This window comes from Aricia agestis, chromosome Z, assembly GCF_905147365.1.
Source record: "Aricia agestis chromosome Z, ilAriAges1.1, whole genome shotgun sequence".
Taxonomy (NCBI): Eukaryota; Metazoa; Arthropoda; class Insecta; order Lepidoptera; family Lycaenidae; genus Aricia; species Aricia agestis.
The window spans coordinates 21,106,803-21,395,160 of NC_056428.1; the positions used below are offsets into that span (position 1 = coordinate 21,106,803).

At 36.0% G+C, this 288,358-nt stretch overlaps 5 protein-coding genes and 1 long non-coding RNA gene across 11 annotated transcripts; 3 read left to right on the forward strand and 3 right to left on the reverse strand.

Moving 5' to 3' along the window:
• The first annotated feature begins 22,764 nt into the window (after positions 1-22,764).
• Positions 22,765-180,846, forward strand: LOC121738491 (aryl hydrocarbon receptor nuclear translocator-like protein 1). Of its 2 annotated transcripts, XM_042130571.1 has the most exons (11): positions 22,766-23,031; positions 113,138-113,310; positions 130,631-130,785; positions 131,655-131,842; positions 136,382-136,553; positions 143,597-143,828; positions 165,584-165,831; positions 171,689-172,001; positions 175,962-176,393; positions 176,468-176,520; positions 180,595-180,846. In XM_042130571.1, the coding sequence occupies exons 1-11, from the start codon at positions 22,859-22,861 to the stop codon at positions 180,679-180,681; spliced, it is 2,226 nt and encodes a 741-aa protein (XP_041986505.1). In that variant the 5' UTR covers positions 22,766-22,858; the 3' UTR covers positions 180,682-180,846. The 2 variants fall into 2 exon arrangements, with proteins under 2 accessions (XP_041986506.1, XP_041986505.1); XM_042130572.1 differs by lacking the exon at positions 176,468-176,520 and having other exon boundaries at positions 22,765-23,031; positions 175,962-176,287.
• A 12,907-nt stretch (positions 180,847-193,753) lies between these two features.
• LOC121738725 (BTB/POZ domain-containing protein kctd15) lies at positions 193,754-211,908 on the reverse strand. The gene is made up of 6 exons (XM_042130950.1): positions 211,602-211,908; positions 198,981-199,086; positions 198,636-198,797; positions 196,271-196,476; positions 194,817-194,923; positions 193,754-193,938 (listed from the first exon to the last, which is right to left on the reverse strand). Exons 2-5 carry the CDS (start codon positions 198,989-198,991, stop codon positions 194,817-194,819), a joined length of 486 nt encoding a protein of 161 aa, XP_041986884.1. The 5' UTR covers positions 198,992-199,086; positions 211,602-211,908; the 3' UTR covers positions 193,754-193,938.
• A 262-nt stretch (positions 211,909-212,170) lies between these two features.
• On the reverse strand, positions 212,171-218,153 carry LOC121738726. The gene is made up of 3 exons (XM_042130952.1): positions 218,009-218,153; positions 212,802-212,942; positions 212,171-212,269 (listed from the first exon to the last, which is right to left on the reverse strand). Exons 1-3 carry the CDS (start codon positions 218,100-218,102, stop codon positions 212,259-212,261), a joined length of 246 nt encoding a protein of 81 aa, XP_041986886.1. The 5' UTR covers positions 218,103-218,153; the 3' UTR covers positions 212,171-212,258.
• An 11,889-nt stretch (positions 218,154-230,042) lies between these two features.
• Positions 230,043-252,883, forward strand: LOC121738789. Its single transcript, XR_006037334.1, has 3 exons — positions 230,043-230,090; positions 239,535-239,541; positions 252,873-252,883. It is a non-coding gene; the product is annotated as an uncharacterized LOC121738789 (long non-coding RNA).
• LOC121738787 (serine/threonine-protein kinase OSR1-like) lies at positions 234,052-263,733 on the reverse strand. Of its 5 annotated transcripts, XM_042131031.1 has the most exons (15): positions 263,720-263,733; positions 256,228-256,272; positions 256,158-256,185; positions 246,637-246,688; positions 244,029-244,212; positions 242,937-243,061; positions 242,605-242,698; positions 242,292-242,436; positions 240,538-240,703; positions 239,687-239,834; positions 238,918-239,120; positions 238,242-238,415; positions 237,946-238,019; positions 237,009-237,189; positions 234,052-234,940 (listed from the first exon to the last, which is right to left on the reverse strand). In XM_042131031.1, exons 2-15 carry the CDS (start codon positions 256,247-256,249, stop codon positions 234,863-234,865), a joined length of 1,674 nt encoding a protein of 557 aa, XP_041986965.1. In that variant the 5' UTR covers positions 256,250-256,272; positions 263,720-263,733; the 3' UTR covers positions 234,052-234,862. The 5 variants fall into 5 exon arrangements, with proteins under 5 accessions (XP_041986965.1, XP_041986962.1, XP_041986960.1 ...); XM_042131028.1 differs by having other exon boundaries at positions 256,158-256,272; XM_042131026.1 differs by lacking the exon at positions 263,720-263,733 and adding an exon at positions 263,521-263,588 and having other exon boundaries at positions 256,158-256,272.
• On the forward strand, positions 259,403-287,859 carry LOC121738788. The gene is made up of 6 exons (XM_042131032.1): positions 259,403-259,422; positions 273,694-273,891; positions 274,389-274,457; positions 282,158-282,292; positions 285,891-285,964; positions 287,716-287,859. Exons 2-6 carry the CDS (start codon positions 273,703-273,705, stop codon positions 287,807-287,809), a joined length of 561 nt encoding a protein of 186 aa, XP_041986966.1. The 5' UTR covers positions 259,403-259,422; positions 273,694-273,702; the 3' UTR covers positions 287,810-287,859.
• Positions 287,860-288,358: the final 499 nt, after the last annotated feature.

Genomic DNA, 288,358 nt, shown 5'->3' on the forward strand with positions numbered 1-288,358 from the left:
AACACCGTTATCCTTGAAACCATCATATTAGCCCGTCAAAATGAACAACTTTTTCCATGAGAACAATGCTGGGAACTCAAAAAAATCCGTCTTCATACAAATTGCCGATCCGGGCATGCGTGTGGGTATGAAAACGGCTTTTTTTTTTGAGTTCCCAGCATTGTTCTCATAGAAAAAGTTGTTCATTTTGACGGGCTCATTTGATGGTTTCAAGGATAACGGTGTTTACACAAACACACTGTATATTCTGTGCTCAGTAATTTCATAATTTTTATAGTTACATATAACTACACGATGCAACAAAACGAAGTGATAGTACTTTGTGTATGTGTTCCTTATAAATAGTTCACTGTGAAAGTAGCAGCGCTGAAAGAGCAGATTTTATTGTGATTTGTATAGGCAAACGCCCCAGCGTCATGAACTTTCCCATAAAATGATTTAAAGTTACTTTTTAGCGCTGCCACTTTCACTCCGAGCTCTATACAGGGAACCCATTCACACCCTAAAAGTATTATATTTATCACTTAGTTTTGTTACACCCTGTATAAAACAGAGGTCGTGGGTTCGATCCTCGCATTGTAAACATATTATTTCCAAGTTTGATAAGGACAATGCAGGCTGATCACCTGATTGTCTGACAAGAAAGATGATCCATGCGTCGGATGGGCATGTAAAAAAGTCGGTCCTGCGCCTGATCTCTCGCCAGTCGTGTCGGTATTCCGTCCCACTGGGTTATGAGAGTGAAAGGAATAGATAGTGCTCTTGGTACTGCACAGTGCGCACACACTTGGGCAATATAAAATTACTCCTGCTGGTTTCAATTAAACCGGCCACCGTCACCGAAACCGGCGTGGGAGCTATTATTATTCTGTGAAAGTAGCAGCGCTGAAACAGTTACTTTTTTAATATTGTAAGAGCAAATTCAGGTCCTTGTGGCGTTTCTCATAGAAACATAGAAGTCAAAAGTACCTTTTAAGCGCTGCTACTTTCACAGATAACTCTATACAGATAACTCTATACAAGGGACCTATCCTTAAGTTTTAAGTTAGTAATAAAAAACAGAAAAACAGACAGATACCTTTTCGCAATTTGTAATATTACTATAACTAGCTATTTGACCGATGTTTGCTCGGTATTTGATATAAAACACGAATAAAATGACATTTTCTAAAAATTCTTAGCTAGATCGATTTATTGCCCCCGAAACGTCCCCTTAAATAGTAAATTTCATGAAAATCGTTGGAGCCGATTGCGAGATTCCAATTACATATTATATATACAAGAATTGCTCGTTTAAAGATATAAGATATTATAACAACAGGTAAACTAAATAGGCTTACTTAAGGTCAAATGTAACAAGTTTATTTCTAAGTTTTACAAAGTCATTGTGTTTAAAGGTGATTTTTTTAATTTGGTACGTGACCAAAAGCACGATTTCAGATGGTTTTGGCTCAAATGAAGGTTGGAAACTACGAATAATAAAAACTAAGGAAACTCCCATACTTCAACCATTTTGAATTTGGTTCCTTTTCGCACATCACACTAAAATATTATATGGCAATAGCAAAGAAACACTCTCAAATCTATACTAATATTATAATTCTGCAGAGTTTGTTAGTTAGTTTGTTTGTTTGTTTGTTTGAACGCGCTAATCTCAGGAACTACTGGTCCGATTTGAAAAATTCTTTCAGTGTTAGATAGCGCATTTATCGAGGAAGGCTATAGGCTATATTTTATCACGCTAAGACTAATAGAAACGAAGAAATAGAGGAAAATGCGAAAAAAACGGGGGGAAATTATTTGAAAGGGCTTATTTGAACGCGCCAATCTCAGGAACTACTGGTCCGATTTGAAAAATTCTTTCAGTGTTAGATAGCCTATTTATCGAGGAAGGTTATAGGCTATATAATTTTATTCTACAACTTATAGGAGCGAAGAAATAGAGGAAAATGTGGAAAAAACGGGGGAAATTATATGAAATAGCTTATTGTCTTAAGATTCTTAAGAACTACTGGAGCAATTTTTATGTTATTTGGCAAACATGAAGAATAGACCACGTTAAGGGACATAGGCTATTTTTTGCGGAAAAATGTACGGTCGCGTGAAATTCCTAAATTACGGAAGCGAAACCGCGCGGAACATCTATATATAATAAAATCGTAGGAAAGTCAATACTGTACATTGAATATTTTTGTACAATAAATAATACTTGGGACGTGATCTACTATACTAACGCGGACGAAGTCGCGGGCAACAGCTAGTTTACGAAATAAAGCCGTTGATGTCAACGGCTTACTTTCGTAAATTTCGTAAATTAATTAATGTTAATTGTCAATTTCTATATTTACACAAAATTGTTTACCGAATATACCCGAATACATGCATACTTTATGGATGTATTCGGGTCACATATTATAATTGTAGACTCGTGAACTTTGACACAGTTACTCTTCTTCATTTTTAACCCCCGACAAAAAAAAGGGGTGTTATAAGTTTGACGTGTCTGTCTGTTTGTCTGTGTGTGTATCTGTCCGTGGCATCGTAGCATCCAAACGGGTGGACCGATTTTGATCTAGTTTTTTTTGTTTGAAAGCTGACATGATCGAGAGTGTTCTTAGCTATAATTCATCATCATCAGCCTGCTCAGTGCTGGACAATCAGGGTTTATCTGGTTCATGAAAGGCCGTTAGCAACTTGTAGTCGTTTGATGGGTTTTATATTTCATTCTAGTTCGTGACATTTGTTACTATATACGTATACACATAAAAATGCAAAGTTGACCTGGTGCTGCAGCATCACCTGGTAATCAATAGGATATCCAATTCCTCGCCAACTTAGAGCAGAGGTTTCGTGTTTGGGCTCATTTTAATTGCGACAACCAGTAAGAAGTAGATAAAGTATAAACAGTAAGTAAATATTTACATGCTGCTGCTGCAGCATCACCTGGATTCTATAGGAACCGAGCTTCTTATGAACCCAAACTGGAGGTTTCATGTTTGAGCTCATATTAACGGCCTCATCGAAAAGGACATTGATAGATGGTAATCATGAGAATATGATTCTGTTGATAGGAATTATTCTGCACTATAACCAACACAAGTTTAAAAAGTATGAAATAAAATAAAATTAAGAAATTTAAAAAACCCCCGCCAAAACAACTTTAAAAAGTAATGAAATAATATTATTTACTATCTTTAAGTTCAAATAATTCCTAACTTGTGTAAAGTAATATTTTAGTCCATAATTGTTGTCAAGGTGTGTCAGGGGACCGCTAATGTAGATGTTTGATTTCGCATAACAAGTTTAAGGATCAATTCACAGCGATCTGAATCGAGATAGGTAATCAGCGACTTGGCGGTTGTAGGTTGTAGTTTACTTGGCGGTCCCCCGACACACCGTGACAACAATAATATGGACTAAAATATTACTTTACACAAGTTAGGAATTATTTGAACTTGAAGATAGTAAATAATATTATTTCATTACTGTTTAAAGTTGTTTTGGCGGGTTTTTTTTAAATTTCTTAATTAATTTATTATTTGTAGGTCGGAAATAACAAGTCTTCATTATAATCCGTCAAATTGACAAAATAATAAAGATCAGACTACACCGAAACGCATATTGTAGACTCGTGAACTTTTTTGACACAGTTTACTCTTCCTGTTTTTATTATTCGTAGGTCGGAAATAACAAGTCTTCATTGTAATCCGTCAAATTGACAAAATAATAAAGATCAGGCTACACCACAGGCTACACCGAAACGAAAAACTCATCTTGGCGGTGGCGATGCATCAATGTCAATAAACTAGGCCTTTGCGTCCGTTGTGGATGATTTTTTCAGAGCGAAGTAACCACTCCTCAAATACTGTAGTGCCTGGGACAAGATTTTTAAATTACCGAATGGTTGCCCAAGCACATACGGCATTCTCGCAACATAGTCGGCCTAGTCCAGACTCCAGAGGAAAGAACGGGTCAATTATTACGTCTGGGACTAACAGTGTGCGGGTTTCCTTACGATGTTTTCGTGTACCAATGACAAAATGTCTCATTGGTACACGCCTCCACCCGGTATCTGCGAGTGCGAATCAAAGGTCTACCCAATAGGCCACGGACGATCTTACTGTCAATACGTACCTAGATAATAATTATTAATATTGTTATTAAATTATGATTTATGACATCCATACCATGCCACCATCCACCGTCCATCCATACCAATATTATAATTAATGTGAAAGTGTGTCTGTCAGTCTGTGTGTCTCTTTAAGCCCAAACTGCTAAACCGGGTATCGGGAAAGGATATTTTTTTGTCCCGAAAAAATGTACCATCGAGGAAGTTGATTCCTATGCAATTGACAGACCAACGTTATTTGGTCGAATATGTCAATTCAATGTTAATTGTGATCTGTCAGCTGGGTTTGACGTAACGCAACCAAACTACTTAGATCCCCGATTTGCATAGGAATCAACTTCTCTGATAGTACTAACATGGAATGTAATGTCATATTATAGTATTCGAATAATATCTAATCATGCTTAAAAATATTATGTTTGTTTGTGTTGACACTATGCTCAGAAACTAGTGGACCGAATTTGACGAAATTTAGTAGGTACGATGGTCGATGTCCTTCCTAAAGGAGTAAATTAAGAGGAACGACATAGGACACCTTTTTATCGCGGGAAAGTGTATACTCATACTGTATAGGAGTTATAATTAATTATTATACTTAATTTATAATACCTATATAAATGCGTCTTAAGAATGTCTATTATCAACTTCTAATGATATTCTCAGTTACAAAAAGCGCTTAATAAAACCATTTGTAAGCAGGCCATGATAGTAGTTTAATAGAACTAAAAGTAGTTTACAGATTTAAGCATTATAATTAATCAACAAATTATTACTTTAAGTATATCTATTAAGTATTATGTATTGGTTCTTACCAACTTTAATACCCTGTTATATCTAATAGTTTTTTTAAAAGTATATTTTGTTTGCATCCATCGAATTATTGCAATGTTATAGCTGGACCGATTTTGATGATATTTATCATAATTTATTATTTATCACAAAATATATTTTACTATCTGGATGAAACTAATTTATTTTATTAGATTAGTAATTTGGCGCGCCAAAAAACTGTTACTTTACGCCAAAATAAAACTTCAGAAAGACAAAAAAAAATACGACTTTTTTGCACCAATATGAGTTTATTAATACATTTTTAAGATATATCTAGTTAACTTCATAACTACCTACATTTAATATTATTGTGTTTGTTTACATATGAATGCATAAAAAACAGAAGTTGTCCTTTATAAATAAGTTTATAGACATAATATCACTGGACGGTCTGATCTGCATAAATTCCCAGATGTTTGTAGGTTTTAACGTCACCATTATTAGAATATTATGAGTAGAAAAAATCCATTTAAAATTGAGTTGTACTGTGTTAACAACGGCTTTTTACGGAGGAATCAGATATAATTTGATTAATTAGCACACCCAAACTGAAACACTTTAAAACTTTTAAAACTCTGTTCAATAATTCAAGTTAAGTTATATTTACATGTCACTGAATACTTAATGCAGCTGCACTCAGAGACTTTACCCCCCCCCCCCCTCGTCTCGACTCTGTCGTTAGAATAGAAATTGTGAAATAGGGAGTGTTAGTTTTTTCAGTGTTCACTGTTCGACTTCCAAAAAACGAGGAGGTTATACTTACTTATATTATGTTCGGCTGTGGATATTTTTGATGAAATAAGTAATGTTTAAATATGGGGACAAAATAGCATCCCTATAGTACTAGTAGTAGTAGTAATTGAAATAAATTCCATACAAATTGTTGTTGGCGTCCTCGCTCTATAAACTAACAGCTATGAAGAGAAAAATATCCACAGCCGAACATATAACCTCCTCCTTTTTGGAAGTCGGTTAAAAAGAACTCACTCTTGTCGCACTCAGAGACAATATTATGATAACTTTAATTTTATGTATAAGATTTGGGCAGAAATTGTATCGGGGGACTCCGCAGAATATACAATTTCAAGGTGGCCGACTATCGTACATCTAAATTGCGTATTGTCACAACTCACAATTAATTTGGACTTTTTTTAATTTGCAGGTAATCGGAAAGGAATCGCGGTTATTATACGATTGGTGTCCAACTATTTAGTTGGATCATGGATGTAATGTGCGAGCTCTCATACGTCGCTATAATATAGCGACGTATGAGAGCTCGCACGACGTATGGCCGTACCGACGTATATTATAGCTATTGGTATGCGATTTAGTTGGCCAACTTGAAATTGTATGTCTGCGGTCGCTCTAAATCCGTGGTCCCCAACCTTTTTTTCATACGGCAAATATGTATTGGTCTTGGTGTCACGGACCGCAACAAAAATTTTTTAGGGTTAAAAAATAACGTTCTTCAAAATTAACGGTTTAAAACCTAAAAGTGGAAAAATTTCACGTCTTTCACGAATTTCTAACTGTATTTCATCATCACGCGGGCTACAGGTGAAGTCCCGGCGGGCCGCACGCGGCGCGCGGGCCGCGGGTTGGGGATAGCTGCTTCAAATACTTAAAAAATTAAGAGAAGTTGACAGAAAATGAGTGGCACTTTTTGTTTCTAATTTTCGTCATAAAGTTAACTTATCATTCAATGTGTCAGAATGGTTGTTATAAGAAACAGTAGCTCTTCTAGTTAGTTGGATAATATTATTAGATTTTATAACGGAAACATTAAATCCGACCTCAAAATCTGATCCATATGAAGTGAAAATTAAGGCTGTGTTAATCCTAGCGTTACTTAAAACTAACAATTAATTTGCACATCATTAAAACGATACCTGAGTTATTTCATTTGGAGTCCGTTTGTCTTATATTAGAGCCATTTTTAACCCCAAGAAAGGGGTTTTGAGGGGGTTAAGAGTTTGTGTGTGTATGTGTGATCGAGAGTGTTCTTAGCAATGGTTCATCATCATTAGCCCTCTAAGTGCTATAAAATGGATTGGATTTATCTATTTCATGAAACAATGTAAACAACTTCCAGTAACTGACAGTAATTCCGGAACTACAATTCCGATTGTATTGTTCAACTTAGGGCACACACAAACACTGCAAGCTTCATCAAAATAAGCGATTTTAAGATATGGACTTTTTAAATAGTTTTTTTTTTCTGTCATACGGAACCAAATATTCTGGGCGTCTCACGCTTGGCATGTTTTAACTGAATAATAATTATTTGCACTAAGCGAGGTAATAATTCCGTTTTAGTACATTTTAATCAACAAATCAAACAACATTATCTCTACGTGTTTAATCTTTTTGGATTTAGTTTTACTAGAGATCGCCCAATGGTCGAAATTCGACCTCATATAAAAAAAAGTAAATTAGGTACATTACTCAAATATTTTTTAGACATACCTAATTCCTGCGACAGTCTCAGATTAATAAAGTAAAATGATGACAGACTGTCCGTGTTATAGTCATAAAGTTAATATTCCTAGCTTAATAGAGCAACAAAGGCCTGAAACACAGAAGTAGCGCAGGAATGTTCTATAGAATATTAGCTATTTAGACAAAAATTAAAAAAATAAATAGGAGGAGGTTAGGTTTTAGGAGGTTTTATTAATATTGTGTTCGGCTATCAATTTTTTCTGTATGTTCAAGGGGGCTCCATGGGGGCTCCCATACAAAAAACCTGATTTTTTGGCAGTTTTTGCTCGATATCGATAATGGCAACAGGTAGACACTTGAAATTATAAAAAATCCTAAAAAATGATGTGTACTTTATTAATTAATAATAAAATTAAATTTTTGGCCTATTTCTGTACTTTAACGGTACGGAAAACTTCGTGCGAGTCCGACTCACACTTGGCCGATTTGCACACAGGCGCCAGGTAGCCCTTACGGGGGCCCTGTGTAAAATGTTGCCGAGACGACCACGTCATAAGGTTTACCCTGTGAAAAAGATATAAGATCTCATGTAGAGCCTCTGAATCTACTCGGCCTACTGACCCCAACTTAAACAAATTCTACATACTTACCAGTAAATATATTATGTATGGCCTCGCCGTTTCCCTACCATCGCGGAGGTGATGCGAATATTTAGTTTTTGATCTGGAAGCTAGTAACGAAACAGCTGCCGAGGCATACATAATACTTACTATTAGGTAGAATTTATTAGGGTCAGTAGATTAAGGCGCTTCCCATACGGAGAAGCCGTAATCATATCTATCTTTTTCACATGGTAAACCTTATGTGGTCGTCTCGGTAACATTTTACAATAAATTTTTTTGGTGGGATTTTTCATTATGCAGGTAGGCAACTTTTTCAATGGTTCCAACTTTCTTAGCTAAAAAAAATCTGCTGTTACGTGTTTCAGATTACAACAGCGGGGCTAAAATGGTCGCTTTGAAGAATCATATTATGAATCATGTTATGATTAATTCTTTTAAAATCGCAAAATGCAAGTCTGCTTGCAATTCATATTTAGTAATTCGTACTAATTTGACATTTGTCAGTTTGACAGTTTTGGCAATTTATTTGCTGAATTGATTGAGAGGAATTGCTAAATGTGACCATTTTAGTTTAGCCCCGCAGTGCTTTGCGTGTGTTATGTGTGCGTTAAGACCACGTTAAGACGCTTTGCGAGATGTTTAGTGCAATTTAAATATTATTTGAAACACAATTATCGATTAATTATTTACAAAATTGTTGAAAATTATGACAATTATTATTAATTTATTAAATTCATAAAAAGTTGAAGAATGTAACACAAATTTAGCGACATCTATCTTATAGTTGAAGTATTGAAATAAAGCTTAAGAGTTGCAACAGTTACAAAAATCGCCACTAGATGACACTATGACATAAAAAAAAAATCTGATAAATTGATCATTTAGAAGTTATTTGATAAAGCAAACATAAATATAAATTTTATCAGAGGTGTACTTGAATTATTTAAATGGAATATTGTCATTTAATAAAATTGAATTTTAGTTGAAAGTGTACACTGTACAACAAAGAAGCGGCATCTATAGGATAGAGTGAGAACTGGCTCGTTATAGTTCCTCATTACAAAATATAGATGGCATATCAATTCACTTCTCTAAGTAATAAAATTTAAGTTATACAGTGTGTACCAAAAATAAGTGATAATATTTTAGGGTGTGTACGTGTTCCTTGTAGAGAGTTTACTGTGAAAGTAGCAGCTCTGAAAGACGAAAAAATTTTTTCACTTTTGTATGGGCAAGGGCCCGAGCGTCACGAATTTCCCCATACAAAAGTGAAAAAGAATTTTGGTCCTTCAGCGCTGCTACTTTCACAGTGAACTCTCTACAAGGAACACGTACACACCCTAAAGTATTATCACTTGTTTTTGTTACATCCTGTATAAATTATAATATTATTATTATTATGAGGATCTCATTTTCAACCGAATGGATACAATTTGGGACACAAGTTGAAAATAAGCTCACCAACGAACACTAATACTTAATAGTTATTAGCTTTCTACTGAAACAATAGATCCCACCAAAAACATTAAAAAAATTAAAAGGGGCCAAGCAAAATATTGCGTAGCTTTAATACTTCTGTCGCTACGAATAATAAATTCTGTCGTAAAAAGTTTTCAGATCACATTCAAGCCAAGCCTTCAACTTATTTTGTAATTCAGTAAGTAAATGTATCAATAGATTTCTTTATTTTATAATTATTATAGTGGCTTGGCAATGGGCACTAGAGACATAATCAGCGGCTAATTATTGGATTTATTGGGTACCATCGGCCACATGCGTCGTTACTCGTTACATACTAAAACACTTTACGCTTGCCGTCTGTGTATACTTACACGACTTCATACTTGAATTCCTCCAAATAGAACAGCTGCATGTTTATGAATAAGTTGCTCATTGCCAAGCCATTAAAATAATTATAAAATAAAGAAATCTATTGATACATTTACTGAATGTTGACTTAAATTACAAAATAAGTTGAAGACTTGGCTTGAGTGTGATCTGAAAACTTTTTACGACAAAAGTGCAATATTTTGCTTGGCTCCTTTTACTTTTTTAAATGTTTTTGGTGGGATTTCATTTCTTTTTTGAAGGTTTTTTTCTTTTCTTTTCTTTTCTTTTCAGGTCACGTTATAACTTTTCTGTACTTAGCTTAGCACTCATTTTCTATCTCCTTTATATTTTTTCTTTGACGCTTCGTTTATTCTGTAGATGGACAACGTAACGTAAATACTTCTGAGTTCTGAGTCAATTATTATATTCATACATAAGTGACTCTTTGAGCTTTTATACTTGAAGGTGCTCATTTTTAACCGACTTCCAAAAAGGAGGAGGTTATATGTATAAGTTCGGCTGTGGTTTTTTTTATTTCTATTTAGCATTACCGTTGAATACATAGCAGCATTAGCAGCATTGATGTAAGCGTCTGAGCGACGTTCCTCGCAGGAAAGGAGCACACCTTATTTCATGTGATAACTTAAAACTCCCATATATCGAGCGAGTATGGAGTGTAATATTTTATTGCAGTACTAATTACATTTATATTTTAATCGAATTTAATTATTGTTTCATTGCTAACGTTGTTAATACTATTATTATTCAATTGATTTTTTCATTATGTACATAACTAACTCAAAGCCTTTTGTATGTAAAACAAATATGCAGTCGAAACTCATACTGTTCTTGCAAAGTTACAAACATAAAAATCTTTTCTGTTATTTAATAAAGCATTATTATATTATTATTAATTATTTTTCAGTTTATAGGTTCCCTGTCCAAAAGATGAAAACGAGACCCTATTATTAAGAAGTCTTCCCTGTCTATGCGTCGTCCATCCATATGTCACCAGGCTGGCTCTCGAGAACCGCAATAGCTAGATAGTTGCAATTTTCACAAAATATGTAAGTATTTCTGGTGTCGTTATAAAAGTTAATAAGTAGTCCAATTAAAATAAAATAAACTATTAGTACAAAAAACCTCATACAACAAAGATTTTTTCCCTTTTTTGCTCTACTTATATCCATAATGGTAACAGTAAGGTTTTTGAAAATTTCATATTTGAAAATTTCATACTCAACTCTATTTAAACTTTAATAATTAATAATAAAAATTAAATAAAATTATTATTTTCGGGGGGCTCCCATACAAATTAACGGTACGGAACCCTATGTACGCCAGTTCGACTAGCACTTGGTCGGTTTCATAATTTTCCCTTTCATTGTGAATAAAGATCTATCCGGGTACCAAATTTCAAGGTTCTAAGTCTGCTAGAAGTACCTTAGAATTTTGATGATCTGTCAGTCAGTGAGTGACAATATGTAGTAACTTTGACCATTAGTAACTATTAAACTATTTATCGAAATTTCCTGCAATTTGGAGGTCCTAGTGACCGAAATTCTAAATCCCTAGCTTTGTTAACATCGAAGATAAAGGGGGTGTGAAATAGCCGCGAACCGCTTCGAGAAAAGTATGGTACGGCCGTGCCTTTGCTAAAAAGCTTGGCTGGGGCACTGCCGTGCCCCCAGAACGGCTGTGCCTTTGCTAAAAAGCTTGGCTGGCAATGCCGTGCCCCCAGATACGGTAGGTAATCTCTATGGTTCAATAAATTTAAAAATTATTGGGTTATGCTCACAGGTTTATGCAGCTTATGCTATTACATCATATTATATTTTAAGAATGTATCCAGCCAGTAATTATCTAGGTATATTTTTTGGCATAAAACCAAGTTAGTAACATAGAATATCATTGCGTAAAACTTTTAACGAAAAGAGCTAGTTCAAAGGATTTTGATGGTTTTCCATATTATCACGAATCATTATTATCTAAGTTGCAAATTCAATTATGTAGGGTAGGTAAGTACTTAATTGTTTTGTAAATATTATAATTTACTAGACATCGCCTAATGGTCGAAATTCGACCTTAATATCTTCTTCTTTTGGCTTCCCGTTTAAAGTATTGACTATAATTACAGATTTACCTATCTACTTAATAAAAAAACAACAATCCATTTTTTATTTGACAACAGGCTTCAACCTTACACAAAAGAGTATTCGTATGTAGGTAAGTATAGGCTTGTCATTCAAAAAGATGGTAGTGTGCACATTGTAGGGTCTGTAATGTTTTATTTGTAAAAAAGATATGATAAAAGCATAATTTGAAAATAATATTAGCTCTATACACTCCTTCGCCATATAAACTAGTTATAACTGCAAAATTTCATTCATACTACGTTTCCGCATTTTTCGTCAAAAGGATCCAAAGTCGTAGATCGGATTTTTATTTTTTCGTATTTTTATTTTATAAGTGTCTACCTGTTATCAATATCGAGGAAAAAAGAGAACAAAAATGCGTTTTTTTTTATGGGAGCCCCTACAAATTAATATGTACTATATAATATTATATATTTATTAGTAGTTAGCGGCAACTGAAATACATATAAGTTTTATTAAAATAATTAGGGAAAAATGAGTTATTGTCCGTATGTTACGAAATGTTACTTGTTCGATTCTTCCACTCACGTCTTCAATTACGTTGAGTTTTGTACTACCTACTAATATAATATATTCTGTGGTTCAGTATCTAGACTCTAGTGTCTACCCTTACTTGACAGACTGTAGATACTTACCTACTATACTTACTTAATGTAATAAATATAAAAGCTGATGTTCGTGTGATAAGAAACAAAATACTTAATAGATACTAACATTGTAGACAGGTCACAGTTATTTACAGTTCTAAAATAAACTATTTTATCGACTAACATCTTGTCATCAAAACGATTAATCATGTTGACTAGACAACTAGACTCAACTTATCGACTAACTTAATAACAAGTTGTATTTAAAAAAAAACTACTTCAAAATTGACCTTAAAATTATTCCTATTAGCTACGAATAATAAAAACTACCTATTAGTCGGTATTCCCTAAGTTGAACAATACCTAGTGCAACAAAAAATAATGACTTAAATCGTACTTATAGTTCCAGATAATATAATATTATGTGAACTCAAACATAAAACCGTACATACAATATACATACATACAAACAATAGACAAGAACTGGTTAGTTCTGAAAGTATTAATTACGTGACCCCTGTCATAATATTATATACGGGTCGAATTGATTATCTCATTTATTTGAATGGGTTTAAAGCATAGAGTAAACATTATAGCAAGCTATGTATACTCTAAGGTTTAAAGTATCTAAATACCGTGTATACAGACGTCAAACTTCATTTAGGTAGAGTGCAGTCTACAGTCTACTGTAGACTATCAAAATCGGATACCTCCTAAACTTTAGGAGGTATCCGGTTTAGGAGCTAAAGTAACCGCGTCCGAAACTTCATAGTTGCTGGTCGTTCTTACCTCTGACTTACCTTGTTATACTTACCTGAAAACTTTCAGCTCTTATAAGATACGAAATTCTGGCTGTCATAAGTCTTACTTGTTTGATTTATTAGAAAAGCTTTGACGTCTGACAAGCTACATAGTAAACAATGAGGAATTTTAAGGAAGACAGGAATTTAATAAATACCTAAATTCATTATTTTATTGTAAATTGAAATCATAACAACATTTCTTTGATGTAACAAGTGACTAGCTAAGAATTTACAAATTATGAATAAGGCTTACAAAATAACGATAAATATCAGAAAATTAGAACACTCATTATTCATCATCATAGTAATATCAGCTATCAAACAAATAAATACTAATAGTTAAAAATACTAAAAAACATGCTATTTTCAATTATTACCGCTTTGTCATTGGTTACGTTATACGTAGGTATGCCAAGTTTCGAATTAATTAGACTAGGTACTGGAGATAATATTATGTTAAAATCGTGCTCAAAGATTCCGTTACATACATACAGCCGAAGCTTATAAAAGTGTGTTAAAAAAGCAGGTCAAAATCAATCCACCCGCTTGAATGTTACGATGCTACTAAGGTTTTTTGTAAATAAAGTACATTGGCTACTTTAGGTGAGAAAAAAACAGTACACAGTAAGTATAAAAATAAAGTACAATTTATAAAATTATCTGTTTAAATAAAAATGAATTCTGTACTTTGTTAGTTACTTTAAAACTCGAGAGATAGGTGATACGAGGTTCACCGGGTCATCTAGTTTGAAATAAAGTATTTTTGCGTACTTTATTATTTTCGTGAAGTACAAAGTACAATATCCTGAAATAACGTACAATACTTTATAATAAAGTACGGGTGGCAAGTGGCAACCCTAGGTGCCACGGACACACACACATGCACAGACAGACAGACACGTCAAACTTAACACCTCTCTTTTCGTCGGAGGTTAAAAAAAGTGCCGATTAACGTACGGGGAGGTCGAATGTCCAATCAATCGGAATCCCCGAATATGAGTAGGTACCAATAACACCTCCATCGTGGCTATAGTAACAATTCTCACTCAAATTATTATGAGCCGGCTGCCTAATAACAATTTTCAATAATAATAATTATTGTTATGAGGCTGCCGGCTGCCGCTGGGATTGATGGTCAGGACATATAATATTTCGATATAACCTTTTGCTCACCTTCGTTGTTTGTTTGTACTCAAGTAACCCAAGTAATGAGTAAACATCGGAAAAGGTGTGTTGCCCTACAAAAGAATCATATTACTATAGTTTATCGTCACCAGCCCAGTCATTTAAAAAGAAAATTTGGGTTTATCTGTTACATTAAATCATTTATTATATGAATAAGAATCATTTATTCAATTTTACGTAACAAAAACACCACCATTATAAAATGCAATGTTCTTCACATAATAACAAACCACCAAAAAGGCGCTCAAATCACTGAAAGCTTTTGATCGCTTCATTATTTTGCATTCTGAACAGAATAATTCAGAATGCAAAATAATGAAGCGATCATTATCGTCATTCACTTACGGCCGTTCCTAATATTGAATCTATCTCTGATTTGACATACAACCGATCGCCGCTAACACTGAATTGACATAAAATATATTATGTCTTTAATGTCTAATGTGAGCTATTCCTATCTCTAGTCAGAGTAGACAGAATGATATGTCTATTGTGATCTAGTAGGGCAAAACCAGAGATAGATCAAATATTGGGAACGGTCGTAAGGGTCTATACAGACGGACCGCATTTCAACTGCAATCCAATCGCAAATTGCAGTTCAAGTACAGTTTGAATGCAGTTGACACAACTGCAATAGAACTGCAAACCAAACGCGTACTGACATACCTACTGCATCCAAACTGCACCATCCCGTGCGCTCACTCTAACCTTGTTTTTGCTACTGATTCCATGCGCGGGAGAGCGGAGCGTGCGGGCGGGTGGGATGGTGCAGTTTGGATGCAGTCGGTATGCAGTTCACACGACTGCACGCCAACTGCAACTGAACTGCAATCCGACTGCGCGTTTGGTTTTTTTAACGAAAGAAGAAACGGGTCACCTGATGGAAAGCAACTTCCGTCGCCCATGGACACTCGCAGAATCAGAAGAGCTGCAGGTGCGTTGCCGGCCTTTTAAGAGGGAATAGGGTAATAGGAGAGGGTAGGGATGGGAAGGGAAGGGAATAGGCGAGGATAGGGAAGGGAATTGGGCCTCCGGTAAACTCACTCACTCGGCGAAACACAGCGCAAGCGCTGTTTCACGCCGGTTTTCTGTAAGAACGTGGTATTTCTCCCGTCTAGCCGGCCCATTCGTGCCGAAGCATGGCTCTCCCACGTTTGCAGTTCTATTGCAGTCGTGTCAACTGCATTCAAACTGCACTTGAACTGCAATTTGCGGTTGGATTGCAGATGAAATGCGGTCCGTCTGTATAGACCCTTATTAAAGTATTGTATCGGGGTTTCTAATTTAATATACCCATAACCTAAATAAGTGTGATTGGGCCATAAAGCCTCTTTGAAACGCTTTCTTTAACAGTTAGAGGTGACTATAGACTATAGTTTCTTAATAAATAATATGAAGTAAAACAAAGTTTTATTTCCGAATAGGTAACAAAGTATAACTCTTTCTGGAAAGTCTGCGATTCCTGCTACAAATGGTCTATCTACCTGATTTCAAAGTCTATATTGTATACCTACGTATAACCTTATCTGTTATTTTCTAGTAACTTTCCGCTGCAGATGTGACTTTATCTGATACGATGCCACAACAAAACTAAAGATCAAACCTTTAGGTTAAATAACTAATATAATAAATTAAATACTTAAGAGGATACTCCCAATGTATGAATGTGTCAAAATAATAAGAAACTAGATGACGCCCGTAACTCCGTTGCGCAAAAATACGTTTATTGCGATTCGCGAGGGTGCCGCACATTTTCTGGTTTAAGGTTACGCCGCGTTAAGGCTAGGATATTCCAAATTCACGTTTCTAGAATGAGTAATTTTTAAAGAAAGCGTCATTAAAAAAAACTGAAAAATATATACATGTATAGATACATCTTTTAACTAGTGACTTTTACGGTTAGAAACACAATACAGATAATTTTACTCGATAAAAAAAAATTCCGAAACAACCTCGATTTTAAAAACATTTTCAGTTTTATAGGACTTACAGGGACTCAATCAAAAAATAATTTGGATAGTTCGATTACTATTAAAATTTTACAGGGAAATGTACGGATACATGTTTAGTTACACTATTTTTTATCTAAGTAAAAAGGTTTTTTCTCCTATTTCGCCCTATCATGGACGCGGCGATCGTCGTAACCGCCACTGTACAAGGCGCGCTGATATGAATGTTATTTTAATGTCTTTTACGTCGATATTCGCACTGACAGACATCGGCCTGCTAATTTAGGAATAACCTCCCCTTAAAATAAAAAATCGTTTTGGATAATATGTTTTAGATCGCTTGTTTGCTTCGCTTGTCGCCGGCCTCTCATAGAAAACAAGAAATGGAAAGGCCGTAAGCGATTTTTGTCGTGTAATTCAAAAACCATAAATATATTTCATACTAGCTGTCCCGGTGAACTTCGTGTCACTTTAAAACCTTTCCTGGATGTCTACGAATATTTTAAGACTAAAATTAGCCCAATCTGTTGAGCCGTTTTCGAGTTTTAGCGTTACTAACACAATTGAAAATCCATAAGCTATGGGAAAATTATAGTGTATGATTGAAATAATCTACAAAATTTGGAAGCTTAAATCACTCTCCTCTGTTGGCAAAATTAGAATCCCTGTTTTTATAGAGGTCTTTTTGATTAATTATTCTGTGTTATAAATGTTGACCAATCGTGGTATGCTATGGGTAATTCAAAGGTAAAGGATATTATGATGAATACTAACAATGAACTTCAATTTCTTAGCTTTAGTCATTGTTGAGAAAAATCGATATCGCTGCAGCCAAATTATCAAGACGTCACCTTAAAAGTACCCTAACTATGTATTTTCCAGGGACTCAAAGTATGTATCTTACCAGATTTCAGCTAAATCAGATCAGCGGATTGAAGAGGTAACACTTGACAGATACACAGACACACTTTCGCATTTACAATAATATTAGTTTTTTTTTTTTATTTATTGTTTTAAGCAGGGGTTTTTTCCCAACGGAAAATATCACCCCCATGATACATAAATTATTACAGTTCAAACAATACAAAATCAACACAAAGAGAAAAGAAAAAAGAAAAAAATAAAGATACAAAAACAAGACATATCAGTATGAATAACCAAGAACGTGTGAGGAGGCTTACAGGAGGGTTTTTATAAATATTTTAACCTTTTGATAAATAAAATGCATTTTGAAATTCGCTCCGTGTTTCAGACTGAAAATTGAACAAAAGCATAGTAAAAGGAGGGGAAGTAAGTTACCTTCATACAAAGGCACCGCGCGGCTTGTATGTGTGCGCCATAGTATCAATGCGTCGCCACGTACGGCACACAACAAAATCTCGGCCAGTTTTACCAGGCTGGTACCGCCGACCCAACCCAACACCCATCAAAGAGTCGATGTCTCAAAGCGAAAGCTCTCTAGGGCTTTATTTAAAGTAAAAAGATAAATTGAATCACCTTCTTAAAATCGTCGTAAAGTTTCCTATAAAAATGGAAGTAGCTTTTTATTATTTATATAATACATTGAACCTCCTGAAAGTCGGTTTAAAAATATTGGACCTAGTGCAAAATTTGAATAAAGTCACGGTAAAGCTTTTTACGGAATACCATACTGATTCGTCAAATTCTGTCAACTCTGATGGACGAAACAATATTGATGAAGCTTTTAACTATACATATGCGACAGGTAAATTGAGATGTACTATCTAAACCACACAATTGGAAAAGGCTAGTCACAAAATGTATTTACTTTAAGTCTTAAACATATTTTATGTTTAATATGTGTTTTTTTTATATGAAATTGCTTATAATAATAAGTAATAATTGCTATAAATAATGCTAAAATATAAAACAATTTAAGTCTTATTCGGGCCTAACGAAAAAAACAGTTTTGCATGGCTTAAGTAGATGTTCTTAGGTCAATTAGGATATCTGTGTATATAAAATAAATTATGAATTGGTGAAACTGAAAATAATTATGTTTTTACGGGTGGGAAATTATTTCCCTTTGCCTGTTCATGATCAACCAAAGTGGGAAATTATTTACCTTTGCCCGATTATGTCTATAAAATTAAAATAAATAGAATACCCAATTTTTTAAAGTTATTTATTAAAAAAAACATTAATCAGACATTTACATAGTTTACACCATTTTACACAGACACATTTTTACCGACTTCCAAAAAGGAGGAGGTTATACGTTCGGTTGTATGTATCTTTTTTTTTTTGTATGTTCAACGATAACTCAGCCGTTTGTAATCCAATTTTCAAAATTCTTTTTGTATTGTATAGGATTCGGATTTGGTACCATGTTCACAAAAGTGGTGATCTGATGATGATATCCTGGAGGAATCGAGGGGACTCCTTGAAATTTGTATGGAAACATATAGTGATTTCAATTTTTTCTGAAGCATTCGAGGTAAATGCTACCAAAAAGTAAGACTTCGCACCAGGTTATACCCTAGATCCGAAGGTACTCAACAGAACTTTTGAATCCTTATAGATAAAGATTCGGGGATTTCGGCGTTATGTTTAAACAACTGAATCATCATCATCACAATCATAATTATGCCATGGGTCATCACATTATGACCCAATTATTGATGCTTTTCGTGATATTTTGCATGGAAGCGATAATTTTGATGATTATTTCGCTGTAGGCTATAATCTTGATTTTGTATAATAATTACGAAAGTGGTGAGCTGATGATGGGATCTATGAGCAATCGAGGGAAATCCTTTTTATCAAAAGACTCATAGTGGTTAAAATGTTGTTTCTAGTAACTTAAACATATGTTACGAATAAGAGAAATTTCATACGAAGGTGTCTCTTGGTCCAAAGGCACTGAACAAAACTCCTAAACCTTTGTAGATAAATGTGCTTAAATTGCAGCATCGCTTAGATAACTGCAAGCATTTACCACAATTTCGCTTACAGTAACATAATGTGAATAGTTAACATTCGTAGTGGTTATTTACGCATAAAGCCTTATCTTGTAGATAACTAAAAAGAGTGAAATTATTATTTTTAACAAAAAATTAAAACCGACTTCCAAGGTAAAAACAATAATAATATGAACTAAAAAGTATTAAATAACTCTTACTCTATAATAGTGCCTTTTTCAGAATTCGTCTAAATCTCAACTATTTCTGTACATACAACAGTCTTCATTACTTTGAAGTCGGTACCAGTCCCAAAAGCTTCAGATATTCTGACATTGACTGAACTCACGATAAAATTAGCCGGTACCGACTTCAAAGTAATGAAGACTGTTGTATGTACAGAAATAGTTGAGATTTAGTTTTAGTTTTTTAGTTATTTAATGAAATAAGGGGGCAAACGAGCAAACGGTCACCTGATGGACAGCAACTTCCGTCGCCCATGGACACTCGCAGCATCAGAAGAGCTGCAGGTGCGTTGCTGGCCTTTTAAGAGGGAATAGGGGAGGGTAGGGATAGGAAGGGAATAGGGGACGGTAGGGAAGGGAATAGGGTAGGGGATTGGGCCTCCGGTAAACTCACTCACTCGGCGAAACACAGCGCAAGCGCTGTTTCACGCCAGTTTTCTGTGAGAACGTGGTATTTCTCCGGTCGAGTCGGCCCATTCGTGCCGAAGCATGGCTCTCCCACGTATATGAAACTAGGCCAGTTACACAGGGGTAATTTTATAGTGCCCAAGTGTGTGCGCAATACACAAGAGCACGTTACGCAGAAGTAGTTTTACAGTGCCCAAGTGTGTGCGCATACACAAGAGCACTCTGGTTTCAATGAAACTAGGCCAGTTACGCAGGAGTAATTTTATAGTGCCCAAGTGTGTGCGCAATACACAAGAGCACTCTGGTTTTAATGAAACCAGGCCAGTTAAGCAGGAGTAATTTTATAGTGCCCAAGTGTGTGCGCAATACACAAGAGCACTATTCCTTACTCTCATAACCAATGGAGCGCTGGCGAGGGTGCAGGACCGACTCGACCGCTCGACCGAAAACAGGACCGCGTAAAGAAAAACCGAGCGTTTTCGGTCTTTGAGCGTAACATATTACATATACAATAATTAAGTATGGTAGCAAGATCAACATTATAAAGACAAAATGTTTGCAAAAGATATTGTAACAAAAACAATTAATTAGATATAATATGCAGAAAGTAAAGTGGCACCTACCTACATCCAAAGTTTTCCTTCAAACGACATGCCCAGCTTAAACTTCTTCGTGTTACATTTCTACCATGTCGATGGAAACTTGTTTATTAATTATATTAAAGTAGACTAGCTTTTGCCCGCGACTTCTACCGCGTCATAATAACAAAGTGATTTTTTTTCCGTTTTGTCCACATTTTCCTCTGCTTCCTTACTCGTACAGTGGTCAGTGCAACATGATGTTATATAGCTTAAGGTGGCGACTAACTTATTTCTTTTTATACTTGACCATAAGCCTCGAATTGTTTCATTTTCTAAATATACAGGTTGTAACAAAAATAAGTGATAATACTTTAGGGTGTGTACGTGTTCCTTGTAGAGAGTTCACTGTGAAAGTAGCAGCGCTGAAAGACCATTTTTTTTCACTTTTGTATGGAGAAACTCGTGACGCTCGGGCCTTTGCCCATACAAAAGTGAAAAAAAATTTTCGTCTTTCAGCGCTGTTACTTTCACAGTGAACTCTCTACAAGGAACACGTACACACCCTAAAGTATTATCACTTATTTTTGTTACACACTGTAGATATTACATTACATTTCCAAAAATTCGATCTGAGCAAAATCACGATATCTTAAAATTTTTAATTTTCACGAATTCTTCGTTTATTGCTATAATAACCGTGCATTGAAATAAGATAATATTTTAACACATTGTATAATATTCTATCATTGAGAAACCGACCTAGCGGATGTATAAAATGTTGTACCGGTGGTAGGCATCATGTAGGACTTTCTGAAAACATTTATTTTAAATTTATTCAGAAATAAAACAATTTTGATTTGATTGATTTGATTTGATTTGTATATTTATATCGAGTTATTGAGAAAAAACTAATTTGGCGATGAATCCGCGTCGCCCTTTTTCAACTGGCACATAAAAGACGGGCTTGAATGTGAAGAGAGAACTACGATATTAGATTTTTTGGGCTAGTCGCCCTCTTAAGAGCGTTTACGCTTAATGTCAAGTTTCCATACAAACGAAATTTAAGAAAACCTCTGTTAGGTATCGAGATTTTATGTACAAATACTCTATAAATCGTATTTTTTTCTCTACTATAACTATAACATAGACAGTGAAATTTCCTATAAAAATAAGTAATCAACATTTTTATAAAGATAAGACGTGGTTGATGATTTTTTCAAGTTTCAAAAGTACAGTTTGAGCGTGAACGGCATAAAATATGCTCTTAAGGCCCAGTAGTCACTAAAATAAGCATGTCGATGTCTGTCAGTACGAATATCGACGTTAAGGACATTAAAATAACATTCATATCAGCGCGCCTTGTACAGTGGCTGTTACGCGCTCGCCGCGTGCCTTGATAATAGAAAATAGGAGTAAAAACCTTTTGTTTTTAGTATTACACAAATCAAATATATCAAATCGTTTACGTTAGGTTACGACACATGTACTACATTTCTTGTTTTTTCTAAGAAAGTGTGTAATTTAGCCATAAAATGATTTAATTATGAAAAACAGCGTTATAAGAGTCATCTTTGAGATTTTTTTCTAACGAGCAGAATTTTTTAAATTGTGTACTGATATACCTTTGCGTATAGGAAATTTTCTCAATTTTAAAACGGTACTTATTTGATACTTAAATAATGACATTTCTTTACTAAAAACGTGTTTTAAAAAACCCATTTTACGTAGTTGCAATAACCACAGCGCCTTAAAGCCTTCCCCTATAAATTGACTATCCGACACAAAAATAACTTTTTAATTCGAACCATTACTTCCTTCGAGTAACGCATTCAAACAACTTTTTAGCTTCTAATAAGAATAGACGTTCAGCGCGGTTTCGGATTCACGTAATTGTACATTTTACCGCAAAAAGTAGCCTATATCCCTCCCCGTAAGTCTACTATATCTGTGCCAAATTACATTTAAATCGGTCCAGTAGTTCGTGAGGGGAGCACAAACAAACTCCTTAGCTTCATAAGGTGTTTCGTTGCAATCTCAATTTGCATTATGTGGGCGTTTGCACGAGTCGTTACAATGTACGAATCGATTCTATAGTCTAGTCGATGCAGCGTGCATCACTAGTTTAGTGTTAGTGCGCGCACGAGTCCGCACGCGCGCTATGAACAGTCATGGACGACTGGTGGTTACTAGAACGCGAATACAACGCGTACGACTACCCTTATCCTTGCTACCCGGATAAGGAAGTCCAACCTGTGCCTGCGCAGTTCGATCCGCAGTTCAATCCGGCGCCGGCGCTGACTCTCCTCCTCTCGCCCAACCAACCAGAGAACGCACCGAAATGGTACGTATTACGATTGTGTAATTTAAAATGCACCGTCTATGTTTATATGTCCGTGACATTGTTTATGCCGAGCGCTGCGCTACAAATTATTATAATTATATTTTGTTGCACAATTAGATATACCGTACTGACGATATGTTTATCTGCGACATATTATATTGCTGTTTGCATGTACGCAACAACGTGTTTTATATGACACAGCAAAATGTATTAGCGACTTGGTACTTAGGAAGTTTATATATTCTTATATATTTATATATTTTAAGGTTATAAATTCGAGTCTTTGAATCTCGAAGAAGGATAAGATAGTATTTATTTCGAAAAAATGTAACTCCTACATTCTAGTTAGTTCCTAGTTCCTATACTTACGCGATAATGCCTAATAATTGATAGAATTGCTGTGCGAACCGTTGTATTATCTATTAACTTTTCAGAACTCGTCTGAAAATATAGACAAGTTAAAAATTATTAAATGAATAAACTAAAATATTGAAATTTCTTATTTATTTTAGCGATATGTAGAGTAAATTGCGCTGCAAAAAATTGCTTATTAGTAGATAAGTATAATGTTTCCACTTATTTTTCCTCTAGTTGGTGTATAATCAATAGTTTTATGTATGTTTTATGCATATACCTTGTAGGTACAAAGCGTCATGAACTAGATACACTTCTATAAGCTGTAGGTCTCTAGTCTCTATGCTTGCTATAATGTACATGGGTACTGGAATGCACGAGAGTGCTATTTAGTGCAATCCAGTGCATTCCAGTCAACGTTGCCAGATTTTTTTGTGTCAAGTCGGGAATTTGGACCTTTTTGAGTGAAAATAGCGGGATTCTTCCGTCTAAAGCGGGACATAGTAAAATAATGTACTTACTCGTATAAAATCAAAAGTTTTCGATTTTTTATATTTTTATTTAACTTAAATTTACGTTTAAAGGTACAATATATAGCAAAAGTAGCCTTAGAAAATCCACCCCTCTATCCTCCACAGTCCACACTCTTATCGTCCGGTCCCCGAGTTATCCCCGAAAAGCGGGACTGAGTCTGTCCAGCGCGGTACATTTAATTATCGGGACGTCCGCGTCCCCCCAAAATAGGGACGTCTGGCAACGCTGATTCCAGTATACCCGTTTATATTATACGGCGCTGGATTGGATTAATGTATTATGTAAACCCGTTATTAAGATGATCATCGAATGATCTTAAAATGCATTTTTATATTGACGACATAAGATTTAAAATATTTATAAATTATATTATAAGATACGAATTGTTTAATTTTGTGGAAATAAAAAAAATCCACTTTAAATTTTATAGGTATCACTGTCGAGAGTTGACAATAATTCTTTTTAACCCCCGACGAAAAATAATCTCCACAGTTTGCTGGCACACACACAATTGGCTTGTGTCAATAATTCAATGTACCTAAGCTGTGATCGGTCTGATGGGTTTGACTTAACGTGACCAAATCACTTAGGTCCGCCATCTGCCTAGGAATTAACTTCTCTGATAGTACATAAATTGTTTCTAATGTCACCTAATGTCATCAGGCCAGCGTGGAGACAATTCATTTATTTTTTGGGGGTCCGTCCAAAAGTCACTTCCTAAAAGGGTTCCGTCCTCTTCTTCTTTTAAATATCAATTATTTTCAACGCACAGCCCACAGGCCACAGTCACAATAAGAGTTTCCGGGATTCGGGAATTCAATTTTCCTGCCTTTGAGCGGCCTCATCCTAAAGGGACGTTTTTTTAAAATAAGTGATATTTCATCGTAGTCAAAGGCTGCTGTTTAATTTGACAGTTAAAGTAAGGGTCAATTCAGACCGCAACGCGACGCGTAAATGTATTTCTTAATTTGTACTGAATTGATAGATTTCAGTTGCGACGTCTTTTAGGGTTCATTCAGACCGCAACGTCGCGACGCGTAGATGCATTTCTAAATGATAATGGGCAAAAATGTATGGGCTCTGGTATAGGGCTCAACAAGAATTGATTGTATATTTTTTAGATATACCCATGTACCATCGATGAAGTTGATTCCTATGCAATTGACAGACCAACGTTATTTGGTCGAATATGTCAATTCAATGTTAATTGCGATCTGTCAGCTGGGTTTGACGAAACGCAACCAAACTACTTAGGTACCCGATTTGCATATGAATCAACTTCTCTGATAGTACATTAATGACCAAAAGGGCGCTGGTCAAGATTCGTTGTACTTTTTCAGTAAAGCCACGTTAAAAGTGACATCAGCGATTGTATAATTTCATGCGATAACATCACGTTATAATATAGTCTATAACATGATCATTTTTAGGGTTCCGTTATAGTCAAAAACATATTTATTATAGTTTCGGTCTGTCCGTCCGTCTGTTCATCTGTCTGTCTGTCTGTCTGTCCATCTGCCTGTCCTTCTGTCTGTCCGTATGTCTGTCCACGGTTTTGCTCAGAGACTATAGGACCTACAAAGATGTCATTCGGCATGAATGCACATAATATGAATGCCGACAAATATGTTTTATAAAACCTTAAAAATATATAATATATTTTATAGTACCTCCCGTACACATCAAGCGGGACCTCCGTGTGGGATGTCGTTGGATAGTTTTTTTTAAATAACTAATAGGAGTATTCATAGATCATTTTCCGATTTGTGAAATATTAAGTTTTAAAGTGGAAAAAATCGTTAGAGTCCAGTGTTCCCTACGTCTACCAGTTAAACTGTTGTTTCTGGAAATGTGAAAAAATTCAAGGGAGTAGGAAATATGCTGAATTTAAATGGAAAACTCTCACGGCTAGGAAGACTTCATAAGTTTTTGAGTACAGTATGTAATAGTCGATCAACTACATAAATGTATACGGCGAAGTAAAAAGGAACTTTTCGTTCAAATTCCGTTGAACGTAACTGAGATGATGTTGTTATTAGTGTAAAACATCAAAAACTAGCGGTACTACGGAACCCTATATTGAGCGTGGCCCGATACCCACTTGGCCGGTTTTAAACTAGTGGTTAAGCTATGTTGTGAATTGACATACACAGACAATGTAATCGAACGACTGACCGATTGAAAGAGAGAGCGAAAATCGCCCGCGCATCGTTACCTGATCCGCCGTCCAAGGGTGAGCGGTATGAGGGAGGGGTTAACTACTGTGAGCGTAAATCTAGGGTGTACAGTCTAAGACAAGACATTCGTTACCTTTCTAAACGTAAAAAAATCTTACCACATAGACGATAAAAACAACTTCATTGTTGCCGGCCTTGTACATTGACTGTACATTATTTCGTAATGCACAAATGTTAGGGGCTGGGCGCCATATAACTTTTTTACCTACTCACTAAGAGCTATCTAATGGCGGCTCTCGACATAGGCGAACGCGTTGGCCAACGCGTCTGCAGACGCGTTGGTCCAATGTGTAGAACGGGCGTTCGCGCGTTGGCCGTAGGTATTTAGACGTTGGCCAACGCGCGAACGCCCGTTCTACACATTGGGCCAACGCGTCTGCAGACGCGTTGGCCAACGCGTTCGCCTATGTCGAGAGCCGCCATTATGGTGTATAGTTTATCTTGGTTGAGACTATATACCAAAATGTCCATCATACGTCATATGGATTTGACAGATTCGCAAGACTTCTCACGCAATTGAAATCTGTCAAATTCATACAAATTTATGCCGCACCGCGCCTCGCCTCGTCGCGTTACGGTCCGAATTGACCCTAAATCTGTCTACACACCTCATCCCGACGGCCCGATGCGACGAACGACGAAGTCGGTGGGTTAGTGCCGGCGGTAAGCCCTGCGGCTTCCGAATGTAGCGATTCGGATAACTTGGCCGGCGGCATGACAGTCGCGCTGTTTTGGGTCCGTTATTGTTTTGAACGAAAGAGTTCTTTTAGTTTTGTCACTTTTTCGTCAAGTCCCATTCTATATTGTTTATAATAAAACACTATCACGCGTTCTCTCCCTGGCACACTCAAGGCTAAATGAGCCGGCAACGCACCTGCATTCTAATGTTGCGAGTGTCCATGGGCGACGACGGTAGTCACTTTCCATTAGGTGACCCGTTTGCTCGTTTGCCCCCTTATTTTATAAAAAAAATAGCATATAATAATATTATAGCTGTCTACACACCAAACTCCACAGCCACTGGCCTGGCGGCACGAATCCGGCGAAAGTCGAAACTAATAGGGCCGCGGCGCTTTTTCCGGCGGGTTAGTGCCGCGGTGTGTAGACAGCTTAAAACACCCAATAGCTATGTCCACACTATGCAATTTTATCTTCAATTTTCGTCATCATTTTTTTATTCAACTTTCGTTTGGCATATTCAATAATTGAATGCGTCAAAATCCACCCGCGTTGGAAAGAAAAGCGTCATAGCGTCGCGGGCATACCTCACGTGCGATGTTGACTGCGCTATAACGCATGCCCTTGATGAACAAAAAAAGGCACAGTGTGGACAAAGCAAATTAATATTACTTATTTATTTATTGGTGGTTTAAAAGTTAATGCTACCGAAAAGCATATTATTAGCATTCCTAGTATTTTCAAACAAAAATCTAGGTTGCCAATAATAAGATGACTGATAAGTGATAACAATAGGTTTGTTTGCCCTTAACAACTCATTCTGAAAAATAATCACTTTAACTTATAAACCTTAAGTTGTACCTATAATATATTTACTATCGGTCTAGTCCTTTCATGTTTACCTTAATAATTTAATGAACTGCCAAAGCATCTTGTTAGCTGGCTAATACTTAATCTGAATGGCTAAACGACTAATTAGGAATATTATATGACATCGGATTATATAGAAGCAGCTTTACGTGGTCAAAGCAAATATTTGTGAACCGGATTAAGTCATGCGGATTAGAAGTATTATATTTCAGGTAAGCTCAAATGCCACTCTGCCTTTTCTCCTGGGTGAGAGAGTTTCACTCTTACGGTTGAAAGACTGGGTGACTACTGACTAATATTCACAAAATTCTCAGTGTGATTTAAGGACACTATCACATTTTTTTCACAAATATCAGCGATTTTCAAGTACCAATTTAAAGAATTAGGAGTCACACTGCGAGGATATATTGGCTTCAAAGATAATATATTCATCTCCACGTCTACACCATACAAATTTTATAGATGCATACAAAATTTTCACATAAATACGTTTTAACCATCACAATAATCGCAAAAGATAAAAAATGGAGTTTGATTAGGTACAATTATAGCTAAATACACTGAACTAAGGAAAATAAATATACAAAAAAATGTTTGCTTAATTAGTCCCTTAAACGAATAGCTAAATATTTTATATAAATAACTAATATTTTTAAAATCCGCTAGAACAGTCCCTCGGTAATTATAATTTTATATTATTTACTAGCTAAAAGCCGAGCTTTGTGTGGGCTCGCGTCATCACACCTTGACTGACTGGTGATAACACATCTACATATTTAAAACAAAAATTACTAGGTATGTTAAAGTACAAATCAATAGGAGTGATAGCTTTTCCGTAAAGTGTTCCACAAAATGTTTAGGTTGTGGGATATCTAATCGCCGCGCCCCCTCAAAAGCCTGGCAACGCACCTGCGGCTATTATGATGTTGTGACTTGGGAGGTCCATTGGCGACGGTTATTGTTTTCCTTGATATGACCCGTTCGCTCGTTTACCCCCGTTTTGATATAAAAAATGCCTAGTAAATGTTGATGATATGCGTTTGTAAAAACAGTATACAAAATTTTGTGATGCGTGTTTATGTGAGAGAGCTATTGACGAATTCCGAATTCTACATCTTTCCACACAATTCACGCCCACCATCAGCTCTTTGACGAATTCCGAATTCTACATCTTTCCACACAATTCACGCTCACCATCAGCTCTTTGCAGAATTCTACATCTTTCCACACAATTCACGCCTACCATATTCTTGACGAATTTAAGAGGAGTCCACACCGCCCTTTTTCCCAAACAAACGTTGTCCCCTGTTTCCTCCCTGGATAATGCTAGTATAGTTATAATTTTTTTCCTGAATATCTACGGCCACTAATACAATGTCCCTATGTTTTCTTTTTTTTATAATTTAATTATTAAATAAGATATAAACGTTCAAAAACCCAAAAAAAATGGCCAGATTTTCCGCTGTGTTCAAACATCCAGAAAATAGATTTTACGAAAAAAAGTAAAACATAGGAACACTGCTCAAGCCTTTCTTTAATCTTTAATGAAAAAAGTACTTAAATCGTTTAAGTTTTGGAGAAGGAATCAGGGGACAACGAATCGTTGATTTTCTGCAGTTGTCTCTATCACGTTCTGCGGTATAGGCTTGAGGTAAGGGAGACAGCTATAGATATTACACGTACTTTTTTTTCATTTCTCTAGCCTCTGGTGTATCCTCTTAACAACTCTTTACACAAATTACGCCCACCCTACGAATAATAAAAACTAAGGAAGAGTTTAACTGTGTCAAAAAATTTGCCCACGAGTCTACTGAGGGTGGGTTGCACCAGAGGCGTGGTTAAAGTTAAAGTTATGGTCAAAGTAATGGCATAGTTATAGTTAAGGCTAACTTTAACTTTAACCTTAACTTTGACCACAGAATTTGACAGATGATAGCTGGTCCGACAAGGCTTGAAATGAACGTGGGCGGGGGCGCTGCTGGTAGAGGAGAACTGTCAATAATCGGCCAAGTGCAAGTCGGACTCGCGCATGAAGGGTTCCGCACCGTTATAGAGCGAAAGTAGACAAAAAATTGTGTTTTTTGTATGGGAGCCCACCTTAAATGTTTACTTTATTTTAATTTTATTATTAATTATTAAAGTACAAATATAATTAAGGATTTTGTGAAAATGTCAAGTGCCAAGCTGTTACCATTATTGATTACGAGCTAAAATGTCCAAATCACGTTTCTTGTATGGGAGCCCCCCTTAAATATTAACTTTATTTTATTTTTAGTATTTGTTGTTATAGCCGCAATAGATATGCATAATCTGTGAAAATTTAAGAAGTCTAGCTATAGCCGTTCTTGAGTTACAGCCCGGAGACAGACAGACAGACAGACAGACAGACAGACAGACAGACAGACGGACAGACGGACCGACAACGAAGTCTTAGTAAAAGGGTCCCGTTTTTACCCTTTGGGTACGGTACCCTAAAAATGGCGTTTTTATATGATGACAGCGTTAGTTCCTTTTTTCGCCACGTTCATTCAAAGCCTTGTCGAGCTCAAGGTTAAGGTTAAATATGGCGTCCATTTTTGACTTTAACCAAAGATTTGATATTTTGCATTGTAGTTATGCAAGGACGACCTCTGTGGCTCAGTGGTGAGCGCGTTGGTAGCTCAAGCCGGGGGTCGCGGGTTCGAATCCCGCCGACGGAACAAAAAGTTTTCAATGTTCCCGGGTCTGGATGTGTATTAAATATGTGTATGATATAATAAAATCTTAAATATATGCATAGTATAAAAGTATTAAATATATTTCCGTAGTCTGGTACCTGTAACACAAGTCCTTTATGTACTTAGCACGGGACCAGACTGACGTGGTGTGAAGCGTCCACAGTTATTATTATTATAGTTAAAGTTATAGTTCAAGTAAGTTAGTGCAACCAAATGTGACCCGAACACATGCATTATGCATACTTTATGCATGTATTCGGTACACAATTTTGTGTGAATAAAGAAATGACAATTAATGTCAACGGCTTAATTTCCTTTTGAGTGGTGTTTCGTTGCTATTGCCATGTTTTAGTGTGCGAAAAGTAGCCAAATTCAAAACGGGTAAGTATGGGAGGCAGTTTTCTTAGTTTTTATTTTTCGTAGCGCCCACCATACTTTTAGATATCTTTGTAGAATTCTACAACTTTTCACACGATTCTCGTAAATATTATTTTTTTTTTTTCAATTTTTGCTTAACGTTTTATCTCTCTAATCATATTATTATATTAATTAAAAATAACCACGCATCACAAAATTTTGTATTTTGTTTCCACAAACACAAAGAAAAGAAATGCGAAAACTTAAAAAAAATAATATTAATTAATTAAAAAAGTTTGATGCGCTGCTGCGCACACTACCTTGAGTTTTATGATTTTGTTATCTCTGTCATAGGTTAACAACTCATTAGAGATAACACTAGATATAACATAAAATTAAATTGACAATATAATAATATAAATTTAGAACATTTTATCTTTACATAACACCAATACACAAAAAGTTTTAAAACAAAAATAAAATGACGACATTATTAATTATTATATGTAGCGGCAGTTAGCATATTTTTGTATATTCATAGTGGAACTGATAAAAAGTTCAGTTTTCGCTCTACAGATAACAACATCTCTTGACTTCACTAATAGAAGACGTATCACGACTTAATTTTTTAGAGCCATGAAGCTTCTTATTATTATAATTGTGGTACTCAAAGTAGTCGATGGTGTTATCCAAATTGATGTAAATCTTGATGAAAATCGAAGAATTAATATAAATTACCTAGGCTACGATAAACAAATAATAACTCAAAAATATATAGACGTTTTCGGGCTCAGCGAAGAAACAGTGAAAAGTGCTGTGGAGGAACTATATGGTGAATATCCGAAAGAAGTGTATTTAAAAAATCCGACATCACGGCTCGGTGAGAATGAAAAGCAAAATTTCGATGAAGTTTCAACAATAGTTAGAGTAAAATCCACGAAAATAAAAAGCGATCAACAAAAAACTATTCATCTCCTAGCAAAAAACTTCAAAAATTCGTCAACACAAAAAATTAAGGTGAACGCAGCTATGACTCAGACCGTAGAGAACAGCGTCTCAATTTCGTGGGTGAATACGACAGTGTCGGAGACGACGAGCCAAGATGGCGGATTCAGTGTAGAGTTTAGCGTCCTAGGAATACCGCTCGGCATATCTTTTGGGGAAAAAAAGGAGACACATAACACTAGTACTTCGGTGCTTGCCCGGGAGATTTCTGAAAAGACAACTTTGGGATCATCGACCGGAGTGGAAATCGAGTTGGAACCGGGAAGAGCGGTGACGGCGGTGCTGTCGGCGAGCAAACGAGCCTTCGAAGTGGAGATTGAGTACGAAAGGACATTGACTGGTACGCTGTTTGCCGACTTCGGCTGGTCGACGAGTTCCGCCCTACCAGTTGACCACGTCCAGGAATTCGTGGGGTTGATAAAAAGTGTAACACACCGCCAAACATTGACGGGTGGCGTGTACTACGACGAGTCCATGAAGGTCTACGACAGAAAAACTGGTTTACTCGTACTACATTAAATAAATAAATACTTAAATGTTCATTTCAGATTACTCAGATCTACTTATATCATTATTAGTAAAAACGTATTCTATTATGAAAAGAGATTTAGTCCTATTTGGGCATACACACACATAGAGGGCTTTACTAATAAACGTTGTATAAGCTTTGAATAGTTATACAGTGTTTTGTTCCTGTCACACGAGTGCCATTTTTGATTTGATTGAAGAAGACAAAACACTGTATAACTATTTAAAGCTTATACAGCGTTTATTAGTAAGGGGGAGAGCCTGCGATTTCGCATCGCATCGCAAGTATCTGCGACATAATAAAAACTATTCATAATAAAAATGACATTACGATGCGATGCGAATTCGCAGTTTTGTGTGGGAATCCTAAATCAGAGTCGATCAGAGGACAATCCCCGCTGTCGTACCGAAAATGGTGAAAAAATTGGGAAAATTATTCGTGTTTGTTAAATTGTGTTGACGCAGACGATGTCGCGAGCAACATGGGTCCTTCCCGATTCATACCACTTATTTTTCATACCGCGGTATGAAACAGCGAAGTACTGTTTTTGAATTGCCTGTTTCATACCGGCGTCCGAAACAGCGAAGACCTTTTTTGAATTAGTCGATTCGTACCGCAGCGTAAATTTTAGTATAGTCAAGCTCAAAATATCTATAAATAAATAACTAAGCGTTTGTTCTGCCACAATTAAATGTTACACATAATATGACTTAATATACAGAACTGATATCAACAAGAATAAAATTAAAAGTTAACCTATTTTACCTATTCTACAGCTAATTCATACATAAAAACTATCAAAGGAAAACAAAAAAGAAAAAAAAAAACAATGTATTAAGCACAATTAGAGCACGGCAGTGTAACACCCAAGTGTGCAGAAACGGAGACCACTCAGGTTAAGACGACCCAACAGTCGTCCCTGATCTTCCGTGGACCCCTAATTTTCAGGCAGAGGACAAACATACGGAAGCTGTATTATAACATATTAGAAGTTGTATTATATTTCGTAAGTCGTGACGTAAGTCTTACGACCAAACTAAACTAGCACTGTTTTTAATTTTGGCTCCTTAAAATCAATAGGGGTGTATTTAGGAATTATATTTATTTTACAGATGTATATTTGTTACACCTAAAAATATATAAAAAACTCTCTTATTTAAATAAAAAAAAAAACACTTATTTAATTTCGTTTTCAAATTTCCCGCTAAACGCTAAAGTTCATGATAGACTATAGAGTCGCTATGAAAAACAACAAAAATCTTTGTATGGGTTTGACATCGAAATGTCACTGTCACACACAATGTTTTGGAGATCGTGACGTTACACTCTGTGATGACTGTTTGCGATCACGTGATATTACGGATTAAATATATTTTACTTTTTTAAAATATAATAAAAAATATTATAAAATTATTGAGTAAAAATATGCCATTTTCGGTAATTCTATAATATAAACTCTCAAAAAACAATAATTTGTATTATATTTCGTTTACTGTCTTCACCCCTATTTTTATAAAATATACAAGTAAGGTGAATAGTACACAAAAATATTTTTTTATTTCTTCTTGTAACCACTTTTCTATACGCCAGTATAAATAAGTGATAAGACTAAAAATATTTAATAAAATTCGTGGTACGAATCCACCCATACCAAAAAAGAATTAGCCGTTTCATACCATTCCAAGCACCGCGGTATGAAACAGGCAATTCAAAAACAGTACTTCGCTGTTTCATACCGCGGTATAAAAAAATAAGTGGTATGAAACGGGAACGACCCGCAACATTTAGTATTAATTATTATCATAGTACTTATATCTCACAACCTTTACATTTTGTGGTACACTTTACGGAAAAACTATTGTTAGTCTATTGATTTGTGCTTTAACATAGTAATTCTTATTTATATTAATATGTAGATTGTTATCATCAGTCAGCCAAGGTGTGACGACGCGAGCCCTCACAAAGCTCGGCTTTTAGGCTTTAGCTAGTAATATATACCTTCATATTGAAACCTGGTATTTTCGTGGCTATCTCAAAAGCGTATCGATTTAAATTTTCCGCTAGAACTACTGACGATATGCGCGATGGAAGCGAAAAATCCAATAAACTCAACCGGATAGCGTCCATAAGAGGTTTTTGTTGTTTACGCTTTGTTCCTGGGCGTAGGATATTGTGTAGGATGGACTATTATGGTATCACCATTATTTTGTTATTTATTCAACACTACAATAATTTACAATATTTTTTACAATACTTTACTTTTCAATACTTTTATTTACTTTAAAAAATATATCCAAATCCAAGTGGTGAATCGAAGCACAAGACTTCATATAAAATTGTGTGTCTCACCATCCGTATTCGGTACCCGGACGGTATCTTGTGTGTAGATTTAACATTCCACCAGAAAACCAAGCTGCGCTATGTTTTTGATAACTAACAAAAAAAATCCACAGCCGAACATATAACCTCCTCGTTTTTTGGAAGTCAGTTAAAAATCGCTCCATTTCTCGCCTGACCTCTCAACGCAGCGATTCTATTGGATCATAAAAAAATCGGCCAAATGCGAGTTAGACTCGCGCACGAAGGGTTCCGTACCGCAATAAAGCAAAAAATAGGCTAAAAATTGTGTTTTTGTATGAGAACCCCCATTAAGAGGATACACCAGGGGCGAGAGAAATTGAAAATAGGTATTTGAAAATGTATTGCTGTCTCACCAATCTCAAGTCTCCCACCGCAGAGCGCGATAGAGACAACACGACAAAAGTTCTAATAAAAGAACAGAAAATCTTCGATTCGTTGTCCGCTGATTCCTTCTACAAAACTTAACCGATTTAAGTACTTTTTTCATTAAGAAATAAAGCAAGGCTTGAGCTGTGTTCCTATGTTTTATTTTTTTTGTACATTTTAGCCAGTTTTGTTTTCTGGGTGTTTGAACACAGAGGAAAATCTGGCCATTTTTTTGGGTTTTTGGACGTTCTTATCTTTTGTAATAATAAAATTATGAAAAAAAAGAAAACATAGGGACATGCTAATAGTGGCCATAGATATTCAGGAAAAAAATCATAACTCTACCGGCATTATCCAGGGAGGAAACAGGGGACAGCGTTTGTATGGAAAAACGGCGGTGTGGACTCATCTTATTTGTTTAAATTTTATTATTATTTATTAAAGTAAAAATACATCTGAGTATTTCGTGAATATTTCAAGTGCCTATGAGTTGCCGTTATTGATAACGAGCAAAAAATACTAAAAAAATCACGTTTGTTGTATGGGAGCCCCCTTAAATATTTAATTTATTTTGTTTTTAGTACTTTTTGTTATAGCGGCCACAGATATACACAATCTGTGAAAATTTCAGAAGTCTAGCGGTTCTTGAGCTATAGCCTGGAGACACACAGACAGACAGACGGACAGACATCAGACTCTATTACTAAAAATAGGGTCCCGTTTTTACCCTTTGGGTACGGAACCCTGAAAACACACAAAATTGTGTCACAGACATTTTTTTTGTTTTTATCCTGTCATACAATTTTGTAACAGAGTCCATGGTGTGAATTTCTGATTATAGATGGTAAAACAATAGGTAATTTAGCAATTACTATCATATTCTATACGTGTAAAAAATATAAACAAAAAGCAGAAGCAAAGAAATTAAGAAAAATTAACACGAAACAAAGTTTTCTCGCAGTCGACAACCATGACTCACTGCAATCCATAGACTTAATATGTATATGCTGCAATCCATACTTCCATTCTGCCGCGCAATTTGTAAACGCTGTAAAGAACATGTCAAAGGTTTCGAGAAAAACGCGGTCAAAGTTGAAATTTTATTTTTGGTTGCCTGCACTTTGTTACTCAACCATTAGTAAAAATATATATATGGGTTCAAAGAGCGAATTTAGAAGATGAATTGGATATTAGTTTTCTGCTTTTTGGTTAATTTTTGTGTGTAAAATATCAAAAAAACCGTTTCAGTTATGGCTTCGCTTAGTTTTCACTCGGTACTCAACTACTCATAAATGCAGTAAAAGTGTTTCTTACTGCATTTATGTGTAGTTTCCTGTACTTACGGCATTTAAATGAGATGATTCAATGTAATAAAAATCCTACACCATAATATATACGCCGTATTTTAACAGGTTACTGCATTTATGAGTAGGAACATGAACTGAAATAAATCTTCAATACTATTTACTGCACAGTAATATTACAATTATACTGCGTTTATCTTATGTCGATGCCGCTTTCACGTTGAACTTTACCAAATGAGTAATGAGTACAAATAATTTAAAGGACATAAGGAAAATAAATAATTACTTACTGGAATTTCTTAATTTAAGAAATCACAGACTCAATCAAATACGTAAAAACAAAACAAAACAATCTCTCTTCTCGAGATGTTAGGTATATATTATTGTACTTTGATCATCTTAATTTCCTAACAGTTTTTCTGAAATAGTCACAGCTTTAGCTACTACTACTATTTAAAAAAATAACGGACTTACTATTTTAAATCTAATCTATTTAAGTCTTACTATTTTTAACACATGTCTTTGCACTCTAGTGGCTGTAAAAATATAATAAAAAGCATTTATAGGTCTACCAGGATCTGATGTCAAAAAGTGAGAAAAGAAATTGTCTGTAGCAATACCGGGGTATGTATGGGAGCGCCCCTTAAATTTTTATTTTATTTTAATATTATTATTAAATGTTAAAGTACACATATAGCAAAAGAATGTATAAAAAACTCAAGTCCCTACCTTTTGCCACTTTTGATATAGAGCGATTAATATCTAAGGGATATAAATAAAATTAATATCCCTTAGATATTAATTTTATTTTGATTTCGGTATATTTTGTTGTTATAGTGGCAACAGAATATATATATATATATACAATCTGTAAAAATTTCAGAAGTCTAGCTATAGCGATTCTTGAGACAGACAGACGGCTACGTTGGGTCGGAACCCTTAAAATTTATCCAATGATCAAGAATATTTTTTAAATTCTGCTATCAAAATTTGCCACCAGATTCTGGATAGGCCTACTATACAAAAGTAAGTTATCAATATACCTAGATACATATATCAGTTAAAAATTAAAATTTCAAAAATGCTTACAACAATTTTTTTAAATAAATATAGTCTGTAAATATTAATTTTTGAGATGTAAAGCCCTGGCACACATTCATGTCTGCTGATAGTTTCCACCACCAAGTGGAATTGTCATTGCAACGCATGAAGAAAGTCTACGATTTTAATTCAGTTTAATCAACAACATGTACTTAGATTTTTTGAAGGTTAAAAATATATCTGAATGGTATATTTCAGAGCCCACTCCAAAATTACAAATGAAAGGAATACCAGAAGTCACTAAGAATGCAATTACTTATCCAAAAGTAACTTCCTCTAATGCCCGAAATTAGAAGACGGTTTTGGTATAATTTGCCGGTAATACTAAAAGTACTAAAACTAATTCATTTACATTTTAAATAAATATTTACAGACTATAAGAAGTAAGTATTTATTTTCAATGTTTAAGAAATTGTTGTAAGCACTTTTTGAAATTATTTTTTTTAACTACATAATATTTAGGTATAAGTAATGGTTGATAACTTACTTTTGTAAATGATTTTTATTATATTTTTACAGCCACTAGAGTGTAAAGACCTGTGTTCAAAATAGTAAGGCTTAAATAGATTAGATTTAAGATAGACTTAAGTCCGTTATTTTTGAGTTCACGTCATTAAAATAATAAATGTATTTAAGGTAAACCAATGCGCACACATACAATTTTAATTTAGTGCGTTTGTAACATGTTGCAGTTAAAACAACATATCGGTGAACCTTAATATGTATGCAGTATAATTGTAAAGTACTGCATTAATGTACTAGTCATCTGTTTTGACCATGGAAACAATTTTTTTAGTGCTTAGTGACCTTACTGCATGTATACTATGTGCAAGACTAAATTAATAATTTTAAAAACATAACAAGAATGACGTAATTGGCACATACTGCATATTTGTTATGTTGCTTATTCAGTAAGAATGGGTTTTCACGTAAAATTACGTTTTTGAGTACTCTTACTGCGGTTATACTAAGTACATAAATCTTAAATCTGCTCTTTACTGCATTTATGTTAATATGGTTTGGCTTTTGTAATAACGATAGGAAAAAATGGGTTTTTGATTTATAGAGCTTAACGTCAGCATCTCGAATATCTAAAACAACCATAAAAGCAGTAAGTGGTACTTACTGCGTTTATGAATTGTGCGGCAGCATTGTACTTCCATACTTACTAATATTATAAATGCGAAAGTGTGTCTGTCCGTCTGTCTGTCTGTTACCTCTTCACGCCCAAACCGCTGAACCGATTTTGCTGAAATTTGGCATGGAGATACTTTGAGTCCCGGGAAAGGACATAGGATACTTTTTATCCCAGAAAAATGCACGGTTCCTACGCGATAAACGAATTTTGGCGCAACGGAGTTGCGGGCGTCATCTGGTTGGTTTTATTTTTATTTCACCATCACTCTTTTAGGCAAACAGTCCTGTTACAATTTATAATATTATGTAAAATGTAAATCTTCTACTTTTATTACTTCTAGGTATTTAGGTTCTAGATTAGGACAAACGCAATTTTTAACCCAATAAAGTTGTCTTCCTATGATTACTTCAAAATCAAAATATTTTTATTCAGAGTACTTAATTTTTTTACAAAAACTTTTCCGAACGTCGATACTAAGGTGCCTACCACCGGTTCGGGAACTAACCCGGCGAGAGAAGTAAGAAACTCGCACGGGGCCATCTTTTACTAAAAAGATGGAAAATTACAATTTGAAACATATTATATAGTGCACCAAGGCTTTAAATTGGAGAACTGTCAAAATGACGTTTTTGTATGAAAACAGCGTTATTTCTTTTCTCGCGACGTTCATTTAAAGCCTTGTCGAACTGTAACAATATTATGGCTTAGAGCTATTTACAAGAGGAATTATAAAAAAAAATATTCTAGTAGCCTGTAAGAACTACCCTATGCCCAAGGTGTGTTGTCGTCGATGAAATCATTAATTTTATAATAAGCTTTAGTACACAAACGTTCTTTTACTACTTTTTTAAATTTATTGATAGAGAGATTTTTTCTGGGATTCTATTGTACAGGCGTATACACTGGCCTTTAAAAGATACTGACTTTGCTAAGTCTGATCACTGGTATTTCTAATTTGTTCTTATTCCTAGTGTTAAAACAATGATTGTCGCTATTCTTTTTTAAATTATTTAAGTTCTTTCTTACATATAGTATATTATCCAAGACGTATTGAGATGCGACGGTCAGAATATTTATTTCCTTAAACTTTTCTCTTAAGGATTCATACGATGACATCTTATAAATAGAACGTATCGCTCGCTTCCGCAGCACGAATATTGCATTAATGTCCGCTGCATTTCCCCATAGAAGGATTCCATAGGACATAATGCTGTGGAAGTAACTAAAGTAAACAAGTCGCGCTGTTTCTACATCAGTTATTTCTCTGATTTTTTTAACAGCATATGCTGCAGAACTGAGCCTATCCGCCAGATTTGCAATATGCGGACTCCACTGTAATTTACTGTCTAAAGTTATACCTAGGAAAACTGTGGTGTCCACTAATTTCATTTTCTCATCATTTAATAGTACATTGGTTTGTACTTGCCTAGCATTTGGCAAACTGAATTTTAAACATTTCGTTTTGTTAGAATTTAATAGTAAATTATTAGCATTAAACCATTGCTATTTTTGAGAGAGCACTATTTACCTCGTCGTAATTGTATTGTTGTCGCTTCACATTAAAAATTAGTGAAGTGTCATCAGCAAAAAGTACTATCTCATGCTTATCTTTAACTAGATAAGGTAGGTCATTTATGTAAATGAGAAAAAGAAAGGGACCTAATATAGATCCTTGTGGAACACCTAGCTTTATTTTACTACCATTAGACCTTTTAGAATTAACTTCTACTCTTTGCGTTCTATTTGCAAAGTAAGAACTTAACAGTTTTAGGGCCGTGTCCCTTATACCATAATGATACAATTTTCTGATTAATGTAGCATGTTCGACACAATCAAATGCTTTGGATAGGTCGCAGAAGATACCAAGTGCATCCTGCGACCCCTCCCAAGCTTCAAATATACTACATAGAAGACTGATGCCTGCATCTGTAGTGGACCTACCTTTAGTAAAGCCAAACTGATTGTTATGTTACAAATTATTACAGTTAAAGTGAACTAGTAATTGACTTAGAATTATTTTTTCAAATATTTTACTAAAAGTTGGCAAAATAGATATTGGCTGGGTCAGACTTAGTCCCAGCTTTGAAGAGAGGCATCACCTTGCTATGCTTCATTAGGTCAGGGAACACACCATTTTAATACAATTATTAAAGACTAGAGCTAAGTGCGGGGCAATGATGTCAATTATTGATTTAATAACTCTTGTGGATATTAAATCAATAATTGACCCCAGAGATCAGTTGTACTTTTAACATTCAGCGATTTAAAAGTCTTAATAATATCCCTGGAGTCGATTTCTTTAAAAATAAAATTGACATCACATTCCTTGACATTTTCTTTAAGCAACCTTTCCGCAACTGCAGGTGAGGAATTTAAGTCTTTTGTAGTTGAGATCGAAATGTCAGCAAAAAACTTCTCAAAGACTGTCGCAACCTCAAGGTCAGAGTTGACCTTTTTATCATCAATATAAAGTTCAAGTTTCGAGTTACGACAGTTGACTCTTCCAGTCTCATCTGCAATAACTTTCCAGGTGGTTTTCACTTTATTTTTAGAGTTCTTTATTTTTTCTTTTATGTGGAGGGCAGCTTGACAGACTTTTCTAAAATTTTTTGAATATTTCTTCACGTATATTTTAAAGGATTCACTAGTATTAATTGTTTTTTCATCATATAACTCATACAGTCTTTGCCTACTTACAATGATACCTGCAGTTGCCCAATTTCTGAAATTATTTTTTTTATTATTTAAACTGACCGTTTTAGTAGTAAATACAGACTTGAATTGATTTCTTACTACTTTAAACAATGTATTAAAAGCTTCATCTGGTTTATTTGCCATATCTAAGCGCTGAAGACTTTTCTAAATTTCTCAATACGTTTTGTATTTACAGGAATAAACTCAATCTTTTCTTCAGTATTACTATCACATTTAATGTTAAAAGAAGCTAACTGTCCACGATGATCAGAACTCAGAGCATTAATTATTTCTTTTTTACAGGGAGTAACATTTGTGAAAATATTATCAATGCAAGTGGCAGTTGTTTCGCAAACTCTAGTTGGTTCATTAAATAAATTAATTAGGTTATACGATTTTAATAACGATGTGAATCTAATAGTGGTGGAGTTTAAGTGTAACAAATTAATATTGAAATCACCACATACATTAACCTTTTTTTTAGATGCACATACTTACTTTATTTAAAACTTGTTCCATTATTTTTTCAAAAGAGTCGTATAGACCTGATGGAGGCCTGTATACGCCCACAATAATAAGGTGGCTCAACTCAATACAGGCCACTTCAATTATTCGTTCAGAAGAGAATTTCACAATATCTTTTCGTTCCTTAAACTTTAGCTTTTTATGAATTAATATTAGAGAGCCACCTCTAATGGCATTTTCTCTGCTGAACGAACTTGCTAACTGGTGATTACAAAAGTTAAATATTAATTCACAATTTCTAAGCCAGTGCTCTGTAATGCACATAATATCTATGTTATATTCATTTAAAAACAGTTCGATTTCTAATTCTTTTCCCATCATCCCTTGTAAGTTCCGGTGTACAAGGTTAAAATTAAAATTACAGTTACTGTTTTTATTTTTGGTAGTTTCCCGGTGGTGGGCATGTATATTATTTATATTTCTTAATACATTGCTAGAGTGAACCTCTGTTGTCTTAGTAACTAATTTAAATTATTTGGAACATATTCCAAACTGTTATCTGTACAGTTGTTTAAAAAAGTTGAATGCTCAATAGAAGCATTGGATGGTTTAGCCAATTTGTTGGCTTGTCTTAAAACTAAAAAATGAAATAGCCATCTGGCTACATGTCTGGTATAAGAATATGATAAACCTAAAATTTAAAATATTATTAATATCAACCACATCTATTTGTAGGATATTGTTACTTACCCCGCGTTCCAGATGACGTTAGTAACGCTCACGCTCAAGACCGTAGTTTTTCCCGTTCCACTAGCATGTGAGCGTCGGTGATACAAATCCAAGTGGAACGGATTATGGATCGTTTTGAGCGTTTTGAGAAAAGTTTAAAAAAAGAACTATTTTTTTTTATACATAGGTACATTGAACCGAACTTGGATATTACGATCCTTTTCTTCAAGTCGTAAATAACATTAATTTTATTGTTTATAGTTTTTATTTATTTTATAAATAAAATACATAATATTATAAGTATTTGTTTCGTTTTTAGTATTACATTTTTTTTACTTAAGTAATCATATTTTAATATACTTAGTTAAACTTTTATTATATTTGAGTTTTTACATTGAATCATATTTTAATAACGTAACCACATGTACTTTGAATATTGACTATTGTCACAATATACATATAAACGTTAGGTAACAGTACCGCTTAATGCTTAGTCAAGTACGAGTAAGTCAACAGGTATAGGAGAGATGAAAATTAATATTAATTATTATATTTTATAAGAAATAATTTGACCTTTCATTTAAAACAATTTATTTGCCAATCAAAATATTTCATTAAGTGTTATTTAATTTATTTAATTAAAATAAATATTTGTTATCAAATAATATTATAAAGTTTTTTTGTCTCTACTCTCTCCTGAAAACTTTCCGAACATGGCTTTCGCGATATAGTTACGTTAAAATTTAAAAAAAAACTAGAACGCCCACTTTGACCCATCTTCGTCAAGGGTCGTTTTGAGCGAAAATGATGACGTCATGAGTGACGTCATAGCCGCGATCAAAACGACCCCGGTCGCCAAAGGGAACGGCAGAAGGGGACGTTTTGAGCGTTTTGGTCAAAATTAACGTCATCTGGAACGCAGCCTTTAAAGTATACTTACCTACAATTTTGGTTGGTGGCACTACAAAGTAGGCTGTTCAGCTTATATCTTATATGATTTTCTTTAATCTCGTGTGGCAGTTTTTTACTTGTCTGTTTAACTGTTACTTACTTAAAGTTTCTATATAATCCAGCATTTGTTTTTTGTTTAACTTTCCTCTTCTCCCGATTAATATAATTAAAATTGAGTTGGGGCAAAAAGTAGAATTAATTGCCCGGCTAATTATTTGTTCATACTCGTATGATGCTCCGGGCAAACAAGTACAAGTTATTTTTTGTCCCAAACACAATTTATTCAGGTGTACACCAACTCCATGGCCTATTTCATCACAATAAATGCTGATGGAACCGGCCTCAGGAGCATATGCCAGAGTTTTATAATAATATTTTGAGGAGTCAGTAGAAGCCTTCACCGCTGAACCGATAACTGAACTATTACTATAATTCTGTGAATGACCTAATTTTGTCTGGCAATTACAATTGTTATACAAGGAGTTAACACGTTCCTCATTGTATCTTCCTATTTCTATGAGGTCATCCATAGCTGATATATATGCAGAAATTTCTTTTTGTGCTATTTCATATTTATTTTGGATATGTGTTAAGGTAGAGTGCAAATCTGAAATTTCTGATTGAAGGCTACTTACATCCGCCTCATAACTAAGGCTGGTCTGTTCTAAATCTTTACAGCAGCTTAACAATTGACTTTTAATAGTTTTTTTATTCTTTGATAAGTTGTTAAGATGCTTTACAATTTTTTTATTTTTTTGCATTAATTGCTCTGTTTTCCTAATACATTTTTTAACTTTGATATATTTTTTAAGTTTCTTTTTACTATACATAAAATGTTGATTATTTATTGTGTCATCCCCAGTGAGATCTATAGTAGTAATGTTATTTTTTGACAATACCATTCCATTAGGTACCTAAAAGTTCACTATACAAACTTTGCGTTTCTTCAGATTTTTTGGAGTTTAATTGATTCTCAAGGGACTTTATATAATCCTGTGCATCCTGCAGCTTCTTTTTAATATTATGTGTATCCTCTAAACACTGTTCATACTCTAATCTGCAATTATCAAAACTGTCCACGACACTTTGTAGTTCTGAGTTACGGTCACAGATAAGTTCATATTGTTGATTCAATTTACTAAGCTCCACTTTTAAAAAATTATAAGCATTTCTCACTCTCATCACGTTCAAATAGTAGCTGTTGACATTGGTCCTTAGAGTCCTTTAGCTCCTGAAGGGCAACTCGGAGCTGTTCTTCTGTCCGACGGGCTACATTCGAACTTGTCATCATTTTGCAGATTAATTTATTCCTGATATCTGAAACTGAATACAGATATTATTTTATGGGGTGAAGTTGTAAAGCAAATGCTCACCTGCTGCTCAAGTATTACTTGTCAGCCCCAGACTTTGTTTCAGTTGCGCAGTAGGTAGTATGTACACAGGATAAGGATGAAATTAATAAAGCAAAATGAAGAGATGAAAATAAAGTTAAGAAATAAGTAAATGAAAGAAAAGGAACAAGACAGATAGTATAGACAGATTAAAGCAGTGACTGTAATCTGTGTATACCTACTGTACTTTAATATAGGTTAATGTCAAATAATATTTGTATTATGAAAATTTGAGAGTGACAAGTTATGTTAGTCTGAATAATTTAGTAGACTAGAATATTATTAAGTAGGTATAATATAAGTAATATATTGTTTTATTGTGATAATGTTATAGAGTTATAGTATAATGTATGTTTTTTATCATCTACTTTGCTTTAACAACAGTTAAACCAAGAGATTTATCCCTATAAGAATGTTAATTTGTATTTTATATAGGTTATTGAATATTGAATACAAGTAGGTACAAACTACTCAATATTTTACATAAAATTTATACATACTTAGAGACAGTTAAGTAATGATAAAAACTACTACTTATATTTTTGAGTTTCTCAGTCGGCTAGTGTATGTTCATCATCTTTTAAGCTTCCACAAGTGTTAAGCTAAGAGAGAACTAACAAAGCCAAAGTGTTATTCCTTGTAAGTAGGTAATTCAGGGTAAGTTTTGTATAGTGTAAGGCAATTAATAAGTACTATATTATATTGAGCAGTAGGTGAAGTGGTATGTATATGAAGCACTATACTCCCCGGGTTATTCGCAAAATATCAGGAACAAATTTCATCCACTTTGATTTCGCAAAGTTCGTTAGGTCATAGGTGCCGACAGCTGTCACTTTACAACTTGCTGGAAGTCCACAATAAAGTTCACTAGCCAATGAATTATTTATTTTTCTTGAAGATTACACACATAGGATTAGTTTTACAAACATTGTTAACTTAAAATACTAGTTATAATAATAAAATACTTACAATTTTCTAATCGGGAGATAAAAACTAACGTATTGTCACAAATGTTGCCACACGGAAAAACTATTTACTTACTATCCTGGGTTTAAAAGGATATTATTGAGCTATTGCATAGTTTTTATCGCGGGCTTTGGTGCAGCGACCGGATCAAGAAATTCCGTTACGAAAAAAAAAACCTAACACCCCCACTCCGACCGGTGCAGCGGTGCGGCAACGTTCTTTGCGCCGTTGCCACCCATCTGCATGGTGTTTGTGGGCGTGCGACTAAACATAATATTATGCGAATTATAATTGCATAAATTGATAGTAGTCCCCGTGTGCCACACGTATTTTTTGTAAATCAGAACCAGACCGCTCATCCGTTGATTCTGGGTACACTCTTGGGCACTAGAAAATCTCTGCGTAGCCGACGTCAGATAAAAATAGCTTATTTTCGTAGCTCTCTCCAATATGCCCGATCAGAATGTCACACGTGTGACTTTATGGGAGGGGGTCATTGTTTATCTCCAAACCAACTAGCAACAGACTAGTTATAGCCACGATGGTCTCAACCATACCAGTAGCTTAGACCCCTTCGAAAAAAAATCTGCGTAGTTTTATTAAAACTGGTGTGAGAGGCATTAATTAGGTTTGTGTACCTACACGTTGTAAAAGCTACAACGAACGTAGAAGTTATTGCAAACTCAAACCTAGAATTGCCTGAGGCAGTTATTATTTAAACGATATTGCTACGAAAATAAACTGTGTGGGTAGTTTTATTTACAGGTACCTATAACGTAATCAGTGTTTTCATTGCGTTTGGAGTCAATAGAAAGTTTTATTTATGTAAACGATACAACTCATCCTAGACAGAACTATCTGCGATTTAATGAAAACCTAAGGCCAGACCGAGCATAGCAATTTCCACCAGAGTTAGTAGTTTGATAATATTATAATACTAGCTGTTGCCCGCGACTTCGTCCGCGTCAACATAATAATAACAAAGATGTTTTTCCCTTTTTTTAGGGTTCCGACCCAAAGGGTAAAAACGGGACCAACGTTGACTACGCTGTTTGTCTGTTTCCAGGCTGTATCTCAAGAACCGCGCTACCTAAACAGTTTCACAAATAATGTATTTCTGTTGACGCTATAACAACAAAAGAATTTTGAAAATTAGTTGACAAACGGCACAGTAGTATTTTTTTTCCCTGAAGGCAGGTCATTATATAATAGCCCTAATGTCCCAGGATCTATTGTGACTCCTTCGCGTTAGAGTACCATCCCCAACCCAATGCTGCTCGTACTCAACGATGTGGTAGAGGTTGGTGCCACGAATTTCCTCTGTGGATGAATATTCGTAGCGACCAAGGTTTCTGCTAGCTGCAGTAGTAATATCAATAATCAAAGGCACTTGTTTTATTGTAAAGGATCATGAGAAATATAATTTTAATGAGGTCTACATAATGTGATGATGCATGGCGTAATAATTATAAAAATGATGATGATTAGAACATCGACTTGATGATATGCTTTTTGTGCTTTTACCGAACATATTTTATCTACAGGATGTTTGTGGTGTGTGGTGTGAAAAAAAATTTTGCTTTTCCCATAGTGACAGTCACGTGATCAACAAAGTTTAACTATGGATAATCAATATTTTTTTTCGCGAAAAAAAAATTGTTCTAGGGCTCCCGTGCTATTATTGTTAAATACTAGACAACACCCGCATTTCTGTTGCGTAGACATTCGTTTATAGTACGGGAAACATACATTTTCCGGCAAAAATATCCTATGTCCTTTCGGGAAAGTCCCGGGGGACTCAGAGGGTCTTACTACAAAAGATTTAAGCACCTGTTGAACAGTTGATTAGAAAAAAAATCAGTACATAATGGTCTCAAAACAACTGTTCAATAGATGTTTATATCTTTTGTGGTAAGACGGTATAATATTATCTCCATGCCAAAATTTATTATAATCGGTTCAGCGGTTCAAGCGTAAAAAGTAACAGACACACGGACAGATAGACAGATATATTTTCGTATTTATAATATTATAGTTATAGATTTATACAGCGTAAGTACCAAAAATCAAAATAATACTAAGTTACTGTAGACTGTAGAGTGCCGTAGAGAACGCCATATTTTTCAATGTAAGATGCTTAACCCTCGGTTGGTCGCGCTTTCATTCTTTTAATAGTATTTGAATACCTACCAAAATACATCCATATCGTCGTAACAATAATTAATCGACACCGTAGATAGACCGGACATCACTAGACCGTGTACCGTTGACACTATGCTGACAATATAGTGTCATTAAAGTCGGCGACATAGGTTTCCACATAAACTTATAATAATATTTATGGGTTTCCAACTTTCCATATAAACGGCGCTACATAACACTTCTCCTTTCCTGTTCTGAGGTTGGAGTAGACTCTGCTTTAGAAGATGGTGTAATGAACAAACAAGGGTACGGTGATCTACAAGCCACTGAGTGTTTCAAATTATTGATTCGTTTTGTACATCTTACAAAACGAATCAATAATTTGAAACACGGTTGATCATTTTTGACAGCTTTCTCTGCTTAAGTGTCAAAAAGGTAGGACCTTTACCCTAATTTTTGGAAGTGGATCTAGAGAATAATGCCGATTTTCACCAACCACCTCCTAATTCTTTCAATTCACTTTTCAGTAAATTTCCTTCCAGATTTCACACATTTTTGTGTGTCGCCCACGGTGTCACTTATGTCCTTAGGGCGAAAGGACTTTCGTGAATCATAAGTTCCTTCAAAAACGTGTTTGTTTATTGCTTAGCTCAGCATATTTGGAGGCCTTTATTGAAAACAGGCATATGGCTCCCTGCAGTAGCGGCATTAGACGATGGACGACCGCCTAGGGCGCCGGATCAAAATGGGCGTCACAGGCGCCTTAAAGACTACCAGCACCCTGGGCGCCGAAGAAATCTCGCCCAGGACTCTGATTGTACCTACTAAAACCGGCATTATTTTGCAATCCACGCTTTCCCTAACTATCGGGCCCAGAAAAAATATGGTATCGGTTCTACTGAAGAGGATTTTTTTAAAAACGTTGAGTGATTCACTAAAGATGGCCATTTTAGACTTGTTCTAATGTAGTATAATTTATGATTATGTACAATGTATGGTGGTATGTGTCTGTCGATGTAAACAACTGATACGTCATCGCTCGTGAGTCGTGACTATTTTAATTAAATATAGGGTTGGTACTTCGCATTTTCGCTGGGATGGCGTTTAGTACTTTTTGCCTTGAATGCGAAACCTGAAACATACTTAAATGATAAGACCCTGGGTCAATTCAGACCGCAACGCGACGCGTGGATGTATTTTAAATTGACTAGAGATCGCCCAATAGTCGAAATTCGACCTTTTTAATTATCTTCTTATTTTTGCATCTCCTTTTATATTATTTTTATTATATTATTATTTTTAAAGTATTGACTATTTCAGATTTAATGAAAAAACCAGCCAAGTGCGTGGCGGGCCACGCGCAATATAGGGTTCCGTAATACCGCTAGATTTTGAATTTTTTTTTCTTTTGAATTTTTTTTTCTGATTTTGAAAAAACTACGCGGGCGAAGCCACGCGGAACATCTAGTTATAGTATAAAATTCTAGCTGGTGCTTCATTTTTAATATAAGTGTCAATTATTATTGCATAAATTGTAGAGCGATGAATGGCGCATAGTCTTGTTTCGTTGGTAACGCTAAACAATAAATGGGCTTGGGCTAAAGAGTCTTCTACTTGACATGCTAATCTAGGGTTTCATAGAGAAATATGATACACGGGCATAGGGTTGGTATTTATACTGCTCTTACATTACCTTTAGTATCTACTAATTCATGAAGCCTCAAGCGGCCACATCCGGCCGCGATAACAATAGATAAGCTATTGTGTCTCGTCTTTCCACGATCGATGGGTTTACAACAGAGAAGGCGAAAATGGCGCTTACCAATATAAGTTAATTTAATTTTGATTCAAGCTTTAATCATTCATCATCATAATGGTTGCAATCTTAAGTTTGGTTTTATTTTTTATGAAAAAAATATTAAAATAATTATTAGAAGCACCCTTTTCCGTGAAATCTTTGTTACAACTTACAAGACTTCTATTGTTCAGTTTATGCAAGGAAAATATTTCCAAAGCTCTCTTACATTACCGAGAACGTCGAAGGCTTAAAGTCCTAGGAGTTACTTTTTGTTACGTTTACCGAGAGTCTTGTAAAAACAAGCATAATGCTGTTAAAGAACATTGCATTCAATATAAGAGAGAAATACGAATTGAAGCGCCCTCGTTATTTGTAAATCGGTGAAGTGCGAGTAATTTGCACAGCTACTTCCGTACAAAAAGATAGATCAATAGTCAACAGGACAGACAGACAGATAGACAGACGCATTTATAATATTAGTATGAATTACTGATTACTGACAAATATACATAGGAAGATGGTAGAAAAGGATGGTAAAAGGCTAGGAATTGGACTATTTACTAGCGACCTGCCTCGGCTTCACACTCGTATAAAATATATAGCCACTGAAAAAAATATTAAAATCGATTCAGCAGTTTTGATTTACTTATATTCATTATTATTACTACCCGTGGCCCGCATTGGTCGGTACCGCCGTCAAAGCTTATCTCGCTTTTTAGGGTTCCGTAGCCAAATGGCAAAAAACGGAACCCTTATAGATTCGTCATATTGTCTGTCTGTCTGTCTGTCCGTCCGTATGTCACAGCCACTTTTCTCCGAAACTATAAGAGCTATACTATTGAAACTTGGTAAGTAGATGTAGTCTGTGAACCGCATTAAGATTTTAATTTACAAATGGAAAAATTATTAAAAATTTTAGGGGTCCCCATAGGTACAACCGTAACAAAAAAAAAAATTTCATCTAAGTTATGCGTGTGGGATATCTATGGATAGGTCTTAAAAAATCATATTGAGGTTTGTAACATAATTTTTTTCTAACCTGAATAGTTTGCGAGAGAGACTCTTCCAAAGTGGTAAAATGTGTCCCCCCCCCCCCCCCCCCCTCTAACTTCTAAAGTAGAGGCATAATAAGTCTAAAAAAATTAATGATGTACATTACTATAAAAACGGATATAATAAAATTAAATTAAGAAATTTAAAAAAACCCCCGCCAAACAACTTCAAAAAGAAATGAAATAATATTTACTGCCTTTAAGTTCAAATAATTTCTAACTTGTCTAAAGTAATATTTTAGTCCATAATTGTTGTCAAGGTGTGTGGGGGAACCGCTAATGTAGATGTTTGATTTCACATAACATTATAGTTTAAGGATCAGTTCACAGCGAACCGAATCGAGATAATCAGCGTCTTGGCGGTTGTAGTTTGTAGTTTACTTGGCGGTCCCCTGACAAACCCCCGCCAAACAACTTTAAAAAGAAATGAAATATAAAACCCATCAAACGACTACAAGTTGCTAAAGGCCTTTCATGAACCAGATAAATAAAAAAATAATAAAAAAAAATATTTAAAAAAATATTATAAGTAATATTATATTATTGTCTGTCCGAGTTGCAGACCGTGGGAAAATTTGTCATCCTTATCAGTCCATTGTGTTTGTATTTGTATGTGTGTGTTTAATGTTTAATGTTATAGAAAATATTTGTAAAAGAGTGCTGTTTGTGGGATCACAGACTGACCAGGGGGGGCCACGGAAGATCAAGCGCCACAGCTTGCCGCGGTCGATGCCTGAGTGGCTTTCCCATTAAACATGCGGTGTGTGCATTACGCAGCTATAACTGGCTACATATTGTTTAGTTTAATTTTAAGTGGTTAAAGTGTTATACGTTTGTTGTGTGCGTCATGTCAATTTACTTGTAATATTCTATCTAACTCTGGCTGTGTTTTGTCCCTTGTGTGTTTAATAAAGATGTTTTTATTTATTTATTTTATTTATTATAAACCCTGATTGTCCAGGACTGAGCAGGCTGATGATGATGAATTATAGCTAAGAACACTCTCGATCATGTCAGCTTTCAAACAAAAAAAACTAGATCAAAATCGGTCCACCCGTTTGGATGCTACGATGCCACGGACAGATACACACACAGACAAACAGACAGACAGACAGACAGACAGACAGACAGACAGACAGACAGACAGACACGTCAAACTTATAACACCCCTCTTTTTTGTCGGGGGTTAATAAATGGTAAACCTTAAATCAACAAAAAAATATATTTTTTATCTAACCTATGCGTGTGGGGTATCTATGGATAGGTCTTCAAAAATCATATTGAAGTTTCTAATATAATTTTTTTCTAACCTGAATAGTTTGGGAGAGAGACTGTTCCAAAGTGGTAAAATGCGTGTCCCCCACCCCCCTCTAATTTCTAAAGTAGGGGCATAATAAGTCTAAAAAAATTTACACATGGGAGAGCCATGCTTCGGCACGAATGGGCCGGCTCGACCGGAGAAATACCACGTTCTCACAGAAAACCGGCGTGAAACAGCGCTTGCGCTGTTTTCGCCGAGTGAGTGAATTTACCGGAGGCCCAATCCCCTACCCTATTCCCTTCCCTACCCTCCCCTATTCCCTTCCCTACCCTCCCCTATTATCCTATTCCCTCTTAAAAGGCCGGCAACGCACCTGCAGCTCTTCTGATGCTGCGAGTGTCCATGGACGACGGCAATTGCTTTCCATCAGGTGACCCGTTTGCTCGTTTGCCCCCTTATTTCATAAAATATATATATATATATATATATATATATATATATATACATACAAACAAATGTTTGAAACAAGGTATCACAAAAGGCAAGTCTTGGATTAGCAGTCTGAAGGATGAAGACGGTAAAAAATATAATAACAGATTTACAAATCCCTTTACAACGATAACACCTTACCAGAAAATAAAAATCTAACATATGTCTGTGCAGAATCAATTCCAAAGATCACAGAACAAGAAGTCAGTAAAGCATTGCGTGATATGCCATACAATCGAAGCCCTGGAGAAGATGGCATAACCACGGAAACACTTAAAATCGGTTCACCAGTTTTATTACCATTTATAACAAATTTTTTCAACACGATTCTCATGTCCGGTAAGGTTCCAAACAAAATGTGCCATTCTAATATAGTATTATTACACAAAAAAGGAGACAAAAGTAACATTAGCAATTATCGGCCAGTCAGCCTAATCTCCTATTTATACAAAGTATTCATCAAAATCATATTAAACCGCATAGACCACAAATTTGATAGACATCAGCCAGCAGAGCAAGCCGGATTCCGACATAACTTTTCTACAACTGACCACCTACATACTCTTAACCAACTACTAGAAAAATATACATAATTTAATAAACCCCTTTATTTAGCTTTCGTAGATTTTACTAAAGCTTTCGATAGTATAAAGCATTCGGCCATATTTAAATCTTTACATAACCACGAAATAAATCCTACATACATCGAACTTCTTCAAGTAATTTATATCAATAGTACAGCTGATATTAAACTCAACACCACCGGCCCTAAGTTCCAAATTTTGAAAGGAGTTAAACAAGGCGACCCAATTTCCCCAAAATTATTTTGCTGTGTCCTTGAGGAAGTTTTCCGAAAGCTAGACGACCAATGGAAAGAGAGGGGCATTGAGGTCAATAACAAAAAGCTAACCAATCTTCGCTTTGCCGATGACATTGTCCTTTTTGCTTCTACAGCTACAGACCTTCAAACCATGCTACAAGATCTAAGCACGGCAAGCCTCGAGGTGGGACTCACAATGAACAGGTCCAAAACTCAAATAATGACCAACAGCACGAGACGTAGGGTCGAGGTAGACGAGCACGAAATACACTATGTCGACGAGTACATCTACTTGGGCCAGTTAGTTTCTTTTCATAACAGACAAGGGAAGGAAGTCGATCGACGAATCGAAAACGCCTGGAAGAGCTACTGGTCCATGAAGACGCTGATGAAGGGAGATTTACCAATCTCCCTAAAACGTAGACTCGTCGACATGTGTATTTTGCCCGTCCTAACCTACGGTGCGCAAACTTGGTCATTGACCGATTCGCAAAAGTCCCAACTCGGGGTATGCCAAAGGGCGATGGAGCGTAGTATGTTGGGAGTAAAACTAGTCGACAAAATAAGAAACACCACGCTGCGCTCCCAAACAGGTATCAAGGATGTAGGAGCCAAGACGGCAAAACTAAAATGGGATTGGGCTGGCCACGTTAGCCGCATGCATTCCGACCGCTGGGCAAAGCTAACAACTGAATGGATACCCGAAGACGGACGACGCAACCGCGGCCGACCAAGAAAGAGATGGCGCGATGAGCTGGAGGCATACCAGCCAGGCTGGCCAACGGTGGCGCAGGAGCGAGAAAAATCGAAGACCCTGGGGGAGGCCTTTGCCCAGCAGTGGGACAGCATAGGCTAATTAAAAGAAAAAAAAATATATATATATATATTTTATATATATCGCCGCCCCCACCGAATAAAATCGTAATCAAAAAATCTAAATTTTACAGGAAGAAATAAAAACGGTTTTTGGCTCATAACTTTTTAACAGGTTCACACAGGAAAATTATTTTATACCAAAAGAAAGCTAATTTTTTTTGCGATATCTTAATGTTTTTAAAAAATATAATGATGTTTCTTACTGATATTATAAGTCAAAAAGTATAATACCGAAATTTAAATAAAATTTTTGTCCGTAACACATCAATACGATATTATTCGGGTAAGTTGTCGACAACGAACTACACAGTAATAGTTGGATGCGATCCTATTGGCTGTCTTACAGATATGTTTACTGGCTCTGTAATCGACTGTTACCATTATATTCGACGCTAAGAGTAAGTCACATGTTAATCGTAAAAAATATTAACTTTATTATTCCATGGCAAGCGAAACATACTTTATATATGTAAAAATATAATACAGAATTTAAAGAACATAAAATATATTGTAATAATTAACTGGATTCTTAAATAAAACCATTTTTTATTTTTATTTTAAAGGTATTTTAATAATATTATAACAAAAGGTAAGTATATAAAATTTTACAGTAAAATAACAATCAGTTATACTTTTTTTACACCTCCGAAGCCTCATATAGGTCTAATTCATTGAGATCGTTTAACTGTGTCTGTTCCGAATTTCCACAACAGACAAGTGAGTTGTAAAAAGCGTGATAATGTTTAGGAATGTGTTGATTAGCACATAGACCAAGTAAATCATCATACAGAGGCTTAGGCAGGGGCAAAGGCGATAAAGATGTGTCAAGTCTGTATCTAAGTTTGTAGGTGCCAAATTTTTTGGGCGCCGCCCACGTTTTGATTTGTTGCCGTCAGAATCAGTATCTAAGTCAATGTATTCCTCATTAAAATTATATTTCAATTGCAACACATGAGGTCTTTCTTGAGACACCTTTATTTCCTTTACTTTCGACGATGAAATCTTTTTACCCTGTGTATCTTTAAGCCAGTTTTTATTGACAATGAGGCGTTTTAAATCAAAAAAGTTATTTTGCTTCATTTCTTTTACAATATATTTCTCGCCTTTACCTTTGCATTTTGTATTATGCTGTAGACTTGGTCTGGGGTGTACAAAACTTTATTTTTCATTGCACGTTCAACACACGAGTGCATACTGTCACCCTCACTCTGACTATGGCTGGTCTCAAAAAAACGATGGGTTATACATTCCAGTCCGTAAGTTTTTAAAGCATAAAGATACATCGCATAAATAAATCAATTTTTATTCTGCCACTGCACAGCCGTCAAAATAGAAAGATATATTTTTTATGCCTTTTTGTGATTCCTCTTGTATGAATTGTAGTAAACAGCTACCGATTTCATTTGATCCTCTTTTGGCAACAGAAAGATGCCAGACATAGCAATAGCCTGACTTATTAAGTGAGTTAAAAATGGCGCAAAGTTATAAATGGGGTACTTTCGCTTATGATGAAAAATACCCACCTCAGATTGAGGAACGCTGAGTTCTTTTTCCAAATCGAAAACGGCAACGGTGGTTCTAGTGGGATCAACCGAAGCTTTTTCCTCCCTTTTAATTTCGCGAACTTTGTCCTTACGTTCCCGATGTTTCCTATAACTGTCTTCTAAAGATACCTTTTCTGTATCTGTAGCTTGATCGTACTGGGAGCAAATTGAACACAAATCCTTTTTTGGTTTAAAAAAGGAATAATTGTATTCCGTATTAAAAATAGACTCATGCTGCCGCTTAGAAGCAAAATGCTCCTGTGCATAATTTTGATTTGAGAACCAAGATTCATATAACCTATACATTTTTGAAATATTAAGGTTCTCTGATAAATACAGACGTGATGACTCCTTCCTAACATAGTGTGATTCTACTACAGGAAATAGATTAATATGTTTCATAATAATTTCCTTTGTAGTGCTATCAATTTAATGGGGCCTATTCAAATGTTTTCCTCTATTATATATCATGCTTTCATCCTTTTTATTTTTTAGACAGTATTTTTTTATTCATTTTTTAGACAGTATTCTATATAATCATTAAGTATTACTTTTAGAACATAAAATCACAATATATAATTACTAAAAATATGAAATGTACTTTTTACCCGAATAATATGGTAATGTCCTGACTGACGTCTGTTTTTAGCCGCCTTTTGTTTTTTGGTACCGGAATAAGATCGCGATATCAGTTTGCCATATTAGTTTGGTCATTCAGAAATTAGTAATATGTTATTGTTATAGTGTTCGTCGTACAGTTTGTTGCTTATGCGTAGGCGAATAATACTTGTATGTTTATTACAAAATATCTATCTCAAAAACTATCAGTCCGACCGCTATGAAAAAAATTCACGAGGTGGAATTGGCCTTCAAAAGCAATAATCCGTTATAAAAGCACTTCTATAGTAATAGTCGATTACGATACTATTCGGTGGGGGCGGCGATATATATATATATATATATATATATATATATATATATATATATATATATATATATATATATATATATATATATATATATATATATATATATATATATATATATATATATATATATATATATATAAAATATATATATATATATATATTTTTTTCTTTTAATTAGCCTATGTATACAGTGTGTAACAAAAATAAGTGATAATACTTTAGGGGGTGTACGTGTTCCTTGTAGAGACTTCACTGTGAAAGTAGCAGCGCTGAAAGACGAAAATTTTTTTTCACTTTTGTATGGGCAAGCGCTTGAGCGTCACGATTTTCCCCATACAAAAGTGAAAAAAAAAGTTGGTCGTTCAGGGCTGCTACTTTCACAGTGAACTCTCTACAAGGAACACGTACACATCCTAAAGTATTATCACTTATTTTTGTTACACCCTGTATATATATATATTTCATAAAAAATAAACCTTATTGTTGCTGCGGAACCATTCAGTCCAACTCGCACTTGGCCGGTTTTAAACATAATCTTCGAAAATTAAGGTTGGGTTGCACCAGAGGCGTGGTTAAAGTTAAGGTTAAAGTAGTGAGGCTAAATTTAACTTTAACCTTAACTTTGGCCGGAGAAATTGACAGATGACAGCTGGTCCAACAAGGTTATAAATGAACGTGGGCGTGGGCGCTGCTGGTAAAGGAGAACTGTCAAAAATGGCGTTGTTGTATGATGACAGCGTTAGTTCCATTTTTCGCTACGTGCATTGTAGTATCCCTAAGTAGTGCTTGCATTTAAAACCTTGTCGAACTCTATGGTTATGGTTAAATATGGCGTCTTGATGGCGTCCATTTTTAACTTTAACCAAAGATTTGACATTTTGCATTGTAGTTAAAGTTAAGTATAGTTAAAGTTAGTTGGTGCAACCCAACCTAATTTAAATGAAAAAAACTGTTATATCCCACAATTACATATGTATATGTAATTGTGGGATATCCATAAGAGATAGTCATATTCATATACCATCGCGGAGTTTTCGTAGACCTTTTCATTGTGTACAATACTTAGTACGTAATTTTAATAAATCTCGTAGGGTTCAGCCTGCGTTTGCAATGTAAGCGGAAAAAAATGAAATTATTTACGACATCACAATAGAAACCCCAACAACAATTGTATTTATCCACTATTTAATAAATGTTTTTATACTTATAAACCTTCCTCTTGAATTACTCTATTTATTAAATAAAACCGCATCAAAATCCGTTGCGTAGTTTTAAAGATTGAAGGGAACAAAGGGACATGAGGGAAAAAAAAGCGACTTTGTTTTATAATATTATGTATAGATTATTATCGATACCCGGTCTCAGTCTACAGAACTCTGCGAGGTACTACGATTTTCTGCTATTTGACTGTAAATATTTTCCTAACGGCGCAGACTGGCGACTGAGATAGGTATTAGGTTATAATATAAGTGAAAATAGGGAAGCTGTGAAATTCTTAAATGTACTTTTTAGTAATTTTGTTTTGATAAACAACTTATATTAATATATAAATTATAAGCTGACCCACGTGGCGACCAACGCGTGACTCGAAAATTTCCCAACTCCTATTTAAGAAACAAACTTTGCAAAGTTACAACAAATAAAAATTTTACCTTTAAGTACACGTGTTGTTTTGGTAACGCATAAAGTCCAAAATTAGTATCCCCAAAATAAATATTTAAAAAAATTAACCTTTAAGTACCTACACGTCGTGTTGTTGCCACGCGTTAGGTCCATATTATGTACTTATCCCCAAAATTTTTTTTTAATGAAATAAGGGGACAAACGAGCAAACGGGTCACCTGATGGAAAGCAACTTCCGTCGCCCATGGACACTTGCAGCATCAGAAGAGCTGCAGGTGCGTTGCCGCCTGCCGGCCTTTTAAGAGGGACGCGGACGTAATCACGCGGAATTTACGCCGCGTAACTTCGGCCTAGTGTGTTTAAGACACTAGAGTTGTTCGGAATGGACGACTCTTAAAGCGAAGGAGGTATGCCTCCTGCAACATTTAGCCACGCCAAAAATATGCCATCCTCATCACCTTCATGAGTGTCAGTCTTCCACCATGCGTTTCTGCCACGCACTGTAAAACTCTTTGACGAACTGCAGCTCTTCTAATGTTGCGACTTGCGAGTGTCCAAGGGCGACGGTAATTGTTTTCCATCAGGTGACTGTTTGCTCATTTGTCCCCTTATTTTATACAATAAAAAGCCACCAAAATTGTATATAATTTGTGCAATATTATTTTCGGTTTTTTGGTGACTCATTTTTCTATTAAACAACGCCAATTCTGAATAATCGGCCAAGTGGGAGTCGGACTCGCGCACGAAGGGTTCCGTACCGTAGAGAAAAAATAGGGAAAAAAAATGTGGTTTTTGTATGGGAGCCCTTTAATTTTTTATTTTATTTTGATATTATTATTATTAATCATTAAAGTACTCATATAATAATTATAAGGCCTATGGTTTCCTGTCCTGTCACAATTTCAAGTGCGTACCAGTTGTTATTATTGCTTACGAGCAAAAAAGGCCAAAAAATCAGGTTTGTTGTATGGGAGCCCTCCTTCAATATTAATTTAATTTTGTTTTTAGTATTTGTTGTTATAGCGGCAACAGAAATACACAATCTGTGATATTTTCAGAAGGCTAGCTATAGCCGTTCTTGAGAAACAGCCTGGAGACAGTCAGACAGACGGATAGACATCAAAGTCTCAGTAATAGGGTCCCGTTTTTACCTTTGGGTACGGAACCCTAAAAACAAACCAGCAACAAACAATAAAACAAGCAAAATGAGAAGAGTAAGTGCCTTGTGAGTAGTTAGCCAAAAAAACGAATTGTCACTTACTTACCTTAGAAAATTACCGTCAAAAAACAGCACGTCGGGTTTCTATCTTTAAAATGATAATACTTTCAATAAAAATCCCCCCCTTCTCCTTCAACCCCTTTTAAGTTTGAAAGCAACTAAAGTACAGTGAAGTATAGGTACTGTCCGATACTAGTTACTTACTACTGAAGGTAGAAACATAACGATGTTCCTACCTTCAGTAGTATCGGACAGTATACTTCACTATACTGTATTCAGTATTCCCCATTATACCCAAAATAGTGCTCCGTCGATATACGTGTTACGGCCCTAAAATATAATTATTATTTCATATGAAACAATATCACAACAATTTTGCCAATATATTTAATTATTCAATGAATGCAGCTCTGGGCGACTTTAACAATTTTAAAGCTGTTAACTTTACGAAGTTAAACGCAGGAAGTTAGTTAACTCGACTAAGTTCAGACTTCCTGTTCACATACAGGTTTGAAAAGACCAAAGACCCTTCATATTTAATATCTTGAAAGCACAGGTAATGTCATTGATACTTCTGAGACACGTTCATTAATAAATTGATAAAGTACTTGATTTATTAGTTTCACTGGTAGAGATATCTTCAAAAGAAATAAAATGCCAATTGCCACCGTCTTATATAAATTAAGTTAATGAATAAAACATACGTTGTAGCCATATTATAATGATTTGTGTGAAGAATAAAATTTAGTTAAAAAATAAATTGAACTTATTACTTATATATAATATACATATAATAATAATTATAATAACACACACCTCGCTCAAAACACTCAACATGCATCCACTCACATATAAAAAGCTGTCATCTTCAACACATGCCGCATCGTCCCCAAGTTTTTAGCCATTAACAATTAATCATCAATTCATCACATTACCTGAAGTTGTTTGGCCACAAGCCCGCAACTTTAGTAGAACCCTGCAAAGGAGAATAAAAACCAAAAAAAACATCATAATAATAATATCGCCGTCCCCAACACCAACAATCTAAAACAAAAACACAACGAAAAAATACAAAAATATATTCCACTCGCAAATGAAGTAAACTAATGTGGCATCACGAGGCTGTCAAAATTATCCCCATCATCATTTCTTCTACTGGAGTAATACCGAAGACCCTCGCCGCATCTCTGAAAACTCTGGACCTTCATAAAAACACCTATATCCAAATGCAAAAATCTATCATCATCGATACATGCTCATTAGTTCGCCGTTTTCTAAACCCATCCTCATCTTTCCCTACATTCCAATCGTAATACACTTTTAACATGAACCAGGTTACTTGGCTTATGCCCGTGCCTGAGTCATCTCCCCGGCAAGAAGCCGAGACTACTCCTCTTTAACATAATAATAATAATAAGCCCGCAGGGCAGCTTGTGACGAGCTGTTGGGGAGTAGCGACCCCACGAACCCGAGTGCTCCCAGGGAAGCCCCTGTTCTCCATCTCCGGCTTGCCTTCACCGGCCGGCCCGAGTGAACACTGACGGAGAATCAGGCCCTACCTCTGCCTTGTCTTAACCGGCCGGTCAGGTCAGAGGATGTGAAGCGTAAGTGGCGAGTGGGCGACGTGATGGGACCCTCCGAGGGTGCAAATGATCGGCGTTTAAAGTCCAGCGACACCTCTCCTGCCTCAAGCCGCTCTGTCAATGTTGCCGCCTCGGTGCACCGTGCGTGCGACCATTTTGAGGGGCCCATTCAAAGAGTTGGCGAGTCACCGCCTGCCAATTTTATGATACATGTTTCCACGTTGTATCGGCAGACGCCATAGTCCTTCCATAGACATAGTTACCCAGTCCACTAGCACCTCACCCCCATAGCCCGGTATCATTTCTAATATCCATTCCCTGTAATAGTCCTACAACGGCCGCTGGATCTCCTTGGTCGTACTCCCATAGTGCGGACAGGGAGAGTCGCCGGCCAGTGTCACATAACATTTAGATTAAACTGTGTAACGGGCCTCTACGTGTTGGCTTCAGCCCCACGCATGCCTTCCAAAGGTCCGGGATTTGATTGCCCGTGAGCAAGAAATATCTTACACAAACATAATAATAATAGGTACTTAATAACACACCAACAACCTGCAACAGAAACACAATGCTGCAAAAAAATCCAAAAATACATACCGCTTGCCTATGAAATCAAACAAATGTGGCATCAAAACACAGTAAAAATAGTCCCTATAGTCATCTTCTCAACTGGAGTTATTCCAAAAACACTCACCGTAGCACTTAAATCTCTTGACCTACACAAAAACACATAATATAATATACCTACAGTAACAAAAATCAATTGTTATAGATACCTGCTCTATAGTTCACCGCTTTCTTCGCAAAAACGGTTCTTTCAATATTACAAACAGACACACCAATTTTATTTATATTATGTATAGACTGTCTGTCTGTCTGTTTGTCACAGACAGACAGTCTATACATATAAATAAAATTTGAGTGTCTGTTTGTAATATTGAAAGAACCGTTTTTTACTATATGCATATGAATCTATATTATACGATACATACACCAAAACAACTTTTTTTTCTGTATGTCTGTCTGTCTGTCTGTTTGTTCCGGCTAATCTCTAAAACGGCTGGAGCTATTTTGCCGCGACTTTTTTTGGTAGATAGCTGATGTAGTAAGGTGTAACTTAGGCTACTTTTTAACCGACTTCCAAAAAGGTGGAGGTTAAGTATATTTTACTTTTTTCATTTTTGTTAGCGGACCCATCTTTGTTATTATACTATGTTGACGCGGACGAAGTCGCGGGCAACAGCTAGTCATATATGTATAATATAATCATACCACTGCACACATTAATTTTATATCCAATTCAAGTTTTGTGGCTACCGAAGAAATCTGTCACTGACACTAATATATTATTATTATGTATTAGTGTCAGTGACAGATTCGTGCAGACGAGCGTTCAATTATATGTAATTGAACGTTCGTCTGCACGAATCTCGATCCAAAGTTAATCAGATACAATTTACAAATTCCAAACGAGATTTTCATGATGAAATGAGTTGTGTAAAACCAAGCAAAATTATATTTCCACGGAATAAAATATTACACGAGGCATTGGCTTGAAGCTTTGTTAATTGGCTCGCTAATCGAAATATCATTAAACATATTTCTGATTTTCCATTAACTGGTTGTAATTGAAATTTAATTAGAAGGATATTAAAAATATTCTACTTTGAAATGTAAATATTTTTTTAATCTATCCGATTCTTTTAAAGCAGGATTTATATGCGTCCGCCTGAACGCGCGGTTTAGCTACACCGGGAGATCACAAGTTTATTATTTTGTATGTAAATGACAGCGCGACCGCGCTGTTTAAAATATAAATGGTTACATAAAATTGCTTGCCTAGCGACTCAAACGCTGCCATACCAAAATAAATAATGAAGACTACAGTAAAAATATTGTATTGTTATAGTCTGTAACGACTCTTTTGTGATTTCCGATGGAATGGACTTTAAAATTCTGCGAATTTTGTAAACAATACTCCATTTATATTTCACATGAATCCAGCTTTATTCTCCCTTCAATGCAGCACGCATGCAATTATAAAATACTATTGTAAACGTGGGAGAGCCATGCTTCGGTACGAATGGGCCGGCTCGACCGGAGAAATACCACGTTCTCACAGAAAACCGGCGTGAAACAGCGCTTGCGCTGTGTTTCGCCGAGTGAGTGAGTTTACCGGAGGCCCAATCCCCTACCCTATTCCCTTCCCTGTCCTCCCCTATTCCCTTCCCTTCCCTCTCCTATTACCCTATTCCCTCTTAAAAGGCCGGCAACGCACTTGCAGCTCTTCTGATGCTGCGAGTGTCCATGGGCGACGGATGTTGCTTTCCATCAGGTGACCCGTTTGCTCGTTTGCCCCCTTATTTCATAAAAAAAAAAAAGCTGTTGCCCGCGACTTCGTCCGCGTGGATTTCAGTTTATAGCACGCGATGTCAACAAAATTGGTGTCAAAAGCTTTAATAAAAAAAACCCTGGTAAGTACCCCTTAAATCAAAACAGCTGTGCAGTGTGCACATAATATTTCATTTTTTTAATTAAACTTTATATTTTATGTTAAATTTGAAAGCTTATTTAGCCCCCCAAAACTATTTATCATTGATAGGTTTAAGGTTACGTCAATGCATAGATTAAAATATAATTCAGTACTTTAGTACTGAGCGTCAGCGCGATGTAGGAGAGGCACGGCGCCATCTATTATCAATTTTTGGAACTAACTTAATTTTAACAAAGGGCGTTGAGTAACTTTGTATGGACCTTTGGCTCATTTTTTTTCTAGCGGCCAGGGATTAAACCAATCCTATTTTATAGCACTACATTAGATAAACATATATTAGTAATAAAAGTTGTTCTAAGTAATATCGGAGATGAGCTACGATTATTTTAGTATATTTATTTTTTCGCCTTATGTTCACAAAATCAACAGTTATTTTATGGAGCTATCCTTAACAAACAGGTATACAAAGGGTATATTAATCTGTTAGAACTTAGATATTCTTAGAAATTAGTATATTTCTCACTAACTATTGCCCACGACTTCGTCCGCGTCAAATATAAGTATGAATAATTTTTCATACATATTTTCACACTGGGTTTAACTCTAGACTTGAGACTATAATTCACTAGACAGTGGTTTTCAAAGGTCCGGATGCAATATTAGGTAATTATAATTACTAGAGATCGCCCAAAAGTTGAAATTCGACCTTAGTTTCAACGACATTAAGACTACTACCTATATTTTGTAAAAAAATATTGACTTTATCATATTTTATTTCAACTCTTATCTCTGGACTCAGCTGATCTCAGACTGGCCGTGTAAGCATTGTCTAATAGTATCTAAGATTCAATTAAAAAAACTATAATAGAATGTCAAAAGACTTCAACCATAAATAAAAGAGTATAATTCGTATGTATAGACTTGTCACTCAAAAATCTGTCATTTTTCCTAGTGTGTGTGTTGTGGTGTGTGTAATGTTTTATTTATTAAAAAAATGTATGATAAAAGCATAATTTCAAAATAATATTAGCTCGATGCACTCCTTCACCATATAAACTATAACTGTGCAAAATTTCATTCACGTAGGTGATTCACGTTCATTCACGTGGTAGGTTCCCCATTTTTCGTTAAAAGGGATACAAAGTTTTTGGCTCACGTATTAATATATAGATTGTTCTTGTGTATTATTGTATTGTAGGTAAAATTACTCTAGGGTATTGTTCCCATAATTTAATGTCAATTATTTCCACTATTTAGCGAATTTTGGCCATAGTTCAGTATGAGTTATGACGCCGGACGCCACCTTTCGGCAGAATTTTTAGTCTAGCTTTTAATCTACTTCCCGGCTTTTTTTTATTTTGCTTACACAAAAAATAAATAAAAAAATCTTTGAGAAATTCGAGAAAAAATTGATTTGCATTTATTTGCAAAAGAAAAATATTTAAAAAACTCATTAAATGACGGCGCGTAGTTATTACATGTTGGTTAAGTCATTCTTCTAAAATGTACGAATAACTTAAAAATAAAAATAAATGATGAAATTAATTGTACTTGTATCTATATTGTTTATATTATATTATAGTGCCTGTGATTGCGTTGACCATGATATACTTTTAGCTAGACTTAAGGCTCTTCATTTTTCGCCTACAGTACTCGGTTGGTTCCGAAGCTACCTTGGGGGACGTCGACAGCGAGTTCGAGTAAATGACAAATTCTCTTGTTGGTCAACTAGCTTTGCTAGTGTTCCTCAAGGTGGCGTACTATCCCCTGCTCTTTTCGCTTTGTTTATTAACACAATAACAGCTATGCTTAAGTTTTCTCTCTTTCACTTGTATGCAGATGATCTCCAAATCTACCCTCAGTCTTCCTTAGAGAATCTTCCAAATAAAGTTATTGACTTTAATAGTGACCTGAATACAATCTCTGACTGGAGTAAGCGTAACGGCCTCACTATCAATCCCAATAAGTCTCAGGTCATAATCATTGGCAGCCAGGGATTAGTCTCAAGGATTGACTGGGTGAACCTCCCTCCGGTGCTCGTGTGTGGTACTCCAGTTCCTTTTAGTAAAAAGGTAAGGAACCTGGGTGTTCTCATGGACGAACATCTTTCATGATCAGATCATATCTCAATGATCAGCTGCAGCAAGGTGTACGCGGTGTGGCACTCGCTGAGAAGGCTTAAGAACGTATTACCGATTAAAACTAAAATTTTGTTAGCTGAATCCTTATTTTTATCCATATTAGATTACGCGGATACATGCTATGTAGACCTCACTGAAGAAAAATTAAATAAGCTTGAGCGTCTCCAAAATATTGCTATTCGCTTTGTCTTTGGTCTGCGTAAATTCGACCACATATTAGAGTACCGTTCTGGGCTTTCTTGGTTGCCCATACGTCTTCGTCGTAATACGCGTGTTCTATCTTCCTTGTACACCTTGCTGCATGATCCAAGGGCACCGTCTTACCTTAAGGATAAATTCAACTTCCGAACATCGAATTCCAAACAATTGCGCTCTTCGGCTAATCTTCTTCTCCAAATCCCTAACCACAAAACAATTTTTTATGGACAGTCCTTTACAGTCAGATCGATACTTTTATGGAACTCTTTACCATGTAATATAAGGCAAGCTAAAAGCATTTCTAGTTTTAAATCGTTAGTTAAAAAATATTACTTAGATTCACTTTCTAACAATAATTAGTAATATTCAAAGAGTATATAATCACTACGTAATATTTATATTGTTATGACAATTATTCAGCATTCACAAATTACTTTATTTATCCTTCTCCTTCTTTTTATCTCCATTTTACTCACATGTATGTTCAGTGGATTATACACAGACTTATTCCTTTTAGTATTATGAATATAGAGTATTTATTAGTTTATATTATTATAGTAATTATTTGTGTATTAGAATGTAAATGGTTGTGTAATTATTAGGTATATATTAGAATATAATAATTAAGTTGTTTCATTAATTTTAGATTTTAGTGCACATTATACCCTAAGTTAATTGTTAATTGTACTCCTATACCAAAGGTTGCTTGGCAGAAATTGCTCAATAGCAATAAAGCCGCCTTTGTATTCATGTGTCCCTGTTTAATGTATCTTTATGTTTGTACAACTTTTTGAATCCAATAAAGTATATTCTATCTATCTATCTATATTAATTATAGCTGCAGGTTGTAACAAAACTAAGTAATAATACTTTAGTTAGAGTTTATAATATTATGTGTCCCTTGTATAGAGTTCCCTGTGAAAGAAGCAGCTCTAGAAGGCATTTTTTTTGTGATTTGCATGTGCAAGCGCCCTGGCGTAAAGAGTTTCCCCATACAAAAGTGAAAAAAAAATGTTCTCTTTCAGCGCTACTACTTTTACACTAAACTCTGTACACGAGACTCATACACAGTACACACCCTAAAGTATTATCACCTAGTTTTGTTATACCCTGTATACTAATATTATGGAGCTGAATTGTTTGTGTGTTTGAAAGTGCTAATCTCAGGAACTGCTTGTTCGATTTGAAAAATTATTTTTGTGTTGGATAGCCCATATATCGAGGAAGGCTTTAAGCTACTAAATAATGCCGTTTTTTTTTTATTTTCCTGAGTATTCATGTTATGATTGAATTTACTTTTAGTTGAAAATACGAACTTAAAATGCCTAATATCTCGGCTCCGATATAGTTTTGCTATATGTCCCCCATAATAAAGTTTACTCCCCTTGATATGTTCTTTCATAATATGCTGGTTTGGTGAGTGGCCGCGAAATTTGAAAATGACGCCAATATTACCCAAACCCCTTTCCCCCTTACAACCGTTTTTTCCAGTAAAAAAGTAACCTATGTCCTTTCTCAGACTTTAGACTATCTGTAAGTATACAAAATTTCATTACAATCGGTTCGGTAGTTTTGGCGTGAAAGCGAGACAGACAGACAGGGATACTTTCGCATTTATAATATTAGTATATACTATAAAACGTCAAAGAAACGTTAAAGGTATGATATTTCTAGAGAATACAATTTTGTTGTGTCATGAGATCGAAAAGGGAAGGGCGCAGACCATGATTAATGTTGCAAAATCTTCTCTATGAAAGTAGTTATCAATTCACAAGCCTCGTTCATGTCTTTATTACAAGTCGGATTAGGACTTAATCCATCGTAATAAATGTATATAATTATAGATCCGTCTAGAAAGCCTAGGCAGAAATGCTAAGCCTTTTAGCCACAATATTTTCGAAACCATAATAGATTCGAGTAGTACAATATTCAAGTTATTTAAAATATTTTGTAGTTTGAAAAGTGCTTTTGGGCAGTATTCAACAAAGTATTTGTGTTTAAGGCTCATCTAGGAAAATGAAAATTGGAGGTGCACCACAAATTAGTCAGCGTATAACAATTATCAAGGCTGCTCTGAGTTCCCAACCCTTCGTCATTATACAATGTGTCCCGACACATTGTGTCCGAACCTTTTATAATATGTTTAGCATATTTTATCGACAAATTGGCTGTAATTTTTTTCTCTAACGTAGTAATTTTTTTTTTTGGGCTCTCATACTAATCTGACCAATGCATCTTCATAACCAAATCGTTCTAATTTCTAGTAAGCTATCGTGTAGGTATGTTCATTTCTAGTTTGTTTTTATAATGTCAATAATTATTTTGAAAGTTAGCTTTGGAAGAACTTGAAAATATATTTTTTTATAATGAATACATATTTCTAAAAGGACAAGGGGCATTTATATATGTAGCCTGTACCCAAGCTGTAGCACTGGATGTGCTTTGGATGTTTATTTGTTTTTTTTTTAACTTCTACTCTCGTTAACTTTTTTATTCCATGGTTTATGTAGAGATTTTACGTCATACAATAAAATGTTTAGCTTTTCAAGTCCTTTCATTTGATATAATATGTGATGTGCGGATTGGACAGCTTGGTTACGGGCGCCATACAAAAACGCCCCAATTACTTTTAGAAATATTCATCTATCTATATATATTAATACGTGAGCGAAAAACTTTGTATCCCTTTTGACGAAAAATGGGGAAACGCAGGAGAATGAAATTTTGCACAGTTATCTATACTAATATTATAAAGCGGAAGAGTTTGTTAGTTTGTTTGTTTGTTTGTTTGAACGCGCTAATCTCAGGAACTACCGGTCCAATTTGAAAAATTCTTTCAGTGGTAGATAGCCCATTTATCGAGGAAAGCTATAGGCTATATTTTATCACGCTAAGACTAATAGGAGCGAAGAAATAGAGGAAAATGTGGAAAAAAACGGGGGAAATTATTTGCAAGGGCCTATCTCACGAACTACTGGAGCAATTTTTCTGTTATTTAGCACAGATAAGACGTAGACCACGTGAAGGATCATAGGCTATTTTTTGTGGACTAATTTGTCTGTGAAATATCTAATTTAGGTACGCGGGCGAAGCTGCGCGGGACCTTACCTTCGCGTGGTCACGACATCACGCGTAAACGGCTGGACCCATTTTGCTGAAATTTGGAATAAAGATACTTTGAGTCCCGAAAAAGAACATAGGATACATTTTATCCTGGAAAAATGTACGGTTACTGCACAATATACTTTTAAGATTTGCGCGTAAACTATTCAATCTATTTTGATGGAATTTGGTATGGAGATACTTTGAGTCTCGGGAAAGGACAAGGAATACTAATTTTGTCCCGTAAAATGTACGGTTCTCGCACAATAAACTTTTATGATTCTCGCCTAAACTATTTAATCTATTTTGATGAAATTTGGCATAGAGATTGGAGATACTAATTTGAATCTGGGACAAGGATTTTTTTTGTCCCGAAAAAATGTGCGGTTCCCACAAAATATACTTTTCTGATTTGCGCGTAAGCGACTCAATCGATGTACAGGAACAACTACAAACTAAATTCCACGCGGACGAAGTCGCGGGCAACAGCTAGTAGTTTATATGGTGAAGGAGTGCATCGAGCTGATATTATGTTGAAATTATGCTTCTATCACACATTTTTTTAACAAATAAAACATTACACACACTACAACACGCACACTACGAAAAATGACAGATTTTTGAGTGACAAGCCTATACATACGAATTATACGCTTTTATTTATGGTTGAAGTATGTTGACAACAAGGTGACAAATTGAAAATGGATTATAGTTTTTTTTATTGAATCCTACATACTTTTAGACAATGCTTACACGGCCAGTCTGAGATCAGCTGAGTCTCAGAGACAAGAGTTAAAAAATATAATATGATAAAGTCAATATTTTTAGGGTTCCGTAGCCAAATGGCAAAAAACGGAACCCTTATAGATTCGTCATGTCTGTCTGTCTCTCCGTCCGTATGTCACAGCCACTTTTCTCCGAAACTGTAAGAGCTATACTATTGAAACTTGGTAAGTAGATGTAGTCTGTGAACCGCTTCCGATTTAATACAAAAACGGAAAAGTTATTAAAAATTTTAGTGGTCCCCATAGATACAACTGAAACAAAAAAAAAATCATTTAACCTATGCGTGTGGGGTATCTATGGATAGGTCTTCAAAAATCATATTGAGGTTTTTAATATCATTTTTTTCTAACCTGAATAGTTTGCGAGAGAGAATCTTCTAAAGTGGTAAAATGTGTGTCCCCCCTCTCTAACTTCTAAAGTATGTAATAAGGGCATGATAAGTCTAAAAAAAATATGATGTACATTACTACAAAAACTACCAACGAAAATTGGTTCGAACGAGATCTAGCCAGTAGTTTTTTTTTATACGTAAACCTTAATTTAACTTTCATTAAATCAATTGAAATATGAAAATAAATCAAAAATCTCTTATTTTCATAAAAATACTGCTGCTGCGGAACTCTTCATGGGCGAGTCCAACTCGCACTTGGCTGGTTTTTTTACAAAATATAGGTAGTAGTCCTAATGTCGTTGAAACTGCGGTCGAATTTCGACCATATTGGGCGATCTCTAGTCATTATAATTTTCCCTTTTAGGAATAGTTGTTATTGTAATAAAAAATATTTTTAACTTTTTCCAAAGATAAAAAAAAAATCACAAAAATATAAAATATAAAAATTTACAACAGAAAAACAAAAGCCTGACAAAGATTTCCAAATGCATATTTATTTAAAGCAAAAGATTTAAAAATATTTTCTAAGATTTAACTTTCATTATAATAAAATATTCCCTTCCTAGTTTACCAAACGTTGTGTGCACCATTAGTGAAGTGATGTTCATTTTCAGGGTTCCGTATCCAAAGTGTAAAATCGTGTGCGAGTTGGACTCACCCATGAAGGGTTTCGCAGCAGCAATAAAGCTTATTTTTATTAAATTATTAGGTTTTTTTATTTATTTTCATATTTCAGTTTATTTAATGAAAGTTAAATTAAGGTTTACCATTTATGACGTATAAAAAACTACTTGCTAGATCTTGTTCAAACCAATTCTCGTTGGTAGTTTTTATACGTAGTAATGTACATCATACATTTTTAGACTTATTATGTACTTTAGAAGTTAGGGGGGCGGGGGGACACATATTTTTAGGTTAGAAAAAAATTATATTAGAAACCTTAATATGATTTTTGAAGACAGACAGACATGACGAATCTATAAGGGTTCCGCTTTTTGCCATTTGACTACGGAACCTTAATGAAAACGGGAACCAATTATTTCGTTGTCTGTCCGTCTCTCTGTCTGTCTCCAGGCTGTATCTCAAGAACCACTACAGCTAGACTTCTGAATTTTTCACAGATTGTGTATTTCTGTTGCTGCTATAACAACAAATACTTACTAAAAACTAAACAAAATAAACATTTAAGGGGGACTCCTATACAACAAACGTGATTTTTTGGCCTTTTAACTCGATATCAATATGTATTTGCAACCGGTAGAAAAATTAAAATTTTCATAAAATCCCTAATTTTATGTGTACTTCAACAATTTATAATTGAATAAACATTTAAGGTGGGCATCCCATACAAAAAAAAAATGGTCTATTTTTGCTCTATAACGGTACGGAACTCTTCGTGTGTGAGTCCGACTCGCACTTAGCCATTTTTTTCATCCCCGCTTCATAATATTTATAATTTAATATTAAATTTCTCGAGTGCGCCATAGGTTCGGTAGCCCTGATATGCCATGTTATTAAATTAATCCACATTTGGTGGATACGGAAAAGGATTTTGCTGGAAAATGGATGCGGTTTTCCGGGAAACGTATATCTTATTATGACATAACTAGCTGTTGCCCGCGACTTCGTCCGCGTTAGTATAGTAGATCACGTCCCAAGCATTATTTATTGTACAAAAATATTCAATGTACAGAATTGACTTTCCTACGATTTTATTATACTTATATAGATGTTCCCCGCGGCTTCGCTTGCGTAATTCAGGAATTTCACGCAACCGTACATTTTTCCTCAAAAAAATAGCCTATGTCCCTTAACGTGGTCTATTCTTCATGTTTGCCAAATAATATAAAAATTATCTTAAGATAATAAGCAATTTCATATAATTTCCCCCGTTTTTTTTCCACATTTTCCTCTATTTCTTCGCTCCTATTAGTCTTAGAATAATAAAATATAGCCTATAACCTTCCTTCCTAACAAACGGGCTATCTAACACTGAAAGATTTTTTAAATCGGACCAGTAGTTCCTGAGATTAGCGCGTTCAAATAAGCCCTTTCATATAATTTCCCCTGTTTTTCCACGTTTTCCTCTAAATTCTTCACTCCTATTAGTCTTAACGTGATAAAATATAGCCTATAGCCTTTCTCGATCAATGGGCTATCTAACACTGAAAGAATTTTTCAAATCGGACTAGTAGTTCCTGAGATTAGCGCGTTCAAATACGCCCTTTCAAATAATTTCCCCCCGTTTTTTCCACATTTTCCTCTATTTCTTCGCTCCTATTAATCTTAGCATGATAAAATATAGCCTATAGCCTTCCTCGATAAATGGGTTATCTAACACTGAAAGAATTTTTCAAATCGGACCAGTAGTTCCTGAGATTAGCGCGTTCAAACAAACAAACAAACAAACTCTGCAGAATTATAATATTAGTATAGATATCTATATCTATATATATAAAACTCAACCGCTTCCCTCCGCGAACTCGGTACGGTTAACATCTTCTGACGTGCGCTCTGGGAATTAAAATCGTTTTCGGTGGTTAAAATCGTTAATTGCGTGCTGAGTGTGTGTAAAAAGCTAGGTAACGGTGTAATCTACGTTTACTGTAAGTTTTTGAACACATTTGCCCGTATTTTATTGGATTTAACTCGGTAAGTAATTCCCTTTGTTCATTTTTAACAGTAAGGAATTGTAGGTACCTAGGTAAAAATATTGTATCGTCGGTACCGCGCGCGCTGCGCCGGGCGCCCGGCCTTGCGATCAGCTGGTCATAAATAGTGTTATTGTTGTTGTTAACTTTGAAAACAAGACATAATGTCTAGTCATAATAACATGCCGCCAGATAAAAATACCAACCCATTTGAAAGAAGGGACGGCATACCTCGTTCCCCGCCAACTTCAACCGGCAAACGTTTGCTGTCCCAACTATCGCCTTCATCCGTGTCACCAGTCGAAAAACGTCACCAACCCATAAGGGACGAACCGCAGTCCCCGGTAATTTCATTATTAGACACAAGCAGCGCAGTCGATGATTCGTTTAATTACTGCGAGTTAGTCCGCGAAGCGTCCTCCTACTTGGGAAAAATTAACGAATTCGCTAACGACACTGTCTCGAGACGCAATAACTTTGCCAATAAATCCGATATAATGAACTTAACACAAAAACTGACAACCATAGTTTCTCTTCTTGCCATTAAAAACTCGTCACTTGAAACCAAAGTCGCGAATTTGGAGCGAGATTTACTATCCGTAAAACTTAATCAGGTCGTGAAACCGGCCCCCGCGGCGCCTCCGGTCTCTTATTCAGAGGCCCTCAAACTGAAACTCGCGAAATCGGTTCCCCCTGTCGAGACACGTAAACCACTCCCATGTGTTATAGCCTACCCCACGCAAGAAAAATCGGCGGAATTAAAATCGGCAACTGAGACCAAGCAGGCTTTGATGAAGGTCATAAACCCGGCCGACGGTTTTCAATTTCACGGCGTTAAGAAAACAGCTAATTCGGGCGTGCTTCTGCGCCTCACGAGCGAGTCGCAAGTTAAAAAATTAAAGTCAGTCGAAGCGCTAAAATCTGCCGGCCTCCGTCTCGAGACACCCAAGGGGCGTAGCCCGCGCATTTTCATCAAAGATGTTCCACAACACATTACAGACGATAATTTTCTATTATCCCTGTACAACCAAAACGTAAACGGCGAAATTAATGTGACACAAGATCAATTCATGAGTTCGACAAAAATAGTAAGACGTCGTATTTTAAACAAAGAATATAATAACCGTAAATGGATAGGTATCGAACTAGACCCTAAAGTGCGTAAACACCTCATCGAAACAAAAGAAAAACTTTTTATCGACTGGGCGATGTGTCGCTTTGTAGATGACGTCGAACTCGTGCGCTGCGCTAACTGTCAACAGTATGGGCACACCGCTAAATTCTGTCGTGACATAAAAAACCGACCGACCACCCCACAGGCTCCCCAGATTGTCCTACGTATAAGTCTAAAATGGAGCAACTTATTTTAACGACTCGGTATGGATAGTTTAAATATAGGACAGTTAAACCTCCACAATAATAAGCACGCAACGATAGAATTAGAAAAGTTGGTTTCCGATTACAATTTAGACTTGGTGCTCGTACAGGAGCAATATCAACTCGCGTCGCTACGGTCGAAGATAGTACAAATTAATAACCTAGCTCGCGCGGGTATTTACACACCTCAGTCTAGATTTTCAGTCACGGCCTTAACTAACCTTTCGACGTCGCACTGTGCGGTAGCCGAAATTTCGTGTCCTCAGTTTAGGCTTTACGTTGTAAGCTGCTATTTTCAGTACTCGGATTCCGTAGGTCCACATTTACATCAACTTCGGCGCGTATTACAATCTCTCGCGGGTACTAAAATTATTATTGGCGCCGACGTCAATGCATCCTCGCCCTTATGGCACGGCCAGCTTAGGTACACTGACCGCGACCGACGTACCGCTGTCGAAGACTTTATTGCGGAGTTTAACCTCCATATTCACAACACCCCCGATGCACCACCTACCTATAGTAGCCCAACGGGCGAATCGTCGATAGACGTCACGCTATCTAGCGCGTACGTCCAGATTAGGAATTGGCGTGTCCTTCCCGATGCGTCATGTAGTGATCACCGCTTACTGGTGTACGAGTTTTCTCGTGCGGTCCCGAGTGATACCGTAGTCAATTCTAATGACTATAAATACAATGTTAAGAACGGCGATTGGAAATTATTTCGCTCCCTCATTACCGCTCATGCCGGAGACTTCACTCGGCCGGATTTAAACGTCAATGAGTGCGCGGAAATTATGTCAAACACATTTGTTTACTGTGCCGATGTAGCCTTGGGTCGTAGACCTCTTAAAAAAGATCACAACTGTAAATGGTGGAACAGTAAACTTCCTAATCTTCGTCGGGAATTTAGAAGGGCCAGGCGCAAAATTAATAATCTTCGTAAATCTGGCCACGACCGTTCGGATGATAATTACATAATTAGTTTAAATAACCTACGCATTTCAAGGTCACGTTATCGCGCTGCCGTTACATTAGCGAAAAATAATATGCTGAAGAATGCCGCGAATAGACTGGATAAAGAAGGTCCCTGGTCCTCTTTATATCACGAGCTTAAACCCAGTAGTAGTAATGAGCCAAACTTTTTCTCAAATATTAAAATTAACAACTCTTACACTTGTAGTTTAGAGGAAACGGCGAAGGCATATCTAAACGTTCTCATCCCAGACGACGAGCCCTCCTTGGATGATGAACACCATCGCGACATTAGGAGTAGAATGTTAGACCCCATTCATACACCGGTCTCAGATTTACCAACCCCGGAGGAGTTTATTAAAATAGTAAACCTTTTGCCTATAAAAAAATCTGCGGGCGAGGATAAAATATCGAATATTATGATAAAGCAAGCGTGTTTAGCAGCCAATTCATCGATTCTATATGTTTACAACAGATGTATCGCAGAAGGTATATTTCCAAAAATTTGGCGTTCCGGTTGCATAAAATTAATACCTAAAGCGGGAAACAAACCTCCTGACGACCCAAAATCTTACCGTCCGATAACGTTACTTCCTTGCTTAGGTAAATTACTAGAACGCCTCATCGTACCTCGCCTGCTACCCGGTGGCCACCAGTTCGGTTTCACCGCCGGGAAATCGACTGTGGACGCGGCGTTAGAAGTAAGAAAAATAGTTAATTTGTCGGAAATTAAATACGTGGTCGCTATTTCATTAGATATTTCCGGGGCCTTCGACCATGCCTGGTGGCCGATGGTGCTATTAAAACTAAAAAATCGAGGGTGTTACTGCAATATTTATTCTATAATACATTCTTACTTTTCTAACGGTCAAACTAAGCTTCGTCTAGGACATTGTACACATGTCAAAGATTTAACGTGCGGCTGCCCTCAAGGATCGGTAATTTCGCCTAAATTATGGAACATCGGATTTGACGATTTGTTAAGTCTTCCACTTTCACCGCTTTATATACTAGTTGGTTATGCCGATGACGGGTTTCTTATCGTTCAAGCAAACTCGCGTTCCGAAATTGAGTCTAAAGCCAACAGTAGTCTTAATTTAATATCTGACTGGGGTAAGCGTAATCGTCTGAAATTCGCCGCGCAAAAAACTTACCAAATTCTTTTAAAAGGTTCCCTTATATCTTCCCCTAGCATTAAACTTGACAATATTAACGTTAAACGCAAACAGTCGCTCTGTTATCTTGGTTTTTACTTAGAAAATAAATTTACATTTTTAGAACATATAAGGTGCATTGGGGCAATCTCGTAAAGTTTTTGGAAGAGTGAGTATATTGTGTCATTGTTTCAAGTTTAGAAGACGAATTTGTATATATTGTTACCTATAACTGTAACATTTTAGTTATAATAAACATATTTCCATGTGAATTGTATATTTTTTAGTTCAAAAGTATTTACGGATTCTGATATAACTACCCCTTTAAAATATAACCCTATTTCTACTTTTCATGGGTAATTTCGAATACTTAAGGGGTAATTTCGAATAACAGCCGAAACACGACCTAATGTAATAATACATTTAAGGCACATATTTATTTTTATTCTATTTTACCCCATACAAAAACATTGTGCATACAAGCCATAGAAGACACCAAACTAAGTTTTGTACCGAAAAATTTTCGAAATTACCCCATCGGGGATGCAGATGTCCTCAACATTTGGAGCAAAGAAATAAATAGAATAAGAACAATAAAAAAGCCAACGAAAGTGGTAGCTAACAGAGATAGAACTATTAACCTATCAATATACAGAAAATCAGCTGGTTAGGGGTGCGTTTTAGGGTTCCGTAGTCAACTAAGTTTTGTTGATTAGTGAACTAAAACGACTAAAATGGTACCCTAATAAGCTGTTTTTTTGTATAATGATAGGTTATTATAGTTATATAATTCAAGAGTAACCTTGTCCTACAAATAGAACAATCCATATTTTAGGACCATCAAATCGGAATATTATATTATGTTGCGCACCCCTGCAAAAGACTATGAAAAAATTTTTGGGGAAATTTCGTTAGCAAATTTACCCCACTGGGGTTATTTCGAATGTTTATTAAAAATCATAGCTAGAGCAACGTAACATATTCTTAGGAAAGCAAAAAACGTCAAAGCTTCTTTAAAGCAAACAAAATATTACGTAACTTACCTAATTTCTGTGTAAAACAATACGGGGTAATTTCGATAATCCCAAAAAAATCATAAAATTGCACTTGGCGCGAAAAAATGAACTTAGCGCACATACACTGCCGGCTGACGGCTCGAGGGAAAGGAAGTGGGGGAGGTGATTAAATTGGCGTCTCGGTTAATGTAGCCAGAGCTCAAAATTACTTTCTGTTTGGTAATTATTTGCCATTTTCGGAATATCCCCATTTTTTTTTTCTTCCGAAGTTACCCCAATGCACCTTAATTCAAACCGGTGAGAAAGCGAAACGCAACTTTTACTCCTTTACCAAAATATCTACGTCGACATGGGGCCTTTCATTCAAAACCCTAAAATTAATTTACACTGCTACTTACCTTGGTAGCATTTGCTACGGGGCTCCCGTGTGGGCCGACAGAGCAACTATCGGCGCGGCTCGTCGCAAGTTGCTACAAAGCCAACGTCTTGCTCTTATATTCTTGTGCAAAGCTTACAGAACCACAAGCACCGAAGCCTTGCCCGTGTTAGCCGGAGTTTTACCCGTTGACCTTGAGATTCAGCGTCGTGCGACAATGTACTATCATAACAAAAACATTGACAACCCGTTCTTTTTAAGCGCTCGCGATTGAAATAAAATAGCAAGATTGTTTGAACCTTTAGAAAACTCTTTGCAAAGCCTAATCTCCGAATGGCAGACGCGTTGGGACTGTTCCACAAAAGGGCGACATCTTTATAATTTTTTCCCTAATATTCGTGAACGACTATCCAAACATTGGATGGATATTGATCACTGCGTTTCTCAATTCCTGACCGGTCATGGAAATTTTAAGGCCAAACTCTACGGATTTAATCTGGTAGCATCACCCATGTGCGAGTGCTCGACCGAAGGCAACATGTTTGAACAAACAGCTCATCATGTTCTCTGGGAGTGCAGTCTCTGGCAGGACGAAAGAACTACAATGCTAAACAACCTACTCTGCACATCTGGTGTCGCATACTACGGTGATCTCGTGGGCAGCGCTAGGAACTTCCGTGCCTTCAAGCGTTTTTGTCACAATTACTATTGGCAACAGTCTAACACAATAAATTAATTTAGCTCTAGCATAGTAGTCACTATTATTATTAACGTTAATTCCCGTGGTGCTTCTCCCCTTCAGTTCTTTGACTTTCGGTCACTGCAACTTTGTGCTGTCTCCCGCTTTATATTGGGGAGGGAATCTGGAATTCTTCCTACTCCTCCTATTTTCTTCTGATTAATTTCGTTGCGGGTCCCAAGACAGCTTTAGCATGTCCCTCGGGCTCCCTGAGATCATATCAAAGGGTTTTCGTGGTTGGATGCCGCTGCCGATCCTGGCAACACAGGAGATACAGTGGTGGGAATGTGTGGTGGGCCAAAGCCCGATTTATATAAAACTCAAAGGTGACTGACTGACTGATTGACACCCAAGCGGCACAAGTATATCTAGTGAAGCACTATTAGTTATTTTATAGAATTAAACTTGGTATTCTTACATAAGAGTCAATAATCCCTGGAGATATCCTGAAGATATCCTATATACCGAGTTCAGTAAAAATGGGCACCTGTCTTCACTGTAATGACAAGAGCAGCATAAGAATTCATCATAAGATAACGATAAGAGCAATTTATATTTATCTATAGGGAATATCTACAAAACTATTATAAGAACACTAGCTGTTGCCCGCGACTTCGTCTGCGTGGACTTCAGTTTATAGCGCGCGATGTCAACAAAATTGGTGTCAAAAGCTTTTATAAAAAAAAACCCTGGTACCCCTTAAATCAAAACAGCTGTGCAGTGTGCACGTAATATTTAATTTTTTTAAATTAAATTTTATATATTATGCCAAATTTTAAAGCTTATTTAGCCCCCCAATTACACAACTTTACCCATAAACTATTTATCATTGATAGGTTTAAGGTTACGTCACTGTATAAAGTACTGACTTATTAAATAACGTAAAAAAGAAATAACAATCGAAAAAAAATCGAAACCCGTAAGTATGATAATACCACCTCTTATAGAAAGATGTTGGGCAAGCGTTAGCGCGATGTAAGAGACGCACGGCGCCATCTAGTATGAATTTTTGGAACTAACATAATTTGAACAAATTTTCGTATTTTCACCCCCTTTCACCCCTTTTTTCCAGTAAAAAAGTAGCCTATGTCCTTTCTCAGTCTTTAGACTATCTGTATACAAAATTTTATTACAATCGGTTCGGTAGTTTTGGCGTGAAGGCGAGACAGACAGACAGACAGACAGAGATACTTTCGCATTTATAATATTATATATAGTATAGATAATAAGTGGAACATAAGAAAGGAATTAGGTTTTGTAGCCAACATTAAGATAACACAATTACTCTACTGATATTCTAGTGGTGAATATTTTTAAAACCACTAATAATCAAAATCAACTAAATAAAAACGTCAACAAGAGTTACTTCTTTTAAAAAGCATTTCCTATTTTCTAATGGCACACCATAGCTGCATAGTTAAGAGTATTTTAAGTTAAAGCTTTAATGGCGAAATGAAATTAAATAAGTAAATATATTTTTTATGTTTCGCGCGAACGGGGGGCTCAAATTCCGTGCCGATTTTTTTTATCGTAAAAGTAGATGAAATAGTTTTAAAAAACTTATGGGCCTATTATATTCGTAAATTTAAATGATATTTTTTAAATAAAAATATTATTGATGCACATTTTTTTAATATATATTTTGTTAAAATAAATACCTAAAGAATGTATTTTGATAAAAAATTAATTTATTTAAGTATTTTTATGTTTACAGATAAATAAATCGCGTATTTTATTGTAACTAAATTTTTAGATTTTTACCGAAATGGCGATTACCGTCGTATTTTATTAATAAAAATGGCCTCTAGATTGAATTATCTATAATAGTAAGTCTTGATTAGAAAATTTACTCCTAAAATTGAGCTAAAGGTAATTTTAAGAGCATGACAAGTCAACTTGCACTTTCACCAGAAAAAATAATCTTTCAATAGTATAATTGTTCTTAAGATCATCCTATCGTAATCTATAGAAAGAAATGTTTGTAAACTATTTTTTCTAGTAATTATCTACCAGTGTAAGTATATGAGACTGGCATAAGAAGAAGGTGTTTTATTCGCGTTTTGGTGATTTTTCAGTCCAATACCATAAAGAACCAATATTTCTGCTGGTCTTCCTGTTTTATATTACTTATTGTCATATAGTCAAAAATATTCGCAATAATTTAATGTCTGTAAGAAAATTATTAGGCAGTTGCTTATTACGCGTATTTTTAAAGCAAGCAAATTATAGGCAACTCTTCATCGCCAGAATCGTCACTAATTCAACTATCATTGTCAGTCACCATGGTTTTCATCAAGAATCGATTTTCGAGACGGTGTCAATTCTTCTTTTTCGCAGCTTGATAATATTATGATGAAAATATGTCGATTCGTTGCTGAAGTGATGACTGATGACTTTGAGGGCAAAGAAAGTTGATGTGACTGTCTAACGGCACCTTTTTAGGGATCCGTGGTCAACAAGGAACCCTTATAGTTTCGGTCTGTCCGTCCGTCTGTCTGTCTGTACATCTGTCTGTCCGCGGTTTTTCTCAGAAGTCTCTGTCATATGTATAGTCATAAGGCCTACAAAGCTGTAATTCGGCCATCTTAATGACGCCGACAAAATCGTATATAAAATCTTTAAAAAAAATTATGTACCTCCCTGGATGACACATCAAGCGGGGTGATTTATTTTTTCCGCGTTCACCCCACCGTGTGGGGTGTCGTTGGATCCCTTATAATTTTGGTATGTCCGTCCGTCTGTCTGTCTGTCTGTCCGTCTGTCTGTTCGTCTGTCTGTCCGCGGTTTTTCTCTGAGACTATAAGGCCTACAAAGCTGCAATTCAGCATGAATGTTGACGCCGACAAAATGGTATATAAAATCTTTAAAAAAATGTATGGTGCCTCCCACACACATCAAGCGGGGGTGGTTAAGTTTTTCCGCGTCCACCCCACCGTGTGTGCCATAATATTTTTAAAAAACCTATCCAACGCGTTTTTTTAAATATTATAAGTATTCACAGACCATTTTCCTATTTAGGAATCCGTTTTTGAAATATGAAGTTTTAAGGTGCAAAAATCGTGGCAATGTGAAAATATTCACGGGGGTAGGAAACATGATGAAATTAAAGGAAAACAAACTGTCACGGCTGAGAAGACTTCATAAGTCTTTGAGTTAAAGTCAATCAACTAAAAAAAATGTATTCGACGAAGTATAAAGGAACTTTTCGTCCAAATTTGAACGTGACTGAGATGTTGTTAGTAGTGTAAAACACGTTATAAATGTACTTAAATTCATTGACTATACAAAAATTATCAAAAACTAGCGGTACTACGGAACCCTATAATATTGCGCGTGGCCCGACACGCACTTGTCCGGTTTTTTTATGGTTTTCCACTTTTCGCTGAAAGCCTCCTGTCTTCTTAATATCTTCTGCTTTCTTCATGCTTGTAGAACGCTGTCCTTTATATACTTAATACTCTTAAAATAAAATTTTTAAAGTCTAAGTTCCCTAATGAAGGAGGAAACAGGACTTTCACTAGAGTATACACTATTTAGTATCTAGTCATTGATTCTATTATGTATAGACTTAAAAAAGTGCATAATCAATCCATCTATAAACCTTTTTGATTACTTTTAGAGTAATTGCTCTACAAATAATTTTAATTCTTAAAAAGTATTTGTGATAATAAGTCTGTAGAATAACTTAACTACAGCAGCGCTTTTAACAGACCAAATATAGTGCATAACAAATCAATTTGCTCTTAACTCAGTGTAATGAACTAATAAAGGTTTAAAAACAAGGAACACTAGATATTTTTTTCTATTAGAAACTTAGTTCTTATTCAAAACCATGTATAGAATGCCAATGTCTATGATGTCTATAAAAAAGCCATGATTAGTACTCCTAAAGCATAAATAGATTTAAGGCGTCTGAAGTGTGCTACTTGGGCATAGTGATCTATCAACGCACAGCCCAAACCACTGGACGGATCGGGCTGAAATTTGGCATGCAGGTAGATGTTATGACGTATGCATAGATAAGAAAGGATTTTGATCAATTCTAACCTCAAGGGGTTCAAATAGGGGATGAAAGTTTGTATATAATAATACTTCTCAACGCGAGCGAAGCCGCGGGCAAAAGCTCGTTATATTATATGCGTTTTCCGGAATGGATAGGGGATACACCTACCGCTTTATTGATTGAAAGATTTATTCGAATCATAATTATTATTTTCAGTTTACATTTAAGAGAGTTTCAACGCAAAACATATTCTGCACTGAACAATGTACTATCAGAGAACTTGATTCCTAGGCAGACAGCGGACCTATGTAATTTGGTCGTGTTAAGTCAAACCCATCAGACCGATCACAAATAACATTGAATTAAGCCGACCACAAGACGTAGGTCCGTCAACTGCCTAGGAATCAATTTCCTCGATGGTACATTGTGATTATTGGCGTGATGTAAATTGTAATGTTTCAACTGCCATATTATCTCGTCGTATCACATCTGTTCTAGTATTATAAATGCGAAGTGTGTCTGTCTGTCACCTCTTCACGCCCAAAACACTGAACCGATTTTGCTGGGTTTGGAGATACTTTGAGTCCCGGGAAAGGATATATCCGTTATAGGATACTTTTTAGGGTTCCGTAGCCAAATGGCAAAAAAAACGGAACCTACTGTAAAAACTACCAACGAAAATTGGTTTGAACGAGATCTAGCAAGTAGTTTTTTTATACGTCATAAATGGTAAACCTTAATTTCATTTTCATTAAATCAACTGAAATAGAAAAATAAATCAAAAACCTCTTAATTTCATAAAAATAAACCTTATTGCTGCTGCGGACCATTCATGGGCGAGCCCAACTCGTACTTGGCCGGTTTTTTTTATTATACCGAATTTATACGGTTCACGAGCGATTAAATAATTTTGGGGCTACGGATAATGCGGGGTTCATCTATGTTAGTAATAATATAGTATTAAGAATGCAGGCAGGGCCCAAACTAACTAACTAACTGCCCAGAGCGTCAAAATGTTAGGAGAGGCAAAATTTACTTATTCCTATCTTCTAACCTAGCCATTAGCCATCCACCGACCACCACCCAAGCTTAAGAATTTTACCTTTTAACCTACTTCAGGTTGGACAGTCGAAATAATATAGTATTTTACTTAAATATTGGTTTAAAACATTTATTTCTCAAAAGAACTTACACAATTCACTTAACTGAGAAAATAAACAATAATTATCATCAATATTCCCCCCGTTATCGCGGGCCAACAAAACTACCTCAAGAGTTACTTATATGGTTTTCTGTATGTAAAGGGCAGCGAAAATGATCTGCCCGAAGCGGCTAAATAGGCTAGATCGGGCCCCGTTTGCAGGCAGCATTTGGATAGCAAAATTCATGCTTTGGACGTCACCATAATATTCAATCGTACTCGATGCGGCCATTATTTTTGACATTCTGGCAATAAAATGCACGATAGCGAGACATGCCAAGTTTATAAATAGCGTGCAATTCGCTTCTAATCTGTGCCATAATATCCAAGTGCAACAGAAAAGTACTTTCTTTACGTCGATGACGGCCTAAGTGTTTTCGCGAGCCAAACACTTTAACACAATCAACAGTTCGTTAACGTTCGCAATTGAGAGTGAATTTAATTATCTGAGCCGTAAAGTTGACTTTTATTTGAGTGGTATTTCGTGGAAGTCGGATTTATGTTATCGCTGTATCTGTAATGAGTAATGACTAATGACATATTTTGATTGAAGTGTTATGTCGGCTCTACATTGTCGCGAACGCCCGTAAAAGCTACACTGTCCACGAGAACTGATTACCGATTGAGTTAATAATATTCTTTATGATAATTAAAGTAATAATTGACACTTAACCAAATCAATGTCATTGTCACCAATTTCTTTAATAATTTACTTATACGGTTAATATACGTCATATTATTTCATCGTCATAATATTTAAGTTGGTATGGTTTATTGGTTATACAAATTATTGTTTGGGAATATTGTGAAATTATCGTCTAGGTCTAAGAATCGGGTAATGTTTATTTTTCATTCTCGTAATAAATAATAACGTTGTAGCCTCAGACTAAATAAAAAGTATTTTTATTTGGGTCGTAGCCCATTGTTTTTAATCGCATCTAGCTTCCATGATAATATGAACTAGTATTGATGACAGTGGGCTCAATAGCTATGTCCACATTATGCAATTTCATCTTCAATTTTCGTCATCTTCTGTTTATTCAACTTTCGTTTGGCATATTCAATAATTGAATGCGTCAAAATCCACCCACGTTGAAAGAAAAGTGTCATAGCGAACGCTACGATTTCAACGCGCGTCACGGGCATGCCTCACGTTCGCTGTTGACTGCGCTATAACTTCCCCTTGATGAACAAAAAAAGGCACAGTGTGGACAAAGCTAATCAGATTACTCTATACCGTATGTGGCAAGCCGCTAGACAATTTTCCGGATCCGCTCAGACTTTATATAAATTATCGTACTATTGTAATTTCACACCCATATGCCTTCAAAACTTGATTTAACAACGCATATTATGGCAAAACAACGTTTGCCGGGTAGTGTATGATATTATTTTACTTTAATCTACTAATCGACGGAGAGTTGGCGACCAAATCGGTCATGTAGCTTCAGCTGTATTAAAATTTAAAACTCGGCCGTTAGCTACTTCCCTGAACAACCTTTACTGATAATCTGCGTGCTGGCAGGCCGTGGGCGGTGGGTCTGGTTGTAGTGAGGTGGAAAAAAAAGAGAAAAAAGTAAGTTCAGCGACTTTGATTTTTTTTTCCAAACAGTTTCTCTCTGTACTTCTTGTGCACCCAAAAAAAATCGATCTGGTGGTAGGAAGGGGTTACCAGCGTTAATTAAAAGTAGGAAAATTATTATTATTTTCATGTGGGTTCAGCTGTGTTGGCTTTTTTTCTGACGGGAGATTAGTTAGCATGTAATCCCAAAAAAAGCCACACAAAAATATATCGGCTGAACCCACATGAAAATAATAATGAATTTCCTACTTTTAATAATTAACGTTGGCAACCCCTTCCCACCACCTGATTGATAAAAAAAAATGTTGTTGGGTGCACAGGAGTCAGGAAGTAGGTACAGAGCAACTGTTTGGAAAAAAATCAAGTAGCTGGACCTATATTTTTTCCCTACCCCACTACACCCACACCCATCGCCCACGGCCTGCCAGCACGCAGATTTTATCAGAAAAGGTTGTTCAAGGAAGTAGCTAATGAAGTTTTAATACAGCTGAAACCACATGACAGATTTGGTTGTCAGGTCTTAGTCGATAATCCATAGAGAAAGTCTTAGAACTCTGTGTCGGTTTGAGCTGAGTCTAACAAGATTTCTCAGAAGCATCCCTTTGATGGTTTTGTGTAAAGGAATCTGGTTCCCAAACTTTTTTATTTCATAGACTACTTTCGAAATTTTGTTAGCATAGAAGTAATGTAACAGGGGTCCACTGGAGAGTATCTCTCTTTGGAAACTTTTTGTTTATATTTAATTTCAGAACTCAAGTTAACATTTTACTTCTTAACTATAGTAGAAACCAAACCATTATTAATTTTCAAGCATCATCATAATATTAATACGCGAACGAATAACTTTATAACCCTTTTTACGAAAAATGGGGAAACGTAGGTGCATGAAATTTTGCACAGTTATAGTCTATATGGTGAAGGAGTTCATCGAACTAATATTATTTTGAAATTATGCTTTTATCATACATTTTTTTAACAAATAAAATATTATACACACTACAACACACACACACATGAGAAATGACATATTTTTGAGTGACAAGCCTATACATACGAATTATACTCTTTTATTTATGGTTGAAGTCTGTTGACAACAAGTTGACAAATTGAAAATGGATTATAGTTTTTTTTTATTGAATCTAAGATACTATCAGACAATGCTTACACGGCCAGTCTGAGATCAGCTAAGTCCCAGAGACAAGAGTTGAAAAAAAATGATAAAGTCAATATATTTTACAAAATACAGGTAGTAATCCTAATGTCGTTGAAACTAAGGTCGAATTTCGACCATTGGGAGATCTCTAGTTCTTAATATTATGGACTCCCATTTTTTGTCCACAATCAACATAGACCCCCCTTTGAGTCTCCCGTAAACTCCCGAGGGGTTCACATGGACAATTTGAGAACTACTGCCTACTGTCTACTTAGTGTTGCAAGTGGATATTTCATAAACAGAAACGGAAGAAGCAAAATGTGGCTTCACTATCCAGCTCACTATCAATTTTATTTCAATTAGTTTGCTTTTAATTATAAATTATAATTTACCAGGGCAATTAATTAAAATCATAATTAACAATATTGCAGACCGAACAGTGATATCAATAATTGAAATATTAATAATTAATAGTTAATATTTACGTATCACTTCATTTTCATAAAAAGTAATGGTAGTTAAATACTCTCCTATAATAAAGGAATACCTTTTTAACTCCCGAGCCCCGAAGAAATAATAGGGGTGTTATAAGTTACATGTGTCTGTCTGTCTTTTTGTCTATATTATGTGTGTATCTGTAGCAGCATCCGAGTGAACTATTTTTTGATCTAGTCTTATTAAATCGAGAGAGTTCTTAACAATAGCTCATCATCATCAGCCCACTCAATAATTTGAAAATTGGTATAAGTATATTAAAATAGTTGTCGAAGATGTGTAGGAACTTCCAATGGTTTACACTTTTGTTTAACTTTAGAAACGAACAATTCTAACTATATACTAAGCTAAATAATGAACACTCCTGATCACGCCAGCTTTCTAAACAAAAAATTAGTCAAGAGCGAGTCGGACTCGCGCACGAAGGGTTCTGTACCGTTATAGAGGAAAAATAGGCCAAAATTGTTTTTTACCCTTATTTTTTTTATTTTATTTAAATATTATTATTAGTTATTAAAGCAGACATATAACTTAGTCCTTTGTAAATTTCTAGTGCCTAGTTGTTGCCATTATTGATTACGACCAAAAGCGGCCAAAAAATGACGTTTGTCGTATGGGAGCCCCCCTTAAATATTAATAATTGTGCACGACAGACAGTAAATAGTGTATGGACTATGGACATTTTAGTGAAAAATCAGTGTACGGTGAAAAACAGTGCCATTCAATGGGATGGGTTTAGAGCCAGTGTCGTAGTGCCGATTTCTGTAACCGAAAAGTGAGGGAGATAGTATACATCTCGAGCGGGCTATCCTTGTCCCAGACAAGGAAGTCCCGTGCGAGAAGGACAGCCAGAGGCGACCGTTATGTCGGGGGGCGGCGAGGTAGTATAAATATAGGAAAAATAGATTTTTGCGATTATTTCGGTTACGGAGGTCGGCACGAACATGTTTATTATGTAAAATTATAGCTAAGAGAATTGTACAAATAAAACCAATGTATATTTTGTAAAATAATATAATTTTCATGGAAATTCAATAAATTTTACTTCCAAGGGGGTGAGGTATGGAATGTTCTAGAAGCTGGGTAACGAGGCCGATATAAATATGGGTCGGCCGCCATAGTACGACACTCGCTGTCCAGCTTCGGAACTACTGTGTGCTTGCTACCTGGAACAAGACTGAAAAAGTGTTTAAATTCATCTCCTCATCAAGTAATCATCATCATCATCACCCTCATCTCTTCAAGAAACGCTGACCTAGGCGATCTACGGGGAATTAGCGCAAGCTGTCCCCCACAATAATTTTATTTTGTTTTTAGTATTTGTTGTTATAGCGGCAACAGATATACACAATCTGTGAAAATTACAGAAGTCTAGCTATAGCGGTTATTGAGTTACAGCCTGGAGATAGACAGACAGACGGACAGACATCGAAGTCTCAGTAATAGGGCCCGTTTTTACCATTTGGGTACGGAACCCTAAAAAGATCGAAATCGGTCCACTTGCTGCTACTTGCATACATACAGACAGACACGTCAAACTTATAAAACCTCTCTGTGTTCGTAGGGGGTATTAACAAAAAATTAAAACCGACTTCCAAGGTAAAAACAATAATAACATCCTTATAATATGAACTAAAAAGTATTAAATAATTTTTCCTATTTAATAGTACCTTTTTCCGTATTCGGCTAAAACTCAACTAGGTATTTCTGTACTCAATCTTCATCATTTTGAAGTCGCACTCGGGCGATTTTATTATATTTTACCACCTCATTGTTTAAAAAACTGGTTAGAATGAGATTTCTTACTCGCCGGCTGCTGCCGCAGCACGCTCGCTGCGCTCGCTCGGCTCCCTCTGTGTTGTGGTCTAAGTTCTAACCTTACCTAACCTACTCTTGGACTTTCTGGATTGTGTTTTTTTTTTTGTTTTGGCGGGGGGCTGCGCCCCCCGGACCCCCCTTTCGGGGGGGCTGCGCCCCCCTCGTCCCCCGCTACGGTATCCGTGGTTAAGTAGGCTTTCTCGAACCGCTCATTCCATCATTTTTATTTCTCATTCAGTTATTGGACTGCTCAATATTTTTTTATTACTGTCCATGTTTTACAGTCGCAATAATTAATCAACCGCCATAAAATTAAATAACTGCTCAATATTTTTTTAAACTGATTATAATAACATCTCAAATATTTAAATAACTGCTCAAAAAATTAGTTCCCATATTATAATAAACGTACTTATCCTAAAACGTATATAAACTACATAATAAAACACAAGTTCTGATAAGATTTTAATAGTCTAATTCAGCAACTCCACAGAGTATATTGTACAAGCTACTTTATAAATAGTTTCTTTTTTTAAACACATTAACTTATAAGTAGGGAATTATATCGTAAAAGAAACACAAGCACGAATATATTTTTGACCGACTTCCAAAAAGGAGGAGTTAATACGTTCGGCTGTATGTATTTTTTTTTATGTATGTTCAACGATTACTCAGCCGTTTGTAGTCCGATTTACAAAATTCTTTTTGTGTTGTATAGGGTTTGACTCGAATTTGGTACCATATTCATAAAAGTGGTGACCTGATGATGGGATCCATGAGTAATCGAGGGAACTCCTCAAAATTTATATGGAAACATATAGTGATTTTGATTTTTTCTGAAGTGTTTCAGGCATATACTACCAAAAAGTAAGATTTGCACCAGGATGTACCCTGGTTCCGAAGGTACTCAACAGAACTTTTGAATCCTTATAGATACAAGTTCGAGGATTTTGGCTTTATTTAAACTACTCCAGGCAAAAGCCAATGGATTCTACATTATTTCTGCTGAACATAGGCTAAATTTTATTTTGGAAAATATTGGGTTTCGTAAGATATTTGGGTTTTTCGGACGCCAGGTGTAAAATCAACCAGAAAAGTTACTCATTTTGCGTACGCTGCCGAAACTATAAAAGATAGAACCATAAATGTTATAAGTAATTGTAGATCTTATAAATATCTACAAAAAAGTCCGTGACACACTATACTTATCTATGTCGAGTGAGGCACAATAACCATTTTTTTATTTAGCTTACCTTAGCGTAAGTTCTATGTCAAGGATCTCAGAACTTTTCCGGGCTGGTAGCGACTTCAAAAGTACGAAGATTGAGTACAGAAATAGTTGAGGTTTAGGCGAAGTCTAATAAGGAATAAGAATTATTTGATTCTTTTTAGATTATGTTTAAGAATATTACGAATACTTTTGTTTTTACCTTGGAAGTCGGTTTTAATTTTTTGTTAAAAAATAATGTTCGTAATTTATTTATTTGACAACTACTTTGCTACTTTCCACCAATAGGAGGGTGAATTTGTGTACGAATTCGGACATCTACCGGTCCCTAGCACTTGTAAGTTGTATGACTCGAGCGATCTTTACACGAAATATTTCGAGTGTGAAGTTTTGAGAATACACAAACTATTAGCAAAAAAAACAAAAAACATCGTGCAGGAAACCGGTCTCGAACGCTTCAACTCCCAAGCGGCCACATGTGGTGTACGAATTCGGACATCTATAACCGGTCCTACTCGTTCGACTCGAGCGATCTTTACACGAAATATTTCGAGTGTGAAGTTTTGAGAATACACAAACTATTAGCAACAAATTATATTGTGCAGGAAACCGGTCTCCAACGCTTCAACTTCCAAGCGGCCACATTACGGTACGAATTCGGACATCTATAACCGGTCCTACTCGTTCGACTCGAGCGATCTTTGCACGAAATATTTTGAATGTGAAGTTTTGAGAATAAAGTTAACTGTGTTACGCTCGTAAAAATCTCATAATTTGGTATTTTATTCGAAGTTGAACTTTTCTCACATCCTGAGGTGCGCGTGGTCTATGGCGGTTGCATACTAAGGTATCTATGACTATCTCGATGGCCGCCGCGGCCTGGCCGCTAGTGCGCGCCCGGCCTAATGGCGTATCCACACATGCCGCCGGCTTGTACCGGCGGCACGGCCGGCCTCGAAATTTATATGGAAACATAATATGGTGATTTTAGTTTTATAAGAAGCATCCTAAGCATATGATACCAAAACGCAAGATTTTGCACAGAGGTATACTATGGTTCCGAAGATACTAAGAGAACTCCGGATTCCTTATAAATACAAGTTTGGGGGTTTAGGCGCTGTTTTAAGAACTGAAAGCATATGCTACAATGCAAATTACATTCATCATCCATCATTAACTACGTCAGGGTCAACAATGTCACCAAAGTTGAACATAACAAATTCAGCCTTAACTCCAGAGCGTAAGGCACACATTTGACATTACTTCTGAGAAGTAAGCTGCTTCGATAATTTAATTTTTAAAATTAACCTTAACTATAACTACGCCTATGGTGAAATCCACCCTTAGGGTGAAGCCAAACGAGCGTAATTTGTGAGTTGCGATTCGCAGCATTTCTGCCGCGTAGGTAAATATCTTTTCATACAAATCATGACTCACAAAATTACGCTCGTGTGAATCAAAGAGGACTTTTGTATGAAACTAAATGCTGTAGAATTTCTGCCAGCCGAAATCCTGCGACTCACAAGTGACACAACTCACAAATTACGCTCGTTTTGGCTTCAACCTTAGGGTAATCCGAGTTGATTAAGCCCAACGGAGTGCATATCCTGAGTACAGGCTCGTATTTGCTCGTGAAGTTTGCAGTGAGCTGTGAGTCCATGTCAAAGTGACGTAGAATGTTCACATTGATGATTGAGAATGTAAATGGTATTAATTATATTTAAAAAAATTATTGAAGTGAAAACTTCTTTAGCGGCGTTGAGCACTTTTGTGGGATGGCGGATGGGTAAAAACTATGAATTCTCGTGCTGATCGAAAAACCGTAACACATGGTAACACGGTTGGAGAGGTTGTATCGAAATCGATTAATCGAACAATCGATTGTTTTTTTCGATTGTCGATATTTTTAATCGATCGTAAGGGTTTCGATTAATTAAAAAAAAACGATATTTTTAAATCGATTTTCATAAAAAATGGGTTAAAAATTTAATCGATTGTAAGTGTTTCAATTAATTAAAAAAAACGATTTTTTAAAAGTCGATTTTCATAAAAAATGGGTTAAAAAAATTTAAGGGTTTCGATTAATTAAAAAAGTAGATTTTTTTAAAATCGATTTTCATAAAAAAATGGGTTAAAAAAAATAATGCACAACGTTAATAATCAAGTTTTCACTTATGCCGGCACTCCCGGAAATGGAACCCGTCTTTTTTTTAAGCTATTGCGTGTATTATTTTTCTCTATGGCTATTGCATTATGGCTTTTGTATTTTTGTATGTGCAAATTCTTGACAGACACAACAGACAGTACAGATCACACAAAGAACATATTTTGCTCTATCAATGCTGCTATTTTCACATTGAACACTATAGTAAAAGGGGCAACTCTATAATAGTAAGGCAAACAATTGCGTATTTTGTTCGAGAGTCTGGGAAGTCTGAGAAGAAGAAGAGAGTCCGGCTATTATTAGCGGTTGAGAATTGAGATACAGTCTGGTAATTAGACGGACAGACAGCAAATCATCAGCTTTACCCGTGTATACTTTGTTTATGGAATCCTAAAGTGCTTTCAATCTTTAGTTTTTAGGTTTTTTTTAGGGAAAAAACAAAATTGATTTAATTGAAATAATTTCTAATTGTAACAATATTACTCATTTAATTAGTGATATTCATTTCCTAAATTGATATGCAAGCACATTTCAGAGTATATTAGGTGGGCTTGAGAGTATTGAGATGAGTAAGAGCTCTTCATACAAGAAGCGATTGAATTACTTATCTTTCTTTGTAAAGTAGAATAAGAAATCTGCAATAGTAGCTGCTAGATTTTACACTCCGTCCTAAAAAAATTAGAAGATAATATTATAATATTAAGACTTTCTAGAGGAAGCATGTAGAAAAAGACTTCAGTTTATATAGATTAAAAGGGGTTAAAAGTCCTTCATCAATGAAATAAATTATCTCGATTATTTTAGTCATTGGGTCATGAGTGTAAATGTACAGACTGCTCATGTAATGCGCACACACTTGAGCACTATAAAGTCGCTCCTGGGTAGCTGGCTCAGTTTAAATGAAAAAGGCAAATGTTGGCATTACTATTATTATTATAACTATAACTACCAAGTGTCAGTAAATTGATACAATCTTGGCCTCTTTTCCGTGAAAAAGTGTCAGTAAATTGATATACGTAAAAACGTCTGTAAAACATTTAATCTCAATAGTCGACAAAGTGAAACAGCTATCAAACAACGCTGATCGTAATTAGTCTAGAGTATCCATTACTGACTGTTCCTTTGATAGATTCCTCATCAAATTACAATAGATATTGCGCTGTAGTCAACCGGTTGGTGCTTTGATCTGGTTCCATTCAATCTGTCGTGCCGGCAGCACAAAGTGTTTTTAAAGTCCCAGGGCTTTCCAAACTGTGTTTGATGGCCTGGGGCGGGTGCCGCGTTGTGTCGCAGGTGCAACACCATTTCAAATAATTGAAGACGTGAGTGGATGAGTGGAACAATAAAAAAAAAAGCCGTTTTTTGCATAAATGGATGCTTTAGATCCGGAAAAATTATTTGAAATTAAAAAATTGTGCATTATGTGTAGCCAGATAAATGAGCCAGGTGATGAATTATATAAGTTCTCAGTTTTAATTCAGTGCGGCTCATGCGGCTCAGCCGACATACATTTTATTATATAATATTTGATACAAAAATGCATTGAATTACATTTAATTCGACTTATGTTAATTCCGTACGTTCTGATCGGAGATTCTATAAAGCACACAGATAAAAAAGATGTTGGCTAAGCCCCCTGATCGTTTACGTTGGTTGAGCCCACAAAGCTCAGCTTTTTATGTATTTAAAATGAATTGAGTTGCATTTAGTAAAATATGCTTTATATTTGAATTTAATTTAATTTATTTTTTTATTTTTTATTTATTTATTTAATTCAGGCATCTTGGCCCATTTTAATCCGTACTAATACTATAGATGCAAAAGTGCGTCTGTCTGTCTGTAAAATTAATGTCAATTTCATACATTTTTGGTCAGCGATTCTATTAATAAGCGAGAAAGAAAACGTGTTAGCTAGAGGCTCAGGTACTTCCTTCTGAAGGCTGTTTTGTTCAAACAATAGCTAGTATTAGGCGACCGCCCAGGGCGCCCGCGCCAGACAAAATGGGGTGCCGAAGGCAAAAAAAGAATGCCGTAGGCCAGCACTACCAGGACCCTGGGCGGCAAAAAAATTACGCCAATTCATGATAGAGAGCCAGCGACAGCCAGACTTTCGTAACTATTTTACGAAAAAAATATAAAGCAAATCTTTTTGTAAGGCTGCATTTTCAAAAAGTTATATATTATACACAGTGTAACGAAACTAAGTGATAATACTTTAGGGTTTGTAGAGTATCATGTGAGTCCCTTATAAGTTATAAGTTTTCCCTCAGAGTTCGCTGTAAAAGTAGCAGCGATGAAAGAATAACATTTTTAACTTTATTATGGTCAGTAACATCACAGAATCGCGAATTATGGAATTAAAGAGGGGACAGCCTCAACATTGTCAAGAGCCGCCACCCGCCGCCGCTCCCGCCCCGCTGCCCGCTGATTTTGAGATTGAAGCCTTATGCTACACTTTGCGTAATTAATAATTTACGTTGGAGCTCAAATATTTTAGATGATGGGTGTCATCATTAAATTGGCAATTAGATGACTCAAGTCTCAACGTTCACGATGGAATTCAATTTTTCGCCAAAAAACACTTTACACGAGCCGATTGCTTTAATATCTGTTTTAGGGCCAATTTACATTATCTTAGAGTAACCGATCAAATTTGCTCAGTTATCGATAATTAAATTTGACATAAGGCTCACAGTGTATGTCATAAAAATATATTATCCCGTCAATTTTATACGGATAATTCATTTTTTTTGCTCTCAACTCATTAACTTTAATCACTCCAAAAAAATACCCAGTATTTCTAGGTTGACTAAGGGTAAATTCAGACCGCAACGCGACGCGTATTTCTAAATTTATATGGATTTGACAGATTTGCAAGACGTCTCACGCAATTGAAATCTGTCAATTTAATACAAATTTGAGCAAAATTGTAAAATATGCAATATGCATAATATATACGCTTCGCGTTGCCGCGGTCTGAATTGACCCTGAAGCGGACGCATCTCTTGATGTCCTCTCTTCACGTTAGCGAGGTGCGCCTGTTCGCCGACGTGTAGAGTCGGCTTAGTAAATCTCGTCTCGATTATACGATACATAATACATTGAACGTAACCTTAGTTTGTTTGGGAAACATCTAAAAGCATTCGTCATACAAATTAAAGCACTGGGAAGCTTTGTAAACATCACGTTTATAGCTTTATTTTAAGCACGTCGAAAGCTCTAGAATGAAAATATTGACCATGTAAAATTATCAAGGAAACTCAGTAAACAAATCGAAAAAAAACTGAAAATTATAATACAATAAAAAATCAGTACAAGAAAACTGTAGAGAATAAATGAAAAGAAAAAAATTAAATCGTAAGTGCGTTTGTGCACTACACGGAATTTTACCGCCTGCTTTACACTGACTGTGAGTAGTGAATAGTGATCAGCAATTTTCGCTAAATCGGCTATAGCCTGGCAAGACCAAGACCAAAAACACAACTCCACAATTACTGTTAAGCTATTGCATAGCTTTTATCGCGGGCTTTGAGCGCGGCGGCCGTACCAAAAAAATCCGTAACGAAAAAACCTAACACCCCCCTGCGCCCCCCCAAACCCTGTTGTTGCAACAAAACTGTGTTTAGTTTTCATTCTTCCTAATTAGGAACATACCAAGTTTTTAATTAAAAGTGAAATTAATCTAACCTAAGCTAAACATAGAGATTATACGTGGGAGAGCCATGCTTCGGCACGAATGGGCCGGCTCGACCGGAGAAATCCGTTCTCACAGAAAACCGGCGTGAAACAGCGCTTGCGCTGTGTTTCGCTGAGTGAGTGAGTTTACCGGAGGCCCAATTCCCTTTCCTATCCTCCCCTATTCCTTTCCCTTCCCATCCCTACCCTCCCCTATTACCCTATTCCCTCTTAAAAGGCCGGCAACGCACCTGCAGCTCTTCTGATGCTGCGAGTGTCCATGGGCGACGGAAGTTGCTTTCCATCAGGTGACCCGTTTGCTCGTTTGCCCCCTTCTTTCATAAAAAAAAAGAGTATGATCCTGGCCCCTACTTGGGCGGGCTGCGGCCCCCCTAAACCCCCTCGCTCCTGGAAGTGTTGCTAAAAAACTGTGTCGCGGCGTTAGTGTTGAGTTGTAATTTAAAAGTAAATTACTAAGCGGGGAGCTATGCTCCCGGCCATCACATGGGAGGGCTGCGCCCCCCAAACCCGGTGGGTGTTTGGGGGGCGCAGCCCTGAATATGTTGCTTTAAACCAAATGGTGTCGCGTCGTTAGTGTTGAGTTGTAATTCTACTATTTTAGGAACAAAGTAAGTTATTAATTAAAAGTGAATTTATTCAAACCTAAACTAAAAACATACAGAAATGTTGCTTATAACAAAATGGTACACCCTGGACATGGACAGACGGACAGGCTGATATTTTATCTAAAACCCCCCGCTCCTGGAAATGTTGCTAAAACAATACTGTGTCGTGGCGTTAGTGTTTAGTTTTTAATCATTTTAATTTGTTAGGAACATGCTAAGTTATTAATTAAAAGTGAAATTATTCTGACGTAAGCTAAACATAGAGATTTCAAGTTTGATCCTGGCACCTACTTGGGGGGCTGCGCCCCCCCAAACCCCCCCTCTTGAAATTGTTGCTAAAAACAAAACTGTGTCGCAGCGTTAGTATTGAGTTTTCATTCTTTTAATTAAAAGTGAAATAAATCTTACTTAAGCTAAACATAAAGATTTCGAGTATGATCCTGGCCCCTACTTGGGGGAGCGCAGCCCCCCCAAACCCCCACGCTCCTGGAAATGTTGCTAAAAACAAAACTGTGTTGAGTTTTCATTCTTCCTAATTAGGAACATTCTAAGTTATTGATTAAAAGTGAAATTAATCTTACCTAAGCTGAACATAAAGATTTCGAGTTTGATCCTGGCCCCTACTTGGGGGGGCTGCGCCCCCCCCCCAAACCCCCCCGCACCTGGAAATGTTGCTGAAACAAAACTGTGTCGCGGCGTTAGTGTTTAGTTTTCATTCTCATTTGTTAGGAACATACTAAGTTATTAATCAAAAGTGAAATTATTCTGACGTAAGCTAAAAATAGAGATTTCGAGTTTGATCCTGGCCCCTACTTGGGCGGACTGCGGCCCCCCTAAACCCCCTCGCTCCTGGAAGTGTTGCTAAAAAAACTGTGTCGCGGCGTTAGTGTTGAGTTGTAATTTAAAAGTAAATTACTAAGCGGGGAGCTATGCTCCCGGCCATCAAATGGGAGGGCTGCGCCCCCCAAACCCCCACTGAATATGGTGTGGCGTCGTTAGTGTTGAGTTGTAATTCTACTATTTTAGGAACAAAGTAAGTTATTAATTAAAAGTGAATTAATTCAAACCTAAACTAAAAACATACAGAAATGTTGCTTATAACAAAATGGTACATCCTGGACATGGACAGACGGACAGGCTGATATTTTATCTTCGTGATCAGGTCCCGTTTTTACCCTTTGAGTAAGGGACCATAAAAATGAGAAAATTATGGCATGTATTTAAATCAATATCTGTATATTCCCTTTTCTCGATCAAAATATTTGAAAGTTTCACCAAAAATACTGACTTGCACACTAATTATGCACCCTAAATAATGCGAATTCAGCATACTATTTAAAGTTATTTGCGAAACTGTTTTACTGAACGAATAACTATTATTAAAATAGTATATCTAACAATTCCTTAGTTCAACAAACATACTACAACTTTTTAAAGGAAAACCATCACCTAAATTACTTTTAGGAACATCATTTATTCTAAATAAAACCCAATTTAATCTGTTATGTTCATATAATATGAAAAAATATATGGGTTTTATTTAGAATAAATGATGTTCCTAAAAGTAATTTAGGTGATGGTTTTCCTTTAAAAAGTTGTAGTATGTTTGTTGAACTAAGGAATTGTTAGATATACTATTTTAATAATAGTTATTCGTTCAGTAAAACAGTTTCGCAAATAACTTTAAATAGTATGCTGAATTCGCATTATTTAGGGTGCATAATTAGTGTGCAAGTCAGTATTTTTGGTGAAACTTTCAAATATTTTGATCGAGAAAAGGGAATATACAGATATTGATTTAAATACATGCCATAATTTTCTCATTTTTATGGTCCCTTACTCAAAGGGTAAAAACGGGACCTGATCACGAAGATAAAATATCAGCCTGTCCGTCTGTCCATGTCCAGGATGTACCATTTTGTTATAAGCAACATTTCTGTATGTTTTTAGTTTAGGTTTGAATTAATTCACTTTTAATTAATAACTTACTTTGTTCCTAAAATAGTAGAATTACAACTCAACACTAACGACGCCACACCATATTCAGTGGGGGTTTGGGGGGCGCAGCCCTCCCATTTGATGGCCGGGAGCATAGCTCCCCGCTTAGTATCCTGATAATAAAAACCATTTTATTCCATTTTGTTAGACCGGAAGGCAATTTTGCCAATAACACTACAACTTTTTTAGGGTTCCGTAGCCAAATGGCAAAAAACGGAGCCCTTCTGTCCATCCGTATGTCACAGCCACTTTTCTCCGAAACTATAAGAGCTATACTATTGAAACTTGGCAAGTGGATGTAGTCTGTGAACCGCATTAAGATTTTTAAACAAAAATGGAAAAAAAAATTAGGGGTCCTCATAGCTCCAACTGAAACAAAAAAAAATTTTCATCTAACCTGTGGGGTATGTATGGATAGATCTTTAAAAATAATATTGAGGTTTCTAATATCATTTTTTTCTAACCTGAATAGTTTGTGAGAGAGACTCTTCCAAAGTGATAAAACTCCCCTCAAACTTCTAAGGCTGGTTTTATCGTTAAGCGTTTCGGCAGCGCCGTTGGGACGCCGCGCGTTCGAAGATGTATGGGGGTAGTAGTTGCGTTTTAAAGTCGCGCGCTTGAGCAGCGCCGTTCTTCCATACGTTTGTTACAGCTTCGAACGCGCACGCTCCAACGGCGCTGCGAAACGCTTGACTATAAAACCAGCCTAAAGTAGCATGATGGTCATGATAATTCTAAAAAATATATATGATATACATTACTATAAAAACTACCAACGACAATTGGTTTGAACGAGATCTAGCCAGTAGTTTTTTTATACGTCATAAATAGTAAAACTTAATTTAACTTTCATTAAATCAACTGAAATATAATAATAAATCGAAAACCTTTTAATTTCATAAAAATAAACCTTATTGCTGCTGCGGAACAATTCATGGGCGAGTCTAACTCGCACTTGGTAGGTTTTTTTTTTCGCTTCGGGTAAACAATTTTAAAACAAACGCTTCAAATATCCGTTCATCCAGAAATATTTTACCCTTGGATTAATCCTAATGTTGTCGGAATAAACGTCAAAATAGTTCGGGATATTCGTTTTGAAACGATTTTAAAGCTATCAAGTACAGACTAAATAATTCCTGTCTATTTTGAGCTGCCATACCAATGTGCATTGGAATGTAAGAACACAGAAACCATGGAGCGGCATTTGTTTTTAAGAACATACATTATTAAGAACAAACTTTATTATAACTTAATATTTAATTTATTTATTCTTAATACAATTTCATCTAAGAACGGGGCAGGTCGGGTCATAACTGATACCCTCTTGACGAGGATAGCTTAGGTTGTCGCAATTAAAATGAGCCCAAACATGAAATCCCTGCTCTAAGTTGGTGCGGAGTTGGGTATCCTATTGATTACCAGGTCATGCTGCAGCACCAGGTCAACTTTCGATTAATGTGTTGTAATTCATAAATATCACGAACTAGAATGCAAAATATAAAGCCCACCAAATGACTGCAAGTTGCTAATCGGCCCTTCACGAACCAGATGAACCACGATTTTCCAGCACTGAGCAGGCTGATGATGATGAACTATAGCTAAGAACACTCTCGATCATGTCAGCTTTCAAACAAAAAAAAAAAATAGATCAAAATCGGTCCATCCGTTTAGATGCTACGATACCATAGACAGACACACACACAGACAGACACGTCAAACTTATAACACCACTCTTTTTGTCTGGGGTAATAAATCGCTTCGAAAATTAGCCATTGTTTGTCGTTAAAAGTAAATGACAAAAAATGTTATTGTAGGATATCCATGAGATAAACATAATATACAATCGCGGAGTTTTCTGTAGACCTTTTCATAGTGTAAAATACTTAGTACCTACATAATTTGATAAATCTCGTAGGGTTCAGCGTGCATTTGGAATGTAAGCGAAAAAAAAATTGTAATTATTTACGACATTACATTAGAAAACCCAAAATTAACAGAATTTTTCACTATTAAATGAACGTTATTATACTTATAAACCTTCCTGTTTAATCACTCTATCTATTAAAGAAAACCGCATCAAAATCCGTTGCGTATTTAAAAGATTAAAGGGTTCCCTTTAATCATGGGACATGAGGGAAAAAAAGCGACTTTGTTTTATGATAATAATATTATGTAGTGACTTGCAGAAAAATCGATGACCGCGGTACATTTTTTTTCCGAAAATCTATTGAGTTTGCAAAAAAATCCTCGTGAGCAATTGAAGATTAAAGACCAGTCTACAACATATCATATTTTTTTCTGTATTGTGCTTTAAGTTGCACCAGACTTTATAGAGCTTAAACTTAGACGAAATTGCCTTACAGCAATAGCTTTTGATAGCGTCGTTGCAGCCGCTCTGCTTATATTGAAGAACACAATAGATGACTGTAAATAAATCATTTAATGAGATGGACATAGATACTTATATCAAAAAAAATAATGAAAAACAAATTAAAAAAATAAGTATTAAGTTTATTTGATTATTATCTATATATTAATACGTGAGCCAAAAACTTTGTATCCCTTTTGACGAAAAATGGAGAAACGTAGGTGAATGAAATTTTTCACAGTTATAGTTTATATGGTGAAGGAGTGCATCGAGCTAATATTATTTTGAAATTATGCTTTTATTATACATTTTTTAACAAATAAAACATAACACACACTACAACACACATACATAGGAAATATGACAGATTTTTGAGTGACAAGCCTATACATACGAATTATACTCTTCTATTTATGGTTGAAGTCTGTTGACAACAAAATGACAAATTGAAAATGGATTATAGTTTTATTTAATCTTAGATACTGACAATGCTTACACGGCCAGTCTGAGATCAGCTGAGTCCCAAAGACAAGAGTTGAAAAAAATATGAGTAGATAAAGTCAATATTTTATTACAAAATATAGGTAGTAGGTCGAAGTTCGACCAATGGGCGATCTCTAATTAGTTTAAAATACCTTTTGGTGCTCCAGCAAACGAGTAATGTTTTCAGGATCCCATTCTAAGTATGAAGGTGTGGTGTCCAGACTCTGGCCACATACTGCACACATTAAAGCTGAATCTATATGTTCTGGTGCAGAGGGTTGAAATTCCTCAATTACTTGAACTATTCTGGTTCTTTAGGCTCTCAACCAACAAGGCACAAGCTTCATCTTGAGACCGAAGCTGAAATATAATAAAAAATAAAATTAGAGAAAAGCTTGCAATGCATCTGGTATATTTTTTACGCTATGAGGAAATAAAGTAAAGTAACAGTAGTGGTGGTACTATAATATAATTATTTTTATACTTCTCGTGGTTGAATCCAAGAAAATACTAAAGCAAAAGAGAACAAAAACCGATGGAGTGGTATCCATTGAATACCACTCCATCGGTTTTTGTTCTCGATTGCGAACAATGTTATTGCAGTATTGTTTTACACAATGGTTTACAATCGATTAACATTTTGAATTTTGATACTTAGGTAAGTATGTGTAATTGTGTAACACTTGTTTTGTGTAACACATATAAACCCTAAAAATCCAGTTGTATTTTCCGTTCCGTAGTCCGTACCTAAAGAGTAAAAACGGGAGGCTATATTACTAAGATTTTGGACTGTCTGTCTGTCTGTCTGTTAGGTACCTCTTCACGTCCAAACCGCTGAACCGATTTTGCTGAAATTTTGCATGGAGATACATTGAGTTCCGGGAAAGGACATAGTATACTTTTTGTCCCGGAAAAATGTACAGTTTTCACGTGGTATACGAATTTTGGCACAACGAAGTTGCGGACATCCTCTAGTTAAATATACTAGAGATCGCCCAGTGGTCGAAATTCGACCTCAAATCGTCACCCTCCTGGCTAAGTGTAGTATCTAACAAACTGTCGTAAATACACTGATACTACCTTCGAAATCGTAGCTTCTTTTTGCATAAGTTCTCTCTAACAATCGTATCGGTATCTTCTACCGTTAAAGTAAGTACAGGTAAAGTAAAAATCACATTATTTTAAAATGCTTGTCTGCCAAAGTATGAGAAATAAGTAATGCTAACTGTAGTATCATATATCTTTAAACGAGCAATTCTTGTATATATATAATTGGAATCTCGGAATCGGCTCCAACGATTTTCATGAAATTTAGTATATAGGGGGTTTCGGGGGCGATAAATCGATCTAGCTGGGAATCATTTTCAGAAAATGTCTTTTTATTCGTGTTTTATCGATAATCGATAAACTGAAAAATATGACTCTTCCTGACAGCTATTGGCGAATAATAATACTATTTTGTTAGCAACAAATTGTTTTAACAACCAGCAGATGGCGTTATTAAGTAACACGAAGTCAATGAGTGTTTGCTATACCGAGCAAAGCTCGGTCATCCAGGTACTGTACATTGTACATAAATACAACAGTTAGTCCGAATAGATTTTCTATTAAAGTAATAAAACTTGCTGTCGTATGTACATTCGACCAGTGCAGTTTATGCATGACTTATCTGAAAGGTTCCGAAGAAGCAAAACAAAGTATTAAGCAAGAGAACACCAAGCACCAGACAGAGAAATTTTGTTTCGTACAGTTAGGAAGAAATATAAATTTTCCACAGTTTTTATAAACGAAGGCTTTCAGCATACACTTTTACAATTTACGAGCTATGTCTTCAGGAAATTGTTCATGTTATACCTGGCACGAAGGGGAAAGTTAAGGGGGTTCATCTCAAATTTCAATTCATTCATTTATTTGCAGATGGGTGCAGTGGTCTGCAAAATTTCATTCACCTACGTTTTCGCATTTTTCGTCAAAAAGGATCCAAAGTTTTTCGCTCGCGTATTAATATAATATTATATAGATTTCCTTTGGTACTGACAAGTTTACAAATTCTTTCAGAATTTACCACTACACGTAGCCAGAGTCCAGACTAAGGTTGTGCAGCATCCAAAGATTTATTAATAACGAGCTTCTGCCCGCGGCTTCGCTCGCGTTAAAAAGTATTGTTGTATACAAACTTTCATCCCTTATTTTAACCCCTTGGGGGTAGAATTGATCAAAATCTTTTCTTAGCGGATGCCTACGTCATAACAGCTACCTGCATGCCAAATTTCAGCCCGATCTGTCTAGTGGTTTGGGCTGTGCGTTGATAGATCACCATGTCAGTCAGTCACCTTTGAGTTTTATATATTAAGATTAAAACGAAAGAGCCATGAAATATTTTTAATATTGAAATATAGTGAAAGAATTTGCGTGCTTTGTACAAAATAATTTAAAAAATATTAAAAAAAACGTGCTTGTACCCCGGGCCCAGCCAAGTGAAATTGATAATTAGCGTCTGTGTCGGTGCAAACGAGACACAATACAGTGAGCGCTGCTAGTTGTAATATACTCACTTTCCACTTTTACTCATCAAACTCAAACTCAAAACTCGAACTCAATTTTTTTTATTCAGAATTTTTTTTTCAAATATTATATCTGAACGTCGGGACTACACTGTGGCCTACCACCGGTACGGGAACTAACCCAGCGAGAAGAACCGGCGTAAGAAACTCGCACGGGACCATCTTTTACTAAAAAGATGGAAAATTACAAAAAATATATAAAATTACAGTGTCATTATGGCTAAAATTTTTTTTATTAAATAAGGGGGCAAACGAGCATACGGGTCACCTGATGGTAAGCAACTACCGTCGCCCATGGACACTCGCAACATCAGAGGAGCTGCAGGTGCGTTGCCGGCTTTTGAAGAGGGAATACGCTCTTTTCTTGAAGGTTTGCAGGTCGTATAGGTCCGGAAATACTGCTGGTGACAGTTCGTTCCAGAGTTATACAGTGCGCGGCAGAAAGTTACGCGTAATAGATATTATTTAGAAACAGCTCTGCAGGGGGCGACCTTATTCCTATGGTGTAGGTACTATCATTCATGAAATCAGTAACTTTTTAGTACGCATCGAAATTGAATAGAGTATAATATAGAACGGTAACTCTTATACATTTCACTGCTTACTGATGGCTACATTTCCTATACATATATTGTATGATAGACCAAAATATAAATAATATTATTATGGTAACTAACTAAAAGTACGAAAGTTCCACGAAATACATTCAGGCATTTTTAACTGAGTTACTTTTTCGTAGTATTAATTGTTTGTAGCTCTACTTTTTACTTTGAATAAGCTAGAAAATGTCATTGTCTAATATCTATATATAAATACGTGAGTACCCTTTTTACGAAAAATGGGGAAACGTAGGTGCATGAAATTTTGCACAGTTATAGTTTATATGGTGAAGGAGTGCATCGAGCTAATATTATTTTGAAATTATACTTTTATCCTTCGATCACTAAAGCTTTTATCATACATTTTTTAACAAATAAAACATTACACACACAACAATGGGCAGTATGGGCTACAATGTGGATACTCAAAAATGTCAGCTTTTTGAGTGACAAGCCTATACATACGAATTATACTCTTTTATTTATGGTTGAGGTCTGTTGACAACAAGATGACAAATTGAAAATTGATTATAGTTTTTTTTATTGAATCTTAGAAAATATAAGACAATGCTTACACAGCCAGTTTGAGGTCAGCTGAGTACCAGAGACAAGAGTTGAAAAAAATATATGATAAAGTCTATATTTTTTTATAAAATATAGTAGTCCTAATGTCGTTGAAACTAAGGTCGAATTTCGACCATTGGGCGATCTCTAGTAAAAAACAAAACACTGTATATAGCATATTATATTAGTACTACGAATGTTGTAGAGTAACTTTTATTTTTTTTTAATTTTACAGATAATATTATTATAGATTTACCAGAATCTGATAGCAAAAATTGAGAAAATAAATTGACTCTTATAGCAATACCGGGGTAATAGGAATAAAACATTTTGATTTTTGATCCTTTTTTTCCTTTAGCGGCTTATTCTGTGTGTGAAACATGCAAATATAAAAATGATTATTGTACCCAATGATCAAGAATATTTTTTGAAAAACTGCCATCAAAATTTGCTATCAGATTCTGGCAGACCTGTAATTTATAAATTCAATAATTCATTATCTCGATCTTAAGCGACTTGAACATTTTTTATAAATGAAGAAAAAGCAATTAAACTAAAGAAAAGTAGAGTATCAATAAAAAAACGTTGTCGCCAGTAGCAACCACTCTTATAATATTATGGTCCGTCTGCTGATACGTGTACACTGTAAGTACAGTTTGAAAGTCAAATATTTAAGAGAATTCCACTTTACTAAAGGTCTGTAAAGGGGATATTGCATGAAGATTTATTTATTTTACAACTGCACATTGAAGTCAGCGAATCAACATTTACAGTACTGTGACGACGCGAGCCCTCATAAGGCTCAGCTTTTAGCTAGTTATAATAATATAAAATCCCCTTACACTGATTTAATTGAAATCGTGCGACGTAAGACACATTTTTAATTTTTTATAGTGATAAAGTGTTTGCGCAATACACACGCACATTCTCCCTTATCCTTTCCACGTGTAACCCGGTGGGGCGAATGAACCAAAGGTGAAAGGGGTGATTTTAAAAACCGGCCAAGTGCGAGTTGGACCCGTCCATGAAGGGTTCCGCAGCAGCAATGAGGTTTATTTTTATGAAATTAAAAAGATTTTAATTTATTTTTATATCTCAGTTGATTTAATGAAAGTTTATATTTTAATGATTACCATTTATACCGAAAAAAAAACTACTTGCTAGATCTCGTTCAAACCAATTTTCGTTGGTTGTTTTTATAGTAATGTACATCATATTTTTTTTTTATTTATGTTTTTTGAAGACCTATCCATAGATAGCCCACACGCATAGGTTAGATGAAAAAAAATTTTGTTTGTTGGTTTAAGGTTTACCATTTATGATGTATAGAAAAAACTACTTGCTAAATCTCGTTTAAACCAATTTTTGTTGGTAGTTTTTATAGTAATGTACATCATTTTTTTTGTAAGACTTATCATGCCCCTACTTTAGAAGTAAGAGGGGGGGGGCCGACATTTGACCACTTTGGAAGAGTCTCTCTCGCAAACTATTCAGGTTAGAAAAAAAATATTTTTGAAACCTCAATATGATTTTTGAAGACCTATCTATAGACAGACAGACAGACATGACGAATCTATTAGGGTCCCGTTTTTTGCCATTTGGCTACGGAACCCTAAAAATATGCCCATCTGACGCATAAATCAACGTCTTTGTTAGAAACATCAGAATCACGTGATCAGAATTATTGGGTACTTATTAAAAAAAATATTAAGTATATTGATTTTTTAATGTATTTTAAAACCTTATTATTAATAATATCGATATTTAATACAAGAACCTTAATTTTTTTTTTTCAATTAATTATAAATAATTAAAATTTCATGAAATTTAAAATATAAGTCACGTAACTTATAAACGCGCCATGATTGAGATGTGACGTCACAATGTTAAATACATTGTAATTATATTATACGGCAATATTAACCTTATTTCGTTGACGTTTAAGGTCAAAATCGTTTGTGCTAACTATAATATGCCATGTACGTAGCTAAACTTTTTAGTAAATCCACTATAAACTGATGCTGCTATGACTCGAAATAAGAAATGTCTTAAGTGCCCGTTTTGTTTATTGTAAAACAAACTCTATTTTAAGTGCTGAAGGTGTGTTTTGGTTTAAGTTTTAATAAATTTAAGGCTTTGGGTTTAGATGTACGCATCCATTAAAATATTCGTTTCTTAAACAATTCGTGGTTTGTTAGTACTACTGTTTTTATTGTTATGTGGTGAAAAAACCATTATGACGTCACACGCGATCGGGTTAGTGCCGGAGCTGTAGGCGTATCTTCCAATTTAATTTTGAAATAACATTTTAATTATTGCCAAAAAAATAAAACAAAAATGTTTTGTTATAAAACTTATAGGTAAGTATAATATAATAATGATCTTACCATTTATAAATAACAATCTTGTTGAAATACCTAATTGATTTATAATTTCTATTACTTATTAGTTATTACTATAATAAGTTACAAAATTGTAAACTTTATAACTTTATTTTAAAAGATTAATTTTTTTCTCTCTTTTTTTTGGTAAAAAATTGGGCCCCGTGGGAGTTTCTTACGCCGGTTCTTCTCGCTGGGTTAGTTCCCGAACCGGTGGTAGGCACCATGTAGGACCTTCTGAAAACATTTATTTTAAATTTATTCAGAAATCAAACAATTTTGATTTTGATCTGATTGATTTTGATAATTACTTTTATTTAGTTACTGTACAAAGATTCTTTGTTTTATGCTAATTTTTAAATTCAGACAAATCATTTTGTAAAAGTTTCGCAATAACCAGTATTCATATTTCTTATAATATTAACTCGTCACCGTTCTTAATGGATGGTTGCATCCGCGATGGCACTTCAAACCTGTTTTGTGGCCCTTCACACATTTGATGAAGGTTTTCATTTATAAATAATTGATAAATAGCCCCCCAATTCACGATCGTCGGAAAGTTCTCACGCAGAAAGTTCTCATATTCTGTCGGATACACAGCGATTCACAAACTTTCCGTCGCGGAAATGAATCCGAAACCAAAGAGAATAACTGAAACTAGATTTTTTTTGGCAATAAGTGCTACAGCATATAGCCTTGGTTAGTCATCGCTGTCAGTATCAAGATAAAAGTCGGGAAAATAATTCTTATTGTCTCCAAATTTTCCTGCACATTTTAATTTAATTAACAAATTTTTTAAGACTAAGCCTAAGCCTAAGTAAGTATTCAAAATTATCGTAAAAGTACTTTAAAAAGTACTTAAATTATAATAAAAGTACTTAAATTGTAAAAACTTATTATATAAGTATTAATTCAAAAAATATTATAATATTTGTAAACCTTTATGCTGTCTACAACTCTACACACCAAAGCCGCTGGGTCCGGCGGCATAACCCGTCAGGCAAGGCCGGCGGCCTCATTTTGAAACAAGCTTGCCGGCGTTACGCCACATGCTCCAGGCCGGCGGCATAACCCGCCGGGCAAGGTCGGGGCAAACCAGTGGCACGGCGGTGGCCTGCGCCCGTTGCGAATTGCACATTAAGAGGATTCCACACCGCCATTTTTCCCATACAAACGCTGTCCCCTGTTTCCTCCCTGGATAATGCTAGTAGAGTTATAATTTTTTTCCTGAATATCTACGGCCACTAATACAATGTCCCTATGTTTTCCTTTTTTTCATAATTTAATTATTAAATAAGATATGAACGTTCAAAAACCCAAAAAAATGGCCAGATTTTCCACTGTGTTCAAACGTCCAGAAAACAGATTTGGATAGATTATACAAAAAAAGCAAAACATAGGAACACAGCTCAAGCCTTTTTTTAATCTTTAATGAAAAAAGTACTTAAATCGGTTAAGTTTTGGAGAAGGAATCAGGGGACAACGAATCGTTGATTTTCTGGATTTTCTGCAGTTGTCTCTATCGCGTTCTGCGGTATAGGCTTGAGGTAAGGGAGACAGCTATAGATATTACACGTACTTTTTTTTCATTTCTCTAGCTGCTGTGGTATCCTCTTAAGAAGCCGCCGGGTTTGCCTGCTGGCATTAACCCGCCAGGTTCGTGCCGCCGGGCTTTGGTGTGTAGACTGTAGACAGCTTTAAGTACCATTTAATATTAATACAAATACTGCATTTACAAATAAAAAATATTTATTGTTCATTGAACACTTCCTAAAGATTTAACATATAAGTATTACAGTACGACATTTATTTTAAACAAGACACGACTGACTTAGTAAGTATTAATAATTGCTTTCTTTTATTCTTATCATTAAATAATTTAATCTAACAATATCCGCCCTGACACGGTTCTCGAAGTGAAAATTTCACGAGTCTCGGAGGTGGCGGTAACATTTCGCGAAATCGGCTCTAATCCTCGGATAATTTCCCGCCGTCGGATGTCAAACTCCCATCCGCGGTGAGATAATCTCAAATCCGTGGCGGAAACTTTTTCACTCATACAAAAGAAATGTCACTACTGTCAAAATGACAGCAAAATCAGAAAGTATTCACTTGTCATTTGCTTGAAAGTGAAAAAGTTTCCGCAATCGGGAAGTTTCCGCGTGGAATCGCATCGTGAATCACCCCACAGGGTTAAAATGTATCCCTTCAACGGATATTTTATTACTAAAATGTATGCTTCATTTGGAACCTATTATATATTTTGTATGCACAATAAAGAATATTTATCTGAAATTAGCCTGTAAGAAGCTTTAAGTGTGTCAACCTGTTGCACCCGCGACAATGAAATCGGCCTGCAGCAAGCGACCCGAAGCTAGCGACACTTTTCATAGAAAAACATAGAAACCAGTAGTAGACGACACGTCTTCTGCAGCTGCCTCTTCATGTAGCCGGCTTCCAACTTGTATCTTAATATTTTTTTGTTCTTTCAAGGAGGGAATCGAACCCAACTCCGTGTCAAAAATTTATAATAGCGCAGAGTCGAAGCGCAGCGAAGCGCGTCGAAGCGTCAAATTCGCAACAAGTCGAACGAATGTGCCTACAGTGATGACGCGTAGATTCGCTTGTGTGCGCTTGTATGCGCGAGAATGCGCGCGCACCAAAAAGCGTTGGTCAAGCGAATTCGCGAAAGTGCGCGCGGATGCGCGCGCCTTTTTAGATTCTCAGAAGTACGAGTAATATGTGCGTTAACGCTTTGAAATTAAGGTTGAATTTGTTATGTTCAGTTTTAAAAATTCGCTTCGATGCGCTTCGACTCTGCGCTAGTATAATTTGATCCTTATGAAATATCTATAATATATTAATACGTGAAAGAAAAACTTTGTAACCCTTTTTACGAAAAATGGGGAAACGTAGGTGCATGAAATTTCGCATAGTTATAGTTTATATAGTGAAGGAGTGCATCGAGCTAATATTATTTTAAAATGATGCTTTTATCAAATATATTTTTAACAAATAAAACGTTACACACACTACGAAACTACTACTAGAAAAAATGACAGATTTTTGAGTGACATGCCTATACATACGAATTATACTTTTTTATTTGTGGTTGAAGTCTGTTGACAACAAGTTGACAAATTGAAAATGGATTATTTTTTTTATTTAATTTTAGATACTATTAGACAATGCTTAAACGGCCAGTCTGAGATCAGCTGAGTCCCAGAGACAAGAATTGAAAAAAACTATGATGGAGTCAATATTTTTTACAAAATATAGGTAGCTGTAGTCCTAATGTCGTTGCAAGTTAGGTCGAATTTCGACCATTGGGCGTTCTCTAGTTTATATAATTTTAAGTAATTTCTCGGTGCAACTAATTAACTTACAATTAAAATTTTCCGTGAAATGCTTCCTGTTTTCAATTTAATTTACTCTATTGACGCGAATGTTTTTTGTGAAGTGCTCTGCAGTACGCGGAATACTTGTTTTACAAGCAATATTCGACATAATAATATCATTGAGTCTATAGGCTACAGAAGGAACAATTGTAACAATCCATACTTCCATACTATCTATACCTACTAATATTTGCCTAAGCGTTTCTATGAAATTTGGCACAAGGGTAATTTTAAATTTTTATCCATTTTAATGTGGTATCTCGCTGTGCCCTCAAACCTTTTTAATCCCTGACCAAAAAGAGGAGTGTTATAAGATTGACGTGTTTGTCTGTTAGCGTGTACGTCCGTGGCATCGTAGCGTCCAAACAGGTTGACATATTTTGATCTGCTTTTTTTTGTTTGATCATTGAAAACTAACACGATCACGGGTGTTCTTTAGCTTTTGCTTTATTTCATCCTTATCAGCTCGCTCGGTGCTGGATAGATTTAGATTTACCTATTTCTTGAAAGTAAGCAACTTCCAGTGACCTGATCGGTTCAATTTATAAGGGTTGAGAATCGGGGATTGTTTTTCTCAACTCAAAAAATTGCAAAAAAAAGTAACCATGCCTTTAAAGAGAGGGATGCAAATAGTTTCTGTTTTAGTTAAATTAAAATGTAATAAGTAGTAGGTATAATACAGAATACAAGAATAGAATCGCAGACGTTCGCGTCCTCTCTGCTTATTACTCTTTGCCTCACCCGTACTCGTTAATGTATCAAAATTATATTGAAAATTTTCAACTCAACTACACCCGGGGTGGGCAAATATTTGTTTTAAATGTATATTCGAATGAAATTCAGGTCCTTTTGAAAATTCAATCGTTATCGAAAACAGAAATATTGAATGTCTGAATTATTATGGTAAACAAAAAATTATGATTCCAGCTTTGTAAACAAAAAATTATGATTCCAGCTTTGTAAACAAAAAATTATGATTCCGGCTGAAATCGGCGCAAGCATGTGAAAATAAGCGGGATTGTTTGTCGTTTACTTTGTTTGTCTTTGTCGTTTGTCGTGTACTCGAAGCCTTTGTTCGTGACAACTCATCGCTCGGTCTGAAGATCGTCCTTTGAGGATCTCGAGCACGACACGTATGTGGCAGAACAACCTATGCCGGCCCAGCTATGTATTTTATGAAATTCCTCGTAATATGAAGAAATATTTGCGTTCCGTGAGATCGATGCCAATACTTTACAACAACATCTGTAATATCGCATTCGAAGAATTGAAAACAATATCAACAACGCGGTATTGTATAAAATACTCGAACAGATATTGGAAATTTCTAGAATATTATTCTAGGGATCGATGTAAGCTTATTTGAATAGGTTTCTATGGAACAGAATTATTACTGCTTTTAAGTTAAAAATGCAAGTATGTAATGCGATGAGAAGTGCCTCTCTGAGTTCGTGGTCACTTGTTTATTTTGTCCATCATGGACGTTGGTCCGTTAGTCATAGAGGCCCTAAGTGTGACACATAAGGCCTCTCTGACTAACGGCCGCACTTAGAGACTAGAGACATAATATTTTGATTACTTAACTTTTCACCCGTGTTCTAGTCGTTTCCTCGAGATGGAGGAACCATTCAACTCAACCTCAATCCCCAAAAATTATGTCATTAGTTCAATAAAATATCCTCGTCTTAAGGTTGGGTTGCACCAGAGGCGTGGTTAAAGTTTAAGTTATGGTCAGACAGCTGGTCCAACAAGTAAATGAACGTGGGCGGGGGCGCTGCTGGTAAAGGAGAACTGTCAAAAATGGCGTTTTTGTATGATGACAGCGTTTGTTCCTTTTTTCCGCCACGTGCACTGAAAGCCTTGTCGAGCTCTATGGTTATGGTTAAATATGGCGTCTTGATGGCGTCCATTTTTAACTTTAACCAAAGATTTGACATTTTGCATTGTAGTTAAAGTTACAGTTATAGTTAAAGTTAGTTGGTGCAACCCAACCTAATGGATTTACCTGCGAGTTGTAGTATGAACTGTCAAACGACGTTTTGTTGAACAAATGACATAATTTTTGAGGATAGAGTTTGAGTCGAGTGAGGGTAATCTTGAGGATGTTGACACGGGCGGACTGAAAAGCTTGACAGAATTGAGTCAAAATCTTCAACATCTTGTAGCAGATATAATAATAGCTGACGTACGTTATTTGGTTAGGTAATGCCATACAATGTTAGTCATGCCGGGCTAATCCCCGAACCGATGGTAGGCAACCCGTAGGACGTTCTGAAAATGTTTGATACAAAATAGTCACTTGTTTTCAACTTAACCATTGTTACAGCGACAACCCACGCGAGATCCGCAACCGAGCGGAGAAGCAGCGGCGGGACAAGCTCAACCAGTCCATCTCCAAGTTGGCCTCCATGGTGCCGCCCGTGGTCAGGCCAGGCCGGAAGATCGACAAGACCAGCGTCCTCCGCCTTACCGCACACTACTTACGCTCGCACCAATACGGTAAGCCCTTATTCTCTGGGTTGATTCAGACCGCAACTTAAACAAAGTGTAAAAAAACTAAGTGATAATACTTTAGAGTGTAAAGTAAGTGTTTAGAGCCCTAAAGTATGCTGCTGCTTGCTGCTTTTACAGCAAACTCTATATACCTATACTGTATATAGATTATAAAGTTTGCTAAAAGAGTAACTTTTTTCACCTTTGTATGTAAAAAATCATGACGCTGGGGCACATAAAATTATACTTATTCCCACTTACTAATAAACGTTGTATAAGCTTTGAATAGTTATACTTAAAGTGTTTTGTTCCTGTCACACAAGTGACATTTTTAATTGGATTGAAGAAGACAAAACACTGTTTATCTATTCAAAGCTTATACAGCGTTTATTAGTAAGGGGGAAAGTATTTTCACTTAGGTATGTTTTGTTACACCTTGTATAGAATTGATACGAAAGTGTCAGAACAAAGATAATAATTAGTGATATCTGTCTAGATGTTACGTCTTCACTCTTCACGCTTAAATTACTGAGGTAAAATACTTTTGTCAATTCTGGAATCTGGATGGACTTTTAATGAAATAAGGGTTTTCGTTAATTAATTTGCCACCAAGTGGAGTTATGTAATAACTAGGGTATTTCGTGTCAAATATTATCTGTCACGATGTTATAGCTGTCATAGGCTGCCTGTCTGACACGGCAATTGACACATAAGAGGCCGAATAAAGCAAAATATAAAACATCATTCTTATATTATATTCTATTTACACTTACGCCCATCTTTTATATGCCAGGTGAAAAAGAACGACAAGTTAGGTGTTTAATAACTCGATAAATATACAACATTTAAAAAATCCGCTAGTCCAGTCTCTTTCTAAATGAATTTTATATTCATTAATAAAATATTGACTCAATTGAATGCACCATTTTGCAAAGAAATTAAATCCTGAAATTTAGATGCATCTTTGTGATTTTTTTCTATCGACGAATTCTATCGTGTTTTCACTTAGTATTTACCCTCGAAAATGAAACAGTTCTTAGCTTACAATCATGTATAATAATGAATTATAAGATCATCAATAATTTTGCATGTCGCCCTTTTAAGGCATACATAGCTCCATCTGGTGAAATATGAAATGTCTTTATAGGCGGATAGCGGTTATTTACAAAGATAGGTACTTGAAGAGACAAGAAAGGAATAGCTGTTTTCGTTGCGGAAAAATGTACGGTTTACGCGTTAAAAAAGAGTTTCGGTGTCATCTGATAGAATGCAGGGCTTCCCAAACTGTGCGTCGCGACGCCCGGGGCGTCGCGACGCACAGTTTGGGAAGCATTTTCATCGTACATTTATATCATCGTACATCGTACATCGTACATACATTTTCATCGGCGATTCTATAACGAAGCTAAAACGAAAAAGTTTCGACTTTCGGCTAAATGGCCTGGGGCGTCGCATACACAACCAAATCGAGTGAGAGCCCCGCTCATTATGTGCATCATATTATTACATCCCGTTATTCCCGGGATTCCCGGCCAGTCTAAATCCCCGGTTTCAGAAGCTATGCTCAGAAAAGCAAGCGCAGCCTTCAAATTAGCCAGCCTTGCTGGCTTTAATATCTTTCATAAATATATACTCTTTTAATTTTTATGCTTATGTTTTGATTTGGTCATTATTTCCTAATAAAAATATAAATATCCAAATAGTGTTTATATGATAACCTATGTAGGCTGGTTCTAAAATTTGATAGTATTTTTGGGGGCTCGCGTCGCTTAAAGACGGGCGTCATAAAGAAATGGCGAAATCCCAAGGGCGTCACAGTACAAATAAGTTTGGGAAGCCCCGTGATAGAGAAAAAACTTAAGGTAGTGAAATAAACGAAATTTCGTTGTGAAATGAACTTAAAGGCGTTTTATAGAAGTATTTGAAGCATCTATTTTGTGTTATTTACTATACTTGGTAAGCTGCGCATAAGGTTATATGTAATTGCGAACAATTTTCTAGTTTCGCCGCATTCCTCTATTATATAATTGAATAGGAATGTAAGCGGAATTAGAGCAGATTTTACATTGTAATTGATTATTCTCTTTCGACTAAACAATGTAGGTAGTAATAACAATCGTTTTAATTTTATTTTGTTTTATCAAGCTTTTATCACTGACTTCGAAAAAAAACCGGCCAAGTGCGAGTTGGACTCGCCCATGACAAACAGACAGACAAACAGATAGACAGACAGACAGACAGATAGACAGACAGACAGATAGACAGACAGACAGACATGACGAATCTATAAGGGTTCCGTTTTTTGCCATTTGGCTACGGAACCCTTTAATTTCTTTGAACATTGGAAGTTGGTTAAAAACTCACTTAAGGAGGCGACTAACCCCAAAAATCAAACATCGTCCTTCTCTCTTCACACTCACGCCCGTCTTTCATAATATGCCAGGTGAAACACACCACAACGACGCGGATTCATCGCCAAATAAGTTTTTCTCAATAACTCGATAAATATACAACATTTTAATAATCCGCTAGGTCGATCTCTCAATGATAGAATTTTATACAATGTGTTAAAATATTAACTTAGTTTAATGCACGGTTATGGCAATAAATGAAAAATTCGTGAAGATTAGATGCATCTTTGTGATTTTTTTCTATCGAGAAAATTTTAAGATATCGTGTTTTTGCTCAGCTCGAATTCTCGAAAATATAATGCAGCATCTAATTTTAGAAAATGAAACAATTCGAGGCTTATTTTCAAGTATAAAAATGAACTTAAAGGACTCCGATAATAGTTATATTGCTTTAACAAGAGCGGAAACCGTCGTGAAATATAAAATAATATAATAATTATTATAAATGTTGTCTTTAGCGAATGTCACTTCGCTGATTTTAGATTTAAAATTAAACTGTTGGTCTATACTTTCATATTTATACATCCGTAGCACGGCTACATTAACTGTAGCCGTGCTACGGGTGCACGACAAAAGGAATGAGACTGCGGCACCGCTTGGTTTTGTTACACCCTGTTTAAAGCATAAAGTTAATATACCTAGCGGAATAGAGAAACAAAGGCCTGAGCAAGAGAGATGTCACTATCAGTAACACTGCGTGGTAAAAAGAGACGTGTGATACATGACAGCAGCACTCTTTTTTTGACGTCCAGTCGGCACTTGCCGCACGTTGACAATTTAAATCTCATAGAATTCATATTCATTCATGCATGTGTAAACTGTATACGTACACATATTTTTCACACAGATGAAAACCAATTTTGGTTTCGTTTGACAGCTCGAGATTGTTGCTCTATTCCGCTAGGTATATTAACTTTATGGTTTAAAGTTACATAGGCATAGACGAATCGTCGTAATCGCCGGCATTTATCCAAGAGATTAAACTAAAGTTTTAATTGGTCCTATTCAACATAGACCACTTAGGACTTACCTAGGTATTATGCGCAGTACTCTAGACTAAACTCGAGTGTAGAACCTAGATGCTAAAAGCCAGGTACTATTTAACCTAACTACGCAACATGCAAGTTATTGTGTGACTCAGTCTCTTAATGTAATTACGAGGGCTGACAACTCGTAGTTTTGTCAGCCCTCGTAATAATATTGAGACGTTAGTCGTTATAGTGCAACTGTATTCATAATAGGGAATATTACGCAAAGGTCGGGGCAGAGGGCGCTACTAGCACATACAGTAAATAATCCAAACAAAATCCGATATGTTGCACACGTCATAACAGAAATCAAAATATTTACAGAAAGATTGTCAAACGTAGAACAAAACTTTTGTTTACTGTCTTTTTTTTAATTAATAAAATAAACTATAAAGAAAATACAATCATAAACTTAATCTAATACAGTGTAACATAAACCATTACTGGTTTTTCCGCACACTGCCATTCGTCTTCGACAGCTCTTTTTAAACAATAGTACTACTTATGACTAGCTGTTGCCCGCGACTTCGTCCGCGTGGACTTTAGTTTATAGCTGTTATTCCCGTACATCGATTTAGTCGTTTACGCGCAAATCAGAAAAGTATATTGTGTAGGAACCACACATTTTTCCGGGACAAAAAACATTCCTTGTCCCAGATTCAAATTAGTATATCCAATCTCCATGCCAAATTTCATCAAAATAGATTAAATAGTTTAGGCGAGAATCATAAAAGTTTATTGTGCGGGAACCGTATATTTTGCAGGATAAAAAGTTTCCCTTGTCCTTTCCCGAGACTGAAAGTAATGCCATATTGCCGAATTTCATTAAAATACATTGAATAGTTTAGGCGATAATCATAAAAGTTTATTGTACGGGAACCGTACATTTTCCGGGACAAAATTAGTATTCCTTGTCCTTTCCCGAGACTCAAAGTATCTCCATACCAAATTCCATCAAAATAGATTGAATAGTTTACGCGCAAATCATGAAAGTATATTGTGCAGTAACCGTACATTTTTCCGGGACAAAATGTATCCTATGTTCTTTTTTGAGACTCAAAGTATCTTTATACCAAATTTCATCAAAATGGGTCCAGCTGTTTACTCGTGATGTCGTCACCACGCGAAATATAACGTTCCGCGCAGCTTCGCCCGCGTAAATTTGATATTTCACAGACAAATAAGTCCACAAAAAATAGCCTATCCTTCACATGGTCTACTTATCTCATATCTGTGCCAAATAACAGAAAAATTGCTCCAGTAGTTCGTGAGATAAGCCCTTTCAAATAATTTCCCCCGTTTTTTCCACATTTTTTTCTATTTCTTCGCTGCTATTAGTCTTAGTGTGATAAAATATAGCCTATAGCCTTTCAAAAAAATGGAATATCTAATACTGAAAGAATTTTGCAAATCGGACCAGTAGTTCCTAAGATTAGCGCGTTCAAATAAGCCCTTTCAAATAATTTCCCCCATTTTTTCCACATTTTCCACTATTTCTTCGCTCTCATTAGTCTTAGCGTGATAAAATATAGCCTTAAGCCTTTCTAGATAAATGGTTTATCTATCACTGAAAGAGTTTTTTAAATTGGACCAGTAGTTCCTGAGATTAGCACGTTCAAATAAGCCATTTCAAATAATTTCTCCCGTTTTTTCCACACTTTCCTCTATTTCTTCGCTCCTATTAGTCCTAGCGTAATAAAATATAGCTTTTAGCCTTCCTTGATATATGCACTATCTAGCACTGAAAGATTTTTTCAAATCGGACCAATAGTTCCTGAGATTAGCGCGTTCAAACAAACAAACAAACAAACTAACAAACTCTTCCGCTTTATAATATTAGTATAGATACCAACTATGTACTAAAATATTAAATTATTATGGTCGATTGTTAAGCATTAGTGCCCCAAGCCCAACCCACAATTTTTTGATGTTAAAATATTTGAATAATAATAATAATAATAATATCTATCGACGCTTCACACCACGTCAGTCTGGCCCCGTGGTAAGTACCTGAAGGACTTGTGTTACAGGTACCAGACAACGGATATATATTAAATACTTTTTATACTATACATATATTTAAGATTTTTTATTATATGATACACATATTTAATACACATCCATGACCCAGGAACTTTGAAAAACTTTTTGTTCCGTCGGCGGGATTCGAACCCGCGACCCCCGGCTTGAGCTACCAACGCGCTCACCACTGAGCCACAGAGGTCGTCAAATGCAGTCTTGTTCTAAATCATCTAAAGAAAATAATTGCATTGATAACTCATTACGTAAATTTTCTGTGTGTTAGATTACACAAATGCCTAAATATGGACGCTCCATATAGCACAAAAAAAATGTTTTTTTTTTCAAAACAAGTCTATGCTGGTGCTGCCCCTAGCGTGAAAACATTGCAGTAATAGTATATTATATTATACTAGCTGTTGCCCGCGACTTCGTCCGCGTGGACTTCAGTTTATAGCGCGCGGTGTCAATAAAATTGGTGTCAAAAGCTTTTTCAAAACCCTGGTACCCCTTAAATCAAAATACCCAAAACAGCCGTTTAGTGTGCACATAATATGATTTTTTTTAAATTAAACTTTTTTATACCAAGCTTATTTAGCGTTACTACTTACACAACTTAGCTGCATAATGCATTACACAACTTTAGCTTTGCCCAATACCCATAAACTATTTAGTAAGTATATTTTATTATTGGTAGACTGTTGTTTCTGATATCTATGTTGGTAAGTGAGTTATTTAAAAACATGTATAACAATCAAAAGAATCTAAACATTAACTCAGCATGGTACCACCTTTTATAGAAATACATATGAGCAAGCGATAGCGCGATCTAGGCGACCCTTGGCGCCATCTGTTCCAGTTTTTGGAACTAAATTAATTTGAACAAATTTACGCATAAACACCGCCTTACAACCCCTTTTTCCAGTAAGAAGTAGCCTATGTCCTTTCTTAGGCTTTAGACTATCTGTGTACAAAATTTCATTACAATGGGTTCAGTAGTTTTGGCGCTGTTGTTTTTGAATTTGATAAATGATATCTAAGTTGGTAGGTGAGTTATTAATTAGTAACGTGTATAACAATCGAAAGAATCGAAAAATTTAACTCAACATGGTACCACCTCTTATAGAAATACGCATGAGCAAGCAATAGCGCGATCTAGGGGACTCTTGGCGCCATCTGTTTTGCATTTTTGGGACTAACTTAATTTGACCAAATTTACGCATTTTCAACCCCTTACAACCCCTTTTTCCAGTTAAAAAGTAGCCTATGTCCTTTCTCAGGCTTTAGACTATCTGTGTACAAAATTTCATTACAATCGGTTCAGTAGTTTTGGCGTGAAAGCGAGACAGACAGACAGACAGACAGACAGAGATACTTTCGCATTTATAATATTAGTATAGATAATAGCCTTTTATATTGATCTGCCTTTGATTTTTTTTGTAGGCAATATGTAGACTTTCTGAAAACATTATTTTCAATTTATTCAGAAATAAAACAATTTCAATTTTTTTTTTTCATTTTTATTTTGATGACAACCCTAACCTCCAGGTACAAAGTTACTGACAATATGAGAGTATCATATTATTGTGATTCGCATTGTTATGTAATCTGAGTCGAATATGTACTTAAGTTTAATGACCTTTACAATAATTTACCTGAATAATAATTCAGTTACCTATGCCCAAGAATATTACCTATACAAACATTATTATAAATGCGAAAGTGTGTCTCTCTGTTATCTCCTCACGCTCAAACGGCTGAATCTATTTTTTTTGAAATTCGGTATGGAGATAATTATTTACTCTGAGTTCCGGGAAAGGACAACTGGATATAGTATGTAGGGTAAGAAACTTTTTACATGAGAATGTTTTTGGTGGGATTTCATTTCTTTTTGGAAGTTGGTTTAATGGTTTATGTTTATTTTTCTTTTAGTTCATTTTCATAGATAGTATATCTGTTGCCGCTATAACAACAAGTACTAAAAACAAAATAAAAATAATATTTAATCTCTCCTCCTAGCTCCTATACAACTAACGTGATTTTTTTGCCTTTTTCCCTCTATATCAAAAATGGCAACAGGTAGGTCCTTGAATTTTTCTCAAAGTCCAGTGTTATAATATGTGTACTTTAATATTTAATAATAATATTAAAATAAAATAAAAAAATTAGGGGGGCTCCCATACAAAAAACACAATACTTTGCCTAATTTTGCTCAATTAAGGAGATGGGATAGGTTAGGTTGGGTTTGATAATTTTTTTTGTTGTTTCTGTACTAATAGTATGTTACATACCAAAATGCGCCTCCGTGGTCTAGTGGTATAGAGCGCGGCTCTTGACTCGGAGGTCGTGGGTCCGATTCCCGCGTTGGAAACATGTTATTTCCAAGTTAGGTTAGGACAATGCAGGCTGATCACCTGATTGTCTGACAAGTAAGATGATCCATGCGTCGGATGGGCATGTAAAAAGTCGGTCCTGCGCCTGATCTCTCGCCGGTCCTGTCGGTCTTCCGTCCCACTGGGTTATAAGAGTAAAGGAATAGAGAGTGCTCTTGTCTACTGCGCACACACTTGGGCACTATAAAATTACTCCAGCGTAACTGGCCTGGTTTCAATGAAACCGGCCACCGTCACCGAAACCGGTGAAAGAGCTATTATTATTACATACCAAATTTCAGCTTTCTCAGACTTCAGGAAGTACCCTAACAGTTTTGATGATCGGTGAGTCAGTGCCAAAATTGTGGATTTTTGGACACCTATAAAATCTAAAGTATAATAGTAACAATATAACTTTTTGCATTTAATTATTATTATACTCATATATCTTAAAATTTCAACTATCTGGCATGAACCAAACCAAAGTTACGAGGGTTCAAAAATACGAAACGTTTCGAGATAAGGTAGGTAGTGCCCTTGCGCGACTAGGTAGTGCATCTTGGCGGGGGCACTCCCGTGCCCCCAGATATTGAAGTAAAATTAACAATGATATGACGATTGACGACCGCATATCCGTAGCGCTGAAAATAGTTTATCGCGCGGGTACCGCTCATATTACCGGGATAAAAAGTATTCTATATCCACTCACGGGGCTCATTGTATACCCATACCAAATTTCGGGAAAATTGGTTTAGGGGTTTGGACGTAAAGAGGTAACAAACAAATAGACAAATAGACACACTTTCGCATTTATAATATTAGTAGGATTTCTAGTTGTTGTTCGCGACTTCATCCACGTCAACATAGTATAATTACAAAGATGGATAGTTTTCCCCTCTTCCGTCGGAGGTAATAACGGGACCCTAATTACTTCGCTGTTTGTCTGTCTCCAGGCTGTATTACTAAAACCGCTTCAGCTAGATTGCTGAAATTTTCACAGATTGTGTATTTCCATCAGCGTTGCTAGACGTCTCGATTTTTAAGACAAAATTAAGACGTGTCCCGCGCGGGACAGGCTCAGTTCCGCTTTTCGGGGATAACTCGAAGATAGTACGTGCAGCGTGCTGATAAAGGTGCGTATTGAAGATAAGGGTGTGAGAGAGAGAGGGGGGTAGATTTTTTATGGCTACTTTTGCCTATTGTCACGTAAACGTATCTAATTTTAAGTCAAATAAAGTGAAATAAAAATTCGAAACTTTTGATTTTATACGTTTTATAATATTATGTCCCACTTTTGACGGAAGAATCCTGCTATTTTCACTAAAAAAAGTCCCGACTTGACACAAAAAAAATCTGACAACGATGATTTCCATTTGCCACTTTATAGCGGCACCTGCAGCTGCAGTGGCCGGCCACTTCTGCGTCGCTGTATGTGTGTACCAAATACCAATGTATTTCTGTATTAAGAGCTAACCTGACTCTAAAAATCAAACATCGTCCTTCTCTCTTCACACTCACGCCCGTCTTTCATATGCCAGTTGAAAAAGGACGGCGCGGAATCATCGCCGAGTTAGTTTTACTTGAATAAAAGACGAACTATAATGATTATGAAAAAAGTGTTTTGAGCAAATTTAGGTTTTATCAATACCTTTTTAGATATTAAAAAATATTAAAGAAACGACAGCAAACTTCGAAGATCCAAGCAAAAATGTGTCTAAAACAAGGTTTTTTGTAAAAAAGAAACTATCGAGCATTTTTTGAGTAGGTAATCGTGTTTTCGTCTTGAGCATTTAATCTTTATGAACTGAAGTTACTTGTGTCAAAAAATCAGTTTTCTAGACCTTACAGATTTTGAGATCTAGGTTAAAGTATGTAGTCAAGTTAGGGTCATATGGGCTCTTAATATTATAAATACGAAAGTGTGTCTCTGTCTGTCTGTCCCGCGCGATGAACGAATTTTGACGCGACGGAGTTTCGGGCATAATTCCAGTAACGTTATAAAACTATGTGTGTTGCAACAAAATCCAAGGAGTTCCTTCGAATCTTCTCACGAATTCCATTAGCATAACCATAGTACCAAATTCGCGCGGGTACCCTGTACAACAACAAGAGAATATTGAAAATCAGTTAACAGACGGCAGAGTAATAATAACACAGGTCAACAAAATCGAAAAAAAAAAATGTTTCCTGCAAACTAATAGCAGTTTCTATAAGAGTTTTGTGTGCAGATATAGGTACATATTATGTTTCTAAGAAGTTTTCTTTCTATCGGCTCAGACTTTTAAGATATTTCATTCCAAAGTTTAAAAAATCCCGCATTTTAGCCCATTTCAGAATCACATTGCAGTCCAAAGTATTCATTTTTATTTGTTTTGATAAATGTATAACAGAGAGAGACACTTCTTATTGAGAATGTAACTTGTTTCAATGAGTTATGCCTTAATATGACTAATTTCCCCAATGTTATGAGTTATGACGGTTTTTAAAATGCTAGCTCATACTACGTGGAGTAACAATTTTTGTATGAAAAAAGAGAGTTCAGTTTTCAACTCTCATATTTTAATAAAAACATATAATATGCAATTCTTCTGGATTTGATGCTATTATTTCCTCATTAGTTAAAGCAACTAGATCCACCATTGTTCCACTTCTTGTTCATATTTTCAATTTATGCTTTTCGCAAGGAGTCTTTCCTGATGTTTTTAAAACTGCTGATGTCCATCCTATTTTCAAGTCAGGTGATCGAGGTAGTGTTGAAAACTATAGACCTATATCAACTTTTTCCAAAATTTTCGAAAAGGTTATTAATAATAGACTTAGTAAATATCTTACTAAATTCGAAATTCTATCTAATAATCAATTTGGCTTTAGACATGGAATATCCACCGAAGATGCTGTCCTTGAATTAACAGATACAATAAATAATAATCTAAATAGTAAACTTAAAACAATTGGCATTTTTATAGATTTATCTAAGGCGTTTGACACTATCTCGATTCCTGCACTGTTAATAAAATTAGAACATATTGGTGTTCGTGGCTTGGCTCTACAGCTATTTAAAAGCTACTTAACCAACCGTAAGCAGTTAGTTAAAATAAGCATGCACATAAGCAAAGAATATACTGTCAGCGTCGGTGTCCCTCAGGGTAGTGTGCTGGGTCCAACTCTCTTTCTAATATATGTAAATGAGCTGTGTCAACTACCACTGTCTCATTGTAAAATTGTTTCCTATGCGGATGATACAGCTCTTATAGTGGACGGAGAAGATTGGAACAGTACTCGTCGCAATGCTGAGACAGCGTTAAAACTTGTCATGCACTGGTTGGTTAAAAACACCTTAACATTGAATGTAAGAAAAACTAAATTTATCACATTTTCATATACCAAAGCCAGTCAACTAAAAATCCCTATTGATATCTATGCCCATAATTGTTACAGTTCGACAGCCTCAAACTGTAACTGTGCTGCACTCGAACGTGTAGAGTCCATCAAATATCTGGGAGTAATCATTGATAATAACCTGCGTTGGAAGCCCCACATCAACTCTGTCGCCGCACGTCTAAGGAAGTTAACATACGTTTTTAGGAAACTAAGAACTGTCATTGATTTCCAAACTCTGATCATGATTTATCTAGCGTTAGGGCAGTCTCATATAGGATACTGTATATTAGTTTGGGGTGCCGTACACAAGACTACAATGCTTAGAGTTGAGCGTGGACAAAGGGCAGTTCTGAAGGTTCTCGCTAAAAAGCCGCTATTCTTCCCAACTGTAGATCTTTTTACGATGTGCCAAGTATTATCAGCGAGACAGTTGTATATTCTTCGTACTATACAAAAGAAACACAAAATTCTCATATACGACCCCTCTTACCTAAATAAATTCCGCTTCTATAAAGTCTGTGAGGTACTGCCTTGTAATACAGATGCAGCCAGAAGACATTTTAAATACATCAGCCCTATACTCTATGATAAAGTAAATAAAATACTAAATATATTTTCCTTAACAAGATACAAACTAAAAAAGTGTTTAAATAAATGGCTAAAAGAATTAAATTACGAAGAAACAGAAAAACTCGTTTCCATCCAATGAATCTAAAATATTCAACCCCATCTTAATCCACAATCCCCCAACCCCTAAACTCATACATAACATATACGGCAATCACATGTCATATTTGTTATATTTTGTAAGCCGTAATTAACCACAGCCTTGTTATCTATATACATTATATTAAATATTTTAAGTTACCTATTTTAAGTTAAGTACTGTTTTTGTTACAACTGTAAGAGGCATTGGTAGCTGCGCTGCAGTTTTATACTTTTGTAGCTACCGATGTCTTATTGTAATAATTGTAATAATATTAAACCATAATATTTGTAATCCATGTTATTTTGTAATGTAAATTTGTTTTCTTTAAGTAAATAAACCAATGAAAAAAAATATTTAAATTGAGATCTAAATTTAATAGATGTGTATATTTACTAAACATATTTTATATGTTTTATTCGAAGAAAATTAAACATAATAATTGTACTCTACTTGTTTAGCTATCAATTGAGTCCTTTTTTATGTTCATAGATTTATATGAGAAGTATTGCTAATTAATATAAGAGCCCGAGTGAAAAAGTAAAATGTCCACCAATGTCCGAAATTTTGCAACCGGGAGAAAGAGAAAAAAATTAGAGCCATTTCGTCGATGAAAAATTCCATACATCATAACATCAAAGGATCGGCCACCGATGTTTGGACACATTGTAGTGTGTGTAGCAATTCATCAATACAGCTCCATGCGGCTTCTCCACGTAGGCCATGATGGAACAATTCAAGGGCCATATTTATCTATGATTTCGCATTTTCAACGCCAATTGTGAAAGCTGTTATTACAGTTTCGTAATCATATTATTAGCAATCATGATAATCCATCTTGACCTGACTTGAGCGCCGTAAGACCAAAATTGAAAAACCTTTTTGTAAGTACCTAATTAGGATCGAGATTTATCTTTTTAGGGTTCCGTACCCAAAGTGTAAAAACGGGACCCTATTACTAAGACTTCGTTGTCTAACCCGTGTCCGTCTGTCCGTATGTATGTCTCCAGGCTGTAACTCAAGAACGGTAATAGCTAGAGAGTTGAAATTTTCACAGATTATGTATGTCTGTTGCCTCTATAACAACAAGTACTAAAATTAAAATAACATTTATATTTAAGGGGGGCTCCCATACAACAAACGTGATTTTTTTGACCTTATTTGCTCTATATCAGTAATATCAATTACAGGTAGGTACTTGAAATTTTCACACGTTCCTTACTTTTATGTGTAATTACTTACTTTAATATTTAATAATAATTTTAATATTAATGAAAAAATTAAGAGGAGCTCCCATACAAAAACACAAATTTTGGCCTAATTTTGCTATATAATGATACGGAACCCTTCGTGCGCGATTCCGACTCGTACTTGGCCGATCATTTTTATCATTTTTTTATTTAAGCTTTTAACAATGCAATCCAACAGCTTTTATGAAGATTCATTGACTTGCTATGAATTCCGAGGTATAAATCTAAAGGCACTCAACTACCTAACCTAAGAACTTCTGGATAGTTAGTTCTAATTCAAGATATTGACCACAATTTGATCAACAATTATTAAAGCAAACATTTGACGGTGAAATTGTTACAGGGAACAGCTCAAAATAAGACCGGTGAATATTATAATTGATAAACAGTGAAATTTTTTAAACTCAAATTTAAAGTTGAAATCTTTTCTTAGAAAACGTATTTTTTTTATTTCAAACTGTTGTAATAAATTAATGTATAAATGTATGTATTTATCATTAACAATGTTAACTATATTATCAAAAGATTGGCGTATAACACATTGTGAATAATTGCACAATGCTTACGCCATGCTGATATCGATGTTCGAATCAGCTGTTATCGATTCGTTTACCCCTTGTCGGGACTAAATTAACCCTTTATAGCCTATAGGGATCCATATCCCTAAGGGCTATTAAGTAAATATAGATCCATACATACCGTTTCGTAAGGGTTTCGTAATTACAGTCAAAATGTCGGGAGCGGAACTCTGATAGCATTTTTAACCCCCGACAAAAAAGAGGGGTGTTATAAGTTTGACGGGTCTGTCTGTCGGTATGTCTGTCTGTCTGTCTGTTTGTCTGTCTGTCTGTTTGTCTGTGGCATCGTAGCATCCAAACGGGTGGACCGATTTTGATCTTGTTTTTTTTGTTTGGAAGCTGACTTAATTGAGAGTGTTCTTAGCTTATAGTTTAGCTATAGAAAGGGCCGATTAGTAACTTGCAGTTGTTTGGTGGGCTTTAGTGCATTCTAGTTCGTGACATTTATGAATATTTACACATTAATGGAAAGTTGACCTGGTGCTGCAGCATCACCTGGTAATCAATAGGATACCCAACTCCTCACCAACTTAGAGCGATGGTTTCGTGTTTGGGCTCATTTTAAGGCTGCAATCTTGCAAAATTCACTCGCTGCGAATTATTTGCGCATTTTTGTATATATTTTTTTGGACAAACTAACACTCAAAAAAATCACCTAAATCACCTTACTCCAACAATAATAATAATAATCTCAAAAGACCTGCAAAAAAGGGCTTATAAACAAGAATTGCAAGGGAAATTTGTGTAGGTCTTTGAGAGTATTATTATTTATGATATTGAATGTACCGTAACTTCTTGGTGGAAATTCATGTTTCACAGTAATAATAGAAAACCCACATACAGCGAAAACATCCTACACGCAAACTCATGCCATCCACATCAGCACAAGCATGCCGCATTCCATGCTTTTATACACCGGTTGCTGAAGGTACCTTTGAACCCAAAAGATTTCAGCATAGAGCTAAATACCATAAAAAACATTGCTGAAAATAATGGTTATAAAAAAGAATTGATTGACAAGATGTTAAAGAGAGCGAAGAAAAGAATGATTGAAACAATGCTGTACAATCATAGAGAGGAGAAAGAAAAAGCAGGAAATACATGGGTAAAAATCCCTTACATTGGTCCATTATCCTATAGATTCCAGAGAATTCTGCAAAACAAGGATACAAGGGTAGCGTTTTACACCACAGGTTCCCTCAAAAATGTATTATGTAACAACAAAGACAAATATAACATCACGGATAGTAGTGGTATATACAAACTTACCTGCGATACATATCAAGGAGTATATATAGGCCAAACGGGAAGAAAATTTAAAACTAGAATTAAAGAACATTTAACAGCATGGAAGAAGAAAACAGACAGATCTACATTTGCGGAACATCTAAATGATAATGACCATTTCTTCGATCCTGATAAAGGCATTAAATATCTACACGTTTTACAAAAAAGCAGGAAGATGGATGCATTAGAAGCGCTAGAAATAAATAGACACAAGAAATATGGGAATCTTCTTAACGATCAGACATGCCTCTCAAATTCTATATTATTACAGGATACTTATCATTATATTGGACATAATTTTATTTTAAGTTTGACATTTAACTTAGTTATTAGAAATTTTATATAATATTGACATTGGCATTACTTTGACATGATTTATATGAATTTATTATTTTATGACATGATTTATATAAATATTGACATTTTATGAATTGTTATTATAATATTATTATTTATGAATTATAGTTAAAGGACATTTAAATTGAATTTTTGATCTATTTAATGTAATTATTGTTTTATAATTTAATTTTTTGACCTATTTTATATTTATGTTGCTATTTAAGTACAACTCCTATTTTAGTCATTAATTTATCAATATCAAAGGTTATACATTTAAAAAATTAATTTGTAATTTTTTTTTGGTAGAAGAAATTGTTTTTGGTAGAAAATTGTACTAAATGGTAGAAATTTTTCATGATGCTGACAACCCTATTTTTGTTTACCAATATTTTAAAAATTTAAAATTACCTGCACTACGCCTGATGATGATTTTATCGAAACCGTGTGAAACATAATTGTAATAAAATAAATTAATAAAAGTGGAAAAAGTGCATGAAAAGTGTATGTTATTACTGTGAGTATTATTATTGTTGGAGTAAGATGATTTAGGTATTTTTTTTTTGTATTAATTGCTTTATTAATCTCTTGGCATCAAAATAATCTAATTATTACATACTAACGATGTATAGTTTTTATGAAATAACCCGTTTATTAAGAGATAAAAACAGATAATTTTGATCAAATTGTGGCCTCTTAATTAAGAAAATGAAAGATAATTAGAAAAAACTAATCTGCGCATTTTGAAGATGACAATATTGAGCTCATTATGCGCAGAACAGATTTTTAAATTATATTATTTATTGCCATAAACTAAGCGCACAAACACAACCCGAAATGACATTGGGCACGAAGAGCTGTTTTTAACGCTTGATTTACCTAACATTATCCACATATATGAACTTATATTATACGCAATAATAATATTCAGTGTAATTATATTAGTTAGTGTTAGTTTGTCAAGAAAAAAATATACAAAAATGCGCAAATAATTCACAGCGAATGAATTTTACAAGACTGCAGCCTTAATTGCGACAACTATAGTAAGTCGTAGATAACCAATAAATTTTTGCATGCTGCTGCTGCAGCATCACCTGGATTCTATAGGAGCCGAGCTCCATATGAACCCAAAGTGGAGGTTTCATGTTTGGACGTGGTTTGGACTCATATTGACAGCCTCATCCAAAAGGACATTCCTAGATGGTATTCATTGGGATATAATATGATCCTGTTGATAGGATTTTAACACAACACAAGTTTAAAAAGCATGAAATAAAATTAAATTAAGAAATTTAAAAAAAAAACTCCGCCAAACAACTTTAAAAAGTAATGAAATAAGTAATATATTTTACTGACTTTAAGTTTAAATAATTCCGAAGTGTAAAGTGATATTTTAGTCCATAATTGTTGTCAAGGTGTGTCGAGGGGGGGAAGGGAGGCTCCCTTTAATTTAATTTTATCTTAATATTATTATTATTTATTAAAGTACACATAATATAACAAAATAATATTGTGAAAAATTCAAGTGCCTACCTCTTGCCATTATTGATATCTAAGAGCGAAAAGGGGCGAAAAAAATCATGTTTGCTATATTATGGAAACCCCCGTTATATTATATTAATTTTATTATGTATACAGTATTTGTTGTTATAGCGGCAACAGATATGCACAAAATGTGAAAATTTCAGAAGTCTAGCTATAGCGGTTCTTGAGACAGACAGACGGACAGACAACGCAGTCTTAGTAATAGGGTCCCGTTTTACCCTTTGGGTACGGAACCCTAAAAACTTAAAACTTAACACGTCATATTCTTCTAAGGTTAATTATTAAAATTACACGGTTTCTTCAAAAAAATTTACGAAATTCAGCGTCGCATTTGCTGGCTATAATAATAATATTGATTATCTTTGAAGGGCCTCTAGATCTTTTGAATGCTTCAACTTATCCCTTTTTTCCAGTATTTGGCGACTCCTTCGACCCTTCAACGCAGTTCACAACGGGCTTCACGAAGACCCTTCTGAGAATGCTAAAGGGCTTCCTAATAACTACCACGTATAAAGGCATCATTGTCGTCGTGTCTCCCAACATACAGGAGTATCTGGGGTATACTGAGGTAAGCGTATTATAAATTAGTGAATGACCAGCTGACCCGCTAAATGTTGTTTTTCCATATATAAAACATCGTCCTTGTCTCTTCACTCTCACGCCCGCCATTCATATGCCAGGTGGATAAGAACGACGCGGAATCGGCGTTAAAATGGAAGGGGAAGGTTCCCAATTTTACCAAGTGAACTTAAACCGCTATCGCCTGTCTAAACACATACCCCCTTACTAACAAACGCTGTATAAGCTTTGAATAGTTATACAGTGTTTTGTCTTCTTCAATCAAATCAAAAATAGCACTCGTGTGACAGGAACAAAACACTGTATAACTATTCAAAGCTTATGCAACGTTTATTAGTAAGGGGAAATATAATTATACTAGTAATTAGTATTTTAATATTGTCTTGCAATTCCGTAGGTCTCCAAAAAAAATTTTACCAACTTTCACGCATAGCTTTTATCGCGGGTTTTAAGGGCGGCGACCGAATCAAGAAATTCCGTAACGAAAAAAACTTTCACCCGTTCGATGCGGCATTGCCAGACTTCAGCACGGTCTTTGTGTGCGTGCGACTAGATGTGTGCGAGTTATATTTGCATAAGTTGATAAAAAAGCTCTGCAATAGCTTTATCGCGTCAGTCCCCGAGTGCCACGCTCATTTTTATCTGACAAATAGATCATCAGTATGTAGGGATTAGGAATACTAAGGGCCTGTTTCACCACTTCCTGATAAGTGACGAATAGGCTATCCACCAATTAACTTGACAGATGAAGTATGGAGAAACATTCAAAAAGTTATGAATAGCCTATTCGGCACTTTATCAGGAAATGGTGAAACCGGGCCTAATTATTTCCTAATTTATCAGCTGTTTTTCTTCCAGCTTGAGCTGCTTGGCCAGAACATATTCAACATTGTCCACGAGGGTGACCACATGCTGTTGAGGGAACAACTCCTCCCGATGACATGCATGTTGGGTAACAACGGGGAATTACTGCTCCCTGAGGGACCCGACGCCCAGAAACGCGTCGCTGATCTGTTGGCTAATGATAAAAGGGCGTTTATTATAAGGTACTTAACTTTTATGCTGGATTTATATGCGTCCGCCAAAACGCGCGGTTTGGCGGCTACACAATAACAAGCAAAATATATATGTAAAGATTTTTAACCGACTTCCAAAAAACGAGGAGGCTATAATATATTCGGCTGTGGATATTTTTTTTTTTCAAATAGCGGCGCGGTTGCGTTATTATTTATCTTTATATTAATACGCGAGCGAAAAACTTTGGAACCCTTTTTACGAAAAATGCGGAAACATAGGAGCATGAAATTTCGCATAGTTATGAAGAAGGTGTGCATCGAGCTAATATTGTTTTAAAATTATGCTTTTATTATACATTATTTGTGTGTGCCGCCTCCGTGGTCTAGTGGTATAGAGCGCGGCTCTTGACTCGGAGGTCGTGGGTTCGATTCCCGCGTTGGAAACATGTTATTTCCAAGTTTGGTTAGGACAATGCAGGCTGATCACCTGATTGTCTGACAAGTAAGATGATCCATGCGTCGGATGGGCATGTAAAAAGTCGGTCCTGCGCCTGATCTCTCGCCAGTCGTGTCGGTTGTCCGTCCCACTGGGTTATGAGAGTAAAGGAATAGAGAGTGCTCTTGTGTACTGCGCACATACTTGGGCACTATAAAATTACTCCTGCGTAGCTGGCCTGGTTTCAATGAAACCGGCCACCGTCACCGAAACCGGTGTGGGAGCTATTATTATTATTATTTTAATAAATAAAACATTACACACACTACAACACGCACACTACCGTGTTTTGACTGACAAGCCTATACACACGAATTATATTATACTGTTTTGTTTATGGTTGAAGTTTGTTGTCAAATTAAAAATTGATTGTTGCTTTTTTGACCGACTTCCAAAAAGGAGGAGGTAATACGTTCGGCTGTATGTATTTTTTTTTTATGTATGTTCAACGATTAATCAGCCGTTTGTGGTCCGATTTACAAAATTATTGTTGTGTTCTATAGGGTTTGACTCGAATTTGGTACCATGTTCATAAAAGTGGTGACCTGATGATGGGATCCATGAGTAATCGAGGGAACTCCTCAAAATTTATATGGAAACATATAGTGATTCCAATTTTTTCTGAAATGTTTCAGGCATATACTACCAAAAAGTAAGATTTTGCACCAGGACGTACCCTGGTTCCGAAGGTACCCAACAGAACTTTTGAATCCTTATAGATACAAGTTCGAGGATTTTGGCTTTATTTAAACTACTCCAAGCAAAAGCCAATGGATTCTACATTATTTCTGCTGAACATAGGCAAAATTAAATTTTGGAAAAAATTGGGTTTCGTAAGATATTTGGGTTTTTCGGACGCCAGGTGTAAAATCAACCAGAAAAGTTACTTATTTTGCGTACGCTGCCGAAACTATAAAAGATAGAACCATAAATGTTATAAGTAATTGTAGATCTTATAAATATCTACAAAAAAGTCCGCGACACCCTATACTTATCTATGTCGAGTGAGGCACAATAACCATTTTTTTATTTAAAAATCTTGTATTTTTTTTTACTACATTTAAACGCGTTTATTTTACTTATGCTATTAATCCTTATGAAAATAAATTATTTCATCACTAAGTACAGTTTATGTAGATAACATTTGGTCTGTAAATGATTAAAATTGGAAGTTTAATTTTGAAATTATGGCAAAATTAAAATATAAAGATAGTGGGCGCCACCAAGCGGGGGTGCGTGTGCGGGAGGAAGACAATCTGTGCAGTGTGCACTATATGCATCCCTTCGGATAATGACTGCGTCCGCGTCGTCGATGTCAGTGTTGGAGTCTGTGAATTGACCTGGAAATCATTTTGCTGACCGAGTCTTTCCTGGGTAGGCTTTTTGCAGCAGTAACCGACATCCACGCGGGCGGAGCCGCGGGCGACCGCTAGTAATTATATGTACAACTCTAAGACAACGAGCTATAAGTAATATAGCCTTGTGGTCTCATAGGTAACTAAAAAGGGTAAACTTATTATTTTTTAACAAATAATTAAAACCGACTTCCAAGGTAAAAACAAAAGTAATATTCTTAAACATAATCTAAAAAGAATCAAATAATTCTTATTCCTTATTATAGTGCCGTCTTCAGACTTCGCCTAAACCTCAACTATTTCTGTACTCAATCTTCATGCTTTTGAAGTCGGTACCAGCTTACCTTAGCGTAAGTTCTATGTCAAGGATCTCAGAACTTTTCCGGGCTGGTAGCGACTTCAAAAGTACAAAGATTGAGTACAGAAATAGTTGAGGTTTAGGCGAAGTCTGAAAACGGCACTATAATAAGGAATAAGAATTATTTGATTCTTTTTAGATTATGTTTAAGAATATTACTTTTGTTTTTACCTTGGAAGTCGGTTTTAATTTTTTGTTAAAAAATAATAATTATTAAATGAAATAGTTCATACTTTAAACGGGAAGCCAAAAGAAGAAGATAATTTATAAGGTCGAATTTCTACCATTAGCTATGTGCTCTTTCATCTTAAATTTTCGTCATCAATTTTCATATCAATGGCGCATTCAATAATTGAATGCGTCGAGGAACGCAACGCCAAAATTGTAATTTTTGAAGTTTTGGATACGGTCAGAGGGCATGCGTCGCGTGCATCGCTGTTGACTGTGCTATTATATTACGCATGCCTTTGACGAACAGAAAAAGGCACAGTGTGGACAAAGCTATTGGGCGATCTCTAATCCTACTAATATTATAATACATAATAATTGCTTATGATCTCGCGGTGTAGCCGCAGAACCGCGTGGTCGGGCGTATGCATATAAATCGAGCCTTTTATTTTATTCAACTTAATTGCGGATAGCTTAATAGAAGTAGAAATTCGTTGAAGTAGAAAAAGTAGAAAACTGGGCAATGACTAAACTTTTTAAATCCTATATTTTTTTCTCGAAACCTACTATCTTATTACTAAATTTAGACAGAATTGATTCAGAACTTAATACTTATAGACAGACACACTTGCATATTTTGTAGTAATTAGCAATTAGTAATTTATGGATGTACGTCCAACCCATAAAGTTAATATACCTAGCGGAATAGAGAAACAAAGGCCTGAGCAAGAGAGAGGTCACTATCAGTAACACTGCGTGGTAAAAAGAGTCGTGTGATACACGACAGCAGCACTCTTTCTTTGACGTCCAGTCGGCACGTGCCGCACGTTGACAATTTAATCTCATAGAAATCATGTTCAACCATGCTTGTGTAAGTGTGTACGTACACATATTTTTACACATAGATGAAACCGATTTCGGTTACGTTTGACAGCTCGAGATTGTTGCTCTATTCCACTAGGTATATTAACTTTATGGTCCAACCATATTCATGCATTTGACTGACTCTAAAAAAATATATCCACAGCCGGAGATATAACCTCCTCGTTTTTTGGAAGTCGGTTAAAAAAATACAGGCATTGCCTAGTTTGGGTGTCAGAGTTTTCATAGGATTTTGTAAAAAATGGTTGATGATAATAAAGATTATTATTATCTATTTTTGTGTCATTCCGCGCGGTGAAATGTTGACACACGGAAAAAGGAACCCATGCACTGACCTCCATTATACAATGTATAATGGAGATCAGTGAACCCATGGCAGATTCTTTCTTTACTTTTCTTCTTGAATTGTCTTTTCCAACAACCCACTGTCTATACATAATATTCTTTATTATTCCGTGACTGGATGCTTTTTGCCAATTTTCATTCCAATCACTTTTCAGGTAGCATTGGTCTTCTTATATTATGGTCGTTGTTAAGAATATGTGTATAAAGCAACAAAAAATTTGGTGTTCAGTTATGAACGAACTTATTCTAAATTATCTAAATAACATGACTGCATTCATAACTGGATATGTAATTTTTTTGGATGATACTCAAAATTTAGATGCTAGGCCGGCAGGTGGCAACGCACTTGCAGCACTTGTAATGTTGCGAGTGTAGATGACAAAAGTTGCATTCCATCAGGTAACCCGTTTGCTCGTTTGCCCCTGTGGCTGTACCCGTAATTAGCGCCAAATTCCTGCATCTCGTAATTATCGAAGTTTTTTAAGCACGTCGGTATATACTGCAGCTGAAATCAATCAGGTGGGCTGTGGCGCTGACCGGGCATAACCATAAAGTTTAATATACCTAGCGGAATTATAGAGCAACAATCTCGAGCTGTCGAACGAAACCAAAATTGGTTTTCATCTGTGTGAAAAATATGTGTACGTATACACTTTCACAAGCATGATTGAACATGAATTCTATGAGATTAAATTGTCAACGTGCGGCAAGTGCCGACTGGACGTCAAAAAAAGAGTGCTGCTGTCATGTATCACACGTCTCTTTTTACCACGCAGTGTTACTGATAGTGACATCTCTCTTGCTCAGGCTTGTGTTTCTCTATTCTGCTAGGTATATTAACTTTATGGGCATAACACCTCGCTCGGTCAGAAGATCTTCCTTTGCGGCCTCTACGCAATATCCCACACCCCCTTATTAGGTATATAAAAAAAAATACTTAACAGCGTCTATATATCTTCTGTCAGATTCAAAAAGCTGACGCAGCAGCGCTCGGAGCCCCCGCAGTATGTCACCTGTCATGTCGAGGGTTCCCTCAGGAAGTCCGATCGGGCCTGCACCAGGAACAGCAGATATTGCCACATCGTCCGCCGCGTGAGGTCCAGAGGAGAGAACCACTGTCCCAGCGGGAATGATGTGGTGAGTTTACCAAAAAATTGTCTTTCGGTGCTGCAACTTTGACAGTGAACTCTACAAGGTGTAACAGAACTAAGTGATAACACTTTCGAGGGTACCTGTCCCTTATATACAGTTCAATGTGAAAGTAGCACCGCTGAAGAAGCAAAAATGTTTTTGTGATTTTAGCAAACGCCTCCGCGTCACGAATTTTTCCATACAAAGGGGAAACCGTAAAAAAGTAACTTTCAGCGCTGAAAGTTACTTTTTTACGGTAATTTGTCAGGGAACTGTATCTATCTATATATTAATATGTGAGCCAAAAACTTTGTAACCCTTTTTACGAAAAATGAGGAAAACGCAAGTGCATAAAATTTCGCACAGTTATAGTTTATATGGTGAAGGAGTGCATCGAGCTAATATTGTTTTAAAATTATGCTTTTATCATATATATTTTTAACAAATAAAACGTTACACACACTATGACACTACTACTAGGAAAAATAACAGATTTTTGAGTGACAAGCCTATACATACGAATTATACTCTTTTATTTATGGTTGAAGTCTGTTGACAACATAAGCCTAGACAGTATATATTAAGTCTATGGTTGACAACAAGTTGACAAATTGAAAATGGATTATTGTTTTTTTGATTTAATTTTAGATACTAATTAGATAATGCTTAAACGGCCAGTCTAAGATCAGCTGAGTCCCAGAGAAAAAAGTTGAAAAAAACTATGATGAAGTCAATATTTTTTTCAAAATAGTAGTAGTAGTAGGTAGTAGTCCTAATGTCGTTGCTAGTAAGGTCGAATTTCGACCATTGGGCGATCTCTAGTAATATAAGAAACACATACACATCCTAAAGTATTAACACTTAGTTTTGTTATACCGTATATCCATACTAATATTATAAATGCGAAAGTATCTCTGTCTGTCTGTCTGTCTGTCTGTCTGTCTGTCTGTCTGTCTTGCTTTCACGCCAAAACTACTGAACCGATTGCAATGAAATTTTGTATACAGTTATTCTAGAGTCTGAGAAAGGACATAGGCTACATTTTGATGCGGGAAAATATCTTATTTCCATGAAAATTTCGATGAAAATGAATTCGCATTGCGCGTGGCCAGCGCTCATCCCGGGGGTCCTGGGTTCGAGTCCCGCAGGCGGAACAAAAAGTTTTCAATTTTCCTGGGTCTTGGATGTGTATTAAAATAAAATTTCAAAAATCTTAAACATATTTTATGTATAATATTATAAAAAATCCAGAAATATATAGATGGAATGAACATTTTAGTTCTAATACGATTCAACAGATGGCGTTTTATTTTTTACTTTATTGTAAATAGAACTAATCATACTTATTAGTTAGTATGTTTTTGTTTATAGTTTTTAATACGTTAGAATATGATGTTTAATCCATACTAATATTATAAATGCGAAAGTATCTCTGTCTGTCTGTCTGTCTGTCTGTCTGTCTGTCTGTCTGTCTTGCTTTCACGCCAAAACTACTGAACCGATTGCAATGAAATTTTGTATACAGTTATTCTAGAGTCTGAGAAAGGACATAGGCTACATTTTGATGTGGGAAAATATCTTATTTCCATGAAAATTTAGATGAAAATGAATTCGCATTGCGCGTGGCCAGCGCTCATCCCGGGGGTCCTGGGTTCGAGTCCCGCAGGCGGAACAAAAAGTTTTCAATTTTCCTTGGTCTTGGATGTGTATTAAAATAAAATTTCAAAAATCTTAAACATATTTTATGTATAATATTATAAAAAATCCAGAAATATATCGATGGAATGAGCATTTTAGTTCTAATACGATTCAACAGATGGCGTTTTATTTTTTACTTTATTGTAACATAGAACTAATCATACTTATTAGTTAGTATGTTTTTGTTTATAGTTTTTAATACGTTAGAATATTATCTATACTAATATTATAAATGCGAAAGTATCTCTGTCTGTCTGTCTGTCTGTCTCGCTTTCGCGCCAAAACTACTGAGCCGATAGTAATGAAATTTTGTACACAGATAGTCTAAGGCCTGAGAAAGGACATAGGCTACTTTTTAACTGGAAAAAGGGGTTGTAAGGGGGTGAAAATGCGTAAATTTGGTCAAATTAACTTAGTTCCAAAAACTTAAAACAGATGGCGCCAAGAGTCCCCTAGATCGCGCTATTGCTTGCTCATACGTATTTCTATAAGAGGTGGTACCATATTGAGCTTAACTTTTCGATTCTTTCGATTGTTATACACGTTATTAACTAATAACTCACCTACCAACTTAGACATCAAATTCAAAAACAACAGCGCCAAAACTACTGAACCGATTGTAATGAAATTTTGTACACAGATAGTCTAAAGCTTGAGAAAGGACATAGGCTACTTTTTAACTGGAAAAAGGGGTTGTAAGGGGGTGAAAATGCGTAAATTTGGTTAAATTAACTTAGTTCCAAAAAACTCAAAACAGATGGCGCCAAGAGTCCCCTAGATCGCGCTATTGCTTGCTCATGCGTATTTCTATAAGAGGTGGTACCATGTTGAGGTAGCTTTCACGATTCTTTCGATTGTTGTACACGTTAATATTAACTAACTAGCTGTTGCCCGCGACTTCGTCCGCGTGGACTTTAGTTTATAGCGCGCGGTGTCAACAAAATTTGTGTCAAATTTAAAAACTTTTTAAAACCCTGGTAAGTGGTACCCCTCTTAGGGCCGCGTTACACCGGAATGGCAGCGCTGAAAGTGCTCGCCTCGCCGCTGCCATTCCGGTGTAGCGCGGCCCTTAATTAATCAAAATACCCAAAAACAGCTGTGCAGTGTGCACATAATCTATACTAATATTATAAATGCGAAAGTATCTTTGTCTGTCTGTCTGTCTGTCAGTCTCGCTTTCACGCCAAACGCCAAAAGTATCTCTGTCTGTCTGTCTGTCTGTCAGTCTCGCTTTCACGCCAAACGCCAAAACTACCGAACCGATGGTAATGAAATTTTGTATACAGATAGTCTAAAGCCTGAGAAAGGACATAGGCTACTTTTTTTACTGGAAAAAAGGGTTGTAAGGGGGTGAAAATGCGTAAATTTGTTCAAATTAAGTTAGTTCCAACAATTCATAATAGATGGCACCGTGCGTCTTCTACATCGCGCTGACGCTTGCTCAAAAGTCTTCCTATAAGACGTGGTATCATCTTACATTTAAGTTTCGATTTTTTTCGATTGTTATATCTATTCTACGGTATTAAATAACTCAGTACTTTATCTGTGCAGGGACGTAACCTTAAATCTATCAATGATAAATAGTTTATGGGTAAAGTTGTGTAATCGGAGGGCTAAATAAGCTTTAAAATTTGGCATAAAATATAAAGTTTAATATAAAAAAATGAAATACTTATTGTGTGCACACTGCACAGCTGTATTGATTTAAGGGGTACCAGGGTTTTTTTATAAAAGCTTTTGACACCAATTTTGTTGACATCGCGCGCTATAAAGTACTATAAACTGAAGTCCACGCGGACGAAGTCGCGGGCAACAGCTAGTATTTTATTAATATTAACATCTGACCTAGACTGAAAATCGGTCTCCAGACGCTGTACTGAATAAGCTATGCAAAATTTGATCCCTTATTTTTTGCTCTCGGGTAAAATGATTTAAAACATTAATGGCCTGTTTCACCACTTCCTGATAAGTGACGAATAGGCTATCCAACAATTAACTTGACAGATCAAGTATGGAGAATCTGTCAAAATAGTTCTGAATAGCCTATTCGGCATTTTGTAAGAAAGTGGTGAAACAGGCCGTAAATGTCGTAATTTATATATTAAATCAAAACAGCAGTGTAAAAATTCTTTAAAAATGGCAATGCTGCCATACAAATTTCAAAAATTTCAGCTCATTACAACCCAATTTTTCTAATTAAAAAGTACTCTTTATCCTTCAGATAAAATCACCATATAACTATACGTGATTTTTGCTTCAGTACTTTTTAATTAGAAAAATGAAGACATCTTGTGGCTTAGTCCTTTTTACTAAAGAAAACCACATTAATATATTTTAATGTCCATTGTATAGGAGTTTTGGAGCAGTTGTTATAGCGTACGGGAGTTGTATTTTCCGGGATAGAAACTGTTGACGAAAGATAATATATTTCTCGAGACCAAATTTTAACAAAATCGGTTCAGTGGTTTAAGCCCGAAGAGGTAACACATAGACACATTTTCAAATTTATAATATTGGTTTGGATTATTGATATGCATAAAATGTATATTATTATGTTTAAATTAATGGTTCGTTAAACCAACAACGTCGTGAGCACCAATTTTTCCGATAGAAATAGCGGAAACTAGAAACCCTGATTTACCTTTTCCAACAAACGCCTACCTATGTTTCAGTATAAATCTATCTCTTTTTATCTGATGTAACTAAGCCTGGAAATACGGGATAGCTATAGTAGCACAAATTCAGTTTCAATGTAATAGCTTTGAATCGAAACTATATAGCTCTTAATAAGTATATTATGTACATTGTAGAGTATATATTAGGGAAGGCCAGTGTGCTATTTTTGTAGTTACTTGAGCACCGTATTTAGGCAATAGGTAGGTAGGTTTTGTAGATTAGGAAAAATTTACAAAAATAATATGAGCGCAGATAATATGAAAAAGAAAATACATAAAAATATTGGTTAGGTAGGTAATCTATCTATCTAACCGTGGGAGAGCCATGCTTCGGCACGAATGGGCCGGCTCAACCGGAGAAATACCACGGGCTCACAGAAAACCGGCGTGAAACAGCGCTAGCGCTGTGTTTCGCCGAGTGAGTGAGTTTACCGGATGCCCAATCCCCTACTCTTTTCCCTTCCCTAGCCTCTCCTATTCCCTTCCCTACCATCCCCTATTACCCTATTCCCTCTTAAAAGGCCGGCAACGCACCTGCAGCTCTTCTGATGCTGCGAGTGTCCATGGGCGACGGAAGTTGCTTTCCATCAGGTGACCCGTTTGCTCGTTTGCCTCCTTATTTCATAAAAAAAATTTATTACAAGACAATATTTTACGTCCAAGCAAGACAATGACTCAAAGATTTAGTCAAGTGCGTCATAAAATAACATGGGATTTGGGAAGCTTAGATAATATGAAAATATAAAGTTTTTTTATTATTTATTTTAAGATGTTCTTACAGGCGCCAGGCTTACGTACCTTTAAATCATCAGTGCTTTGTGTAGGCTTCTTTGGAGTATTCTTAACCTCTATTAACTCTAACCTCTAACTCTTAACCTGACAGATCCGATGGCTTTTCTGGAAAATTATTTTAACGCACCAATTAAGAAATCTGATTTTTGTACCATGATAACCAGAGACATGTCCACATCCTACGCAATTTACATAGGGAAATGCTTTGCGCATCCCCTGTGGGACATCTGCCGGGGTAAGTGGGACTGCCCATTTGCCCAGGGTCTACCCACTAAAATTTCATGATGCTCCACTCCCCGCCGGCAGAGTTGCGGGTATGATAAAACCTACTGCAACTCTTCCAAGCATCGGTAGCCCTAGAACACCTAAAGCAAAACCACACTGTTGTATTGCTTTGCTTAGCCAACCCTAACAAGGTTGCATTCAGTGGTCACTCGGACCTTATTAACTAAAGTAGCTATACCAATTGTGGTTATGCTTTGTAGTTAGAAAGCCACAGAGATCTTAGCGAAGCTGATTGATGTAGATGTCGTCAAAGCGAATTATTAGCGACAGGATCGGTATAGCAATTAGTCGAAATAGAGTTGCCTAAGCGTATGTTCCGGTGTACTGAAGTTGTATGAATGTTGAGTTACAACGTATGTTATACGAGTATGTTACGTATTCCGCGGGATCCTTTACCGTTCATATTACAAAATTACTTAAAAATCGATCTAATTTGTGAGATTAGCGATATCAACCAAATAACTTTTCAGCTAAATAATTTCTCTGTTACACAATACGAGTAAGAGCGCGATAGTGATATTTTCATGGCGATAGTACTTATAATAATTGGACGCCTCTGTGGTCCAGTGGTTAAGCCGAAAGAAGAAACCGGTGTGGGGGGTATTATAATTATAATAATAAAACATTTATTCAATACTTTTGTGGACCAAATTATTTTTTTACCTGGTGACTTTAAAAAAATCAATCAAGTGTACCATGGTACACTTGATTGAGGCAAGACCGCACTCAGCGACACTGCAGCAGAGCGACGCGACGCGACAATTCCATAGCACTGACGTTTCGTGTCGCGTAGCGCCGCTGCCACATAGTCATAGGCTCAAATGGTCGCTTTGGAGAGTCAAATTAAGAATCATAATATGATTCATTTTTTAAAAATCGCAAAATGTTCACTCTGCTTGCCATTCATGTCTAAATACGTACTAATTTGACATTCGTCAGTTTGACAGTTATAACAATTCATTTTCTTAGTTGATTTGACAGGAATTGCAAAATGTGACCATTTTAGGTCCGCTGAGCTCATACGATTTCATACAAAGAATATTTGGCCATGACCACAGAAATAAATCAAGATAAAACGGCTAAGCGGGTGGAGTACGCGGCGTGTTTCAATCTTGCACAAGTGTGCAAGATTCGTTGAACGTTCATTCAGTCAGCACGCACGTCTCGACTTGATTACACCGGAGCGGTTGTACAAAAATGCCTCATTGTGCAGTGTCTAATTGTAAAAACAGAAGTACGAAAGTGAATCGGTCAAAAGAAGGTATTTCTTTCCACGGGTAAGTTATTTGTTCTAACTAAAAGCAAAGCAAAAATTGACACGAGCGATTCCTTAGCAACGGACGCGCGTCGCCGTTCTATCTTGTTCTATTTATTTCTGTGGCCATGACGCCCTACTGCAGCGTAGTGCCCCGTACAAGTGGCCAGCGATGATCGTAAACGCCAACAAAATATATTCCTTTGACATTAGTATTCGCTAGCGAAACGATGACTTATGTCAAATCGCATACATTTTGTTGGTGTTTACTATAATCACACTATAATCGCTTGCCACTTGTCTAGTAGGGCAGTATTACCTTTACAGTAAATTCTTCGTTTCAGGTGTTTATCGGTCTCGTTCGCCCGACAGTCGAGAGTTTCTTCTCGGAGAGTGCTCTGGAATCCTTCCGCATGGAGTATCGTACTCGTCACTCAGTCGACGGAGAGATCATACAGTGCGAGCAGCGAATCGCGCTCGTCACTGGATATATGACTCATGAAGTTAACGGCGTCAACGCCATGAACTTCATGCATCGTGACGACGTGCGCTGGGTCATCATCGCGCTGAGACAGAGTGAGTTAATTTCTTTTACACGACTAAAGGTACCTACTTCGTCAATCGACGGAGAGATCATACAGTCACTGGACACATGACGCATGAAGTCAATGGCGTTAACACCATGAACTTTATGCATCGTGACGACGTGCGCTGGGTCATCATCGCGCTGAGACAGAGTGAGTTAACTTCTTTCACACGACTAAAGGTACTTCGTCAATCGACGGAGAGATCGCACAGACTCATAACTCGATACATGATGCATGAAGTCAACGGTGTCAACGCCATGAACTTCATGCGTCGTGACGACGTGCGCTGGGTCATCATTGCGTTGAGACAAAGTGATTTCGCTTCGGCTTTTATACGATAGCTTCATTGTCACTCGACGGAAAGATCATAGGCACTAGATATACAGGGTGTAACAAAACTAGGTGATCTGGGAGCACGGCAGTGCCCCAGCCAAGCTTTTTAGCAAAGGCACGGCCGTACCATACTATTCTCGAGTAATACTTTGGGGTGTGTATGTGTTCCTTAAATAGAGTTCACTGTCAAAGTAGCAGCGTCGAAAGAGCAAATATTTGTATAGAAAAAATTCATGACATCGGCATACGGCCCGTATAAAAATAAAAAAATTAAAATTGATCCTGCAGCGCTGCTACTTTCACATTTGACTCTATGTAAGGGAAAGGGACACATGGACTAAAGTTTTATCACTCAGTTTTGTTACACCCTGTATAATGCATGAAGTCAAAGTCGTCAAGGAAGTGTAAGTTTACCTTCCTTTTGTTTTGTTTACCTAATCACGGCGAAGATAAGTCTTCGATTTCTAATAATTGGGTTGAATCCCATGAATACCTTTACAGAAAACTGGCATTTAAATACATTTTATGTTTTTTCGCCAAAAGAGGTTAGAAATATAAATCAGACTAATTTTGATGGGCTTTTAGACGGGATTTCACCAATCCTACTTAAAACTTCGTTTTATAAAACTTAGTTCCCATTAAACGCGTTCAAACGGCGACAAATCTCATTTTGTTTCAAATAAATTTTACAATATTCTTTTAATCACGATTAATAAATCTAAGTTCACGTGACGTCACGAGATTATTTTGTGTTTTTATCATTTTGGAGCCTTTTCGCGTTATTTCATTAGCAAAATAGCAGGAAACGGTACATAAACTAACCAAACACATCTCGTCAAAACTGTCATCTTGACATTTTTTCGTCTATGTTTTTCGATCCGCCATGACACTACATTGAAAGGACTTGAACGGATTTTAAGAAGTAATACCGCGTACATTGGGCGTTTGGAAGATATAAACTCAGATTTGCAGTGAACGCGTTAGTTTGTGTTGGTGAAATGCAATTCGGTGTTATAAACGCGTTTATACATTTAGAAACGGTTCAGTGTGCACTCAACGCGTTCCATTTCTTTGGTGAAATCGCCCCTTAGAAAGTTAGAAATTATGTTTAACTCTAGCAAGACAACGATGTCGTTGTTATTATCGACATAATATTAATGAGTATCATGTTTGCTACATGATACTCATCAATATCATAAAACTCAAATAAATACAACAATAAAATTCAATTCAGATACAAAATATAAAATATTATTTGTATCTCTTGTTTGTTTTCGAATACAAATACTGGGAATAATCTCTTTAAAAACTTCTGCGAGATTATTAAACAATGGTCTTGTGAACAAAACGTGTTTTCGTCAATTTTTGACAGCTGACAACTTTGGCCTGATTGGCACAAGGGAAAAGTATTCCATATTTCCAAGTAAGGTTCTAGATTTTCTCTATGGCAAGTCCATTGGTCCGTCCGTCTGTCACAAAGCTGTTATACTGTTTTGTGATTGCATACAATATATAGATGTCGCAGTCGGATTGTATTTTTTTTTTTGACGACCTCTGTGGCTCAGTTGGTGGGCTATTGGTAGCTCAAGCCGGGGTCGCGGGTTCGAATCCCGCCGACGGAACAAAAAGTTTTCAAAGTTTCTGGGTCATGGATGTTGTATTAAATATGTGTATCTATACTATAATATTATAATTCTGCAGAGTTTGTTAGTTTGTTTGTTTGAACGCGCTAATCTCAGGAACTACAGATCTGATTTGAAAAATTCTTTCAGTGATAGATAGCCCATTTATCGAGGAAGGCTATAGGCTATATTATATCACGCTAAGACTAATAGAAACGAAGAAGTAGAGGAAAATGTGGAAAAAACGGGGGGAAATTATTTGAAAGGGCTTATTTGAACGCGCTAATCTCAGGAACTACTGGTCCGATTTGAAAAATTCTTTCAGTGTTAGATAGCCCATTAATCGAGGAAGGCTATAGGATATATTTTATGACGTCAAGACTAATAGGACCGAATAAATAGTGGAAAATGTGGAAAAAACGGGGGAAATTATATAAAAGGGCTTATTTGAACGCGCTAATCTCAGGGACTACTGGTCCGATTAAAAAAAATCTTTCAGTGTTAGATAGCCCATTTATTAAGGTAGGTTATAAGCTATATTTTATTACCCTAAGAATAATAAGAGCGAAGAAATAGAGGAAAGTGTGGAAAAAACGGGGGGAAATTATTTTTAAGGGCTTATTTGAACGCGCTAATCTCAGGAATTACTGGTCTGATTTGAAAAATTCTTTCCGTGTTAGATAGCCTATTTATCGAGAAAGGCTATAGGCTATATTTTGTTATTCTACGACTAATAGGAGCGAAGAAATAGAGGAAAATGTGAAAAAAGCGGGGGAAATTATATGAAATTGCTTATTATCTTAAGATTCTTAAGAACTACTGGAGCAATTTTTATGTTATTTGGCAAACATGAAGAATAGACCACGCTAAGGGACATAAGCTATTTTTTGCGGAAAAATGTACGGTCGCGATAAATCCCTAAATTACGCAAGCGAAGCCGCGCGGAACATCTATGTATAATAAAATCGTAGGAAAGTCAATGCTGTTACATTGAATATTTTTGTACAATAAATAATACTTGGGACGTGATCTACTATACTAACGCGGACGAAGTCGCGGGCAACAGCTAGTAATATAATAAAAATCTTAAATATATGTATAGTAATTAGTTTAAAAGTAATTAATATATTTCCGTTGTCTGGTACCCGTAACCCGTAAGTCCTTCAGGTACTTAGCACGGGGCCAGACTTACGTGGTGTGAAGCGTCCATAGATATTATTATTATAATTCGCCGTATTATTACGGCTAGCTGTTATCAAAAACAGGACTTTTCCGAATAAATTTTATTGAAACGTAAATAATAGTCAATATTAGCGGTTGTACTAATTTAAATGTCGCTTATTTACAGGGCAATTCTTACTGATATCACAGAATATATATTAGTAGTACCAACTGATGTTATAAATACGAAAGAGTCTGTCACCTCTTCAAACATAAACGAGATATCTAAGATGAAAATTTGCTCTAAGCCAGGCTGACGTGATGTGAAGCGATAGTCATATTAAAGTGTCTAGATATTCATTCAAAGTATATTAAGAGACAGGACAGATACGTAAACTCTAAATAATATAGACGAATAGCAATGATATTCTATGATTTTAGAAACTCATTGACGAATAGGAACAAAATTACAGAGTACTTATTTAACATACTTACATCATAATAAATGGAATCGCCTGAGGCATTCTATCATTTTAACAACGGAATTATTATCGGAAAAGGCTTAGAGCAGGGATGGCGAACATACGGCACGCGTATTTTGGGCGCGCCACTGCACTGATATTGTGACATTGTAATAAATTCAATTATTGAAGACGTGAGTTGAAGAACACGATAACTAACATATTGTAATATACGGACATTCACTATTTTTTTCCCTTATAATTGGGACAAACCTTATAACTTCCATGTACTTTATCACCTGGCTAATATAAAAAAAAACTTTGTATAAAATACACAGTTTTTTTTACAATTTTTTATGCAAATAATCAGTCAGGTGCGAGTCGGACTCGCGAATAATATATATTCTCTCAAATCTCCTTTAGAAACATGATGTTTTTCCAAGACTCGCAGCCTTTGAAAAACATCATGTTTCTAAAGGAAGGAGCCTTTTTTTTTATTACAAAACCTTTTCAATACCAGGTGCATTTTTTTGCCAGTGACAAATCTTTAAATACGCAACGTAATTAGATACAAAGAAAGTTATATGATGGCACATCTCCGACCACACTAAATATTTTTTCTTTAAAAAAAATAGCACGATGTTCCTAAAAGGCTTACTCGTAGAGCAGAATATTTCGGTGCCAAGTAAATTATTAATGTTATCGCGACTTCATTAAATATTTCTGTACAAAATAAAAAATGGCACGTTGATCCTAAAAGGTTACCATCCCTGGCTTAGCGGGCCCCTAGACGAGCAATTTTATTGTACAATATCACGAGCGTGATATTGCACAATAGAATTGATCGTCTAGGGGCCGGCTTAGAGCGAAGTATTTGTGATTCGAGTATTGTCTATTCGACCGTGCTGATTCGCCCCCGTAAGCCCGGCCTCCCTCAACGCGACGCGGACGTCACAACTTACAATAGTATACTAAAATATTATATTATAAAATATGTAAACTGTGTGCTTGGATGAGTTGAAGTTTTGTCTTCAACGAAGAACCTGCGGGGCTAAAATGGTCGCTTTGAAGAATCATGATATGAATCATAATATGATTCATTTTTCTAAAATCGCAAAATACAACTCTGCTTGCAATTCATTTCTGTATTTTTGTACTGATTTGACATTTGTCAGTTTGACAGTTTTGACAATTCATTTGCTGAATTGATTGAGAGGAATTGCTAAATGTGACCATTTTAGCCCCGCAGGGAGCGTCTCTTACTTATGGTCATGGCTCATGAAAATCCAGTCTTTTAACCGACTTCTAAAAGATGAGGAGGTTCTATGTTCTTCTGTCTTTTTATTGATTTCTAACTTCTATGTCGGAAAATAGAATAAGATAGGTACACACACTATCTAATACAAATTAGAATATGTTTCACAACTTCCTGATAGGTGCCGGATAGGCTATCCACAACTTAATTTGACAGATAGAGTATGTATAAACTATAGAGCATCTGCCAAATAAGTTGTGGATTGCCTATCTGGCCCTTAGGGCCTGTTTCACCACATTCTGATAAAGTGCCTAATAAATAGGCTATTCACAACTTTTTTGACAGATTATCCATACTTGATCCGTCTAGTTAATTGGCCTTATCAGGAAGTGGTGAAACAGGCCCTTAGTCTCATATATTTCCTCTCACTTATTATCTCTAGAAATATTCAGGATTTTTCCAAACACTATTTTTTTATACAGTGACTCACTTGTATACTGTCAAGGGTAAGTCTTTTTGTAGTTATGTAATACGTCTAGACGTGGTAGATTTGTGATTGCGCTATACTATAATAAGAACATAATGCTTATAAATATTTATTAACAAGGTCGTCTGCCGCATTGTAATACAATTATATTATACAGTTCCTACCTGATTTTCATATCGAAACGAGACGAGAGGATTTGCGAATTGGAAATGTATTACGCAGCAATACATAATAGAGAATATTACGCAACTTCAGAGCAGAGGGTGCCATTACCACATTCAGTAAACAATCCGACCAATATCGAACATGTTGCACACGTACGTTGTCAATCGTGGAACAAAACTGTTTGTTTACCGTCTACGCTGGTGCTGCCTCTAGCGTGAAAACATTGCAGTAATCCTATTAATATTATAAAGGCGAAAGATTAAATGTGTGGATGTATGTATGGATGTTTCTAACTCTTTCACGCAAAACTACTGAAGGGATTTTAATAAAACTTTACAATAATATAGCTTATACATATAGATCAGATAATATAATAAATACTACTATAATAGGCTACAATTTTAACCGACTTTCAGAACGGAGGAGGTGTTATGTACATTATTTTATGCTCAATAATTACTCTGCCGTTTGTGGACCGATTTCCAAGACCTCGTAACTCGTATAGCTATTTTAATATACATCAGGAGTTCTCTCAGCACCTTCGGGACCATGATATACCTTGGTGCAAAATCTTACTTTAGTAACATATACTTAGAATACTTCTAAAACTAAAATCACCATGAGTTTCCATATATTTTAAGTTACCTACATAGGTACCTCATGAATCCCATGATCAAATTGCCATATTGGTAACCGTAGCACTAAGTTTAAATAATATAATTGAAAACAACAATAAAATGTACTTATCTATAAATAATTTAAAGCAAATTTTGAAATTGCTTGACAAACTCGAGTTTCGATCTGAAAAGTACCAATAATAGGGTCATAATTGGATGATGGTGATGATGATGATGATGAATGTGATAGTAGCATAATATGTTTTCCGGGCTTAGGCCAAACCTACGCGACCACGCGTCGCGTAGGTTTGAACAAAGCATATTAAAACAACGCCGAAGCTCCCAAACTTGTATTTATAAAGAGTCCGGAGTTTTTTCAGCATCTACCGAATCATGGTATACCGTATAATATACATATACATCGGAGCAAAATCTTACTTGCTGGTACTTGGTAGCATATGCTTAAAATACTTTTCACGTAACTGAATTCACAACATGTTTTCATATAAATTTTGAGGAGTTCCCTCGATTACTTATGGATCCCTTCATCAAGTAATAATTTTTGTGAACATGGTACCAAATTGGGATGATACCCAATACTTACACCAAAAGAAAAATTTGGAAATCGGTCCAGAAACGGCAGAGTAATTATTTTAAGAACGGAAAGTGCATCTGTAATTCATATTCATCATGCTTCATCACAGTATGATCCTCTTATTGGTACTTTTCATAGTATTTTATTATATTTCACTTAAACGCGGTACACTATAGCTGCCCCGCGGTGTTACACATACATAAATACCATCTAGTATTAAATAATATTACAGTATAATATTATATAATACTAGATGACGCCCGCAACTCCGTTGCGCCAAAATTCGTTTATCGCGCGGGGAACGGACATGTTTCCGGCATAAAAGGTATCCTATGTTCTTTCTCGGGACTCAAAATATCTTCATAACGAATTTCAGCAAAATCGGTTCAGCGGTTTGGGCGTGAAGAGGTAACAGACAGATAGACAGACAGACAGACAGACAGATAGACAGATAGACACATTTTCGCATTTATAATATAGTAGAAGTATGGATTGAAAAAATTGCAAAAATCGTGAAGCTGTTCTATATACCACCTTAATATTTTAAGATGTGACTTATATTACGCTAAGCGCGACGAGTTTAAAAAATAATCGGCCAAGTGCGAGTCGGGTCGCGCACGAAGGGTTCCGTACCGTTATAGCAAAAATAGACCAAAAATTGTGTTTTTTGTATGGGATCCCCCTTAAATTTTTATTTTATTTAAATATTATTATTATTTATTTAATTACACATATAATTGAGGCTTTTGTGAAAATTTCAAGTGCCTACCTGTTGTCACCATTGATACCGAGAAAAAAATGTTTGAAAAATCACGTATGTTGTATGGGAGACCGACTTAATTTATTTTGTTTTTTAAAGTATTTGTTGTTATAGCGGCAACAACAATACATAATCTGTGAAAATTCCAACTCTCTAGCTATTACCGTTCTTGAGACAGACGGACAGACAGACAGACATCGAAGTCTCAGTAATAGGGTCCCGTTTTTACCCTTTGGGTACGTAACCCTAAAAACAGTGATCTACTTTAATCCGTGTAAAGTCTTATCAAAATAATTTAGAATGCACAACAATTTTTATATCAGAATCAAACTTGCAGCAAGTAAATTGTTTTATTAATATTATTTGCACATAACCACAGAATAGATAATGACGTAAGTAACATAACGCACAACACAGTTGTGTCAAAATTTGTTTATCGCGCGAAAGATCTTTCCCGGGGGCCGGGAATATACATATTACATACCAATAACAAAATCGGCTCAGCGGTCTAGGCGTGGAAAGGTAATAGACAGACTGACACACTTTCTCATTTTTAATAGTACGGATTTGACAGCTTCAAACTCTTTACATTCAAAAACGTTCCAGAGAACAAACAGTGTAGCACTATATTTTTCAGGGCAATGTAGTTTGCAGCCAAACGTGTGCTTAGAATCTAACATCTAAGAGACTGTTATTAGCTGACCTTGTGGAGGTCACCCTTATCAGTTATACGTAACGTGTTTACAACTGTCTGCAATATCTAGTTTAAATAAACACCTTACATCTGGCTACATAAGGAGGATATATCTATATTGTCTATCTATACATACTAGAGATCGCCCAATGGTCGAAATTCGACTTTAGTTTCAACGACATTAGGACTACTACAGTATATTTTGTAAAAAAATATTGACTTTAAAAAAAAATTTCAACTCTTGTCTCTGGGACTCAGCTGATCTCAGACTGGCCGTGTATAAGATTCAATAAAAAAAATATAATCCATTTTCAATTTGTTGTTGTTGTCAACAGACCTCAGCTATAAATAAAAAAGTGTAATTCGTATGTATAGGCTTGTCACTCAAAAATCTGTCATTTTTCCTAGTGTTGTAGTGTGTGTAATGTTTTATTTGTTAAAAATGTATATGATAAAAGCATAATTTCAAAATAATATTAGCTCGATGCACTCCTTCAATATATAAACTATAACTGTGCAAAATTTCATTCACCTATGTTTCCCCATTTTCCGTCAAAAGGGATACAAAGTTTTTGGCTCACGTATTAATATATAGATTATAAAACAAAGTCGCTTTTTTGCCTCATGTCCCTTTGTTCCCTTTAATCTTTAAAACTACGCAACGGAATTGCATGATTCTTTCAGTGTTAGATAGCCCATTTATCGAGGAACATTATAGACTATATTTTATCACGCTAAGACTAATAAGAGCGAAGAAATAGAGGAAAATGTGGAAAAAACGGGGGAAATTATTTGAAAGGCCTTATCTCACGAACTACTGGAGCAATTTTATGTTATTTGGCACAGATAAGAACTAGACCTCGTGAAGGATCATAGGCTATCGATTTTAATCATTTTTTCAGTGGCTGTATATTTTATACCCGTGCGACGCCGGGGCGGGTCGCTAATTTTCAATATAAGTATCTTTTGCGTTGTACACTTTTTTGGATGGGATTTTCTTAATCGTGTCAGGATTTAGGCTCGATTTAGTGGCGTATGTAAATGACAGCGATAGCGTACGCTATTTAAATAAATCGTTACATACAATTAATTACAATTGCTTGTGATTTCGCAAAATAGCGGCCAGCAGCTTTTTCGCGAGGACGCAAAAAAATTACAAAACCAACCAATTCATAAAACGAAGCTAGATTGACTCCCGCTGCAGTATAAAGAGAGGAAGTACGTGTAATATCACCCCCTGCTATAACTATCAAGCGGCGAAGATGTATACTCTTTTTAAACCGACTTCAAAAAATCAGAACTGCCCAATTTTCGTTCATAATAATTAAAATGTTAGTGTATATCGGCGTCTGACCAAAATATGTGCCAAATTTCAAAATTGTATATAATATGTTTTTATGTTTGTGTTCGCATATCTCTGGAACTACCATTCCGATTTTAGTATTTTTTTGTTGTATTGTTCAACTTAGGGAACAGTGCAAGTTTCATCAATATCGATTCAGTAGTTTTGGAGATAGGGAGTTTTAATTCTCGAATACGTACAATTTTGAACTCGGTTTTATCTTTTTAGGGTTCCGTACCCAAAGGGTAAAAATGATACCCTATTAATGAGACTTCGATGTCTATCCGTCTGTCTGTCCGTCTGTTTTTCTGCCCCCAGGCTGTTACTCAAAAACCGCTATAGCTAGACTTCTGAAGTTTTCACAGATTATGTATTTCAGGTGCCGCAATAATAACAAATACTCAAAACAAAATAAAATTAATATTTAACGGGGCTCCCATACAACAAACGTATTTTTTTGTCTTTTTGTACTTTAATATTAAATAATAAAATTAAAATACAATAAATAATAAAGGGGGCTCCCATACAAAAAACAAATTTTTTCCCTATTTGCGCTCTATATAACGCTACAGAACCCTTCGTGCGCGAGTTTGCACTTGACCGATTATTATGAAAATACAGTTTTTCCGTTAGTTTGGACACAGAATATATAATAGTACCTCTAGAGTAGGCACAACCCGTCTCTTTTTTGTCTATTTTTGAATTGCGAAACCTACCGGTGAAATTTCCTGCCGATGTTGAATAGGAATGGATTTCGAAGATTCTTATCGCGTCAAATGTACGTTTCCCGAAGGAATTTTCCGGTTAAATTTATGTAATTATGTAAGTACAAAAGAAAATTTCTAATTCGTCACAATCGATTAGAGCAAAGTGTGAAATATTGATTACGTTATACGTATAAATAATGTTATGCCGCAAGATTTCATACTTTACAAGCGGCCCGGTACGTGCTTCGCTACGTATAAAGTGAAATTTTAAAAATGGAACCTGCTGGTACTGTCCCCTGAAAAACTTTCAATTTCACAGCAAAATGATCCGCCATTCGTTAACGAGATGAATTCATTTGTTACAAAAAATGTCATAAATGAAGAACCACTCGACACACTTCACATAACTGCAAAATGTGAAATGTTATATTATATGATAAATAAACAACCGTTCGATCCATTTTATGCAAACTTCACATATTTAAACCATCTACTAAATAGTCCGAACAAAGCCTAAACATTTGGATTGCATAGGTGAGCCCTTTCTCGAGTAATAAAATTACAACGAAAAGTTTTTGATATTCGAACCAAAGTATACTTTCGGATTTTACAGCGATAAAATACACAAAATTTCATGTCAGAATAATGAAATCAAACACAACTATAAAATCTTTCATGTTGCATTCTCTTTAATTAAGTATGGGTAGTCAATTAAGTTAGGCAACAGGCAATTTCACCCCTACGCGCGTTTAAATTTATTTTGCCTGTGACAGGACCCGTATCCCTTCGACATAAGAGTCATTTAAACAATTTTCGTGGTTTTAAATGTTTGTGATCACTTATATTATTCGTAGCTTATTTTAATGATGCACTCAGCAGAGAAAATTATTGCACAAAACGTTATCATAGAATATGAATTTTATATTAATTAACTAACTAATTTATTATTAACTAATTAAATAATGCATGCAGTTTTTCCCAGCAGGTACCGTTCCCAAATAGTCTTCGTTGTCTGTCCGTCTGTCTGTCTGTCTCCAGGCTGCATCTGTATAACCACTATAGCTAGACTTCTGAAATTTTTACAGATTGTGTATTTCTCTTGTTGCTATAACAAAAAATACTAAAAACAAAATAAAATTATTAAATAAGGAAGGTTCCCATACAACAACCGTCATTTTTTTTTTGCTTTTTTTACTCGATATCAATAATCGTAACAAGTAGGCACTTGATATTTTCACAAAATCTTTAACTGTATGGTTTTCCTTCCTGACGCTATAACTCCAGAAAACACGTACCGATTTCCACGGTTTTGCATTCGTTGGAAAGGTCTTGGGCTCCGTGAGGTCTATAGAAAAAAAATCAGAAAAAATTTCAAGAGAAAAGCAGGAAAACAGGGAAAGTCATTTTATGGCAAAACAACGTTTGCCGGGACAGCTAGTAATTAATAAAAAAGTCTGTGAAAGTTTCAGAAGTCTAGCTATAGGGATATAGCTAGACTTCTGAAACTTTCACAGATTGTGGTTTATTGCTTTATGTTGTTGCTATATCAACAAATACTAAAAACAATTATTTTGTTTTTAAGCACCCCTTAACCACCCAAACACAACAAACGCGATTTTTTACCTTTTTTGCTCTGTATCAATCAATAATGACTTCACGTAGGCACTTGAAATATTAAATTCCGCCACGAAAAAAGTTTGAGAACCGCTGACTCACAGCCTACAGGAATAGGGTCGGGCCCTTTTGGCAGTCAGTTGACTGTAGGGTTTGGATATAACGAACGTCCTTTCGGCTAGCCCTGAGTCCTTCGGAAAAAGATTGAGTCCCTATAGAATATTATAAAGAAACAATTCGTTAAATGAAGTAACAGTGAATGAGTAATTTTTATGGTTTTTGTGTTTAAATTGTTTGTTGAAATACTAAAATAGTTTTCTTACATTAACTTTATGAGTGTTTAAAACCGTGATCATAATTAAGGTTTGTGACCGTAAATTACTTTTAATTAAGGATTTTTTTTTATTAGGAAAGGTATAAGTCTAGGGATGGGTAAGCTCTGTAGTATTTACTCAGACCAGAGTAAATACTCAGTAAAAATGAATTAAGATACATATTATTATGTCTTAATAAAATTTTACTGAGTAAATACTCAGTAAAAATTAATTAAGATACATATTATGTCTTACCGACTCTGGCCTGAGTAAATACTACAGAGCTTACCCATCCCTAGGTAGGTATAACCTCTTCTTATTCTTCGCGCATTAAAATACTTTGATAAAAATAAAAAGAACCTATTCTTCTCTATATCTTTTATCAAAGTATTTTGACAAGTCTTTAACAACTTTATTTTTACAACCGTCAATTACTAGGACTGAATGTGAAAATTTTGTAAATTTGTAAATTATGTGGTTAAGAAAAAAAGCTTTTTTAATAATCGGCCAAGTGCGAGTCGGACTCGCGCACAAAGGGTTCCGTACCGCTATAGAGCGAAAGCAGGCAAAAAGTTGTGTTTTATGTATGGGATATTTTATTTAATTTTACCCTTAAGTAAATAATTTATTTTATTTTTATTTTTTATCAATTATTACAGTTCACATAATACAGTTGAAGATTTTGTGAAAATTTCAAGTGCTTACTTGTTACCATTATTGATATCGAGTAAAAAAGGCAAAAAATCACGTTGTATAGGAACCCTCCTTATTTATTAATTTTATTTTGTTTTTTAGTATTAGTTGTTATAGCGGCAACAGAAATACACAATCTGTGAAAATTTATTTTTGAGATACAGCCTGGAGACATCGACAGACGGACAGACAGACAACGAAGCCTTAGTAATAGGGTCCCGTTTTTACCCTTTGGGGATGGAACCCTAAAGGAACTGAAGATTAAAATTGGCCAAACGCGCGACGGACTCGCGCGAAGGGTTCCGTACCGTTATAGAGCGGAAGTAATCAAAAAATTGTGTTTTTGTATGGGGTTGGGGGCCTCCAAATATTTATTTGCGAACGGAACCCTAAAAAGGCTAGTTTTAAAATATTTTCGAAAAATAATACTCCCCACACCGGTTTCGGTGACGGTGGCCGGTTTCATTGAAACCAGGCCAGGTACGTAGGAGTAATTTTATAGTGCCCAAGTGTGTGCGCAGTACACAAGAGCACTCTCTATTCCTTTTACTCTCATAACCCAGTGGGACGGAAGACCGACACGACTGGCGAGAGATCAGGCGCAGGACCGACTTTTTACATGCCCATCCGACGCATGGATCATATTACTTGTCAGACAATCAGGTGATCAGCCTGCATTGTCCTAACCAAACTTGGAAATAACATGTTTCCAACGCGGGATTCGAACCCACGACCTCCGGAGTCGAGAGCGACGCTCTAACCACTAGACCACGGAGGCGTTTTCGAAAAACAGGTTATATCTAGAAAAAGAAGTACAAAGACCCAGTCCTATTTATAATAGTATTTTATAATAGGGGAGCCCAGAGTGCCATTAATGATGCTCGAGCGTCGCGTCATGGAGACCTAGTTAGTTTTGTAGATTAGGTTATACGGAGAAAAAAAACCAACGTTTTTAATTTTAGTTGTGTTCTTAAGTTTAATTTTTTCGAGATAAAATTATCCTATGTCCTTTCCCGGGATCCTAAAGTATCTCCAAATCAAATTTCAGCAAAATCGGTTCAGCGGTTAGGGCGTGAAGAGGTAACAGTCGGACAGACAGACAAATACACTTTCACATATTATATAATATTAGTATGGATAGTAGGGGAGCCCAAAAGCGGATTTCGCAACATGCTCGAGCGTTATAGTATAAACAACAGCTGTCGAAGACAATGAAAACAGTGAATCTCCGATAAACAATCAACGGCCGTACTTAGAGAAAAGTTTTCTGTCTTGATTAAGAGGATACACCAGGGGCTAAAGAAATGAAAAAAAAGTACGTGTAATATCTATAGCTGTCTCCCTTACCTCGAGCCTCTACCGCAGAACGCGATAGAGACAACTGCAGAAAATCCAGAAAATCAACGATTCATTGTCCCCTGATTCCTTCTCCAAAACTTAACCGATCTAAGTACTTTTTTTCATTTAAGATTAAAAAAAGGCTTAAGCTGTGTTCCTATGTTTTGCTTTTTTTGTATAATCTAGCCAAATCTGTTTTCTGGACCTTTGAACACCGCGGAAAATCTGGAAATTTTTTTGGGTTTTTGAACGTTCATATCTTATTTAATAATTAAATTATGAAAAAAAAGAAAACATAGGGACATTGTATTAGTGGTCGTAGATATTCAGGAAAAAAATTATAACTCTACTAGCATTATCCAGGGAGGAAACAGGGGACAACGTTTATATGGAAAAAAGGGCGGTGTGGACTCCTCTTAAATTAGAGTTGAGTAATGTAAAGTGCAGCCGTTAGTATAGTCTGTAATAATTTACAGACTACTAACGGCTGCAGTTAATCCTGCATTGGTAAAATAAGTAGTATATATAACTACCTCGTCTATTAACAATAATCCCCCACTGTAAGGCTGGCCGTACACACGTTTTCCGAATTCGTTATCTGTATTCGAAAATTCAAATGCATGGAATCAGTAGAAAAATACATACGACGAAAAATCAGATTTTACGAAAATTAAAATAATCTCTAAGATGAATGCACCGTTTTGAAAAGAAATGAAATATTCGTAAAAATATACATCTTTGTGATTTTTTCTATCAAGAAAATTTTAAGATATTTTGAATTCACTAATATTAACCCTCGCAAATATAATGTAGTATTTATGTTTAAAAATTAAACAATTCGTAGCTTATTATCCAGTATGAAAATGAATTATTCTTATAATATTATGATCTTTTATAATATTTTATTCTGCTTTAGTCGCCCCCTTAACTGGCACATAGGTTTGCTATTTAGAGTTCCGTAGCCAAATGGCAAAAAATGAAACCTTTATAGATTCGTCATGTCTGTATGTCTGTCAGTCTATCCGTCCGTATGTCACAGCCACTTTTCTCCGAAACTATAAGAGCTATATATTGAAACTTGGTAAGTAGATGAAAAATCGTATTGAGGTACCTCATATAATTTTTTTCTAACCTGAATAGTTTGCGAGAGAGACTCTTCCAAAGTGGTAAAATGTGTGTCCCCCCCTCTAACTTCTAAAGTAGGGGCATGATAACTGATAAGTCTAAACAAAATATATATGATAAAAACTACTAACGAAAATTAGTTTCAACGAGATCTAGCAAGTAGTTTTCTTTTCATACGTCATAAATGTTAAAAAAAAACAACCATCAGAACATCAACCAGTATAACCAACAAATTTTTTTTTCATCTAACCTGCGTGTGCGTAGCGTGTGGGGTATTTATGGATAAGTGTTTAAAAATCATATTGAAGTTTCTAATATAAATTTTTTTCCGAACACGGCGTATTACACACGCACGTTTCGAGTGCAAGCCAGTGCGTTAGCGAAAGAAAAATCGGTCAAGTGCGATTTGGACTCGTGCACGAAGGGTTGCGTACCGTTAATGAGCAAAAATAGGCCAAAAGCAAACGAACAAACTAATATACCTACTTTATTGTGCACAAAAATTACAATAAAATTTAAGTAATATAAACAACAATTATGATAAATCAGACATGTACACAAAGGCGACCTTATTACTTTGAAGCACTTTCTTCCAGGCAATGTTGTGTTTTTTTGTGAATGGAATTCCCCTTAAATATTTCTTTCATTTAAATTTTGTTTTTAATTTTTATCTATATTAATATTATAAAGAGGTAAACTTTGTTTGTTCTTTCTTCTTTTTTATTCTTTCACCATTCGAAAGCTACATTATTTACGAGTAACATAGGCTACTTTTTGTTTTGGAAAATATAGGGTTCCGTAAAATATTTCAGTTTTGCGGAAACAACCAGAAAATTTACTTATTTTGCGTACGCTGCCTAAACTATAAAAGATAGAACTATACAATGTTCCAAGTAAATGTAGATCTTATAAATATCTACAGAAATGTCCGCGATATACTATACCTATCTATTTCAAGTGAAGCACAACAACCATTTTTTTATTTAAAAATCTTGATTTTTTTTACTACATATAAACGCATTTATTTTACTCATGCTAATAATTCTTATCAAAATATAATCTTTTCATCGCTAAGTACAGTTTATGTAGATTATATTTGGTCTTTGAATGATTAAAATTGGACGTTTGGTTTAGAAGTTGTGGTGAAATTAAAATATTGCGATTTACGCCCGTTTCGAAGGGGGCGCTACCAATGCGGGGCGCTCGCGGGAGCGGTATCAACTACATACTAAATTTAATATTATTTAAGCGACTTCCAAAAACGGGTAGTAATGAATATAAATTATTTAAAATGAAAACTACTGAATAGATTTTAATCATTTTTTCAGTAACATAGGCTATAATGTATTTTATACCCGTGCGAAGCTTGGGCGGGTCGCTGGTTGAATATATAATTGTGATTTTTGTGAAAATTTCAAGTGTCTACCTGTTGCCATTATTGACATGGAGAAAAAAAATGGCCAAAAAATCATATTTGTTGTATTATTGTCCCCCTTAAACATTTATTTTATTTTTAGTATTTTTTGTTATATCGGCAACAGAAATACTTATATCTGTGAAAATTTCAGAAGTCTAGCTATAGCGGTTATTGAGATACATCCTAGAGACAGACGGACAGACAATGAAGTCCGAAGACTCCGTTGTCTGTCCGTTGTTATTGCTAATATGTAATATTATTATTACTTATTACTAATAACAGGGTCCCATTTTTACCCTTTGGGTACGGAACCCTAAAAATGAACGTTTCCGCTAGTCTCACGGAATTTCAAAGAGAAATTTTTCATTAGGAAATCGAATACGCAAAACGTGCGTATGCGGCCGGCCTAAAGGATTGTCCAATATAGGCTTCAAAATTCCCAATCGGGACACTGAAACAAAATTGGGTCCTTTGAAGTCTTTGTGTGACCGGTTTTGATGGAATCACAGATTCTGTTTAATACCAATAGGTATTCATTTTGTGACAAAAGCAAGTTATAAAATTAATCCTAAATGTATACTCGGAAAATAAATAAACGTGTTTTTTGATTGAAAATATGAGTGGATGTAGTGGGTAACTAACATTTTACAACATAAGAGTAATAATTATAGGTCTACCAGAATCTGATGGCAAAAAAGGGAGAAAATAAATTGACTCTAGCAATACCGGGGTAATTGGAATAAAGCATTTTGATCCTTTTTTTCTTATAGCGGCTGATTCTGTGTGTGATACATGCAAATTTAAAAATTTATCCAATGATCAAGGATATTTTTTGAAAATCTGCTGTCAAAAATTGTCATCAGATTCTGGTAGACCTATACTTAAGTACTTATTTTTCCATCTTAATTTAAGTAAACCTTAAAACTTACCTCATTCATCATGTATGTACCTAATAAATGCAGCTACATAGATACAAAAATTATTTGATTTCAAATTATTTTCCTGGTCCTAAAGCTTCCATTTATGCAAAAAAGAGTCTCAAATTGCGTAATACTTACTTATTTAACACTAGCTGATAATTTTCCCATACAGAGGTGAATAAAAAGTTACTCTTTCAGCGCTGCTACTTTAACAGCGATCTCTATATTATAGGGGACCCATACACACTCTAAAGTATTATCACTCAGTTTTATAACACCCTGTATAAATAGTTGTATAAATAAACATCATAGTCCTCTTGTATAGTAATGATACCAATCATGCACGGGTCGGATTTTATTAATTCTGTAACTCTTTTGAATAAGCAAAATATTGCTACGCCGTAGAGGGTCTACGAAGATTAGAAATATTTTAATCTTCGTAGACCTTGAACGAAGATTCAAAATACTGTAGCGGTATACTGCCGTGCAGACACTAAAGCGCAGTAAGTGCAAAATCATGATTCGGAGAAAAACGCATTTATAGTTTAAAAACGTAAAAAAATATATTAAAATGTATTTGTTTCGTTCTTTTTCAACTTTATCTCAAAGGGAATAACGTAAACTTAATCCTAAACGTAAAGAATGCCCTGAAAACCTCCTGAATAATTTATTACAGGCATTAATATTTTTAGAGCCCCTTTACTGCACAGAAAAAAACCGAGAATTACATATTAAAACGCAGTAAAAAAGGTGCATTACTGCACTTTGGTTTGTTTTGTGTTCTGGAACATAAAAGAAGTAGTGCATACAAATAAAACAGCATAATAATTTAATTATGAAAATTTTATTTTTAATAATCAAATAGGATGCGTTTTTCATTTGAACTTCGTTTCTAAGCTAAAAATTTATTAAAAAATCTGCATTTTTGCATAAAAAACTAACAATCATTATCTCCTCTTAGTACGTTAACATCGTTATTTTAAAATAATGCTTAAAACTGTAAATACCTAGTACTATATTTAAAAAAAATACCATTTTTATGTGAATTAGTAATACTAAGCACTTACATTATACAGTCAGTCCATAATTGGCAATGAAAGGAAAACAAAAATCTATAAAATGGTGGAACTGAGAAATAAGTGGTATATAATTAATAAGTAACAAGACGTTTACGAAATAATCAGTCTTATCAGGGCGTATCTTATGCTATAATACAGGGACATAATCTTATGGTATAATATCTAAGCGTCTCTTTTTACTTTAAAATCTATCCAAGAACTCCTGCTCAATACAACTACATATTTTCTATAACATGTCAAGCAATAAATATTTTTTTAACTAATAAAATTTATTTTTTAAAAATTATAATCGGCCAAAATTAAGCGATTACACTTATGGTTAATTAATATGGCGTCATTTTAACCATTTTTGATATAGTAAAATCTAATATTGACCTCACCATGCAATAATAATCATTATAATTGAACATCAAAATACGATTTACAATAGCCTGCAAGTACTTATATCTTTTTTATAAAAGATAGTTGTACGAATTGCATACATACAACTCTTTCAAAGAATGCTATACAAATACTGCATTTTAGTAAGTAGTATAGATTATATCAATATAGCAATTAACTTTTTAAAATGCAGTTACTGCATTTTAATTAGTAATCACTAGTACTGATTAAATGCAGTAAAAACTGTTTGTATTGAGTTAACATATACTGCGTTTTAATTAGGTTTTCACGTGACTGTGTGTGTATACGGAACTATTTAAAAAACAGTATTTTATTTGTATTTACTGCGTTTTAATCTAAAATCACAAAAAAAAAATCTTGCAGCAAGTGATTTTACTGCGATTTATATAGCAATAATGTCATTTTAGCGGTAAAATGTGGTCGTTACTGCATTTTCAAAAAACTTTATGGTTAAAAATAAAATACTTCCATTTAACATAGGATAATGTGAGTAAGCCAGAAATAAAGAGAAAAAAATGTAGATTTAGAATATATCAAAAACGGAAAATCACCAAAATGCGCCTTACTGCGCTTTAGTGTCTGCACGGCACTATAGTACTACTGTATATACTGTATATTATGACTTGTATTAAGAGGGCCACTGAAGCAAAATTGATGTTCTTATAATTCATTTTTAGGGTTCCGTACCCAAACGGTAAAAACGGGACCCCATTACTAAGATTTCGATGTCTGTCCGCCTGTCTGTCCATCTGTCTGTCTCCAGGCTGCATCTTAAGAATTGTGTTAGCAGCTAGAGAGTTGAAATTTTCTCCGATTATTTGTTTATGTTGCCGCTATAATAACAAATACTAAAAAAAAATCAAATATTTAATGGGGGTTCTCATACAACAAACGCGTTTTTTTTTTGCTTTATATCAATAATGGCTACACGTAGACACTAATTGAAATATTCTCAAAATACTTATTAGTTAGTATTTGTACTTTAATAATTAATAATAAAATTTAAAGCAAATATATTTATGGGTTTATTTAGTATAAACCCTTAAATATATTTGCTTGTTGCCTTGACAAAAAATACAATTTTTTCCTATTTTTGCCCTTAAGTGGTACGGAACCCTTCGTGCGCGCCCCGGCTTCATACAGGTAAAAAACATAATATAGCCTATGTCACTCACTGAAAAGATGATTAAAATCGATCCAGTAGTTTTGATTTATATTCATTACTGCCCGTGGCCCGCATCCCTCTTCAATCACTCTATCTATTAAAAAAACGCATCAAAATCCATTGCGTAGTTTGAAATTCTTGCTCGTTTTCACCAACATCTAAAATTTAGGTGTCCCTTAAGCCAATATAAGGGGCACCTAACGTCAGTTTTGTTTTCACCGACGTTTAAGTGACACCTAAACCATAATAATTTAGGGGGTGGATTGACAACCCCGTAACTCTTAGGTGACGTATATTTTGAACAAAACAACCTATTATGCGATTCATCCGTCAAACCATTAGGTGACGTTTATAATTTACGGGGTGAATTGACGACCCCATAGACATAATATATACTGTCGGACGACCCCGACGACGACGTTAGGTGACGGTTGCCTTGGCAATGAATCTGTTATAGAATGGCCGTCTGATATTTTACTTGTAAAATAGCGAACTTCTATAAATATACATATTTATCACAAATCTTCCTCTTTCATCACTATTAAAGAGAAACACATCTATTAAAGAAAACCGCAATGAAAGGGAACAAAGGGACATGAGGGCAGAAAAAACGACTTCGTTTTACTATGTAGTGTTATACGAGTACGTCACCTAAGAGTTACGGGGTTGTCAATTCATCAAGAACAAAACTTGCATTAGGTGCCCCTTATCACGGACGTAAAAAAAGTACCTTATATTGCCTTAAGGGACACCTAAATTTTAGGTGTTGTTGGTGAAAACGGGCACATTCATACAAAAAGGGATAAAGAGACAGAGAAAGCGACTTTGTTTTATACTTTGTAGTGAAAATAAGTTACGAATTGTTTCACATATTTTCATATCAATCATAGATCTATACTACATTATAATATCTGAAAGACGGGCACAAACGTGAAGGAAGAAAAGCAATGTTATTTTTTTGCTTTATTCACCCCCATAAGATTTTTGTGTTTCAAATGAGACAAAAATGACCATAACTAGAATTTAAACATGTCTCTTTACATCGGTTTGGGCGTAAAAAGGTAACAACCCTCTTCACGCCCAAACCGATGAACAGATTTTTCTAAAACTTTGTATGGAGATACTTTGAATCCAGGGAATCGATATTACTTTTTATCCCGGAAAAATGTACGGTTCCCGCGTGATAAACTACCTTCCGCACAACGGTGTAGCGGGCGTCATCTAGGACGTAAGTAAAAGTACAAGTTGGAGCCGGCTACATGAAGTTGCAGCAGACGACGTGTCGTCACGAACGACTGGTGTCGCTGAATACTACGAATAAGTGTCGCTAGCTTCGTGTCGCTAGCTGCCGAGGAAATTTCATAGAAATACATACAAACCAGTAGTGTCGCTGCGACACGTCGCTTGCGGTTGCTTCATGTCGCCCGCTGCCAACCGGCACCTTAAATCTAGTCATAACATAAAAAATATATTTGCAGTGTACGACCAGAATCGTCTTGTCGGTGAGTCCTGCTACCGGCTTATGACGAAGAACGGACAGTTCATATACATGAGAACGTGCGGCCAATTGGACGTGGATCAAGCCTCGAAGGCTGTCACCAGTTTCGTCTGCACCAACACCGTGGTCGACGAAGCAGAAGGGAAGAGACTGATCAAGAACATGAAGAAGAAGTTTACGCTCATGATGAATAACAGCGAGGATACGGGCAGCGATGAGGAGATCAAGGTAAGGAATAGGTTTAAAGCAAGATTAGGAGGTCTAAATTAAATATATTAAACACTTATGATCCCCGCAACTCCGTTGCGCCTAAATTCGTTTATCGCGCGGGAAACGTACATTTTTTCGTGATAAAAAGTATCCTATGTCCTTTTTTGGGACTCGAAGTATATCCGTACCAAATTTCAGCAAAATCGAATCAGCGGTTTAGGCGTGAAGAGGTAATAGACAAACAGACAGACACACTTTCGCATTTATAATATTAGTATGGATTGAATTTGGAGAACTAGTGTGAAGTAAAAAAAATGCCGTTTATTTACAGAAATGGAGGCTAGGGCCGGAAAAATGATTTCAAATTAAAAAAAAACTGTGGATTTTATGTGTAGCTTGTTCAAATTATAAAGAAAAAAATAATTGTCTGTATGTTATAAAATGTAAGTTATTGTGTTATTCCACTCACGTTTTCATTTACTTTTGATTCTTTGATGCAAACATTTAACAAAAGAAATAAAAAGGGTTTAGTCAAAAAAGCAAAAGCTTTATAACGGCCTTACCACAAAAGATTTAAACATCAATAATTGAACAGTTGTTTTGAGACCATTTTTACTGAATGTTTCTCTAATCAACAAACTGTTGAACTCAACAGGTGTTTAAATTTTAGTAGTAAGACCATAGATTTGTGTTAGACACAACATAATATTATTATCATTATTTTTTAGTAAAGTCATAGTATAAATAATAAAACATAGTGGTCTTTTCATAAAATAAAGCGGCTTTTGTGGTTTAAAACTTCAAAACTGCACAACGGATATTGATACGGTTTTCTTTAATAAATTGAGTGATATAAATGAAAAAGGGTTTCTAGTATACGATAAAAAAATGATGATTATTATTAAAGATTTTTGTATGTCCCGTACATACATTGATAAGATCAAGAAGAAAATTAGAGTGGCTCTCAAATAATACAAGTTATAACTAATTACAAACTAAACAAATGCAAAAAATTAAGATTCCAATACATTGTACCAAAATATTTGTTTGCTATATTTGAATCTAGATAAAAACTAAAGGAGATAGCCCAATTTTTACGATGATTCTCTTTATAGCTAGGAAAAGTAGCTTGTTCCTAAAAAAAATAGATTCCCTGGGAAACTGTAATAACTTTCTTCGAGGCAAAGTCGCAGGTAAAACCTAGTTAGTAGCTGAAAAATAAAGGAAATATATTTAACAATTATTATTATTAAATAAATTATTGCGCAATATTCCTAGAATTTTCTCTCTCTCTCTCTCTGTATCTGCATCTCTCTCTAACGATTAGTTGTGGGCGTTTCCCGTTTGCTGAATTTCCGGGAACTCAATGATATTTAACTGACCTTGCAGTCAAAGACTATTTAGTGCTAGATGTAGGCATTAAAGAAAGAGTACAGTGCTCCCAAATTAATAATGCGCATGGAAATCTTCGCTAATTATTGTCGTAATCACGAAAACACCCGAATCTATGAAACTTGCATTCTGCACCTTGTTCAAAGGAAATAGAAGTAATTTATATTATATAGCCGGTGGCTGTCCGCTGTCGCCGGTCCGTCAATAAGTGCTTAACTCACCGGGAAGCCATCGCGGCGTTACCATGGTAACGGCCAAGCAACGTTAGGCGCCTCTACGTCGCTGCAAAGAGTTTTTTGCTTAAGGTTAAGTTTAAAACAGTGCTTGCAGCGACGTCTTCCGACGCTCGGTAAATAGGACCGTTAACAAAAAATTACGAAAATTTATACGCGCATTATCACTTTGGAAGCACTGTACTAAATTAATATATTTTTTCAGGTTTGTATTGTTTATATTGTAATATTAGTATTATGTGCTGGATGCTGCAGGTATATGCGTCACAAGCAAATGTATGTCGATTAATTTAAACTACATAATATTATTATTATATTTATGTAGTTACCACGCCAAACCAAGCGTTTAGGCGGACGGATTTAAATGGTGCCTTATTTTATTATGCTTTGCGATTTTTTAATATGCTCAAATGTCGATTATTAATAATTCTGCGTAAGCGAAATTTGACCTTTGCGAATTTGGTTTCATGTTTAGATTTTAGAAGCGAGCTATGCAACAAAAAATTGTTTCTTTTGAAAATTCTAGGAGAAAAACAAGGGGAGTCACTTTATAGTGATAACTTTTATGTGTAAGATTAATCAGATTTGGAACAAACAATCACAGTCGTAATTTTACAATTATTTCTATCCGTTTGTGTTAAATCCGTTGTTGACAACAAAATACAAAAATATAATTTTTAAGATTTCCAACAAAGCTTACTTTCCTCGTGGAGTCTTCACTCGTACTTGTGTAAAATATATAATATTATCCTAATTAACCGACCTCCAAAAAACGAGGAGGTTATAATATGTTCAGCTGTGGATATTTTTTTTTACAAATTAGGATTATGTGCATTCCGTAAAATATGGAACTTTTAGAAGAAAAGTTATGTCGCCTCTGCAAAAATTCATTGAATAAGCTTTGGTACTTAGCTTGTTGCATCGCGATCAGTGCGCAGGACAGAACTATAAGCTGGAGACTCCGCCTATAAATCCAGGCAGCCCGGGTGCAATGAGCGAATGTGCATTGATTACTTTTTTCCCCATTTCACAAAACTCAACCCTGCTGCACTGGGGATACGATGCAATTTTCCAAACTACCCTCAGACGCATACATCCATTTACTTCCTAGCTACATGCACTTTGGCCAAATCCAAGCTTTCCGCGCTCAAACGTCACTCTGGGTTCCGCGCGAACGGTCGTCTCCCGGTAAAACTTAGGAATAATTTCATCCCATTTTTCATCATCATTACCATCATCATCTCACGCGCATAAATTTTCGAGATGTGCAAAAAACACAACTGCAAGTGGAAGAAGAAATATTTCGTTTTGATGAGGAGTTGTATTTTTTTCGGGTTCGTTTTTTTAATTTTTTTGTGTTACGTCGTTTGTTACAAGGATCGCGCTAACTACATGCGGGGCCCGCCTAGGCGATATTAAGTGAAGTGAAGATAAAAGTGAACCATTATCTTTCTACTCGTAGAAATTTCCTTCTCTTTGGAGCTGATAAAATATAATACTGCAAAGGGAAAATCCTATAAAATAAGAAAACAAAAAAGTTCTAGTTTACAAATTCTTTGAGAAAAATCCTACAACTACAATAAAAGATGACAAAAGCAGATACTCTTTTCTAAATACGACGAAGAATTGAGGAATCGCATAACATCGAACTCTTAAAGTTGCGAACTTCGAGGAAAATGACAGTAACTCAGGAAAAGGACAGCGACTTTCGGATACGACACTACGGGTTTCGGTAACAACACTGCGGGTTCCGGCAACAACACTACGGGTTTCGGCAACAACACTGCGGGTTTCGGCAACAACACGGCGAGTGTCAGCAACACCACTACATAGCAACAGTAGATTTTGGTTACAAGTAAATGATTTTCTTCAACCAAGACCGGTATGTGATTTGCCTTACCGTCGGTAAACTTTGACCATCAGGTGAGCAATTAAGAATCTAACCTTATTTAAATGAATCACGGCGTCAAGAAGAAAATTATGAATTTGTGGAAATATATCCGTCATGAATAAATTGTTTTGATAAAATGTATGATGAAAGTAGGGGAAATTAAAAACTAAGCCGTTTTTTTTTATTAAAAAAATCAACAAGATTGTAACTTGTAAGCAATTATCTACGGACAGATAACTTATAGTTTACATGGGCACCGAATATTTTTTCGATTAGAAATTTTAAAAACTTTCCTGTTTATTTTACATTGTTACATTCCGTTCTTCTCAATTCTCATATTTCACATCCTTCAGAAATTCTAAGAGTTTTTAGTTCGCGAAAAAAAATTCTGTCCCATAAAAGGCGGATACAAATAGTATTATTAACAAACATAATAATCAATAATATAATAAGATATTATCAAATATAATATATATCGGCTATATAATAATATAATAAGATATTCTCAAATATAATATTACGAATTATGGTGTAGATTTTGTTAGATTAGATTTTGTTTGTTTTATTATGCTTAGAAGCGATCGTATTATTAATTATAATTATACTTGTTTACAATATTAATTTGATTAATTTAAACACAAACAATTGTTGTTGAAAAAAGGCTGTATTCTTAAAAATATGATAAAATCTTCATCGTAAGGTGTTTATACTAAGTAAGTTGGAATCATAACAAAAAAACAAAAATAGAAATAATTATTCTAAAAAACAACGCCCAATAATTAATTTTATTTATCACCGTCTGCTTAAAAGAGTTAAGATTCAAATGAGCTTTTGGGCTTTTATGCTTTGATTGTATACCTACATGTAACTATTCTATGATTGAAACAGCTATATTATGTTTTGTAGAAAAAATAAATGTATTATATACCTACTAAATATCAAACATGTTTTAGTAAAATACTCTTAAATATAAAGTATCAAGTTTTGTTAGTATATTTTACGATAGAAAATTATTTAAAAAATAAGGCCATACACTAGTCGTCTATCAATTCTAATGGCACAATCGTAGTCCGAAATCCCGTAAATATAGTTAAAACAGCGTCCATTTCAAATTTAAAAATACTCGGAAAAAATGGACAACTCGTGAATGGTTCAAATTAAGTAAATATAAGTATATAATTGTCTTCAAAATTTTGTGTCAAAGTAATTGTAAAATTTGCATTAAAAATGTTTGTCTGAGATGCTTAAGCAAATGTTTTTGTAAGTGTAGCTCAACAAAGCTCACAAAGCATGGTTTGTAGTAATAAATAGCTATGCACATAATATTATTATTCTGATTACTGATTACCATAAAATGTACGCGTCAATTATTTAGTTGATCATCTAATTGTCCTAAGCATACAATAAAATACATTATTTTCATTATTGTATCGAACAATTATTGCATTACATTGTTATTATACGTTCTTAAAATGTTTTCTATTAAATCGATCCTCGCAATGGAAAAATACTTAGCAATTATAATAATTACGATCAGCGCAACAGATAACATTCTCACCATTAGAATTATCGTTACAATTGACAACATTTCAAAATTTTTAAGCCTTAAAATAAAAAATACCGTTTCTTTAGTTTCTTCTCCTGATATCAAAAAAATATTCAAAAAAATTTTATATTGCTTATTTACTGAGAAAATAAATAAAAACTGAAAAATACGCTGTGACGTCATACTTACGGCATAATATCATACAGTTTGTTTGCCTGGTGTAAAATAGTTTTAAAAAGACAACATGAAGCATAAAAACAAAAACGTCACTGTCAACCACCTGTCAACACTGACATTTCTAAATAATAACATTACCTCATTGGTTACCTATCCTCCAGGTTGACGATGACATTGACAGACGTCATAATAAACGTAACAAACTTACATTGACAGATTTTTTCTTTTGTTAAAGTGTAATGGAATTAACCGTTCAGACGTAAGTATGACGTCACTTGGCGCTTACGTCTCTTTAGAATACGAAGGATTAAAATCTATTTTTTAGGTATCATAAAAACATAATTTTGAAAAAGCAAGAAACACGTGTCGCCTTATTTTAAGTCTACTTTCATATAAAATAATAAAAAAGCCATGTTAAAATTTTGAAATGTTGTCAATTATTCATATTTTCAGTTCATCCTCCATTATTTTCATGATTCATATTCAGCGTCATCCGTGACATCACACTTCACCAAATCAAAAATCATTCGAATATCATCATCACAAATCACAATCATCGGAGGTACGAATCATTAATTATTCTAGAATACCGTTCCCGACACCTCGGCAAATATGAAGTCTTCATTTTCTTTTCAGGAGGAACAAAGTGACGGGGCTCCAGCCATAGAAGACCCGCGGCAGCTGCAAAAAGTTATTCTTCATCTGGTGACAGATCTTTCGACCCCACAGCCGACCGACGATTCGCAATCACTATGCCGCTTGGCGATCATCCCCCCCGGCCGCGATAGAATCGTCTGCGCTATCAAAAAGAGCTATAGCGTAATAAAGAATCTACCCGACCCGAGCAAGATGGAGAAAGACGAAAAAACGCGGGATGCTGGCCAAGGGCCCAGCAAGTCGCCCGGACCCGGACCTGCATACCAACTCATGGAAACCGATTCTGACATTGGTGCGCTACGAATTATTACATGTATTTGTCCGTGGGAGAGCCATGCTTCGGCACGAATGGGCCGGCTCGACCGGAGAAATACCACGGCCTCACAAAAAACCGGCGTGAAACAGCGCTTGCGCTGTGTTTCGCCGAGTGAGTGAGTTTACCGGAGGCCCAATCCCCTACCCCCCTAGAAATGCCGCAGTTGAAAAACAATTTGTTACCCCAGGAGGGTACCAACTGCGTTGGAGAATCCCTCTCTGGACGTCCATGCTTAGGAACCCCTGTAACTGAACGTGGACGTCCAGGCTGCCCCTCGTATTCTGGGGAGGGCAAAACTGCGCTCCAATCTGCTCGGGGCAAGAGCAAACACACAAAGGCACCCCCCTCGATATTAAACATGGACTTTTGTAATATCAGGGGATTACACTCCAACCTTAATGCCGTCCATTACCACCTTGAGACGGAAAAGCCGGCTTTGCTCTTTTTAACCGAGACGCAGATATCATCTCCGAGTGACACATCATACCTTTCCCACCCAGGGTAATACCTCGAGCACTCCTTTCTACCCAAAGATGGAGTGTGTGTGTATATCAGAGATGATATCAGCTCTCGCCGCCTCAGCAATCTTGAGGTCATGGACCTATCAAACTTGTGGCTCCGCATAGATTGCGACGACCACCCTCGCGTCTATGCGTGCCTATATAGGTCCCATAGTGGTGACCCCGAGACGGACCGACTCTTGGAGCACCTACAAGCTGCTTCAGATTTTGTGCAGCCGCAGATCCCATCCGCAGAGATCATAATCACTTGGCGACTTTAATGCCCACCACGCCGACTGGCTCAATTCCAGTAAAACTGATCACGCGGGGAGATCTGTCTGCAACTTTGCCCTTGCGAACGACTTGACACAACTGGTTACTACGCCTACGCGAATCCCAGATGTGGATGGTCAGAATCCTTCCTTGTTGGACCCTCCTACTGACTTCAAATCCTGACGGCTACCAAATATCCGTAACCGCACCACTTGGTTCATCGGATCATTGCCTTGTTAGGAGTTCTGTGCTACTTACGACGGTGTTAAGACAGAGCGCTGTTAAATACCGTCGTGTGTGGCACTACAAGTCAGCAGACTGGGATGGGATGCGGTCGTTTTTTGCATCCTATCCTTGGGGGCACGTGTGCTTCTCGCCGGATGATCTCGACAACACTGCCAACTCTGTTGCTGATGTGGTGATGCAGGGGATGGAACTTTTCATTCCGACCTCTGTAGTGCCAACTGGCGGCAGATTTCGTCCCTGGTTTGGTTCATCCCTCAAAAAAGCTTCTCGCCGGAAGCAGGAGGCTTACCAATCCTGGGCCAACGCAGTGTCTGCTCGGGATTTAAATACCAGCACATATAAAAAGGAGTACAACCTTGCCTCTAGGTCCCTCAAGAAAGAGATTACTCAGGCAAAGCAACAGCACATCAATAGAATTGGCAAGAGACTTGAGCGCCTCCCCTCGGGAACCCGTGCATTCTGGTCTCTGGCCAAAGCTATTGAAGGAAATTTCTGCAAGCCAACCCTACCATCCCTACACGTAGGAAATGGATCGTTGGCCCAGGACGCAAAAGACAAAGCCGATCTTCTGGGCAAGCTCTTTGCGTCAAACTCGACCCTGGATGACGGGGGGCAGAAACCGCCGACCATACCGCGATGCACGAGCATCATGTCGGATATACGGTTTCATCAGCGCTCAGTGCGAAAAGCCCTCTGTTCTCTTGATATCCAAAAGTCGAGTGGGCCTGACGGAATCCCGCCTATTGTGTTGAAAAAGTGTGCTCCAGAGTTGGCTCCGGTCTTGACGCGTCTTTTTCGGCTCTCCTAGTCCCGGCTTACTGGAAGACAGCCTTGGTGCACCCGATCCCCAAAAAAGGTGATCGCTCAAATCCTTCCAACTACAGACCAATCGCTATAACCTCTCTCTTCTCGAAGATAATGGAATCCATTATCAATAGCCAGCTTCTTCGATACTTGGACGGCCAGGGATTGCTAAGCGATAAACAATATGGGTTCCGTAAGGGTCGCTCGGCTGGTGATCTCTTGGCATACCTGACTCATCGTTGGGCTCAGGCAATTGAGTCGAAGGGAGAGGCATTGGCTGTTAGTTTGGACATTGCGAAGGCCTTCGATCGGGTTTGGCATAAAGCGCTGCTATCAAAGCTTCCATCATACGGGCTGCCCGAGAAATTATGTAAGTGGGTCACTAGTTTCTTGTCAGACTGTCTTCTTAGCAGACAGAAGCATTAAGGTCGTAGTTGACGGCGAATGCTCGGAAACTCAGTCTGTTAATGCTGGTGTCCCTCAGGGCTGTGTGCTATCGCCTACTCTATTCATACTGCATATCAATGACATGTTACAAACCAAAGGCATTCATTGCTATGCGGATGATAGTACAGGTGATGCTTTATATACCGGCTCCCCTAATATTTCTCGGCAAAATGTCACTGAGAGTCGAAACGAACTTGTGTCTAAGGTGGAGAATTCATTGGAGAAGGTCTCTGAATGGGGTAGACGTAACTTAGTCAAATTCAACCCCGCTAAGACACAAGTCTGCGCGTTCACCACTAAAAAGTCACCAATGGTCGTTTATCCTCGTTTCGAGGGCACATCTTTAACCATCTCCCCTAGCATTGAGATACTTGACGTCAACATATCGAGCGAAGTCCAGTTCCGATATCATCTTGAGGGTAAGGCCAAATTAGCCTCGAAGAAACTTGGCGTTCTTAACAGAGCGACACAGTACTTCAGTCCGGACCAACGCCTACAACTCTACAAGGCGCAGGTTCGGCCTCATATGGAATATTGTTCTCATCTCTGGGCAGGGGCGCCAAAATACCAACTGCTCCCTCTGGATCGTATCCAACGAAGGGCTGCTCGAATTGTTGACTGCCATAGTGTTTCAAACAGCTTGGACCCCCTGGAATTACGCCGAGATGTTGCTTCACTCTGCATCCTCTATCGGTTGTATCACGGGGAGTGCTCTGAGGAATTGTTCGGAATCATACCACCTGCAACTTTTCGCTATCGTCCCACGCGAAAAAATTCATTGGAGAAGGTCTCTGAATGGGGTAGACGTAACTTAGTCAAATTCAACCCCGCTAAGACACAAGTCTGCGCGTTCACCACTAAAAAGTCACCAATGGTCGTTTATCCTCGTTTCGAGGGCACATCTTTAACCATCTCCCCTAGCATTGAGATACTTGACGTCAACATATCGAGCGAAGTCCAGTTCCGATATCATCTTGAGGGTAAGGCCAAATTAGCCTCGAAGAAACTTGGCGTTCTTAACAGAGCGACACAGTACTTCAGTCCGGACCAACGCCTACAACTCTACAAGGCGCAGGTTCGGCCTCATATGGAATATTGTTCTCATCTCTGGGCAGGGGCGCCAAAATACCAACTGCTCCCTCTGGATCGTATCCAACGAAGGGCTGCTCGAATTGTTGACTGCCATAGTGTTTCAAACAGCTTGGACCCCCTGGAATTACGCCGAGATGTTGCTTCACTCTGCATCCTCTATCGGTTGTATCACGGGGAGTGCTCTGAGGAATTGTTCGGAATCATACCACCTGCAACTTTTCGCTATCGTCCCACGCGAAAAACATACCATCCTCATCACCTTGATGAGTGGCAGTCTTTCACAGTGCGTTTTTCGCGTAACTTTCTGCCGCGCACTGTAAAACTCTGGAATGAACTGTCACCAGTAGTATTTCCGGACCGGTACGACCTGCAAACCTTCAAGAAAAGAGCGTATACCCTCTTAAAAGGCCGGCAACGCACCTGCAGCTCTTCTGATGTTGCGAGTGTCCATGGGCGACGGTAGTTGCTTACCATCAGGTGACCCGTTTGCTCGTTTGCCCCCTTATTTAATAAAAAAAAATATGTAAAACTTGCAAATTAAAAGCGGCCGTTCTAACGTTTTCTTTTGTTCCAGACGACACTTCGAGCAGCTTATCGGACCCCCAATTTACTGGACTGAGTCGACGACGAAAGACGAGGCCCCAAAATCTACAGCTGGGGAAATACAAGCTCCTCAGTACGAATAAGAAAGATAAAAAGCCAAAAGTTAAAAAACCCGGCACTCCCCGACCTACGGACCTTAAACGAGACAGCACCACGATACTAAAGGACAAACTTTCGGCATTCAGACTGCAAGCTGTTCACGAGGGACCCAGCACGTACAAGGTTGATGACAGCAACAGCAGGCTAATGATCGCTGGCAAACGATCATCTGATGAGCTGTCGGACGACGAGACAAAGGTATCTAGAAACGATGCCGACATCGCCGCGGTCGCTTGCGTTGACGATTCAAATATTTGTGATATTCCAGATATGGACGCCGTCATAGAAACAGTTTTAAACTCCGGTACGCAACGCTCCTTTTAATTATTCTTTATGTGAAAAGAAAAAATATTCTAAATCAACATTTTCTGTTTATAGAAGACTGTTGTAAGTTCGAGCTAGCGGTTATTCCAGATTTTGATAATTTATGTGTAAGTATGGTTTTAAATTATTATTTTATTTACAATATTTTGTGAATCTATTGCGACTGAATCTTATTATGTTGTTTTGTTTTATAATAAGCTGTTGAAAAATAATGTTTGTTTTAAGTTTTAACTATACGTTATATATATTCGGTCAGTCAGTCATATTTGAATTTTTTTTTTTTTTTCATAAACCATAATTATTTTCAACAGCTTGTAGATTGTGACATTGCTTGCGAATTTGTGTATTTGTATCTGCGTCAGCGTATTCTATGGATATTTTTGTGTTGTTACAATATTGCTCTGCGAAATTTTCAGTACGTTATTCGCGAATGTTATCTTTCTTCATAGTTACATTTTCATTTTTTAAAGCTATGTAAGTATTTTATTATTTTTTGTTCTAATTACAAAAACCACTTCTTTTTGTTTCGCTTCTTTGTGAAATATTTAAGTGTAATGAACTCACTAATACATAAAGCTTTAAGCTTTGTAGAAACGAAGAAGAAGCAATTCTGACGTAAGAAGACTCGTTAAAAGATAGAAAAGAGAATGAGTTTTTATCATTAAGTCATGAAAAAGAAGAATAGCTCTACACTGAGCTATGACTAGAGCAGTGAGGATCATAATCTTCAGTTATTCCACAGAAGAGTGCTTCCTTAAACAAATTTTTGGTACTTCTGGTATTGGCGATGGTAATCGTTTTTCATCAGGCCATACGTTTGGCTCTTAACACTAAAGTGACAGACGGGCAGCCGTGGTGTCACTACGGTTCTTTATGGTGTCACTCACACTGATACAGCTACGTGAGAAAAGGACTCTTCTGTAAATCAACGAAGATACCCCGAACCTTTTCTCCTATTTAAACATTTTTTTATCAATTTTATTTGTTTTATTATCTTATGAAATAAAAATATTTTCCTAATAACAGAAGTTTTATTTCACATGAAACATGGCGCCGCTACTACGATAACACATAATAATATTATTATTAGTTTATTGTACAATTTTCGCTAAATTTTTGTAACACAATCTTACTTTATATAAAAGTGTGCTCACACCGTATAACCAATTAATTAAAAGTGGTTCAGCTGTCGGTCTGTACGTCTTTACGCGGAACAGAATCATAAATGCATCAGATGTTACCGTAATTTAGAAATATATTAAAAAAATAATATAAATAAGTATTAAATTCTTTATAGACAAACACACAGACAGACAAATCAGCCGTATAACATCCCTCCTTTTTCGTTGTAGATAAGTAAAACAAAAAGTGATGACTAGGTTATAGTCTAATAGTAATCTATATCACGATTTTAAATGTTGTGTAAATAAACCATCCACGACACGGGAATTCTCGAGATCTTCAGCTGATCCCTAGGATTCTCTGAATGAACTTGCTAAATATATTTGAATACCAATTCAAAATATCAATTAATACATAGATAAGGTATACGTATACCTTTATTAATTAAAAAAATTTTAAGCTACATAGGACAAGTGTGTTTTTCTGGACCTCGTTAAAATTTTCCCACAGTATCCGGACCCCACCTAAAATTGCTTGCCGACCCCTGCCATAGATCGTAGTTGTAGGTTGCGTAATGCCGAATGCGTATGCGCAGACGTGGAAAGCTCCTCCGTTTTACATGTTAAATTTATTTATTCAAACAAATAAGCAAACAAAATATTTATTTTGACTTTGAAATTTACAATATTACATTATTAAATGGAATAGTGATTCAATTTAGGAATATAATTGTATATTTCAAACAAAATATACCTATATTATTATAGTAATTGATTAATAATGAGTGGAAAAAGGGATAAGATTTTGAATGGTCAATCATGATTCTCGCCAAATAATTCCGCCAATTGATAAATAAGGTAAAAGCACTAATGGTAGACTCGGAACTAATAGATGACACTTACGACAAAAATACCATAAAAATAAGAATTAGTCTAATTTTTTCTTAACACTATAAATTTTATAAGCTTTTCAAGCTATCTGTTGACGTGAAAAAATATATTAGGGGCGTCCCTAATATATTTTTTCACGTCGTTCGGGAACAAAATTTTGAAATGGGATCAGTTTTCGTAAAAAATGTGACCGCGTCAACACGCGCTCGGCAATTTCTTAGCAAATATGTTAAGGAAGGCGAAACTTTGCACGTAAGTTTTGAATACATTTATTTGAGTTTTTGTAATATCTATTGATTTCATTGGATTAATGGTCATGTTGTTTACACTAATTAATGTTTATTTATGATTTTTTATCCTTTTTCCCTAACAATATAAAGGGTGTCTACTATTAGTTCTTGAAAATGTAAAAAACCTAATAGATGATATGGAACTCATATCATCATTTTGCAATACATACTAAAGTTATTTTGTAGTTTATTCTACTGTAAATATCATCAATATTCTCTGAAAATATAAATTATATTAACAAGCTAACAAATTAGAACTACTGTACCTAAAAATTGACATATTAGACCTTGTCTGATCTAAAAATCGATTGCTTTAGTTTTTTAGCAGTAAAAAGAAGAAAAAGGAGAGCTGAGAAAAGAAAGAAGAAAAAAGAAGAGGCAAGAGACTAAAGACTCAAAATAAATTTGCTAGGAAAAAATATATGAAAAATAAAAATAAAAGGAAAGATAGTTTTAGTATGGAAGAAGGAATCTGGAGACAACGTGGATAATATTTCATATGCATGTAGTTACTATGATGAAGTAAATTAAATCTTTTGAAAAAACGGCAAATAAAGACCTAATAATAGGAAAAATGTTAAATGTAATGTAATGTTCTATGTCAACTATTAGTTCATATTGGTGTCTACTATTAGTGATGTAACGAACATCACTAATAGTAGACAACTGTGATGTCATCTATTAGTTGTTATGACTAAGTTTACAAAAAGACCAATAATTTATTTTTTAATTGATTTGTTAGTGAATAATCATAATAGTTTTATTTTGTAAGAGTTACTGAAGACATGGAAGAAGTTATCAATCCTTTATTTTAATAAATATATATTTTACAACATTCAAATGTTTCATGTTTTCTTAAAGCGTCTGCCATTAGTGTTCTTACCTTATTTCGATGAAGAACGGAAAAGATTCCTTGGTTATGAAATAACCAAGGAATCTTTTTCATACTGAAAATTTTCAAACAAGCTAATTTTTTGTGAGTAGCTTCATTTTGATAAGACAAACAACTTTTTTGTTTTAAAAAATCTCGAAAGTGGTAGCTAACAGAGATATACAGGATTTCATACTTTGACTTGATGGTCCTAAAATATGGATTGTTCTATTTGTAGGACAATGTTACTCTTAAATTATATGACTATCAATCTATCAACATACAAAAAATCTGCTCGGTAGGGTTCCGTTATAGGGTTCTGAAATCAACAAAACTTGATGGACTACTGAACCCTAAAACGAACCATTTGGGTTTGCTCAAAAATAAGAAAATAGTAACTGAAAGAGTTGTATCTGTCACAAGGTTGACCAAAAACACAGCTCTGTAATATCTTTAATGTACAGAATCGATCGATTACGTATTTTGTTATTAACTATTATGTATAAACTTAGTTCTAAAATCATTACACATCATTGGTATAAACCATGTATAAACCTATAATATTAATGTTCAGAATGTTTTTGCTAACGCTACTTCATTAGCAAATAGTAATCTTTTTTTAGGGTTCTGTAGACTACAATGACCTGTTGACTACAGTACCCTAAAACGGAACCCTAGCCAACAATTTTTTTGTATATTGATAAGTTGATATTTATATAATTTAACAGTAACATTGTCCTACAAATAGAGCAATCCATATTTTAGGATCATCAAATCGAAATATTTAATCTTTTATATCTCTGTTAGCTACCACTTTTGATCATTTTCGAAGTGGAATTTGTTGTGCGTCCTATCAAAATGAAGCTACTCACGAAAAATTAGCTTGATAGTAATCAAATGACAAAAAAATCTAGGGAACCTGTACTATAGTTTAAATTCGATTGAAGAAAAAGTCATAGGCCAGTACACAACAAATCTATTTCAATCTATTTTTTTTTCATCTTTCAGGCCCAAGAATTACTCCTGGACTTCGACGAAAGTAGCATGGATAGCCGGTCCAGCCGCGCTCTGCACGACCGTTCCAAGACCACATGATGTTTTAACTTCAAGGGCTTCTTCGGCTTACGGAAGAAGCGCCATTAAACGGCTAATTACGTATCCAACCTCTGAACTACTTCGTGATCTAGATTTCAAAGTTCGTGATTTATATTTTAAATTTCTGGATGTATATCCAGAAATTTAAAATATATAGATCAAGTAATTTTTTACCCATCGATCGTGGAAAAACGAGACACAATAGCTTATCTATTGTTATCGCGGCCGGATGTGGCCTCTTGAGGCTTCATGAATTAAAATATAGATCACGAAGTTTGAATTATTTCAAATTTCGTTCTTTATCCAAACTTCGTTTTTTATTCAAATTCGTAACCTATATTATATTTCAAACATCGTCCTTTATATTTCAAATTTCGTTTTCTATATTTAAAATTTCGTTATTTATTTAAACTTCGTTACCTACCTATTTTATCAAACTTCGTTCTCTAAATTGCAAAATTCGTTCTTTATTTAAAATTCGTTCCTTATGTTGTAAACTTCGTTCTTTATTCAGACTTCGTTTTCTATGTTGCAAACTTCGTTTTCTATGCATAAAACTTCGTTCTTTATATTATAAAGAACGAAGTTTTATGCATAGAGATTGTGCCAAATTTCCTTTTTTCAAAGTTTATGAAGACAAAGATTATAAGAGGTTGAATACGAAATAATCTGCCTGATGGATCTCGGACTATACCTGTGCTCAGATTTATAATTGATGAAAAGTATCGTTACAAGCTGTTACTCATCTAAGTATTTACTTCGATATTTTGTTTTTAATAGTTTGGTAACAATTTATACGATAAGCTACCAAGTGATTGTTACTTTTTAATTTTTTATGCCATAATATAAACTCTGATTTGATTTTAAAAATGGGTTCCGCCAAAAATATTGTTTTATGTAAGTATACTTAATCCCTTAAATTTTTATTTTATTGTGATTTAATTAATAATAATAATTACGAATAAATTACACATATTATCACATTATATAATTTAGTATTTTGTGAAAATTTGAAAAGGCGACCTTTTTTTATTATTGATATCGAGCAAATTAAAGGCCACGTTTGTTATATTGGAGCGCCCCCTTAAAGATTAATTTTATTATGTTTTAGTATTTGTTGTATTACACAATAATATAATATGACATTATCTGTGAAAATTTCAGAAGTCTAGCAATATACAGCCTGGAGACAGACAGACGGACAGACAGACGGGACAGACAACGAAGTAATAGGCTCCCGTTTTTACCCTTTAGGTACGGAATACTAAAAATAATACTATAAATAATATTAAAAATATTCCAAGTGAGTAGAACACATTTCTTGTGTTCGCTAATTATTCTTTTTAGTTTTTTGTAGAAAAAATAAAAACAAGGAAGATCTAAAGCCACTTTAAATTATAGGGTAAATTACCCAGTGCTTGTAACACTTTCCTAATTTAAACCTTTCGTTAATATCATTAAATTAATGATTTTTTGATATGAACGAAACTTTTATTTTTAATGAAAACTAACAATTATAAATCTAGAGCAATATAACACTCTTGTGATAACTTGTTTTAAATTAAGAGGGCGAATAAAGCAAAATTATGTTACCGATATGGGACTGGACTAGCTATCGAGCTATTACGAAAAAGCTATTTGGCGCCGATTCCACGTCGTTCTTATTCGTCTGGCATATAATTGACGGGTCTAAGAGTGAAAAGACAAGGACGATGTTCTATTTTTTGCTTTATTCGCCCCATTAAGGCGGTTTTGCACTACCGATTCGAATCCAAACCGAACCTGCGCAATTACCGAATTCGTATTTTTCATTAAGACTCAGACTTTATTTTTTCACACACTGGCCCAATCTCTAATTCAAGCTCGAGAAATTCAGGCGTAAATTCCGAAATGTAATCCTGTATACTGGCCATAGTACTCATGACGTCATGATTTCAACGCTATATTGTACATCTTGTTTCAACAATGTTATACTAGAGAGTGTGACGTATTATAATGACATCCCAACAAAGTCAATTAACAGCTTGGCGTCCAGTGGCATCCATGACTAGATGTCATTGCAATGCCCAGTATATTGGGTTAAATTTCGGAACTTACCTAACGAGAATATTACAGTTTTTTTACATTTATTTAAGATTGTGGATGCCGGTCTTCGCCAGACCTGCAATATTGAGCAAAGTCGACACAAAAATATTACTCTGACATTGACAATTCACTCAGGCCGCCATAATAAAAAGAAGAAGAACGGATGCTGGGATGGTTTTGTGAATTGTGCCTACTTCGGACCGTATTTTCACGGGTTCGGATTCGGTTCGGGTTAGGTATGGATGTAAGACCACTTAATCTATTTAGAACTCGTTATGTGGATATTGTTGGGAAAAACAGAGGGTACTAAACAAACTAGACCCTTGTTCCCAACTTAAAACATAGAAGACCAAGCAGGTAGTATGGAAAAATTACTTTTTTCTATACTAACTGCTGGCTTGAAGCCCGCGACATAAAAAACATAATATTTTATCTTACGCTGTAAATATTATGATGCTTTGTAATTGGTGTTTTATAAGTGCTTGGCCATTTTAGAATGGCAGCTTGTGCTAATTTTAAAATGACATTTCCGAGAAAAAATATTTTTGTTAGTTTTTATGTAGGTAATATATTTCAAAAATATTTTTTAAGAAATATATTATATTTTTTAAAGTCAAATCATCTTAAAGGTAAGACCGCATTAGGCGTGACTACACCACACTACACTGTAGCGACGCGACACGTCATGAAAACCATTTTATTTAACAGAAGGTAAGGCTGGATCTATATGCGGCGGCGCTACCGCGCAGTTTGACGGCTACAACGCGAGCTCACAAGCAAATGAATTTACAATACGATTGCTTGTAGATTTGCTTGTAATCTCATACTGTAGCCAGTAGCCGCCAAACCGCGCGTTCGTCCGGATGCATATAAATCCAGCCTAAGTTGCACTACGCGACGCAGCACTTTAGTACTGGGACATAGTGTCCCGTCGCTTCGCATCAGTATAGTTTACTGAGCACGGTCTGACCTTTCCAATTATCATTACTTGCCCTGTTTCTAAAGTTTTTTGACAAAACTTTATTTATTCAACAGCTCTGTTGATTGGTTTATGTTTTGCTGAGTAGCTGCAGACGGAGAAGACGCTGGGCGACCGCCCAGGGTGCCGGATAAAAAGGGGCGCCGAACGCAAACAAAAGGGGCGCCTCCTTTTTCAGCACTATCAGAACCCTGGGCGCCAAAGAAATCTCGTTCAGGGCGCTAGTAGTGGTGACTGGCCCTAGTTTTTCTATAGCTAATCAAAAGCGCTTATGACTAGATAAATACTTCTGTCTCAACACCTTAAAACCGGACATTAATTAGAGGTTTTTGTAGTTATCCAAATAGTGTCCCATATTATAGTTTTATAAGATAAAACTAAACTACTGTTGATAAAAATGTACCTGGTTTCTACAAGAAAATGTAGTGGTCATATTTTCTTAAAATCTCACTTTATCTAAATAAAAAGAATATTCTTATATCTTTAACTATTAATATAAAATATGTACTTATTATATTTTTGATCCCAAAGACATATTTTTATAAAATAATTTACCGTATAACGAGTTCTTAACAACAAACAAATGCCTAGTCAAAATTCTTTATTGTATACTACAATCTAGAGAATCTTATAATTATTTTATTTTGAAAAGACTGAATTTTTTTAAACTTGTGATTGTTGATGTATTTCGGCATTTTATACCTACACCCACTACGACACTACACCTAGTAACATTTACTTAGCTAACTTCGATTATATTTTTGTAACGCTCTAAAGTCTAAGATATTTCAATACCTACTACAGATTATATTTAAAATAATATGATGTTGTCTACATTAATTAATGTGTTAAGTACATAATAAATTTATGAGGATATTATTATGTTTATACAAACGTTTTTTTGCGGCATTACGTAGCCAAATGTTGGCCCTAAAGCTTAAACAAAACGTTTGTATGAAATATTAGTTCTAGATAAAGCTATTTAGTAAAAGGGCTAACTGTCCCTAAAATCGGTTTTATTAAATGTATCTGTCCCTACAATGGGACAGCATTAGATGTTTTTTGTCCCTATATATTGGGCCATAGTATATTTGTCCCTACGATGGGATTATTGTAGTTGCTTCTACCCCATTGCAGGGGTGTTAGTAGAGTATGTTTTCTGTCCCTAAATATTGGGTAATAATATTATATTTTTAGATTGTATGTGCTTCATTAAATTCAATTGTGTCTGCAACAGACTAGATTGTAAATTAATGTCCCCTTGAACTATGGACTATTCTACCACTTTTTGACGGTAAAATATTCACTAGCGCTTTTAATCAAACTTATGGAAAGCTAAACTTTTGTTAAGAAAGCTCAGAAACCAGAATATTAAAAAAAACATTGACATCTCATGATCTCTTTCAAAGCGCTTATAATCCAAAATAAGTCGTTTAAGTATTGTAATGAGTAGGTATAATTGGTGGCACCTACTGCTTATATTTGTTTAGAAATAAAACTGTACATTTTTAAAGTTTTCTCGCTGGTTGTAAGCATAGTTTGGACCACTATGCCCCACTAGCTTAAGAGCTACGTATCATTGAGGAAACTCTCGTTTATTTTCAACAAATACAGTTTGTTTGGTAAGTCGGCATTATAATTCTTAATGTTAAATTAAATATTATATCATTAACTTTCATTGCCAATCTTTTATTTAACATACTTACAGGGATATTCAGCATCTCCAGTCTTATGTATGTGTATACTATACACATACAACGTAAAGAATCGGTTGTCTATATGTCGCAGTCAACTGGTTCAAAAAGCCGTTCAACCTAACAGCTAGCCCCTTGACAGAACAACGCCATTCAATCACACAGCTATAGGTACGTCGTTTAGCTGACTTATTGACTACAACGTTCAACACTACAGCTAGACGACGCTTAGCTAACTGGTTAAATGGCAAATTAACTAAGGTGACCATTAGTTTACTGTTATTATTACACAAGCGTAATGATATCAAGCAGAATAAATTGTATTCTAATTTCTAACTCATTTTGAACACAATTGCAATATGCATGATGCCTGCCTTGGTGATGCATTTCCAAATGCCGTAAGTTCTCCTCGAATATTTGTTTAAATGTTGATTCACTCGTATGTGCCCCCGGCTAGTTGACGCCATATTATGGTAAACAAAACGCACCTAGTGCCGCAGTGGTAAGCGCTGAACTAATTCAATCAAACGGCTGCTTTTGAATCAGCTGTAGTGTTGAACGTTTTGCGCGATTATTTTATTCAATTAAAATGCTAGACGTGTGATAGAATGGCGTTGTTCAGTTAAAGGGCTAGCTGTTTGATTGAACGGCTATTTTAACCAGTTGGCTGTAACATATACACTGTATTATAGACAAGCGATTATGACCGTGTAGCCCCTCTACACACTATTCCACCCTCAAAGTATTTAAGGAAGCAACTGTCAAAAATATCTGGCAGTAGAAGACGAGATTCCTTCACTTACCGAGATTACGTGATTACGTGATTGCTCCTTCTCGAAAGTCTGGTAGACCTTCAGAACTGGATACCTCCTTAATTAAACGCGACCGAAACTCCATGGTTGCTAGTCACTCTTACCTCTGTAAAGGTCACAAACAGGTAAACTTTCAGCTTTCCGAAATTAAGGATGGTCTGGCCGTTGCAGGCTCTTACTCTATTTTTGACATAATGTGAGACTTGAAAAGAATTAGTTACAATCTAAGTACGAATAATAAAAACTTAGGAAACGTAACTCCCATACTTCAACTGTTATGAATTTGGTTCCTTTTCGCATAGGTATAGCAATAGCAACGAAACACTAACACTCAAACTGACGAAATAAAGCCGTTGACATTAATTGTCACTTCTATATTTACACAAAATTGTGCACCGAATACATGCATAAAGTATGCATGTATTCGGGTCACATTTTGTAGACTCATGGCCAAATTTTTTGACACAGTTATTCTTCCTTAGTTTTTATTATTCGTAAGTTACAATAATAGCTTTATATCATCTTTGATACTAGCCAAAATATTACGTTACCTCATGCGAATAATAAAAAAAGAAAAAAACCGGCCAAGTGCGAGTTGAAGTCGCCCACGTTCCGCAGCAGCAATAAAGTTTATTTTTATGAAATTAAGAGGTTTTTGATTTATTTTCATATTTCAGTTGATTTAATGAAAGTTAAATTAAGGTTGGGTTGCACCAGAGGCGTGATTAAGTTAAAGTTATGGTTATCTAAGTTAAATGTGGCTTTAAACCGGAGAAATTCACAGATGTTTGTTGCATTTTTTTTTATTGAAGCTACAGGTAACGGGAATGAGGGTATAAAAAATTTAATTATCCGTAAAAATCGACAGGAAAAATATACACTGTAAAACATACTCGTAGTAAATTTTCAGATATCCGCAGTGACGGATTAACCCTTAAGCAATTGCCTAGGGCATCACGTCTGAGAGTGCACCGAAAGAAGCACAAAAAATCCGTAATAGGGCATCACGTCTCACTCTCACATCACAAAAAACCAAACCAAAAAAGTTTCTAGGAAAATACTAATGTTTTAGGTGATAAAGATTTAAATACTGATTCTAGTTGTCACTTGTCATACGGATAGGGGGGCCCACAAGCGTGGATTGCTTAGGGCATCAAGTAGTCATCCGTCACTGGATATACGTATGAGCGGAGGTTAACCAAAAATTTGACATTTTGCACTGTAGTTAAATATAGTTAAAGTTAGTTGGTGCAACCCAACCTAGGTTTACCATTCATGACGTTTAAAAAACTACTGGCTAGATCTCCTTCGAACCATATTGGTAGTTTTTGTAGTAATGTACCATCGAGGAAATTGATTCCTATGCAGTTGACGGACCTACGTTATGTGGTCGGCTTATGTCAATTCGATGCTAGCTGTGATCGGTCGGCTGGGTTTGACGTAACGCGACCAAACTACGTAGCTTAAGTTAGCCATCTGCCTAGGAATCAACTTCTCTGATAGTACATACATCATATATTTTTTTAGGCTTATCATGCCACTACTTTAGAAGTTTACTTTAGAAGAGGGGGCGACACATTTTACCACTTTGCATTTTAAAAACCTCGATATGATTTTTGAAGACCTATCCATAGATACCCCACACGCATAGGTTAGATAAATTTTTGATAATTTTTCCATTTTTGTATCAAAATCTTAAAGCGGTTCAAAGACTACATCTACCTACTTACCAAGTTTCATCTTATAGCTCTTATAGTTTAATAAAGTGGCTGTGACATACGGACGGACAGACAGACAGACATGACGAATCTATAAGGATTACGTTTTTTGCTATTTGGCTACGGAACCCTAAAAACACTCAACTCCCCCGAAACCTAACTTACTTAAAGCTTTACCTTCAGCGCCATCTAAGTATCCACGTATCAAGCGTTTTGGTAACCTATTATTATTCGTAGTTCCGAAACCATTATCATTCAAAGGTTTTAAAAAGCTTTTTTCCGTAACTACGAGAGCTGATTCTTTAGCAATGTTTCCACTAGATGGCGCAGCTTGGACGACACGCGTAACAACCTATACTTACCAGTCTTTTTTATTTATTAAAAGTACTTAATAAACAAAAAAAAACGTCAAATCACTCAAATCATTCAGCAGAGTGTGAGTCGATAACGTCTTATTACATGCAGCTCTCATTAAAATTAGATCAAACCAGCCCACCCTTTTGGATGTTACGATACTACGGAGTACGGACACACATACAGTTAAAAAAATTAAACTAAATTCTTACTAGCTAAAAGCCGAGATTTGTGCCGCGTCGTTTTTTGCGTGGTAATAATCTAAGGCAGTTTTTTTAATATAATAATAATTTATTGAAAATAACCATACATTTGATTCAAAATATTTTAACAAGTAGGTACATTATATTATTTTAAGATTACAGACGTTTTACTGCCGAGTTTCTTTGATGTCTCTAGGCTGAGCCTGTCCTGCAGATCACCAAAATAGTATCTTAATTTAAAAACAATTAATTCTGTAAATAAAAACAAAATTACATACTAAAATTTATAAAATTTTAAATAGATCATTACCGCGCTGTGTTCTGTGTGTGTGTGTATGTGTGTGTGTGTGTTTATGTATGTGATTATTTCTATCTATATATCTCTCTTAGTATTTGTTCTTTATCGTGATAATCTAGAGCTTTGAGCCATCTTGTCACTTCTTCTTTAACTTTTTATAGTGCATTTCCTGTTTATATTATTATATATGAATGGGTATAAAAATGAACCAAATTCTTCTAGCGAAACTAGAAGATATCCGTGGTAACGGTAGCTTTGATATTCTTTTTTTGCGCAATGTTTCGTAATCTGAAGTTTTAAGAAGCACGATGTTCCTTGACAATAACGCGGAATATAAAAAGAGCACGAACAGTTGGTTCATCTATATCTTTGTAAGCATTTGTTGTAGAATACCAGATAGGTTTCTTCAATATGACTCTCAATATTGACCGCTGTGCTCTTTCTAGAACTATTATTTTAGTGGTAGCTGCTCCTCCCCAAATTGGTATGCATATCCAGTATATGTACTATATCTATAGTACTATATCTATAGTACGTTGAGATTTGCAGGAGGTGCTGATGTTCTAGTTTTATGAAAAAAATCTTATTTTTTCATAAAGTCAAAACTCTTGTTTTGACTTTTGGACACTCAATGTAGTTGTCTTGGAGCCACCTAGCGATTATTTTAAGTGCATTTTCAGCGGTTTTAACTACCTCAGTCCAATTGTTCCCATTCAAAATTATTGATGTGTCATCAGCGTAGCAGATTATTTCGGTTCTATATAGGCTTGTATTAAATATTATGTCGTTCATATATAAAATAAAAAGTGTGGGGCCCAAGACACTACCTTGTGGTATTCCAAAGTTGATATTCTGTAAATTACTTTTATGTTGGTTGATTTTCATTGATCAATTGTGATCGATTAATTAAATAGCTATTGAACCATGCTAAGCCGTTTTCTCTTATACCTAATAACTCTTAACTTGCGTATTAGAATTTTAGTAGAGATTGTGTCGAACGCCTTAGCAAGGTCTATAAATGCGGCAATACATGTCTGTTTCTCGTCAAGATGTCCTGAAATAGTATCTGTCAATAACCTTATTGCGTCTTCTATAGATTTATTAGCGCGGAAAACGAATTGTTTGTCGGATAGTAAATTATTTTGGTCTATGAAGCTAATAAGACGTTTGTGGACATTTTTTTTCTAAAATATTTGAGAATGAGCACAGCAAAGAAATTGGTATATAGTTACTAGGATTTGATCTACTACCATTTTTGTAAACAGGCGTAACAGCTGCTGTTTTCCACATTGAAGGAAAAAATCTCTCTGTCAAACTGAGGTTGCAAATGAAAGTGAGTGGGATAATGATATGACTTTTAATAGATTTTAGTATTTTGTTAGTAATTCCATGTAAGCCTGGGGCACTGTCCATTTTTAGGATCTTAATAATTGAATCCACTTCACTTTCATCTGTTGGTTGGAAGAAGAGTGACTGCGTAGGTGAATTGGTTATTTTAACTTTGGATGCCGCGACTCTTCATTTTCCTTATTAACTGTTAGTATTTAATTTGCGAGATTTTGTCCAACATTAGAAAAAAAGGTGTTGCAATAATCAAGAGATTCCATTAAGTTAGGTTTAGTTACGGTAAGTTCGTCTAATAGTAACCAAATCTTTACTGACCGATGATAACAAATCTACACATAAATAAAAATTACTATTATGATTAAGCACAAATCAATAGGCGTGATAGTTTTTCTGTAAAGTGTACCACAATAATTATAGTTCTCAGGTTGTGGGATATATTATATTATAATAAGATAAGTGAAGTATGAAATTAAACCATTAGCTCTATATCAATTAATTATTTTAATTGCAAATGTTGCAGTTGTATTTAAAACTATTTACAAATTCATAAAAAAACAAAGTGTTCATACAATGTCATATACAGTGTGTAACAAAAATAAGTGATAATACTTTAGGGTGTGTACGTATTCCTTGTAGAGAGTTCACTGTGAAAGTAGCAGCGCTGAAAGACGAAACATTTTTTTCACTTTTGTATGGGCAAGGGCCCGAGCGTCACGAGTTTCCCCATACAAAAGTGAAAAAAAAATTTGGTATTTCAGCGCTGCTACTTTCACAGTGAACTCTCTACAAGGAACACGTACACACCCTAAAGTATTATCACTTGTTTTTGTTACACCCTGTATATATAATGCTCGGTTTCTGAGGTCCTTTGATGGGACAAGCTCCCATAAAAAACCTTAGATTTTGATTGGCATCAATTTATTAAAACAGTTTTTAAGTAGCAACGCTGATAAATACATTAAGTCCCGACAAAACTTCAGAAGACGAGCATAAGATGTCTACAAGTACAAGTTACCTTTCAAAATCATATAAAAAATTAAACCTTAAAAACACAAAATATCTAACTTTACACCTATAGTGCTGAAAGCTATTTACAAAGTATTTTGAATAAATATGCAATAATTATAAGTATTGTAGATACTCTTATAAATAAGCAACAAAATCTAACTACTTACGAGTACATACCTAACAAATATAAGACAAGTATTTTAGGAACATACTATGAAGTATTTCGAATATTGACTGGACTGTACCCGGCGAAACGAGGCGGTAGCGGTCGTTAACATTTTAAGTCTAAGCGCTATGAAAAATGCTCGTGCTGTATTTAGAATATTTAAAAATAAAATTGACCTCTAAGGGTGGGTAATGGGTTGCACCAGAGGCGTGGTTATTGTTACAGTTATGGTTATAGCTTAACTTTAACCTTAAGTTTGACAGAATATGTCTGTTGCTGGTCCGAAAAGGCCTTATTGTGCCTTAAACGAACGTGGGCGTGGGCGCTGCTGCTAAATGAGAACTGTCAAAATGGCGTTTTTGTATGATGACAGCGATAGTTCCTTTTTTCGCCATTTTCATTTAGGGTGGGTTGCACCAGAGGCGTGGTTATAGTTACGGTCAAAGTTATGGTTATAGTTAAGGCTAACTTAACTTTAAACTTAATTTTGACCACAGAATTTGACAGATGTCTGTTGCTGGTCCAACAAGGCTTTAAATGAACGTTGGCGGGGGCGCTGCTGGTAAAGGAGAACTGTCAAAAATTGCGTTTTTGTATGTGACAGCAATAGTTCCTTTTTTCACCACGTTCATTTACGAGGGCTGCTATTTATGTATCCGGAACTGGCCACTTACAAGAACAATATTTAAAAAGTAATTACAACATTTGAAAATAGAACTCTTTGGTTGAAGAATACATTTTGTTTCATGTGACTGTCAATTATTTTTCCATTGTGGCGTCATTTTGAAAATTGCGTGTCTTCATTTGCCATGGATTTAACGCGTGAACATTTTCGTGCAATGATTTACTACGATTTTCGGCGTGGGCTAAATCAACAACAGTGCTTTATTCAACTCACCGCAACTTTTGGAGATGAAGCACCATCAAAAACCACTGTTTATCACTGGTACAGTGAGTTTAATCGTGGGCGGTCTATGCTCACGGATGAAAATAAAGAAGGTCGCCCAAAAACAGCTGTTGTCCCACAAAATATAGATGCTGTGCGGGAACTAATAATGCGTGATCGTCATGTTACATATCGCGAGATAGAGGCGTCCTTAGGCATAAGTATGACGAGCATACATAAGATATTACACGAACATTTGGCTGTAAAAAAAATATGTTCGCGTTGGATTCCGCACAACTTGACAATCGATCAAAAACGGGCTCGTGTCGATTGGTGCAAAAAAATGATAAAAAAATACAACCGTGGTACGTCAAAAGCCGTTTATAATATCTACACAGGTGATGAATCTTGGATCTATGCATATGACCCCGAAACTAAACAACAGTCAACGGTGTGGGTGTTCCAAGATGAGCCGAAACCAACAAAAGTTACTCGTGCAAAAAGTACTTTGAAGCAAATGGTCGCCTGTTTTTTTGGAATTAATGGACATGTGGCTACAGTGCCATTAGAGAATCGTAAAACGGTTAATTGTGAATGGTATACGACCATTTGTTTACCAGAAGTCTTTGAAGAAATAAGAAAGGACAACCGACAACGCAGAATCATATTACATCACGACAATGCTAGCTGTCACACCTCAGCTGAAACAACTCAGTTTTTGGAGGGTCAAAAGATCGAATTGACTGGTCATCCGCCGTACAGCCCTGATTTGGCACCTAACGATTTCTTTTTATTTCCATACGCGAAGAACAAATTACGTGGTCAACGTTTTTCGAGCCGCGAAGAGGCTGTTGATGCGTTCAAAATGCACGTTTTGGAGATACCTCAATCAGAATGGAAAAAGTGCTATGAAAATTGGTTCCAGCGTATGCAAAAGTGTGTCGATCATCGCGGCGAATATTTTGAAAAGCAATAAAACCATATTAAATGATATATGTTTGTTTCTTTTTTTAATTCCGGATACATAAATAGCAGCCCTCGTAAAGCCTTGTCGATCTCTATGGTTATGGTTAAATATGGACGTCCATTTTTTACTTTTTACAAAGATTTGACATTTTGCATGGTAGTTATAGTTAAAGTTATATTTAAAGTTTCAGTTATAGTTAAAGTAAGTTGGTGCAACCCACCCTTATAAAGATACAAATTAAGAATAATAATCTCCAACTTTTTATGAGTTCGGAATGATATTATATGCTTCATGTTCAGTTCACATCGAGTATGCAAAATGCGATATCGCCCTAACCAAAACCAAAGACTTCTATTTGGATATTATTATTTGCCTAGGACTAGGAACATCTGATACTTCATTATAGAATTCTTTGCTTAGGACTAGGAACATCTGACACTTCATTATCAATCGCAAGTTTTTTGGCAGGGAGTTAATGACCGCTACTGTCTCGATTCCCCGAGTACACCCTTATTTTAGCTACGAAATAATAATTATTATTGACTATGACGACTTCAGACTATTAAAACAAAACATACCAACTCCTAATAAATAAAAAAATTGCTATTCCCAATTTAAGATCTGAGAAGACAATAATGTAACTCATCTAGATGAGCCGTAGGTATTCACTATTAAATGCAATGACTAAAATCTTCTGGAAAGTTAAATGATGCTTGAATGCTTGAATTTCAGTAAAAAGCCTGGAACAGAAAAGATATATTATGTAGTTCTATTGCATTACAATTAACAGTAAGGTTGGGTTGCACGAGAGGCGTAGTTAAAGTTAAAGTTATGGTTATAGTTAAATATAGCGTCCTTTAGCTTTAACTTTAACCTTAACTTTAACCGGAGAAATTCACAGATGTCTGTTACGTTTATTTTTTTTATTAAACCTACAGGTAACGGGATTGAGGGTATAAAAAATTGAATTATCCGTAAAAATCGACAGGAAAAATATAGCACTGTAAAACATAGTTTTTCAGATATTATACGTATGAGCGGAGGTTAAATATGGCGTTCTTGGACGCCATATTTAACTTTAACCAAAGATTTGACATTTTGAATTGTAGTTATAGTTAAAGTTACAGTTATAGTTAAAGTTAGTTGGTGCAACCCAACCAAGTAAATTATACCTACTAATGAACTGTTATACGATATAAAAAGAGAATTAAACATGTAATATAGTCATAACTCATAAATTGCTTAATAGTTATTAGTTACTATGGTATATCTAAATTCTAAACAGAACATACAGGATTTTAAGTGGTAGAATGATTTAGTAAATTTACTATTATTCTAATCTTTTTGGAGGGTGTTCTCTAATGTGCAGAGCCATCTTTCGTAAACTAGAAATAACTTGCTTTGCTTATGTAATAAGAACTTTAATAACAGATGGCGCTGTCCAAACAATCTCGCTGACTACAACATGATATTATTATAATAATTATCATTTACATATCCCAGTAACAGATAGCGCTGCGGGCAACATCTCTACTACCTGTGTACGATATATAGATATCTCGATGACAGATGGCGCTACGAAGAACATCGCTAATTCGCTACTCATTATACTCCTCACCTATAGTTCCTCCTCCTCGGAGACGGAAGTCCGTGGTTCCTCCCACACTTGTTCCGGCTTGAGTTGGTCACGATGATTCTTCAGCTCCAAAATTTCGAAAATCATTTCTGAAGTAGATACAAAATTTAGCAATTACTGGTCAAGCAAGGCAAGATGCTAACAGTTAAGCAATAATTTAGCCAATTTCGCAGGACGAGCCGACCTATTCATGCCGATTGCCCATGTCAGTCGTCACCGATTCTTTAATAATATAAAAGTCAATATATTATATTTATGTACTTAATGTAATTTAGTACAGATATATAGTGGAACACGGAAAAGGAAATAGCCTACTTCTTTGGAGAAATGTACGGCTACCTTATCACGTAAAAATAGCGATCAACTATCCACTAACAATAACCGCGCGAGTGATTGCTGGGTGTCATGAATGTCACAAACAATGGTGTCATATTGTTTAATAGTGATCGATTGTAATCATATTGTTTTGGCTGATACGTGATACGAAATTGCGATTTTGGAGCAATTATCGCGCAATAATTGCTATCGCATTGCTCTCGCAAGCTAGGTACGTGATGCGGGAGCGATTCGAAAAGTTTCAATGTTCCTGGGTCATGAATGTGTATTAAATATACTTAATATTATTATGTATCATACATAATATATTTAATTTTATATGTTTTTAATGGTTTTTATTATATTATAATTTATAACTACATACAAATATTTGAAAACACGTCCATACCTACATTTTATTATAATAATATTATAATAAAAATCTTAAATATATTGTATAAAAAGTAGAGATGTGCAGACTAGTCGGTAAAGCCGACTTCCGGCCACTTTCGTAGTCGGCGAATAGTCGGCAAAAAGCGCCGACTATCCGGCTTTTCACTTTTTTTAATTTTTCTATTATTGGAATTACATTAAAGAAAACCCTTGATTATTTGTAATGTGTTCATATCACACCTAATCAGTCTTACACATTTTAAAATTAAATGAAGTTTTTCTGAAATTACTTGCTAGTAAAGAAATGTTTTTTATAATATATTTTAATTTTTAACATATGATTAAGTATGTATTATTATATTTATTAAATCAAGATTGCATGTACATGAAATATTTTCCTGAAAACCATCAACTGTATCATAAAAACTAACACACCTTCGGAGGCGGCGTGTGTTACTATTTAACCTACGAATGAGCAGTAAAAAAAACGTTATGGAAACTCCCGAAACCTGCATGATCGGCTTCGCTGACTATTCGGCTGATTAGTCGGCTTCTTAGCAGAAGCTCTCAGGCCTAACGAAGTATGATGTACATATTTCGTTAGGCCTGAGAGTAGGTTTTAGTTACTTTTTCGTTTTTATATTGATACCTACTAGAAATAATTTATATGGCAAAACAACGTTTGCCGGATCAGCTAGTTACATTTTTAAATTGTTCTCAACACTTACGATGCAATTCAAAATACTTGGCTTCAGTCATCAACAAGTCTAGATACTTGAAGTTGCTCGGCAGCAGCAGTTTGCCGTTCCTCAGGAAGTTGAGGATATGTCGGAACATCTTGCCGTCTCTGTCTATGAAATAGTGCTGTTTCAGCGCGTCGAGCACTATGGGTATGGAGCCGGAGAACAGCTTGCCGAGCTTGGAGTCCGGGTACCTGTAATTTTCAAGGTTATTTTACTTTTAACTGTAGATATGTGCCGACTAATTGCCGACTATTCGGCCACTTTCGTAGTCGGCGACTATTCGGCAAAAAAAACGCCGACTATCCGGCTTTTTACTATTTTGTAGAGATGTGAAGATCATGACTTTGGCCGACTAGCCGATTAGTTGGTTGCTAGGAAGAATTGTCTAACGTCGTTTCATTCGGCAGACTTCGGCATGGTGTTTGTGTGCGTTGATAAAAAATGCTATGCAATAGCCTTACCGCGGCAGTCGCAGAGTGCCACACGTATTTTTTGAGATATTTTTAATGCTCGATTCTACAAGATGTAACAAAACAAAGTTATAACTAATACGGTAAACCGAATAATTTACTGTTTAAGTTTAGAATTTATTGTAAAAGTTGCAGCGCTGAAAGTTAAGAGGAATTTTCTTAGAACGAGTACGGCACTAACACAAGCTGCACAACGTAAAATATAATTATGGTTAAATAATAAATACTTATATTAAGTATTTAAACTAGAAGTAAGTAAGTATATACTATGTTTTATGCTGTGGCCTGTGCAGCGTTAATAAATTTCGTGATGCAAAACCGCAGCGCTTTAAAAATATGCAATAACCAAATTACAGAGTCCATCAGGCTCTTAGACTAGGTTGCACCAACTAACTATAAAAATAACTTTAACGTTAACTTTAACTTTAAACTAACCCAACCTTAAAAGTTAAATCAATTTTCAAAATGAGAACAGAATATTGTGCAAAATATCGATAAATATCGATATTTCTATTCAATTATAGATGTTCGAGTAAAATCTATATTATATTATAAATACGCATTTTTGTCTAATTTACCGACCGTAATTTCGACCGTTTTGTCGAAATTAAAGCTACCGTACGTTGAGTTATTTCCTTATACAGTGAGTTATGAGTATAATAATATTAATTATAACCTTTTTAAATTCGGTTAGATTGGCGTTCAGCCATGTCATTTTAAAATTATTATTGACGTTGTCAGTTCTCGAAATTTGGAAGACTTACAGACAGACAGACGAACGGACGGACGGACAGACGGACAGACATCGAAGTCTCAGTAATAGGGTCCCGTTTTTACCCTTTGGGTACGGAACCCTAAAAAAACATTCCCGCAAAATTAAAAAAAAACGAGTTCACAAGCGTCAATATTTTTAGCGTTTTCGGAATACAAAACCAATTATTTATTCGTTGGCCAAGTTGATTAAACGGGGGGCCTCGGGGCATAGCGAAGCCCCGACGCGCTTCGGGCGAGGCCCCGCGGCGGGGCCCCGGGCGGCCGAGATAAACCAGCCTTGTTTACAGACAGAATATATCGGTAGAGTCACTGTGGTTTTGTTTATCATGTACCAAAGCACGAGGTTAATGTTTTACTGAAATTTTGATGTTATTCTTTTGTCTCATGGTTGGAGCCATAGACATTTACTGCGGTTGCTTCGGTTAATGTCACCGTACATTTTCGCACATTTACTACTTGCTAATGCGAATCAAGATTATTCTCGACGCGTCTTATTTTGTTACTTAATTCTAATTCTAAGATTACTTTTGTATAAACTGTATGTGGTATTGGCTTTCGATAAGCAATAGGTTATCGATAACTAATTAAATAATTATCGATTACTTATTGTTAGATAAATAGGTATTCAATCTATTCATTAATTTGATTTCCGCAATGTTGTCTGAATCAGTTATAGCTTTTAAATTTTAATTATTTTGCTTCATAGACATACATAGAGCTATATCATTCATACCTTGTATCTTCGTTGATCGTAGTGCCTAAATACAGGATGTAACATAATATTGTGATTATATTAAATAGCCCTGAAATAGCCGCTGAGACTTCTATACAAGTACGCATAATAATTTAACTAACTATATAAAATTCTCATGTTACAGTGTCTGTGCGCGAACTGCTCCAAAACGGCTCAACCGATTTTAATGTTTGTATGTAATAGACCGTGAACCATGTAAGGCCACTCTAACGGGAAAATGCTTGTTATTCGTTTATTAACTAAATAAATTAAGAAAACAAATTATGAAGTAACTCTCTGTTTTTTATGGTAGATAATATTATTAACTTTGTATGTAACAAATTAACTTAAAAAAATAAAAATCATCACTTACGCAGTCAAAGTCTCTAGCGATGAGGTGTATATGACTCCACCCACGTCGATATGTACTGGTGCTTTGATGGTGGATGTGATGGCTATGCGAGGTATCGGCACGGTCTTCCTATCCGTACCGTTGGAGGTCTCTGGTTTCACGGCCATCATGGCGATATCCTCCCTGGAAGTAGAAATGAGTGTCGAATGTAAATTGTCTAAAAATAAAAATAAATACAGCCGAAAATAAAACTCCTATTTGGAAGTCGGTTATAGAAATATACTATAGATAATTTAATAAAAGCAGAATGGCTGTGCCGGTTAAAATGCCGAAGTTGCTATCTTGGTATTGTGTTAACAGCCTTACATGTCAGCCATATTGTAATCTGGCGACGTTTCCTCTGTACTGGTATCGCAGGTTGTGGATGTGGGCTGTGGCGATCACTTCCGCCTGACCGTTGCGCGTTGGTTACCTGAACAAAAAAAATATCTTCAGTTTCTATTATAATGCATCTAACATGATGCACAAAAACGCATCAAAATTCAAAATACCTACATAATAATAATATTACTAGTAATATAATTTTATATTATAATGGTTTTTGATGCTACGTTCATTGAGCACACTGCAGTCTGCACAGCTGTCTTCAAAACGTACACTGTGTACCATCGAAGAAATTGATTTATAGGCAATTTGGCACAGACCAACGTGATTTGGTCGAATAATGTCAATTCAATGGTAACAGTTTGGGTTTGGCATAACGCGACCAAATAACGTACATTTGCCTGTGAATCAACTTCGTATCATCGATGCTGAAGTAATTGCAATAGCTTTGGCGGACTCACATCATATTTTATACATAATAAGTATAAGTAATGGTAACTGGTAAGTATGTTGCAGCTTGCGATCATATTATCTCAAATTCCTTAAGAAACTTGATCTACCGATAAACCCAGTTCTTAATAGGCCCTCAGGAGCAATATAATTTTCACTGTATAATTCGCAAATATCAATCGATTATGAATTTTAAAATTGTCGTGCGATTATTGCGCTGTAAATAATTGCGATGCGTTCTTAGAAACTGTGGCAGCTTCTATAGAGACAGTCAAGTGCGAGTATAACTTTTTGGGTTGAGACTTTATTAAATGAGCTGGCCGTTTTCGTGATAGTGATCTGCCAATGGATCCTCGCAACACCTGTATGTTTCGTACGTAAATTACGTTACGTTCCTTGTCAACGATAAAGCTTTAAGTACAGACTGTCAAGAAAGAGTAGACGCAGTACAAAATTTTCCAAACGTAATCACGGCCAAAAGGTGGTTTTACGTTTAACGCTTAGGGTCAATAATGTGTACTAGCGCAAAGTTAAAGCGCATCGAAATTCGAAGCGAATTCCCAAAAACTGAACACAGTAAATTCAACCATAACAGCATACCTGTTTCGAGAAGTTGGTCGTTCTGGTGACTGGTACTTATATTGAAACAAAAATTATGAAAATAGACTTTCATTAATCTGACTGAAAAGATATTTTGTTTCCAACACTTCATTTTGCGCAGAGTAGGTAACACGTTTTTAATTCCCACTTGCCAGGAAAATTCACTCTCACACATGTTTTCGTCGGATACTAAAAATATTAATAAGCGCAAAATAAAACCAACATCGTCGCCTGTACTACAAAATTTATATAAAGCAGTGTTTATGTCTCAAAGGCGCCCTGTCGCCCTCAGGGCGTCATGTAGCCCTGCAGCCCTAGGACCGTCTGGTATATCGATATTTATGTACTTACATTGATATTCAAAGAGTTAAAAGTGGTTTTACGATGTGGCAAAATAACGCTTAAAGGTATAAAGTTACAATTTAATATCTGAATAACCAAAATATAGATTAAATTTACTTTCCATGCCAATTTCGGTGCTTGTGTGGTTATGGGCTATGGCTGATATTTCTAGAACTCTTAAAAGTGTGCGAAATATAACTTATATATTATACTAGCTATTGCCCGCGACTTCGTCCGCGTTAGCATAGTAGGATCACATCCCTAATAGTTATTTATTGTACAAAAATATTCAATATACATAATTGACTTTCCTACGATTTTATTATATACGAGCTTTTGCCCGCGGCTTCGCTCGCGTTAAGAAGTATTATTATATATGTCGTAGGATGATTTGATAAATCCGTGTTTTCGCGAAATCCCTAGAATTTTCGCGAAAATTCGATTTATCAAATCATCCTACGATGTCGTAGGATGATTTGATAAATCGCGAATTTTCGCGAAAATTCGATTTATCAAATCATCCTACGATGTCGTAGGATGATTTGATAAATCGAATTTTCGCAAAAATTCTAGGGATTTCGCGAAAACACGGATTTATCAAATCATCCTACGACATATACAAAACTTTCATCCCCTATTTGAACCCTTTAGGGTTGGAATTTATCAAAATCCTTTCTTAGCGGATGCCTACGTCATAACATCTACCTGCATGCCAAATTTCAGCCCGATCCGTCCAGTGGTTTGGGCTGTGCGTTGATAGATCACTATGTCAATCAGTCAGTCACCTTTGAGTTTTATATATATATATAGATAGATGTTCCGCGCGGCTTCGCTTGCGTGATTTAGGAATTTCACGCAACAGTACATTTTGCAGCAAAAAATAGCCTATGTCTCTTCAAGTGGTCTATTCTTCATGTTTGCCAAATAACATAAAAATTGCTCCAGTAGTTCATAATATAATAAGCAATTCCATATAATTTCCTCCGTTTTTTCCACATTTTCATCTATTTCTTCGCTCCTATTAGTCTTAGCGTGATAAAATATAGCCTATAGCCTATCTCGATGAATGGGCTATCTAACATTGAAAGAATTTTTCAAATTGGATAAGCAGTTCCTGAGATTAGCGCGTTCAAATAGGCCCTTTCATATAATTTCCCCCGTTTTTTCCACATTTTCCTCTATTTCTTCTCTCCTATTAGTCTTAGCGTGATAAATATAGCTTATAACCTTCCTCGATCAATGGGATATCTAACACTGTAAGAATTTTTCAAATCAGACCAGTACTTCTTGAGATTAGCGCGTTCAAATCAGCCCTTTCAAATAATTTCCCCCCGTTTATTCCACATTTTCCTCTATTTCTTCGCTCCTATTATAATTAGCATGATAAAATTCGTTCGCCCAGGTCAGCTTTTCTTCAGTGATGACGGTGATGATGATGATGATACTTGATGAGATGATAAAAACACTTTTTCAGTTTTTTCCCAGGTAGCAAGCACACAGGACATCCGAAGAAAGAAACCTAACGTGTACTCATTTGTGATAATTTATTACGACGTAATGAAACAGAACCATTTTTGAAGAAGCTGATAACTGGTGATGAAAAGTGGATCACGTACGACAAGAACGTGCGAAAAAGATCGTGGTCAAAGGGCGGTCAGGCTTCACAGACTGTGGCGAAACCCGGGTTAACTCGCAACAAGGTGATGCTGTGTGTGTGGTGGGATTGGAAGGGCATTATTCATTATGAGCTGTTACCGCCAGGCAGGACCATCGATTCTAAACTGTACTGTGAACAACTGATAAGATTAAAGCAAGAAGTTGAGAGAAAGCGGCCGGAATTAATCAACAGAAGGGGTGTGGTTTTTCATCGTGATAACGCTAGACCTCACACATCTTTAGCCGCTCAGCAAAAGTTACGGGAGTTTGGCTGGGAGGTGTTGATGCATCCGTCCTTACTCCTGACCTTGCACCTTCAGATTTCCACCTGTTTCGGTCGCTGCAGAATTCCTTAGGCATGGTCAGGTTGAAATCCCAAGAGGACTGCCAAAACCACTTTTCGCAGTTTTTTCATCAGAAGCCCCAAAATTTTTATAGCAATGGGATCATGTCCCTACCAGCAAGATGGCCAAAAGTTATCGAACACAATGGCACCTATATACTTTAGTCAATATTGTTAATAAACTTTATAAAAAACCTTTTGAATTTTTATATAAAATGCGAAGAAACTTTTTCCCTAACCTAATATTACCTTATATTATACACTATACAGCTCTTCCCTCTACAAACTTAAAACACTTTATTTTTAAAATATTCCGTTTCTTGTCGAAGATGTGCAGTGTTGTTGATGATGAAAATGGCCGCAAGCGATTAATTACCATTGAAATAGGGGCGAGCCGGCGGCGGCGCCCGGGGCTCCTCTTTGTATGAAACTCCAACAAACAGTCACGCCTCTATATAATATAACTTTGCTATATAACATCAATACTTAAATCTTAATATTATAAATGCGAAACTCGAAAGTGTATATATCTGTCTGTTACCTCTTCGCGCCCAAACCACTAAACCGATTTCGCTGAAATTTGGCATGGAGATACTTTTGAGTCCCGGGAGAATACATAGGATACTTTTATACTGCAAAATGTACGGTTCCTGCGAAATAAACGGAGATAATTTTGGCGTTTCAGGCGTCATCTAGAACATTATAATATAAGTACTTAAACGTATAGACTACCTATGTCTTATTTTTAACTGACTTCCAAAAAAGAGGAGTTTATGTTCGTCTGTTTATTCAGCGGAAAAATGTACGGTTTCCGCGCGATAAATTAATTTCGGTGCAACATTCCATTACGTTTATAATTTTCTTAACAGCGTTACGAACACGTAGCAGACAATTCCTGCTAAGCTGGTCCTAATAGTGCTAAATACTCATTATAAACGTTAAGATGTAATTTACAGAGTGAAACAAAATAAAGTGATAATACAATAGGGTGTGTATGAGTCCTTTTGTGACTTTTAAAGTACTTACCTAATAGCTCTGAAAGAGTAACTTTTTAAACTTATGTATGCGCAAATCCATGACGCTGGAGCACTTACCCATATAAAACACCAAAATTTGCTCCTTCAGCGCTGCTACTTTCACAGTGAAGTCTATATAAGGGATACATACACACCCTAAGGTATTATCACTTAGTTTTGTTACACCTCGTTTAAGTTGTTATTTTAGTAAGTATACTTCTGTATTCGCTACTGTATAGAAACCGGTTGTAAAGTATGACTTACGATCTTACGATCTATTAGGGTTCCGTGTCCAAAGGATAAGATGTCTTAATACTGAGAATTGTCTATCTGTCCGCTTCATATAATTATATTAAACTAAACGTTCCGCGCGGCTTCGCCCGCGTAAATTAGATATTTCACAGACAAATGAGTCCACAAAAATAGCCTCCTAATATTATAATCCTTCACGTGGTCTACTTCTTATCTGTGCCAAATAACAGAAAAATTGCTTCAGTAGTTCGTGGGATAAGCCCTTTCAAATAAATTTCCCCGTTTTTCCACATTTTCCTCTATTTCTTCGCTCTTATTAGTCTTAACGTGATAAAGTATAGCCAGGTATAGAATATAGCCTTCCTCGATATAAATGGACAGCCCATTTATCGAGGAAGGCTAACACTGAAAGAATTTTTCAAATTGAACCAGTAGTTCCTGAGCTTAGCGCGTTCAAATAATCCCTTTCAAATAATTTCTCCCGTTTTTTTTCACATTTTCCTCTATTTATTTGCTCCTTTAAGTCTTAGCGTAATAAAATATAGCCTATAGCCTTCCTCGATGAATGGGCTATAGATACACTGGAAGAATTTTTCAAATCGGACCAGTAGTTCCTGATATTAGCGCGTTCAAACAAACAAACAAACTCTTCCGCTTTATAATATTATATATAGTACTAGATGTTCACGTGGTCTATTCTTTCATGTGTGCCAAATAAGATAAAAATTGCTCCAGTACGTTCAAATAAGCCCTTTCAAATAATTTCCCCCATTTTTTTCACACTTTCCTCTATTTCTTCGCTCCTATTAGTTTTAGCGTGATAAAATATAGCCTTTCTCAATAAGTAGGCTATCTAACAGTAAAATATTTTTTTTAATCGGACCAGTAGTTCCTGAGATTAGCGCGTTCAAATAAGCCATTTCAAATAATTTCTCCCGTTTTTTCCACACTTTCCTCTATTTCTTCGCTCTTATTAGCCTTAGCGCGATAAAATATCGCCTATAGCCTTCCTCGATAAATGGGCTATCTAACACTGAAAGAATTTTTCAAATCTGACCGGTAGTTCCTGAGATTAGCGCGTTCAAACAAACAAACAAACAAACTCTTCCCAATTATAATATTAAGTATAGATATAGATATATGGTATAGATAGATATAGATTAGCATAGATGATTTATCGCAAGTAGCTACCAAACTACCTACTGGAGAAAATTTTATCTTTAGGCTTATCATGAGTATAGTACGAAAGGATAAAAATATGTACTGACAAATAGGAACATATCAAATTTCTTTTGTCCATCTGTCACTTTGTCCAATCTTCCGTGATAAAAACTTTTTCTATGGTAAGCAAACATTTAGGTAATTTATAAAACTAAAGCACTGAATTATTTCACATTCCATCGTATGATTGAATATTTATTAAAGAAGCCAAATTCGTGAGTAAGTTCAGCATTTATCCAAAAAACATTTACCGAACACAAAATTCCAGCTATAAAGTCATATTCTTGTTAGTTTTGGTGTACAGTTAAAAATCCAGTTAAAATAATTTTTAAACTGATATGTACTTTACACGATTAGCCTTCGGCTTCATAAAAATACCTTATAAATAATTTACCACGTTGCCAATTCATATTATATGCCATTTTATGTTACGGTATAAGTACAGAACGCGAGATTTAAGTTCTAGCCAGCTTCGAGTTTAGGGGAGGTTGATTATTATTTAATATTCGAAAATACTTTATTTTATTAAATCTTATGGATTGAACCTTGTGTTTATTAAAAAGATATTTAACATTTATAAAAAGAGACCAAAGAGATGAGAAAATATCCAACAACACTTTTGTGAAACCCTGAACATTTTATATTAAGTACAATTATTTTATGTTGTCGATATTTACTATAAATTTTCACGCCCATAATATTTGCATAAAATGAGTTTACCTATAATATTAATTAGGTATTTGCAATGGAAGTTATTAAAAGTCGAGGACAGACGGATGGAATAAAGGACTGAGTGAATCTTTGAGAGTACCTCGTAGGTAGGTGTCTACTGAAAAAATCTTAAAAACAAAGAAGTCACACATCATAGGCATTTCCAATATCTACTTTAATATATTATTATGCTTAAAAAATTAAAGTAAGTACATATAAAATGTAAGTACATAAAAAAACTATTTAAATAACAACAAAATCAAAAACAAAATGCAAGTCCAAAAACAAACTCGAAATATCCATTTCTCGAATCGTCCGATTTCGTTTTTGCGCCGCAACGTATAACGGAGTGAGCGCCTTAGGGCTCAGGGTAGGGGCGTACTCGGGAGGGGCCCTAGGGCGACGGGCGCGCCCTAGGGCGTCGCGGCGTGCCCCTAGCGTTGCGACGATATTAAGAACCTAGCGTTGAACACCTCAGGCTATTTTGCTCTCGGCGATCATCAACAGAACAACCATTTTGAGAATTATTTTGAAATCGCCTCTAGCGCCCGAACGCCTACGTATTCTCTTTATTTTTGTTATGACTACGATTTGAAGTTAAGCTGAAAGGGTTTTCTGGACTAGATGTCGTCCTCGACTTCGTCTATAGCTGTAAAAGAGTTCTTCAAGATCTGTCCAACAAGTTAATGCAACAAAATATAACAATAAATTATTATTTATGAAATTTTAGAGTTTAGACTATCAGAAAAAAAGTCTTGCTTCTGCTTATGGCCTATTATAATTCTACCCTGGGTCTGTGGTTAAGTACTCGTATAATATAAAGGTGCCTAATTTCATTAAAAATTTATCTAGTAGTTCCGGGAACACATATTTTACCACTTTGGAAGAGTTTCTCTCGCAAGGTTACAAAAAAATGATCGTAGAAACCTCCATATGATTTTTAAAGACCTATCCATAGATTATACCCCACACGCATAGGTTGGATGAAAAAAAAATTTTTTTGTGTCAGTTGTACCTATGGGGACCCCTAAAATTTTTAATAATTTTTCCATTTTTGTATCAAAATCTTAATGCGGTTCACACATACTACATCTACTTATCAAGTTTCAATAGTATAGCTCCTTCTAGTTTCGGAGAAAAGTGGCTGTGACATACGGACGGACAGACAGATAGACATGACGAATTTATAAGGGATCCGTTTTTTGCCATTTGGCTACGGAACCCTAAAAAGACCGGCGAACAGGTAGAAAAATCGCTTGATGGTGTCTAAAAACGTTACAGGCCACGTCACACCTATGGCACAATACAGCTAGCGGCGAATACATTTTACGGACATGCCCGCGGGCTAGCCTGCAGGCTTCGCGATTAGGCCATTTGTCCATCGCTGCCGTCACCGGCACGACATCGACAAAAATGCAAAACAGAATACCACTTTATGACGTAGGTCCTAGGCTATAGGTTTCATTTTTTACCGACATTAGTCAAGTGACCCATGCTGCCGCTGCTTTGTAGTGGCGTAGAGCAAAATGAAACCTACAGCCTAGGACCTAGGTCATTAAGTCAATCGTGTAATGTGTCGAGCTAGCGAACGGTCGTGCTCCACGTAACACACACTGCGAATATTAATTAATTAATATTTCGCGATTCGCGCGGCACATTGCCGCTGCACGTGACCATGGCGCTCGTGGCCAACGAGTTGCTGGCGTTTATCCAGCACGTTATCGACACCATGGATGAGGTCAGCATCATGCAGATCTGCAAGTCTTCCTTCACCAGCGAGGAGATTTGCCAAGGGGAGCAGCTGCTGTATGAGACGCTCGGCCAGAGCGCGAACATGCCGTCGCGACGAAGAGACGGAACCGAAAGGAGCGTGCAGGACATCATCTCCCTGCTGAAGCAGACAGATCCGGATGAGGTACCGGCTTTTGTGGCTAAACAGCTGCATAAGCTGCCGCCTGTCACGCTGGACCACGTCGACGTCGTCAGCCTACTGAAGGACATCAGGTTCCTGAAGGAAGAGCTGGCCGGAGTTCGGGGTATATCTCGCCTGCACTGGTCCATGGAGGTCGAGGACGTCGTCAACTACATCAGTAAGAAGACATCCCTCCACTTGAGGGTCGAACGTCTGCAGTCTCGCCACAAGGTCAACTTCAGTTCCTTTGTGGTGAGAGTACCGACGCATCTTCTGTCGACCTTTGAAGCGGAGGAATTCTGGCCGACTGATGTGGTCTACCGAAGGTCCCGGGGAAGACTCCGGAATGAAGCGCGCGTCACGTCGCCGATAACTCGTGATAAAGTGCAGTTATTAAGTGTATATAATTTATATGTATGTTAGTCATTAAGGTATATATTGTATGGGTCTATGTAGCCTGCTATAAATAAATAAAAATAAATTTATTTGCATTTTTGTCGATGACGTCCTGGTGTAAGCGGCGATGGACAAACTTAGCGAAGCCTGCAAGCTAGCCCGCGGGCATGTCCGTCAAATGTATTTCCCGCTAGCTGTATTATGCCATAGACGTGGCCTGTAACGTTTTCTAGACTATCGACGACGGTAAAGGCCCTGGCAGTTGGCACAGAGCGACTTTTTGTGGCAATGCAGTAGCAATACTATATCGATTAGCGCGTCTTCGTCGAAACGGTCGCGTAGCGGTCGCTAGCTTTCAAGTGCCAGTACACGCTCATTAGGGTGAAGCCAAACGAGCGTAATTTGTAAGTTATGACTTGTGGGTCGCAGAATCTCGGCCGGCAGAAATTCTGCTGCATTCAGTTTCATACTATAGTCCTATTTGATTCATACGAGCGTAATTTTGTGAGTCATGATTTGTATGAAAAGATATTTACGCGACCGAAATTCTGCGACTCACAAATTACGTTCGTTTGTCTTCACCCTTAAAGTAGCGATGCAAAATCGATTCGGTAACGTCACAGAAATACCTTTGATCTGAGAACCACTTCCCTCCGTTCCACCGCGAGATCGTAAGCAAATGTATGTTAAGATTTATTTAAGGCGCTGTGGTTGTTGCAACTACGTAAAATGGGTTTTTTAAAACAAGTTTTTAGTAAAGGAAATGTCATTATTTAAGTATAAAATAAGTACCGTTTTAAAATTGAGAAAATTTCATATACGCAGAGGTATATCAGTACCTACACAATGTGAAAAATTCTGCTCGAAAAAAAAAATCTCAAAGATGACTGTTATAACGCTGTTATAATAGTCATCATAATTAAATAATTTTATGGCTAAATTACACACTTTCTAGATAAAACAAAAAATGTAGTATATGTGTCGTAACCTAACGTAAACGATTTGATATATTTAATTTGCGTAATACTAAAGACAAAAGGTTTTTACTCCTATTTTCTATTATCAAGGCACGCGGCGAGCGCGTAACAGCCACTGTACAAGGCGCGCTGATATGCATGTTATTTTAATGTTCTTAACGTCGATATTCGTACTGACAGACCTGCTTATTTTAGGGACTACTGGGCCTTAAGTAGCGGCGGGCAGCTTGTCATCTCGCAATGTGGCCGCGTGTTCGCTAAACTAGCGACAGTACAAAAAGTAGCCCAGTGCTAGGGTCCTACAACATACCTCATAGTACTGATGGTGAAGTATGACATCATGCCGGCGGGTTTGCCTACAGGCATGTTCGTCTAGTCCAGGGGTTTCCAAACTTGTTTTGTCTACCACCCACTTTGAGAACAAATTATGTTTTAGCGCCCCCCTTGTTTCAATTCAAAATGCATCCAGATGAAATAAATCACCCCCAAGCCTCTACACAACACCCCCATTTTTTTTCTGGGACCACACCGCCCTTTCGAACTTCAGCGCCCTGGTGGGCGTTATCGCCCACTTTGGGAAAGACTGGTCTAGTCACTCTATTCCCCGCTTTAAAAAATCCCTCGAATAAAAATCAAAAAGTAGTCAGCTCGCTAAAAGAGTTTTATTTTTATGTTTCTATGAGAGAAGCTCCATTATATTATTTTATTAAGTATACCGTATGAATCATGAATTTATCCATACAAAGAAAAAAAGTAGCTCTCACAGCGCTGCAACTTTTGCAGTGAATTCTATAAGAAACACATCATCATCATCATCATATGAGCCCATAGTCGTCCACTGCTGGACATATTAGGCCTCAATGAACGCCAAGATGACCGATGTCCGCGTAAGAAACACATAGACACCCTAAATTATTATCACTCTGTTTTGTTACCGTGTTTAGATTTCCATACATGTTTGATAATATCTAGCTAATGAAACTAATGTAATTTCGCTAAAGGCTATTTAGTCATCTTGGGACTTGCCCACGCTAAGCAAAGTGTGCTCTAAGGTTAAAACAAATACTAGATGAAGTCGGCAACTCCGTTGTGCCGAAATTCGTATGCTGCGGGAACCGTACATGTTTACGTATAACAAAAACTATCCTATCTCTTTCCTACTAGATAAAGCCCGCAACTCATGGGCCGTACCACGAAACCGTTTTGAGACTCAAACAATCGTACGAGAATGTTACGTCCTACTCTTACAAATGTGAAATGACTTTGTTAGAGCAGGACGCGGCATTCTCGTCCGATTGTTTGAGTCTCAAAGAGATTTTACAGTAGGCCAATAACTGTTGCGGCGAAATTATTTTATCGTGTAGCAACTAGCAACCGTACATTTTTTGAAACAAAAATTACTATCTTCTAATGAATCTCTTTGCCAATTTACATTTAGATCGGTTTAGCCTTTCAAGCGCGATTAGAGTACAGACAGATACACTTACGTATTTATATTATTAGTAAGGGACAAGGGTCAATTCAGACAGCAAAGCGACGCGTAGATGCATTTCAAAATTTGTACTGAATTGACAGATTTCAATTGCGCGAGACGTCTGGCAAATCTGTCAAATCTATGTTACAGAAAATAATATGAATCTACGCGTTGCGGTCTGAATTGACCCTAAGAATGTCAATCAAATTATGGTGCGCCGGTGCGGCGTTTAATTTGTCAAAAAGTTGAGCACACCTGCCCGAGGCACGGGGCTGAATCTACGATTTTTTTTAATCTGTATATTTTTTAAAGCTTTTCATTTTATTAAATACTAGTTACTGTTACCCGCGACTTCGTCCGCGTAAAAAAATGTGATAAGTTGATAACAAAAAATGAACATTATGAACATGGTATCTAATTTGAACCATAATAATATATTATTATATAATTATGAAAATCGGTACACAAACGGCGTAGTAAAATACATAGGTAAAACATAAAAAAGTAAAAAATATCCTGAAGTCGGTTAAAAAGTAACCTAAATTACTCCTTATTACATCAGATATCTGCCAATAAAAGTCAGAGGAAATGGCTGAACCGATTTTGACGTGACTAGCCTGATTAGCCGGAACAAACAGGCAGACATACATACAGACAAAAATTCTAAAAATTGTTATTTTGGTGTATGTACCGTCTAAATATTCATAATATGCATGCAGTAAAAAACCGTTATTAAAATATTGCAAACAGCCACTCCAATTTTATTTAAATGTATCTAAGATGTAAAGATTACATTAGAGACTATAATATAGCACTAATGCTATATGGTTCACAATTCTACCACTTACACAATACACAGTAAGATTGAAAAATATATATATTTTGATTTAATGAAAAGTTTTTTACTTAAATTTTTAATGAATATTCCAGTAATTACTAAATGAATTTAACATGAAACACCTAATACTAGCTGTAAGTATTATTGAACATTCACTTATTATAATATAGAAATGCACAGCTGTTGAACATGAACATTTTTATCATAAAATATTATCTTTAATAAAATAATTGAATAAAGATGCCGCTATTCATACTTAAAAATTTACAAAAAAAGTTCGCTGGTAGCAAAATTCACAACTAAGTATAAAAAAAAACTTTTTATAAGTAAGTACACAAAAATATAGAGTCATTATGAAACAAGCATGTTATCAATAATTGTTATACGAAGTATACAAAAACATAATAATACGTACCCCTTCGTAATATAGAAACTCTTTTATAACCACAGAAACACCCGCGCTTCGGAGCGCTCCAGAAAGAACTGCAGTAGTGTAGACCAGCCCTTATGGAAAAACAAAACCGGGTTTTGAAACTGCGCGCGCATCTCTTTTTATAGCTCATAGATGGCGCTTTTGGAATTCGAGAACTTAAAATGTCTATTTTCAAAATTGTTTTAAGTGTACTTTTTTATTCTTTGTTATGAAATCTTCAGTTATTAGATAGGATAGGCATTGAAAAAACTCGAATTACGAAATATTTTATTATTTAATTAAAAATAAGTAACGACAAAGAGAGTAATTATGTTTCATCTTTACAACAACTAGGATGTACCATCGAAGAAATTGATTCATAGGCAATTATTGATTTTGTCAAACCCAGCCGACAGATGACGACTGTTATAGTTGACATATTTCGACCAAATTATGTAGGTCCGTCAACTGAGTATAAATCATTTTTTTTCAATAGTACTTCATAATATACCTCTAACTTAGAAACACATTTTAAGTTAGAGGTATTTATGAATTGTTTAACAATATACTTAATAAAATTATAATCTAAATATTTAAATAACCTTATTAATTATTCTTATAAATAAAACTGAAGGCGGAGTCAATCAGGGCGGTAGGTGGTCAAAATTGTTCTGAAAAAAATAACAACAAAAATATAATATTAATATCATTGTTAATTGTATATATTTTAAAGGACAAACTAGTTACTAGATGATGACTAGGATTTACCTTAAAAACTGGATTTGGATCTTAAAAATATTCCTTGTTGCATAACCCGTACCTAAACTCCCAAAATTAAAAAAAATCGGCAAAGTGCGAGTATCCGCACACGAAGCATTCGGTACCGTTATCTAAGATCAAAAATAGGCCAAAAATTGTGTTTCTTGTGTCCCCCTTAAATATTTATTTAATTTTTATTTTATTAGGTATATAGTATTTAGCAATTAATTATTAAAGTAAGTATGTAGCGTTTATTGAGAATTGAGATACAGCCTGGATACAGACAGACGATTTATTGAGATAATATAGCGGTTTTTAAGATACAACCTGGAGACAGACAGACGGACAGACAACAAAATATTAATAATAGGGTCCCGTTTTACCCTTTGGGTACGGAACCCTCAAAAGATGTGCGTTAAGCCCCTAAGTTTTTTCTTAACTCACCGTAGCAACATTCTGCCCCTAGATGACGCTGTCTTGGGCAAAGTCCTTTGATGGACACCCTCTTCTGTGGCTCACAGTCGTCCACGTGCATGCATATGCCGCCTTGCTGCACGCATGGAGCCTCAAGGTATACTATTGTGACTGGAAATATTAAAAAAATAATGTCATTGAATAGTGTGAAATTGGTATAGTGCTTTAAAAAATACGTGTGGCACTCGACGACTGCCGCAGTAAAGATATTGCTTAGCATCTAGTCTACAGTCTAGTGTCTACACGCATATAGTGCTGCAAGGCTTTAAATGAATGTGGACGGGGCGCTGCTGGTAAGGAAGAACTGTCAAACACATGTCAAAAATGACGTTTTTGTATGAATAGAAGCGTTAGTTCCTTTTCTCGCAGGGCCCCCGCTGCCATATGTGCAATGTGTGCAATGCACACGGGCGCCATCCTCTAGGGGCGCCAAATCACCATCTTTAGGGGCGCCAAAAACAAAGACCCAAAAAAGTTGCCGGAAGGGGCGCCAAAATCTTTTTTTTTTGCACACAGGCGCCAGTAGCCCTTACGGGGGCCCTGTTTTCTCGCCACGTTCATTTAAAGCCTTGTCGAACCGTCTAGTCGCAACACAAATTCCGGGCCGAAGTCTGCCGAACTGAAACGACTTTTGACGATGCACGGCTAACGGCTTCCAATACAACGCCGCACTGCTGTGCCGGTCGGAGTGGCAGCCCCGGATCTTCAATTTTTTTTAGGCGGGGCAAAAACTGAAAAATGCCGCCCCGCCTACCTACTTATGTTTATTTTCACCTTTATCATCCATATAATTTCAGCTATCAATATGTATATTTAACAGGGTAGGCAGTGGCGGATTTACCAATAGGCTTAGTAGGCTGGAGCCTATAGGGCGGCAGATTTAGAGGGGCGGCAAATTTAGCCCCATTTTTCTTATCTTACAGAAATAAAAAATCCCACCAAAAACATTTCTTGTAAAATATTGCCGAGACGACCACATAAGGTTTACCCTGTGAAAAAGATATGAGATCTCATGTAGAGAAAATTAGCTTCTGAATCTACACGGCCTAACTCTACTGACCCTAACTTAAACAAATTCTACATACCAGTAAATAATATGTAAGGTTTCGCCGTTTCGCTACCGCACAGGGTGAAACCTTGTGTGGTCATCTCAACAAAAATTTTCAAAAAACAAAAAAATTATTTAAATCTCTATAATTTTTATGCTAAAACTAATGCCGGGTTTATATTTTTTATGAGTGTAGGCCGCTTCATTTCCGCCGCCCTACGTACGAGATCTGTCACCCCCTAAGGACGCTGCCGACGCGGCTATTAATAAATCCAGAGCTGGCTAAGACCAAAAAAAGTACAGTCTACGAACAACAACGTGAGACTGCTTTTTCATCCACATAAGTTATTTTTTCAGTGAGTGACATAGGCTATATATTTTATACCCGTGGAAAGCCGGAGCGGGCCGCTATGTTTTAAATTAATATACAACGTTCACAGTTTTTCTGTAGTGTATTTACTATTTAGTATCAGCATTGCAGCCGTGCGAAGCCGGGGCGGATCGCTAGTTTCTTTTTTTTTTTTTTGGTTAGCCTATATTATTATCCCACTGCTGGGCAAAGGCCTCCCGTAGGGTCAGTTATACATTATAATGTTATAATAATTATTACGCTATTTCACGGCCTCAGTCTATGACGAAAGACGCTAAGTAGCTTAGTTTGTATATTGTGCTGCACAATTTGTGCATAAGTGCTTGTAAACAATTTTATTATTATTATATTATTAGAAGCTAGAAAACTGAAAAGGCCGTGCGCTATTACTTTTTTTTATTTGAAGCTTTTATACTGCTTTTTAACCGACTTCCAAAAAGGAGGAGGTTATGTGTTCGGCTGTGGATATTTTTATTATGTACTTAAGTTGGCACTATCAAATATTTTCGTGGGCAGATGGTACACACCACGGAGCTCATACGAAGAGGAGCTGGCCTAAGCAACTGTGCACTGTGATTTTCAACTAGGTCCTGACGTCATCACTGTGGGCGGGGCTTAAGTCAGTACACTTTCAGCGTTTGTCAGGTGCACACGTAACGAGACTGCCAATAAATTGGTGTTTTCAACGTTTTTAACAACGAAAGTATGAAGTATTGTGTTTTACAATGTCAAAGTTACTCAGACAGACGTTCTGATAATATAAATATCATCACAATGCATCTGTAAATAATTTGAAATGTAATTTAAATATAAAAGTTCTATAACATTTCAGATTTCAGCGTTAATTATACTACTTGACACTAGATGGCCAAACCTGTGAAAGATAATACAGACGTAAATGCGTATCATTTTGCATAAGTTTATTGGAATAATCATACTTGAATACTGGTAACTGTTATACACAACACATTTAATAGCTACAACCGTAGTTACGAGTATATAGCTTTTATTATTATACTACTTATAAACCGCCATCTGTCGTCATCTATGATAACTATTTGAAACGTAACAAATATCCAGGGCTGTATTCAGAATTATTATTTTATTAACCGATTCAGTGCTGATGACACGGTAGCAGTCATACATGTTTTTAACGTGTGGCGTATGACACGTGAGCCGTGTCATTTAAAAAACGATTGCATCTCCCTCAAATTACACTTTAGAAGGTTCTACTCTGAACAACATCATCTTAATTTTCCACGTAGAACAAGGCTTCACCTCATAATATTCTGTGAATTAAAAAAACGTAGGGGCCGTCAACCTTTTTTAAAGGTGCATTAATTGCGGATTACACGGCAGCCGCGTCTTATGGGTTTTAACGTGTGGCATATGACACGTGAGCCATGTCATTTAGAAAGCGATTGTATCTCCCTTAAATTACACTTTAGAAGGTTTTACTCCGTCCGAAGGTTTTACAACAAAACCGTCTTAATTTTCCACGTAATGCGTTGACATCAAAGTATTACTAATCCACTAACGATTTTTGTTTTAATCTAAGTTGTTTCTTTCGAAAATATTTTTAACTAGCTGTTACCGCAAACTTCCTTATCTATAGGAATAAAACGTTTCCCTGCATTTAAAAGTGGTCTTGTACCTATGAGTTTTATTACTGGAACTCTCCTCCTTTTTGGAAGTCGGTTAAAAAACTTAACAACGAACTTGTTTAAATTTATATACGAACGTATAATAATTTACATCGGAAACCCCGATTATATTTAGTATACTCATTTTTCTAACTTTGAAACCTACATAAGGTTTGCAACATCTGAATAAAAAAATCGCTTACCTGCCATTTTCAGGTTAACGCTTAGTAAAACTACTCGAAGTCAACTCAAAACAACGTAGCCTTCCGTTAACATCAATGGTTTGGGCTCAACTAAACAATAAACCTTTTTGAACGTGGCGGGTGACACGGTATCCGTGTCATCTACTTCTATGGCGTATGACACGGATAACCTGTCACGAGAAAATTGTGTGCCGCCACGACTGAAAGTCTTCAAAAATGTGCGCCGCATTGAATCGGTTAAGTATCGCAATGACAGTTTTGTTTGCTTATGTTGACACGCGCTGACATTTGGCCAGCCGTAGGTAATTGATTAAAAAATTTTGCATTAAATTTTTGAAAAAGAGTACTTACCTATTACCTAGTACCCACCCCATTCCCTTCTCTACCCTATTACCTCTTAAAAGGCCGGCAACGCACCTGCAGCTCTTTTGATGTTGCGATTGTCCATGGGCTACGAAAGTTGCTTTCCACCTGGTGACCCGTTTACTCGTTTGTCTCCTTTTTTAACATTAAAAATTCGGTCAAAATTCTAACCCTAATTTTAATGATTGACCTTATTATAATTAATATACATTTTTTAAAGTTCTGAGTACGTCCCATAATATTTAATAATTTTGACATCTAGTGTAAGATAGCTGAACTACGTAGTAACATCAACATCGACCTAAGCTAGTAGTTTTGCTGTTACACGATAGGTGAAATATGGAAAAGTGGGCGGAGCTTGACACCCCCTCACCCCGCAAATTGTCACGCGTTGTTTCTTAATGAAATTTGATTACCACACCAGCTCCTCTCTGTATAAGCTCCGTGGTAAACACGCACATAAGTGCTTATGACAAGACCAACAAACAGATCACAAGCAACAATAATAATTTTGAATAAGTCCATAATAGGTACTTATTCAAAAGTTTATTATAACGTCAACTACATAACTTAGGTCCACTATCTTAAATCAGTTATTTTGAGGGTACCTATAGTTAAAGTAAGTACTTATAATGAAAGCACTCATTAATCATTATAAAACACAACGTAGGCATTCTAAGTTCCGACAGACACGTAATTGTGGATAAACAAATGTTAGATAAGTACATAATAATGTGTTTATTATGTTTAATTATAAACACAGATAACTTTTGACTTGATATCCGAAAATTGGCAAGTTATGTAAACCTAGACTATAGCTTAGCCTGCTTATTTGTCTGGCTTGAATTAACTATGTAGTATCAAGTACTTATGTAATATTACATACAATATTATTAACGCCCATATTATAAATTATAATCATTCAATATAATAATTATAATAGACTAGTAGGTGCCCGCAACTCCGTTGCGCCAAAATTCTTTTATCGCGGCGAAACCGTACATTTTTCCGGAATGCAAAGTATTCAATGTCCTTTCCCGGCCCCCGGGTCTCAAAGTAAGGTTTGGGCGTGAAGAGGTAACAGACAGACAGACAGACACACTTTCGCATTTATATTTTTAATGATAATATTAAATAGTATTGACTATTTACCAAAATAGTCTGAAAACGAAAAACATATTGAATAAGAAACATTAAAAAACCCTTTTACATTACCAGTAGTACTTATAGGTACATAGGTAATTACGAAAAAGTAATAATATGAAAATAGTAAACTAGATAATGTAGGAACTTTTTGTAAGTTTAAAAACGCCAGCTCTTTTAAAACAAATTTGCCAAATTTTTGAGTTATTTTGTTTTAAAAAGTTTCAAAAGAATTTACGAAGGAAGAAGAAACGTTGCAATAAAAATTAAAATTTTATTTTATTAAAACACTCAATTCTCATTTATTGGTCAATATGTTATTGCGACATACGGTACTGTATTTTAATTGACAAAAATTTTAGATGGTAAAAAAATGCACATAATATGATAATTCTTTTTCCACTTACATTCAGGGGGTATTTGCGGTCTAATGTGCATAGGGGTGGAAGCCACAAGTGCGATCATAAGCGCTAACGCGAACATAATCTTGGTATGTAACATGTTTGGCGAATATCTTGTCTGTCTCACGTCCGAGTTGTGTATGATCAGTGCGGATCGTTCCAGTATTTATATACACATAAACTCATGCGCAGATTTAGATTTTCGTATGTTCGGGGAAACACGGACTGGTAAACAATCCATACATACCTACTATGATATTACACGAGGTGTAACAAAACCAAGTGATAATACTTGAATAATAATAATAATAACGTTTATTTTCTCTCCACAAAAATTTATAAAATTTACAATACAGTGCACATAATATGTTGTGGGGAGACTGGCGTCCTAAACTAAGCAGTTCTGCTTGTATTTCAAGACACCAGGCCTCCAACCCTTGTACTCTAATAAATGTTAACAAAATATATTACCATGACTATAGGCAAATAAATTGCATGCGAAGTTTAACTTTAGAGTGTGTATGTGTACCTTAAATAGAGTTCACTGTGAAAGTAGCAGCGCCGAAACAGAAAATATTTTTTTGTGATTTCTATGGGCAAGCGCCCCCGCGACTTTCATTTTTCCATACAAAGGTGAAAAGTTACTGCGCGCTACTTTCACAGCGAACTCTATTTATTAGGGGACCCTGCATACCTACACACCCTGAAGTATTATCTCTAACTGCCGCACTCAGAGTGGAACATTATTTACTTAATTGTAATTAATTCAAAATTTTGACATAAGCCCCATATATTATCTGTCAAACTCTTCATTACATTCAAGGTTATTAGTAATTAAATGTCTCCGAGTACGGCGGTTAGTTTTGTTACACCCTGTAGGCATACGTGAAAGCAAATTCGCACGATTTATACTTTTTATGGACGCTACCGATACCCTAGGACGCTGCCGCCCCTAGGCCGCGGCCTATATTATGGCCTATTTATATATTCGGGGCTGCGTAAAAGTGTATGTCAGTCACCACTCCTTCACACTTAATATTTAAAGGATTTTGACGTGAATTTTGAGTCCTGAGTAAATACACAATTGAATATTGACATATCGGAAAACTAAACGGAAAACGAAATGTCATAAAAAATAATTCTAACATGTAAGTACAGCTTAACCAAGCTCGTTGTATCCCTCGACTCTCTGTACTACGATGTTGTAAAACTTCATGCTAAAGGGGATGTGCTGATTAAGACAAATTTAGTGAGTAAGTACTTTGAGAGACGGGAAAGATAGACGTCAGTTTTATGGAAAAAATATACCGGAGAAACAAGCTCGTCGAGCACATTAATGTTATTTTTGTGCCCCATCTTGCTCCATCGTCCATCATGTAGAGTCCCCAGCCCTGGATTATGTATAGTCAGTATAGGCCATGGCCTATGGGCGGCAGCGTGCTATGGCGTCCTAGAGGGAGCAGCAGCATCACATATTTTGAGCTATACCTAATGTTCTTTTTGTGCCCCATCTTGCTCCATCGTCCATCATGTAGAGTCCCCAGCCCTCTATTATGTATAGGCAGTATAGGCCATGGCCTATGGGCGGCAGAGTCCTTTGGCGTCCTAAAGGGGGCAGCAGCATCACATATTTTGAGCTATACCTAATGTTCTTTTTGTGTGTGTGTGTGTGTGGCCTATACTCATACAAAATATAAATCTGGCCCTGAGTGTATCAGCTAAATATACTTATTCCTAATTATTTATATCTAGGTGACTCGTGACAAAGGTCACAATTTATATCTAGAAAGAACTTTTCATTAGTAAACAATCCATTGCATCATCGCCACTGCGTAGTGAAAATGACAAGCTTAAAGTTTAGCTCTAAGTTCTAAGCTCTATGTTAAGTTTTAATTAAGTTTTCTATTTCTTCAGTTCTTACACCGTGATTGCTTGTAAGTTGTAAATAAATTAGGTAGATATGTTTAATAATAATCATTAGTATTGCCAACAAAATATATACCTAAAATATTTTATTTTTTTTATAAAAAATCCCGCCCCGTACCTAGGTTTCTTAAGCTTCATAAGGAAAGGTCAAAAGGATAAGAAGCCAAAAGGTCTTTCCGAAAGAGCAGATAATAATTAATACTCTGATTAAAAAGTCGGACTGCTTGTAGTAAACTAGGTGTGAATAGGGATGATGACAAGGTCAAAGATTAGCGAATTTTGTTAATAAAATAAAGAAATCACGTTAAAAAATAAGTGTTCCCAAAATTTCAGCTTGATAACATTTGTATTTTTTTTTTGTTATGCGCCTTCAAAGTTGGATATTCAAGTCGAATTTTTTTTCAATTAAATTTCTTAATATTTGTATACAATTCGATAACTTATGCAATTAAAAGCTACTTTTGTTAAGAAACCACTTTCATAAACGCAATATTTAATATACCTATCGAACAAAGTTGTCTCCCGATGCGTACAAACTACGAAAGACTGACGTCATACTTTCGTAGCACTTTGTATGGAGCGTTTCGGGCAGGTCTTTTTTATGAGATATTTGAATTGTCATACCTTGGTGAATTTTTAAGCTATCAGAGTCATTCTTTCAACGATGTTTCTATTTTTTAAGTGTCTTTCAATTACCGATAAGAAAAAAAAATTGTCATCATGCCTATTACCTAACTTTTAACTACCTTTCAGAAAAAGAATGCTAGTCTTAAGTAGAGTGCTGAATTATCTTCTGTCCTTAACCCGAATTTTTAGATTCACATCTTTGTTGTCAATTCCAAGCAAAATCTCTTCCTTGATTGATCTTATCAAGAAGTAGAGTTATTAAAATCTAAGAAAATTAGTCTTCTCGGAGTAAAAAAAGTTCGAATTCGTTAAAACTATTTTCCTGTAATTAATTAAAGTTTATAATATTTCCTTAGTATTCCAAACTACATGTTCCTTGTTCCAGGAAAGCCCCTGGATCTTCCTTTCACATCCCATCTTGCGTCAGCGTCATTCCCAAGTTCACTATCTTACCAGGAATTGTCAGAGCTGACCGAATGAGATAAAACGCCGTCACGTGACCCTGCCCATGACCTCCAATTCGGCGCTGCGTGATCATAATAAGAAATAATCATCATTCAACATCATCATCATTAAGTACCAATAACTGATGGTGTGAACTGAAGGTATTTTTTTCTAGCCACACATAATTATATTATCAGGACGAGCGAAGCGAGCCCTAGTATATCCCACAAGTCACAACCTGAGCACTTTTGTGGAACACTTTACGGAAAAACTATCACACCTATTGATTTGAGCTTTAACATAGTAGTAGTAATTAATATTTTTATATGTAGATGTTTTATCATCGATCAGTCAAGGTTTGGTTTACTATTAAAATATAAAAAAACGCCTCATCTGGACAGGCACTAAGATTATTAGCACGCAGAAAAACGACGCGAGCCCTCACAAAGCTCGGCTTTTAGCTAGAGAAGTTTCCAGCAACTCAGTTGCGCTTCAGTTCGTTTATCGCGCGGGAACCGTACTTTTTTCCGGGACAAAAATATCCTATGTCCTTTCCCGAGACACAAAATATCTCCATATCAATTACCAAATGACATCTAATATTATAATATTCGTAGCTCTCTAATGAAAACTCATTGCATTGATGATCCTACCTGCTAGATCATATCAACCCCTTCCTAAAGCCTTCAGAAGTAAACTTTTCTACCAAAGGTTTTAGCAGAAAAGTTTCGGGGCCCAATCAAGCCTAATTTTAACTATGACAGGTCAGCTCATATTAAAAATCTGCATTTTGTGACGCATCTTAGTCCATTGAAATGTTACAATTTAAGGATCGAATATTGCATTTATTAGATGAAGCAATTTTATTTTTGGGACATGTCGGGAGGGTCAATAGAAGCTTAACCTCAAGTGGGGTCGCCTTGTGCAAAATGCAAAGCTCATGCGTTTCAATGGACTCTCATCTCGGAGAAAATTTTCAGTGTGCAAAGGTTACGTTTATTACAATTTTATGACAACTATGTCGTCATTATGCCACGGCTATAACTTTTGCATTTTAACGGCAAAATATACAGCATCCTACAAGACCTTATTGCTAACAACATAGGGGCCATTTTATGGAAATTCAGAGGTAATTTAACTGGGAACGTCCTATAAATATGTTTCAAGGCGATCGATGAAGATAGAGTTACGAGCACATCTGCTCGGGCGAGGACACACGCAAATAACCGCCAAAATCGGATCCCGGCTTTTGATAACCTTCCAGTTTTTCCTCTATAGCAGGGGTTCCCAAAATTAGCGCCTCGGCGCCCTGGTGCGCCGTGGAAAAGCAAGAGGAGCGCCGTCACTCGATATTCCTCCATCCTTATTCAAAACCACAAATATTAAAAAATAAAATAATAATATTAATAATCCGCAGCAGGTATATGATTAAGTATTTATTTATTATATTATTTGTCTAACCTATCTAATATCTATACCTAATCATTATAGGTGTTTATTTATGGATAGGAGGAGGATAAAAGATCGCAGGCAGGGCCCCGTAAGGTTTGTGCAAAAAAAGGATTTTGGCGCCTCCGTAGGCAAATTTTTTGGGTGCTTGGTTTTGGCGCCCCTAAAGATGACGATTTAGCGCCCTTAGAGGATGGCGCTCGTGTGCATTACACACATTGCACATAATATGGTAGCGGGGGCCCAGATCGCAGGCAGAAGAGAATCCCAATTCTGTAGATAAATTATATTATTATAAGTTAGGGAAATGATAATTTTAACCATATTATATAAATATAACTATTTAAAATTTTCTTTAAGCAAGCGCCTGCACAAGGCACTAAGTTTATACTTACATAAATTTGTTTGTATACTTGGTTTGCAAATAAAGTATTTGAATTTGAATTTGAATTAATTAATCTATCAAGGAAGAATTGGAATAGGAAATAATTACTATTCTTATCGAAAATTTGCAAAACAATAATTTCTGAATTTAAGCAAGCTCATTTTTTAAACAAAACTTGTGATAAAATCTACAGAGTGTTACAAAACAAATTGATAATAATAGGTTCGGGAAAAAGTATTTTCACATTATAGTTACTTAGTATACCGTAGGTACTTAATGCGAACGATAATATCCTAGAGTAAATTAAAGGAGTAAAATTATTCTCATTAGGTATAGTTATACTCGTGTAACTTCAAGTTTGGTCGAATCGGGCCTTACAGTATGAACTTGTCCAAAAATCTCTTGGGCTATACTATACCTACCAATAATTGTATCTGGCTGATTTTGGTATCATTTAATGATTTGAATTGGCTTAGCTGTAAAATTAAGTTTTAATTTTACAGCTAAGCCAATTTCAAATTCAGATTAGGTAAGTAAATGTGAGATATTTTTCATTTGTATATTTTCATTCAATTCCCATAAAAATATGTTTTTAAGATTTCATAGTACCTACCATTTTGTCGGCAGCTTTGTAGGTCCTATAGTCTATGAGCAAAACCGCGGACAGACAGACAGACGAAACTATAAGGGTTCCTTGTTGACCACGAAACCCTAAAATAATCGCCCAAGTGCTAGTCGGACTTGCACACGTAGGGTTCCGTACCATTATAGAGCAAAATTAGACCAAAAAAGTGTTTTTTGTGTGGAAGCCCCCCTTGATTTTTTATTTTATTTTAGTATTATTATTAAATATTAAAGTACGTGCATATCATTAAGTACTTTGAGAAAAATTTAAGTACCTACCTGTTGTCATTCTTGATATACTTAGAGCAAAAAAGCCCAAAAAAATCACGTTTGTTGTATGAGAGCCCCCCTTAAATATTAATTTTATTCCTAAATTACGCGGGCGAAGCCGCGCGGAACATCTAGTATAATATTATAATGTCGATTAGAGGTATTCGCACAGTTTGTCGGCGCGTGCCGGGGCGGATCGGGGCTCAGCGCAGCGCAAAATGCACTATAGCACACTATTGCCGGGCCGGGTCGCATCGCATTGACGGATTTTAACGCTCACTGTGCCGGGGCGTGCCGGGGCGGGCCGGGGCGTGCCGGGGCGGGCCGGGGCATGCCGGGGCGGGCCGGGGCGGGTCGGCGCGCAATGCATGGACGGATTTCGAGCCGAGGCTTGCCGGGCGGCATCGAATCACATCCGCGCGCCGCTTGCTATAGCGCACTGTTGCCGGGGCGCAGTGGGTCTTGTCGGGCCGTGTCGCATTGACGGAAATCCGCCAAGCAAAAATCCACGCCGATGCGCCCCGGCACAGTGTGCGATACGTGCATCCGCTTCCATACAAATTGTATGGAGGCGGATTTTTGCGATGCGCCCCGGCACGGCCCGTCTCAGTGTGCTCGCTCGTTAGATGTGGTATTACATTATTTACCTACGGAATTTAAGGTAGCCTTTCGAAGCGAGCGTCTATATAAGCGTCAGTGACGCTGCGACAGTGAAAATTGTATGGTTTGGAGTGGTTTGGAGTAGAGCACAGCGAAATCAATATAACGCGTCTGTGACGTCACTTACCTACGCTAAATCATACATTTTTTACAGTCGCGAGACGCTGGCTTCGAAAGGCTACCTTTACTCAAACTGCATACACTTTTGGAGAATGACAGTTTGGTGCAAGCCTAATGGAAAAATTTAAAACATGTTTTGTTTCTCTAATTTTATCAAACAGCTCTAAATATAATTTATTTTATTTAACCTTGAATTATGTTATGTCATCTAGCGATTATACACACGAAAACACTAAGTGTTTTCGTACTTAAGTACAAAGTAGATAATGTGGTGACAACAATAAGTAGGTATTGTTTTGATAACTGCGAATAACTATCGGCCTAATTCTTAAACTCTTTCAAGTTGCATGATAATAAGCGAGATAAGCGAGAGTCCATGGCCGACACGTTTTCATCGCTTCTTTTAAAAGAGTCGCCGATCTAAAATGTATGAAATTGACTAACGTCGTTGACCGAGTAGACAGAGTAGATATGTCTGTTGTGTATTTGTGTCGTTGAAGTGCCAATGCTGATACCTCCTAAGGGCCAATTCAGACCGCAACGCAACACGTAGATGCATAATGGGCATTGTCCAAAAAAAATCACATGTACTTTTTATATTTTTTTTCGTTAAAATAGGGTATTTTAAGAATATAAATTAAATAATTTTGAAATACATTGGCTAGTTTTTTCTCAATAAATTTTTAAAGTTTCGCTCTGACGTCATCATCGGCCGCCGATTGACCTCTGCATATGTTTTAAATTTCCTTTCAATCTTATTTATAATGGCTGGTTCGTCAAATGCAAGTTCTCATTATGTGAAAGCTGATACGAGAAGCTTACCAAAAGTTCGAAACGTAATGTTGGACGAATTTATTGCTAATTTAACGCCATTGAAGGTCAAACAAAGGTTAAACGTATTTGTTCAAAAATATAAGTAACTAATGGGTATTTTTTTCGTTTATATACAGAAAAACGATCACTGACCTTATTCCTCGAAATGTTTTTGTAATGAGCAAAATTAAAAAAAAATGGACAATCCCCATTGTAATTTCTAATTATTAATCATTTAAAGCGGGCTCATCCACACTCGCGGCGCGAAAGCCCACGAAGGCCGCGAACCGGGAGTGTGGAGGGTTCGCGGCTTTCCCCGTCCGGTGTTGGTTTTTTGGCCCGCGATGACAAAGGGTTCGCGAAGCGCGAACGCGAACATCATCATCCACACACAATGTTTTAGCAGCAGCAACAGTAACTTCAACGTCCATTTTACTCAAATTCGAAAAAGATTGCGAGTGTAGATTATACCTATTATTGGATAACTCTCAAAAAAGATATTGTGTTCAATATAAAGGCCCGTGTTAACAAAATGCATTTATTTCATATTATGACACCTATTTTATACGTTAAAGTTAACAATTCATTATATTACATCTTTCTAACACAAGCTAGTCTATTTGAGTTAAGAAAAATTGCCATGTTTTTTGGTTTTTACGATATTCATTAGGGTCAGGTCGCACCGCGATGCTTTATCGCGTTACATATTTTACTTAGGCCCGTTTTATATGCGTCATCGGCGCGAACGAGCGGTTTGGTCGCTGTACCACGAGAACACAGGTATGTAACGATTTATTTAAATAGCGGCGCCATCGCCCCGTCATTTACATTCTTAATTCTTATGCTTGTCTCCTCGCGTGGTAGCCGCGAAACCGCGCGTACGGGCGGACGCATATTATAAATTGAGCCTAATCGTGCAAGATACATCTACAGTCTACATCCAGCTTTAATTGAATCGTTGCCTAAAAATATAGCACCGCGATTAACCGACCAAAAACGAAAGCATATTGACATTCTTCCTTAGCTCAAATATACTAGTAGCAATTTTACATTAAGGGATATTAAGGGTCACACCGAAACGACACAAAACGCGACTCAATGTTAATATGAATATAGCGTCGCATGATACTTTTTAACCGAATTCCAAAATAAGAGGAGATTTATGTTTGACTGTAAATATAATTTTTGAGGTGAAACTTCTTCAGGCGGGTTGAGAGCGAAATTTTAAAGGTCGAATTATTAATATTGCGTCACGATTTCGGACAGAAGTTTCACTTATACACTTGCATCAATTCCGCATCCCGTTTTGTTTTATATCGGGGCAAATGAGCAAACGGGTCACCTGATGGAAAGCAACTACCGTCGCCCATAAACGCAACATCAGAAGAGCTGCAGATGCGTTTTATGTCGTTTCGGTGTGAAATAGACGATATTTAAAACATTAATTATGAACAAGCACGATATGTCCGCTACAAGGCATCAAGTTTCTATACAGCAAATAAAATTATCAGACCAAAAGTCCAGCTTTCGAATAAGTACTACTACTATTTATAAGTTCGTTTTCAACGCGACGTTGGCTCAAACACAGAGTTGAAAGCTTCCACCATTTGGTTTAAAAGGGCCTTTTTTCGCTTTTTCTTTATATGGGACAAGTCAGAAAATTAAATTACACAGTGGATAACTCGCGAAAAAGCCACCAGTTAATTTAGCAACATAATTTCTAAAGCAACAGCTATTTCAAACACCATAGGCAAAGTAAAGGAAAGTATAATATGACTGATGTTTGATGTTTTGGAGTAGGTACAGCGTTAATATTGTTAACAATTTGAAAGATAGCTTATGTATAATGGAATAAAGTTGTAATTCGAACATTATTAGATTTGACTCCAAGGCGCAAGGCCTTATTGTAATATCTTATATCTTTAAACGAGCAATTCTTGTAGACATATGTCGCAGCCAACTGGTTAAAATAGCCGTTCAATCAAACAACTAGCCCTTTGACTAAACAACGCCATTCAATGACACGTCTAGAATTTTAATTGAATATTTTAGTTGCTCAAAACATTCAATACTCCAGCTGATTAAAAGCAGCCGTTTGATTGAATTAGTTCAGTGCTCACCACCGCGGCGCTAGGTGCGTTTTGTATATGTCGCAGCCGACTGGATTAAACAGCCGTTCAATCAAACAGCTAGCCCTGACTGAACAACGCCATTCAATCACACGTCTAGCTTTTTTATTGAATATTTTAACGGCTCAAATCGTTCAACACTACAGTTGATTCAAAAGCCGCCGTCTAATTGAAGTAGTTCAGCGCGCACTGCTGCGGCGCTAGGTGCATTTTAGTTACAATATGGCGTCAACTAGCAGGTGTTTGTTGGTGTTTGTGGTTGTTTTTCGGAAAGAAAGTAGTTAATAAAAGTTACAAGTGTTATTAAAGAGACAAAAATGTGGAGGCACATACGAGTGAATTAAAATTTCAACAAATATTCGAGGAGAAATTACGGGATTATGAAATGGATGGACGCAGCCTCCCCCGAAAGGGGGGTTCGGGGGGCACAGCCCCCCGTCAAAACAAAAACAAACATAATCCAGAAAGTCCAAAAGTTGGTTAGAACTTAGACCACAACACAGAGGGAGCCGAGCGAGCGCAGCGAGCGTGCTGCGGCAGCAGCCGGCGACCGCCGTCAAATAAAAGGGGGTCTCGGGGGGCGCAGCCCCCCGCCAAAACAAAAACAAACCAGTTGGCTAAGCGTCGTCTAGCTGTAGTGTTGAACGTTGTAGTCAACAAGTCGGCTAAACGACGTATAGCCGTGTGATCGAATGGCGTTGTTCAGTCAAAGGGCTAACTGTTTGATTGAACGGCTATTTAAACCAGTCGGCTGCGACATATACAATATGGCGTCAGCTAGCCGGTGTTTTGTGATTGTATTAAAATATTTTTCGTATGTATACGTTACAAGTGTTATTAAAGTGACAGAAATTATGGAGACACATACGATTGACTCAAATTTAAACAAATATTTGAGAAGAAATTACGGGATTATGAAATGCATCACTAAAGTATTTATTGCAATTGTGTTCAAAATGAGTTAGAATACAATTTATTTTACTTGTTATTATAACGCTTGTATAAAATAACACTACACTAATACCTTAGATAATTTGCCATTTAACTAGTTAGCTAAGCGTCGTCTAGCTGTAGTGTTGAACGTTGCAGTCAACAAGTCGGCTAAACGACGTATAGCCGTGTGATTGAATGGCGTTGTTCAGTCAAAGGGTTTGATTGTTTGATTGAACGGCTATTTTAACCAGTGGATTGCGACATATTATGGGGGCCCCGAAACCCCCTATATACTAAATTTCATGAAAATCGTTGGAGCCGATTCCGAGATTCCAATTATATATGTATATATATATATATATATATATATATATATATATATATATATATATATATATATATATATATATATATGTTACGCTCAAAGACCGAAATCGCTCAATGAGCGAAAAAATGGCTCACAACGCGTTGTGGTCACAGTGAAACAGCCACGACGCGAAATCAGCGTCGTCGAGGTATTGAAGATTAGCGTACTACAAAATATTTTTTCTTTTACTTAATCACTGCATAACGTGTTTATCATTATTATTTATAAAATATCCATAACCGGCGCCAGACAGTCAGACAGTACTAATATTAGCACGGATATTATGGAACTATGGATATTTTCAAAAAATAATGAAAAACACGTTATGCAGTGATTAAGTAAAAGAAAAAATATTTTGTAGTACGCTAATCTTCAATACCTATGGACGATTAATCAATCAAGAACAAATCAAGAAAAACGAATAGCATATCAGCCACGAATTTCGCGTTATGGTCTTTTTGAGATTGCCAGAACGCGTCGTGGCCGTTTTCATTAGAGCCACTATATATATATATATATATATATATATATATATATATATATATATATATATATATATTTGTCGCTCTAGCGCCTAGCTGACTGTACTGACAAGTCAATACACGTTTTTATACGTAGCCATATTACATAATGGAGCCATATTTGAGTGGTCAAATGTATAAAAGTTACTGTTCTGTTATTGTACTAGACGTTCCGCGCGTAAATTAGGAATTTTACAAATTAGCCCACAAAAAACATATCCTGTGATTTACCCCGTTATTTCCACATTTTCCTCTGTTTCTTCCTATTTGTCTTAGCTCGATAATATATAGCCTATAGCCTTCCTCGATAAATGAGTTGTCTAATACTGAAATAATTTTTCATATCGGACCAGTAATTCCTGACATTGAAATTGAACAAGCAAACAAACTCTTCAGCTTTATAATATTAGTATAGATTATATTCGATGGTTACTGCCAACTCTGTGAGCCAATTGAGATTAGGCCAGCCTTGCTAGAATTAAAAACGGTTCTCAACCTTTAAGAAAAACTTCCAGTCTTAATATTACACATTCGTATATATTTGTAACTCTCAGTTATACTAGGAGCTGCTGAATTAATCGTTGACGTTATTTGAAAATTAAGTTATTAATTATATTATAATACCGGTGAGTTGCTTAAATACACAATACTAATACTTGTTTTATTCTACGAACAAAAAGTGAAAACAGAGTTTTGTGAAATAGAAAGGTAGGTTTTCAAAGCAAAAGTATCAACACATACATAAGAATCCCCACATCAACACATTCACTTTATAAATTAATGCATAGTTTTATATGTGTGTGTACAGCGAGGCGTAGTTGTGACATGATAAATCATTATATTACAGAGGAATTAAATAATTATAAAATTACAGTGCACCTATAAAATACATTATGTAATTATACAGATTGTTACCAAAATGTGCTAAGATTTGTACAACATTCAAATTTAATACATATTACGTCATACAAACATAGTATTTTAAAAGAAAAATTCGGAATATTTTAGGTAACACACTATATCAAATTAAAACAAATTAAAATATGAATCTTAATAAATAAATTCAAATACTTAAACAATAAATTGATCATTTGGAATATTTCTAAGCAATATTATGTGCAAACACAGACATAGATCAAGATAGATATTGCATGTCTTTCCATTTATATGAAAACGAGCGTGCCACTTTTTTTCTACCTACTGTGATGTTAACCGATGATAAGAAACGTATCTATTGTGTAGGCCAACGTTCGAATTTCTACAGCTCTATACGGCTCAATTAGACATTTTTTCCATCCGATAGACATCCGATTGACGTCCGATTCCTTAAACGTTGGAGTGCAGGCCGCAGACTAAAGAACAGACTTTCGAAAGACGAGCATTGCTCGTCGTTTGGGAACGCGATATGGCACGCGAAGTACATACACCTGTGGTATCTTTCTTGATATTATGTCTGTGTGTGCAAATCATAAATTATAAAAATATACAGAACATTTCGAATGGCAAAATAAAACATTTTGCTTAAAATCATTGCTAACCATAAATTTCCCTAATTTTACATTTCAAAGGTTATCTTTAGTACTTATTGCTAAGTTATGTGATAAAATTAAATATAATAAATGGAAGAAAGCGGGAGATTCGTAAGAAATGCAATGCGATCTAATGTGCTTATTTAAATACAATATTTTAACGACAAACTACAAAAGGATAACATACACAACAATTTTAGTAGTAAACATACTTCGTTTAAATTATAGGTCTACCAGGATCTGATGGCAAAGGATGACAGATTCTCAAAAAATATCCTTAATCATTGGATAACTTTTTATATTTGCATGTTTCACACACAGAATCAGCCGCTATAAGGACAAAAAAAGATCAAAATGTTTTATTCCAATTACCCCGGTATTGCTAGAGTAAATTTCTTTTTTCACTTTTTGCCATCAGATTCTGGTAGACCTATAATATTTTTATCCAAATACAAACAAAGCTCAGCGATTATTATTTTGTATAAATGTAATTAAATAAATATAAGAGATGGTGCATATTACATAATGCAAATGCATTAAAATGTATTGAAAAGGAGTATATTTATTATTAATTACTATCCGGCAAAATAGGGATAATGACAAGGTCAAAGATTAGCGAATTTTGTTAATAAAATAAAAAAATACGGTAAAAATAAGTGTTTCCAAAATTTCTGCTTGATAGCTTTTGCATTGTTTTTGTTATGCGCCTTCAAAGTTGGATATTCAAGTAAATTTTTTTTCAATTAAATTTCTTAATATTTGTATACGGTACCTTTCGATAACCTATGTAATTGAAAGCAACTTTTTTTATGAAACCACTTTCATAAACGCAATAATCAATATAGCTATCGGACAAAGTTCTCCCGCGATGCCTACAAGCAACCCTAAGGTGACGTCATAATCGAGTCGCATTTTGTATGAAGCATTTCGGGCAGTTCTATTTTAGGAGATGTTTGAATTGTCATATTATCTTGGTGAATTTTTAAGTTATCGGAGTCATTCTTTCACCGATGTTTCAATTTTTGAGAGGTTTTTTAACCTATAAGAAAAAAAAATAGTCATCATGCCTATTGTCTAATTTTTTAAGCAATAATGTGTTTATTTCGTAATTACAAAACTGAACTCTACTAGCTATTGGACAGATTTGATGTTGGTAACTTTTCGAGTTTTTGGTGAATTAGGACAGAGGGATTCTCAATTCGCCAATTGTTAAGCTATCGAGCTTATATCACTTATTGTGAGAAAGAGAAAGATTATAAAAATACATTATAGCGATATCAATAGCCGAATTTCTCCGTCTGTAGAAGTCGGACTATAGCAGAACTATTTGGGTTATGATTTGAGTGCCCTTTATGATTTTGAATCCTTTAAATTACTTTTTTGTAACAATTTTATATCCATTCACCAAAAGTGTAGTAATAAAGCTTTCGATTCAGCAACAAACGTATTTGATATATATAATTATTTAATTACTTAATTCATAATTGTAATTTATTGAGAATTTAACATAACCTCCTTACGCATGGGCGTACCGAGGGGGGGTGGGCAGGGGGGAGGGCAGCTGCCCCCCCCCTGGATCATGTTGACGTTCATACTAATTATATTATCTAGTACTTTTATCTATAAAAATTAAAAATTAAGAAAACGAATTTTTGCCATATGTTTGCAATACAATATTTTTACAACTAAAAATTATTAATTTTTTATTCTTTATAAACACCTAGCTTATAAAAAATCTGATTTGCCCCCCCCACCCCCTTTGCCCAGAGCCTGGGTAATTTGCCCCCCCAACAGGGCAGGGCCCTGAACCTGGGTACGCCCATGTCATTACGTTTTTGTAAAACCCTTTATTAAATTAGACTTAAGTAATGATCAAATGTCTCTGAGTCTATGATCAACAATGAAATTATTAGTCCACTAGAATTAAGCGACCCCTAAATAGAAGCTAGAATTCAAAAATGTTCCAAAAATATAATCTAAAATACATATTATTTAAATACAGATGTTTAGTAATTGTAGTTTTATGTAATACATAAGGCTAGATAGAAATACTTATTATTAGAATACTAGTGTTACTACATACTCGGCTACGGAAAAAAGACATTAATTCATGATATGTATCTACATTTCAAATAATGCTAGGCAGAAGATATGAACAAAGAGTAAAAGATAAATATATCTGCTTATATACTCAACAGAAATATTAATTTATAAGTCATTAATTAACATATCACAAGGACACTATTGACTCAGCAATGAAAAAATCGAAAAGTAATTTTTCGTTACTAACAAACTTTTTTTTCCTCTGCTTTCTTTGTGGTCTGTTTGGTTGAAAGAAAATTGTATTTTATGTATTTTTCGAACTTCTAATGTCTATATTCCGTAAGCCGAGAAAAGGTGTTCACAGATCTGACATAAAAACTACACATCTTTGGTTCGACGCACTTATCTAAGGTTAACACCAATTCCACATTATTGATATGACGTTGCCAGGCTTGTATTGTACTCGGCCAAAAAAATACACATCGACATTTAAAGAGATATTCGGTTACATAAGGCAGCCAATAAACTTGCAATAAAATTGAACAATTTATTTTACTATTGAAAGGCGGACGATGTTTAATATAAACCCTTAACCGTCAATAATATTGCACAATACGTGATATTGGGCAATAAAAATGATCTTTCTCACCATATTCATCTCTACTGTTCTATTAGTTAGCATAAAATAATGTCTGCTATAAAAAGCGGACGGACACTCTCTATTCGACGCTTCTATATTTTCAAAGCAGAAAATTATATTTAAATAATAGAACAATATAGATAATAGTCATAGCTGGGCACCGTTAATCATATAGTTAACTTCGCTAATCGTTAATCCGTTAATATGTGTAATATGGCCTTGTTATAACTTATATCATAGCGTTAGTGTACGTACAAAACCTGTTGGTTTAGGTTCTGGAAGTTAACAGGTTAGGGACAAAACAAAATACTTCTATAATTATTGTATTCTACCTAACTAAATTACACTGCACTCTTCATTATCAACATGCAAATGATTACTGACAGTAATTTATAATAACAATAAACAAATCACTCTTCACTACATTTTTCGCGCCGCACCGCGGTGACGGCCGTGCAGTAAATAGTAGGCATTGGAATAACGATTAACGGACTTCTGCATATTAACGGAAGTTAACGAGTCCGTTAATATTTTTAAAAAGAAATTAATCCGTTAATCAAAATGTTAACTTTGTTAATTAACGATTAACGGATTAACGAGTTAATGCCCAGCTATGATAATAATGAATATGCTTTGGCGAAAACATGACGCGTCGCTTCGACTCTGTCCCAGTATTAGTTGATCCTAATAATATGGCAAATTTATAACTATAGTACGGTCGCAGAGCGCTTAGAATTTTGTACTTAAACATTGGTATTTATCTCGTTCACAAGTTGAGAAAATCTTTCATACGATTAGATCGAGAAGCATTTCTTTTGGCCGGTACAGTAACAATTTCTGGTTGCTCATATAATAATAAAACATACGTCAAGCAAAGAATACTGCAATGGACATATTGTAATTAACTTCATTTAATGATTAGCTATTTAAAACCAGCTTCTGTTTTTATTCACACGAGTAGGCGAAACAAGACAATCAGACGAGACATGAAAATAAGTTTCTAAACATATACCCTCTTTCTAATTTACGTAGCTTATTTGAAATCCGTCTTAACTCTTAGTCATGCCACTTTTACAACGAGCCAGATAGCCCATCGCATAACATAAGCAGACCTTATATTCACAACGTAAATATTAGTAACAGGGTTAAACTTCGGGCATTTGAATCAAAAAAATTTACACTGTAGAATTCGCAAAGCATCGCACAACATTAAAATATAGTAAAATCGCAAATACAGGTTTATTTCATTCTCAAAGTGATTAAAACAGTATGATAGAAGCGGAATGCATCGAACGTCGATTTAAGACAATTTTGATACTAACAAGCCTATTCTAGCACCATTGAGAAAATAATAACAGTGACTATTAGGAGTAACTATATTTAGGAGTCAGCTATAGATATCTGAGCGAAGCCTATCAATGTTTTGTCGTCGAATTGTTCGTTTGTCGGCGCTGAATTCTGAAAATAAAAATGAATATGTTTAATACAAAGAATACTAAGTCTGGGACGATTTTAACAGAATAGGGAATATTAGGCAAAGGTCGGAGAAAAGGGCGCTACTAGCACATACGGTAAGGCTGCCTTCACATTAAGTCGCGAGTAGTGCGGCAGCTCTGCGACTGCTATACTAAAACGAGCCTCGTTTTAGTATGGAGCCGCGCGGCTGCCACGCGGCTCGCGACTTAATGTGAAAGCAGTCTAACAAAATAAATATTCCGACCAAAATCCGACATATTAGGGCCGGGACGACGTCGTGTCGTGTTTATGTGTCCCGGCCCTTAGTTGTTACACACGTCATATATCACAATATATTATTTACTGTATGTGTTAGAAGCACCCTCTGCTGCGATCTATGCGTAATATTCTCTATTAGATAGAATTCATAAACGGACCTCTGTTATTTGGTTGAATTATGTCGAGTTACTTGTGCTTTTTGGCTGTCGTAACCCGACAAAATTATAGGCCACCCACAACCTTAAATCTCTATACCGTCCGTTCTGCTGGGCGTTCACCAAGCTGAGTGCGGTCTGTACCATGACACAAACAGGAAAATGGCAGACCTATGTTATTTTGATTAGATTATGTGACGTTTTATTTTGTCATGTTACAGGCGTGATAAGTTGTCTGACCTTACCTGACCTAATAATAATGTAGTTTAGGGTTGCCAACCTTGTTTTTACAAACCACGTCTTAGTATTTTCACTCTCCTGGAACGTGAGACGTCCTAAATAGTTTTAGCCCCCGACAAAAAAAAGGTTTTATAAGGTTGACACATCTTAGATCTGTCTCTCCGTGTTAGGGTCCATTCAGACCGCAACGTGACGCGTAGATGCATTCCTAAATTTCTATTGAATTGACCATCCATAATAGTGCGCTTTTACGGGCAACTAAAATTGCTCAATTCCAGTCAATTCTCGTCAATTATGACGTCACGACTATATCTAGCAATTTGCGGCAACAAATAGCAATATTGCGCAATACAATTGCCTGGAATTTCCAAGCCCATCGGATATTCGTCAATTCGTATCTGCGACATTAAGTGATATGAAATATTTGTAGCAATTAGAAGCAATATCGCCGAAATAACTGCCGCAATTTATTGAAATTCCTCCATATTGCTCCACTAATTGCATCAGATCAGTCCATTCGTGTCGCCGAGCAATTATTGCTGGTGTAAGCGCATTTTACAAGTTTAGATTTAATTTACAGATTCTACACGTCGCGTTGCGGCCTGAATTAACCCTTAGGAGTGGGTTCTTTGCATTATGCATAAAAGCACCCAAAGGGCGTTTGTGCCCTACACGGAATTTTACCATCCGGCGCGGCGCGGCATCCCGATTTCCTACCATTTTTATATGGCAAACGTGAAAGTTATGAACGCCGGACGGTAAAATTCCGTGTAGTGCACAAACGCCCAAAGGGATGACAGTTCATTCGTTTGGATGATACTGTCAGCGCGCGAGTTGAACGCGGAGCCAGGAATGCGGTAGTGATGAACCTAATTAGAATTAATAATGTCGATATGTCGATATATTTCAAAATACGCTTTTACTTTAACATTTTAATTTTCGGAAAAAGAACAAGAAAGTAATTATTACACTTTTTATTAATACAAAATCATATGGACTCGTTTCAGTAATTATTCAAAACAACAATTACACGCGGCTGTAACTTGAATTTTGTTGAAACTCTTTTATACAATAATTTATTCTTTATTTTATTTAATTTATCAACAACTTTTTTTTATTTAAAATATTTTTGTTTCAACAAAATTAATTTAAAATTAATAGAAACGCGATAACGCACTACACGAATGATAGCTGTCAACAGTACTACACTGCAGCAGGCGTGCGAGACGCGGGGGGCGGTCGATGGGGGAGTTGCCCCCGCCCTTCGTCTCAGGCCCCTACTGCATTTAACTCACGCGCTAACAGTACATTTAACGATTTTTGCAACGATTTTTTGGTTGAAAGCTCGCACACTCGTAGGACCAGCTCGCCCGCTGTCACTATAGTGACACACTCACCAGGGGGAAGGTGACGGTGGGGGCGGTGTTCGCCAGCAGCTCGGCCAAGTGGGTGGCTATGGGGGCGGAGTCTCGCGGGTCCACCAGCCCCGCGCCGACCAGCTCGCCCGCTATGCCGGCGGCCGTGTCCTTGCCGGTTATGAAGTCGAAGCGGATGTCGTTCAGTTCGCCGCCAGAGTTCCTGCAATAAGAGGCAGTTTACATCAGGAGTGGGAAAGTTGCACTAGGGTATTTTTCCTGTAATGCGTGTTATTGCCCGCGAGCGGATCTGGTCCGCATGCAAGTTGCCCGCATAATTTTATAAATGTTTCTCCTGTCATGCGGGCAACACGCGCACGGAGTATTTGTCATCCACAGACGGACCAGATCCGCGCGCGGCTGACAGAACGCTTAACCACCACTATGATAATGGCAATTCACTGGGCCGGCCATATTAAATAAGAAGTAAACAACACGCATGACAAGAAAAGGACCATTAGCAAAGATTTAATATAGCATTAAGGACGCTATCACATTTTTTCACGAATATCAGCGATTTTCAGGTACCTTTTTAAAGAATTAGGAGTCACACTGCGAGAATATTTTGGTTTCAAATGATAATATATTCATCTCCACGTCTACACTATACAAATTTTATAGATGCATACAAAATTTTCATATAAATACGTTTTAACCACAGACATAGATCAAGATAGTAACCTCATGTGTATGTACCATCGAGGAAATTGATTCCTAAGCAGTTGACAGACCAACATCATTTGGTCGGATCATGTCAATTCAATGTTAATTGTGATCTGTCGGCTGGGTTTGACGTAACGCGACCAACGTATCTGCCTAGAAACTAATTTCTCTGATTGTACTTCGCGTGCCATATCGCGTTGCCAATCGGCACCTTCACTCTTAAACTTACCAGTAAAGAAAAAAACTTAATATTTACCTTAATCTTAATACCAAGTTAATAACAGGTGGATCTTCTTTCTGTTTTTGGTTACTCTTGGTGGCAATAGGCTCCTGAAAGAAATATATTGATTATGGTTTTATAGTAAACAACAAGGACATGGTTAGGTCATGTTCTTTCACACTTATAAAATCTTATATAAATCCAATTTCTGTTAAGTTGTAGGTAATAGAAAAAGTAAATATCTCAAGGAAGTCTCTCAATTTTTTTCTTTTGCATTTTAATAATGTCTTCTAGAAGCTTTTATGTTTTAATTTGTAATGCTTCAAACTCACATCCTCATTATCACTGCCGCTGGAGTCTGCTCGCTGGAGCTCGTTCATAGGTCTCCGGTCATCATTCTCCTCGTCTGAGCCAGCTTTGTCATCATCCTCCTCCTCGCTCCAAACCCACTCACCAGTCACTGTCCGGTGAAGTCTACCGGACGTACCTGGCTGCCGTTTGCTCGCCTATAAAAGATAATGTTAAACTAAGAAATTAAAAACAGCTGCTGATTAAAAACTCTCTTCAGAAATCTATCATGTCAACTTTAAAAAAAGTTGATCTAAATCAGTACAATACCAAGAGACCTCTAAGTGGGCTCCCAGACGACCAATTTTATTGTGCAATATTATTGGCCATCTAGGGTTGATATAAAACTTCTCTGTTTTCTTCAGAAGTTAACAATTTGACGATAGAAATGAAACAAGCAATTGAAGGACAGAGGAGACTGGTTATTTCTTTGTGGTGTGTGAAACTTTTAGGGTCGATTTATATGCGCCCGCGCGATAAAGCCGTTCGGCCGCCACACCACGAGATCACAAACAACTAAACAGTGGCTCCATCGCGCCGCTATTTAAATAAATCGTAACATACAATCGCTAGCGATCTCGATGTGCAGCGGCCAAACCGCTCGTTCGCGCGGTCGCGTATAAATCGAAACTTTACTACCAATTTGCCAATCTCACATACCTTATGAACTCTAGTCTCCATGCTAGGTCCGATAGCAACAAGCGTTTGCGTCAGGTACTTTTTATCTTTAGCCTTTTTGAAGAAGGGGTGCTTTAACAGTTCAGTGGCAGTAGGCCGCTTCGAAGGGTCCTTCTGTAGACAATCCACGATCATTTTCCTAAACGTTTTCCCATAGACTTTGTACTGTTCTTTCTCATCAGCTCCTAAAACAAATAAATAATATTGCTATGTAAAGGTTTCTGGGAATATTATTATCACTTCAGAATGTGTATATTATTATTAAAAATCAAAATTGCGAAACATATCTGTCTTCCTGTTTGTCACTGTGTCACAAAATACATACATAGTAACAAAACTCGTAAATAGAAAAATGAGCTTGTAAAAAGTCAGTCCTGTAGCTCTACCATGAGTCTAAAATCTATAGTATTTATAGATACTCGATACCGACTACGTAAATTTTTGGAACTAAAATCGCCATACTAAATATTTACGTAGTCGGTATCGAGTATCGATATATACTATAGCTTTAAACTTTGTAGAGCTACTGCGCCTGTTCTCTTGCCAGTGTGTCTCGTATCAATCATCCATCGCAATGGGTTATGAGAGTAAACAGAAAGTGCTCTTGTGCACTGCGCACACACTAGTGCACCAAGAAATTGCATAATTGGAGCAATGAAACCGTCCACCGCCACCGAAACCGGTGTGGCAATCACTATCATGTAGTGGATATTGACCTATCACTAGTTCCGTTCACATGTCATTAAAATACCTGTATCTAAATTTGGTGGATCATTCTGTAGTGTCAACATCAACACTTTCATAGGTGGGTATTTGTGGTAGGGTGCGGTGCCCGTGGCCATCTCTATAGCTGTTATCCCGAACGACCAGATGTCTGCTTTGAAATCGTACCCATGGTCCTGAAAAAAAACAAAATTTACATATTTAAACTTACTTACACAGAGTGCAACAAAACTAAGTGATAATCAAAAGAAATCAGAAGAACTATTTCAGCGCTGCTATTTTCGAAGTGGCTCTATTAAGAGGATACACCAGGGGCTAGAAAAATGAAAAAAAAAGTATGTGTAATATCTATAGCTGTCTCCCTTACCTCAAGCCTATACCGCAGAACGCGATAGAGACAACTGCAGAAAATCAACTATTTGTTGTCCCCTGATTCCTTCTCTAAAACTTAACCGATTTAAGTAAAAAGTACTTAAATCGGCATTAAAGATTAAAGAAAGGCTTGAACTGTGCTTCTGTGTTTTTTTTTGTATAATCTACCCAAATCTGTTTTCTGGATGTTTGAACACAGCGGAAAATCTGGCAATTTTTTTGGGTTTTTGAACGTTCATATCTTATTTAATAATTAAATTATGAAAAAAATAAAACATAGGGACATTGACATTTTACATTTTTTTCCTGAATGTCTACGGCCACTTATTAGTGGCGGCCTGCGCCTGATCTCTCGCCGGTCGTGTCGGTCTTCCGTCCCATTAGGTAATAAGAGTACTGGGCACACACTTGGGCACTATAAAATTATACCTTCGTTACTGGCCAGGTTTGAATACAACTGTCCACTGTCACAGAAACCGATGTGGGACTTATAATTATTATTATTACCTGTTCCATGACCTCCGGGGCCATCCAGCATGGGGTTCCAACAAATGTGTGCCTGACCTTCTGCCTGGACAGGTCTCTGCCTGTAGCCAGCCAGGCAGATACACCAAAGTCCGCTATTTGCACCGTACCATCCTCACCTAGTAATATGTTGCCAGCCTTTATATCCCTGGAATTTTATATGAATAAAGTTTACATCGCAGCCTCCTACTGTGTACAATTTCATTTACACAGAAAAAAGAGTTTAATAATTATTAGGACATATTAAATAAAATAACACATAACCATAGTTTTTGGCAATAGGAAGTATATAAAGAGGCAGTTTTATTGCTAAAAGCAGTTTCTTTTAGATTATCTAGAAGTTTAAATAATTCATAGTAATATTATGTTGAGAAGCGACAGCATTATTATATTAAGGGGAAATTAAGGAAACAATTAGTAGCCATAGGTCAATGTACGAATTTCTACATGTTACATGACCTTAATTATCATAACCTTAAATAGTTACTACTTTCCACAAATGTAAATATTGGAGTAACATATTTGATAAGTTTAGGCTTTGCATAAAATAAGATACTATATAAGATAAGGTAAGGTAGAATACAACATCACACGAAAATGTATGCATCCCAATGGGGTTAATCAATAATACACAAGCAATATCCACTAAAATGTAGGATGTATTCGCTCTTTCTTTTAGAATAACATATTAACATTCATTCAATATTATAATGTTCGCTTACTTTGTATCTTTGTTTTTTTGTATTGCTTTTTCAATTTCCTTCGCCAATTGTATAAGTAAATTACTTGATTACAAGGTTTTATATACAGTAGCACAAAAACCAAAATCAAAATTTTAATTATTTACAAAATATATTTGTAGACACAAAATATATATATATATATTTTCGCATTGCATATTTAGTAAATTTTTATTCAGTTTAAACACACATGAAAAACATATTAATATATTGCAAGCAAGAAATAAAATTCTTATTTAAAATTTTGTTGCTTTGCCATTCATCACATTTTCATACGAAAATGTATACTTTGTAGACTGTATTATGAAATAGTACCTGAATGACCGAGCTTTGCTCTGTATAGCAAACACTCATTGACTTCGTGTTACTTAATAAGGCCATCTGCTGGTCGTTAAAACAATTAGTTGCTAACAAAATAGTATTATTATTCGCCAATAGATGTCAGGAAGAGTCATATTTTTCAGTTTATCAATTAACGATAAAACACGAATAAAAAGACATTTTCTGAAAATGATTCCTAGCTAGATCGATTTATCGCCCCCGAAACCCCCTATATACTAAATTTCATGAAAATCGTTGGAGCCGATTCCGAGATTCCAATTATATATATATATAATATATACAAGACAAGAATTGCTCATTTAAAGATATAAGATACATGAATGTAGTCACTAGTCATGTATATTTCATAATACAGAGTATATTTTAGAGCTAAAACAGGTTCTACTCGATAAAAAATTCAATTTAAATATATTCAATATAAAAATGCAAATTCATTTAGAAATGTATACTGCATGGCATATATTTCAATTTATAAATCGTTCTTCAATATCTGGAAGGTAAGGTTCTTTGCTATTAATTTATAAAAGGAAGGAATTTTTTTATTACCTACTATATAGACGTGCCAGCATGTCAAGCCAAGTTTAAGCAAAATAATTTTGTATTATGATGATAATAATTAATCAACTGCTTACAAACATAGAAACAGTAAAATACCTGTGTATTTGACCGTTGCTGTGGAAATATTCTAAGCCCTTCAAAACTTCCTTTAAGACGGTAGCAATGGTCGCCTCATCAAAAACACCGTGCCTGCAGTTTGTTACTCTCATCTTATGTTTAATCACATCTAAGAGGCTTCCTCCTGAAAATTGTAAACATAATATCAGAACTATACATCCTTTGTCGAAAAAACACATTTTTTATGAATCTGAATTCTTTTTGCATGAACTATTATACATCCCGTTAGCCTTTAGGCTAGGTTAGGGACAACTTAAAAGTATCTTTCCAATATTAAAAGTTAAATATTTACCTTCTAACAACCTAAGGACTAACCACAGCTCATCGTTGACAACAAAACTGGTGTAGTATGTCACTACATTTGTATGGTTGCAGCTCGACATAGCCTGAAAAATTAAAGTTTAATTATTTTTATAAACAAACTAGTACTTAACTGAGTTTATGGATGTTGAAACAAAATCTATAAAAATTCTTCTGGATTTTTATCCTGTTTGCTAGGTCCCTGAACTAATTTGTCTTTAGTTCAATCATAGTATGTTAAAAACACATTCAATCATTTTATTAAAGACATAACTACCGACAAATTCACTTTTGCTACAAATGAATGAATATTATGAAAGTTACCTGTATTTCTTTTAATAACTCGTCCATGGAAGTATTCCATTTTTCTAAGTTAATTCTCTTAATGGCACATTTTTCATTTCTTGGCTTGCACAATGCAGAATACACAACAGCCGTGGCTCCGACTCCTAAAAATTTTAAGTAAATTTAATTTTTTTGACACTATAACATACTAATGAAAAATTGTTAAATTTGTAATTTATAAGTTGCTGTTGGCAATAATATCACAGAGTATGTACTATCAGAGAAGTTGATTCCTAAGCAGGTGGTGGACCTAAGTAATTTGGTCGAGTTAAGTCAAACCCATCCGATCGATCACAGCTAACATTGAATTGACATAAACCGACCACATGACGTAGGTCCGTCAACTGCATAGGAATCAATTTCCTCAATGGTACAAGTAAATAATAATACTATAAGCGACAGTAAAAAGTTGTTCCAAAATCCATGGTAGTGTTGACATGCTTGAGTAGATTTTGAAATGAATTTTCAGTGTAGATGAGATACCATAGAAGCTGTAGTTTTTAGAGCAACTACATTTTACAGCTCAGAATACTCTTAATGCATAGCAGCTGTTTATAAGTAAACATGACTGAAATACCAATTACCAGCCCAGTTATAGTAGTTATGCTGAAATTAACGATCCAATTTTAGAGACGCATCTGAGCCACTAAGTACATACTTAGTACTTAAATGAGAATTGAGTTGTAAAATAATGATATAATTGGCAAAATAGGTCTTGTTAGCTTCTTGTGAGGTATTACGAGTGTGCTTATTGCAATGTTTACATTTCACATTCCTTTACATAGACTGTCAATACGTAAAATATATGACAAGTAATTTTTAAATGAAATAGCTAGAAACCATCTGTGATATTCTTTGGTTTTAACGTTTATGCATTAATTAAATTATTCGGGACCTATCAATACAATTTAACAAAAATTCGCAAGAATCAAGATGACATCTAATTATGGATTTGACAGATGTGTTATGGGTTTTTAGCCCAAAAAGTAATTAAAACAATAAATAAAAGCCTAAAATTTCATGTGTACTTAGTGTTTTTGATATTATTAATATGAAACATCAATTACTTACCGATAACATCGCGTAATTCATAATCTTCTTGGCTATTGGGCCACGGAGTTAATGTATTTGCGGAGGTCGCCATTTTGCGTGAGAATAAATTTCCGATACTACCGGGCGAAGTATTCAGAGAGCATGCGGCCCGCACATATGACGATAATGCAGATAATCGACGATCGCATGCCCCGGGTGGTTTCTTTAAAGTTTAAATTAAATAGACATTAAAATAAAATAAATGTTACTACAACTCGGGCGAATTAACATGACACCTGGTTCAATTGACGTTTCTCTTAAGTACTGAGTGCAAAAAAAGTTTTTTTATTTTAAGTTATTTCAAAAAAAAATTACGTTACCGGAACTAGTTATTTTTATAGGGCTACACTAACCACAGTATTAACCAAGTACGAGTTGGACTCGCCCAAGGGTTCCCCAGCAGGAATACGAGGTTTATGGATGCGTCCGATAATTTGTATCTAGCTTCATATTAATATATTCCGTGAGTAGCTAATTCATACCACAGACGCACGGCAATGTTCAAACGTTAATACGAATAACAAAAACTTAACAAATTTAACGTTCAAACGTAACAACTAACAAATAACACAACAAAACTCAACAAAAATCCAAAAACAATAACCATTAACTACTAACAAATAACTCCGAAACGCAAACTCAATAACACACGTGTAACGGTAACAGATATAATATGCTAACGCTACTGGACGCGTACGACGAGAGCGGGGTGCTGCGCGGGGAAGCGAGGGAGGGGTAAAATTTAAGCCAGGTGTCAAGTTAACTCGCCCGAGTTGTACATATGATTCATTTTGATAAGACTGCAGTCTGCAATTATTTACTATTTAAAGTTTAAACAATTAAAACGTGTTTTTTGGCTCGGCGAAAATTATGCGAAATTATACCATTCAAACTTTCAAAGCAAACAGATTTTGCAACGAGCTTTTAGAACAAAATAAAATTAGTTTACATTTTGCAATAATATTTTTATTGATTTTATGGCAACATTAAATTTTAAAAGGATTTTCCGTATAAATTCTTAGCTCTTGTAGAACTTAAGTACATGAAAAAAAATGCACCGGAACCGGATCCAGGAAAAATAACGAGTTTTGAAATATTTGGCTTTTTTGCTCTTTCTAACAAAGATAATGTAATTGTATACTTACTAAACCTACTGGCTTTCGGTGCCAGCCTACTGGCTTTCGGTGCATCGCGGCAGTAACCAAAAGTGATAATTTTAGATTTTAACATTTTAGATGTATTTTATCACTTTTTAACATTTATTTTATTTATTTTTAACTTAAATTATGTTATTTTATGGGTCTATTGCCTGAATTAAACGATTATTTATTTTTATTATTTAAACTCCACTCGGGCTAACTTGTCGCAAGCGGTCATTGACACCCTGTCAAAAACTTGTCATTTTTCATATAAACCGTTATGCGGGCGCCAGACATGTGATCAAATACGCAAATTCGCCAAGTGTGGCACTGACATTTGCCTATTTGTGCAAAGTTATTGTTGGCATTTTCCTATTTGTGCAAGGTTTGCTCAAACTTTGAAGCCCATGTCTGGCGCCGGCTTTAGCACAGTATAGCATATTAGTGGGATATGTCATATTGCTATACCGTGCCGTTAGCCCCAGTGGAGTATACCAACATATATACTACGTAACAACAGGTAGGCACTTGGAATTTTCACAGAGGCCTTAATTATATGTGTATGATGTAAATCTTACTTTTTGGTAAGATTTACTTAGAACACTTCATTATTTATCCAAAATCACTATATTAAGTTTCCCATTGAAATACTTTAGGTAAATTATGAATTGAAATCACACATCATCCAGTCTATAAACATGCGGTTTTAGTATAAATAGCGAGGAATTCCCTCGATTACCTATGGATCCCATCATGAAGTTACCTTTTTTATGAACATGGTACCAAATTAGGATTAAACCCGACACAATAGCGTTAAAATTTTGAAAATCGGTCCACAAACGGCGAAGAGATCGTTGAACATACAAAAATATAATTATATATAAACAGACGAACTTAATGTAACCTCCTCCTTTGTGGAAGTCGGTTAAAAAAATACATATAAATAATCAGCCAAGTGCGAGTCGGACTCGCGCACGAAGAGTTCCGTACCGCTGCATAGCAAAAATAGGCCAACAATTATTGTGATTTTGTATGGGAGTCCCCCTTAAATTTTTATTTTATATTAATATTATTATTGATTATTAATGTACACATATAATTAAGGCCTTTGTGAAAATTCCAAGTGCCTACCTGTTGCCGTTATTGATAAAGAGTAAAAAGAGCCAAAAAAAACCAGTCACGGGACTGTTAGCGGGACTCGATATTTTTCAAAACTTTGAATGCCTATAAAATCAAAACTACTAAGTAGGTATTTTTGACTACCTACAACAAAAACTAGTGTATTTGTATTACATACAGGCTTTACTGCAACAAAATTTCAAGCAATTGGTACTACTAATAAGTATATATTCTGTGCCATGACTGTGATCTCGCGGTGCAGCGGTCAAACCGCTCGTCCGCGCGGACACATATAAATCGAACCTTATATTATTATAATAAATAATTACCTGACGAAAGACACCACTGAGCCCTGGAGGCATTATATCCGGACGAAGGTTCCTGGAACAAAAATTACATTTATTTTGCGACAAAAATTATCCTATAATGTCCTGTTCAAAATTAACCTATGAATTTCTCAAATTATGTCCATAGTCCAACCAAAAACAATTTCATCGAAATCATTTCATTGCGTGAAGACGTAACCAGAGGGGCGTAGGCCGTGGTCGGTGTGGGCCACCACCTGCGGCCTCGCGATCGGTCGGTCTAAAGGGGCCTTGCGCCCTTGTCCGGTGTACTACGAGGATTTTTGTATGATTTACACCCTTGATTCCCAAAGTGGTCCAGCCGGGCTAGCACGGCCACCAGTAGAAATGCGAAAGTATGGACAAACTTTGGACATAAACTTAAGGTCCGTTCCGATCTTTACCGCGGCTAATCTTCCCACTTTATGACAGACATAAGCGAGCGATATTTGTCATACAGTAGAAATATATTATTTTTAGGACTATAGTCTATCATAAAGTGGCATTTTAATTGAATTTTTCGGAACGAAAAAAGATCGGAACTTCACCTTAAGTTTATCTCCACAGCTTGTCTATACTATCGCATTTCTACTGGTGACCGTGCTAGCCCGGCAGGTGGACCCCCAGGGGTCCACGAGAGCCTGACAGGGGTCTACGCTGGCGTGGAAAAAAATGGGGATCCACAAGTTGTTAACGGGGGTCTATAAAAATGTATTAGGTGACCCGACTTGACTTCTCCTATACATAGGCAGCCAATGTCATAAGAAGGTCAGAAATTGTTTGCCGCGCTGCCAGCATCAGCACAGCGACTGTTAAATAATCAAAGCCCACGGAATAGCAAGATAGTATTGTTTATAGGTTAGTATAGTTTGGGAAACTCTGATTTACACCGTTTCTCCCTCTCAACAACATTCGTACTCTTCCGTCATCCATCAGGGGCCTCGCAAAATATATTATCTCGCCCACATCAAATTTAGGTATCGCCCCGCCACTGGATATAACGTACAGACAGACTTACACACGTAAATAATCTAATTTATAAAATTCTCGTGTCACAGTTTTCGTTGCCATACTCCTCCGAAACGGCTTGACCGATTCTCATGAAATTTTGTGAGCATATTGAGTAGGTCTGAGAATCGGCCAACATCTATTTTTCATACTAAAAATTATTTATATGGCAAAACAACATTTGCCGGGACAGCTAGTATTATTATATTACTAGCTGTTGCCCGCGACTTCGTCCACGTGGACTTTAGTTTATACTCGTAGTTGTTCCCGTACATCGATTGAATCGTTTACGCGCAAATCAAAAAAGTATATTTTGTGGGAACCGCACATTTTTCCGGGACAAAAACATTCCTTGTCGCAGATTCAAATTAGTATCTCCAATCTCCATGCCAAATTTCATCAAAATAGATTAAATAGTTTAGGCCAGGGCTTCCCTAACTATGCGTCGCGACGCCCCTGGGCGTCGCAACATTGTCAACACAACCAAATCGAGTAAACGCCTCGCCCATTATGTCTTTCATTTCAGAAGCTATGCTCAGAAAAGCAAGCGCACCCTTCACTTTAGCTATCCTTGCTGGCTTATGCTGGTGTTTTGATTTGGTCATTATCTTAATATATATATTTCTTGTGTGCGTGTGTATGTGACTGAACTCCTCCTAAACGACTGGACCAATTTTGATGAAATTTTTTGTGTGTGTTCGTGGAGATTCGAGAATGGTTTAGATTTACAGTTTGGTCTACTGGAAAATGTTTTTTCAATTAATTTCTTATTTATAAGGAGTTGTTGATTTTGGAATGTTTTACATTAGATCCGGCGGACGGCGCTATCATCGCATTCAATATTATTCTATTTCAATTTTAGTTTGTCCTGACAGATGGTGCTACGATTAATTTGAAAAAAAATTTGTTATTCAATTCATGTGCTGATTAAAATATTAAATAAATAACACATAGGCTACAATTTTAACCGACTTTCAAAATGGGGGAGGTGTTATGTTCGTTTTCTTATATTCAACGATTACTCCGCCGTTTGTTAACCGATTTTCAAAATTTTTCTTTTGGTATATAGGGTATCATCCCAATTTGGTATTATATTCAGAAAAGTGGTGATCTGATGAAGGATCCATAAGTAATCGAGGGAACTCCTCAAAACTTATAGGGAAACATATGGTGACTTCGGTTTCGTGAGAAGTATTCTAAGCATATGCTACCAACAAGTAAGATTTTGCACCGAGATATACCTGGTATACCGTGGTTCGGAAGGTGCTGAGAGAATTCCTGATTCTTTATAGATACAAGTTTGGGAGTTTCGGCGTTGTTTTAAGAACAGAAAGCATATGCTACTATGCAAATTACATTCTTCATCATCATCATCATCTGATGATGATGATGATGTAGTGATGATTCACTACCATATTATAGCATTTCATAGTCTTTTAGATCGAGACTCGAGTTTGTCAAGCGATAATTAAAAAAAAATCTATATCTACCTAATATTATAAACCTGAAGAGTATGTTTGCTTGAACGCGTCAATCTCAGAAACTACAGGTCCGATTTAAAAACTTATCTCAGTGTTAGATAGATCATTTATCGAGTAAGACTCATCATTTATCGAGAAGGTTATATTATATTATTACTCTAAGACTAATACGACAGAAGAAACTCAGGAAAATGTGGGAAAAACGGGGGAAATATTTTTTATGGGAAAATGTACCTACGGATTCTGTAAAATTTCTAATTTACGCGGGCGAAGCCGCGCGGGACATCTAGTTTCCTAATAAAAATATGAACGTCCAAATAGTGTTTTATGATAACCTATGTTGGGTAGGCTAGTTCTAAAATTAGAAAGTATTCTTGGGGGTTGGGTTGAGGGGCGCCGTAAAGAAATGGCAAAGTCCCAAGGGCGTCACAGTACAAATAAGTTTGGGAAGCCCTGGTTTAGGCGATAATCATAAAAGTTTATTGTGCGGGAACCGTACATTTTCCGGGACAAAATTAGTATTCATTGTCCTTTCCCGAGACTCAAAGTATCTCCATACCAAATTCCATCAAAATAGATTGAATAGTTTACACACAAATCATAAAAGTATATTGTGCAGTAACCGTACATTTTTCCGGGACAAAATGTATCCTATGTTCGTTTTCGCTACTCAAAGTATCTTTATACCAAATTTCAGCAAAATAGGTCCAGCCGTTTACGCATGAAGTCGTGACCACGCGAAATATAACGTTCCACGCAGCTTCGCCCGCGTAAATTAGATATTTCACAGACAAATTAGTCCCCAAAAAACAGCCTATGATCCTTCACGTGGTCTACTTCTTATTTGTGCCAAATAACATAAAACATTGCTCCAGTATTTCGTGAGATAAGCCCTTTCAAATAATTTCCCCCGTTTTTTCCACTCTTTCCTCTATTTCTTCGCTTTTATTAGTTTTAGCGTGATAAAATATTACCTATAGCCTCCTTCAATAAATGGGCTATCTAACACTGAAAGAATTTTTCAAATTGGACCAGTAGTTCCTGATATTAGCGCGTTCAAATAAGCCCTTTCAAAAATTTTCCCCCGTTTCTTCCACACTTTTCTCTATTTCTTCGCACCTATTAGATTTAGCGTAATAAAATGTAGCTTATAGCCTTTCTCAATAAATGGGATATCTAATACTGAAATAATATTTCAAATCGGACCAGTAGTTCCTGAGATTAGCGCGTTCAAATAAGCCCTTTCAATTAATTTCACCCCGTTTTTTCCACACTTTCCTCTATTTCTTCGCTCCTATTAGTCTTAGCGTAATAAAATATAGCCTATAGTCTTCCTCGATAAATGGACTATCTAACACTGAAAGAATTTTTCAAATCGGACCAGTAGTTCCTGAGATTAGCGCGTTCAAACAAACAAACAAACAAACAAACTCTTCCGCTTTATAATATTAGTATAGATAAGTATAGATTATGTTTAATGGAAAGAGGGGAGGCCTTTGCCCAGCAGTGGGACACCATCGGCTATTTATTATTATTATTATTTATATAATAACTAGCTGTTGCCCGCGACTTCGTCCGCGAGGACTTTAGTTTATAGTTGTTCCCGTACATCGATTGAGTCGCTTACGCGCAAATCAGAAAAGTATTTATTTATTTATTTTTATAAATTCTTTATTTGCATTATAAAACAATATAAAATAACAAAAACAACATTAGGCAAGAAACAGCAAATAGGCGGCCTTACCGCTTTCAGCGGTTTCTTCCAGGCAAAATATATTAAAGCACAAACCAATAGGTGTGATAGTTTTTCCGTAAAGTGTACCACAAAATGTAAAGGTTGTGGGATAAACTATGGCTCGCTTCGCTCGCCCTAATAAATCGGTGTTTCGTCTCTTGATTTCAACCATAGGAGATGATAGCAGAACAGATACAGCTACTGCCGTATATTCCGTATCGATTATACGGCCCCCAAAGCCACAGGGCCATCGTAAGCAAAAATTAATAGTAACTCTTCATTATTAAAGGTGAAAAAGCAACCTTACTTTAGGTACTAACAACCAAACTCATATTACGGGGCCCCACCAGGCACAATGGCACGCTACGCTTCTGTAGCCATAGAATTAGAACGTAGCAGAACGAGATTTAATGGAAACGATTGAGCAACGATGTGAGAGTTTATAATTGAGGTCAGGTTAATAAATGAAACCGGTGACCTTAGGTTGGCCAATTAATTGCACTCATCAGCAGCAGCTCAGCCCGAGGTGGGACAAGTCCCCCTATGAGTTATGCTTGGTTTCTGAAGTTTCTTTAGCAGAAGTTTTATAAACAATATATTATTTACTGTCGCTTTTGATTGGCTAGTGTAAAAAAATCGGCAGAGTGCGATCGACGGAGCCGTACCGTTATAAAGCGAAAGCTGCCAAAAAATCACGTTTGTTGTAAGTATAGCCCCCCTTAAATTTTAATTTTATTTACTTAGTTTTTAGTATTTGTTATAGCGGCATCAGAAACACACAATCTGTGAATTTCTCAGAAGTCTAGCTATAGTTGTTCTTGAGATACAGCCTGGAGACAGACAGACGGACGGACGGCCGAAAAGACGGACAGAATTCGAAGTCCCGTAATAGGGTCACGTTTTTACCCTTTGGGTGCGGAACCCTAAGAATTAATCAATCCGCTACTGAAAATATAAAGTCATGTTAAATAAACTCAGAAAGGCATTAAAAATGCTGATGTTGGCTCAGAAATTCTCAAAATATTGTAATTTATAATGTGTGAATCCCTTGTTCAAGGTTTTTTTTCAAAGATTCAAAGACGGTAGTTCGCTGTCAAAGAAGCAGCACTGAAAACTTGCGAATCTAATTTTGAATTGAAAAGTTCAGCTCAAAACACTTTAAGCGCAAACAAAAAAATTATAAGACCTCTGTTTTAGTCGGGGGTTAAAAAATTATTATTATAAGTATTGAATACTTTACAACTCGTCTACTTATAAACCTTTTCATTAAAATGGTCCATTAAATATTCTGCTATATCTCTTTCGGTCTTCGTATGAATGAAGGAAAAGACAAACGATTCACAAGACTCTGATGAAGTCAGGGCAAGACGAATTAATTAAAAAATCGGACAAGTGCTAGTCGGACTCGCGCACACGAAGGGTTCCGTACCGTTATAGAGCAAAAATACGCCAAAATTTGTGTTTTTTTATATAGGTCCTTAATTTTTTATTTTATTTAATAATATTATTATTAATTATATTTAAGTACCTAGGTACTCATATCATTTCAAGTTCCTAACTGTTGTCACTTTCTATCACCGTTCTTGAGATACAGCCTGGAGACAGACAACGAAGTCTTAGTAATAGGGTCCCGTTTTTACCCTTTAAGTACGGAACCCTAATAATTTGTTTGTCTTTGTTACAAGAATTATAAATCCGTTGTTAAGTTGGTAATTTTGAAGTATAGTGTTTTCGTTAATTAAGCGTTCGGCGAAAATAAAACGGAGATAGAGATTATCCTGGTGTTACCCGATCCTAATATTACTAATGAAATTTCTTTGTTGGCAATAGTATGGATATGCCCCGAATATATCCGAATAATAATAATGATAACTATATTAATATGACGCAGGTCCTTGCGCTGAGTTTCGTTAAACGCAATATTTCTATCACAAAAACTATCGTATGAAATTTCACACTAGATTTAATCTAAATCAGTTCAGCCGTTTGGGCATGAGAGATAACAGACAGAGAGAGACAGAAAGACGTACTCGTCTTTCTGTCGATGTAAGAAATGGATCGAATCGAACAGCACGATGTTGCATAAAAATATTAGAATTAGGTACTCCTAATTCTAATATTTTTATGCAACATCGTGCTGTTCGATTCGATCCATTTCTTCTTTTATTGGCCTACCTACTATCTATCCTACCTATTTTACACCTGACATTAGGTTTTGGTTGTAGTAAAAACAGAGTGTAAAGACTTATAACTAGCAACCAGGGTGTGTATGGTTATTAAGATAAACGTAATCCAAGCTGACAGGCTGATTATAAATTATAATATTATGATAATATGGTTTCACAAAAGCTACAACTAAATTATAAAACTGTCTGACACTGGCTTGAAAGTACCATCCAGAGGTTGGATTGGAGATGGTCCTAACGTGTAGGATTGTCTGTTAATCTTTGAGCTTGATTTATATGCGCCCGCCCGAACTTGCGAAATCCCTAGAATTTTCGCGATAGCTCGATTTATGAAATTATCCTACGACAGTTACACAGTATATTTTGCTTGTATACAATGACATTGTATGAAAAATTATATATCATTGCTTGTATATGTTGTAGGATGATTTGATAAATCGAATTATCGCGAAAATTCTAGGGATTTCGCGAACGCATTGTCACACTGCAGGACGCATTGTCACATTCTATAGAGTCTAGACTCTAGAGTCTAGCTGGCTTTAGCACAGTAAACTATTTTTCTAAATTATTTATTTAGTCTAGTTGTTGAAAACATAAACGTGGCGATGCGTTACTGACTATAATGTGACCCGTCGTCGGCGTCACGTCACGTCATGACTACCTCATCAATGAGTCAATGAGTCATGACGTCAGATTCTCCATATTTAATCAATTACAACTTTGCGTCATGTACTAGAACTAGATGACGTGCTTTTCAATTGATTTTGATAAGGAGGATGTTCTAAATGATATTTAAAATAACCTCCTGTGGCGGTACCCACAATTCACAATCTTCCTTTGTAGTGGCCACGCTTATCCCACACTCCTTTTTTGAAGTTGGTTAATAAGTTTACTCCTTTTGAATGCTACCTTTTGTTTTTCTTATGGCTGATGAATTTACAATAAAACGCTCATAAGAATGTGTCTATTAAAAATCCCCATAAAAATGGTGACACTATTTAAAAACTAAGTTTCTTATTCTGATTCATTTTGTGCGTAATTTATTCCATACTAAAATTAAATGACGCCCGCAATTCCATTGCGCGAAAATTCGTTTATTGCACGGGTACCGTAAATTTTTCCGGGATAAAAAGTATCATAATATTATGTCCTTTCCCGGGACTCAAAGTATCTCTATACGTTTCGGCTAAATTGGTTCACCGTCTTGAGCGTGAAGAGGTAACAGACAGACAGACTGCAGACAGATAGACAGACTGACGCACTTTCGCATTTATAATATGATCTAGACATGCGGTACCGTGTCAAGCCAAGTTCAAGAATAACAGAACTGGCGAGCAGCACGGAGTGTAATATTACACGAATACCATTTGCAGCCACTTTTCATGGCTCATAAATCATAATTAAGAAACGATTAAACATAATTTATATTTATAATAATATGGGTAAAAGTATGGAATATGGGTTACATTTTTCCGGAAAAAGGTAATATCCATGCTATTGATATCGTCGACCGTAATCGCAAAAATAATGAAATTTTTTTGGACAAATGTAATGAATGATAACGGGTAACGCAGTATAAAACGGGATATTTTCCGATATTTTTCCACAGAAATACCAAATCTCAGAACGGAAAGTGACGAACGCGAAAATGAGCAACGGCTTCGTATTCCGGGTAAGTATTTACTTGCTACTCTTTGGCTTAGTATACACACTTTTTCCGTAGGTATTCGATTTTCAAATTCGTTTTACGTATACGGAAATCCGAATGCATGGAATTCAATAGAAAACACATTAAGGGCCTTATCACACTGGCGATTAGCGAGCGATTTGAAAGCGACGCGATTGCGCGGCGTGCACGCAGCTCGCCTTCGGCGTTTTGGACACTCAGCAGCAAAATGGATTCTGACGTCACTCCCTAGACGAGTCTACTATATATAATAATAATCTGTGTAGACGAGTGTACAAAATGGCGTCCACGCCACGCCCGCGCCACGACGACGCGACGCTGCGCTGTCGCGACGTGCACGCCGCGCAATCGCGGCGTGTGCGCTGCGCAGTTGCGTCGCTTTCAAATCGCTCGCTAATCGCCAGTGTGATAAGGCACTAACTGCCGCTCACGTTCGTTTTTCTCCGTACGTAACGAATTCCACATGCACGTTTTGAGTGCAAGCCGGCACAGTAGTTTTTGTGTATATTCATTCAAACACAGTACAAAAATACACATTACACATCTTTCCTCTTTTCTAAACAAAGTATAACCGAAAAAATGTTTTTACTTAGTAAAACTATAATGCTGTATTGTTCACAAAAGTGTTATTTTACAAATCTGCCGGAATCTTTTTGTCTCAGCGACAATGTCTATGTAATACAATACGTTAGTGATGTAATTGTAACATTGTTCGAGGAAAATTAAAAATCTGATTATGTTACTATTGACTTTGGTGGTATTATGTCGTAACTAGCTATTTGACTGAGCTTTGCTCGGTATTCGATAAAATACGAATAAAATGACATTTTCTAAAAATGATTCCTAGCTAGATCGATTTAACGCCCCCGAAACCCCTATATACTAAATTTTATGAAAATCGTTGGAGCCGATTCCGAGATTCCAATTATATATATTATACAAGAATTGCTCGTTTAAAGATATATACTAGCTATTTGACCTAGCTTTGCTCGGTATTCGATAAAACACGAATCAAATGACATTTTCTAAGAATGATTCCTAGCTAGATCGATTTATCGCCCCCGAAACCCCCTATATACTAAATTTCATAAAAATCGTTGGAGCCGATTCCGAGATTCCAATTATATATTTATATATATACAAGAATTGCTCGTTTAAAGATATAAGATAAGATAAGATAATATACTTATGAGTTATGTATTATCCATACTTATACTTATACTTTATAACTATACTTGCGGAAGGGTTTGTTAGAACTCAGAAAGAATCTACTTACTACTAAAAGTGACAATCTCGGTAGGAACATTAGAAATAAGCACAAGTTAGAAATACCGATAACAGACAAACATATAGACAGACAGACACACTTTCGCTTTTGTAATATTAGTATGGATAGTAGGGATACGTACCGAAAGCCTCCAAAGGACAACAAGTTGTCCTTCTCTAGGACTTGTTCCATGTTGAAGTAGCCGCAGTTCTTCCGTCTCACTTCCATCTTCATTTCGTCGTCATCAATGCCGTGATCTGGAAAAAAGATTTTTTTTTTCTATGTAAAAAGAAAAAAAAATTTTTCGACAGAAAGCGAGCAGTTTGCAGTAGGTACTTAGTAGGTACGTTGACGATATCTTTAGTATTATCATTTATCATAGAATAAGGAAAATATACTCTATGGTATTATTATTATTTAACGCCTTCGTGGTTCAATACTTTAAGGCGATGCAATGGCTTGACTCGAACGTCATTGGTTCGATTCCCACGTTTGATACGTGTTATTTCCAAGATTGGTTAATGGTTAGGTCAATGCAGGGTGATCACCTGATTGTCTGACAAGTAAGACGATCCATGCGTTGGATGGGCGTGTAAAAAATTTCACAACTTTCACGACGACTTTGCACCATTTTGCCAGTGGGCGTGAATTTCAAAGCTGTCAAATTCACGCAAGCCACTGAAAAAGTCCTGGCGCGGGCGGGCCGCAGCTTGTCGCTTGACTATAGCTGGGCTAGATTGTTAACCATTTATCCAATTACGAGTTAATCTATGAATGAAAATATTTCGTTTGACCTAGTGCTAACCCAGAGGCAGCCGCCAGAGTTCTCCTTTGTCACTTATAATAATAACATCCGTATGACGATTTTGATAGGAATAAATAAAATTCAACCGCAGAAATTTCAAGAAAAATCCAATTTATAAAAGACTAGATGACGCCCGCAACTCCGTTGCCCCAAAATTCGTTTATCGCGTAGGAATCACACATTTTTCCGGATTAAAAAAGTATCCTATATCCTTTCCGGAGATTCAAGTATCTTCATACCTCAACAAAATCGGTTCAGCGTGCAGCGGTTTGGTTGTCAAGAAGTAACAGACAGACCTAGGGCCCGGTCTGAGGGGGGGGGGGGGGGCGAGCTAGGTAATTGCCCAGAGCGGCGAAAAAGGAGACTGACTTATTAAAATCTTCCAATCTAGATATTAGCCATCACCAGTCACCACCTAAGTGTGAGAATTTTACCTTCCGACCTACTTTAGATTAGATATTGGAAATGTTTGAGTATTTTCCTTTTTTATTTTTCATTTTCTGTATGTAAAGGATGTTCGCCGGAAAGTTATCTATGCTAGGAGCTGCTAAATAGATAGATCGGGCCCTGCAGACAGACACACTTTCGTATTTATTGGCGGACCGCGGACCGTGCCGCGCGGTCCGGCTCGAACCATCGAACGGGCCCGACCCTGCTAGTCGTCTTGTAAATCTATCCCTTGTATCGTCCACCTACGTGACTCCTCTCCGCGATAATTGCAATACGTGACCGTTATGCCCCTGATCCACATGATACAAAAATAGCCGAAGGTCAAGCCAATGAAGCGGATTTAGCGACAATTTGACTGGACGCGCTAATGATGGGAGATCGCTGCGATTTCTTACATTATACAGGGTGTAAACTGTAAAGTAACAAAGTGATAATAGATTAGGGCACCCATTCTCAAAGTGTGCTCCGTAGAGCCCCAGGGCTCCGCCATGGGCGTAGCGAGGTATGGGCAGGGAGGGGGGATTGGGGGGGAAGTTGCGGGGTGCGAGTGGAAGCATTCAATCTCAGTTCTTCATAATTTTTTCCTCACCTCCAATGCTATTGTGAGATACTCATATTAGGCTCAGCTCAGAGGGGTTCAGCAAGCGATACATCATTTTGAGAAATGTCATCCAACACTAGCATACCAGCATAGAAAAAATTCTGTCAATAGTCAAGACTCAAGTTTGCCATGAAAAAGTAAAGAAATCACTGTGAAATTTGCTGCAAGACTAACTTAATTTTTTTAACTCAAATGATTAATTAGGGCGAGGAGAAGAGGGGATTTCGGGACAAGCTCGAGCGTGTCAGATTAAGCTTGTATAGGCTTCCGACACGTAACTAGTTTTCATGGTATAGAAATCAGATTTCTCAAATGGTGAGTGAAATTTTTTTTAAATATTGAAATATCATCGGATTTGGCAGATTAAGATAAAATGACTGAAGTTTCTGAACCCACCGCTAAAATAAAAAACGATCTTATTTTTTAATCACCTTTACCTAATTTAAAAAACCAACTAGGTCTCAAATCTCAATGACGCTCGAGTGACTACAAAATTAGCACCTTCCCCTCCCCTACTATTATACATAATATGTAGGTATATGGCCAAATTAATGATGTTGGAAGTTGGATAGAAACATCGAAGTCAAAATAATTCTTTCAGCGCCATTACTTTCACAGTAAACTCAATAATATAAAGAACACATACACACCCTAAAGTATTTTTACTTTGTTGAGACACTCTGTATACTTACACACTAATAATTATTGATCGTTGGGCAAAATTGTAGGGAGTGTACTATCAAAAGATAAGGCATTTAGTGGACAGCTACGTTATTTGCCCGTGTTTTTGTGAAACCCAGCTGACAGATCACAACCTAACATTCAGTTGACATATTAAGTCCACCAACAGATCCTCATTTCACGGGACAAAGTGTAATTCTACGTGTAAATATTATATAGTCATTGACATCGACATAGTCAGTGTAAATCTACGTGTAAATATTATACAGTGTGTTACAAAAATAAGTGATAACACTTTAGGGTGTGTACGTGTTCCTTGTAGAGAGCTCACTGTGAAAGTAGCAGCGCTGAAAGACGAAATTTTTTTTCACTTTTGTATGGGCAAGGACTCGAGTGTCACGAGTTTCCCCATACAAAAGTGAAAAAAAAAATTGGTCTTTCAGCGCTGCTACTTTCACAGTGAGCTCTCCACAAGGAACACGTACACACCCTAAAGTATTATCACTTGTTTTTGTTTAAGTAGTATATTTTGTAAATAGTCATGATTGATCATGTGACCACCTTGTCAATACGGTCAATGATTGCACTCGATCAATCTAATCGGTGCAATGCACCAAATAACAATAGGACATATTATTACTGCAATGTTTTCACGCTCGCGCTACAGGAACTAAATAGGTGGCAGTCTTCCACTGTGCCTTTTTGCGTAATTTCTGCCATGCACAGTTATAAACTCTGGAATGAACTGTCGCCAGCAGTATTTCCGGATCAATACGACCTGCAAACCTTAAAAAAAATAGCGTATTCCCTCTTAAAAATCTGCCAATGCACCTGCATATCTTCTGATGTTGCGACTGTCCATGGGCGACGGTAGTAATTGCCTTCTATCAGGTGACCCGCTTGCTCGTTTGCCATCAAATTTTATAAAAAAGATACCTAAAAAACAGAATGTTTTGTTCGAAGTTTGACAAAGTTTCTGTCATAAATTCTGATATGACGTGTGCAACATTATGTCCATTGAATATGTCTGATTTTGTTCGGATTGATTACTGTAAGTGCTAGTGGCGACCTCTGCTCGGACTTTCGCAAATATTCCCTATTCCAAACCAAATAAACTGCGATACCCTGCATAACAGAAAAGAAGACAGAATATTGTGAATCACAATATTTTGTGATAACAGTTTTTGGAAACAACAAAACAACGTCACGTGATCGATTTTGTAACGTATGGCTCTTGCTGACAAGAAAATATTGAATTTTATTTTGAATAAATAATTGGGTATTACAAAAATTATACAATCTATGCAACAAGGAAACAATTTTAGTAAAATATACTTCTTGAGGTACTAAATTGCTTAAAATACACACATTACAAGAATTCATAACATTATGAGCAATTGAGCGTCCTTAATTTCAATTCTACTTCTTATTTAACCTATTAAGTCAGCTGGCATGATCTAAGTAGGTATGTACAAGCAATCTACCACTATCTAACCTACCTGTACCTGTTACCTGTGTATTATCAAAACACTCACCATAATATCCAACAAAAACATATACACAGTCATATTACACAGTCGCGACAGAGCGTGCACTTATTTCGCCTTTCATTCAATTAATGTGTTGAATCGTTCATAAATTTGCTCGGAGAAGGGCTGCACAAACGGTGGGTCAAAATGGACGTTATGTTCCTTTGTTACCTTATCATCTTTGACAACGATAAAGTCGTAGGTAGTGAATCTTAGAATGAAGTTGCTTATAAGTTACATAAGATGTGGTAGAATCAACTATGATTTGGCTTAAAGGGAACCAAAATCACACCGGTAAATGTATGAGAATGATATTTCCTTACTATTGTATTTCAATTGGCAAATACAATATGTTCTCAATGAATCTGAGCAGTTATTTAGCTCCAATTTCAATATTTTTATGAAATAGCAAATATCTAATATATTGTCTAACTCGTAAAAATATCATGTTGTGTAAACTGTATCTTGTGTGATAATTATTTTGATGCTTTGTCGCCCATAATATTTCATGATTCATGGTAGCCTCAATGGTAGCTTAAGAGGATACACCAGGGGCTAGAGAAATGAAAAAAAAGTACGTGTAATATCTATAGCTGTCTCCCTTACCTCAAGCCTAGGTATACCGCAGAACGCGATAGAGACAACTGCAGAAAATCCAGAAAATCAACGATTCGTTGTCCCCTGATTCCTTCTCCAAAACTTAACCGATTTAAGTACTTTTTTCATTAAAGATTAAAAAAAGGCTTGAGCTGTGTTCCTATGTTTTGCTTTTTTTTGTATAATCTAGCCAAATCTGTTTTCTGGACGTTTGAACACAGCGGAAAATCTGGCCATTTTTTTGGGTTTTTGAACGTTCATATCTTATTTAATAATTAAATTATGAAAAAAAAGAAAACATAGGGACATTGTATTAGTGGCCGTAGATATTCAGGAAAAAAATTATAACTCTACTAGCATTATCCAGGGAGGAAACAGGGGACAGCGTTTGTATGGAAAAAAGGGCGGTGTGGAATCCTCTTAAAACTTACCTTTGACCATCGAAATACAATAATAACACGCATTTCTTATACACCCGCAACCACAGAAATGGACTAGATCCATTTTCTGTGCCCGCAACGCTGTTTTCATTTTAAAAATGTTTGTTACGCTCACAAAAATATATCAATGGCACAGAAACACTTGCACTAACTCAGTGCAAAACATGCACTGAGTTAGTGCAAGTGTTTCTTTGCAAATAAATTGCAATATCACCAGGGAAACAGGAAAGTCTTATCATATTTTTTAAGCTTTTGCATAGCTTTTCACGCGTGCTTTTGCGCGCGGCGACTGAATCACGAAATTCCGTAACGAAGAAACCTAACAATCTCAACACAATAATTGTGCGGATTAGATACGGTGTTTGTGTGCTTGCGACTAGACGTATGCGAATTATAATTGCATATTAAGTTGATAAAAATGCTATTCAATAGCTTTACCGCGGCACCCTGAGTGCCCTACGCACTTTTTATTAATTTTATTCAAACATCACATGCAGTTAAAACATTTTCCCACAAAACTGTTGATTACAGTTTGTCTGGTTTTGACAGAGTTTAATTATTATTTATTTGTAGTAAAATGATCTCGTCAGTTGTCAACATTGTGAACTAAAATCGATGATTATTATTATAGGCTACCGCGGTACCTTTTCTGGGACCATATTTTTGAGACAGTTGCGTTTCTTTAACATCGTATTTCGATGACGTTGCCGTAATCTTATCAAAACATGGAGGCGTGACAAAATGATTTAGCTCGCACCGGGTGCTATGAAATAAACAAATATACTTACAAGGAAATTTCTTGTACAAATAATCCGCTTATTCATAAAAATATTCGGCTTGATTATATCAAATGTTTTCAATTTTGATCGTCATGGAAAACATGGAAATTCAGCCAGTTTTTTACCGACTTTATCCCTAAAAAGTAGTTTTTATTATTCGTAGCTAAAAAGGAAGTTTTCGGACCCCGTAATAAAAATAGACAATCGATATGCCATGCTAATGACAAGTAAGGGCAATCAACTATACTATAAACCACTACTACTAATGATAAAAACTAAAATCACGGTCCGTGACTAAAATACGTGTGTCCGTCTCCCAATCTAAGATTTTTATTAGTATTTTGGTGTCAGTTCAGTCAGGCTTCGTTTGACTATAATGAGAAAATGGCTACTGAACACTAATTAATATGTACCCTTGTTTTGTTGTAAAATATTTTTTATAACAATGAGTGGACAGAAAATAACTTTTCTTTCTTTTTTCCTGTAAAGATCTACAATCAGTCAACAACCTTTCATCGTTTGTCGCAAGAAGTGAGTACAGTTGAGTAATGACCACTATAGAAATATTTATGAACTGATAAGTTGGAATATATAAGTGGAGAAGTGGAAAACTAATATTTTGTAAAATTGAAGTGAAACCCAAAATGTTTTCCCATATAATTTTCCCGGTCATATGCAAAAAACGAACATTTAAAAAATGTTTGTTACCCACTTCATCCACTTAGGTACGTCTTCTTTGTGGAGATCCAAGAAGTCTGAGCGTTTCACAATTTTATATTCTTCTAATTCGTCGCGCGGTATTCGTATATTTTGCCGTGATTAAAAATATTATCCTATAACCGTTCCCGGGCCCATATTTTTATTACTATTATCTCCATAGTTTAAAATCATAAAACATAACAAATTTTAAAATCCGTTCAGCGGTTAAGTGAGAAGAGGTAAATAAACACTTTATAACACTAATATATTGTAAGGACAAGGACAATCGTATGGAAATTACGTGAGTCAAAAAGAACACAGTATTAGTTTAAACTAGCGACCTGTACATGGGCGTACCCAGGTTCTGGGCCAGGGGGGGGCAAATCAGATTTTTTATAAGCTAGGTGTTTATAAAGAATAAAAAATTAATAATTTTTAGTTGTATTGCAAACAAATGGCAAAAATTCGTTATTTTTATAGATGAAAGTACTAGATAATATATCTACTTAGTAGGGACGTCAACATGATCCAGGGGGGGGCAGCTGCCCCCCCTGCCCCCTCCCCCCTCGGTACGCCCATGGACCTGTATGTAATACTTAGTACATTATTTTGATAAATTTCGTAGGGTTCAGCCTGCGTTTGCAATGTAAGCGGAAAAAAATGTAATTATTTACATCACATTAGAAATCTCAACAATAACAGTATTTCTCCACTGTTTAATGAATGTTATTATACTTATAAACCTCCCTCTTGAATCACTTTATATATTAAAGAAAACTGCATCAAAATCCGTTGCGTAGTTTTAAAGATTAAAGGGAACAAAGGGACATGAGGACAGAAAAAGCGACTGTTTTATACTATGTAGTGATAATAGGCACAGCTAACAAGTTAAATACTTACTAGAATATACATAGTTTTACTTACCACATCTGTATATCTTTAGTGCACGATAATTATTATCATCAACCCGAATTCCAACAATTTTTAACCTTTTTTTTTCATTAGTATTAAAAGACGTAATTTTAAAATGAATAGCACAGAAATTAGTCACTGTATTGTTCTAAATTCGACATGCAAATTCACTATTAACATAAATTAGTATAAACATAGTTTTGGAACTCACAAGCTATGTGTTCAAGCACCGTTCTATCGTTTGTTATACTGAGGGTAGTTGGAAATAATATGATAGTTTCACGCAAGCTGCTGTGATTGGTTGATAGTTTCAACGGAGCGTGATTGGTCGGATTCGATTTAAATTATTTAACCAGATACATAGTACTATCAGAGAAGTTGATTCCTATGCAAATCGGGGACCTAAGTGTTTGGTTGCGTTACGTCAAACCCAGCTGACAGATCACAATTAACATTGAATTGACATATTCGACCAAGTAACGTTGGTCTGTCAATTGCATAGGAATCAACTTCCTCGATGGTACAACAGATTAATTTGACTTCCATTACTTCCATTGTTTTTTTTTGTAATAGGTTGGGGAAAAAGTCTTTTCGTGTATGAACATGTAATAAAATAGGTATGCACAGAATGGGAATTGTCCATTTTTTTTTTAATTTTGCTCCTTACAAAAACATTTCGAGGAATAAGGTCAGTGATCGTTTTTATATAAACGAAAAAAATACCCATTAGTTACTTATATTTTTGAACAAATATGTTTAACCTTTGTTTGACCTTCAATGGCGTTAAATTAGCAATAAATTCGACCAACATTACGTTTCGAACTTTTTTTTAGTGAGAAATTGCATTTGACGAATCAGCCATTATAAATAAGATTGAAAGGAAAAAAACATACTGCAGAGGTCAATTATTGGCCGCCGATGATGACGTCAGAGCGAAACTTTAAAAATTTATTGAGAAAAAACTAGCCAATGAATTTCAAATTATAATTTAATTTATATTCTTAAAATACCCTATTTTAACGAAAAAAAATATATACTTAATAAGTACATGTGATTTTTTTGGACAATGCCCATTGCATTCCAGTGCATTATTCTACATTATTCTAGTAGCAGATCCAGCGCTGGCTTGGATTACTGGATAGAATTAGTGTATATCGGCCATGATGGCTTAAATAACCGGACTGTGAACCTATGATTGCGTAGCCCTGTTTATTGATAACAGAGGAAGGGGGGATACGTTGTACAAAATGTTGAGGGGCCCTGCAATTGTCTGATAGCAATCACAGTTATACCACTATACGGCCATTGGTTAAAAATGTTCAAGCTGACATCGCACATTAGTTTCGGAGAAAAGTGGCTGTGACATGCGGACGAACAGACAGACAGACATGACGAATCTATAAGGGTTCCGTTTTTTGCCATTTGGCTACGGAACCATAAAAATAACAAACATCGCTAAAGTCGTGTTCACTTCACTCACGGGAACTGTACATTTTCCGCATCCTGCAATTGTCTGATAGCAATCACAGTTATACCACTATACGGCCATTGGTTAAAAATATTCAAGCTGACATCGCACATTAGTTTCAGAGAAAAGTGGCTGTGACATGCGGACGAACAGACAGACAGACATGACGAATCTATAAGGGTTCCGTTTTTTGCCATTTGGCTACGGAACCCTAAAAAGAACAAACATCGCTAAAGTCGTGTTCACTTCACTCACGGGAACTGTACATTTTCCGCATCCTGCAATTGTCTGATAGCAATCACAGTTATACCACTATACGGCCATTGGTTAAAAATATTCAAGCTGACATCGCACATTAGTTTCAGAGAAAAGTGGCTGTGACATGCGGACGAACAGACAGACAGACATGACGAATCTATAAGGGTTCCGTTTTTTGCCATTTGGCTACGGAACCCTAAAAAGAACAAACATCGCTAAAGTCGTGTTCACTTCACTCACGGGAACTGTACATTTTCCGCATCCTGCAATTGTCTGATAGCAATCACAGTTATACCACTATACGGCCATTGGTTAAAAATATTCAAGCTGACATCGCACATTAGTTTCAGAGAAAAGTGGCTGTGACATGCGGACGAACAGACAGACAGACATGACGAATCTATAAGGGTTCCGTTTTTTGCCATTTGGCTACGGAACCCTAAAAAGAACAAACATCGCTAAAGTCGTGTTCACTTCACTCACGGGAACTGTACATTTTCCGCATCCTATGTCCTTTCCCGGGTGCCGGGACCCAAAGTATCTACATTCCCAACAAAATCGGTTCAGCGGTTTGGGCGTGAAAATTTTTAGAAATTATACAGAGTGCAATTAAGGCTGCAGTCTTGCAAAATTCACTCGCTGCGAATTATTTGCGCATTTTTAACACAAACTAACACTAACTAATAAAATAACACTAAATATTATTTTGCGTATAATTATATAAGTAATAGCTAGTTATTTTTTTTAGGTTCATATAATATGTTGTTGTAATGTTAGGTAAATCAAGCGTTAAAAACAGCTCTTCGTGCCCAATGTCATTTCGGGTTGTTTTTGTGCGCTTAGTTTATGGCAATAAATAATATAATTTAAATTTTAAATATCTGTTCAGCGCATAATGAGCTCAACATTCTCATCTTCAAAATGCGCAGATTAGTTTTTTCTAATTATCTTTCATTTTCTTAATTAAGAGTTCATCAAAATTCTCTGTTTTTATCTCTTATTAAACGAGTTATTTCATAAAAAATATGCATCGTAAGTATGTAATAATTAGATTATTTTGATGCCAAGAGTTCAATAAAGCAATTAATACAAAAAAAAAATCACCTTAGTCACCTTACTTCAACAATAATAATAATCTCAAAGACCTACACAATTAATTTCCCTTGCAATTCTTGTTTATAAGCCCTTTTTTGCAGGTCTTATGAGATTATTATTATTGTTAACACCACAATTATTAATGGACACTACACGTCGCCTCCCGCATCACCCCCGCTCTATCCACTGCGGCGAAGTGACCGTTCTGCAACGATTTTAAGTGGGATAAAATAGGTTATTGTAAAAAAATTAACACCCTATTTTTGGTTAAATGGACTCTCCTAATGATACGTAAAAACAATTTGGCCGGTAGGTTTAATCATAGTATAAATAAGGAGGTTTAATTGCACCCTGTATGTTACTAGTAGTGCCTTAATAAGTTAATCAGACACTAAGTTCAGTAGTTTAGATGGTAAAGTGGAACAAATTCAGTGATTAACCGAAAGATATCATCGACCATCCCAGTGAAGTGATAATAATAATCAATAGTGTTTGTGTATTGACTATTGACTCATGCAGTTACCTGTATGACAATTTCAATGTTGCATTACGTTTGGCACAGACGGGACACATTCGACGGGGTTTCTGAAGTGAAATTTCATTAGATTTCACAATATGCACAGTATTCTCAAATTGCTGAACTCTGTCCGTAGCGGTCATTAGCCTCCTGTCATATTTTATGGTTTTCTATACAAACCGCGACTGACTATGAAATGACGATGAAGATGTTTCTAGTTAAGACTAGAAACATCTGTCACTTCATTGTCAATTGCAATAAGCGGTTTCTTCCCTTAGGCCGGGCGATATTTTGCATATGGTACTCGATGTCAACTGAGTATGAAGTATATTATAATATCACTTCAAACTTATAAATAGTTGGAGATTACCGTACATCGATTGAGTCGCTTACGTGCATATCAGAAAAGTATATTGTGTGAGAACTGCACATTTTTCCGGGACAAAAACATTCCTTGTCCCAGATTCAAATTAGTATCTCCAATCTCCATGCCAAATTTTATCAAAATAGATTAAATAGTTTAGGCGAGAATCATAAAAGTTTATTGTGCGGGAACCATATATTTCCACAATAAATAGCATATGATCCTTCACGTGGTCTATTTAAATTTCTCCAGTAGTTCGTGAGATATGCTCTTTCAAATAATTTGCCCCGTTTTTTTCCACATTTTCCTCTATGTCTTTGCTGCTTTTAGTCTGAGCCTAATAAAATGTAACCTATAGCCTTTCTTGATAAATGGGCTATCTAACACTGAAAGAATTTTTCAAACCGCACCAGTAGTTCCTGAGATTAGCGCGTTCAAATAAGCCCTTTTAAATAATTTCCCCAATTTTTTCCACATTTTTCTCTATTTCTTCGCTCTCATTAGTCTTAGCGTGATAAAATACAGCTTATAGCCTTTCTCAGTAAATGGGCTATCTAACACTGAAAGAATTTGTCAAATCGGACCAGTAATTCCTGAGATTAGCACCTTCAAATAAGCCATTTAAAATAATTTTCCCAATTTTTTCCACATTTTTCTCTATTTCTTCGCTCTCGTTAGTCTCAGCGTAATAATATATAGTGAAAGAATTTTTCAAATCGGACCAGTAGTTCCTGAGATTAGCGCGTTCAAATAAGCCATTTCAAATGATTTCTCCCGTTTTTTCCACAGTTTCCTCTATTTCTTCTTCCCTATTAGTTTGAGCGCAATAAAATATAGCTTATAGCCTTTTTCGATAAATAGGCTATCTAAAACTGAAATAATTTTTCAAATCGGACCTTTAGTTCCTGAGATTAGCACGTTCAAATAAGCCCTTTCAAATAATTTCCTCCCGTTTTTTTCTTCTATTTCTTTGCTCCTATTAGTATGAGCATGATAAAATATAGCCTATAGCCTTCCTCGATAAATAGGCTATCTAACACTGAAAGAACTTTTCAAATCGGACCAGTAGTTCCTGAGTAAAACTCTTCCGCTTTATAATAATATTATAGTATAGATAATTAAGGAAATGGCTGCTTAGGTAGACGGCGGACCCTACAATATACACCATACTTGACATAATTCACATCTCAACTACATCAAAGAATAAATTTTTCTGATAATATTTTTCTGATTATTTATTTTAAATAAATGTTTGGAATCCTGTAATTTAGTCCTATAATATTGTTTATTGCACTTGTGCCAGTCGTGCGTCGCGTTATTAGTGTCTCGTCTTTTTTTTTTTTTTTTGCGCAGGTGATCATGGGTGCCCCGGGTTGGCGATGTGCCTCAGTTAGCTGAAGCACCCCGGGGGTATGTGAGACTCTTACTCACTAAAACCACCTGCGGTTCGCCTTCAGCCGCAAAGTTAGGGAACACTTCGGCAAACTGAAGCGTTCCCCTCGGCGCCGGGACTGGCTAAGCCGGGGAGGTCCATCCTCTCCCGGAGCCCCGTTAGACGAGACTTCGTTAGAGGAGGTTCGCATAGCGTCGCCTCCGCAGTCCCGTCCTACGCCGGCGGAGCGGCAGAGAGGTGGGATAGTCCTCTCTGTCCCGCTCCGCGGCCTCTTTCTGCGACATAACAATAATAATTAGTGTCTCGTCTGCGCAGATCCTAACATTGAAATAGAATAACCGATAGCAGAATCACAATAAAGAACATTATTACTTATCTAAATATCCTTGCTTTTATGTGTAATTTTTATACAATGTAGGTGTCCGTAATCCATACTAATTTACTACCTACCTAATAATATTATAAATGCGAAAATGTGTCCGTCTATCTGTTACCTCTTCACGCTCAAACCGCTGGACCAATTTTGCTGATATTTAGTATGGGGATACTTTGAGTGCCCTGAAAGGACATAGATACTTTTTATCCCGAAAAAATGTACGATTTCCGCGCGATAAACGAATTTTGGCACAACGGAGTTGCGGGCGTCATCTAGTAATTTATACTAAGTAGGTAAGATAATAAACACTGAATTATTTACTTTAATTAAATTTAGGTGAGTATGTGTTAAATATTATAAAGGCGAAAGTTTGTTATGGATGTGTGGATGTATGGATGTGTGGATGTATGGATGTGTGGATGTATGGATGTTTGTTACTCTTTCACGCAAAAACTACTGAACAGATTTTAATGAAACTTTACAATAATATAGCTTATACATCATAATAACACATAGGCTACAATTTTAACCGACCTTCAAAATGGGGGAGGTGTTATGTTCGTTTTCTTATGTTCAGCGATTACTCCGCCGTTTGTTAACCGATTTTCAAAATTTTTCTTTTGGTATATAGGGTATCATCCCAATTTGGTATTATATTCAGAAAAGTGGTGATCTGATGAAGGATCCATAAGTAATCGAGGGAACTCCTCAAAATTTATGGGGAAACATGTGGTGACTTCGGTTTCGTGAGAAGTATTCTAAGCATATGCTACAAACAAGTAAAAGGTAGGTTCGGAAAGTGCTGAGAGAAGTCCTGATTCTTTAAAGATACAAGTTTGGGAGTTTCGGCGTTGTTTTAAGAACGGAAAGCGTATGCATGAATTACATTCATCATCATCATCATCATCATCATCATCACTACCATAATATTATACCATGCATCGTCCCATGATTATGAGCCTTTTCATAGTTTTTTAGATCGAGGCTCGAGTGTGTCAAGCGATAATTAAAAAAAATCTATACTTAATATTATAAACCTTTGCTTGAATACGCTAATCTCAGGAACTACAGGTCCGATTTAAAAACTTATTTCAGTGTTAGATATCTCATTTATCGAGTAACCTATAGGTTATATTATATTAATATATTATCACGCTAAGACTAATACGACCGAAGAAACTCAGGAAATGTGGTAAAAACGGGGAAAATATTAGAAAGGGTTTATCTCACGAACTACTGGAGCAATTTTTATAGCAATATTTGGCACTTATATAGAGTTAAGAGTAGACCACTTGAAAGGAGTATTTATAGCTATTTTTATTCGAAAATGTACGGTTTCTGTGAAATTCCTAATTTACGCGGGCGAAGCCGCGCGGGACATCTAGTTAGTTAATAAAATGTTAAATGTGATCTGCAAAAAAATGTTTGTTATTCTTGTGCCTGAATTCAATTAATAGCAATTTCTTTTGGAACTGGTGCTACATTTTTATTTGTTATTTTTAGTGTTCCGTAGCCAAATGGCAAAAAACGGAACCCTTATAGGTTCATAGGTCATATCTGTCTGTCTGTCTGCCTGTCTGCCTGTCCGTCCGTATGCCACAGCCACTTTTCTCCGAAACCGTATCTTTTAAATAAAATTAAAATATACGGGACCCTTCGTGCGCCAGTCCCAACCGAACTTGGCCGATTAATTACAAGTAGGTATTATTGATGTCATATTTATATCCTACTATCCTACTAATATTATAAAGGCGAAAGTTTGTTTGGATGTATGGATGTGTGGATGTACGGATGTTTGTTACTCTTTCACACAAAAACTACTGAACGGATTTTAATGAAACTTTACAATAATATAGCTTATACATCAGAATAACACATAGGCTACAATTTTAACCGACTTTTAAAATGGGGGAGGTGTTATGTTCGTTTTCTTATGTTCAACGATTACTCTCCTACTCCTATAATGACCCAGCTGTTATTGGTGCTTTTCATAGTCTTTTAGATCGGGACTCGAGTATGTCAAGCGATAATTGAAAAAATCTATACTTAATATTATAAACCTGAAGAGTATGTTTGCTTGAACGCGCTAATCTCAGGAACTACTGGTCCGATTTAAAAACTTATTTCAGTGTTAGATAGCTAATTTATCGTGTAAGACTATAGACTATATATTATTATCACACTAGACTAATACGACCGAAGAAACTCAGGAAAATGTGGGAAAAACGGGGGAAATATTAGAAATTACGAACTACTGGAGCAATTTTTATGGCAATATTTGACACAGATATAGACCAAGTGAAGGGAGTAGAAACAAAAGAGATATTTTTATGGGAAAATGTACGGTTTCCGTAAAATTCCTAAATTACGCGGGGGAAGCCGCGCGGGACATCTAGTTATTAAGTAATCATAAGTACTTACTACTAAATGGCGCCCTCAACTCCGTTGCGCCTAAATCCATATCTCGCGCTGGAACCGTACATTTTTCCGAGACAATAACTATCATAAGTCCTTTCCCGGGAGTCAAAGTATCCATACATTCATCAAAATCGGTTATGCTGTTTAGCGTGAAGAGGTGAACAGACAGACAAATAGACCCACTTTCACATTTGTAATATTAATATGGATGATATTACGATAGACAGACAAGACAATATTAATGGCTGATGGAATTTTTATAACTCGACCAAATGACGTATTTAATGTATTACATTATTAATATAAAATATTACGAACCTATTAGGTTCGTAATATTTTATATTAATAATATGGATGAGATTACGATAGACAGACAAGACAATAGATGGCAGATGGCGGAATTTTTGTAACTCGACCAAATGACGTATTTAATGTATTACATTATTAATATAAAATATTACGAACCTATTAGGATCGTAATATTATATATTAATAATATGGATGAGATTACGATAGACAGACAAGACAATAGATGGCATATGGCGGAATTTTTGTAACTCGACCAAATGACGTATTTAGGGCCTATTTCACCACTTCCTGATAAGGCTATCCACCAATTAACTTGACAGATCAAGTATGGAGAATCTGTCAAAAAAGTTATGAATAGCCTATTAGGCACTTTATCAGAAAGTGGTGAAACAGGCCCTTAATGTAATAGGTTTGCCATCTGCCCTACTAAATAGAAACAGCGTACCTACTAGCAGAAGCGTAGGTTCTGCTAGTACGCTGTTAGCGATATTTCATATTTTTTAAACAAAATTGATTTTTTTAATCAATTTTTCTTAGATCAATGATTGGTCACGCGCGCGCGTAGCGCGTAGACCAATCATTCATCTAAGCAATTTTTGTTGCCTGGCCCCTGTAAGTCACAGGCTGTGACCCGGGCCGGGGGCTCCGTTGCGCGTTGACATACGGCATATTTAAGCCCGGCCGCACATTGTACGACATTTCTGATCAGAAACAGTTGAACGTCTGCGCTGTCTCTTACATTTTGTACTGAGCCGAGTGAGCTCGAGCTCGCCGGAAGGATATTTCGGATGGTGTGCGGGGTAGCGATCCGGTGGAATTCAAATGTTTCTGATCAGAATTCGGACAATGTGCGGCCGGGCTTATAAGGCGGTAGCTACGCCTCTACGTATGATTCTCAAATCGCGGAATTCTGTCTGTAGCAGTCATTGACTCCTTGTCAAAAAACTTGTCAGTTTCTATTTTTTATATACAGAGTGTAACAAAAATAAGTGATAATACTTTAGGGTGTGTACGTGTTCCTTGTAGAGAGTTCACTGTGAAAGTAGCAGCGCTGAAAGACGAAAAATTTTTTTCACTTTTGTATGGAGAAACTCGTGACGCTCGGGCCCTTGCCCATACAAAAGTTAAAAAATTTTTTCGTCTTTCAGCGCTGCTACTTTCACAGTGAACTCTTTACAAGGAACACGTACACACCCTAAAGTATTATCACTTATTTTTGTTACACACTGTATATGTATACAAATCGCGATTGACAATGAAGTGACAGATGTTTCTAGTCTATGGCATGATATCGTATATTGCATACATGTGAGCACAGTATGAATCATATCACTTCAAACCATTATAGGTTTATGCTTCAAACCATAGACATAATATATACTATAGGTTTATGCTTCAAACACATAAATAACTAGTTGGAGATTATCATACGAAGAGGTAACCAAGACGTATTTCGATGAAACTATGATAGTCTGTTTCTTTACAAGAACACAAATTTACCCTTAAGTTAACAGAACGCAGTGCGAGTATTTTTCACATAGCTCCTAGACAAAACAGTCAGTGACCGCTGATATCTCACTTTTACCGCGGGCTCCAAACTCGCGGCGCGAATTGCGGCCGCGATTCACAGTAGCTACGCGCCGTGAACACGACACGAAAAAATACGGCCCTCTACACTCGCAATCTTCGCATTTACGTTCGCGTATTATGGACGTTGAATTCACTGTTGCTGCTACTCTGACATTGTGTGCGACAGCTAATAAAAGCGAGTGTGAATAATGTTCGCGTTCGCGTTTCGCGAGCCCTTTGTCGCGGGCCAAAAAACCGACATCGGAGGGAGAAAGCCGCGAAGCGCAAACGTGAATCCGCTAAAACAAACCTACCTCCACACTCGCGGTTCGCGGCCTTCGTAGGCTTTCGCGCCGCGAGTGTGGAGCACGCTTTACGTTGGCTTGTAAGGGTACCTACTCACAGGTTCTTCTTCCAGTTGGTCTTCATGTGCGTGGTAACAACCATAACAGCGACGAGGGACGAGACCCAGGACTTTATAGACCACGTGCTGAGGATACCTAACCCCAACAAGGTGCTGAAGTCTGTGCTCGGCAGGCTCGAGAGGAACCGGGAGGGGCTGCTCAGCAGAACCCTGACACGGATGGCAGATGAGGACTGTGAGGAACCTTCGGAGGTAAGGATTCGGGTGCAGCAAAACTAAGTGTACCTAGTTTTGGGTTTGTATGTTTCCGTTGTAGAGTTCATTGTGAAATTAGTCGCTGAATGAGTAATTTTTTTGGGTTTGCATGGGCAAACGTCCCAGCGTCATGAATTTGTCCATACAGAATATAACATTTTAAACTTTCGCGTTGCATTATAATTAAACTTTTTAATCGGGACTTAACGCAACTTATTTAAGTAGTAATGCTACTACGAGTACATACTTTTTCTCGACGTTTCGGCCGTGTTGCAACGGCCGTGGTCACGAGGGGACTGCAGGAGCGCGACGTCTTCGTTTGCACCGGGCGGTCGGTTCTACGACTACCCTCGAGTTGTGTTCCAATACACTGAAAGTGAACTTCGCAGTGAACCTACTGACTTTCAGTGTATTGGAACACAAATATTGGACAGTTTCATATTTCTTCAATATTTTGAAAACGAATGCTTCTACATGCTTATCATTAATTCCAGGCTTTACCAGAATATACTGAAACACTACAAGCCTCCCGTGAGAGAGAACTAAGGCAACTTGGTATACAGGTAAGCTAGGACAAGCTATGTATAAGGGAAAATATAATATAATATACAATATAAAATATAATATACAAGCTATCACCCTACAGAAAATGTATATAATAAATAATCGATGTATCTGAGTGCAGCTGTTAGACTTGATAGAAAATACAATTAGTCCAATCAAATTACGAAATAAATAAACATGAACGAACACAGTTTGGGGATTTTAAAGATCGATAGGAGGGTGTATTCTGAGCATAAATTCCCTCACACCCGACATTCGACAACACCCTCTCCACCTAGGGACACGGTATCGAATAGAAAGTATCGATACTGTACTCATGAGTAATATCGATAAAAAATTATCGTACTCGTAAAAGTATCGACATAAAAGTATCGATACTTTAAAGTATCGAGTACTTTTTTCAGGGTCTAATGCGCATACGCCAGATCTATACTAATATTATAATTGGGAAGAGTTTGTTTGTTTGTTTGTTTGAACGCGCCAACCTCAGGAACTACTGGTCCGATTTGAAAAATTATTTCAATGTTAGATAGCCCATTCATCGAGGTAGGCTATAGGCTATATTTTTATCACGCTAAGACTTAAAGGAGCGAAGAAATAGATGAGAATGTGGAAAAAACGGGGGAAATTATATGGAATTGCTTATTATATTATGAACTACTGGAGCAATTTTTATGTTATTTGGCAAACATGAAGAATAGACCACGTGAAGGGACATAGGCTATTTTTTGCTGCAAAATGTACGGTTGCGTGAAATTCCTAAATTACGCAAGCGAAGCCGCGCGGAACCTATATATAATAAAATCGTAGGAAGTCAATTCTGCATATTGAATATTTTTGTACAATAAATAATACTTTGGATGTGAACTACTATGGTAACGCGGACGAAGTAATACGTTAGTAACATAGAATATCATTGCGAAGTAAGATGTTAATATTAGTCAGTAAGCATCGTCTGTACCTGAGAAAGAAAAATAAATATAAGATAAAAAAATACCCATAAAGCCACAATTTTGTTATTACAAAAACTTGGCTTAACACGCTACTAGTACCGCGTGTCTAGATTTTATCACCCCTCCTCCGTACAAATTACAATCGCTCAAAACAAGAAGTTTGTCAAGCCGTTTTGGGGATAGACGGTTTCTGGTTTTAGTAATCGTACTTCCATCTTTCGAAGTAAATCGTTCTGAAAGCACTGACGTCGCAGGAATCGATAAATTCTCGTGCCAACTTATACAATTTTGGAAAAACAACAGCTTTCATATCATCACATTGTTAATAGATCAAATTAATGACAGTAAACTGTAAAACAAAAAAAAAATCTATAATCATCTAAAATATGTACATCACACGTAGACTTCACAACAACCAACAGAGCTACAAGTTATTAAGTCCGCGATGCTTATGTTGTCCCCTTAAGAGGATTCCACACCGCCCTTTTTTCCATACAAACGTTGTCCCCTGTTTCCTCCCTGGATAATGCTAGTAGAGTTATAATTTTTTTCCTGAATATCTACGGCCACTAATACAATGTCCCTATGTTTTCTTTTTTTTCATAATTTAATTATTAAATAAGATATGAACGTTCAAAAACCCAAAAAAATGGCCAGATTTTCCGCTGTGTTCAAACGTCCAGAAAACAGATTTGGCTAGATTATACAAAAAAAGCAAAACATAGGAACACAGCTCAAGCCTTTTTTTAATCTTTAATAAAAAAAGTACTTAAATCAGATAAGTTTTGGAGAAGGAATCAGGGGACAACGAATCGTTGATTTTCTGGATTTTCTGCAGTTGTCTCTATCGCGTTCTGCGGTATAGGCTTGAGGTAAGGGAGACAGCTATAGATATTACACGTACTTTTTTTTCATTTCTCTAGCCCCTGTTGTATCCTCTTAAACACCTCACGTAATTTGTGGACGCCTCCTTAGACTTTTGTTCGAAAATAACAAAAATATTTTGTAATAAATACAATTAGGTAAAACGGGTAAAACCAAGGATTTTCTGTATGAAAGTGTGCTTATAGTTGTAATATTTTAATGAAGATTTTGACAATATAACCCCCCCCCCCCCCCCCGTAATATTTATTTTCATTTTATAATAAATTTAGTCCTGAGCCGGTAAAGTTTTTTTTAATGCAAAACGAGCAAACGGGTCACCTGATGGAAAGCAACTTCCGTGGCCCATGGACACTCGCAGCATCAGAAGAGCTGCAGGTGCGTTGCCGGCCTTTTAAGAGCTGATAGGGTAATAGGGCAGGGTGAAGATGGAAAAGGAAATAGGGGAGGGTAGGGAAGGGAAGAGGGTAGGGGATTGGGCCTCCGGTAAAACACTCTCGGCGAGACAGCGCAAGCGCTGTTTCACGCCGGTTTTCTGTTAGAACGTGGTATTTTTCCGGTCGAGCCGGCCCATTCGTGCCGAAGCATGGCTCTCTCACTTATATAATATGGCAATAATTGGATGTCTTACCTTTTATTAACATTTTTAATTCAATAAAAATTCTTAATACCCCAGTTCCGGATTTATAAATAGGCTGTTCATCCTAGCCTATATTTTTTTAACCTAATGATAACAATTATTATCTCATCTAAGCTTAAATCTGACAAGTTTAGACCTAGGACGAACTATAAATGTAAAATTATTTTTTTAACCTAATGATAGCTCAAATTCGACATGTTTGGAACTACGACGAAATATATATAAAATGTTTAGGCTCTGCTCTGGTAATCCAGGTCACACATAACCAAAAGCCTTGTCTTGAAAAAGTACCTACTGTCTTCCAATGCGGAGAATACACGAATAACAAATTTAAATGCAAAACATCGTGCAAATTTGAAAGTGCAATAATTAAAAGAATTACAAAACAAAACATTTTAGCGCGTGGCATTAATACAATACAGAAGCATCGTAAACCAAGTGAAACCCCAAAGTAACTGGCCGTGATAAGGCTTGGATGGCACTTGCGGCTGCGATCAATAGCATCGCGGTGGCCTTAATGGCCTTTTAATAACTCTTTTTTATAAACGTTTCGTAATTTTCACGAAAACTTGAGTTATCTTCATTTGAGCTCGAAAATAGCGTGGTGTTTTGTAAGTTGGCAAAAAAAAAACACTGTCGTTATTATATTGCACTTTGTTTAAAATCTGTGCGATCAAGAGATTTCTTTATTCTGCTTTCATTATTTTCCGCTCAGTAACTGTTTGACTAAGGTAGAAATTGCTTCTTGGCTTAGGGTATTATAGGGTATTAGGGTATTTAAAAATTTTCGTAATTTAGAAGCCATACACAACTTTAAGGACGCTCGGCGAAGCTAGAGAGGATGAAAGGGTAATGTGTACTAAATTTATCGATAGCGACAGATAACTAGAATGATCATTCTAATCACTGTTCTACCAAAAGTGTGTCCCCGCAAACGCGCCCCGCTCACTCCTCACCAAAGAGACAAACAATTTTGAAAATCGGTCCACAAACAGCCGCTGAACATACAAAAATAAAATCCGAACAGAGAACCTCCTCCTTTTTTTGCAAGTCCGTTGAAAGTAGAACACTGCCCGCGCCTCCCATTTTAGCCGGGCGATCTTCAAGTTTTATGCAAATCATTGCGTTTTGGGTCATCGGTGTGCGCCAAGCCTTTATTGGCAAAAAAAAGATACACACAGCCGAACGTATTCCTCCTCCTTTTTGGAAGTCGGTCAAAAAGGGAAAGCGACAGATGGGGTCTTGCGATTCTCAAAATACTCATTTTACGTGCACTACCCAAGATATTTAAACATTTTAATACTTATAAGTATTGATGTGATATGGCGCAAACATGATCGACATGGGGGCGATAACATCAATATTTTGTATCCACAATTTATGAAGTTGACTTACAATTTGTTTTAATAAATTTGAAGTTTGAGCACAGGCTTAAGCTCATTTTAAGTTGTAAATTAAATTAATAAGGAGTATCACATGATTATAAAGTTATTATAAAATATTATAAGTTAAGTATAACGAAAGTAACCTTTGATGCCAGCTAGCTGCTCCCCCCCCCCTCGGTACGCCTATGACCTTTTCAACATGTTAAATTACAACAAGTAAGTATATACCTAGTCTGAATTTTTTGTTTACTTATATAAGTGTTAGTTGCATAAAATAGGTATTGAATTTAAATATTATGTAGATTAAACCTAGTGGATTTCTGTTCTGTCCGAAAGCGTGTCTAATTGCTTTTTTGTGAAATTAATAAGTACAATAAAACTAGGACCACCAAAATACTGGCTTTAGCTAGTTTGAGGTCCACAGATAAAGCATAATAATTATACAACGTCATAAGGTAAAATCACTAATGGTAGACTCGGAAGTCGGAACTAATAGATGACACTTACGACAAAAATACCATAAAAATAAGAATTACTCTAATTTTTTCTCAACACTATACAGGGTGTAACAAAAATAAGTGATAATACTTTAGGGTATGTATGTGTTCCTTGTAGAGAGTTCACTGTGAAAGTAGCAGCGCTGAAAGACCAAATTTTTTTTTCACTTTTGTATGGGCAAGCGCCCGAACGTCACGAGTTTCCCCATACAAAAGTGAAAAAAAAATTTTGGTCTTTCAGCGCTGCTACTTTCACAGTGAACTCTCTATAAGGAACACATACTCACCCTAAAGTATTATCACTTATTTTTGTTACACCTTGTATAGCTAATTTTATAAGCTTCTCAAGCTATCTGTTGACGTGAAAAAATATATTAGGGACGCCCGCGCCTTCGGGAACAAAATTTTAAAATTAGATCAGTTTTCGTAAAAAATGTGACCGCGTCAACTCGCGCTCGGCAGTTTCTTAGCAAATAGGTTAAGGAAGGCGAAATTTTGCATGTAAGTTTTGAATACAAGAAAAATGTTATATGTAATATAATGTTCTATGTCAACTATTAGTTCATATTGGTGTCTACTATTAGTGGTGTTCGTTTTCTGTGATGTCATCTATTAGTTGTTTTGACTAAGTTTACAAAAAGATCAATAATTTATTTTTTAATTGATTTGTCAGTGAATAATCATAATAGTTTTATTTTGTAAGAGTTACTGAAGACATGGAAGAAGTTATCAATCCCTTATTTTAATAAATATATATTTTACAACATTCAAATGTTCCATGTTTCCTTAATAAAGCGTCTGCCATTAGTGCTTTTACCTTAATATTACTTTGCACACAATGTAATATTTTTTATGTATTGTTGTGGTGTGTTTAGTTTTTATGTAAGTATATAAGTAAATAAATAAAAAGATTGATGCCTACGCTATTTGGTCGAGTTATGTCAAAGCCAGATTTAATATAACGTCAAATTGACATAATCCGACCAAATGCTGTCTGTCAATTATTGTGATCGAATTTCTTCGATGGTACAATTGTGAATTTATCAATACTAGAGATCGCCCAATGATCGAAATTCGACCTTAGTTTCAACGACATTAGGATTACTACCTATATTTTGTAAAAAAATATTGATTTTATGATAAGCATTTTTTTCAACTCTTGTATCTGGGACTCAGCTGATCTCAGACTGGCCATGTAAGCATTGTCTAATAGTAGGTATCTAAGATTCAATAAAAAAACTATACTTAATCCATTTTCAATTTGTCACCTTGTTGTCAACAGACTTCAACCATAAAAATAAGAGTATAATTCGTATATTGTATAGGCTTGTCACTCAAAAATCTGTCATTTTTTCTAGTGTGTGTGTCGTAGTGTGTGTAATGTTTTATTTGTTACAAAAATGTATGATAAAAGCATAATTTCAAAATAATATTGGCTCGATGCACTCATTCAGCATATAAACTATAACTGTGCAAAATTTCATTTACCTACGTTTCCCCATTTTTCGTCAAAAGGGATACAAAGTTTTTGGCTCACGTGTTAATATATAGATTTCTGTCTGTTATTGTCATTTGACGTGTACACACGTAAACAACAGTGAGCACTTGGATAGAGGTCACTTTTTACTCAACATGCAATGTATGACTTAACCTAAGGTCAAGCGTTTCGTAAATGTCTCCAAAAACTCGAATCATCTAAATACGTAATTAATGAAAACGATGTCTTTTGAGTAAAAATTTTTTTAATGTATGGTTGTGTACTTTTGTCACCATTGTTTGGTACTACTAATATATATTCTGTGCCATAAGCCATTGTAAAGTTTTCAAAAGTACAAAATATTTCGATTTAGACTTTATATTTTAACTAGATGACGCCCGTTACTCCGTTGCGCCAAAATTCGTTAATCTTGCGGGAACCGTACATTTTTCTGGGATAAAAAGTATCCTATGTCCTTTCCCGGGACTCAAGGTATCTCCATGCAAAATTTCAGCAAAATCGGTTCAGCGGTTTGGGCGTGAAGAGGTAACAGACAGACTCACATGCACACTTTCGTATACATTATAATATTATTAGTATGGACATGCACATGCTTGGCTCGGGCGAGCGTGCGCGCGGCCAAGCCGGCCGGTGTCGGTTTTTTGATTTGCTCAAAGGTGCCTCAGTCGTTTGCTTGTCAGGTGTTTTGGTTTGTGCCGCGTTAAAAAATGAACAATCAGGGTCGACAACTTATAAGTTTGTACGCTGCAAATGTATGGGTTTGGGTTGCCACTTACCAGGGCAATGCAATTACACTAACAGGAGGATGAGAGAAGATTATTGGAGAGAAATCAGCCGAAAATGAATATTCCTGATAAGGATCTAAAAAATGGAGTCTTTGTTAGGATCATTCAGACGAGATTCTCCTATTTTTTATAGTTGTGTATAGCAAAATATTGAATTTGAATTCATTTATGATGAAGGAAATTTGAATTCATATCCCAGGCTCCACACTCTACAGTGTTTGATGAGTGGTCACTTCGCTCAGAACTAAGTTTAAAAATCATCCTCAAGGGATGGCCAAGGCCTAGTTTTTATTGTTCCGTTCCATATTTAAGGCGGGCTCTCATACAACAAACGTGATTTTTGTGGCCTTTTTTGCTCTATATCAATAGTGGCTATAACACTTGAAATATTCACTTTCTTATTAATAATACTTAATTATATTTGTAATTAGAAAGAATAAACTTAAAATAAAACAAAATATATTTAAGGGGTGTTCCCATACAAAACACACAATTTTAGCTTTACGTGTTCCTTTGTGAGCGAGTCGAACTTTCACTTGGCCGATTTTTTAGGGTTTCGTACCCAAAGGGTAAGAACGGGATCCTGTTACTAAGACTTCGTTGTCTGTCCGTCTGTCCGTCTGTCTGTCTGTCTGTCTGTCTGTCTGTCTGTCTGTCTCCAGGCTGTAACTCAAGAACGGTAATAGCTAGAGAGTTGATTTTCACAGATTATGTATATATATCTGTTGTCGCTATAACAATAAATACTAAAAACAAAATAAAATAAATATGTAAGGGGGGCTCCCATACAACAAACGTGATTTTTTTTTGGCTTTTTTCGCTCTATCTCAATATTGGCAACAGGTAGGTACTTGATTTTTTCTCAAAGTCCTTAGTTATAATGTGTACTTTAATATTTAATAATAATATTATACTAAACTAAAAAATGAAGGGGGGCTCTCATACAAAAACACAATTTTTGGCCTGATTTTGCTCTATAATAATGTTACGGAACCGCTCACGCGCGAGTCCGACTCCCACTATGCCGATTTTTATTTATAGACGTCTCAACTTTCCCAGAAACATTACCCAATTTGTCACTTGGAGCGGAAGATCAGACGACTGAACACGAATGAATACGAGTACCGACCGGCGTACTACGAGGAGGTCCGCTGCACCATGACCTCTGCAGAGGATGTTGGGGTCACCAACGAGGTAATAGAAGTCATTAAATATAAAATATAGCGAAGACCTCAGAGTTCATGTGGACGCTGTTAAGCATTTGTGTATCAACCCACAAACAATTACGTATTGAGTTATGAATGCAGTCGTGTTCTTTACATCAGCTCAACACTGATTTTTGTAGGCTTATACACAAATGCTTAAGAGGGCTACTGACCCAAAAATCAAACATCGTCCTTCTCTCTTCACACTCACGCCCGTCTTTCATATGCCAGGTGAAAAAGGATGACGCGCATTCCTACAAAAATATGTCTAAAACAAGGTTTTTTGTAAAAAAGACACTATCGAGCATTTTTTCAGTAATCGTGTTTTCGTGTTGAGCATGTATTTTAATCTTCATGAACTGAAGTTACTTGGGTAAAAAAATCAGTTTTCGAGACCTTACAGATTTTGAGATCTAGGTATGTAGTCAAGATAGGGTCAGGTGCATTCTTAAGAGGATTCCACACCGCCATTTTTCCCATACAAACGCTGTCCCCTGTTTCCTCCCTGGATAATGCTAGTAGAGTTATAATTTTTTTCCTGAATATCTACGGCCACTAATACAATGTCCCTATGTTTTCCTTTTTTTCATAATTTAATTATTAAATAAGATATGAACGTTCAAAAACCCAAAAAAATGGCCAGATTTTCCACTGTGTTCAAACGTCCAGAAAACAGATTTGGATAGATTATACAAAAAAAGCAACACAGCTCAAGCCTTTTTTTAATCTTTAATGAAAAAAGTACTTAAATCGGTGGTATCCTCTTAAGAGGATACCACAGCAGCTAGAGAAATGAAAAAAAAGTACGTGTAATATCTATAGCTGTCTCCCTTACCTCAAGCCTATACCGCAGAACGCGATAGAGACAACTGCAGAAAATCCAGAAAATCAACGATTCGTTGTCCCCTGATTCCTTCTCCAAAACTTAACCGACTTAAGTACTTTTTTCATTAAAGATTAAAAAAAGGCTTGAGCTGTGTTCCTATGTTTTGCTTTTTTTGTATAATCTATCCAAATCTGTTTTCTGGACGTTTGAACACAGCGGAAAATCTGGCCATTTTTTTGGGTTTTTGAACGTTCATATCTTATTTAATAATTAAATTATGAAAAAAAAGAAAACATAGGGACATTGTGTTAGTGGCCGTAGATATTCAGGAAAAAAATTATAACTCTACTAGCATTATCCAGGGAGGAAACAGGGGACAACGTTTGTATGGAAAAAATGGCGGTGTGGAATCCTCTTAACAGCAACCATGTAGCAATTACTTTAAGATTACTTCAATTCCACACAAATAAAATTACGTGTATCACTCGGGGACTGCTGCGGTAAAGCTATTGCATAACACTTTTTATTAATTTATGCAATTATAATAATTAGCATAGGTCCAGTCGCACACAAACATTGTGAAGAAGTCTGGCAACGCAACGGCAAAAGTGGGGAGTGTTAGTTTTTTCGTTACCGCGCTCAAAGCCAGCGATAAAAGCTATGCAGTAACTTAAAAACATTGGTTTATACAGGGTGTTTGGTTTACAAGCTTCACTTGTATGTCATATAAGAAAATCTTGGAATCTTAATTGACCTACTTCTCGGTCTTCGATTAGGATGAAATTTTGCAAACGCTCTGAGTTCTGATGACAATACATGACTAGCTAGGAAACGAGATTACAAATCCAATATGGCGGCCTCCCCAAGAGGCCGCCATATTGGATTACGGATAGGCTATTTGAAATGCACCCTCATGATAATATGGGTATGAAATGAAAGGCTTTGCTGTCAGAAATACGAAAAAAAGTCACGTGACTTAAATACAACGTGGCGGACATCCAACATGGCGGATTGGCTATTTAAATTTTGTACTTTTTAGTGCGTGCTAAAACCATGTTTTTTTTAGTTTTTTAAACAATATTAATATCTATGAGTACTACCCCAAAGTCAGAAAGGTTATTTAAAAATAAAGTAACTCTTCCAGCGCTTTTACTGTCACGAAATAGGAAGATAGGTATCTCTCGTAAGAACTATGTAGTTACTATAGATTTACTATTTTCCATGCTCTGAAATCTTTGCAACTAATTTTATACGTCTTATTTACTGGTTTCAAATTACTCGCGGAAAATCGGCAAGTCTGTTTTGGAAGTACGCAGTTGCTTCAGAAGCAGCGTTGTTTATTTTCAAAGCAATGATTTAAGACGCTCCCCCTACGGAGATGCCGTAATTTACCGTTTTTAGAGTCTTACTAGCTGACCCGGTAAACTTCGTGTCACTTAAAACCTTCCCTGGACATCTAAGAATATTTTAAGACTAAAATCAGCCCAATCGGTTAAGCCGTTTTCGAGTTTTAGCGCGGCTAACACATTTGAAAATCCATTTTATCCAAAAAAAAAAATTTAAAAATATTTTAAGGGTGAACAAACCCTATTACTTAGGGTATGAAAAATAGATGTTGGCCGATTCTCAGACCTACCCAAGTACTCAATATTCTCACAAAATTTCATGAGAATCGGTCTAGCTGTTTCGGAGGAGTAGGGGAACGAACATTGTGACACGAGAATTTTATATATAAGATTAACTCATAATTTGAAAGCTACAAAATTATAATAAAAATACAGCAATAATCTCAAATTCAAAATCATTTATTTGCTGAAATAAGGTACAATATGGTGTTATAGAGGTTCAAGTTCTCTTATTTTGCCTTTGGGTGGCGTGCAAATTTTATAGGTATAGTCTGTCAAACTTATTTTTACATTTTCTTAAAATCCCTTTTTTTAATAAATAAATAATAATTATAAAAATGTTATACAATATTATGTCAATTTGTGTTTTTTTTATAAATTCAATGTCAATGGTTATTAATTATAATAGTATTCATAATCTAAGTCATCAATCTTCAGCATAATATTTTTTTATTTATTATTATTATTATTATTATGAATTTTGAACTAAGATAAGTAAAAAAATAAGATTTTGGTACGATCTGGGCAACGCGGCAAATGTATGGTTAAGGTCGTTCGCTCAAGGGATGGCCTTAACAAAGAAGAAAAAAGTTTCACGTTATTACATAAAAATAAATTTGGGCATGCAGTTAATAATGGTAACCTTTTATTAAATACCAACAGCTTCAATGTGTTTGGAAATTCAGGTCATTCCAAAAGTCATCAAGTAACAATTAATAAGTAGTAGGTACCCTCGAAGGCTCGAACTCTTCAATATGCCTCGCAAATTTGGAGAAATCATAAGAAATGTTTGCGGGATATTTTAAATTTTGATATGTGATAGACGTGTACTAAGAAGTGATAACTGATAATACTTTAGGGTTTTGTATAGAGTTCACTGTTAAATATATATTTCAATAAATTTCGTCGTAATTGACTTAAATTAATTTCAAAATAATATTAGCTCGATGCACTCCTTCACCATATTATGAACTATAACTGTGCAAAATTTAATTTAACTACCTACGTTTCCGCATTTTTTGTAAAAAGGGATACAAAGTTTTAATAATTTAAACTTTTCGCTCTCGTTTTAATATAATATGATAATATTATAATTTTATGTTTTCTGTTGACTTAATAAAGAAATTGTATTACAGGTCTGCTCGAGTTTGGGTTTTTCTTGCGTCCAGTGGAACAAGACAATACATTTGACGAGAAGGCGCTATTCTAGGTGAGTGAAAGTGTATAAAATCGATGAATAGCCACCATCCATACCAAACAGCTTTCAATGTGAAAAACAAGAAACGAAGAAAACCTAGAAAATGTCATTCAACTGATGAAATTGAAAATGTTGATTTCTTAATAATTGATTGATAACAGCTAAATCTGATAAATTAGTATAGTCAGTCTGTGAAACAAATGAAAGACTCTTTAACAATTTCTTTACGCATGTGTGCATGCACGCACTATATACATAGGAAACTAACTATACACACCACGACACATCCCCTTACAAAGTAGTGCCGTAACGTAGTTTAAAAAAATACACAATTTTACACGGTGAAACGTAGTTAAGCCCGGCCGCACATTGTCCGAATTCTGGTCAGAAGCAGTTGAATTTCGCCGGACCGCCACCCCGCACACTATCCGAAATATCCTTCCGGCGAGTTCGAACTCACTCGGCTTAGTACAAAATGTAAGAGACAGCGCGGACGTTCAACTGTTTCTGATCAGAAATTTCGGACAATGTGCGGCCGGGCTAAGATGGTTTAAGTTTGTTGTCTGTCTTTCTTTTTTAATTTTGTCAGACATTATTTCTCGCAATTAGTTTTAGTTTTAGTCTGGGCAAAAGGATGTACTTAATTTGAAATCAATTTTAACCATACATAGAAATAATTGCATAATTAATAAATAAGCTTTTTGCTACAATGCAACAAGTTTAACCTTGTATTTTTTTTCTTGGGTCTTTGATCTTTCATAAAAGGATAGAATGATGAAACTAAATGGCAATTCAGTATCCACTTACTTAATCTTTTCGTTGCGCCTTCAGCTAGTAAGCCTCGTTTTTTCCTAAAAGGATACGGGATTTCTGAGCAAAACCACACAGTACTAAATATGTCACACACACATCAGCATATTCCAAGGGGTCTCAACGGTCTCAACGTTTTTTGTAGTAAGGCTGTCTAGAACTCATCTTGGGCCTGTGAACTCGGTGGATCCGGCTGATCACAGGCCAACCTTACCAGTCTCGTTTATGTATTCCCAAGTCCCGTCAGGACCGCACAGATTAACCTTTTTACTTTTTAGGGTTCTGTACCCAAAGGGTAAAAACGGGACCCTATTATTTATATATAGACTTCGTTGTCTGTCCGTCTGTCTGTCTGTCTGTATGTATGTCTCCAGGCTGTAACTAAAGAACGGTAATAGCTAGAGAGTTAAAATTTTCACAGATTGTGTTTATTATCTGTTGCCGCTATAACAACAATTACTAAAAACTAAATAAAAATAATATTTAAGGGGGGCTCCCATACAACAAACGTGATTTTTTGCCCTTTTTTGTTCTATATCAATAATAGCAATAGGTAGGTACTTGAATTTTTCACACAATCCTTAGTTTTATGTGTACTTTAATATGTTTAATAATAATATTAAATTAAAAATGAAGAGGGGCTCCCATACAAAAAACACAAATTTTGGCCTAATTTTGATCTATAATGGTACGGAACCCTTCGTGCGCGAGCCCGACTCTCACTTGGCCGATTATTTTTACATCGGGAAATGCTTTGCGCATCCCAGAAAATATAAGCTTTTAGCTGCTAGTGAATACCAATCTCACTCACACAGCCGTAACAGCCGATGCGATTATTAGTTTTGATTTTTGTCCTTAGAGAATAACTCTGCTGGTCGACCTGGGATCGGCCTTTACAGTCCAAGATTTATGAGAACAGGGTCCCTAGTCTTAAGCTGTCTTATCTGTTTCAGTGATTGTTGGGAGACGAAAACCATGGTGATACCGGCTGGTTGCGAGTGTATGTGGCCAGTCCATCGACTTGGGGATATGACTCTACGCGTCTGAACACAACGAATACTTCGCTTTATTTTAAATATTTATTTAATGTTGTAAGATTGTTGGTTACATGTGAAAATAAACAAACTATGTACTTATAACTATTTACTTATATTTTGATTTCGTTCGGTGGTATTTATTGTCCTATCTCCTATAACCTATTCCGCTTAGTTAACAAAGATATTTATATGAAGGTATGTTTTTTTATGCGAAGCGTGATAAATTGAGAGCCAAAATTAAAGGATTGGACACCGGTGTTGGGACACATTGTATAGTAAAATTGTCAACCAAATACTGAATGATTATAACCAGACCGCAATCAAAAATATCATGTCAGTGAAAAGTTATGGCTTAATGAAAAGTCATGTTTTTTACCATTTTGTATGAAAAATATCGTTGATGTAATAAAAATGTATCGAGGTTGGTGAAAATGTTCACCACTAATGATATTTTTAATGGTCTGCTAAATACTGAATTATTTTATAACTGGAGCGCACCCAAAAATATTCTCTCAGTAAAAAGTTATGACGGAATAAAAAAAAAATTACTTACCATTTC

Coding starts and splice junctions, on each gene's coding strand:
- LOC121738726 (XM_042130952.1), bottom strand. CDS start 218,102: ATGTTACATACCAAGATTATGTTCGCGTTAGCGCTTATGATCGCACTT. Junction 212,943..218,008: donor ACCGCAAATACCCCCTGAAT/GTAAGTGGAAAA, acceptor TAATATTTCCAG/TCACAATAGTATACCTTGAG.
- LOC121738787 (XM_042131028.1), bottom strand. CDS start 256,249: ATGAAGATGGAAGTGAGACGGAAGAACTGCGGCTACTTCAACATGGAA. Junction 240,704..242,291: donor AGCAACGGTCAAATACACAG/GTATTTTACTGT, acceptor ATAAAATTCCAG/GGATATAAAGGCTGGCAACA. Junction 238,020..238,241: donor GCGGCAGTGATAATGAGGAT/GTGAGTTTGAAG, acceptor TATTTCTTTCAG/GAGCCTATTGCCACCAAGAG.
- LOC121738491 (XM_042130571.1), top strand. CDS start 22,859: ATGGACGACTGGTGGTTACTAGAACGCGAATACAACGCGTACGACTAC. Junction 131,843..136,381: donor AAAAGGGCGTTTATTATAAG/GTACTTAACTTT, acceptor ATCTTCTGTCAG/ATTCAAAAAGCTGACGCAGC. Junction 165,832..171,688: donor GCAGCGATGAGGAGATCAAG/GTAAGGAATAGG, acceptor TTTTCTTTTCAG/GAGGAACAAAGTGACGGGGC.
- LOC121738788 (XM_042131032.1), top strand. CDS start 273,703: ATGTGCGTGGTAACAACCATAACAGCGACGAGGGACGAGACCCAGGAC. Junction 274,458..282,157: donor TAAGGCAACTTGGTATACAG/GTAAGCTAGGAC, acceptor CAACTTTCCCAG/AAACATTACCCAATTTGTCA. Junction 285,965..287,715: donor ACGAGAAGGCGCTATTCTAG/GTGAGTGAAAGT, acceptor TATCTGTTTCAG/TGATTGTTGGGAGACGAAAA.
- LOC121738725 (XM_042130950.1), bottom strand. Junction 196,477..198,635: donor TCGCTAGAGACTTTGACTGC/GTAAGTGATGAT, acceptor TGAAAATTACAG/GTACCCGGACTCCAAGCTCG. Junction 194,924..196,270: donor CAAGTATTTTGAATTGCATC/GTAAGTGTTGAG, acceptor TATCTACTTCAG/AAATGATTTTCGAAATTTTG.